Here is a 288,358-nt window from a genome sequence, read left to right as displayed (position 1 = left end):
CTCGTAGCAACAGGGGGAAGGGAAGAGAAAGGGAGGAGAATGGTTCAAATGGCTCTGAGCACTATGGGACTTAACGTCTGAGGTCATCAGTCCCCTAGAACTCAGAACTACTTAAACCTAACTAACCTAAGGACATCACATACATCCATGCCCGAGGCAATATTCAAACCTGCGACCGCAGCGGTCACGCGGTTCCAGACTGTAGCGCCTAGAACCGCTCGGCCACTCTAGCCGGCGAAAGGGAGAAACGGAGCATGTTTCATTTAAGCGTAGTTTCAGTCTTTACACTTTGTGTACTGTTCGTGTCCTGGAAGAGCATGTTACTGATGCGTAGTTAGTGCGTGTGGCCTTTATAATTCCTATGAATCAATATTCCTTGCCAATGTGTAAACACCGCTAACAATTTTTCTACATGTACGGATAGGCCGTATTGAAATCGCAAAGGAGGCCAATAACGCCGTATATTAGTAAGGCGTACAGACTGTGCTTTATCAGTGAACTTCAGGAACAGGAGAAACCCTTCGCTTCTCATGTACGTTGCGTATCTCGTGTCTCGAGTCTTCATTCGTGGTTGAATCGTAAAGCATCTTCCATGGGCTTTGCTATATCCATGATCTGTCTAGAACCACCAGACCATGAGAATGATTGTTATTTTTGTATGACAACTCCATTAAAACACGGCATTTCCAACGAGAAAAAGTCTTCCTTGGCTTATCCTAACATATAGTCGGCCATGCGACCAGTGTCTCAGAGAGAGAACTGCCTGTTCCTGTCCCATTTGTTTGTGACTGTGACAAGGGAGGTAGTGAAACTAGTGTTATACCATCACCTTCAAAACACAGTTCTTCGAAAGATCCTGATCTTGTGTGTAACGATGAGTGCACATTGATTCACAAAGTAACACAGAGTGAACTTAATGACCTAGTGAATGATCTGGATTTGCCGAAAGGTGAAAGTGAACAGTTGGCGGAAAATGTACAGTACTGGAATTGTCTTGATAAGACTGTAACTGTAACTGTGTTCCGTAACCCCCATATGCCATTCCTTCCATTTTTCTAAAGTGAAAAGAATTAAGCGTTTTGTAGCAATGTACTGAAAATTGCAGCTATGGGCAGTGACTATAAAAGTGATCAGTGGATGTTGTTCATCGACTCCTCAAGTATATAACGGTGAGCGTTTCAACACCATCCTAACGGGTGATGAAAGGGTAGCTTGGGATGCGTTTGTTCAAGTGTCAACAAACTTTTGGGAAATAAGAGGGCAGAAAACCACAAGGCTCTTGTGGTAAATCTTCTGCACCACTACAATACACTGGGGTACAACATGTTGTGATAGTACAAAAAAATGGCTCTGAGCAAAAAGGTTCAAATGGCTCTGAGCACTATGGGACTTAACATCTGTGGTCATCAGTCCCCCAGAACTTAGAACTACTTAAATCTAACTAACCTAAGGACATCACACACATCCATGCCCGAGGCAGGATTCGAACCTGCGACCGTAGCGGTCACGCGGTTCCAGACTGAAGCGCCTAGAACCGCAAGGCCACACCGGCCGGCCTGTGATGGTACAGTTAAAGTCAAATAGATACGTCTAAAGTTTGTATTTTATTTAAACAGTATCGAGTGAAAATCGATTGATTAAAATGATTGATCTTATGCTAAAGGTTAGTGTTAAGGTAATATGTCAAAATCTAAAACTGTACTGCCTGTGATAAATGTTCGTTGGAAGCACAGGATTTTGTAAAAAATTAACAAGTTTATGGAAACTAAAATATAGAAATGAATATAAGTTATAAATGTACTGACTATAACCTTCTAAGGACCGATTGTATAAACTATTTAACTGTAGATTAAGACAGAAAATGACCTCAGATCAAACTTAACATGGATATCTGCGTTATATAAACAATAACCCCAGCTCATAAGGCCGTGAAGTCGGATCATATCTGACTGGCAAAAATTCGCGCTTCGAAGTCAGGCCCAGCTGTAATCGTCAGTTTATAGTGTTGTGGCATCAGTATTGATCGCTTTTGTTTTTTTTTAGATACCAATTAAAATAATAAAAGAAGTTTTCATTAACACTAAAAATGGTAAGTAAATATGTGAGTTACCCACTCCCGCCCCGCTGGTGTTTGATATATTTTTTCGATCTGGAACGTTAGTTAAGGGAATTACCGGCTAACGTGTGTACGTAATGATCAATCTTATAACATCTCTTGGCAGACGACTCGCAATTTATATGGATAGTTCAATGGAATTTTATAGACACTTAGCAACAGAGTAAGAAAGGAAGATTGGAAACGTTTGCAGTTTCTTAATACCGACCACGTCGTCAAACTGCTATGACAGGTCCACGTACGAAGGTAAATAGAACGTAGGCAAGTGCCTTGAAATACCTAAGCCTATAACAAGATTGCTCAGTCGGTGGCTCAGCGCTTGCGTTAGAGACTACTGTGCAGTAGCCCACGTGTTCAAACCCACGTTCCTGTAATTTTTTTCCGTTTGCTGCTACTTTCTCCCCTCGATTGTTCGTAAAGATAATTGTAATAACACTACTACGCCATTCCACTTCACACCGCTGGAACCACACCATACCATACCTTCTCCGTTTCCCGAGCGTTCTGGACCACTGTTGGGCAAAATTCGTTTCCTTTCGCGTACTTTACAGATATCTGAGTATTCACATCTGTCCAATGAAGACGACGACGACGAAGACGACGAGGTCCAACGTGCTCCCCGCACGTTCGGTGAAAGGGTGAACCCACTCTTGGAAGTAAATGACAAGTTATTTAAGATGAGGTTTCGTTTGGAAAAAGGAACTTTGTATCAGTCCTAACCAAGGCTTAGAGAGTATCAACCAAAAGAAACCAGCCACTAACTCCAATTTGCATGTTGCTGTTAACGTTAAGATTTAAGCAATAGGAACCTTTCAGGTAGTGGTTGGTGATCTGTTTATGGTAGACACAGCAACAGCTTGCAGAGTTGGCCATAAGGTATATGCCTGAATTGCCTCATTGAAAAATGAATTTATCAAATTGTCAATGGATGAAAATGACGATAGGAATATCAAGCGTGATTTTTATCAAGTAGCGCACTTCCTGGCGTTTTAGACACTATTGATTGGCCTCATATCCCCATCAAATCTCCTGGTGGCGTCAGTACTGAGATATTTAGAAATCATGAAATTCTCGAGTGGTTTTCTTTAAATGTACAAGCGATCTCAGACACAAAGCTCCAATGTTTAAATATCGTAGCTAGATGGCCATGACAGAAATATTTCCGGAAACTCACTTGAAAATGCTCAGTTGGAAAGAGGAGAAATTCCGGAAGGCTTACTGCTGGGAGAGGAGACAGTGGTTGTCAGTGTTGCAAGTATTTGTCGTCGCCGCTACTTCGTGAAGAAAGGGCGGCTGAACGGATCTATAATCGTGCCCACAAGAAAACAAGGTCAGCAGATGAGAGAATATTTGGGGTACTAAAACAACGATTTCCCTGTTTGAGTTTAGGACTCAGAATGAAAGTAAATCGTGCAACAGTTATAACAGTTGCAGGATTTGTCTCGCACAATATGGCTGTCAACACGTCAGAGCAGGAGCCCGAAATTGATGACGATGTATTTGCTGGGTGAAGAGTGTATGCAGAAATTCCAATACCTGCAGAACATGAAGTCAACAGGGGTCATAATGCAGTGAGAGCGGCATTCATTAATAATTAATTTATGTAAAACGTGTAAGTAGGCTGTTTAGGTTTTTATGCTGGTAACGCCACGTAGCGCTCAATATGAAAATCACTGGCTGTGCTGTGTGCAATCTGTGGCTGCTTGGCATTGTTGTAATTTGCTATTGTAGTTTTGGGCAGTTCGCTGTTAACAGCGCGTAGCGTTGCGCAGTTGGAGGTGAGCCGCCAGCAGTGGTGGATGTAGGAAGAGAGATGGCGGAGTTTTGAGAGCAGATGATCTGGACGTGTGTCCATCAGAGACAGTAAATTTGTAAGACTGGATGTCATGAATTGATATATATATATATATATATATATATATATATATATATATATATATATATATATATAATGACTTTTGAACACTATTAAGGTAAATACATTGTTTGTTCTCTATCAAAATCTTTCATTTGCTTAGTATGCCTATCAGTAGTTAGTGACTTCAGTAGTTAGACTCTTTTATTTAGCTGGCAGTATTGGCGCTCGCTGTATTGCAGTAATTTGAGTAACGAAGATTTTTGTGAGGTAAGTGATTCATGAAAGGTATAGGTTATTGTTAGTCAGGGCCATTCTTTTGTAGGGATTATTAAAAGTCAGATTGCGTTGCGCTAAAAATATTGTGTTTCAGTTTAGTGTTGATCAGAATAAGTAAAGAGAGTAATGTCTGAGTACGTTCAGTTTTGCTCAGCTGTTTGAAAAGCTAATAATGTAAGAGGTTTATCAGCACAGTCATTCATTAATTTTTCTAAAGGGGCGTTTCAAACGTTAAAAAATGGAATGAATGTACAAAGTGTCATTTGAAGGCCGGATTTTTCTTTTCCTTTCTTTTAGTTCTAGTTACTTCTCTTTCTCCTGGTTACTGAATTCTGTTTCAGAACAAGAACACCACGAATAATATTATAAACTATCTGTTACACAACAAATTCATCTCAAAACATTAATCAGAGCGTATTAAAATGTATGTAAAACACAGCATACAACTTCAGGATGAAAATCTGTCCACGAAGATATTCCAGTGACCTACATCCCAACAGAAAATGAAGACAACAGCAGTCGTAATACCATGAGTCTAAATTTATTAACATGGTGTTAAATCTGGTATTTCTTATGGAGAACATTTTCTGTTCTTTTGTTTTTGGGACGAGATTCTGACACTGTAACAGAATCCTGGCTGGCGTGTTACACATCCTCCTGTGATTAAAGGCTATTTTCCGTGAAAATACGCTATGTTGTGCTGTCACAGTAAAGTTATTACATCTTATTAGTGCATTACAGTTCTTACATGGTCAATGTAAATATTCTTTCTTTCTTTTTCATTTTTATTGTCGTCAACAAGAGTAATAATTTCGTTTGAAGTTACTGCTGTCCCTAGTTCACTGATGTTGCGAATGAAATATAACCAGTGTTACCTGAGTCTGTATCAGAACAAGAAAATAGCAAATTACATTATGAATTACCTTTTACGCAGAAAATTTGCTTGAAAAGAATTTAGGCGATCGTATCAAAATTTTACAAACCACTGCACATAACTTCAGGATGAAAATCTACATTGTCATCTTAGTGGAAATAGGAAAAATTTGTGGCTTCAGGGCTGCATTAGCTTTTGTCCACTTTCTGTTAACAGTAGGCCTTACGAAATTACCGCCTCCATTTTCATAGATTTCAACTTCGAAAAGACGTGACACCGTTTTTGCTCCAGTTTACACACCAGATACATAAAAAATGAAATGCAATGATTAGGAAGTACGTCTCGAAGTCATAACTTGTCATTCGCTAATGCTTTCTTGGTCCTTTTCTTATCATTTTCGTAACACATTTTCAAACCGTTTCAGTCACAATCTCTCCCGATATTACGAGGATTAAAGTCAACAGCAACTTCTCTCCATGCCTTTACCTTATTGGGCGCAGTGACTTTATCTGTTTCTTTCCTTTTTTTCACTCAATTACATTTTTATACTGCCCAACACGATTTACAGCAGTAAATCTTTCTCGCATTGAGAAAAGTTTGAGGATCGCTCCATTTTCTGTTTACTTGCTTCCATAGTTACAGCACGACACTTTCGATAATAAGTACTGTGTATCTATGATACACAATAAATATTTCCGGTAGAAGCGCAAAAACCGTGTCGACAGCCGATTTCAGCCGCGTTGCCAAGCATGTTACGTCCTACCTTAGATCAAATTTGAACTGGCTTCGGTGGATCCAATTTTAGCGTTATAAAATAGAACTGAGTCCTGAACGTAGCTCTGCTTCTGATCTAATGCCAAATTTGATCTCCAGACAGTGATGATTTTGCAGTCGGCCATAAGGGCATTAGAACGTGTAGTTCATTTAATCAAAATGAAATCATAAACGTAAGGAATCCACTATGAATTTTCGACCTCCAGACTTTTGAATGACCTTGATGCAAGCATTTCAAGGGAGGAAAGAGTGGAAAATAAGAGAAGTTGCGGTCGAACATTGTCAGTGTGCGTATCATGGCATGTCATGTCTGGCAATGTGAGCCATAAGTAATAACTGTTCGAGTGAAAGTGGTTATTATACGGTGTGACAGTGGTTTATAGTTCCTAAAGTCATCTCTAGTTTATTTTGTGTCTGAAAGGAAGAATATCCAACTGGTTTTATATGATTGAATAGGTATTCGATGATACAGCAGACGTGGCTACCGCAAGTGAGTGGTAGTATTAATTACTTCCATCACTGGAGATATGAAGAGCCTATCGCAATTTTTATACAGCTAGCACCAACTTCAACATCGATACTACTGCAACGAACCAGGCAAGATATTTTCGTATTAACGGTCTTTAACAGAATACCATGGTTTGCCAAAGTTTTGATTTAGTTTTGTTAAATCATTGTAAGATAGCCATGTACCGATCCAAAGTTCCCTGTCACTTAAATGTAAATTTTTTGTCACTCTGTACTGACAAGAGGTTAATTAATTTTGGTGCTACGACAAAATGGCTCTGAGCACTATGGGACTTAACTTCTGAGGTCATCAGTCCCCTAGAACTTAGAACTACTTAAACCTAACTAACCTAAGGACATCACACACATCCATTCCCGAGGCAGGATTCGAACCTGCGATGGTAGCGGTCGCGCGGTTCCAGACTGTAGCGTCTAGAACCGCTCGTCCACTTCAGCCGGCGGTGCTACGACAATCATGCACTGTAATGTAAAGCTAACTTCGAAGAATAATTATTTACGTTCAATTTGAAGATACATGAAGCTTGGTCGCTTTGATGTGTCATTATAAATTTCAATCAAATAAGATTCGTTGCCTTTAAATTACTTAATCAGAATATTAACTTTAGATAATTACTCACAGTTAGGGCAGTAGCCGTTAGGCCACGTAAGAACGTCTCAGTCTGCCTCCATCCTATTTCCATGTACATTTGTTGCCACAAAAGTCATTAAAGTAAATACACTTCTCGCACATTTTAAGAAATGTAAACTGAAATAAAGTATTGATATTGTTTCTTCAGAACTGACTACCAACATAAACTGAATTAAAGTACTGTAATTGCTACTTCGTAACTGGCGATCAAAACAGTCATCGTAGATATAGTTTTCTTTCAGTGAATCTGTCATAAGCTAAGGTTCATATGGTTCAAATGGCTCTGAGCACTTAACATCTGTGGTCATCAGTCCCCTAGAACTTAGAACTACTTAAACCTAACTAACCTAAGGACATCACACACATCAATGCCCGAGGCAGGATTCGAACCTGCGACCGGAGCGGTCACGCGGTTCCAGACTGAAGCGCCTAGAACCGCACGGCCACACCGGCCGGCCCATAAGCTAAGGCTACATACCTGCAAGCTGTTTGCTAAAGGGGTGCGGATAAATCCAAGTGGAGGTAGCGCATATAAAGTGTTATAACTTGTCTGTTATACCCATTCTGAAAATCGAACCGCAATATGCACACCTCGCTTTAAAGAGAAGTCTAAAACATAAATAGGTCCCTTGCTGATAATAGTATTCATTTAGGTAACACGTGTCAAAATTTGTGTTAGAGATTGTTGTTAATGTTAATAGAAAGAGGGTAATGTAGTCAGTTGTAATGAAAATGCTGTACTGGGCGAACAAAAGCTTTATTTTTCTGAGAAGCGACTCGTAGGCCGGCGGGAGGGACGAAGGCCCTTCTCTTTTGCAAGGCAGTAGCGGTAGATAGCGGTACACGTGCAGGGTACCGTAAATCCGACTTCTAATCGGATTCAATTTCCATAGCGTGGCCAACGCTACAGAACAGAAATTATTCTGCACATTATTACTTGCAAAATATTAGTGGGTCATACGTTTAACTATTGTCATGTTCATAGTTAAAAAGCATTTCTTTCTCTGCTTCGTAACGATAGAAACGGTTCGTTTACACGTGATTCGGACATTTAAAATACAAATGCGAACTGGTCACACATGAAATCGGTGGGTTCAATTACTGTAACTGAAATGTCAACCAGTACCTTTGCTGTCATATACCAGCTGATGATACTGTGAAGAAAGTACCAGAGATAGCCAATGATAATCGATAATACTGTCATCAGCAGTTCTCAAGTGATCAGTGATAAAACATCAATATGCATTTAAATACTAACTATCGATTCAGACTAAACTCTTCGTGTAATATTCTTCTTCCGAATCGTCAAAATTCAGAGCAGATATAAAGTAACTAAATTGTGTATACTAAACCCATTTTCAACTTAACATCCTTAACAAGTGCTTATACTTGCCTGGGAATATGTTCCATGTTCACTTGCCCTCACTACGAGCGTGGCGCTATGACGGTCTAGTCCCATCTACTGTCCAGTTCGAGGATCAACCAAGTTCTCCATTCCATCCACAGCAGTTCCACTGCCAAGAAGGACTCCAATCTGCAGAAGCAGATCTTTTCCACATGTCCTGTGACTCCTGCTTGACATACTGCTGACGTTGTTTCCATCGTCCTATGCAAGCTAATATTTCGTACTTGTGTGTTCGTGTTTCTTCTCCCCTGCCTCCACCAGAACTATTTGAAACCAATGCAAACTTTAAACTAGTTTTTCCACATGTATGTAAGAATGAAATCTTCACATGCGTTCACCAACTTTCTAACTCACACATTTTTTACTAACTTGAATATATATCGCTGTATGCACTTTACTGATAATATGTAAAAACATACCCATCTCTAAACAACAAAAAGTACTGCAACAAATACTACGGGAGTAAATGAACTTTTGCAAACATTGTTTATCAATTTCAACAATGTATAACCAATTAAACAAACATATCTTTGAAAATTACTAAATGTGAACCAACGTTGAAACAGTTTTGTTCCAGGTTTTCCATGATTTACCCCAAGAACCAGTGCTCAAACAGGAAGGCTCTTTTGTTAATCAAAAGTCAATGGTTGCACTAGATGCTTAAAATGTAACGAAAGGGCCAACGATATACACTTTCTTTACCTTGGAATTAAAGAGTCCGCATGTTTAGGACGGGTGGTAAGGACAGAGCATAGAGTGATATTATACTGAGTGCACTATCCGAAAATTACCTCGAGCAATTAAACAGAGAACCGACTCGTGGAGATAACATCTTGGACCCACTGATAACAAACAGACCCGAACTTTTCGACTCTGTAAGCGCAGAACAGGGAATCAGTAATCATAAGGCTGTTGCCGCCGGCCGCGGTGGTCTCGCGGTTCTAGGCGCGCAGTCCGGAACCGCGCGACTGCTACGGTCGCAGGTTCGAATCCTGCCTCGGGCATGGATGTGTGTGATGTCCTTAGGTTAGTTAGGTTTAAGTAGTTCTAAGTTCTAGGGGACTGATGACCACAGATGTTAAGTCCCATAGTGCTCAGAGCCATTTGAACCATTTTGAACCATAAGGCCCTGAATAAGGAAGTAAATAGGAATATAAAAAAGGGAGGAAGGTTTATCTGTTTAGTAAGAGTAATAGGAGGCAGATTTCAGACTACCTAACAGATCAAAACGAAAATTTCTGTTCCGACACTCACAATGTTGAGTGTTTATGGAAAAAGTTCAAGGCAATCGTAAAATGGGTTTTAGACAGGTACGTGCCGTGTGAAACTGTGAGGGACGGGAAAAACCCACCGTGGTTCAACAACAAAGTTAGGAAACTATTGCGAAAGCAAAGAGAGCTTCACTGCAAATGTAACGCAGCCAATACCTCTCAGACAAACAGAAGCTAAACGATGTCAAAGTTAGCGTAAAGAGGGCTACGCGTGAAGCGTTCAGTGAATTAGAAAGTAAAATTCATTGTACCGACTTGACAGAAAATCCTAGGAAGTTCTGGTCTTACGTTAAATCAGTAAGTGGATCGAAACAGCATATCCAGACACTCTGGTGTAATGGCACTGAAACAGAGGATGACACGCGTAAAGCTGAAATACTAAACACCTTTACCCAAAGCTGTTCCACAGAGGAAGACCGCACGGCAGTTCCTTCTCTAAATCCTCGCACGAACGAAATAATGGCTGACACCGAAATAAGTGTCCAAGGAATAGAAATGCAACTGGAATCACTCAACAGAGGAACGTCAACTGCACCTGACGGGATACCAATTCGATTCTACACAGAGTACGCGAAATAACTTGCCCTCTACTAACAGCCGTGTACCGCAAGTCTCTAGAGGAACAGAAGGTTCCAAATGATTGGGAAAGAGCACAGGTAGTTCCAGTTTTCAAGAAGGGTCGTCGAGCAGATGCGCAAAACTATAGGCCTATATCTCTGACATCGATCTGCTGTAGAATTTTAGAACATGTTTTTTGCTCGCGTATCATGTCATTCCTGGAAACCCAGTCCCCTCTGTAGGAATCAACATGGATTCCGGAAACAGCAATTGTGTGAGACCCAACTCGCTTTATTTGTTCATGAGACCCAGAAAACATTAAATACAGGCTCCCAGGTAGATGTCACTTTCCTTGACTTCCGGAAGGCGTTCGATACAGTTCCGCACTGTCGCCTGATAAACAAAGTAAGACCCTACGGAATATCACACCAACTGTGCGGCTGGATTGAAGACTTTTTAGCAAACAGAACACAGCATGTTATTCTCAATGGAGAGACGTCTACAAACGTTAAAGTAGCGTCTAGCGTGCCACAGGGGAGTGTTATGGGACCGTTGCTTATAACAATATATAAAAATGACCTAGTAGATAGTGTCGAAACTTCCATGTGGCTTTTCACAGATGATGCTGTAGTATATAGAGAAGTTGCAGCATTAGAAAATTGTAGCGAAATGCTGGAAGATCTGCAGCGGATAGGCACTTGGTGTAAAGAGTGGCAATGACACTTAACATAGACAAATGTAATGTACTGCGAATACATAGAAAGAAGGCTCCTTTATTGTATGATTATATGATAGCGGAACAAACTCTGGTAGCAGTTACTTCTGTAAAACATCTGGGAGTATGCGTACGAAACGATTTGAAGTGAAATGATCATGTAAAATTAATTGTTGGTAAGGCGGGTGCCAGCTTGAGATTCATTGGGAGAGTCCTTAGAAAATGTAGTCCATCAACAAATGAGGTGGCTTACAAAACACTCGTTCGACCTATACTTGAGTATTGCTCATCAGTGTGGGATCCGTACTAGGTCGGGTTGACAGAGGAGATAGCGAAGATCCAAAGAAGAGCGGCGTGTTTCGTCAAAGAGGTATATGGTAAGCGTGGTAGCGTTACGGAGAAGTTTAGCTAACTCAAGTGGCAGACTCTGCAAGAGAGGCGCTCTGCATCGCGGTGTAGCTTGCTGTCCAGGTTTCGAGAGGGTACGTTTCTGGATGAGGTATCGAATATATTGCTTCCCCCTACTTATACCTCCCGAAGAGATCACGAGTGTAAAATTAGAGAGATTCGAGCGCGCACGGAGGCTTTCCGGCAGTCGTTCTTCCTGCGAACCATACGCGACTGGAACAGGAAAGGGAGGTAATGACAGTGGCACGTTAAGTGCCCTCCGCCACACACCGTTGGGTGGTTTGCGGAGTATAAATGTAGATGTAGATGTAGATGTTATTGCTCGCTACCAAGTACAAATAAAACGGCAGAAAAAAGTTGCAGTCATTGTCTTGGGCAGCAAAATTGCCAGCGTTTGGTAATAAAAACAAAACACAAAATCAAATTAAAAGCTTCATGGTCATTAGTGATAGTGTAAATGTTAATCAATAAAATTTTCCCTTCTCTGGGGGCATTGTAGAGTAACCTTTATTGTAACCGAAAAAAAGAATTACTTGTTTACCTTGCGGAGAATTTCAACAATGACACTGTCACGTCGCGCGAGTTACGCCTATAACACATAAAATGAACATCGTCATTTCGCTTGTGGGAGAGCTCAGCCTCTTTGCACTGCGGCTTTTACTCCTTGCAGTGATCAGGGACAGGGTAACATTCTTTCCACACTTCCCGCGAACGTGACGTCATTTTGAATATTAGATTCACTCGCAGCAATTTAAGCGGTCCTCTTAGGCTTATGCCTAAACACGCTCTTTCACCATATATTCGGAAATAAAGAGCCAAATATTCGTGTACCAGAAGAATATGAATTTTATTGCTGCCTGTTTCAGATGAAGCAATTTACGCTGTCCTCTTAGGTCCTTACATAACCAGACACTCGGAAATCGCCACATGTTCGCAAATAAATAGCCAAATATTTGTAAAAACGAAGAATATGCCTTTTATTGCTACTCGTTTCAGTTTGCAGAAATTAAAGCTGTCATCTTAGGCACCTGTCTAACCACAAGCTCGGAATTCGGTAAATATTTGTTTCATCCTTCGTTCTCGAATCAGATAGAAAAGTAAATTTCTTCGAATATTGCAGAACATACATGTGTTACTGTTATAAGAAAGTTGCAGAATCCTCAACGCTAATATGAAAAAACCATTGCATCTGCCGAGATGCAAACCTACAAGGGTTGGAACTTAAATAGTGGCAACTTTTTATTCACAACCGATACAAAAGAGTACATGTTTGTACCTGTTACTGTCCTTCAAAGTAGTCACCCGCGTTGTCTAGAACCCGTTGCCAGCTATGCGGAAGGCGTAGCATACCGTTAGCAGAGCCTGTTCTGTTGATGGTACGAATGGAGCGGTCTACTGCCTGTCGAATCTCTGGAGCAGTTCTGACGCGAATGCTACGAAATGGTTCCTTCATCTTCGGAATCAAATCAAAGTCACAAGGACTCATCTCCAGGGAGTATGGTGGATGGTGTAGTCCCATCGACCGAACAGAGCAGCCAAAGGTTGCGCTGTATGCGTCCGCACATTGTCGTGCAAAATTATGCCGATTCCCCACACACCTCTTGAAGACCTTGATGACACTGTCGTGCAGTACGACCTCTGGCACATTCAATCTTGATCCAACTCCATTATTCCTGTTTCGAAAACATAGTGACACCGTTACGTTAGACGGCTCGCTCACAAGTGACTATGTTTCGTCGATTGTGCGCACGCCGGTGACGTGGGACGGGCGAGTCCATTTGCTCGGAGGTAAGATACGTGTGTCAGCAACGTGTGCTGTCAGCGACAGTAGTAGATTCCATTGCATAGTGTTTCCACAGGAGTATTACCATTATTTAAGTTCCAAACTAAGTACATCATTGAGTCCAAAAACCACGACGTTAACGATTATGCTAGCACCTTCGCATATGAAATATTCTCTTGATTTTCAAAGTACGTCTTGAAGCTTATACGGTTGATGCATTATTGTTGTTGTTGTGGTCTTCAGTCCTGAGACTGGTTTGATGCAGCTCTCCATGCTACTCTATCGTGTGCAAGCTGCTTCATTTCCCAGTACATACTGCAACCTACATCCTTCTGAATCTCCTTAGTATATTCATCTTTTGGTCTCCCTCTACGATTTTTACCCTCCACGCTGCCCTTCAATACTAAACTGGTGATCCCTTGATGCCTCAGAACATGTCCTACCAGCCGATGCCTTCTTCTAGTCACGTGTGCCACAAGCTCCTCTTCTCCCCAATTCTATTCAGTACCTCATCATTAGTTATGTGATCTACCCATCTAATCTTCAGCATTCTTCTTTAGCACCACATTTCGAAAGCTTCTATTCTCTTCTTGTCCAAACTATTTATCGTCCATGTTTCACTTCCATACATGGCTACACTCCATACAAATACCTCCAGAAACGACTTCCTGACACTTAACTCTATACTCGATGTTAACAAATTTCTCTTCTTCAGAAACGCTTTCCTTGCCATTGCCAGTTTACCTTTTATATCGTCTCTGCTTCGACCATCATCAGTTATTTTGCTCCCCAAATAGCAAAACTCCTTTACTACTTTAAGTGTCTCATTTCCTAATCTAATCCCCTCAGCATCACCAGACTTAATTCGACTACATTCCATTATCCTCTTTTTGCTTTTGTTGATGTTCATCTTACATCCTCCTGTCAAGACACTGTCGATTCCATTCAACTACTCTTCCAAGTCGTTTGCTGTCTCTGACAGAATTACAATGTCATCGGCGAACCTTAAAGTTTTTATTTCTTCTCCGTGGATTTTAATACCTACTCCGAATTTTTCTTTTGTTTCCTTTACTGCTTGCTCAGTATACAGATTGAATAACGTCGGGGAGAGCCTACAACCCGGTCTCACTCACTTCCCAACCACTGCTTTCCCTTCATGTCCCTCGACTCTTATAACTGCCATCTGGTTTCTGTACAAATTGTAAATTGCCTTTCGCTCCCTCTATTTTACCCCTGCCACCTTCAGGATTTGAAAGAGCGTATTCCAGTCAACACTGTCGAAAGCTTTCTCTAAGTCAACAAATGCTAGAAACGTAGGTTTGCCTTTTCTTAATCTAGCTTCTAAGATAAGTCGTAGGGTCAGTATTGCCTCACGTGTTCCAATATTATGCATTATTAACTGACATTTAATTATAATGGCGGTGTGTTGTTGATAAATTTTCAGTGTTCCGTTACCTTGAAACTGCATACTGCAAATTATAATACAATTGTGTTTCATGCTTAATTTGTAAATTATTGACAATAAAAACAACTCACTCCGGACAGACCGCTCTTATATGAGGACACGAACTGTCGATAAATAATTATGTGACATTTAGTTACAACAATAAATAATAATAAATAGTTCGAAGAATGAAATGTTGTTTTGTAAATACATGATATGCATGCCTGAAGTCTTGTGGGAACGCTAACCTCATGGCCGGCTTCAGGGATTTTGCCGCCCGTGCGAAAATTTAAATCTCCTGCCCCCCTCCCCCCTTCCTCTACCCCCGTCGTCCTTTCATTTTCAGACGTAGTCAAAGCTTTCACATTGTCATTCATCCGTGACGTCTTAGTTTCACTTATCACGCTTACTAACACGTCGTTTTGACGTGAATACGTCTTTAAGGCCAGAGCCAGGTGTGGGGCACCAGTCGGTGGAGCAGAAGTGATAGATTCCGTGAATGCACGTATTTGCATACACTGTTTTCTTTAAAAGTTCTACTTAATTCGTAGCACACCACTAAGACACAGAAGCAAAAGCACAGCTGTTCACTGCACACTGAACGAATGTCCACTGCAGCAATGAACAGTGGTAGAATGCATATGGTGGCAGAAGCTGCATAAGTCACGAAACGTTCGGAATTAAGTCAACGAGTTCCGAAAAGAACTATGGGTCTTACAGAACAAGGAAAAGTAAACAGATTATAGTGCGTGAAATAGCACCTCCGGCAATGCGTTTGCCAGGCTGGTCACATTCGGCAGGCGGGTGACATTTGGCAACCTATTGGGCCTTTAGACAAAACAAATGTATGCCTATCTTACTACAAATCTTTCTTAAGTAAATAAAAGAAGAAACATGACACAAATAAATAAATCAAAACTAAAATTAATGATAAACATACGTTAGCACCTTTACTTTATGTAACGCATATGTTTTTCTTGCTATGGCATCAGCCAACTCGTTTATGAGTTCGTTGGAATCCAAACATATATTTAGCTCATGTTAGATCGACACTGTTGCCAGCCCACAAAATTCGTGCCTAAACAGTTGTTGACCGCAGGTCATGAAAATCCGTGCAGTACATGGAAGAGTCAGTTTTGAGAAATTCTAGTCAGATTAATTTTCATGTAACAACCTCTTATGAAATAAGGAAAATCATAAAATCTTTGAAAAATGAATGTTCTGTTGAAGTAGATGACATCTCTAACAAAACATTAAAACAATGTGGAACAGTTACAGCTGATGTTCTGAGTCACATCAGCAATGCATCTCTAGCTCAAGGTATTTTCCAAGACGGGTTAAAAAGAGCCATTGTCAAGCCCCTCTACAAAAAAAGGGTACATCACAGATGTCAATAATTACCAGCCATTATCCTCGCTCACAGCATTTTCAAAAATTGTCGAGAAGGTAATGCACTCAAGAGTGTTTAACCATTTCAGCAGTAATAGGATTCTTTTGGATTTCAAAAATGCTGTTCCATTGAGACAGCAATATACAATTTCATTGCCCAAATAATAGCATCTTTAAATTGTAAAATGTCACCAATATAAATTTTCTGTGACTTATCCAAAGCGTTCGATTGTGTGAATCATGACATTATGTTACAGAAATTACGATTTTATGGTGTAAATGGAACAGCATATAAGTTTTTTAAGTCATATCTACAGAACAGGGAGCAAAAAGTTTCTTTATAGAGTTTAAGGAAATCTGCCACTTCATGTAAATGGCGTGAAATTACATTAGGTGTTACACAGGGTTCAATCATGGGCCCCTTCCTAGGGCATGGGGTAGGTAACAAAAATTTTAAGCTGTTCTTTTTTAAAAAATTCAGATGTGCATTTCTTATGCACTTGACACGTTCCACATCATAACGGTAACCGTGAGATTGATCAGTGGAACGCCTAACTAACTAACGAACTAACTTCGTAACACCACTGCGAAGACTGGGTGGGAGCACGGACACATTTGCGGCCCGAGGACTGTACTGACCAGCACAGCTGAGAACTGTATTGTCAACGGTTTCGCTGGCGCTTCATTGTACAATGTGGGAGGTCATAGGACAACGAGTGACCTACATATCAATGCGTCATTTTTTTGGAATAAAATGTGTAAATCGCCAGTGCCTATCTAATGCGTCCGCTGTACAAAAAGGAAACACCGCTATGGTCGGATATCGAGAAGGTGTTCTTTCCGACATGCCATGACCACGATTTATCATTCACGACAGGCAGTTCTGGGAGCACTTCATTTATTGTAGAACAAAATAACTGTTAAATCCCAAATAAAGTTTCTGGAACGCCAACAATTTGAAATACGACGAAACTGGATAAACAGTTCACGCAGAGCAGATTAATTGCTTGAGTTCAAATATAAGGTTAGATAGATTTTTTTAGTATGATCTTAATAATAACATCTATTGATTATGGACTCACCGACGACAGAGAAAAGAAAATGGGGGAAATTTTAAATAACGTGTAGACAACGCAGAATAAAATTAATTCAGAAGCACGTTTCAGCAAGAAATGAAATGAAATAATATTTATGGCAACATCAAAGGAGAGAGAGTATTGGGGAAAGGATTCCACGGATCTATCCACTTGCAGACGCCGCTTAATCACAACGTCTGGGTTCAAAAGATTTTGGCATGTGACGGGCTGTTCATATTTTACTTATTCCTTATTTATTTCTTACAGTGTTTTCCTCAGAGATATAGGTATTTAAGTTTGCTGAATAAGATCTGTTACTCCGTCATATCCTGACAATTATCTTTATTTAAACGAAAGAACACCGCAGCTTTCTTCACTTGTGCTATAATTAAAAAAAATATCCGCACCCTACCCCCCCCCTTCCCACCCACTGATTAGCTACAATTTTCAATCCCCCCCCCCCTTTCCCACCCACTGATTTGCTATAATTTTCAATCCAAGAAGTTGAGTTATTCAGACCTTTTGCGGTATTTAACTGTGGATTAAATTCACTTTTATAGTTAACTTGCAGCCCATTAATGCAAGAGAGTCAGAAGAATACACCACAACCTCATTTTTAGATGTTTGTATTCCTTTTCGCGTGCTTTATTTGCACAACTTCTCCTTTAATCAAGTAAGGTCAATATTTCCTGCAATATCCAAGGATTTATAGTAGGCCTTGTCTTTCTATCAATTTGATCTCCTGCTGTCTTCACTATTTCATTTCTCAAAACCACCCAATCGTGTTCCACTGTATTCCTTTCACCCACTTCAGCGACTGTTGCCCAATGCTTCCTTTGAAACTCTCAACAACGTCTGGTTCTTTCATCGCATCCAGGTCCCATCCCCTTAATTTCCATACCGTTCTGCAAATTCTTGAGTTTTAATCTACAGTTCATAACCGATAAATTGCGATCGGAGTCCACATTTGCCCGAAATCTCTGTCTTATATGAATATGTAATGAATCTGAAACTTTCCAGTGTTTCTTCCACGTATGTAAACTTCTTTCATGGTACTTAACCCAAGTGTTAGCAATGATTAAGTTTTGCTCTGTGTAGAATTCTTCGAGATGGCTTTCTCTTTCATTCCCGCCCCGGTCAACATTCTTCTACCGTTTTTCCTTGTCTTACTCTTCCTGCTACCTAATTACAGTCACCCCTCACAATTACGGTTTCGTCTCCCGTAATTGTCTGAGTAATTTCTTTTATCTCATCGTACAGTGTTTCAATCTCTTCAACATCTGAGGAGCTAGCTGGATGCGGAATGAGTTCTGTTGTTCCGCCTTTAGTGTTTTCTTAAACGCACTAACAAAACCACACCAAAATCATTGTTCTCCGGGCATTCGCCATATCTAAAGCCTTTAATCGGATTGCCAGAGAGTATAGCGTCATTCATCACTCCAAATCACTCGCTCCCAGTCATCCATTGTCCACTGGCATCACTTTTACACCACCTCAAGAGTCTCTAAGTATTGAGCACAGAAATATGCGACTTATGAGAAGCTGCTCGACTGCTAAACCCCATTCTTTTTAACTCCCCACGAACAGTCATTGTGCTAGCTGGACTCCTTGTAGCGGTTTGGATCGCGAGAGAAATTTCACCCGCCGATTTCATCCGCTTTTTTTGCAACCATTCTCCGCGATGCTCCGTTTGTAGATTAGGTCATCCTGGTCTTTGTTCAACTGTGGTTGTTCCTTCGCGTTTCCTCCTCAAAATCATATCACCAACAGCCGATTGAGGCGGTTTAGAAAGGTTAAAATGTCTTGACGCATTTGTTACTCAGGTGACGTCCAGTGACTAGTCCACGTCCGAAATCACTTAGCTCTCAAACCCACTCTGCTGTAGTAACAGCACCGGGTTATTTGGTAACCGTGATAGCGTTACGGAGATGTTTAATAAACTCAAGTGGCAGACTCTGCAAGAGAGGCGCTCTGCATCGCGGTGTAGCTTGCTGTCCAGGTTTCGAGAGGGTGCGTTTCTGGATGAGGTATCGAATATATTGCTTCCCCCTACTTATACCTCCCGAGGAGATCACGAATGTAAAATTAGAGAGATTAGAGCGCGCACGGAGGCTTTCAGACAGTCGTTCTTCCCGCGAACCATACGCGACTGGAACAGGAAAGGGAGGTAATGACAGTGGCACGTAAAGTGCCCTCCGCCACACACCGTTGGGTGGCTTGCGGAGTATCAATGTAGATGTAGATGTAGATGTAGATGTAGTAATATTCTCTACTGACAATGCAATACTCTCAGGGGCGGTGGCACGGGAGAAGCTATGTGGGCTCAACCCCCCACCCCAATGAAATATCATATTACACTGGATAAAATGACCAGAAATCACCGAAAATATTACTTCAACAGATTCAATCATTTTTAATATTGTGTGGCAGTGTAGTTTTCAATGTATGTCAAACACATTTTAACAAAAGAATAAGAGCGACAAATAGCTTACTATCTAAGCTAAAACATATCATTTAACCCTAGGATTCATGGTGCCGAAAACACACATGAATGCATATGCAGGGCCTCCAAGGCCCTGCCCTAAATTAAAATTTTCCTCTTTTCATACAATCATTCTTTGGAGTTAAACTGATTTCTGTCAAATTTATTGTTATATTGAAAGATTCCTAAGATGTAGTAACAGGATCTGGTGGGCCTGATTAACATTTTATTAATTTAAAAAAAAAAAACTCCAAGAGTGAATTTTATTACTTACATCCATTTACATACAACATATACAAATAATTTTCCTAATTCACTTATAAGTGGCAGTTTACATTTTATAACATTTATTACAACCAATTTCTTCAATTAAAACATACTCATTACTCAAAATATAATGTATATAGGCAATATTTTGACAAAAAGTTATTATTCATTGTTCACATAAAATTTCATTTTTCTTAGTTTTCAACATGTGAAAAACAAGAAGTACAAAGAACGACACTATGTTTCTTACAAATGTTGGTTTTACACTTAATGCATGTCATAGCACTTTTTCTGTGTTTATTATATGGATAATAATTGCATCTTCTTCTTTTTCCTGAAACAGGTAGTTGGTTCGGTAATATGACATCTTTTTGAACACCACATCCTTGCACGGCATCAACGATTTTCTTTGGAAGATTAGGGATCTGAATACGAAGTTCCATGAGTGGTCTTACCATTTCCTCTGCTAAATCTCTTAGGAACAAACACCTTTTATCACTTCTTCCAGTATCGTATGTCAGATGTTGGGCGCAAAATAAAATTTCACTGTTCGTTGCTGCGACGTCCATCATATTCATCCATAATGCAAATGGCCATCTTCTTGTTTGTCTCTGGCAAGTGTAATAACCAATTTTCTGGTCAATTTGATCTACTCCACCCTTCGTAGAGTTATAGAGCTTTATTATATCGGGTTTCTTTTTTGCATGAGTTTCATCAATGTTTCTGTCGTGATGCATTGTGCTAATGAGAACTACAGACTTTTTCTTCTTGGGAACGTAACTCACCATTGTATTGTCACTTCTACATGCAAACAAAGAGGAATGAATCGCTCTTGAGGCAGATGGTTTCATCTCATTAGGAATTTCTGGTTTATTTTGTTTGATTGTTCCCATCATTGTAATTTGCTTCTGAAGCATGTCTTCTGCCAGCTGCACACTAGTAAAGAAGTTGTCAACAGTAATATTTTTTGATGATCCTTCAATGCTTTTAGCAAGATCTTTCACCACATTCAATCCAAGATTTTTCTGAATAGGATCATGGGGCATCCTTCCCGTGTAATCAATTCCGCCTAAAGCATGTGCAGATGTAGCATCACATAACCAAAATATTTTTATGCCATACTTGGCTGGTTTAGAGGGCATATACTGGGTGAAGCTCCATCTTCCACGGAATGGGTCTAGCTGTTCGTCAACTGTGAGCGAATCATTGGGATTCATTCTATTTCTTCACTTGTCAAGAAATAGTTCCCATACATTGCGAACAGCTGCAAGTTCGTCACCTGCAGATCGAGCTTCACGGGTACGCCTGACATCAAATCTAATTATTCTCCTTATATCCTCGAATCTAGTTACTGAAATGGTAGTCTTATGTGTAGGATTTGCCTTTTCATCCAAGAATAATTCTCTAATAGAGACATCCCAACTCTTCTCAACACCACAAAGCAGTAAAAGACCAAGAAAACCCTTCATAACACCACAAAGTACTAAAAGACCAAGAAAACCCTTCATTTCAGCAAGCGAAACGTTTTTCCACGTTTTACCACGTAAAGTAGCCACTCCTCTGCCTCCAATATTTGTGCAGTTGATGATTTCCTCTAGTATTTTCTTGGAGATGAAATAGTCCCAGGTATCATTAGGTTTTCAAGCCATGGGCTGGACCAGTTGCCGCCTTTATGATATTATGGACAGGCGTATGAAAAGTTGCAGGACGATCTAATTTCCAAATCGTTCCATTCCGACTAATGCATGTGTGGTCTTCTATACCATTTTGTGGTGGTTCTTCATTTTCAGACTCTGATGAAGTAATATTATCGTATGGACTGTCATCCGCCTCAGTATTCACATCTGCAGATTCATTGGCTGATTCTTCACTACTTGCATCTTCAAAAATATTTCCTTCCTCGCAAGAATCATCTTCTTCAAACCACTGAGCCACAACACTTTCAAAATTAGCTGCATTTTCACGTACCGACTCTCTTGCTTTGCGTGTCGAAGCCATAGCAAAAGGCGAGTCTCTCGAACAGCAACTTGTGCAGCACTAAACGAGTCATACTCGTAACAATATGAGCCTTGCAGCAACAAACAAACTACAGTAACAATGAGGCTGACAAGAACAGCACAGGATAACAATACTATGCCATAATAAAACATTTGACAGCAAAAAGATCAATAATACTCCGACATCGCCAATATATGAAAGTAGTTTGTATTATGGGGCTGTAGCATCCACTATGGATAAAATTCATGTAGTGTGTATTATTTTTTAGTTATACTATTACTACTACAGCTACGGCTGCTGTTGGCACTCCTGTTTCTGGAAATACCACTACAGTTATTGTTGAATTAATAACTGCTCCCAAGCAAATGTTGAAGACAAAATAGGCTAAAGAACATTTATAAATGTGTGAGGGCTTCTGAAGCCCTGCTTAAGCATTCACGGTGTATGGGTAAACGTATTGAATCATAAAAAAAACTTAATAAGGTATCTCGTTCAGACTTGATGGGATGAATGTCACAGTGTTAGTGAAAGAGTACTGGAAAGTAGTTTGAAATCAAACAAAAATTTACAGAATTTTTTTAAAAATGAAGATATAGAAGGGACTCAGAGGCCCCGTATATGATCCTAGGGTTAACTTAAAATATTTGGCACTATTCCTGAAACCACAAGCACTCTTGAACGAAGCTTCTCCGCTTTGAGACGAATAAAGACTTATTTACGTAACACAGTGGGGCAGGTGAGGCTAAATGGATTGTCTCTTGCAAATATGCATAAATAAAGACGTATGGACATTGAAAATATCATTGACATATTCAGTAAAAAGAAACAGAGACGAATGAGCATGAAAAATTGGGCAGAAAACGGAAATATCCAGAGAATTTTGTTACAGATTTTTTTAAATGTTTTTGTCAAGTTCAAACCTTCATGTCGTCTTCTGTATCCAGAAAATTAATGGAAACTTATTTGTTGTAAGTTGACTTTTTTGTGGTTTATGTAATTTATAATATCGCCCATATTAAAATAATTTTTTTTTACCCTGAACTCCAAAACAGTTACTAAAAACTACATTAAACAACACCAAATTTTACCAATTTGTCGTTGGAGGATCCCCAACTCTCCTTTCTCGCCCGTCCCCCTAAGAACCTCCTCCCCCCCACTCCCGACCGGCTTCTAGAATAGCTCCTGAACAGTCTCCGCCTTCTTTTATACTGTTGATCCGTTTCTCGTGACACCTATAGTCAATTTATTTATTATTATTTTGAGCTTTTCCTCATTACAGAGGCTTATCTCCAACATAATAATTTACTTGGAAATTACAATACAAACAATAAACATTCTTAAACTATAATCTCAAAATATTTCTCGAGGTGTTTCGATGTTGTGTGTCCTCTTCCTCTGTGCCCATTCTCCTCATTATGTGCTGTACATTTTTGAGCCAGGTTGTCATAGGTCGTACTCTTCTTCTTCTCCCCTCTGGTTCCCACTCCAGTATCAATTTTGGTATTCTGGTTTTCTCCAGTCGTCGTACGTGTTCGTACCACTGTAATTTCTTCCTATCCATTACGTCATATATTCTTTCTTTTATTTCCATTCCTCTTATTACTTTGGTGTTCCTTATCTTTTCTTACCTGGAGATTCTTGCTGATCTTCTCCAAAAGTCCATCTCTAGAGCTTGTAATTTTTTAATGTGCTTCATGTTAATTGTCCAGGTCTCCGTTCCATACAGAACCACACTCTCTAATATGGATTTGTATATTAGTTTTTTAGTTCTGCTCATTACATTCCTGCTCCATAAGACTGAGTTCAGCATCCCAATGACCCTCCGTCCGCTACTAATTCTTTTATTGATTTCTGACTCTGATTTTCCCTCGATTTCTAAAATGGATCCTAAATAACAGAAAGTGTTTATCTTTTTGATTTTCTTTCCTTCAATGTATAGCTCATCTGAATCATTAGTCAAGTATTCTGTTTTTTGGTAATTAATCTTCAAACCCCAAGTTTTGTATGCTACTGCTAGTTGATTGCACATATAGTTAGCATCCTCCCCATCTTGTGCTACGACTACTTGATCATCAGCAAATAATAAATGATGTAGGTAAACTCCATCTCTTATTTCTAATCCCATACTATTACATTTACGAGACCATGTTCTAAGGCTAATATCTATATAGATTTTAAATAATGATGGTGACATGGGACAGCCTTGTAAAAGGCCTTTGCTTGTTCTATATTTCTGCGAAAGTTTATTACCAACTTTCACTTGGCTAATGTTATCTTTACACATCTGTTGTATTTTTTAATCAAGGGAGGGTTTATGTTTGCCATATGCAGTGCTCTCCAAAGTAATTTTCTTGGAACAATATCATATGCTTTTTCTAGATCTATGAAAATTAATCCTATATTTTTTGATTTTTCCCTATGTTTCTCCAAAATCTGTCGTAATGTGAAGATATGGTCTACACATGATCTCCCAGCCGTGAATCCACATTGTTCTTCTTGGGTTCTAAAATTTTTTTCCAGTTTGTTTTTAATTATTTTCGCAAAATTCTCATTAATGTGTTTGTAACACAAATTCCTCGATAGTTTGAACAAATTTTGCGATCCCCTTTCTTAAATATTGTATTAATGTAACCTAGCTTCATCTCGTTGGGTATTGAATCTCCATGTATCATTTTGTTGAAGAGCTGTGTTATCAGTTTCACAATTTTGTCACCACCATATTTCAGATACTCCAGATTGATATTGCCTGGTCCCGGTGATTTACCATTCTTTCCTGTTCTCAACGCCTGAAGTACTTCACGTTCTAAAATCTGGATCTCATCATCTTCATGTCCTTTATCTTCCTCTGTTCCTTCTTCTAGATATTCTTCTCTGTCCTCATTTAATAATTTTTGGAAATACTCTTCCCATTCCTTTTGTGTTATCAGTTGGAGATTAGTTTTGCTTTTTGTATCCTGTCGAAGCCCTTTCAGTACTGACCATGCTTCTTTTGCTCTCCCAAATCCTAATTTGCTATTCACCTTGGCACATGTTCATTCCCATGCTTCATTTTTTTGCCGTCCGTATTTTTTTCATCACTTCATTCTTCGTTTACTTGTATATTGATCTTGTTTCTTCTGATTTATCATTCAACCACTGAAGGAACGCATTTCGTTTTTCTCTAACGAGGACCTCTAGTTCCTCTGACCACCACTCTGCTGCACGGTTGTGGTTGCTATCTTTTTTATCCAACACCTCCGTTGCTATGATTTTCACATTAGGTTTTATATAGTCATATATTTCCTCTGTACTTCCTTCAAATGATTCAACCAGTTTCCTTTCCATCCTGGCCGCAAAGAGCGTTCTGATACTTTCGTATTGTAGGCTGTCAATATTAAAAGGTAAATTTTCATCTTTCTAAGTCTGGTTTGTTTTATTTATGTTACTTGTATCACTCCTTGCATTCTTCCATGGCTAGAAAGACTTCATTTTAACTAGATAGTGGTCTGATCCACACTGGGCTCCTCTATAAGATCTGATGTCTACAGCTTTGAAACTACTTGTTTGCCTAATGATAATATAATCTATTATAGAACGAAGTTCTTTGGTGTTCTGTTGCCAAGTATATTTATGAATGTCCTTATGTTTGAAAAATGTGTTGATAATTTTTAGATCAAATTGTTCACAAATTGCAATCAATCGTTCCCCATTGTCATTATGCTCGTCCTCTCCATGTTTTCCTACTATTCTACAAGATTCTCTAATTCCTACCCTTCCATTCAGATCTCCCATGATAATCAGTTCCTTTCTTCTTGGGATTCTTTCAATAGTCTCCCTGATGGTGTCCCAAAATGTATCTTTCTCCTTATCTTTTGTGTCGTTCGTGGGTGCATATACGACAATAATCACAACTTCCCTAGCAAATAATGTCATTTCAACAGTTATAATACGTTGATTATGAATGTCCAATTTGTGATTCTGTCTTTCCATGATTTCTTTATCATAATGGAGACTCCTGCTTTGGCTCTTACTGCTTTTGATACCCCACTCCAGATAAGTACATAATTATCCAGTTCTTCTTCTCCTTGGCCTTTCTTCTTTGTTTCAGAGAGTACGACAACATCCATGTTGAACATGTCAAGTTCTGCAGGTAGTAAATTTATTTTAGTGGAAATACCTTGCACATTCCAGCATCCAAACATAATTTTCCGTTTCTCATCGCCAGTTCGTCGTCCAAAGTTCCAATTTTTCCGAGGCATATTATTAGGTTTTTTAGCATTTTTATGTTTTTATGTGAGTGAGGAGCTGGTCCACTGCACAACCCCCAACCCGGAGGACCAGGTAATTTTTACTCAAGGTTTTCTTCTTTTAGCCTTTGATAAGCCAATATCATACTACAAGGCAGCAGTTGCTAGTTTTGGTCCACCCCGGGTATTTTATTTCCCCGGTACCCGACATATCTGGTGAGCATTCCCCTATCCGCCACCTGGGGAGGCGCCCGATGGGAGACCAGCAAACTCCTATAGTCAATTCCGCAATATCTAGGGATTTGAACCAGTGGAGTATCTATTAAAATTAGAAACAGTGCTACAATATTATTAAAATATTTGTTTGAAAGTTGTCTTTTATTGAGATATTTAAAAGTTAAATAACTTTCTGAACGTTTTCGTTAATTTTGAAGTAAATTCCGAAGTAAATATATGTTATCTTAATTGTTATTTTTGTTCCATATAATCAATTTACAGAACACTGCATTAAAAAAATTCTATAGTGAAGGTCTGTGAACCTTTAAAATATGTTCAAGATTATGAAAAGATCAAGAAACACTTGTTTGGGGGAACGACAAATAGAGAGGATCCTGGCGGAGATTTGAATCTGGCTACTGGAGAACACTGGTCCCTGTCTTAAGCGTTATGGTATCTGGAGGAAAAGTTTCTCGATTATTAAGGAAGGAGTGACGCAAGAGGGCCACATTGGATTTAAATCGGGAACTCGCAGAGCACAACGTTTTATTTCGCCTCGCCCTGCATCTCTCGCAGCAGTTCACAGTGGGGCGCAAGAAAAGCGGGGACGTTCTTGTCCGCATGGCGCAGAAGTGTCTGCCTTTCAGAGAGATGGGTCTTCCAGAACGCATTCAGAGCAGCCGGCGCCTGCCTGTTCCACAGAACCGACCGTCGGGAGAATCCGCTCTCTCGGTACGTCAAAAACCGATGCACGGCGACGGGGCGCTGTCGCCTGCGGTGTACTCGCTCTTTGGGGAAATGACAGAGATATTCCATTCACTGTGCGGCGCGCGTTGAAGCATAGCTGTATGTAAAGCGACAACCCGATAGGAAAGAGGTCTACGTTTAGATACCTTCTTTGTTTGAAATTCAATCTTCCGAATACTTACTCCTCATTCTCTAGAATCTGTAATCCCCAAATGAAATCAAAGACCGTCCGTAAATCTTTCTTCACTTGAGTGTAAGGATTCCGAAAGAAAACTGGTGCAGCTTTTTCATGTTCCGTTTCTGTATTGGAATTTGTCGTTCCAATCAGGACCTTCATCGTAAATCTTGGGGTTTAGTCGTCATTCGTTTATTAGTTAGCAGTAGTTTTTTCTACCTTCCTCTCCTACCTTGCAACATTCTCTTAAATTACGTATAAGACCGACAATCTAGGTATTAAATAATTTGCTGTATGCTCGTGTAAGTAGTAGTTTAGCTCACCATTACTCTCTATTTTACATTGTTCCACATTTTTCGATATGTCTCCTAGATATTGGGAGGTTAAGCTCTCAAGTAATGTATGTTTTTCAATACATTTCACTTTAAATTTTATGATTAAACCGTGCCATTTAGAAGTTTGGTTAAAATATTTATCTGGTTAACAAAATGTGGGCTTTAGTTGCGTAAAATGGATCCGCTTCAGTTGCTTGAGCTGGGCTCCTTCCTTTTGCATGTTTAAAGTCTGCCTGTACTAATACACACTGTCATTCTTTTGGAATTCTGTTTCAGTTTGTAAGAGGATAATGGGGAATATTGACCAAAGATAGTGGAGTCTTTCTAAAACGATTAAAGCTATTGATGTGTTTTAGAAACAGAATATTGTTTTGAAGAAGGCCACTAAACAATTTCAAATTCCAAAACCAACATCTACGAGGTAGTCCAGCTTGAAGAACGGCCCACCTTAGGAAGCAGCTAAAACAAAACGGGACTGACATATAATTTTGGATGAAAATTTTGAAGAAGAACTGATCATTATCGGCTTGCTGTAGAAGCTTCCTTTCTTTGGCCTAGCTCGTAACTGCTTCTGAAGAATGGCAGCTCTCTACCGACAGATAGCAGTGACACTGAACACCATTTCAGAGACGAAACTGCTGGGATAGAGTGGCTCAGTCTTTCTCTGAAACGCCACAAAACCAAACTATCAGGAAGAAACCCTGCGGGAATTTCCTACAGTGGGAGTACTGTATTCAATAAATAAATAAAAAGCCGCCATAGAGGAATTCTATAACCTTCCGGAAGATGTTACATTATGCCCATTTTGAAACTAGGTTATTGTTCTCTGACTTAATACCTTTCATCAGTTTTGTTCAGTGCTATTTTGATGATTTTTAGAAGGCGTCCGATTTCAGCAACAGTTTCTCTAAACATTTCTGAAAATAATTGTTTCAATAGTAACGTTTAATTTCATTTGCTTAGAGTATAATGTAAATGGTGCATAAATTATGAAGTAAAAATAACGTGCTTTGAAAATAAAATTTTTTACTGTTTTCTTTTTTTAAAACTCAAAAACAAAATGGGAATCCAGTTTTGGGCACTTTCCTCTGATAACGACAGTAAAATGTTTTAATACAACACTTATTATAACAATAATTTGCTTACATCAGTGGTTACTACATCACTTCAAGATCTTCAATAAATTTTAATCAGAAAAACGTAGAATTTGAAAAGTAATCATTTCAGAACTTTGTAAGTACAAGCATTACACTATTAATTTAAGACCTTAACCTCTAGGTAGCCTTCAAGCAGGCTGTTAATGGTCTGGACAGGGCAGAAACGCTAGATGATTTGTCACTGCTTGGTATACCATCTATGTATGCTTTACTCACTCCGGCAACGTATGTTGGTTTCAAGGCTGAAGTGCGAGTAGATGGAGAACCAAGTAACTGGTTTAGCGTTATAAAACAGTCAGACAACGGATCGCCCTCTCTATAGTACTTATCAGTCTAACTCTTGAAGAAGCCATTTGGAAGCTTCAGATATCTTGTTGCATAGTCTCAAAGTTAACTCAGATACGTGCTTGTGCTGACGGTGCAGTAATTATTAGAAGAAAGAAGAGTTGTACTATGGAGAGTAAAATGTGAGCTGAGAATAACCTCACAACCTAAGGGCCTTGCTATTATTGAAACGAAGACTAAATATGTGAATCTTACCAGAAAGGAAAATAACAACTTGGATAATCTACCAGCAGGCCTCAATTTTGAACACATGTATAACTTTGACTACCTGGCATCCAATATTAAAGGGTCAAATGTCATGTCGGCTGAAATAAAACTGCACATCTCAAGTGGTAATTGATGCTTCCACATGTTTAACAAATTATTGGCCTCCAGGTTATTAAATAGCCGAAATTTCAAATACGTAGGGTCATGGTTAAGCCAGTGGTCACCTTCGGATGTGTATTATTTGCATTAACAAGTATCGATGAGAAGTTGTTCAGGCATTTGAACACTGCATTCTGCACAACATCTATGGTGAATTTCAGAATAATAATGGTTTATGACATACTTAGGTTAATGAAATAGAATACATGGTGTTTGTTCCTAAGGGCATGTGTGAAAGAACAGACATACACTTATCAGCGAGAACATTATGACCTAATAGACACTACGTCCATCTTTGGCATGGACAACAGCACAGACAAATCATGGCATGGAAGCAATGAGGCCATAGTAGACCGCTGGAGGGAGTCGGCACAAAATCTGCACACACAAGTCACCTAATTCCCGTGAATTCCGGGGAGTGAGGCCATGAGTTGTGACGTCACATTCAATCACAACTCATATGTGTTCGATCGGATTCAGATCTGCAAAACTGGGGGCCAGCACGCCAATTGGAACTCTTCACTGTGTTCCCCGAACCACTCCATCACACTCGTGGCCTAGTGATATTATCATGCTGAAAAAGGCTACTGCCATCGGGAAACATGATCGCCAAGAAGAGGGTGTATGTGGTCAGCAACCTGTGTAGGCTACTCCTTAGCCGTCATCGTACCTCGCACGAGCTCCGCTGAACCCACTGATGCTCTCGAGAATCTTCAGAGCATAATGGAGCCGCCACCAGCTCGTCTCCGTCCTGCAGTACAGGTGTCAAGAAGCTGTTGCCCTGGAAGGCGACGGATTAGCACCCTACCATTGGCATGATGGAAAAGGTACCGAGATTCATCATACCATGCAACGGTCTGTCTCTAAGCCAACGTCCAGTGCCCTTGGCCATGTATCCATTGCAGTTGTAGTTGCCAATGTCGTGGTGTTAACATTGGCACGTGAGAGGTTCGTCAGACGTGGTGGCCCATCGTTAGGAGTGTTCGTGAACTGTGTCTTTACTCTTGTACTCTGCTTACCATTAAAGTCTGATTTTAGTTCCGTCACAGCTCACCGCCTGTCCTCGTTTACCAGACTGACCAGCCAATGACATCAGACATCCATCACGGGAGGGAGAAGGGGAGGGGGGGGGGACAGAGAGGAGGGGAGGAGCTGGCCGCCGAACACCACGACGCCTGGACGTGGTTTCACCTTGGTTTCGCCACGTGTTGAGGAAACTTATCGCAGCACTCCTCGAACACCCGACAAGTCGTGCACTTCCCGAAGTGCTCGTGCTGAGCCTCCAGGCCATCACAATCTGCCCTCAGTCAAATTCAGGCAGACCGCGCGGCTTCCCCGTTCTACACAGGGACAGCCTGCTCACTGTTACTACAAGCACCATACATGTTTCTATCAGTCATTACTCGCCAGGTAACGCTATTATCGTCTGAACCGGTTTATATCTAAAGTAGGTCGGTGGTCATAATGTTCTGCCTGATCAATATGTATAAATAAGATGCGGCGACCAAAGATGCGTTCTTTCAGTGTGTACGCCCGTCACACCCAACCTGTTGCAGGAAGCCGAAATGATGATAGAGGGGCTCACACGTGGGTGACGCTAAGCTAGTAGTGTGTAACAAGCTGGGAAGCGTGCTTGGATGGCCTAGGTGGTAATGCTTACGGGTCTCTTTACGATAGACAGTCCGCAGATGGTGCACCTTACCTCTGTTCGTCTCCTGCAGGGCGTACATATGGATGTCAACAGCAACTTGCTGGTCCAACGGATGGGTTATGTCAAAGTCTACTTGACATGCAGGATATGCCATCTCGCTATGGTCCTTCCGATGCCGAAGGCAATAGCGCGCAGTCTGCAGGCAGTCTTTGGTTACTTAGCCCATCAGGGAATTATCATCAAAGTAAGGTTTCCAGAGCATTTTTTTATATTCAGGAAAAGTTACATAAGCTCTATTCTCATTCGACGTGTAATATTTAATATATGTGTACTGGTTATTTTTCAAAGAGAAGTTTTCAGTAACAGATATACTACGACACAGAGGTTCTCAGTGTAAGGAACGTGATCTTTGGTTGCTAGCATCATCATCGTTGCAGTGCTAGTTGAGCCAACGTAGTGAGGAATTTAGTAAAGATTAACTTGAGAAGTGAAGATTTCCAGGTACTGTTCTGGCTGCACTATTTGCTTAAGCGTAATTTATAATCTATTTGGAAAATGGAAAGTTTTAGTAGTATTTTTCCTTATTGATTTGGGTTAGTTAGTATATACGTTCAGACGTGATAAAGTTATCAGCTCACAGCAGTTATAGATTTACAACTCCTTTACCATTTCGATAACTGATTTTTATGGCAGTTTTCAGTCATTTAGCAAATTTAAATGCTGCCACCTTCTCCTCACGACAGTCTATTTTCTGTTTACATGTGTTACCATACTGCACTGACAGGGACGCCTAAGACTGAAGCGTGATGTGCTTAGTATAGTTGCACATCCCTGCATTGTACTGCGCAAGATTTTTTCCTTTAGCTAGTTGTTCCCGTGCGTCATTTTTTACTTTCATCACTTTAAGCAGGGCCGAGTTTCCGTTGCGACAAGTAAGCCATAAAAATTTACTAGGGTCAGTTATACGCCACTTGTGAAACAAGAGTATCATTCATAGTTAGGTATTCTTTTTAAAAATTATTATCAGTTTAGGTAAAGTTCACTTCAGATAACATTTCTTACTCAGACAGTTTTGTTCTTACAAAGCAGCGTTACATTTGTGTGGGCATTATTCGATGTCTGGAATTTTATTTTGACAGTTGTCGCACATAAATTCACAGAGCATTATAGTAGAAATATTTTGGTTATTAATCCGTTCGAAATTCGATTGGTAATTTTATGTAGCACTTTTATTCCGTGAGTTTTGTGTTCAAACTGTAAGCCATGTGTAATGACATCAGCCATTGTACAACTGTTCACTACATAATAAAGAATTGCACAGGAACGTTTCTTTAGTTTACATTTTTGTTTTTTAAATTAACTGGAATAGTAGTGGAACAAAGCCAAAGTGACACCAGTCTGCATTGTTGCCAAATTTATTCAAGATGTCAGCTCTTCCTGAGCTGTTCCCTGCCTCCACTCTGTGGGTGGTCGGTGAGGAACTGTCACACAGGTGATGTCACTACACCTACCCCTCCCCTCTTCCGCTTTCCCTCCCATTCTTAAGTTCCCCTCTGCCTTTTGCCTCTTAACCTCCTCTCCCCAATATATGAATTGGTGGGAAAAAGGCTTAGTCTGTGCTGAGCTACTGGAGGAGAAGGATGTAACATACTTTCCTATGCACTGTGTTCATTTATTTACATGTGAATTATCCTGCTGGAAGAATTTCCTAAATTTTGGCGGGGAAACTGAACTGACAGCCTTCAGCCTTGCTTCCTAAAATTCAAATAAACCCAGGTGCCTAAAATTGACTGAATGATACAAAAATGCTCTTATGGAAAGAAGACAGGAAATTTCACCAACATATTGTTTATTTACTTCAACACTAATTAGAATAGTTAATTAAATTTGTGGAAAATTTATTCAACTGATGAGACGTTGGCCTTGCATGGAGAAGAGTTTATCAAGTTATTACATGAAGACATACAGCTGTGGATTGCATCCATAGCCTGCTACACAAGGAATGGAAGGAGGTGATAATGGATGAACATAGCGGAAATAATCTTCAGCAAATAATAGAGATGTTTCTGGATGAATTAACGAAGCATTTTGCAACTCATATAGACTACTGCCTGTGCTGGAGGTGTTTGCTTTCTGAAACAGCCAGTCAGTCCACAGCACAGTCCACAGTCTTATTCCACTACCCCAGACCGAATGAATTTGGTGTTCAGGATTCAGCTGAGGAGGCTTGAAATGAGTTCTGTTCCACGATCTGATCAATGATATGCTCACAACAGTCCTATAAGAGGATCATCAGCAATGGAAAATGCATGAAGAAACGACATCTTACTAGGAAGTAGACAAATGCATAGCAGTGGTGTTCAGCAAGTGAAATTACATACCATGCTGCACTAACTGTGACAACAGAACACAGTCTCTTCCACACACTACTGTCAAACAAATGTATACAATGGGATTGCAGTATCTCACAAAGACTTGTTACTGACTTAGAATCACTGCACTCATGAAAATGAAGACTTGAGCTATGTCCAAGAAGTGATGGGGAAATGGTGTACTTCACATGCATCTTCGTTCATCTAGAGGAGGGTGCCGAAATAGGTTTTCCATCAGTCTGATGGACGTGAGTCATCACACATACGTTAGAAATCCTCTTCCCACTGTGGTATGAAGATGTTTGCTGTTTACAATTGCAGATAGATAGTGCTCTAAGTCACATCCAAAACATGTAATTGTACAAGAGTGGAACACAGTTGTACCACAGAACTACTACACCCCTTGCATGTGTTCCTATTACCTCCATAGATATATTGCTGAATGTTATTAAAAACCATGTAGCAAGTGTTCTTCAATGTGTTTGTTAGTTGACACCCAATGGTTGCGATTGTTAGAGGGTACAGAGAAGCACATTGTAAATACCATTTGTTAGAGTTCAAAACACTTAAACAGTCTTGTACAGGTCAAACATGCGATCCATTCTGTAGTTGTATATTTCAATCCCCATGCTGATAACACGGTGCACTTTAACTAAGGGCCACGCAGGATTGGCCGAGCGGTCTGGGGCGCTGCAGTCATGGACTTTGCGGCTGGTCCTAGTGGAGGTTGGAGTCCTGCCTCGGGCATGGTTGTGTGTGTTTGTCCTTAGGATAATTTAGGTTAAGTAGTGTGTAAGCTTAGGGACTGATGACCTTGGCAGTTAAGTCCCATAAGACTTCACAAATAAGGTGGTTGCCATTAACTTTTGGGTCACACCTCGGATTTTGATCCGACATACATGAATTTATTACTCTACATTTAGTTGTCATCCATATTAAACAGTATATTCCAGCCATTTTATCGCTGTCCACTATCAATTACTGTTTCCATGGTTTCCAGAGTGTACATGTCTACTTTTTCTCGTATTCCTCTTGCTGTCACACAATCGTTCCCATGTACAAGAATTTTGCTGTACCAGGCAGACATGTAAGTATTCTCCTATTCTTTCTCAATTTTCCCACATTTTGTTGTATTTCCCCTCAATTTATATGTATTTTCCTTCAATTTTCGTATTTTTTTGTTTTGTTTTATGACTTGTTCCCCAAATTTTCTCAATACGAATATACTGATATTGCTAACATAACCAGGTGTGGCTTGGTTTCATATGGGTAATATTCGTCATCCTACTAAACATCCTGAAAATGGCGCTCTTTCTGGTGGTCTACAAGCATGCATTGAAGATGGGACGAACATGAAAGTAATCGAACTAAATGGCTGAAATATAGTAACCCTAGTTTCATAGCTATGTGTCGCTCGATGTGTGTTGCATGCAAAGGACATAGTGGAAGCTCATAGTGTCAAAACAATTCAATGTCCTACGCTAATGCATCAGAGAGCGCGTTTGCAGACTCATATAGTTGTCCAGTTGATACAAACTCAAAGTCTGGAAACAGTACTGCATGTTTACTTGATTCCCACTCCAGTGTGCAGGGAGCTGCAACAAGTTGTTCAGTGTATGGAGCTGATTTCTCCTGCTGCTGCTGCCTCGATTTTCCGTAAGTATATGCTCTTATTGCTTACTGGGTGTTTTATGCAATTTCTGTTGATATATGTCTCCAGCACAGCCAGGGTAATTACAGTCCACCGATAAAACACACGTCCATGGATCGCTGTTTGGGGTTAGAGGGTTGAAATTATTCTGTTGTAAACACAGCGCAATTATGCTGTTTCATGTGCTGGGTTCCCAGGCAGGGTCCCCACTCAATCTCTCCCTCACTCCACCGATTCTGAATGATACACCATGCATTTCTTGACGGACTGTTACATCACCACAATGCTCTCAAATCTATCAGGCTAGCATCTACTATACAACAGTAAGGAGTGCTAACCTCCTCAGCATGCATGTATCTAGAGAGGTAGTGTGTACTGATATGTGTGATGTGAGTAAGATTTTTATGGAACAGTGTTTGCAGAACGGCAGTTACAGTACTGGAATGAGAATATCAGTCCATATCATTAGCGTTGGTCCGTTGTGCAGGCCTGAAACGTGTTATGGTGTTTCTGAAAGCAAAATATAGCAGTGTACTGATTTCATGGAACCCAGCTGGTTCTGTTCCTTCATGAGATATTGTATATACCATGTACAGTGCCTCCTACTTCTTTCTCGACATTTGTATGATGTTACTACAGTGTAGTAGAGCCCCAGCTATTCCTATTTGGGCCTTTTCTTTATAGCTGCTCAGTTATAAGAGTATTACGGCTCTCTCCTTATAAGATACATTGGTAACACTCACAAGGAAAAAATGTCTATCCATCCCAAAATGTTGGCTCAGTATTGCTTATTGAGTAGCTATTTGGTATTATGTTACTGGTGAAGTCTTCTACTCACCATGGCGTGTGGAAGTTGCTTGCTAAATGAGTGTTTAAGGACTGTTAGGTGGTGTTAAAGCTTATTTTGTAGTATATTCTAAGCAAGATTCAATGTCCTCGGCTCAGTAGTCATTGTAGCAAGCATAAGTTCATACTACAAGCACGAGTCTGCACTTCTGTAGCTGGAGATTTCATTGATTGAGAGAACTATAGCCACAACCTGCACTGTCATAATATTCATTTTACAAGTGTAAGACTACACCATTACATAACATGAAGTGAGGTCTCTCAGTGCAATATTCATTGTAGCAAGCGTATGAATCACGCCTGGAGAGCGAGTTTATTTTTTATTCAGCTGGATATTTCCTTGATTTTGGAACTGTGTCCATTAGCTACAATGTCCCAATAGTCGTTTTATAAAAGCCTGAGATTACAACCATTATATTACGAGAAGTGAGGTCTGTCGGTAGAGTATTTGTTGTAACAAGCATAAGAATCGTACCTGGAGAATGAACAGTGCTAATACTTGATGCAGCGAATGGGTCTTCGTGTTTATTCAGTCACTTATTTTTGAATAAATGAGCTGACATTACTGCAGTGGAGCTGCTATGAACGGCAGCACTTACTCCATGAGGAGCAAGTGATCTGTGTGAAATTCCTCCACCATCTATTCCTCTGCCTCTGTAGGGTAAGAATCTCATCCTTCCACAGTATATGAGAACACATACACACACACACACACACACACACACACACACACACACACACACACACACAAATAGAAAAAGAGAGAGAGAGAGAGAGAGAGCTGTGTTAGTCGGTACAGTGCTGTGTCTGAAACCTCTAGCAGAGAGCCTTTGGATACTTTACCAGAAGAAGTAGAATAAAAGTGAGCGACGACATGTTAAAACCGCATTCAGTGGCAGAGGTTAGCGTGTGTGTGGCACTGCTCCATAACTGTCGAGAGCACAGTGAGCAGATCAGCCCACAGTATGACGACTCGTATAAAGACCCACGTGCATCTCATTTGTACATAATGTATTACTTTAATGTTTTTTCTAAGTGAGACTGATTTTACTTAGCCAAGGATCACTTTCAGATACTGCCAGCACAATCAGAGCGGTTTAAAGCACACCGCTGTTGACTGTTCAGTTCTGTGATGAATAATCAGGTATTTCGTTACTGTTCCAGGGGGGCAGTCTTTCTGGGAAATTGTTCCAGCAGAGCCAGTCTTTCCCAGAAATGTGTTTAACAGGTTTCAAGAAGCGACCTGCTATTGAGTCTTGTGTCCGTCTGTGACTTATTTCTGCAGACTGGAAACAATATATACATGTCAGCTGATGAATCTCTTGATGTACCATCAGCAAAAGGATAGAACAGGTCTGGCAAACCGATGTCCCTATCTACGGTGCAGGCGAGGCAGGGAGGTGGGAGGGGACACAGAACTAGTTCTAAGCTGCTTAATCCATAACCACACATCGAGATGAGAAGACATGCAGCTGCAGCCTCTACCTCCTGCTATCTTTTGGGTTCAGTTTTTGCAGTAGTTGTGTTGTTATACCGATTTTTCTCAATTTCCGGTGGTTGTGTTGCATTATAAGCAGTGAAATACGTTCTGTCAGTTGTGGTATGGTGCACTAGCCTTCCCACACTTCAGTGATAGTGTGCTGTCCTATCGCTTCTTACCATGCATCTGTGTACAAGTTCCTCAGAAGTTTTATCAGTTATAGATCAGTGGGAGGTGTACATCAGTAGGAGGCAATTATTCCTACGCTTTATTGGTAGTTTGCTGTCCTGTCCCTTCTTACCATGTATGTATGCATGGGTATAACTTCCCCAGCAGCTGTTTCACTTGTCGATCGGTAGGAGACAGTTCTTCTGGTAGCAGGTGTAGGACAGTTTCTATCCAATTTCGAGTGGTATTGTGGACTGGAGCACGCAGCAAGGTGAAAATAGTGAAAATATACACACCAGTGATCTGAAAGGGGAACAAAACCCGTTTCAAGCATCTTCAATTGATTCCCATACACCAAGGCGACCACCTCTGTTTCATTCAGTCTGGGGTAGTGGAACACAACAGATTTGTCTCCTGCACTGTGGATTGACTGGTCATTTCAAAAACCACAAACAACTCCAGTACATGCAGTTGTTTCTAAGAGTTGTGAAATGCATAGACCATCCTGCTTCATCACGATTATTTGCTGAAAACTATCCCCCCTACGATCATGTATTGTCACCTTCCATTCCTCATGTAGGAGGCTATGGATGCAGTCCTCAGCTGTATGCTTACAGGTAATATGAAATTCCTCTCTGTCCAACAACAACATTAGCCAATTGCACATTTTCCCAGCAATTTACTTAATTAAATTAACTACTGTTTAACTAAATAAACATTAACTTCTTCGAATTTACCACCCATTTCGTGCCATGAGGTCCATTTTTTCACAAAATCATTTTTCTATCACCCCTGCAATTTTAAGCAGTTGTGTTTATTTGAAAATGGAGCAGAATGCCTGTAGGGTGATTGCCATTTTAGTTTCCCCACCACAATTTAGGGAAATCTTCTAACAGGATAGCACACACATAAATAAACACTTTTCCCAAGAAAGTACTTTACATCCTTATTCTCCAGTGTCTCAGCACAGCCTGAGTCTTTCTCCCACCATTTCACATTTAGTGGAGAGGAGGGGAAATGGGGGATGGGAAGGGGAAGTGGGGAAGGGGAGGGAAAGTGGGGGAGGTGGAGATGTGGGATAGTGATATCACTAGTGTGACGTTGTCGCATATACTCTCCACAGAGAGCAAGTGGTGGGACCACTCAGAAAGAGCCGCCATCTTGACTAAATTTGGTAAACAATGCAGACTGGCGTCTCTTCGGCTTTGTTCCACTATTCATCACTTTGAGCAGTACTGACCGAGTTCCCATTGGCACAGGTAAGCTATATAAATTTATTAGAGCTTGTTTTACATCAGTTTGGAAACAGCAGTATCTTTCATAACTAGGTGATGTTTTTCAAACTTATTATCAGTTTGGATAAAGTCCATTTCAAATTACATTTCTTATGCAGATAATTTTATTCTTTAGTGTTTAGAATTTTATTTAGTCATTCTGCACACATAAAATCACAGGGTATTTTAGTAGAAACGTTTTGGTATTTATTGTTTCTAAATTCGATTGTTAAGTTTATGTAGCATTTTTATTGTGCTAATTTTGTGTGTTCAAATTGCAAGTCACGTATTGTAACATCACAAACTATACCACCGTTTCCTGCACTACATAACAGGGAATTAGATAGGAACGTTTCTTTAGTTTACAGTTTTGATTTTCTAATTAATTTGGTAGAAGCTAATCGCAGTACAGGTGTACAGTTATGGACGTTCAGATAGTTTGGTGAATTATTTTATCAGATGGCGTTTTCGTAATTACGCCACTTGCAGCGTTCTGGGCAACAACACAGATACACGAAGTTGACCACAGGAAACCAGACTATTACAGATTTAGTTCACAACATTCAAATCCATTTTATTATTACACGTTACAACGCTAACCCTCCATACCACTAAGGGTGGTGTCGGAATGGTCAGTGTGTGGGTTAGAGCACCTGCTTTATGTGTCGCCACGATGGTAATGTGGACTCACCGCCAGCGCAGATTCACGGGGACTCTGTTCGAAGAACTGGCCCCAGCCTCTCCCGAACCACCAGTTACAATGGCGCGTATTTACCTAACACTACCTCACCTTAAGGAGTTTCTTGTGGACTTCAGTTACGTCAATGCCGACATGCCGAGTGAGCAGAGGGCACATGACGTCTATTGCCGGATGATGTGACGCCATCACCGAAACTAGATCGAAAGTTGATTTCCCTCGGCTGAAGTACAAGGAGGCGGCGGACTGTGGGTGCACGAGATTTGTAGGACCAGGTTCTACTTCACAACAAGCTGCAGACAAGTTGTCTGCCTACATGTAAGCCAAAGTACCATTATGTGTATCCTTTATGACAACCGCTACTATCCCTGTCCCCTGAAACGAGTACAAGGATTATCAGCAGCTGATTTCCCTCTACGGGAAGGATTTTGTTGATGGTTTCATCACCAGACCATCACAATTATGTGGTTCCTGTCATCAGTCGTGGTTACCGACGAAGCAACCTTTATCAGAACTGGCATCATCAGACTGCACAACCGTCATCGATGGGCTACAGACACGGCACGCGGTCAGAGGAAACCTGCAGCCTGTCGGTTTTATTAATGTTCACCCTGCATATCTTCAATAGAATCTGATATAGAAATACTTGGTGAACCGGGACAGTACACACTAGTATTGTCTACTACTGTACTTTGATATGACAAAACACTGACATGCAGTCGCTTACTACAGTATAGTTCATTCCGGTTTTTTACCCCAGCTTCATTGTGACTCTATACCACAGAAAATACCTGTGCTCAAATGCAATTGCGTAAAATTTAATGTACCGAATGCGAGGAATGTCACTAAAAGTAGAGTAGAAACAGTATTTATAATCAACGATACAAATAGAATTTGTACACCAACGAAAACAAAACGAGGATAATGGAACGTAGTCAAATTAAATCGTGTGATACTGAGGGACGTAGGTTAGGAAATGAGACATTTATAGTAGAGAAGGAGTTTTGCTATTTGGGGAGCAAAATAACTGTTGATGGTCGAATTAGAGAGGATATAAAATGTAGACTGGCAATGGCAAGGAAAGCGTTTCTGAAGAAGAGAAATTTGTTAACATCGAGTATTGACTTAAGTGTCAGGAAGTCGTTTCTGAAAGTATTTGTATGGAGTGAAGCCATGTATGGAAGTAAAACATGGACGATAAATAGTTTAGACAAGAAGAGAATAGAAGCTTTCGAAATGTGGTGCTACAGAAGAATGCTGAAGATTAGATGGGTAGATCACATAACTAATGAGGAGGTATTGAATAGAATTGGGGAGAAGAGGAGTTTGTGGCACAACTTGACTAGAAGAAGGGATCGGTTGGTAGGAAATGTTCTGAGGCATCAAGGGATCACCAATTTGGTACTGGAGGGCAGCGTGGAGGGTAAAAATCGTAGAGGGAGAGCAAGAGATGAACACACTAAGCAGATTCAGAAGGATGTAGGCTGCAGTAGGTGCTGGGAGATGAAGAAGCTTGCACAGGGTAGAGTAGCATGGAGGGCTGCATCAAACCAGTCTCAGGACTGAAGACCACAACAACAACAACAACAACATTTTTTTATAAAGTTTGTTCGGCAAAATTTTTCTCTGAATTGTAGCAATACGTATGAAGCTTTGTCAGTTTATCGGCGGAGGAAGCAATCATTTAAAAACATGAAACAAAGAAGGAGCTCACACAGAGAGCAGTAATCAGAAGATGGCCTGTAAAAGTGCCCGCTATAAGTTACAATGTTCAGGGGAGATATTTTTTAATAGTGGTATGAAGGCCAGATTCGTGTTGAACACATATTTTTTGTTAAGACACGTTACTATAAGTAGCAAGGTATGCGTCATATGGTAATTAAAGATATTTAAATGTAACTTTCGAGCCCGGATTTGGCTTGTGTTCACTGAGTTAAACTTTGTCTTACGGAAAAAATTATTGCTTAGCAACTTACACCTGAAACGGGAAAAGTTTCTTCATTTTCGATTGGTAGGCAAGTGTTGAAAGCGCTTTCCACATTTATGTTTTTTAAATGAAGGCAAATGTTTATTGTGATGGGAGAAATGTCTGTTTATAGAAAAGTTGGCCTTCATAGGACCTGCATTTTTAAAAAACAAATTTACCCTGTGTCATTTAAAATGGAGTTTCTTCCAAAAGTTTTGATTTAGTAGAATTTTTGACTTCATTAGGTCCCTTTAACAACAACAGAAAAGAGGATAGAGTAGCATGGAGAGATGCATCAAACTAGTCTCTGGACTGAAGACCACAAAAACAACAACAACAACAACAACAAAAAAAAGAAAGAAAAGAAAGCACATACATTTTTGGAATTGTCTAAAATCACATTCAGGACTAACGCATTTGAAAGGGAAAATGTTATGAAAATGACCGTGCCATAATAACAGTAAGATCAGAGACAGCTTTTCTTCACTCTAGCTTCACCATACGTTGAGAAAGAAAAATATATCGCTGACTAACGGTATAAGACACGAGAAATTTATCAAAGGAAACTAATCTTGTCAGGAAGTACAATAAAATTGCGGGAGTACATAATTATTGCCAATGAATGCGACTTCATTTATATCTGAAACAAATATCTCAGTTCGCCAACGAAATATGGAAATGATTAACTCGGCTCCCCTTGTCTGCTGGCTTTAATGTGTTCGTTTGTACGTGCTCACTTTTCGCAAGAACGTAAAATTTCTTCTTACCACCTCACTCTCACTGCATGATGTGCAGTCCTGCCTTGGGATATGTTTGCGACAACGTTAATAATGGGTAAGAAATAATGTAATTTCGACAGGATTATCCTGAAACGGCCGTACATGCTCCTGGGAGGCAAGATGGAGACAGATGGCTCTGATGAATCGCAGTTAGATCTGTTATGTTCGGGACAGTAAACGTTTTAGACACAGACCGTTTCGTGCTTTAAAAATGTTCTTCATCCATAGAATGCACTCTGTTTGCAGAAACCGAGGGAATAGGTGCAGTGGTTAGTATACTGAACGCTCATTCCAGAGGACGACGGCTCAAATCCTGGTCCGGACATCCTGATTTAAACGTTCCGTGATTTCCCTAAATCGCTTAAGGCAAATGACAGTATAGTTACTCCGAAAGGAAGTGGCCGATTTCCTTCTAATCCTAGCATGTACTCTGCCTCTAGTGATCTCGTTGACGTGTCAAGCGCACGGTCCGATTACATCCGTCCGCTTTGACCCACGACGTCTTATATGACATCATTACTCTACCTTGCGTAGTTCGTAAGTGGACTGTTATTAAATGTTATCAGTAGCTGGCTTAATTTGTAGTGTAATTTAAAAGTTTTGTAAAATGTGCTGTTTATTCCAAACAGTTCGTGACGTATCGGTAGGCGGGTGAGGTTTGGGTGGAATCTAAGAGAATAGCTTAAATTCTCATTAGGGAAATAAGTAGCGATTATATTTTCTTTTCTCAGAGAATTAGAAGCTCATGTTAAATTGCTGCGAGTGAAATGATTAGTAACTGAAATATCGGTTGTTTTTTTCCAATGATTGGCTGTTTTTGTTGTGTGGCAAGTTTGTTCAGGTGAGGTTCGCCAGGAACCTAAGTGCTTAACTCAAATGGTTGTGACTGATATGAACAGTTATGTTACTGATAATTTTGGATTTTTCCAATCATCGATTGTTATTTTGGGTCTGTTGTTGTTAGTGATGGCTCATTCTTGTTCTGGATGTGTGTTTTCCTTATGTTTTTAATAATGATTTAGATAAATGTCATGAAGTCATTGGTATTTATTGGTTATTTATTCGTTATTGTTTTTATTTTGACCTGCTAATTTTCATTTATAGCGGGATTCTAATTTTTTAATATATAATTTTCTTTCGCTTTATTTTGGAGGAATTTGTGTGTGTGTGTGTGGTTTTTTTTTCGATTAAGTCGGTGGTTTGTAGGGTGTGTGTATGGCATCCCTATCTTCGTGTGATTCAGCTGCACGTATCAACGTCGTTTTAAGCAATCTACAGTGTAACATCTGGCCTTCAAAACCATACGCAAGGTTTTCATATTCTCTCACTCGCTATGTGCAAACTATTAGTCCTACAGAAAAAATGAACAGGTCCTTTTTGTAGGAAATTTAATATAGTTAGTTTATATTGGCATGATTTTCCCTAGATAACGTAGTTTTCGAGTTATTCAAGGAAAACCCACGAAAGTGATCTTGAAACGAATCCCCACTCCTGCACTCAGCTTCCACCGGTAAGGATTTCGAAGCTCTCCCTCTTACCATTGTACAAACATTTGTGACTGTGCGAATCTCACAGTCGACCTGTTTGGATCTTCACTGACTGGCGTTATTACGCCACCGGCTTAATCGAGTTCATACAAACTGTAAAATTGATGTGTAAATTTTACTTAACAACTTTGCGAATTTTGATGGGATAAGGTAAGCATTTACATCTTTATATTCTTCAGGTCCTCTGACTACAAAACTACTCTACTTATAAGACTTAAGTTTGGATTAACAGTCAACGTAATTTGTTTTACTGCAACATTTACAAAAGTCTTTTTTCTTTCATTATCCTCACGGGCAAATTTAAATTAATAATGTTAATGAAATAGCGTTAATAACCCAATTACTAGGGACGAAAATAGGTCGAATATCGGGAAGAGTTCATCTGTTCAGAAATTTTCGTAGTGCAGTGGTAGGAGGGAGAGCCACCCACAACATACTAAAAATCCTGATTTGTGAGGGAGGAGTGTGGGAGTGGAAGTGCGTTTGAAGATCACTTTTGTACGTTTTTCTTGAAGAATTGGAAAACAGTGGCCTTGAGCGGAAACGTATCTATTTTCGGTTAAATTCAGAGGCATTAGTTTATGTAATTTTTCGTTTATGTGTTTTTTCTTTGGTGGGAGGGGGAAGGGAGGGGTAACTACCTGTTACCGCTGCCTTCGTTTGAGTTATGTAGATACAGAGTAGGTTGCGATTATCCTTGTGCGTTTTATTCATGTATTTTCATTTACTATGTTTTGAAAGAATTTTGTATGTCATTATTTGATTGTTTCGTTTTGTGGAGGTGGCCAGGTATTTCGGTCTTCGTTTGAGCAGTGTAGACCAAGTGAAGAATTCGATTCAAACTGAGATTTTTTAATTTGTTTTTGCTTTATCGTGGCCTAATTTGTGTGTGTTATTGTTTGAATATGTCTTTGTAGTCTATTGTTGTATTTGGTATCCTGTCTTCATTTGATCAATATTGGTCAATCAAAATATTCGATTCCATTTGTGTGTTGTTTAAATTTTTTGTTTGCGTTGTTGTAGGAATTCGTGTGCACCCAGTCTTGATTATTTGGCGCTTTTTTTCCTTGAGGAGTATCTACTGTCCTGTCTTCCTTCGACCTAAATAGGTCCAGCGTAAGTTGCGATTCTATTTGTGTGGTTTTTACACTGGAGGATTTTTTTTTGTTATCCTTTGATTATGTCTACCATTTGTGAGACATTATCCCACAGGTCTACTACTGTAAGCTGCGATTCCACTTGTTGGCTTTGATTCTTGACGTAAATGTGTTGTGCTCTATTAAGTCGTCCATGTTCGGTGTATCTGAAGTTTGCATTCTGAAGTAAGCGGGGACGTACTCTTGTGGTGGTTGTTTCTCTCTGTGATTTCGATTTTAATAATGGTGTGCAGCCTTTCGTTGTAATAAGCCAATTATTTATTTTTCCATTTTGATCTGTAAGCTTTCGCTTTTACTTTGTTCGTTATTTACATTGTAGGTTGTGCGTTTGTCGTTTGTTTTCGCGAAGTTTTCCTCCCATATTGTGTTAAGCTATTTCTTAGTCCCAAGCGCGGTTTGTTTTGGGACGCTGCTCGCGTTTTATTGATTTTTTGTGGATTTTGAGCTGTCATTTTTCGTTCGTAGATTCCGTCTTTTTTTCAGATAGAATTGTTTGTGTTTACTATTTGTCTGTATGCTGTTTTTTCTTGGTGGTGCCATTCTACATTCAGTTACTTGCAGAAGAGATTCTTTTTGGAGATTCGTGCTTTTTCTTTGAGTTTGTTTTTTCTAAATTTCGGTAGTTTTTCTTTTTTCTTTATTTTTAGTTTTTGAGCTGCAAACTTCCGTTTCAACTTTATTGGTCATTAAGATACACTGTTGCGCATTTGTCGTTGTTTTGTAGTTACGGGACCGCTTGTGAAAATGAGTTCGAAACCGCTCAATATTGTTATGAGTGAAGACGTCCATAGACTTTTTGCAATCTATTGTCTTATTGCTATACATATTAGACGTCGGCAATGTGGTGAATTAATGCTGCTATCTAGAGTCCATCCGTCTCGGACTAGGGACCTCCATATGTGGAGATGTAAGCCTGGAGATCCATTCAACGAGGTTCCTGGTTCGAGAAATCTAGGCTGGCCGTGGATGACGTTGGTTGTATAGGTATCCTACGTTGTTACATGACTTTGAAACTAGCGTGAGTCGAAGGTGTGTTTTAGACTGGTACTCATTCTGTAGGGAAGTTTGTAGTGAGTACATTAAGTAAAGGGGATTCTTGGGGGAGGGGTGAGCAAATGTATGTGTGGAAATTGATGAGTTTCAGTTTGGTAAGAGGAAAAATGATTAGGGAGATTGGCCTGTGGGAATTTGAATGTGGGAGACTGTTGTTTTGGGGTGGGGAGGGGGTGGGAGATGGGTCTTCAGTTATTTTTCGGATTGTGGGTCTGCATACGAAATTGGTTTCCGTGAATTTAACTGAACAGTGTGTGAAGGAGGAGTCTATCACTATTTTTGATTGTTTCTCATCTTACATGTCTTTGGGGCATGGTGGCAATAACCATCCTACTGTTAACCATGGCTTGGAACTCAAAAATCTTGAAACAGGGGGCTATACGAACAGCATAAAGGGTTATTGTGTGGCTATTAAAACAGTCGTTGGAAAGTCTGCCTTTGTTTTTTTTTATGTGTTTTGAATTTGTGAATGTTGTACGTGTATGCAAATACTTGTTTCTATTTGAGCATTTCGTTGGACATCGATATTTGTGAGTGTGTGTGTGTGTGTGTGTGTGTGTGTGTGTGTGTGTGTGTGTGTGTCGGTGAGTGTGTGTGCGTCTGACAGAGTTTGTGTGTATTTTGTGCATATGTCTGCATGTGTGGTACGTAGTATGTTCGGAGGCAAAACTAGATTAGTATAAAATTTATTTCACTTGAAGTACGTTTTTATAATATTTGTTATACAATCTGAGTCTGCATTTTGTTCTGAAAGGGAAACTTACGTTAATCTATAATTTTCAATTCTGTGCTTAGTCACTTTCATTTGGAGGAGTATTTTCATTTTACTGATCCATGCGTTTCAGTTACACAGGCCTGACAAGGATTTTAATATTGCTTCTCGTCGTTCGGTTTGCTGTTTTCGGTGTCACTGTCTTCGTTTGAAATGTATAGCTTAAGCAATTTATTCGATTCGAATTTTGTATTTTCTATATATTCTCGTTCAGTTTATTCTAGATGACTTCGAGTGTCCTATATTTCGATTTTTTGGTTGCTTCGAAATGATGTTAGATTTGTGATTTTTTTTAAGTTTGTTCCAGCCCAAAAATCCCTCGTTACCGCCGTTGTCCTGTTAATTTCATTTTATTTGCGAATTAAAGTCTTTGCGTGTTATTCAACATAATTGTCTGTCTTGGGGTCACCGTCTTGAAAAATGTGAACGGCTTGTTATCAAATGATGTCTGTGGCTGTCATAGTAACTAAGGTAAATGATCGCCTTTGCTCGAAATATGACGTTATTGGTCATGGCAGACGAGTGGAATTGGGCCCTTCTCTGTTTCCTCGTTGTCGACGGGACACTAAACATTAATCTTCTTTCCTTGTTTTTATTTTCAGAAAGAAATAATTGGCAGCTCTAACACGTTGGTTCGCATTAATCTCAATTAACTGTCTGACATAATTTTACCGCTGGGTAACGAGGGAGTTAGTGCTTGAGAGCATATACAGAGTGAGTCAAAAAAGACCGGTGGTAGTGTCATTTTGTAGCAAACAACCTCAAGTTTCACATAAAAGTGCCAAGTGTCATTTTGGTTCGAAGTGACTACCATTTGCGTTGCGACAAACATTCCAGTGGTAATTAATTTCTTCCCACACTCTTTGCAGCAAATCGGGAGTCACTTGTGCAACGGCAACGTATATTCGATTTGTCAGGTCGGCTAAATTGTTTCGTACGAACATACTCACGGTCTTTAATGAAACCCCAGAGAAAGAAATCCAGTGGTGTCAAGTCTGGGGAACGAGGTGGCCATGCGACATGTCTTTCAAGGCCATTCCACCGATCTGGGAAGCGATTATAGAGGAAGCCTCGAACTTCCGTGAGGAAATGAGGAGATGCATCGTCTTTCTGGTAGTCAATCAGACTTGAATTTGCTACAAAATGACTTGTCTACCGGTTCTCTATGTTATCTAAGTAAATTTCTGTATCGTTCCAAATTTGTAAAGTCCTTTTTGACTCAGCCTGTAAATAGCTCTTTTGCAGAGAGGATGAGGACCTCTGGGTAACGCCATTTCAAAAAGTTATTGATACAAGCGAATCGTAAGTGAAAGGCTTATATGTTTGTAGGTAGTAAAAATAAAAATATTAGTTACTATTTAGACATTTTTGTGTGTTGAACACAGTCGTAATTTTCTAAATTGTGGTTACATCAGGTGAATCAGTAAATACTGTTATCACATCGATTAACTAGTTATGACAACGACCGTGTGCTGATCACTTCCTCCGTCATTAACATCGATCGTATATTACTTCCTATTCAAGGTCGTGCACCATCACAATTTTATAGCGCTAGTATTCCAATGCAATAGTGCTAACGTGTGTATGCACTTTCACCCATTCTTCTTTTATGTAGTCATGTATCAGCCCAGTCAAAGTTTTCAATGAAATAAAATTTTTATTTCTTGTCGCAGTTTTTTTCCTTGTTATGTTGCAAATTAATAGGACTGGATTAATGTCATAGCGGAAAGGAGGCGATGATTGAACATAAATCCGCTCTTCTTTTAAAATCTTGTCTCTCTACACAAGATTAGCTTTATTGGTACTAATGGTTCACACTGAGGTCTTATTGCGCTTAATCCTTGCAAATTTCGTATACAATTTTTTTGGTCTAAGACTGATCACATGCGGTCATTTATTTGCAGCTGTCACCATTCTTCTAGTTTTAACGGAATTATGCTTCTATTTGCGCAGACCAAGCTGATACTCGGCGTGTTCACTGATGAGACCAAATTTCATTTTTCCACAGGACGGAGTACAGTCAAACAGACCCCAAACGTAAGGACATTTCTTAACAATGAGCTAGTTCAAAGACTGATCGGCTGTAAGGAGCACACGGAGATCGTGTTGCACCATGATTTCCAAGGTCCCCTGATCTCATGAGAACTAAGTGTTTTGCTGGCAGACAACGTTCGAACTGCACGGTTGGCCGAGGGCCATAATGGGAGTGAGTATGCGCTGTATGGTTTGGTTTAGGGACGAAGCCTACTTTCATTTGGATTGGTTCGTCAATAAGCAAAATTGGCGCATTTGGGGACTGAGAATCCGCATTTCGCGATGGAGAAGTCTCTCCACCCCCAACAGTTTTCTGTGTGATCCGCAATGTCCACTCACGGAATAATCGGTGCGATATTCCTTGATGGGACGGTGACTACCGAACGGTACATGAAGGTTTGGGAAGATGATTTCATCCCCATTATCCAACGTGACCCTGATTTCGACAAGATGTGCTTCACGCAAAACGGAGCTCGACCCAGTAGAAGCAGCAGAGTGTTTTATGTCCCGGAGGAGAACTTTGGGGACGGCATTCTCACTCTGGGGTACCCAGATGCAACGGGCATGGACCACGATTGGCGCCGTATTCGCAGGATCTCAACACATGCGACTCCTATTTGTGGGGCTATATTAAAGACAAGGTGTACAGCAATAACCCCAAAACCAATGCTGAGCTGAAAACAGCGCTATTCGTCCGCGCCACATCTTCGACAATGATGGCAGGCATATCGAACATGTCATAACCTAAATCCGAATATCTTTAGTGACGTTTAAATGTTGAATAAACAATGTTCATGCCTTAATTTGTAACTAATTTACTTTTTTTCACTTGGTTCAATAAGTGTCACCCTGTATATCGATATGCACACATCTGAGCGCAAACTACGTTGATCTTCAATCTTTGGTTGTGTTGTTCTGTGTGAAGTGTGCATGGCATCTTCATCATTAGAGAACTGCTAACTGCCGGCCGCGGTGGTCTAGCGGTTCTAGGCGCTCAATCCGGAGACGCGCGACTGCTACGGTCGCAGGTTCGAATCCTGCCTCGGGCATGGATGTGTGTGATGTCCTTAGGTTAGTTAGGTTTAGGTAGTTCTAAGTTCTAGGGGACTGATGACCACAGATGTTAAGTCCCATAGTGCTCAGAGCCATTTTTGAACTGCTAACTTCTTACTTTCATATAGGCTATACATAGGCACACATCCGAGACCACAACTAGTACATACAGTCACAACACTCATTGGTGCGAAAGTTGTCACCGTTTGACACCTTGGGCGACAAAAGCGTTCCAAGCGGTGAGAAAACAGGCATCCACACACGTCGTTCGGATTTATGTTTGTTTTTAATTATATTCTACTTGATTAGCCGGACAGTTGTTGTATTGAAACTTCCTGGCAGATTAAAACTGTGTGCCCGACCGAGACTCGAACTCGGGACCTTCAACTTTCGCGGGCAAGTGCTCTACCATCTGAGCTACCGAAGCACGACTCACGCCCGGTGCTCTTGCTTTACTTCTGCCAGTATCTCGTCTCCTACCTTCCAAACTTTACAGAAGCTTCTGATGGTAGAGCACTTGCCCGCGAAAGGCAAAGGTCCCGAGTTCGAGTCTCAGTCGGGCACACAGTTTCAATTTGCCAGGAAGTTTCATATCAGCACACACTCCCACTGCAGAGCGAAAATCTCATTCTGGAGTTGTTATATTTCTGCGTTCCATGTATTAGTAAATCACGAAGAGACGTGAATTATCGTAAAATACATGTAAAACCATCCGAAATATACCTATTTGGTAACATAAACTAGATCCTGTTCATGAAGCAATGTTTCGAATTTTTCTGTATATGCAACTTGCTCAACTAAAGACGAGAGAATATAAACACATATTTCATGCTCGAGGAGCACGTATTTATGTTGTTGTCTATTGTTATTATCAGAGGCACTTTTCTTGACACTTAAGAAAACTTCATGGAGTGTAATGATGCGCCCATTCTTACACTTCACTCGACTTTCTAATACACAAATATTTTTGTAAATGTAATTACTTTGTTATCAAAAGCGAATGTGCTGAAGACTCGCCTTGTTTGTGATTCAGAGATAGCAAAAATTGTGGATTCTGTTACTTCTATGTCAGGAAGCAGTTTTAGTGCTTTTGATGACCTGTTATCTGGCCTGCGTGGTTTTGTCTTAAGCTAAAGGTGTGGTGCCTCGTTTATAACGTTAAATCGTGTAGTTATTACATTCCATATACCTTTGCTACTTTCCACATTCACTGATTTGGTTGAAAGTGTAGCGATCAGAACTCCGCTTCGTTGGACAGATATATGACATCTGTTTGCAAGAGGTCAGGTTTTCTGATATTTATTAATAACTTTTTGTTATTGAACGAAAACGACGTTATTCAATAAATATCTCTCCGTTACAAGAGAAAGGTAAATAAACTGTCCTGTAATGTACCGTTTCGTATCTCCGAGTCCTCATAAAACTTAATAATGGCATAATTTACTTGTCCCTTCGACTTTATGGCACTACATACACTATCTATTGTAAAAACAATGTTACAAATAAATATCAACGTCACTATTGGCCGCTTGGAGCGCTGCTATCGCTGTGGGCAACAAAAACGAGATGGAGTGTTGCGTCTGTTATGATACGAAGCCTCGTTGATCCTCGATCTTTGGTTGCGTTATCACACTCTCTCAGCCTGAGGGCACACGCAGAGAGAGCATTAATATTAGTCGCGATGTGGTAGCAGACGTGGAATTGAATAGTCAGGAATTTTTGTATCTGGAGTTGAGCTGCGAAATACTGAATTCAGATTCATTGGAAATCATTGAATAAGATAATGATGTGAGTTTTTATGGATTCTGAAAAGAGTTTTGTGGAAAATTGTGATTCAAGGTAAAACTGCAGCTTTGCATACTTGTCGTACCGAAATTTGTTTGAAAAAAATCACTTAGATTGTTCACAGCTAGGGAAGTTAATTCTCCTCCCCCACATATATATTTTTTGAAAAATAGAGATCGTTTTGGGTAGGTTAATTTTTGTGTAAAGTAAAATTTTGAATAATCAACCTGTTAGAGTTGTTTCTAAAACCAATCAGTGTTTTATAAAGTTAATATTGTTCGAAATTTTGGAAATGAAGTTATAAAGTAATTCTTTGCCATAAAATAATTTAAGAAAAATCATTTGTAGAGCATTAGCCACCAAAATTATTTCCGTACATGAAATACTATCTTGCTTGTGTCTGTATTGCAATGGCGGTGCACACGCTTTTGAATGTCATTTCTAGTTTTCCATTTTAATTTAGCTTTGCTGCAGCGTTGCTTGCTGTGGTGTATTTTCGAGAAAACTTTTGCCGTACTGAGGTAACTGCAACAGCAGTTTAGGGCCACGATTATACAATAATGCTACACGCTTAGAGCAAAGACATTACACAGTTAATCATTGATTAGGTCGGATAGCTGACATTCAATCTGGAAGTTGTTTCTTGTCATACAAAGTACATTTCAGTGAATAGTGTGATGTATCCGTGTGTGAAATGTTTTTCGTATTCTGAGTTCCGTTCGTAAGTTTGGTACGTAAATCAGCAGTGGACTTTAATGAAAGGCATTTGGATAATTTATTAATACATAACTTAGTAGGTCATTTAATATGTAATTGTTATTGGTTTGATTTTGGCGTATTATTGAGATGTTGAAAACAATCTATTGTGTCAATGCTGTCTCTCAATACAGAGATTAAGTAATCACATTTTCAGTAAATTGTATCGTGCACTTACATACCACTTATTCATAGTTTTTTTTAAGAAAAAGGAGAAAATGTAGAAGGTAGCGTTGTCCTAATTATTTGTGAACTATTTTATGTGACTGCGAACGTACGAAAACGACAGCCCCAGTTTTAAGTACGTTTCATCTGCTATGATATTTTTGCATTCTTGGTAAATCGGCGTGCTCACTTAAACTACACTTTTAACGACTGTTTAGCTTAATTTATTCGCTTCTTTTTTTACGTCTTTTCGTACGCATTATTTTGGAAATAAGTTTTATATTGTTTTTGTGTCCTGTTGTGTCATTACGTAATAATGAAGTCAGAGCCACAGCCAGTCCAGTTAACATCTTGTTCTGTCGTCTTCTTGCTGACCGTATCTCGCGTCTCCACAGGGTCGCCATGTTTTTCAGGATTTAGTAACGTTAGTGGTAGAAGGTGGCCGGAGGTCCTTCCAGTCGTCACCCGCTCTGCTTGCGATGGAATTTGTGTACCCAATGTGTTTGCATCTAATGTTATCCCACACGAATGTGTGCGAACGTTCTCGGCATGTTTGCGAATCGTGTCAGTGAGGAGGGACCTGGGTAAGAGCCCAGTATTCGCCTAGTGGGATGTGGAAAACCACCTAACAACCACATCCAGGCAAGCCAGCACACTGGCCCTCGTCGTTAAACTGCCGGGCGGATTCGATCTGCGTCTGTCTCGCGGCTCAAATACAGGAAGCGGGGAGCGAGAGCGCACGACTACACTGGCGGGTCCAGGTAACAGCTTGATTATAATCAATAATAACTTTTTCGATGAGAAATCGAATCAAATGCGTTCCGCTGCACTGAAACAGTTTGAATTTTTGACACAGAAGGGCCGGAAAGATCTCACGATATTTAACTTTGCGGCAGTTTAACCTTACTTTACCACGGCCCTTCATTCGTTGCGTGAAGTAAATGTTAAGGCAATTTTCAATAGAAATTTCAAAATTAATTCTTATAGTAAGTACTTTATACATTTTTGGGAGCTCTTCCGCTACATAACCTGTTAGGTCTGTACTGTTTGCGGCTTTAGATGCTTCACGTATAGCCGATGATACAATGTAGGTGACACCATAGTAGACTGTTCTCCCATTACCTTAGCAGAATATGTTAAAACGTGTTGGAACGCACGTAAGTTAGAACTTAGATCTTGGGCTATGTTTATTATTTAATTGTCAGTAAATAGCTAATGTCCCGTTTGTTGAATTACTCTAAAACTTTCTTGTTTTTCTTATCAGTAAAGAAAAGAAATATATTCCGTCCCCTCGCTTCTTAGCATAGGAGACTGAAAAAGATTTTGAACATATGGAAATTAAGGCCTGTCGAAATTCTTGGTTAGTGGAATAGAAAGTCCACAGCAGGTACATGACGCAGGAAATTCTCTTGATGTCATTTAAATGTCCATGATGAAGAGCGCATTTGTAGGTGCCCGCCATCAATGATAATATTGAGAAGGACGTGCAACGGAGCATTATAAACAACGGTCACTTTGGAATTTCTCACCGGTATCCTCAGTCTTCGTACACGAAATTGTTACGAAGCGGTATATGTTCCAGAAATAATGAGCGAGGTCGAGGCTCAATAACCTGACTTCCAAACTTAGCTAAAAGAATCGGTTCCACCTTTATTCCAGAAAGAAAGACGAATGCTATCATTATCATCACAGTGATTTCCGCGAAAGATCAGATTCATGCAGAGCAGTATTATGAACATTTTCTTCGGGGATAAAAACAGTTTAGAGCATAACTTATGCTCTGCTGGGAAGCGTAAGGTTATCAAATAAATATTCATGGTTCTAGTCTTACCTACAGCAAACATTTGTTATATCTGAAGAAAGTTCATTTTGGTTAATATTTTCATAGCACGAAGAGGTGCAGGCAGCTATTACGTACGGTATTAGTTCCCATCGTAGGCGTCAGACCGCGGACATAGATGTATGAGCGTATGGTACGAGCAGATTATGTAAAGTGATAGGATGACAGTTGCTGTATCTGTTACATCAAATGGTTCTGAGGACATAGTTTTGCTTTCACTTCATTGCCCTTGATAAACATGCCTACTGGATGACTCAGGTATAATGATTTACTTGAGACGGAGAGAACAAGTACAACTTCTCTTCAATGATTTATCGTCTCTACCCACCTCGTGGCACGGTCGTGGCTGTGTCTGTCGTAGTTTCTCTTTTTCAAAAACACAAACCAAATCCTTGCAGTATTGTTTCCTAGATAATACACAGCTGTAAAATTAACGTGCAACTACTCAGTGAGGTTCAGTGTGGGCTATAATATCCTGTACAGTGAAACTTAGAGGATATGCTAATGCTTTAATAAGGAAACGATCTGCTAGAAAAAAATTATTTCCAGCTTTGGCCAACAGCTGAAAATCTGGCGCTGTATGGCATCTCGTCAACATCTCCAGTGGTAATTTTGACCCAACTGTGAAAACGGCGTTCGATAATAAAATCAACAATATGCTTTCCTCACTTGTTTGACGTTTTGTGTCGACGTCCCCATCCTAATCCATTACATGTGGAAACATTTCTATACGTCTTTCTTGTATTCACAGCCTCAGACTTACGGGTGATGGGCAAAACTGTAACTAATTCCTTTCTAGAGTTCTACATTAACGCATTAGATTACGTAAAAGTTTCACTGCCTTACGGTACGGCCCACACTGGGACTCTCTGAGTAGCTGCAATTACATGGCTAATCCATTGTTTTCTTTCTAAAACAATTCTTTCACCTATTAGTTCTTTGACAACAATATTCTAATATACCTTGAATATCTTCTGTGACAGAAGCTGATGATAAAATTTTGTATTACCAGCGAGACCTTGATGCTGATTTTCAAGTTTAGTTGATTGACTTTTCATTGTGATGTGGCGAGTTTGCTTGTCACTTACCTATTTCTGCACCGATGCTCGCAGACAACCATGAGGCTCAGCTGGAGCAACTGATATGGACCCAGAACACACAAACGATATCGCTTCCATCCCAGCATCCGCCCAAAGCGATAAGGCTGCGACCGGCAGGAACTGCTGTTACGTTAGCGTTTCCTTACCAAACGTGATTACTGTAGACTTGGTCAACCAGACAATGTCATCTCAGATACTGTAGCGTACTCTCCTCTCTCTCTCTCTCTCTCTCTTTCTCTCTGCATCTTATTCCTCCTCTTTTACAATATTTTTGTAGTTGTGTGTGTGTGTGTGTGTGTGTGTGTGTGTGTGTGTGTGTGTGTGTGTGAGAGAGAGAGAGAGAGAGAGAGAGAGAGAGAGAGAGAGAGAGAGAGAGAGTGCAACATTTTACTAAGCCTTCCTTGCACTTTTCTATTCTATTTACCGTATTTTCGCTAATCTAATGCTCACTTTTTTACCATGTATTGAAAACTGGGGTGCTAGTAAGATTCGAAGGCTCATTCCATTCGAGTACAAACTTGAATGCGTCGTTACCGCCAACATAATTGAAATGTAGGTTTTGTTCCTTACGCCACAATGCGTTGTTGTGATTCCGATAGTTGTTACAGTATTGTAGCCTATTTGCATAGTGTGTTTGCAGTAGGTAGTCACCGAAATGGAAGGCAAGAAGAGAAAAGTATCGTGTGATGCTACTTTCAGGCTTAAAGTAGTTCTTTATGTTGAAAAATATGGTAACAGGAGGACGGGGCAATTGTAACGTTCGCTCATGGAAGAAACAGAAATTGGCATTATTTGCAACTACCGCTACGAGAAAGAAATTCACTGGCCCTCGCAATGAAAGACATTTTGATGTTGAGGTACGAGTAGAAGTTGTGGCATTCGTCTGTGAAAGGAGGAAATTAGGAAATTTGTGGTAAGTTCCTATGGGACCAAACTGCTGAGGTCATCGGCCACTAGGCTTATACACTACTTAATCTAACTTAAACTAACTTATGCTAGGGACAAGACACACATCCATGCCCGAGGGAGGACTCCAAACTCCGACGGAGGGAGTGGGGGGCGGAGGTGGTGGCAAGGGGGCGGGGCGGGGGGGGGGGGGGAACCGTGGCAAGGCGCCTAAGACCACGCGGCTACCTCGCGCGGAGTGAAAGAAGGAAAATTGGCAACCAGTGAGTAGTGACGTCATAAGAAACAATACAAAACAGGTGGCTGCAGTTCTGAATATACCACGGTAGAAGTTTAAGGCTAGCCGTGGATGGGTTGATCGTTTAACGAAATGGGCAGGCTTATCTCTACAACGCCGTACAACTGTATAGCAAAAGCTTCCACAGGATTTTGAGAAAAAAACTTCAAGAACTTCAGCGGTATATCATCACATTCTCGAAAGAGAAGAATTTTTCGATGGCCCAAACAGGCAACGTCAGTTTGGTCTGATATGCCTCGTAATTCCAAAGGGGACAAAAGAAGCTACCATCAAAACATCAGGATGTGAAAATCAGCATATAACTGTAGTGTTGGCAGTCACAGTAGATGGTCGCAACCTTCCCATTTCTTCAACTTTAAGAGGAAAACAAGTTCCAAGATCCCTAAAAATGAAAAGCTGTTCCCTGATGACGTCATTGTTCGAAATTAAGGAAAGGGATGGATGACTGAAACTGTAATGCTTGACTGGCTTCGAAACGTAAGGGAACTCGTCCGTCCTGGGTACTTTACAAACTACCATCAGTAATTAGTCTTGGAGCATTTTGTGATCATCTCACTGACGGCGTAAAACAGAAGATCCACAGATCTTGCTATTATTCCTGGAGGAATGACTGTATGTTGCAACACTTGGACGTTAGTTTAAATAAACGTTTCAAAATTTACATTCAGGAACAGTACAAAAAATGGTTTTGAGAACGAAACCATGAGCTGACTCCGACTGCAAAAATTAAGCATGCTGCACCCCACAGTATTGCTCCCTAGGTTTCGGGTGACTGGAAAAGTATCGAAGTAATAATGACCGTAAAATCATTCAAGAAATTCTGTATTTCAAATGCTCTGGATGGCAATGCAGATGATGTGCTCTGGAACGACACCAACCTGGACGGAAGAGAGGAAATCAATAAGCTCCTGATGAAGACTTCTCTGAGGAAACCAGTAATGATGATACTCATATTATTAGGTGAATAATATGGGTAATGCCTATAATTTACTGTATGATTGTCTGCATGTCATGTACGTAATCAATTTAGGCGTTTTTTTTAATAACGACTGTGTCACTTTAGAATGGGTCACCTAAAATTATTTCGATACCTTACGTATACAATAAGTTTCCTTTAATTTACGTCTATGATCACACACTTTTTGTTAACAGATTACCGATTTCGGTCTATAATGATCATCATCAGATCTGCAGCAAAAAATGGTAAAAACATAAATACACTCGCAGACTGTATACAGCTTAAAAATAATAAATAGACATACTGAAAAGTACTACTGACAAATATATGCATTTGTGCGCTTTGAGTAGGAAGAGGCATACCTGTTTTGTAAAAACAATTAATTACTGAAAACTGGTGTATGCCGACATTAGCGACATCTGGTGAACTTACAGCACAAACATCTTGTGGCTACTGTACGGCAGCTTGTTTTGAACAGCAGTGATAAGACAAGTGCATATGATGTTATTTATATATATTTGACGATGCTGGTGCTGATTCTGCATTTAACATTTGACGATGCCACTATGGCTGCAGTACATTAGTACTCTGTTTTTATAAAACAGGTATGTCTCTTCATACTTAAAACTCACAAACGCATATATTTGTCAGTAGTACTTTTCATTATGGTCTGTTTATTGTTTTTAAGCTGTAGACAGTCTGCGAGTGTCTTTATGTTTTTAGCATTTTTTGCTGCCGATCTGATGATGGTCATTATATACCGAAACCGGTAATCTGTCAACAAAAAATTTGTGACCATAGACGTAAATTAAAGAATTGTATATACGGGTCACTGTTTTATTCGCGACAGTGTCGCAGCTTGCATTACGTATACATCCATTGTTGTGTAAAATAAATGTAGCCAACAAACTCTTTTGTCATTATTTTAATTTTTAAAACTTGGGTGCGCATTACATTCCATGACGCATTAGATTCGTATAAATACGATAATTGAAGGATAAACTGAGTTATGAGCGACACTACGTGGCAAGAGAATACAACAGAGCGACGTGTCGTAGTGGCTTCAACTCTGAATTCGCATTCTGGAGGAACTGGTTTTTAATCCCTGACGCATCACCTCCAGTGGGACGAGATATAGTGAAGCTCTGCAGCGTTCTAACCTAACTGCAGGTTGAGGACCGCTTTACCTTAAACGTGAACTGTCGGAACTTGTTCTTGCTCGCTAATGGACTCGTCTTCGATGACACTTCGTCGAGAGATAACGGAAGTTCCTACCATCTAATCAAACTAAATTCATATAATCTGTTTTGTCAGTTCAGAGTTACCTTCAGGATGAATTGTTGTATACCGTGCCTGAGGAGATCTTTAAGCTTCTGTAAAATTTTTAGCTAATAATATTTACGTCTATAGTCGCTGATGGCACTTTATGATGTTACGGATTCCAGCTAGAGTGCGTTAACGGCAGTTAAATACAAACTTGTGATGATATGTGCGAAGAGCAGGGGATACCAGTAGCCATTTGTAAACATCTAACACCTTGCATGTTTGGAGGCTACGCTTCATTGTACTGCAATTTTTGTGTTGCTTTGACTGTCAGAGATAACTGAAAATTAGGGTGCCTATGCGTGTTCATTGAAAGTATTCACTGTTATAAACATTTCAGAGATAAATTATTGTTTAAAATGGATTAGCCTTTGATTAGATTGCTCATAATTTTTATCTTCTCTGGGTCGCTTTATTCCATCTTAATTATATCGTGCTTTTAGACAGTTCTGAATACCAACGTTCGAAAGTAGTCTTAGCTGTGTGACTGAATAATGTTAGCCAGTCTATTCTGGCCGAAACAAAATTAAGAAGTCCATCCAGGCACTTGTTTATATTCTTAGAACAATAATTGTTTTCATTTAGGCTACAGGTAGGAACCTTATTTCTTGCCTTGCATAAGAGCTTATGTTCAGCAGATTCTCTGTTCTTGTTATTCACAAGATGCTGATCAGAAACAGTAGCACGATACAAGCTCCAGTACTAGGCAGGAAGCGCAAGTTCCTACTGACGTTTCTTGAAAATGTATTATGCAAGAAATTTACTAATTCATGCATGCTACATTTATGAAAAGTTTTGTAACGCTTTATGTGCGACTTTAAAAGAACTTATTCTCGCACATTACTTTTAAATTTTGACACACATTCAGACCTCTTGGTGTGATGGTTGTGTTGGCTTACCAGTTTATCTGTATACATATCCTCTCCTACATGTCTTCCGACCTGTATACTGAAGCCAGTTGTCGGTGATGATGTATTAAAAATAAAAACTGCTTAAATAGCAAGTCTATTCAGCATCGCAATACACGATGCCAAGCCCAGTTAAAAAAATACGAGGGAAACAGCAACACTTCCTAACACACTGTAAGAGTCCCTGTATAGGGTGACAGGCGAAGAGTACAAACAGCTTTGACACAGGACGAAGAAAATGATCTCAGCGGTGAAGATGGGGGAAGAGTTCTTACCCCTGTTAAATTTAAAGCCACAGATTACGATTGTCACAATGGTCAAGCTCCTCAGCTTCGGTTCTTTAGCTTAGGAGCGACTGTTGAAAATCCTCTACGACTTACAGTCCTAGTTGTAACTTTGAAATAAAGCACTATTTTTGTTTCTCCAAACTAAATTTCGAACAATTATCAAAGAAGAAACTACTCCGTGTGGTAGACGTAAAGATAAATCTACAGGCAGCACAACTGGTATTCTAGAGAGATCAAAACAGCATGCAAAAGTAAGTCACTACATTTTTAAGCCCTAAAAACCCGGAAAGAAAAACATTTTTGGACTCTCATTGTCAACCCAATGTTTACGGTTAGCAAACTGAAGCATATAAATAAAATTTTAGAGGAGAAAAAATCTTAGTCTTTGCAATACAAGAAACAAGATTCATATACCACAATAAGATAGACTGAAAAGAATAGAATCCCAAAGGGAAACCCGGTGAAAGTTCTGTGAAAAATACGTGGTGTGTCTTAAAAGTTCGGTGGGTGCTATCAGACAACAAACAAAACAAAAGATTTAAACAAATGTTCTCTATTGCCCTTCAAAATAGTAGCCACCCGCTACAATACACTTTTGACAATGTTCGTGCAGATTCTGGAATCTATCAACAACGGCATCCTGTGAAATCGACCGCAGAACGGCTGTCACACGATCTTTGATGGTATTCACGTCCTCACAACGTTCACCTTTCATGGACGCCTTCAAGAGGGGAAACAGGAGCAAGTCCACAGGAGCCAGATCAGGGGAGTACGGAGGGTGTTCAAGAACAGCTACCATCTTCTGCGCTAGGAGTTGGCGCACACGTATCGGGCAGTCTGCAGGGGAATTGCCCTGTAGCAGCATCCATTTTCCAGTCCTGTGCAACTCTGTTCGTAACCGCCGGATGCGCTGTAGCAGTCGGTTCAAAACGGACTGGTAAACTGCAGCATTAACGGTTTGACCTGCAGGAACAAATTCCTTGTGGATGATACCATTCTTGTCGAAGAAGGCGATCAACAGTGTTTTTACCTTGAATTATGGCAGGCGGCTTTTTCTTTGGTCGCGGGGAATACACCATGACACTGATTGCCGTTTTGATTCCGGATCGAACTGGTAGCACCAGGTCTCATCTCCCATGACGATGGTGTTCAGAGGGAAATGATTCTGGTCACAGATGGAAATGAAATCACGAGCAATTACCATCCGTTTTGCTTTCTGCTCTTCTGCGAGCTTGTGCGGCAGAAATCGAGAGCAGATCTTTCGCTTACCCAAATCATCGAGGACGAAGGTGGGCACCGTGTCGTTGCTAATGCCCAGTTCCTCCGCAATCAACCTGAGAGTCCGTCGTCAATCTTGTAGCAGCATTTGTCGCACTTTATCGATCTTTTCTGGGGTTCTGCTTATCGACGGCCGACCTGAACGTGGCTCATCCTCAGTTGTTTCCTTCCCTTCACGGAAGCTTTTAAACCATTCTGCTCACGGCTGCACCAACATTCCATGTGTCTCCGTCGCATTCTTCCCAAATTTGTAGCAGAAATTGATGTTTACACGTTGCTACATTGCACTGTGACACTTCCTCTCACACCGACTACGTTCAACTGGTCGCGGTCTGTTTACACAACCAGTCACATGCAGTGCATGCCTTGTATCGACTCTCCTCAAGTCTCTGAAGACCCATGCGCATGCACTTACACATGCGCCAAGTTGCTGTTCAGATATGACACCATTCACCGAACTTTTTAGACACACCACGTACACCTCATCTACGGACTGCATTCTGTAAATGTAGTGCAATAATCAGTTCCCTCACTATGTTCCACTCCCTATCGGAGAGCCTATCACAAGTAACATTTAAATATTCGAATACTCATTGGCACTAATGATTTATCATGCAACAATCAAAGAAAACAATAGGAAATGGTCTTCCGAAAATAGAAAAGAATTTGACACACCTGGAAGATGAAACAAATAAAATCCCCAAAGAAAGTGTAAAAATACTATTCGATGACTTTAACACTCAAATAGGAAAATAAAATTCACGTAGAAACATTGTAGGTGGCTAGCCTGCACATAAAAGGACAAATACAAATGATATAAGGCTAATAGAACTTCGCAAGTCCTTCACCGTTAAAAGAATGTCGACCTACTTCAAAAAATTTCCAGAAAACAGAAGGCATGGGGATTATCAATTTGAAGAATCTCAAATAGCAAAACCTTAGGAAATTATGAATGTAAAAGGCAAAAAGGAATTTTATATCGAAATAGACCAATTTGTATCGAAAATAAAAAACCGATTTTTCCATGTAGCAAACACGTACAGGAAAACCCAGGAACCCAGAAGATACATAGAACGCAAATTTAAAAGGACCGTCTTATATTCAGCTAACAACTAGAAGAGACTGACTTTGAGGAATGGGCGTACATTTTCAAGAAAATTGCAGAAGTTGTCGAGGAAGTGGACCCTCAAGAAGATCTCTGAAACACTCCCTCTTTCATAGTTGAACGCTGGTGACCCGTCATACAGTGTTTTTACCAGTTTGTCTCCATTTTTCCCGGTCATCTGCACCTCGGAGTAGCTGGTCCCATGTTTGGCGTGTCTTCTCCGTTATTTGGTCCATCCGTCGTCTCTGTGTCTTCTCTGCGCTATTTTCCCTTCGACTTAGCTTTAAATGATCATCTTTTCTAATTTACACTCCTGTCGAGGAACTACATGACCAAAGAACAGCAGGATTCGCTGGAAACAAATACTGAACCACCTCTTCCTTCGCCCTGAGTTCTTGAAGGATTGATTTGTTGGTTGGTTTGTCCATCAACGACATTCTCAGCATCTGAATGGGGGGCTCCATATGGTTCCCAAGTTGTGCAGCGACCGTAGACCGACTGATTAGCAGCCATCATCGGTGCTTTCAACGTGTATGTTCCCTGAGTAATAGCTCTGTCTGTTTAAGACAGTGTTGTTACTCAGGGAACATACACGTTGAAAGCACCGATGATGGGTGTTAATCAGTTGAAATCGATATGCAAAATTAAATAAAGGAAACATGATCTTGCGACTGGTTGCTGCTTATTTGGTAATTCTATGGTAACTTGTTACGTGTCTGTATTTCAAAGCATCAATTCTTTTACGGTTTCCTTCAGTTATTGCCCACTTTCCATCGGCATAAAGGAAAACTGGAAATACCGTAGATTTCAGTACTCTCAATTTAGTATGTCTGATTAGCACTGTCATTTATCATGTTCTTAGTAAATGACAGTCCACGTTTTTCACTTTCACTCTTGATTCTATCCATCTGTTACATATTTTCCGAAGATGTTAAACAGAACTGAGCATAGAATGTATCTCTGTCTCCTTTAAGTGGTTCAGAAGCACTTGAAATAGACTTATGTCACCTGCATTCCTATCATAGCAGAAAAGGCTGATGTGGGTAATAAGTTGCTCAGGAACGGCCATTTCCGCTAGCACGTTCCACAATTATTCCCACCGAACGCAGATGAAAACCTCGCTATAATCGAAGAAACAAAGAACTAAAGTTGTTTTAAATTCTCCACGTGTTTCAGTTAGCTGTCTTGACACTGAGAATCTGATCTCGTGTTCCTTTCCTTTATTACGTACAAACTCAGCTTGCTTCTGTGGTATTTCTTTACCTAAGCAGGTTTCAGGTGTTAATGGATTACATCCAGAAAAGTGTTACTGACATTTGAAATCAATGTAAATGTATTTCTCATAATGCTGGACGTTTACTTTCTTACGAAAGGAATCATTACCGATACCGTCCATTGTTCTGTCCCAGTTCCATTATGCCATATGCTGTTAGATCTTTCATGCTTAATTTCCTAACACAGACCTCCGAATTCTTTGATAATTTCAGTTGTAATAAGGTCAGGTCCTCGTGCATTGTTATTTTGCAATTTAGCTGTAGGTTTTCGGACTCTTATTTTAAGATGTTAGATTCCTTCTCTATTGGAATATTTCCACGATCACGTTTTTTCATTTTTATCCCGGCACAACTTGGTGCAATAAGTTCTCCACCGGTCAGCAACTAGTTCTATATTGACTTTCAGTGCGCCACTATCATCTTCTATAACCCATCTTCGTCGTTTTAAGGATCTTGTTAGTTTCTGTATTTCACTGAATACCCACCATGTCACACTGGAATCCAGGAATTTTTCAGTTCTGTTGCATGTTTCATTGATGAAATTATTCTTGTCTTATCAGCAACTTCTCTTTATTAGCGTTGGTAACTTGCAATGCTACTGAGTCCACTGTAATCCTCTCATCTTCAGTAATTTTCTGTTCTCGGTGATGTTTTCGTTGGTAACACTTCTTTGCTATCCTTGACTACTTCCTTACCTGTTTCAACTAATGTCTTCTTCAGGAGGTTCCATTCCTCTGCAGATGTATTATATCAGTCGAATGTGTTTCTTGGAATCGGTTCCTAAAAATTTCGGTTTCAGGCTTTTGCTAAAGTCTTCTTGCATTTAGAGGTATCCCTTTACATTTTGACAGTTTTATTGCAGTCCCAAGACACAGAGGCTGACGGTCAGAACAACAGTCGATGCCAGGAAGAGTCTTAATGTTTTTAACGGACGATTTCCACTTTAAGCCAATCAGCCTGATTACGGCATGTTCCACCTGGTGAATTCCAGATGTAATGCCTTCACGGATGGTGTTGGATGTAAGTGTTGGTTACAATAAACTAATTTTCCTGACAGAACTGAATCAATCGATCTCCACGATCATTCCTTTGTCCCAAACCATTTGATGATTGCCATTTCCCCACCTCAGCATTAATATCTCTTTGCACTATTATGACTTCCTTTTTGGGTACCGACTCAAGGCAGCTGGAAATATATTCACAAAATTGTTCTACCTCTTCGTCACCAGCTGTTGAAGTCGAAACATATTCATGCGAAACCTTTAATTTTCAAGATACAGAGTTGAATTTCACTAATATTAGTCAGTTGCTGACAGGCTAGTATTCAATCACTGTTGCATTCCACCCCTGTGTACTAAAAAGGTAACACCATTAGTGATCTTATATGATTTACTAGAAAAATATACTGCACTGCCATTAGCCGTTCTGAAGTGCTCACTGCCTTTCCATTGAGTCTTTGTTAATCCTAGTAATCTAACTGTAGCTCCTTGGCACTCCCTTTCCACAATATGTAATTTTCCAACGTGGCAAAAGCATTGTACATTCCAGGTTGCAATCTTGTGTATATTCCTCTGGGCTCATAGTTTTACCTACGGCTGCCAACACCTCCCCTCTCCGGAAATCCGGTTTGGGGATTGTTTATACCTCCGGGCTGTTTAACTGCAAGCAATTTCATATTAGGTTTCTTTGAAAAAAAAAAAAAAACGCTGGTGTGATTTTCCGTTGCCTTTGCCTGTCTGCTGGAAATATAAAGGAGAATGGAAAGGACAAACTCGATGTTGTTAGCACCAGCGGTAAGGTCGTGATTCACCCTGGATAAGAGAATAGGACAAACTAAGACCTCCCGTAGTTAGGGTCGCTAAATCACTGAAATAGGACTATCCTTCTCTAGTACTGTAAAACAGTCGAACACAGTTTCCGATGAAGCCATAAACAGTAAGCCATGGAAATATGGTACAATAATAAAAGCCAAGAAAATTATCAAAACTTCGAATATGAGTCAACAGCGAAATTATCAAGGAATGCCAGAAAAACATTTAAGAAACACAACATAACATACTTTTGCAAAACGTTTACGAACGTACTACATAAATGTCAATCTCGAAGTTCATGCTTCAGAAAAGAAAATGAAGATCTAACGCTGAACAACACAGAAAACAGTGCACTGCTAGCTGACTACTCTGAAAAACTTCTCAAATAGGTTAAACGAATGGAAGGACATACTTTCCTACAATCTAAAATTCCAAATGTAAATTCCTCATTCCCTAGTACTGAAGAAATACAAGGGATTAAGGAGAAGACGACGTATTTGCAGAAAATTGAGAAATAACAGGTCCAAACATAAATAGGATCTTACATAACATAACTTTAGGTATTTTGTGTACAGACGATCTACAGGAAGAATGAAAATGTGAAATAATCTATCCTCCCCACAACAAAGAAATGAAACGGATGTCAGTAACTGCCGGAAAATCACGCAGCTCCCAGCAAAGTACAAAATTCTTTCTAGTGAAATACTAACAAGGCTGGAAATGCAAGCCGATAAACATGGATGGAACAAATCTTTACCCGTAGATCAGTATTAAATTAGTACATGATAGCGGTGAAAAACTATGCTGTTACCTTTCTGGATTTAAAAGAAGCTTACGACCCCATCGACAGACAAACGTATTATCTACACAACAAGAAATTGGAGTAGACAATAAACAACTTAATTTGGTTAAACAGCTCATGAAAATCAATCATAAGACCAATTTCAAGTCGACATCTCTGAATGATTTGAAATTAGAAAAGTAGCCTGATGAGGGGATGAACTGTCCTCTGCATTCATTGACTGGATTTAGGGAAAAAATTACGAATGGGAAATTATTTTATAAGAAGCAAAAATAAATCTATAAATAAAACTAGGAATGAAACATAGAGGAATCGAAATCAGCTACCTGGCCTTAGCGGATGACCTAGAAGTTTGTGCCAAAGAAAGAGAACTAGCTGCCACAATAATAATAATAATTATAATAATAATTTAGAAAAATAGCAGAGAAAACATGAGTACAAATATCGACATCCAAAACAGTATACATGATAATCATTGACAAGAGGTTTTGAAAACACTAACGAAATTCGAAAATTTGAATACCTCGGAGAAATTATGGATTGACCAAAGAAGAAAACAACGCCTGACTCAAAAGAAAGAGATGCCATATCAAATAGCTAAAGCCACACAAAATTTTTAAAAATGTCAAGACCCTTAATATGGAAGCTAGACAGTAGCAAACATTTATAAAACTACAAGCGTTCTCTACAGCAGTACACAATGGCACTCTGACTGATTTGATGCGGCCCACCACGAATTCCTGACCTGGACCAGTCTCTTCATCTCAGAATGGCACTTGCAATTTACATCCCCAATTATTTGCTGGATGTATTCCAATCGCTGCCCTCCACTACAGCTACCTCTAGTACCATTGAGTCCTTCCCTGATGTAGTAACAGATGTCCTATCATCCTGTCCCTTCTTCTTGTCAGTGTTTTCCACATGTTCCTTTTCCCCTCCGATTCTGCGCAGAACATCCTCATTCCTTACCTTATCAGACCATCTAATTTTTAACATTCTTCTGTAGCATCATATCTCAGATGCTTCAATTCTCTTCTGTTCCGGTATTCCCACAGTCCATGTTTCACTACCACACAATGCTGTTCTCCAGCTGTATATCCTCAGAAATTTCTTCCTCAAATTAAGAGCTATGTTTGATACCAGTAGACGTCTTTTGGTCAGGAATGTCATTTTTGTTTTTGATGTCCTCCTTGCTCCGTGTGTCATTGGTTATTTTACTGCCTATGTAGCAGAATTCCTTAACTTCATCTACTTCGCTACCATCAATCCTGATGTTCAGTCTCTTGCTGTACTCATTTCTGCTACTTCTCATTACTTTCGTCTTTCTTCGATTTACTCTCAATCCATATTTTGTACTCATTAGCATTACATTCAACAGATCATGTAATTCTTTTGCGCTTTCGCTCAGGGTAGTAATCTCATCAGCGAATCGTATCATTGATATCCTTTCACCTTCAATTTTAACTCCACCCCTTAACCTTTCTTTTATTTCCATCATTGCTTCTTCGATGTACATATTGAACAGTAGGGGCGACTACATTCCTGTCTTCGTCCTTTTTAACCCGAGCGCTTCGTTCTTGGTCGTCCACTCTTATTATTCCCTCTTGGCTCTTGTACGTATTGTATATTCCCCCGCTCCCCTATTTTCGTCAGAATTTCGAACCTCTTGCATCATTTTACGTTGTCGAACGCTTTTTCTTTAGTCTTCCTTCCATTATTAACCGCAACGTCAGAATTGCTTCTCTCGTGCCCAACTGATCGTCATCTAGCACATCTTCAATTTTCTTTTCCGTTCCTCTGAATATTATTCTTGTCAGCAACTTGAGCTTCTTGTGCGATAATTGCGGCACATGTCAGTCTTGCAGTCTTCGGAATTGTTTGGCTAGTATGTCGCCAGACTCATACATTCTACACATCAACTTGAATAGTCGTCTTGTTGAAACTTCTCCCAATGACAAAGTTCAAAACCATCGTACAAAATGCGTTAGATGAGTACGTGCCAAGCAAGATCGTAAGAGATGGAAAAGAGCCACCGTGGTACAACAACCGAGTTAGAAAACTGCTGCGGAAGCAAAGGGAACTTCACAGCAAACATAAACATAGCCAAAGCCTTGCAGACAAACAAAAATTACGCGAAGCGAAATGTAGTGTGAGGAGGGCTATGCGAGAGGCGTTCAATGAATTCGAAAGTAAAGTTCTATGTACTGACTTGGCAGAAAATCCTAAGAAATTTTGGTCTTGTGTCAAAGCGGTAGGTGGATCAAAACAAAATGTCCAGACACTCTGTGACCAAAATGGTACTGAAACAGAGAATGACAGACTAAAGGCCGAAATACTAAATGTCTTTCTCCAAAGCCTGTTTTACAGAGGAAGACTGCACTGTAGTTCCTTCTCTTGACTGTCGCACAGACGACAGAGGGATAGAGAAACAATTAAAATCGCTCAAAAGAGGAAAGGCCGCTGGACCTGATGGGATACCAGTTCGATTTTACACAGAGTACGCGAAGGAACTTGCCCCCTTCTTGCAGCGGTGTACCGTAGGTCTCTAGAAGAGCGTAGCGTTCCAAAGGATTGGAAAAGGGCACAGGTCATCCCCGTTTTCAAGATGGGACGTCGAACAGATGTGCAAAACTATAGACCTATATCTCTAACGTCGATCAGTTGTAGAATTTTGGAACACGTATTAAGTTCGAGTATAATGACTTTTCCGGAGACTAGAAATCTACTCTGTAGGAATCAGCATGGGTTTCGAAAAAGACGGTCGTGTGAAACCCAGCTCGCGCTACTCGTCCACGAGACTCAGAGGGCCATAGACACGGGTTCACAGGTAGATGCCGTGTTTCTTGACTTCCGCAAGGCGTTCGATACAGTTCCCCACAGTCGTTTAATCAACAAAGTAAGAGCATATGGACTATCAGACCAGTTGTGTGATTGGATTGAAGAGTTCCTAGATAACAGAACGCAGCATGTCATTCTCAATGGAGAGAAGTCTTTCGAAGTAAGAGTGATTTCAGGTGTGCCGCAGGGGAGTGTCATAGGACCGTTGCTATTCACAATATACACTCCTGGAAATTGAAATAAGAACACCGTGAATTCATTGTCCCAGGAAGGGGAAACGTTATTGACACATTCCTGGGGTCAGATACATCACATGATCACACTGACAGAACCACAGGCACATAGACACAGGCAACAGAGCATGCACAATGTCGGCACTAGTACAGTGTATATCCACCTTTCGCAGCAATGCAGGCTGCTATTCTCCCATGGAGACGATCGTAGAGATGCTGTATGTAGTGCTGTGGAACGGCTTGCCATGCCATTTCCACCTGGCGCCTCAGTTGGACCAGCGTTCGTGCTGGACGTGCAGACCGCGTGAAACGACGCTTCATCCAGTCCCAAACATGCTCAATGGGGGACAGATCCGGGATCTTGCTGGCCGGGGTAGTTGGCTTACACCTTCTAGAGCACGTTGGGTGGCACGGGATACATACGGACGTGCATTGTCCTGTTGGAACAGCAAGTTCCCTTGCCGGTCTAGGAATGGTAGAACGATGGGTTCGATGACGGTTTGGATGTACCGTGCACTATGCAGTGTCCCCTCGACGATCACCAGTGGTGTACGGCCAGTGTAGGAGATCGCTCCCCACACCATGATGCCGGGTGTTGGCCCTGTGTGCCTCGGTCGTATGCAGTCCTGATTGTGGCGCTCACCTGCACGGCGCCAAACACGCATACGACCATCATTGGCACCAAGGCAGAAGCGACTCTCATCGCTGAAGACGACACGTCTCCATTCGTCCCTCCATTCACGCCTGTCGCGACACCACTGGAGGCGGGCTGCACAATGTTGGGGGATGAGCGGAAGAGGGCCTAACGGTGTGCGGGACCGTAGCCCAGCTTCATAGAGACGGTTGCGAATGGTCCTCGCCGATACCCCAGGAGCAACAGTGTCCCTAATTTGCTGGGAAGTGGCGGTGCGGTCCCCTACGGCACTGCGTAGGATCCTACGGTCTTGGCGTGCATCCATGCGTCGCTGCGGTCCGGTCCCAGGTCGACGGGCACGTGCACCTTCCGCCGACCACTGGCGACAACATCGATGTACTGTGGAGACCTCACGCCCCACGTGTTGAGCAATTCGGCGGTACGTCCACCCGGCCTCCCGCATGCCCACTATACGCCCTCGCTCAAAGTCCGTCAACTGCACATACGGTTCACGTCCACGCTGTCGCGGCATGCTACCAGTGTTAAAGACTGCGATGGAGCTCCGTATGCCACGGCAAACTGGCTGACACTGACGGCGGCGGTGCACAAATGCTGCGCAGCTAGCGCCATTCGACGGCCAACACCGCGGTTCCTGGTGTGTCCGCTGTGCCGTGCGTGTGATCATTGCTTGTACAGCCCTCTCGCAGTGTCCGGAGCAAGTATGGTGGGTCTGACACACCGGTGTCAATGTGTTCTTTTTTCCATTTCCAGGAGTGTACATAAATGACCTTATGGATGACATAGGAAGTTCACTGAGGCTTTTTGCAGATGATGCTGTGATGTATTGAGAGGTTGTAACAATGGAAAATTGTACTGAAATGCAGGAGGATCTGCAGCGAATTGACGCATGGTGCAGGGAATGGCAATGGAATCTCGATGTAGAAAAGTGTAATGTGCTGCGAATACATAGAAAGATAGATCCCTTATCATTTAGCTACAAAATTGCAAGTCAGCAACTGGAAGCAGTTAATTCCATAAATTGTCTGGGAGTAGGGATTAGGAGTGATTTAAAGTGGAATGATCATATAAAGTTGATCGTCGGTAAAGCAGATGCCAGACTGAGATTCATTGGAAGAATCCTAAGGAAATGCAATCCGAGAACATAGGAAGTAGGTTACAGTACGCTTGTTCGCCCACTGCTTGAATACTACTCAGCAGTGTGGGATCCGTACCAGATAGGTTTGATAGAAGAGATAGAGAAGATCCAACGGAAGCAGCGCGCTTCGTTACAGGATCATTTAGTAATCGCGACAGCGTTACGGAGATGATAGATATACTCCAGTGGAAGACTCTGCAGGAGAGACGCTCAGTAGCTCGGTACGGGCTTTTGTTAAAGTTTCGAGAACATACCTTCACCGAAGGGTCAAGCAATATATTTCTCCCTCCTACGTATATCTCGCGAAGAGACCATGAGGATAAAATCAGAGAGATTAGAGCCCACACCGAAGCATACCGACAATCCTTCTTTCCACGAACAATACGAGACTGGAATAGAAGGGAGAACCGATAGAGGTACTCAGGGTACCCTCCGCCACACACCGTCAGGTGGCTTGCGGAGTATGTATGTAGATGTAGATGAATGACTTTAGAAATCCCAGTGGAATGTTACCTATCCCTTCTGGCGTATGTGTTCTTAGGTCCTCCAAAGCTCTGATTCTAATAGTACTGGATCCCCTATCTCGTCTAAGTCGACTCCCGCTTTTTCTTCTGTCACATCGGACAAAGCTTCCCCCTCACAGAGGGCTTCAGTGTAATCTTTACACCTACCCGCTCTCTCCTCTGCATTTAACAGTGGAATTCTCGTTGCACTCTTAATGTTACCGAAGTTTACTTTGACTTTCCTGTATTCTGAGTCTGTCCTTCCGACAGTCAATTCTTTTTCGATATATTCACATTTTTCATGCAGCCCTTTCGTCTTGGCTTTACTGCACCTCAAATTTTTTCATTCCTCAGCGACTTACATTTCTGTATTCCTGAGCTTCCCGGAACTTTTCTGTACTTGCTCCTTTCATCTATCAAGTGAAGTATTTTTCTGTTATCCGTGGTTTCTTTTCAGTTACCTTCTTTGTATCCATGTTTTTTCTTTACAACTTAAAATATGATAAATAAAAACAGGTAGGAGAGTCCTTTGAAACTTTCTAACACCTGCTGTAGACGAGAAGGGCAGCTACAAATTAAGAAGCAAGGAACAACTCTATTTAATAAATCCACACTCTCTCAGATACAAAACAGAAAAGGATAGTCATTGTTTTGGATATGTAGAAAGAATAGAGTGCAGAAGATTAACTGAAAAATCTTCACATATTTCAGTAAAAAAGTCGCAAAGTCAACAGATTAAAATTAATCAAAATGATTTAGAAGTTATGCGCATAGCAGAAGAAGACATTCTAAACAGATAATAATTCGAAATCCAAATAAAAAATTTCACCCTCAACTAAAACAGCAGCAGAGCGAGAGGACATTCAAGTTCTGGTATGATAGGAAGAAGAACATCACTCGAAGAAACAACTCCTCTTAGTAATTCTTTTATGTAGTTCATTGTTGTCCGAATTTAACAAACAAGGAAAAAGTAAATCTAGTGGTTTATTTCCGAATTTCCTTTACACTAAAGAAAGACACCGAAGCTAAGTACACTACTGGCCACTAAAATTGCTACACCAAGAAGAAATGCATATGATAAACGGGTATTCATTGGACAAATATATTATACTAGAATTGACATGTAATTAAATTTTCACGCAATTTGGGTGCATAGATCCTGAGAAATCAGTACGCAGACCAACCAACTCTGGCCGTAATAACGGCCTTGATACGCCTGGCCATTGAGTCAAACAGAGCTTGGATGGCGTGTACAGATACAGCTGCCCATGCAGCTTCAACACGATACCACAGTTCATCAGGAGTAGTGACTGGCGTATTGTGACGAGCCAGTTGCTCGGTCACCATTGGCCAGACGTTTTCAATTGCTGAGAGATCTGGAGAATGTGCTGGCCAGGGCAGCAGTCGAATATTTTCTGTATCCAGAAAGGCCCGTACAGGACCTGCAACATGCGGTCGTGCATTATCCTGCTGAAATGTAGGGTTTCGCAGGGACCGAATGAAGGGTAAAGCCACCCGTCGTAACACATCTTAAATGTAACGTCCACTGTTGAAAGTGCCGTCAACGCGAACAAGAGGTGACCGAGACATGTAACCTATGGCACCCCCATATTATCACGCCGGGTGATACGCCAACATGGCGATGATCAATACGCGCTTCCAATGTGCATTCATCGCGATGTCGCCAAACACGGATGTGGCCATCACGATACTGTAAACAGAACCTGGAATCATAAGAAAAAATGACGTTTTGCTTTTAGTGCAACCAGGTTCGTCGTTGAGTATACCATCGCAGGCGCTCCAGTCTGTGCTGCAGCGTCAAGGGTAACCGCACCCATGGTCTCCGAGCTGATAGTCCATGTTGTTGCAAACGTCGTCGAACTGTTCGTGCAGATGGTTGTTGTCTTGCAAACGTCCCCACCTGTTGACTCAGAGATCGAAACGTGGCTGCACGATCCGTTACAGCCATGCGGATAAGATGTCTGTCATCTAGACTGTAAGTGATATGAGGCCGTTGGGATCCAGCACGGCGTTCCGTATTACCCTCCTGAACGCACCGATTCCATATTCTGCTAACAGTCATTGGATCTCGACCATCGTGAGCAGCAATGTCGCGATACGATAAAGCGCAATCGCGATAGGCTACAATCCGACCTTTATCAAAATTGGAAACGTGATGGTACGCATTTTTTCTCCTCCTTACACGAGGCATCACAACAACGTTTCACCAGGCAACGCCGGTCAACTGCTGTTTGTGTATGAGAAATCGGCTGGAAACTTTCCTCATTTCAGCACGTTGTAGGTGTCACCACCGGCGCCAGCCTTGTGTGAATGCTCTGAAAAGCTAATCATTTGTATATCACAGCATTTTCATCCTGTCGGTTAAATTTCGCGTCTGTAGTACGTCATCTTCGGGGTGTAGCGATTTTAATGGCCAGTAGTGTAATTAACTTAAGTCTGTTATTTAAGGTACCGTTTTAAATCTGTTACAAAAGTCTGCTGCCTAAAGCTTTTTCTCCCAGCTCATCGCTTACTATGAGTCGCAGTTTCACCTAGTTTTTGTTAATAAAGGCTCTTTATTGTTTATTTGAAGTTGCTATCAATTAACGTTAGACTATATAAACTGGTTGTAATTTCATAGTTTCCAGGATCGCTAAAGACGTTTGGTGCGCCTTGATTGAATAGGTTATGATGTTAATGATAAATGATGTACGTATTAATTCGATTATGAGTCATAAACTGTACAACCTGCAGAAATTAATCTTGTAACAACAAACGAATTGTTCCAAGTACATCAGATGCGCAACTTGTAACTTAATCCCCTAGCTGTAGCCTAATTCGTTTCGATAAAGGAAGCAGTGTATTACTGTGATGTACATTAATCTTACAGCAGTTAGATCAAGAGTGGTTTATGTGACACGTAAGGAACCAGTGAACGTAGTAATTACATACCTGTACTGCTCTAAAATTGTTACTGTACGGTAATATGATATTTTGTAGGCTGCTAAGAAACTGCACGTACGTTTTACCTCCTTGAACAAAAATTCTGGTAAGAGAATATTACATCGTACACCATAATTCTGTTCAGTACAGGTAAGGGATATTACAGAAGACTCAAAATAAAAATGAACGAAATCTTCTCAGTGTCTCGTATAGCATTCAGGTTCTGACCCTGTTGTTTAACTTACTTGTAGCAGGACCACTCGCGATATTTTATTTTAGTCACAACATTTTTCTGTACACAATAACCATTTCCAATCTTTTCGTAAAACGCGATAAAATATGACTTAAACAAATGCAGCATTATCACAAAAATGTGTGCTGATCGTTAAATCGTTATGTTTACCGCACTTACTGTTTTATAAGACATAAGAACATTACACTCCAAGTACAGTTACGCTGCTCAGATAATAATATTATACGTGTAAAGCCCTTTAATGAACAAAGAACAACTTTTATTGAAACAGCAATAAAGATTTCAAATAATTTTATTGTTTTTTAATTTCGATTGATTTTCCTCATAATTCGATATTTCTATAGAAATTCATGTTACATGTTCCCCCTCAGTCACATATAAACTTATAACTAATTCGCAGATGTTGAATAAATTGTGAGTACTTTTGAAACTTAAAAGATTGATATTTCAGGACTTTTGCTGCAAAAGCACACAAATATTTCTAATGTGTAAGGTACAATTTTCTGTAAGATTCAAAAGATGAAGAATACAGCATGTTAATGAAAGATATTACTTTTCTCCAGCTTTTGATACCTTAAATATACTACCCAAGTAGACAGTACATTGTTACGCAAAGCATGGCTTCTTTTGCAACACAGAATAAAAAGATTTTTACAGAGAAATGTAATGACTAAGTTCCTAGTGCAACTGGAAAGTTTCGTGTTTAGCGTCAACAAGTAGCGTTGTGGAGAATAAGCTCGAAATGCAATTATGTTTTCGAGAGACGAACCTCGTGTACCACTATAGTGAATTTGTATTCACACAGTCATACATGTATTTTAAAGTAAAATATTTGCTGAATAAGAGCTTCCTTTTTTCCTGAAGCGAAAAAATTATAGAGATATCTCTGTATAAATTCTGAGTTATTCGATGGTCAGTCAGAACGCACTTAGATCATACAGCATCCGTGGTCATAACAGAAAATATTCAACTTTCTTTCGATGAGTACATACACTATTGTCACAACAGTTAAATTTCTCCCTCTCATTAAATTAATGAAGTTGCTATTTCTGGTTTTCGAAAGAGCCAGATGCTTCTTGAAGGAAGATTATGTGAAGTCATCAGTAGGGATAACAGATGAAAATATCGCAGGGAGATTACTGAGCTCATTTTTCCTTGCGCTACACCAACCAATCGAGACATTTGTCTTCTGCCTAGATCGTGATGTGTTGACCATCGTGGCCTGTTTCTCAAGATTTCATAACGAAGACACAGCACGTTATTACCAACTAAAGACCATCTCAAGCCAGTAATTGTGTTGGGAGTTACAGTCAATGAATTCCTCAAGTCTAAATTGGTTTGATGTAACTACCGCCCAGAGAAACTGAATTAGTGTGAATCTTCTGCGGCGATACCCATCCCTTTAAAAATCCGAGGGAAATAAACTGTGAAATGCGTTATGAAGCAATGCAGCCAATGGAACCCTCAGCTCGGCATGTGTTGATCAAATAATTGAAGTAACTGTAGGTTGCATCAATGTGATGGTCTTTGTAAAATATGGTCATGCCACAACAGTAAGAGTTAGAAAGATAAGACATCAGCTGACATTACGTCAGGCAAAAATCTATGTTGGGGTACAATCTATTCCATCTAGGTTCAAGTGTGGCATTTTTTTAAAAAAGTCACAGAGTGACCTGGTAGCTTTGGATGCCATAAACGGAAGTGCAAAACTGGAGCTCAGTCGCCATCCTAATACGCCAGATGCAGCGTTTGTCTTTGTGGTGTCAGACAGAATCCGGAAAAATCTATTTTCTAGGTCATAAGATGATGCTTCAGAATAATGATAATAAGTACATGCAATAAATGGAAATGAAAGGCTCCACTCGTTCAAGACTGTTCAGGACTCATAAAAGATCGTAGAAAGCACTTAAAAAATTAAAGACTAGGGTAAGATGACAAAGAGGATAAAATGATGAATTTGATTATTCACGAAAATGCTAGATGGAAAATCAGACCTGTAATAGATAGCCACGTGTATCACGCCCGTAAGTTTCAACCTGCCATCCGTATACTCCACAATAGGCAAAAGTGATTTCGGAGCCCACTGCATACGCGTTTTCCGCGCCATTTCTTAAGCGACAGCGTATGTGGAGAAAAAAAACCTATTTCTTCGTGTAGGATTGATGAAGTGCTGCTCAAATTTCGACGACTGTCTTACAATTTTTTTTTCCGATAAGACTGTTTCCTGGTATGTCATTTGATTTAAAAATGGCGATAGGTGGTCGGATAATGAATTGGACTTTTTTCACGAGGTCATCAGATTATCCGACCTTTGATTAAATCCTAAAATTTTTTCAGTTATTTTTTTGGTATACTTATTGTTTTATAAATATAAATTAAGTTTCTTGAATAATACCATTCATATCTGTGTAATCAGAACAATGTACAAAAGAAAAACGAAGAGGCAAAATGAAGGGAAGATAACGGAAGTTACGAAGTGCAAATCTTACACTTACGAATATTGAACTACATTGTCAATCCTGAGAACGTAGGTGAAGAAAAATGATATGGTAGAATTATAATATAAGCATAATTTGTCGAAATTTTCTTTTAACACATTTTCCAACTCGACTGATAGCGTTCTACCAGTATTGGAGAAAATAAAGTTTATAGTGGTGTAATGTTCTTGACATATTAGCAAGTTAAGGTATTCTTTGGTCTTACGTTCAATGTGTTTCGTTTTTTAAGTGATCAACACATGAAACAGCTGTTCGATTCTAGGTCGATGAATTAAATCATTGGCTTAGTTTATAATACTACGCGACATCTTTGTCAATTCACTTCGACGCTGCATGAGACAACATGACCAATATTTTTGTAACAACCGCATTTTTAATTTACAGTTTCACGATATGGAGCTTTAAAAATATTACATTAAGCAGACTGTTGTAACAGGATTTTGCCAAAATCTAGTCCATAGCAACAAATACTACGTCAGGAAAAATACCCAAACAAAACGTTCGCCAGCTGACCCAGCTTGACCCTACTCATTGACCAAGTACCCTCTGAGTGACCATCGGATAACCAGACTAACATTCGTGTTGACAAACTGCCATGCGCAGGATGCGCACGCAGTGTGTGCCCTCGCTAAACTATGGTGATGCAGATATTGGCGGCGTCGTGGACCACTAGCAAGCAGGTGAGCAGCGGGTCAGCTTTGGAAGGCGCGGAGCGGCTTCGTGGCGGTGTGGCTCTCAGAAGGCGCCCTTGGCCGTCTTGGCTGCCCGCACCGGCCTCAGAGGGCCCACGATCTCTTCCGCCAGCGAGTACATCTCGTCCAGAGTCTGAAACAAATCCTTCGTAAGCGAACAGACATATATATTCTTGCTGAGGAATGTTACTATGTGTGGTGCGACTGAGGTCCGCCTATGCTAAGGCTTGGCGAACGTACGAACTCTTCCCAAAGATCGTGTTGACTCAGCACGGTTGTAATCGACGATACGTGTGTACGTTCAAACGTCGACGGGAAGGACCACGTCTGCATATACATCTACATCTACGTGATTACTCTGTTATTCACAATAAAGTGACTGGCAGAGGGTTCAATGAACCACCTTCAAGCTGTCTCTGTGCCGTTCCACTCTCGAATGGCGCACGGAAAAAACGAGCCCTTAAAGTTTTCTGTGCGGGCCCTGATTTCTCTTATTTTATCGTTATGATCAATTCTTTACAGACGAATGGAAAAACTGGTAGAAGCCGACCTATGGGAAGATCAGTTTGGATTCCGTAGAAATGTTGGAACACGTGAGGCAATATTGACCCTACGACTTATTTTAGAAGCTAGGTTAAGAAAAGGCAAACCTACGTTTCTAGCATTTGCAGGCTTAGAGAAAGCTTTTGACAATGTTGACTGGAATACTCTCTTTCAAATTCTGAAGGTGGCAGGGGTAAAATACAGAGAGCGAAAGGCTATTTACAATTTGTACAGAAACCAGATGGCAGTTATAAGAGTCGAGGGGCATGAAGGGGAAACAGTGGTTGGGAAGGGAGTGAGACGGGGTTGTAGCCTCTCCCCGATGTTATTCAATCTGTATATTGAGCAAGCAGTAAAGGAAACAAAAGAAAAATTCGGTGTAGGTGTTAAAATCCATGGAGAAGAAATAAAAACTTTGAAGTTCGCCGATGACATTGTAATTCTGTCACAGACAGCAAAGGACTTGGAAGAGCAGTTGAACGGAATGGACAGTGTCTTGAAAGGAGGGTATAAGATGAACATCAACAAAAGCGAAACGAGGATAATGGACTGTAGTCGAATTAAGTCGGGTGATGCTGAGGGTATTAGATTAGGAAATGAGACACTTAAAGTAGTAAAGGAGTTTTGATATTTGGGGAGCAAAATAACTGATGATGGTCGAAGTACAAAGCATATGAAATATAGACTGGCAATGGCAAGGAAAGCGTTTCTGAAGAAGAGAAATTTGTTAACATCGAGTATAGATGCAAGTGTCAGGAAGTCATTTCTGAAAGTATTTGTACGGAGTGTAGCCATGTATGGAAGTGAAACATGGACGATAAATAGTTTGGACAAGAAGAGAATAGAAGCTTTCGAAATGTGGTGCTACAGAAGAATGCTGAAGATTAGGTGGGTAGATCATATAACTAATGAGGAAGTATTGAATAGGATTGGGGAGAAGAGAAGTTTGTGGCACAATTTGACTAGAAGAAGGGCTCGGTTGGTAGGACATGTTTTGAGGCATCAAGGGATCACCAATTTAGTATTGGAGGGAAGCGTGGGGGGTAAAAATCGTAGAGGGAGACCAAGAGATGAATACACTAAACAGATTCAGAAGGATGTAGGTTGCAGTAGATACTGAGAGATGAAGAAGCTTGCACAGGATAGAGTAGCATGGAGAGCTGCATCAAACCAGTCTCAGGACTGAAGACCACAACAACAACATGACCATTTCTCCATATGTAGGTGGGTGCCAACAGAATGTTTTCGAAATCGGAGGAGAAAATTGGTGATTGAAATTTTATGAGAAGATCCCGTTGCAACTAAAAACGCCTTTGTTTTAATGACTGCCACTTCAGTTCACGTATCATGTCCATGGCACTATCTCCCTATTTCGCGATAATGCAAAACAAGCTGCCCTTCGTTGTACTTGTTCGATGTGACCGTCAGTCCCACCTGATGCAGATCACACACCGCACAGCAATACTCCTGAATAGGGCGGACAAACGTGGTGTTAGCAGTCTCTTTAGTAGATGTGTTACACCTTCTAAGTGTTCTGCCAATGAATCGCAGTCTTTGGTTTGGTCTACCAACAACATTATCTATGTGATCGTTCCAATTTAGGTTATTTGTAATTGTAATGCCTAAGTATTTAGTTGAATTTACAGCCTTCAGATTTGTGTGACTCGTCGCGTAATCGAAATTTAGCGGTTTTCTTTTAGTACTCATGTGAAGAACTTCACACTTTTCTTTATTCAGGCTCAATGTGATTGTGGAATGGCTCGTTCATCATAATACTTAATGTAGATTAGAGATGATACAAGAAAACAGGTTAAACGTAACTATTGAGTATCTAGAGCCGTGACGGGTTGCGAACAGAATGGTAGCCTTTCAGCTGTTCAATGAATACTTCTAAAGGCGTCTGAGGAATCCGCAAAACAGGCTTAGAGAGTGCATCACAAGTAGTGTAAGTTTCAGTGAAAGTGAAAGTGAACGTGTGAGTCAAATCTGTGACGAAGCAATTAGCGACACACTGTCCCCGTCCGGACCTGAGCGGTACAGGCAAGGTGGTTTAGCATGTTCGGTCAGAGGAGTGGTTGCTCTCTACAATTAAAAAAGACATAACCTGAGTAAAGTATTCAACGATCAACTTGGAGATGTGTCATGTGACGTCAGCCAAGACCAACTGGCGAGAACAATGAAGTAGGAAAAAAGGTGAACTAGGTATAATTAGTGCTGTGAAGAATGGTAGCAGGTTCACATACATTTAAAAAAATAACATAATAAAAAACATGATCAGCGCTGCTGCATACTATACTGGGGGCCTGGTTCGATACCCGGCCAGGTGGGAGATTTTTCCGCTTGGGGACTGGGTGTTGTGTTGTTAACATCATCATTTCATCATCATCGACACACCCCTTACCGAGGTGGCATAAAATAAAAATACTTACACTATGCAGCTGAACATCCCAGATGGGGTCTTCTGGCAAATAATGCCGAAACAATCATTTCATTTCGGCGAAACACTGTGTGGAGTAGAGTCAATGCTTACATTGCCAGCTTTCCTTGTGCTCACGCACACAGACTGAGCATCTGCTACAGCATTTTTATATGAACAGTCACAAGCAGATGGCACCTAAATGCTTGTTTGTATGTTAATCGGTGATTAATAAGTATTTTTTCCTTTACGAAGTTGAACAATTAATCTGTTACAACTGTTTCGTCTGTTCGTAAAATATAAGGAGCATAGGGGTCTCTAGTATTCTGAATCGTAGTTAAAACAAAAATTTTGCATCACCCCAGTTCCCAGGATTCCTGAAGATAGACGTTGACTGTGGATATTGTATCACAGACCCAGTCCCTTTGACTGTTCAGGGTTTAGTGAAACCCGCCCAAAGATGTTAACAACCATGCATTAGCAGCATCTATTAGACGGAGGGGGTGCGACAGCCGATCACTTCCAGTCATTCCACCAGGAAGGAGGTACACGGCTCGTGTTGTCTGTATTTCAACCATGCCTAGACGGTCAATACCGCGTTTCGATCACGTCTGCAGTGTTACTTTGTGCCAAGAAGGGCTCTCAACAACGAAAGTGTCCAGGTGTCTTGGAGTGAACCAAAGCAATGTTGTTCGGACATGGAGGAGATACAGAGAGACAGCAACTGTTGATGACATGTCTCACTCAGGCCACCCAAGGGCTCCAAGGGTTACTACTGCAGTGGATGACCGCTGCTTACGGATTATGGTTCAGAGAAAACCTGACAGCAACGCAACCAGTTTGAATAACGCTTTTCGTGCAGCAACAGGACGTCATGTTACGACTCAAACTGTGCGCAATAGGCTGCATGATGCGCAACTTCACTCCCGACGTCGATGGCGAAGTCCATCGTTGCAACCACGACACCATGCAGCGCGGTACAGGAGGACCCAACAACATGCTGAATGGGCCGTTCAGGATTGGCCTCATGTTCTCTTCACCGATGAGTGTTGCATATACCTTCAACCACACAGTCGTCGGAGACGAGTTTGGAATCAATCAGGTCAGGCTGAACGCCTTAGACACACTGTGCAGCGATTGCAGCAAGGTGGAAGTTCCTTGCTGTTTTGAGGTGGCATTATGTGAGGTCGACGTACCCTGTTATGGACGACGTAACCCACTAACCACTCTAGGGATCTACGCAGATTCGCCATTGAGGAGTGGGACAATCTGGACCTACAGTGCCTTGATGAACTTGTGGACAGTATGCCACGACGAATACAGGCATGCATCAATGCAAGAGGACGTGCTACTGGATATTAGAAGTACCGGAGTGTACAGCGATCTGGACCACCAGCTCTGAAGGTCTCGCTATATGGTGGAACAACATGATATGTGTGGTATTCATGAGCTATAAAAAGGGCGGAAATGATGTTTGTGTTGATCGCTATTCCAATTTTCTGTACAGGCTCTGGAACTCTCGGAATCCTGATGATGAAAAACTTTTTTTGATGTATGTATATGCCAATTATTTACCAGTGGCAGTTGACGTAGTCGTGGAAGGTGCCAAGCCCTTCGGCTCATCTCTTTTCATTTATTTACGTTTAATAATGCAACTAGTTGGGTGTGATTGTATGAAGTGATTTCATTTCCTCTTCTTAACCTCCTGTAATCCATCCTGGTACTGAATATAACAATTTGCTTTATAGGTGAGCGTTTGTAGTGAGGAGTGCTGTAAATACCAGACAGGCGACTTGCACTGAGGCAAACCAAACAAACCGCAGGGGGCTGTGGACCTGCCTGCTTTTGCAGAACTACAGGAAGTTGTGGAACAGGTACAGCTGCATCGTCATGTTGGGGGTGAACGTCGCTTTGCCAAATGGTGAGTAGGCAAAGAGGTTATTGCGCAGTTTTCGGCATGGTTTGCGAGACAGCCAAGGTAAAGATTTTCGTTCCAGAGAGCTGAACTCTGTCAGCGGCTGGTAGCTGCCAGGAGCATGTTAAAAGAAATACTTGAGGAGATACACATCTCGTAGTTTTCCTAAATGAAGTCGACTTACTTAAGGTTTCGAAGTTGCGGTAGAGTCAGCTATTAGCTTGACGGGATGTTTCTGAACATTTCACAGGACCTGTATGCAAGAGTTGCCGGTGGGTGAATGAGCACAGAAGTGACGCCAAAGAGGGTGCAACACTTACAGTAAATTGTTTAGAGAAGAGGGAAGGAAATTCAATTCATTGCCTTTTTAACGTTTCGTCTTGTTTTTCTTGGTGGAATGCTTCGTCGAAGAAACAGTTACACCTTTGGCAGGCTGTTTGAGAGATCAGGGCACACATTTTATTGACAAGACCAAAGGTGTTTTTTGGGCACTTGAAAATATCACAAGCGGCAGGTGCTGAGCAGATGTCGGGTTGCAGAAGCCGCGGAGATTAGAAGTGAACACATCAGCGATCTGCAGGCGGTGCTTTCATCTTGGCGAAGTCGTCCGGGGTCCAACGTTCGCGGCCCCAGTTGCGCGACCATAGCACTGCACTTCTTCTACATAGAATATTATGGCAAGCAACGCTTACAGTTCTGGCGTGTTAGGACACGCGAGAGTTTGTAATTCAAATTCGTGATAGGTTTCTCTGATTTATATTCATCAGTCCACTCTCAGATCTTTGAGATTCTGAGGTTCTTGTTGCGAACATACAGTCACTGTGTTCATCATAGAGTCAGGTTACACTACACTCAGCAGAGTCAGATACGATATTATTTAACAATTCCACCTCACTGAGTGACTCTAGCAACTCATAGTTTCAGTTTTGCCCTTTTCATCGAAAAGTAAGTCACTGTAACATTGATATGCTCATAATTGTTTTCAGTGCTTTATGTTCCCAAATTTGTTTTGTAGTAAACCATAGAGTGCATTTGCAGCTTGAGTATATTATCACATTCAGTCCTTTTCAATGATAAATATGATGTCAGTTCGCCACCTTTAGATTCATTGCTAGAGCCTAAATAAATTGTTGCATTAATAAATTAGTTGCAAATATTAAATTCTTCACTGAGTCTCAAGGGTGTGCTTGGTACTTGAGTAACTCAGATTCAGTTAAATTCACTTCTACACACATAAGGTTTTGGATAAATTGGCGACCCTGCTAGGACTGAATTAAATTAGGATACTCTAGGATGCTGTCAGCTAGGAAAACTTCTTTTGTTATGACGATTGATTAACGAAGTATATTTAGCATCAAAGTAGTCTGTAGAGAATTTTTTGACATGAATGACTAATATATGCATTTTATTTTCAGTTTTCTGTCTACGTTTTATGGATTCTATTTCATGTCCGAGTGACTATCTGCGTTGAAATATCAGCGTCAAGAACTGGGATGGATTATGTTGATGTAAGTACATGGGATTTGTCCAACACTGTGACAGGTTGAGGTATTAGCTGTAACGAGATTTATATATCTCTCAATCCACCTAATTGTGTGTGATGGAGGGTACTTCTGGTACCACTACTTGTTCCCCTCTATCCTGTTCCCCTCGGAAATGGCTCTTCGGAAGAATGATTGTCAGTAAATCTCTGTATTGGCTCTAATTTCATGAATTTTCTCGAGGTGATCATTACGCGAGATGTATGTGGGAGGAAGTTATATGTTGTCAGACTCTTCCTGAAAAGTGCTGTTTTGAAATTTCAGTTGTAAACGTCTCTGTGACACACAATGCCTCTCTTGTAAAGGTTGCCAGTGGAGTGTGTTGATCATCTCAATAATGCTCGTGTGCCCACTGAAGGATCTTTTTTAGTGTTAACGGTAGGGTACAGCACATAATTTGAATGAGAACAAGGGGTAATAGGTGAATAAGGTAAGAAGAGGCGAGGAATCTGACCTTGTTAGAGATGTTTTGCGTACTCTATTCAATCTATTCCCACTGAACGTCTAGAGGGATACGTGGCAGCAACATGACGGAGCTCCAGCACACTTTGTTGTCGATGTGCAGAATCACCTCAAAATTGAATATACCAGTCGGTGGATTGGTAAGTGTTGACCATTTCCACGGCCAGCACGGTCGCCAGATTTGACAGCTCTCCACTATTTTCTGTGATTTGATATAAAGGGTATGGTGAATGGCACATCTGTAATATCAGTGGAAGACCTGATTGTCCTGAGAGCGATAAAAATACTTCAAAGACAGCCACACATTTTGGTTCATGTGCATGAGGCTCAGCACCGCCGTTGTAGACTCGGCGTTGAGGTAGGTGGTACGCAGTTCGAAGCCAGTTTGTATTGTAGCAGCTCAATGTGCGACTCATATTGCGTTTGTTGATGCAATGTGGAATGTACACCCATCTCAGTCTTCGACGCTCTCCAGCGCCGATGATGTCCATTTTCAGAAATGTGATCCTTCTTGAAAACCGATCAGTGGGCCTTCCTGCACAACGAACTAAGCTTTGTCAGTGATTTTTGGGGCATCCTGTATGCCAAGTAAATTCGTAAGAGATCAAAAAGTTCCAGTTTGAGAGTTTCTACAGCATATATGGTATAGCGCGGCTCCGATGCAGGTGCATAAGACAGACATTTAGGTAAGGGCTTAGTGTGACATTTGTGACTTCCTGATGTGTGTGCGGTAAATGCAGAAACGTGAACTATGGAGAAGTTATTATCAAATGCGTCCAAACAGGACCAATGTGCTATCAAGCGCACTGGGTGTAACCGGCTGCAAATAGTAGTGGTACATGTCGGCAAGGATCACGTCCGCCGCTTGGGTTCTGACGCCGTCCTCGGTTCCTTTCAATGGATTGCTGATTGGATGAAGAAACTAGCATCGCACATGGGGCGCAGGCTAAGCTCACTATTTGTAACATTATACAGAAGGTCACCTGGTCTGTAGGAGAGCTGAATGTCTAAATCAGAGGTTTACGTGATTCAGTGACAGTATCGTGTACGAACTTTTCGACCTCTGCTATCTGGTGAGAGAAATGTAGGCTCTGCCTTAACGGGTCAGGCATACGCAACAAACAGGAAGTCACTCTAAGGGTAGTGGAGTACGCGTGGCATGATAATGGAGGTTTTTTATGTTAGAGAAACCTGCCTTGGGATCAGAGACGAACCTCCTGCCAAAGTAGAAGATATAATAGCCACAGTTTTCTCAGAGAACGCTCATCCTCACAGATTGGGTATAAAAAGGTTAATATAATATTAGTAAAGTATAGGAGCATCCAAGGAACGATCCCACAGTTAGCATTGTTTATTAAAGATTACAATACCCACAATGTATTAGGAACAGAAAGTTGGTTGAACCCAGAAGTGAATAGCAATGAAATTCTAAGTTAATTTTGGAATATTTATCGTAAGGATAGATTAGTCGCCAATGGTGGCAACGTTTTTATTGCAGTAAAAAATTAGATAATATGTAGCAAGCTTATCGCGGATTACGAATGTAAATTAATGTGGGTGAAGTTAAGGTCTCTCAAAAATGGTAATAGGATACTTTTATACACCGCATGGGTCAGGAGATGCAGTGGTAGAGCGCTTCAGAGAAAAATTGCAGAATGTCGTCAATAACTTTCCTGATCATGACATTGTAACAGGGGGTTACTCCATCTTGCCAGGGAGAGTTATGCTATCAAATCTGGAGCTATAGACAGATATTTGTGTGACATTATTGTGTTTATTTTGTCCGAAAATTACTTCCTGTAGATAATTAAAGAACCAACTCTGAAACTAGCGTCTTAGATCTACTTGCAACAAGCAGACCTGAACTTTCGAATCATTTAACATAGATGAAGGTATCAGTGATCACGAGGCTATGATGGTAGCTATGACCACGAGCATTAGAAGGAATATTTAGAAAGGTAGTAAAATATTTTTAAGTAGGAAGGGTGACAGGATACAAATTTCAGAGTATCTGAGCACTTAACATCAAAGTTTCAGTGCTGAGGACAAATATGTGGATAAAAAATGGAAAACACCTCATACGTGCCTTAGACAAGTATTTTAGAGCAAGGCCTTGAGGGGTGGAAAAGACCCGCCACGGTTTAAGAGCCTTTTTAGAAAACTACTATATAAACAAAGAGATCTTCAACTCACACTCAAGAACCAACACACTGATGTGTGTACATATTAAGGTACGACGTATAAAAATATCTGAGCTTATACCCAGTAAACGCTGTATACATAAAATGAAAATTTCATTATAATGTTGTAAAAGGGCAGGACCCCTCCAGTCTTCTTCGAGTTGAGAAAAGATTAATAACGGTCGACTACGCACCATGTATGCTAATGAACGCATTCACCATTGAAGCTGGCGGCTAGGAAGACAATACAACAATAACATACTATTATTGATTGTTAAAACATGTAAATAATGATTTTCTTCTTTTATTTTATAGTTCGTTCTCAGGATACGAATGTTTTAGGACGCTGATGTTTTGGGTTTGTTGTCGACTAGGTGTCTAGTTCGCGAAGTATGGTCGTCTAATTGGTAACAGTGAATCACTTTCTCTGAGGTAAGCTGAGTACATCTTAGTGTATTCAGTAGCTGACTTCCAGTTACTGTCGTTTTAGATATCTTGGTTTCTTCAAGTTTTGCTAAAAGTAATACCCTACGTGATATTATTATAATTACAATGTTCGAATTCAGTCATCCCAGCGACTACGTCCTACTGCCCTACATACAAAGACTTGGTTGTATGAATTCAGTGTTAACTTTCACCATATATTTATCAGAATCGGAGAATCCCAAAGTAATAGTCGATACACATAGCTCGTTTCTGTAGCTTTATTCAGGTATGTGGTACGTCTACATCTAATGCTATGGCGTTCTTCGCTTGATGAAAGCATTTTTTGTATATGTGACTGGAAAGGACCTTGGTGATTATCTTGCACTGTATCAGGAGAAAGCTGACAGTTCTATAGTTTCTTATTTCTTGGCTGTCTCAATTCTCGTGAAGTAAAGTAGTCCCAGGATTGTTTCAGCTGTGGTGAACTATATTTCTCCGCAGACATATTGAAAATAATTTTTCAAGATCATTTTATATCATTTGTAAGTAGGCTGTTTAGGTTTTCTTATTGGTAACGCCACGTAGCGCTCTGTACGAAAAATCACTGGCTGTGCTGTGTGCAGTCTGCAGCTAGTTTGCATTGTTGTCTCCCATTGTAGTGTTGGGCAGATGGATGTGAACAGCGCGTAGCGTTGAGCAGTTGGAGGCGAGCCGCCGGCAGTGGCGGATGTAGGGAAGTGAGATGGTGGATTTTTGAGAATGGATAATCTGGAGGTGTGTCCATGAGAAACAGTACGTTTGTAAGAATGGATGTCATGAACTACTATATACATTATGACTATTAAGGTAAATACATTGTTTGTTCTCTATTAAAATCTTTCATTTGCTAACTATGCCTATCAGTAGTTTGTGCCTTCCGTAGTTTGAATCTTTTATTTGGCTGGCAGTAGTGGCGCTCGCTGTATTGCAGTAGTTCGAGGAACGAAGATTTTTGTGAGGTAAGTGATTTGTGAAACGTATAGGTTAATTTAGTCAGGGCGATTCTCTTGTAGGGATTACTGAAAGTCAGATTGCGTTACGCTAAAAAAATATTGTGCGTCAGTTTAAGCACAGTCTTGTATAATTTTTCTAAGGGGACGTTTCACATTTTTCTGCATTCTCTTTAGGGATATATATTATTCTTTGTAATACGAAATTTCACTGGCTAAAGAGCAGACTGAAGACAGTGGTAAAAAGGTAATAAAGTGGAAAAAGCAGTCTTTCGAAAGAATTCAGTGACTTTACCATAACTTTTGTGTATATCCACAGGTTCTTACCATCGAAATGCAGACACAAGTGTAGTCTAATAACCTCTCTTTTTCTTGATATTTAACTGTCGGCTCGTTTTGTAGTATAAATAGGGTTACCAACTTCTAAAATACGCTAATAAGGGACCCAAATGACAATTTCGAATTTTTATCCAAATCATTTGTCATTTTATTAAGGTGAGGACATGTACAATGTAGTGACCAGAAAATATGTGCTAATGTGTTTAGTGTATTAATTTGCACATATTTTTAAATAAACACATGGACTCGATTAGGAGTTGAATTAGACATTATCGCTAATGCCTAGTGCCAAACGTTGGTGATCGTTGTCTAGTGTCTGCGTGTAATTGCCGTTAGTTCGGAGCTGCAGTCAGTATTACGGGCTCGTTTAAATGAAGCATTGTTCATTGTTGTCGCAACTTTTCGACCTACAAAGCATTATTTCTGTGATACATACACTAGTATTGGAACAAGGCCAGTCCCATTCCATTGCCGGTACCATTCCAAAGTACCGTTATCCATTATGGCGGCCATGACGTCAGAGTCACCCCCCCACCTACATATACGCGCTAGGCATGAAATGTTTTCGTAACAACGCCACCATTCCAAAGCACCGTTATTCGACAACAACAAGGTCGCACCCAGTGTATCCACCACGTGGTGCGTGTCTAGTCCCTATTGCCGTGGCGCGGTGCGAGAGAGAGAGAGATAGCGTCATCTCTCTATGTCACAACCCCGCGCCTACATACACGCGCTAGGCGTGACCTATATAAATCAGTGCACGGCCCACCTCACTCTCACACAGCTCGTATACTTCGTCCGTCCGTCCGCGACTCACTCTGACGATGGCCGGACGATACGCAGCCGAAATATGAGTGAAAGTAATTTTATTTGCATGGTTATGTGCCCGAAATTTAATGGACTGTGTTGACTTTTGTCTATTGGGGATTCTTATTGGCACACGTTACTACCCAACAAATTAAATTATATGTTATTACCTTGACAAGGGCACCTGTAAGAAAAGAGAGGTACAAGTGAACGCTATCGGCACTACGCTGAAGTGATTACCAAATTTGCAAAAGTGAAATGTAGGAAGATAGAGGAAAGGAAAAGGATGGGTGGGAAATCGTAGCGGCTAACCACACAGGGCACTGTGGTATTGTAAGGTAGCAGTATTTAGCACCTTACTGTAATATAATAATTGTTGCAAAGACGAGTTAGATACCGGTTATAATGTTATTTATCAGGCAGTCAGCCTATTGAAACTAATATAGGGAGTATCAGACGGCATAAGATGCGTACTAACTTCAAGAAATTCGCATGTTGCGTGAAGTTGGGGTTCAGGTGATATTTTCACGGAGTTTGGCTGGAGCGGACGAGCGGCACTGCTCAAAGGCAGGGCAGAGGGGTGCGGAAGTTTACAACCGACCATTACGAGTCGGCATGCGAAAGCGTCCCACTGGGGGAGACGCGCCGCCAGAGCAGGTAGGCACCCATTGCGCGGACAACACAGGCAGGGCTTCGAGGGACGGCGCCTCGCTGGCGCTGGACGTCACGCCGACGCCACTATGTCGAGATGAGGTGGCGCCTAAGGGAGTCTCCCCACGAATTTAACGTTTTCTTCGGCTTTCTAAGAAACGCGGTTAAGCTGGTGCAATGACCTATTCCCGCGCGAGGGCGAACAGAGAGACACGATTGGTGGGTTCAATTTTGAACGGAGTTTCAGTTTGTTCCAGAACATTCTAGGCGCAGTAAAGAGCAGAATGATTTAATTGGCTGTAAGAAGCCAGGAAATAATAGTGGGAGCAAACTGTGCTGGTCTAGAGCCACGGGATTGGCCAGCTCGAAAAATAGCGTGGGGTGTTGATTTTTTGCAGAAGGAAGTTTTTGGAGCTGTTATCGAGAGAAGCGTCTTAGCTCCTGTAGCGAGCGGACGTCGTGCTTTCGGCTCTGCTGTAGGAGAGTAAATTATTTTCAGCGTGCTGTGCAGAACTTTGAATAAGTCTGCCAGCTGCAACTGAAACTAGTATTCAGTTAGGGGTACTGCCATGTTTTACTGTTAGTGACAGGCTGATTCCGCTAATTACGGTTGGGAATACTGTCTCACAGGAGCAGAGCAATTTCCTTGAGCCACACTTTATTAAAGACGTTACTGGATTCCGCCTTTGGGCTGGTGAGTCCCCTCTTAACGAGTGCGAGACGATTGGAAAGAAAGCAGACTTAGCTTTTGAATAGGAGTTTACGAACAGGAGGCCGGTTCGCGAAAATAAATTCATTTTGTTGCAGTTGAGGCTCCTCGACGACGCAGACGCCATCGGCAGCTTGTTGTCCTGTCCCGACGCTGCATTTGGTAACGTGATGCTCAGCTTCGGCATTTAATCCGATATTACGCACGCATGTGATTACCAGAGCTCAGTTTTCCAGCCACGCTCTTACTGAAAATTTGGGAATTGAAGTAGGTTTGTCTGACGTATTTTATGCCGTCTGACAAGGTGAGAGAGTAGAAAATAACGAGTACAGATGCGTTATCCGACCTTAAGAGTTAGTTCTGGAATTTAAGGGCCATTGCCATTACTAGCACCATTTTATCAATTATAAAGGTATGTCTTTGTTAACTTTGATGTTAGGAAGATTATTGTTAAATAAATGTGTTCAACGCTATCCTTGTATGTTTAGTAGTGATCAGTTCCCTGAACACTATTTAATTATTAAATATTAATCAAAATTAGTAAAGGGGCAGTTTTAATCAACAGGTTGGGTCTCATAACAGGCCTTCAGCCAGATCCAACGACCCGATCCAGTAGGCAAAGTGAACAAGTAAAAGCATTCTTGTTAAACCCCCGACATTTGGCTGACCTGCCTAGGGTCCCTAATCAGCATTTTATTGAAAGAAACCCCTTCTACGTGGCTGACCCTGCCTAGGATGTGTAGACAGCTGTAATTTTCTGATCAGTAATCACGGCGGCAGTTATTTGTGCGCGGTAAATTCTTTATATTTGTGTTTGTGTATTTATGCTGCGTATTTGTTTCATTGTTTGTATGTATTGTTGGCGCGTCGTTAATTTGTTGTTGTTGGGATTACTGTGTAAGTAGGCTGGTTAGGTTTTTTTATTGGTAACGCCACGTAGCGCTCTGTATGAAAATCACTGGCTGTGCTGTGTGCAGTCTGTGGCTGGTGTGCATTGTTGTTTGGTATTGTAGTGTTGGGCAGCTGGTTGTTAACAGCGCGTAGCGTTGCGCAGTTGGAGGTGAACCGCCAGCAGTGGTGGATGTGGGGAGAGAAATGGCGGAGTTTTGAGAGCGGATGATCTGGACGTGTGTCCATCAGAGACAGTAAATTTGTAACACTGGATGTCATGAACTGCTATACATATTATGACTTTTGAACACTGCTAAGGTTAATACATTGTTTGTTATCTATCAAAATCTTTCATTTGCTAACTATGCCTATCAGTAGTTAGTGCCTTCAGTAGTTTGAATTATTTAGTTAGCAGTAGTGGCGCTTGTTGTATTGCAGTAGTTCGAGTAACGAACATTTTTGTGAGGTAAGTGATTTGTGAAAGGTATAGGTTAATGTTAGTCAGGGCCATTCTTTTGTAGGTGCTCAGTTGTTTGAAAAGCGAATAATGTAAGAGGTTTATCAGCACAGTAATTCATTAATTTTTCTAAGGGGACGTTACAAATGTGTTGTTTCGAGTTCTGTGTTTTGTCACAGAGTGAATAAATATTTTGGATTATGGAAATAATGAGAGTAATTGGTTAGGAATAGGATCCGCAGAGATCGGGAAGATTTGTGGGATTTGTTGGGTAACCTGTTTGTGAATATTGTAGAGGTATTGGGAGTTAATGATTATGGTGTGTATTTTGTGTGTAAAGTTTTGTTAGTGTATAACGTTTGTGGGTAAGGAAACATAGATGATTACGAGGGCTAAGGCGCGCTTAATAGAGACAGTTCAGGGCGCAACAGGGGTTGACAGAATGGCAGTCATGAGAGGAAGCAGTGACAGCTTACACGAATTAGCGGCAGCGGAATTAGAAAGAGAAAACAGCTATTTTCGGGAACGAACAGATCGCATGACGTCACCGGACAACATGGAGCATGATGCAGGGATTGGTGGGCCATTGGCGAGTCCAAGAGGTGCAATCAGGCCCATTGAACTGGTGAGACTCACGCGCGAGTTCGGCAGTGTGCCACCGCGGGGGCAAACGTCGCCCACGAGAAGCATGAATGGGTTATGTACAGGAGGATCGGAACGGAATAGTCCGACACTGTCCTACCGAGCAGGGTTTGGACCTTACTCGACAGGAGACGGAAGAATGGGCAGGGGATCACCTGCAAATCATGACAGTAGTTATCATGCGGAAAGGTGATGGTTAAAATGGCTCTGAGCACTATGGGACTCAACTGCTGAGGTCATTAGTCCCCTAGAACTTAGAACTAGTTAAACCTAACTAACCTAAGGACATCACAAACATCCATGCCCGAGGCAGGATTCGAACCTGCGACCGTAGCGGTCTTGCGGTTACAGACTGCAGCGCCTTTAACCGCACGGCCACTTCGGTCGGCGCGGAAAGGGGAGACTTGGCGGTAGACGGTTCAGGTATCGCTGGATTCTTGGAGTGTATGATGCAGACGCTAGTACGAATGTGATGCAGGAAAGAATTGAAACGTGTAGAAAGGAGAGGCAAGCTAGTCTGGGAAGAATCAGCGAAGAAACACACAGCAGCATAAAGGAGTGTAGAAAGGAAACCCGGGCGCAGCTTGCCATCATAAAGCGTGAAACATGCGGTGTGAAGGATGAAATAAAAGCGTTGCGCGCGAGAAGTTAGAGCGAGAGATAGCCGAAGCGAAAAGAACCGCCAATGAGGCGAAATTAATTGCCCGGAGAGCCAAGAGAACAGCGAGAGAAACGAAGGAGGCCACAGAGAACAAGACCAAGATCGCAAAACTGTTATAAATAAGCTGCAGACACGAGTGGAAAAGATTGAAGAAACCGTGTCGAGCAGGAAGGAGGAAGCCGGAGAGGCACCACTGATGGCAGAATTTGACGAATTTAAACGACAAATCGAGAGCAGGGTAGAGGCACTGTCAGTCGACAGAACTTCTAGAAATACAGGACAAACTGGAGCCGATATTCAGACGGTATCCACGGAAGAGGTAACCTCGGAAGTATTGCAACGGGACACAGTATCTGTCACAGGAGTTGTGAACCGACGTGATAATGAAGCACGCATGCTGGAAACCATACTGTTAGAACGTCAGGGCAGCTATGAACCGCGAGTCACACGTACGGAGGTACCGCGTGTAGTTAGTGATTTGCCGGAGGCGGAGTTCAGTAGCAGAACAACTGGCGCAAGCAATTGCTACCCGCTTAGGCGATCCACCTCGCACTTGCAAGAGCCACAGGATATCCAGGAGGCGCACACGGAGGTAGTTTATGAAAACATCGAAACGCCACCGCAGAAAGATGAAACTAGGCAGTTTGATTATAAACACGTCGGTACACAAGTTCCAGCACTATAAGGATGATAATAATACGTTACATCCAAAACCGTTCATTGGACAGTTTGATCTAACGTTACCACCACAGTGGCCGTTAATGTACAAACTTGACTTTGTGTGTGCGCACTTGGAAGGTGCATCAGCGGAAAGTATGCGTAGTGTTGCTAAAGGTTGCAGAACATACCAAGAGTTCTGCGACGCATTTATGAGCAGATATTGGTCAAAGGAGACCCAAAACAGAATTAAACAAGAAATCCTTATGACACGCGACTTCGAGAGCTCAGGTTTCCGAAGTGTTGTGAAATTTTTTGAGAACATGCTGAAAAAGAATCAGTATCTGGTCGAACCGTGCAGCCCTGGGGAGATTATACGCGTATGCTATATGAAGTTGCCACTTACATATCAGCAGAAGCTAGCTGGCAGATGCGGAAATGAAGTAGAAGCATTTAAGGGCATTCTTAGGGAAATGGAGTTTGCCTATAACGAGCAGCAGGTGCGTGAGAAGAAGAAGCAAATGGAACCGCATGAGAAAGGCCAAGACGCGAATATAGAGAGAAACAGAAACCAGATGAGGAATAACTGTGCCGGTAACGGTAACAATAGGGGAAACAACCCATAGTGGCGCGATAATAGAGGACAAAAATTTTCCGCCACAGGAACGTAGGTGGAACCAGGGTAATAATAACTGGAACCCAGCCAATCAAAATGGAAGGGATCAACCAGTGCAGAACTGGAGAGCGAGTGAAGACCGCAATCCAGAACCTGCACAAATAATCGAAATACGTCTGGCGAACCCTGGCCGTACGCAAACTGCGCAAAACAGACAAGAATGACTAGGGCGGCACACTCGGCAGCGGAAGAACGCGGCCGGGAACAAAGTAGTGTATAACTAGATTAGATTTTTGTGATTTGTTGGCGATGTTTATTTGTATTAGTATAGGCAGTGTTTTATTTGTGTTTTGTGATTATTTGTTTTATGTCGTGTGTATTTATTTTCCTATTTTTCATGTGCTTGTCTTATTTTGGTATGGATTGTGTGTACGTTATGTGTTTGATGTTAAATTTTGTTGTATGGGGACCACTGGGTGGCTTAGTATAGAAAATTTGCTTCAGCTATGACACAAACAATAATTAGAAGTATTAGATTAATTATAGAAGGGGTTATCTTATACAAAATTTTATCGCAAGGCTATTGGACAGGAGAACTTTCAGGACAAAATCTGGATCTGGGGTGTGTTGAGCGTGTTGTGATGTGGTAGGTGGATATTGCGTCCCACCTAATGTGTTGCGTTTCTTGAGACGAGTGCAGGGTATGATGTCCGACGCGATAGTGTTCAGGACCCACCCGTTGCGTTATCGGCGTATGGCGATTGTGGGTGTTTCGGGTGATAATTATGAGGTGGTCTGTTCGACGCAGTAGTGTTCGAGACGCACCTGTTATCTCAATTGTGTTGATAGTGTGAGTACGGTGATCAAAACAATTATCCGGTGGCTAGTCAATCGAAATTAGGTGACAGGGACGCACCAAACATGGATAATTCGTAATGGGTGCGATGAGGATGATGTGTGAAAAGGCGAGTTTTGAGCCGTCATAGAACGACGTAAATCAGGTGGCTGATCGCACGCAATAGCGTGATCGGCAGAGCTTATTGATGATTTGGGCCGTAGGAGTGTTGTAGAGACGTATTAGCGACGCTAGCCGAGTCTGGGCTTAACTATTTGAGTTAAGCAGAGACGCTAAAACAACACGCCAGTCAGTTTAAAGGATGATAATGAAGGTCACCACAAGAGATAGACGCTCTCAAGTCCAGCCATGAACCTTGACCACTATCACTGATTTTTACTTGCTGTAACGTGCAAAACTAACTCTTGTTTTGTTCAACAGATAAGCATGACGTTGAATTGAGCCTACCGTTACAGACAGAAGCAGACTAGGATCGGAAGACCAATGCCATAACCAGTCAAACAAGCACAACATCAAAGGGGTATCGGAGAAATTCGGAGTTACAGTAACCTACAATAATGTGCAACAAATGTTTTTAATTGTTTACAGATAATAGCAGCAATTGAGCGACGCCAGGGAAAGGAGTTTACTATAAAAGGTCACGGCATGTAGTAGTAGCATGTTGACGTCAACTGTAGAAAGTAGAAATAGAGAAATTAGTAGTTAGAGACCATGTGGTGATGGGATGACTAAATTAATAAACGTTTATTTTATCCACAGGAACAGACTATCATGATTGTTTTTATAATTTTGTTTTGAAAATCTTGTTTAAGAAATGTGTTTCTGTAAAATAATTGTAATGTACTGTACGTGATGACGTAAGAGAAAGTGGCTTAGGCAATAAGTAATCACGTATAAAATATCGTATCCTTACTGAGTGCAGTTACACTCTGTGGCGGTGACTGGCCAGCGAGATGACGAGCGGGACAGCAGACGAGAACCACAAGGGAACTTCGTCCACATGAGCACGTTTGCTGCTGCTGCCACTGGCGGATCGTGAACGCTTCATTTTTGCACGTTTAATTACGAAGACGCGACAAGTACTGGACGGACGAAGTATACGAGCAGTGTGAGAGGGAGGTGGGCCGCGCACTGATTTATATAGGTCCTGCCTAGCGCGTGTATGTAGGCGCGGGGTTGTGACATAGAGAGATGACGCTATCTCTCTCTCTCTCGCACCGCGCCACGGCAATAGGGACTAGACACGCACCACGTGGTGGATACACTGGGTGCGACCTTGTTGTTGTCGAATAACGGTGCTTTGGAATGGTGGCGGTGTTACGAAAACATTTCATGCCTAGCGCGTATATATAGGCGGGGGGTGTGACTCTGCCGTCATGCCATCATGGATAACGGTACTTTGGAATGGTACCGGCAATGGAATGGGACCGGTTCAAATGGTTCAAATGGCTCTGAGCCTCAACTGCTGTGGTCATCAGTCCCCTAGAACTTAGAACGACTTAAACCTAACTAACCTAACGACATCATACACATCCAGGCCCGAGGCAGGATTCGAACCTGCGACCGTAGCAGCAGCGCGGCTCAGGACTGGAGCGCCTAGAACCGCACGGCCACCGCGGCCGGCGGGGGGGGAAGGGGGGGGGGAGAGAGGGGAGGGGGCACCGGCCTTGTTCCAATACTTACACTGTGTTATGCAAGTTACTTCGACTATTGCCTAAGGCAACAGTTTAAATAATGCAAATTCATATTTAAATGCAATGTCTAATGAAAAAGTAATGTGATGTACTACTCCGTGATTCCGATAAACGTGTTTTAAGACGAATTCAAACTTAAATATACTGATGAGCGAACACAGAAATATCATTGATGTAATTTTGGTCAAATGGTTCACAAGAATGAGGTAGATAAGCAGGAAAGTATTAATTACGCGATTTTAGCGTCTCTTACCAGGTCCATACTAGGTAAATTGTTAACCCCCAAACATAGGAAATCCCGTACGTTACGGGACGCTTGACAACCCTCAGCGTAGACTCTTAGGGGGGCGGGGGGAGTTCGTGAAAGTGACAGGAAACATCAGTTTTCTATTTATTTTTTATTTGTTAGTAGAAGTCACGGACTATAAGTTCCCAAAGTTTCCATGACAAAATCGCATCCGAAGGGTCTGAAAAATATTTAAATGTGTGACGCAACCTTCCCATCAGGCCCAGTTTTTGAAGCAACACTTCAGTGCTTGGTCGGTGAACAACGATTTCGTGGATTACTTTCAAGCAAACTTGCATGGGATGCATCTAGAACTGTAATATACTCATCTATTTTATACTCATGTTTTTTACAGGTCATCTGTGACTCTGTTCTGTTTCTTAGAAACGATAACAAATCAGGTGCTTTGTTTATAAAGAACCAGTTCTTCTTTTGCCTTTTGTTACTGACGGAGATTTACGCAGGTATTTTGCCACGGTCACAACCAGTGTCAGTGACACGAAAAGTGCAGTATGGGCTACATATTTCCACATGGTGTCAACAGATGAATATCCCATCCATCATCTGTGCCACATTGGCTGCTGTAAATATCTACAGACTCAGAGAGATAACAGCCCCTACAATCTAACAAGCACAGTTTTCCAAATTGTATCCAGCATCGTTTGAAGTCCACTTACAGGTTTCTGGCCGAATCTGAGCTTCTTAAAAATTGTATTAATGGCAAAACCCAGAATCCAAATGAGTCTCTAAATCCACCCATATGGAAAAGATGACCTAAAACCACATTTTCATTTGCTACAGTTGTCAGAATTATGATGCAGTTCTTATATTTAATCATGGGAAAGTTGGAGAGCTAAAGGTATTAGAGAAAATGGGATTTAAGACAGGAAATTCCATTCAAGACATCTTGAGAAAAATAGATTTCCAGCGCTTCTCTGCAGCTGAAACGTAAGTTGAAAACCTGATAAATGAAAGAAGTCAGGAAACAAAAATACCGAAAGAGAAGCCTTGAAGGGAAAGAGGGCTCTGAGCACTAGTCTTAGGCTTTCTAAAGTGGTAATATAAGAAAAAAATTGGATTGAACTGTAAATTGTATTTTCTGAAAATTATGTTTTTTTTAAGTTTATGTAACATTTTCTCGGAGTCTACGAGGGCTAGAAATATGAAATTTTGGACAAGTTTTTAGAAACTCAGTAAATGTATCTCAAGAGAAAGTTTTGAAATTCTGAGTGTAAGCCGAGATAAGCGACAAAGTGCTTGGAATTTTGCATGAGAGAAGCTTAATTCGTGCAAAGAGATTAAACAGAGAAAATTTTGTAGAAATCTGTTGAATAGTTTCTGAGAAAAAAGTAAATATTTTTTAAATAAAATTTTAAAATTCCATAAAACAGTTAAATATGTATATAATCAATGGAACTTAACAGAAAAGTGTTAATTTTCTGTAAAGCACGGTACAAAATTTCATTGCCGTACCTTCAAAATTGTGAATCTTTTGAATGGTGTGTGTTTTTCAAGAACGTGCCCCTGTAAGTCACGCCAGTGCAGTAAAGGTGCCCGCGGACCTGAGAAACACCGTGTTCAGTCTGAGGCGACGAGATACTTGCAGCGGGCGGACGTAAATCACAGCACGCCGTGCTCTTTATTTTAGAGGAGAAGTAATTGCATGACGACAGCGCGTTGCGTGCGCTAAACAGTTAGCGCGGCACAGCCGTCATTAGCAATCTGTTGCCGGCACGGAAGGCTATCAGCGCCGTCGCATTAAGCTGTTATACCCGCAGAACGACAGCCAGCCAGACTGCGTCTCCTCCCGCCCCCTCCCAGTATTCACTTATAGTGCCACCCCGACGGACCATCGTTTGCATGTGCACCCAACTGAAAGGCTACAGATAAACATTCAACGCCGCGACAGGCTGTCAGGTAGTGGAATGTTGTATGCCTTTCAGCCACACTAGATGTGTGGAGAACCAAAGTATACATTACACAGAGGTGACAAAAGCGATATTCACACTTATAGATATCGGTAGTCTCTCGTACACAAGGTGTGGTGTCACCGTCAGACACCACACTTGCTAGGTGGTAGCTTTTAAATCGGCCGCGGTCCGTTAGTATACGTCGGACTCGCGTGTCGCCACTATCAGTGATTGCAGACCGAGCGCCGCCACACGGCAGGTCTAGAGAGACTTCCTAGCAGTCGCCCCAGTTGTACAACCGACTTTGCTAGCGATGGTTCACTGACAAAATACGCTCTCATTTGCCGAGACGACAGTTAGCATAGCCTTCAGCTACGTCATTTGCTACGACCTAGCAAGGCGCCATTACCAGTTACTATTGAAATTGTGAATAATGTACAGTCAAGAGCGACGTTCACCATTAATGGATTAAAGTTAAGTATTCCACCAGCCACGTCCGTTTTTCTAAATTCTAATTTCCTTGTCCTGTTCCAGATCTCACGCCAGCCTGTGTGAGCTAAAACGCGTGCCTTTCGGCTTCCTCTAATAACCCGGCGTTGGCTCTCCTGCCAACCCACAACATAAGGTATAAAGGGACAGTGCATTGGCGGAGCAGTCATTTGTACTCGGGTCATATGAAAAGATTTCCGACATGATTATTCGTGCACAGCGGGTATTAACAGACTTTGAATGCGGAATGGTGGAGCTAGACGGGTGGGACATTCCTTTTCGGATATCGTCTGGGAATTCAAAGCTCCGATATCCACACTGTCAAGAGTGTGCCCAGAATACTAAATTTCAGGCATTACCTCTCACCACGGACAACGCAGAGGCTGGCGGGCTTCACTTGACGCTTTGTCAGTGTCAACAGACAAGCAACACTGCGTGAAAAAAGTGCAGAAATCAATGTGGGTTGTACGACGAACGTATCCGTTAGGTGAGTGATGCGAAATTTGGCGTTAATTGGTTATGGCAGCAGATGACCGACACGAGTGCCTTTGCCAATAGGAAGACATCGCCTATAGCGCCACTCCCTGGCCTCATGACAGTATCGGTCGGACCGTAGACGACTGAAAAAATGGACTGGTCAGATGAGTCCCGATTTCAGTTTCTAAGAGCTGATGGTAGGATTCGATTGTGGCGCTGACCCCATGAAGCCATGGGCCAAAGTTGTCAACAAGTGACTGTGCAAGCTGGTGGTGGTTCTATAATAGTGTTGGCTGTGTTGGCATGGATCATTGACTGGAAATAGTCATGTTCGGCTACTTGCAGACCATTTGCAGCTATTCATGGACTTCATGTCCACAGACAACAATGGAATTTTGATGGAGGTAATTCGACATGTCACCGGGCCAACATATCCCATAGAAATTTATTGGACATAATACAGAGGTAAGTACGTGCACAAAATATTTTACTGGCAACATTTTCGCACTTATGGATGGCTACAGAGGCAGCACGGTTCAGTGTTTCTGAAGGGAATTCCAGCGACTTGTTGAGTCCATGGTACCAGAGGGAGCCGCAGAGGGCAGAAATAGGGAAGTCAGAGATTGCAGCGAATACAGCTTGCAATTAAGGTCGTGGTAAGTGCTTCTCTATGAAGAAAAGATTTGCAAGGGGAAGTAAATCGTGGCCGACTAACGGAACGAGTTAAAAAACTGAAGAAACACCGACCACGCCGCTCCTATTCCAAAAAGTGCACATTATAGTTATAATTTGTCATAATGAAATATTAACCTGATCTCCACTAACAATGAAATGAAATGATCGTATGGCATTGTTGGCCGGGAGGCCCCATGCAGGGGAGCTCGACCTCCGTATTGCAAGCCCTCTTTAGTTGACGCCACGTCGGTGACTTGCGAGTCATGATGAAGAAGGACACACTACACCCAGTCCCCTGCCGGGAATCGAACCCGGGCCCCCTGCCTGGTATACAGCAACGCTACCGCTACGTTACGAAGGCGGACTCCTCTAACAATGATCATAATTAATTTCAATAGTTCCTGACTTAATTTTACGCCGTCTGCAGCTCTGGAAGAACGAAAATCTTTGAAGCATTATGGAAGAATTGCAATAACCAGAAAAAATAATTCGTATTCAAGTCGAGAAAGATACTGCGTTAAAAAAGTAAGTACCATACAGAATATATAAAACTGGAATTAATTTCAACTAAACTGTGAGTAAAACATTTACTTATTGTTTTGCTGTGCCAATCTATTATTACTAAAAGGCTAAAACAGTCTCTTGGTCACCCTTTATCAGATGTAGGTTGCTTAAATAATGGCTTCTGCGGTAGCAAAAATTTCTTTTCAGTATTTTATACGAACTATGACCAAATTTAAAACGCTGCCATAATCTGTTCACTGGGAGGTACAATCTTACATTAAAGGTTTAATACAATCACTGAACTATTAAACTGCCTATTGGTTCCTGTCTCAGGTTCATCGGCCGACGTTCGTCTGGCGATTTTTCTGACGTTTCACCAGCACGAGTGGGTGGCATTGCCAAAGCCAGTTCACCACCGGCAATGGAAGGTGAAGCTATGACAATGCCAGCCACTCGTGCTGGCGAAACGTCAGAAAAATCATCAGACGAACGCCGGCCGAAGAACCAGAAACAGTAGCCAATAGGAAGTTTGTCAACAAGTGACCACGAAAGCCTTAATAATTTTGAACTATTTAAGTTATGATTGTGTCAGCGTAACTCACGGCGAGCACATTACCATGACTATATTCATTCAATATTTGAGACTGAGAGCACTTATGATTTTCTTCAAACATAACAGCTATTTTCAAACCTTTTAGAAACTTTTTCTAGGTGAACCCCCCTCCACCCCCCCCTCCCCCCACTCCACCAGAAAATAGCGCAAGCAAAACAGTTTATCACTTAGTAAATTTTCGTTGTTATTTGCTACTTCTTTACTGTTACTGCTATTCCCAACAGATTTTCGAGACAATCTCCACATATATCATTGCATGTATCAGCAAAATTATGTCATTTTACGACACATAGTTCATGAGATAAGGTGATATAAACACTGAGGTGCGAGAAAAACTATCTTTTCTTAAAACAGAGCGCAAGCTAACCTGATTATACACGTCCAGTGGTTGACAATGAGAGCACTTAGCTAAAGGCTGATTAAAATTAGTTGCTTGTTGACACTTTACGATTTGGAGCTGGTTTCCTCCAAGCAGAGCTCTCATCGACACGCCTACTCAGTTCACTGTTGCAAAACTCCGACAACTCATTGTTAGTTACTTCCACTGCTGGGTAAATGCAGTGTATAAAACCGTACCTATTTCGTTGCCATCACGATGTGTGTGTGATGTTTTTCGTGCGGTTATCATGTTCGATGAATTGCGGAATGAAATAGGCAGAGCGAGGATTCGGGATATAACAAACACATCAAGAGGAAAAGATTGACAAAGATTTGCAATAACTCGTTTGTAGTGTGCAGAAATACTTTGGCTCGCTGTGCAGTGTGCAGAAATACTTAGACGGGGGGGTGGAAAATGCGGGAGCTCTCACTGATTTCCAAAGTAATAGGGCGAACTGCAGTTCATGTTACTGACATTACCGTAATCTGCATTGGCAAAGAAAAATACTAGAAGGAAAGAAACGAAGCAGTACCTTCTTGTCTTCATACGCTGGGGAAGAAGAAAAGTATTCAGAAAAGCCTAACAAATCTGGATCTTTCCGCACAATACGCGATTCGGCGTCACGTGTACAATTATTATCATCACAGAGATCGATTGGCGACTCCATAGAGTGCTGTGTGCACAACGACCATATAGGTGAAATTAGAAGGAAGGTCAGTGTTGGGCGTAATTTTGATGGATTATTGACAGCAAAATCTATTTTCAATCACATAGTGATCATCTTCAGTGCTGTAGTGTACAAATTAAACTCATAGGCACTGGTGTCAAGTTATCATCAGTGACCAAAGCTATGTAACGATCACAATAACTCTTGTACTACGTGATGTGTACGCAGCGGGTAACTGGCGAAGATTGGAATAATGAAGGTCTTCTCCAACACTGTGTTAGGAAACTTATAATTGCTCCTAGCGGCCCATTCACTTCGGCAAATGGCACTGACTCTGAAAGGAATGGTATCCACCGCGTTTCGGACAACGTAGCTGCCTGCAGCTACACTCAGTGGAGGTATATACGCGGATAACGTTTCCTAGTTTTCAATAGTTTGCATTATTTCTACGTGCCGAGACTTTGTCATCTATAGCCTTTAACCCAGTGCCAACGAAGACTGCATATCAGTTGGAAACGCCTTAGGCCTTGCAGTCAGTATCAGGATAGTTTCAGGTAACCGATGAAAGCAAGAAATTATAGTTTGCATTTTATCGCTAGAACTGAAATTTATTTATCTTGAATTTGTTCGTAGAGATTAACTTTAATCGATGTGAAAAATCGAATGCGACTGATAATTCTACTGCAGGTTGTTGACCACAGTTTTTTCAGACACAATGCCCGTCACTAGATTGTGGTTAGTTTAGGATACAAGTTTAAATTCGTGGCTACGAAGCACGTCGTATGCCGCAGTTCAGTCATTGGTCAGCTAAAATCATCTGCAGACACAGCACCTCACGTTCCCGTCATACCTTATGATATCATCGCCCCGCATTAGATGTTAAGTAAGAAGTAACAGCACTTTTTTGGTCACTCCCATATCTGTGTGTCGCGTAGCCGAGCGGCAGATGATGTGGCATCATTGTAGCAACAAGTAATAGACGTCAGCTAACAAATAATTTTAATCAGACTATACTACCAATGATCAACAAGTATAGCTGCATAATTTCAAACCTCCTCCAAACTTTTTCTCACTTGCAGCCGTTTTATACATGGGAATTATATCCTGTAAAGAAACGGGGCCGGGGGATCGGGAGTTACTGCTGGCAGACTTAGTCAACACGTTTAATTATTTCCAAAAGACAGCATTAAAACCATAAAAATAAGGATAATTTGCAGTTAAATTTGGAATGTTACCACTTAAACGAATATCTTTGGCTGCACTGAGCACAGTGAATTAGTCGGAGCGCTGTATATGATAGCCCTATAGGAATTCTAGCGCGTGAAGTATCTTACAATGCCCGTCTCGACATTTGACCAACTATCCAATCTTTGAAGGCCGCAGAAACTTAACTCACCAATTTCGTAAGGCATTTTCTTCTATTCTGGTAACAGAAGCTTCTTTCTGTCTCACAATTTATTGGGTTAGTCTTTGTGGTGGATACTTGCACAACAGTTGTGTTTGTCTAAAAATCAGGAATCAGCCGTAACCTTACATAGCTGCAGTCGATGCTTTCTGTACCATAATTTCATCCGTTCAGCAAATTGCTTAATTTTCACTACGCACAGTTTATATGCAATACTCAGGCGGTCACTCTCAACTGAAACAGGCAGAATGCCGTCGCCAACTCTGAACTACGCTTTGGCTGTTGTCTGTGCCGCGTAATCCTCATCGGAGGTTCCCGAACCTCCTCTTACAAGTGCCGACGGCTGTTGATTCAGCTCTCTCCGCGTAGACTGCCAACAGCCGACTTCTGTTGACTGACGGGCTTCAAACTGTCGTCTGAGTTAGGCTTCGGTACAGAGCCTAAGCTTCGCGTCCTTCTTCACAGTATTGTCACCCTGCAGCTGATGCATTAAAAGTCTTGTAGTATTCGGCACTTTATTGATTTACTGCGTGATACAAAATACCAGAGGACAGATGCTATTAATTTTCTTAGGGTCCTCACTCTTCCGCCATTTTGATGAAATTTTGCATGGCGAGACCGTGGCCATGTAAAAATAAATTTAATTCTTACGAAACAGTTAAACCAGCAACCAATCATTTTAATAATGTTATTTGTTCAGAGCAAATAGTGCGATACCGATTTCCTTGGGGTAGTATTGTTCTGCAGCAAAAAAAGGTTGTAGGACTACTTTACTGTAAATGGTCCTAACAATGAGTTAAAAGAACTTATACCACTTTCTATGATAAGAAGTGAGTTAGTTTTCTGCTGAATTATTTTGAGGCTCTTAGACAGCTTTTGAAAAGTTCGTGGTTTATCGAATAGTAAGATGGATTCGACTTTTTTTTTTTTAACTTTGAAGATGCGGACGGCGTAGAGCAGCAACACACACACACACACACACACCTAAGTATTTCGGACAAACATATGATTGTGTACGAAGATGGAGCTTCACAAAGGTAATAAAGTGCCAAACAGTGTGTCCTATTTTAGGTGAATGCCGGTAGGGATGGTCCTCTTGAAAGAGCACAGCCGATTTCCTTCCCTTCCTTCCACCTCGACGACCTCGTTCTCGCCTAGACATTAAACCCTAATTTTCCTTCTTCCTTTCTTTTTCCACGTAAAAACTTCAGATATTTGAATTCTAAGATATCTCATCCTACATCAGCCAATCAATCGTAGGCGCTTCCGTTATCTTCACAGCCTGATGAGCACCCTATCGCAGATGATGGAAACATGTGCGACAAAAGCACAATTTTATAATAATTCCTTCCTAATAGTAAGTGTATACCAAGCACGTGTAGGTAACTTTAATCTGTTCATAAATGACCTCGAAGCTCTACTGGCCTCTTTTAATGGCAAAATGAGCAAAGAAATAGTAATTTATAGTGATTTTTTAGTGCAGCTTTTCTTAAAAACTATTCAAGTAAGAATTTCTTACAATCATTAACACTATCATTCAACTTAATTCCTACTGTAGACTTCCTGACTAGGAAATATTTATTGTGTATTCTTGTCTTTCTGACATCTTCCACGCCCTGAAGGGTCCCCTCAGTATGTAACTACTGGACCGAGAAGAACATCTAATGTAATCATCTGATCAAAATTCTCAAGGCCATTAATGTACGACTGAAGAGAAAAGGACAGTGACCTCTTTCCAACGCAGAGAATAATTCTTCCAGTATTACACACTCCCTAACGGAGACAGGATCGCTATGGCCTCCCTATAGATGGTCAATCACTGTAAAGAAAATTTATATTTATTCTAGAGGGACGATCCGAAAGTAAACTTCGTCATTGTTTCTCACAGAGAAACTTTATTTCCAAAACCAAGTACACCATGCCATCATGAACTATAAACCATGCACTATTTTTCAGCAGAGTCGCTACCGAAATTGAGGCAGTTGTCGTGAAATGAATCAGGCATTCAAAAACGAGCCAAATTTTTTCAACAAAATTAACGCAGGCGATGGGTCAGGGTGCTTTCGGTACTATCCGCAAAGTTCACGACAACGATCTCGCTCAGACAGCTGTAAGTGTTGACCACCGCACCCTATTCTCCAACTTTAATTTCCTCGTACTTCTTCCTGTTTTCTAGGATGAAAAACGGAGTTGAAACGCATGCATTTTGCCAATGCCGACTATGTACGCGACGTAATATCACGGCAATGCTAGCAGGTATCAAATGAGGATGAATTCCAACAGTGGAAACATTGTTTGGACACATACACTGTTGGGCAGTGGAGTATACTTTGAAGGAGCGTGAAGTTGTATTTGGAAAAATAGGCTATATGCATTTAATTAAGAAACTTCGATTATTTTTGGGTCCCCTCCCCATTTGCACACAAATATTTATATGATAAAATACGAAAGAAGAAATTTTTGTCAATGTGATGTGATGATACTGACGTATGTTTTTCTATGATCGAGAAGGATACTTGTGGCGATGATACCAGGAAATTGTAGTTACTGTTTTGCATGGAGATAGGGCTGTATAACGAATTATATAAAAATGCTTTATGTGTGTGGGGGAATGTTTTAATACTTGGGATTTGTTGTCATAAGAGGAGTAGTATTCTTGGCGAGGAGGGGGAAAGTTATTTGCAGTCTTCGACGGCGAAACGACGTTGATAGAAAGGGCAAATTTACGGCCAGATTGCATAGTCATGAAGGAGAGAGTGATTAAAATTTCCTGACAAGGATGGGAAGTGTTTGGGGGTGGGGATATTGTGGTATTTGCTTGCACATGTACAATAGCAGGACCTGGTTTTCAAGTTGAGAAAATGCACAGTAATCAGTCTCAAATAATCAATTTGTTGGAAATCTAGATTTCAACCGCCGTTGTGGCCGAGAGGTTCTAGGCGCTTCAGTATGGAACCACGCGACCGCTACGGTCGCAGGTTCGAAGCCTGTCTCGGGAATGGGATTTCAACCTCTTTGTGGCTATCATCAATGCGGTGAGATGCAAGTCACAGTCACTGAACTGAAATACTAACACGGATAGTCTAGTGAGGTCTGTCTGTATGGACAAACACTGCTGATGATCACACAGTGGGTGACAGCTATATTTGCAATAAACAGATTATTAGCGACTAACTGCTGTACATTCTCTCACCTTTAAATAAACACAGTCGCTGTGCAAATCCGTTCCACATTTAATTTAACCTTATAAAGTTTTTCCATAGATGGAATATCCAACGAGGATTTGGGATTGAAATACATGAGAGATGCGGAAGTGGCTAAGATGTTCCAGGTACTTTGGAGATGTGGAGACTTTACCAGCTGATACAGGTTTTGTCTGAAAGACAGTAGAATCATAAACAAAACGAGAAATAATGCGTATCGTTCTAGGATATGAATGGGACTATGAAAATTAGGAGGGGCCGAGGTGACCCATGCAACAATTGTGTAAGTGATCTAGCACGGATCTCATATGTGTCGGTAACGGTGGTGAGATTTAGTTCTCTTGTTCAACTGGGTAGTATATTTATTCTATTGTCTGCTTTTGTATGTATAGTAGGTGTCGAGTGTCAGTCGTTGGAATTTTAGAGTCCTATGTAGACGATACGTCGACTGTGTACAGTTATGTATAGGCTACATGGTTCAGAATGTCGAGTGAATTTTTCCTGTAATTATGACCTGTGTTGCAAGGTTGATGGACAGGTGTCACTGACTAAAACTGGTGAATTAGTTTACGTGGAGGAATCGTTGAGTCGGGTTCACGGCAGGGTAGATGGCGAGGAAGTCAGTGTTGTCAGAATATTGAAAGTCTTGCAGGAAAGCCCATAGTTCAACAGCACTGGAAATAAGATCATTATCATGCAGTCTGCTGTGAACAAATGAAGAACCGTGGTGAATGTACACCTTGTTAGTTACCAGTTCTTTACTATGGTTTCATCGCCCACTGAAACTAACTACATGATCACCCAAACCATTACAGAACATCTGCTGTGCTTCATAGCTGCAACGAAATAACCTGTATTCTACATTTTCACCAGTGTACTCTACATGGAAACACATCCTGAGGTAAAAAAACTACACTCCTGGAAATTGAAATAAGAACACCGTGAATTCATTGTCCCAGGAAGGGGAAACTTTATTGACACATTCCTGGGGTCAGATACATCACATGATCACACTGACAGAACCACAGGCACATAGACACAGGCAACAGAGCATGCACAATGTCGGCACTAGTACAGTGTGTATCCACCTTTCGCAGCAATGCAGGCTGCTATTCTCCCATGGAGACGATCGTAGAGATGCTGGATGTAGTCCTGTGGAACGGCTTGCCGTGCCATTTCCACCTGGCGCCTCAGTTGGACCAGCGTTCGTGCTGGACGTGCAGACCGCGTGAGACGACACTTCATCCAGTCCCAAACATGGTCAATGGGGGACAGATCCGGAGATCTTGCTGGCCAGGGTAGTTGACTTACACCTTCTAGAGCACGTTGGGTGGCGCGGGATACATGCGGACGTGCATTGTCCTGTTGGAACAGCAAGTTCCCTTGCCGGTCTAGGAATGGTAGAACGATGGGTTCGATGACGGTTTGGATGTACCGTGCACTATTCAGTGTCCCCTCGACGATCACCAGTGGTGTACGGCCAGTGTAGGAGATCGCTCCCCACACCATGATGCCTGGTGTTGGCCCTGTGTGTCTCGGTCGTATGCAGTCCTGATTGTGGCGCTCACCTGCACGGCGCCAAACACGCATACGACCATCATTGGCACCAAGGCAGAAGCGACTCTCATCGCTGAAGACGACACGTCTCCATTCGTCCCTCCATTCACGCCTGTCGCGACACCACTGGAGGCGGGCTGCACGATGTTGGGGCGTGAGCGGAAGACAGCCTAACGGTGTGCGGGACCGTAGCCCAGCTTCATGGAGACGGTTGCGAATGGTCCTCGCCGATACCCCAGGAGCAACAGTGTCCCTAATTTGCTGGGAAGTGGCGGTGCGGTCCCCTACGGCACTGCGTAGGATCCTACGGTCTTGGCGTGCATCCGTGCGTCGCTGCGGTCCGGTCCCAGGTCTACGGGCACGTGCACCTTCCGCCGACCACTGGCGACAACATCGATGTACTGTGGAGACCTCACGCCCCACGTGTTGAGCAATTCGGCGGTACGTCCACCCGGCCTCCCGCATGCCCACTATACGCCCTCGCTCAAAGTCCGTCAACTGCACATACGGTTCACGTCCACGCTGTCGCGGCATGCTACCAGTGTTAAAGACTGCGATGGAGCTCCGTATGCCACGGCAAACTGGCTGACACTGACGGCGGCGGTGCACAAATGCTGCGCAGCTAGCGCCATTCGACGCCCAACACCGCGGTTCCTGGTGTGTCCGCTGTGCCGTGCGTGTGATCATTGCTTGTACAGCCCTCTCGCAGTGTCCGGAGCAAGTATGGTGGGTCTGACACACCGGTGTCAATGTGTTCTTTTTTCCATTTCCAGGAGTGTATATAGAGTCGTTACGTCGCTTTAAGGGTTTGCTTTGTTGTGTGCATCATGGTTTGCTCTTCTGTCTCAGCTTTAGCCATGTACGAGGGGAGCTCAGTAAGTAATGAAACACATTTTTCCTGAAAGCATTTTGGTTTTACTCAGGAGTACAGTACACTACATTATTCGCCACTCTTTTGGCTACAAAACCCAATTTTTCGACATAATCTCCTTACACCATCTTACTGGGAGAGCTTGTAGACTCATATGGTACCACTCGACTGGTCGGCGTTGGGGCCAAAGTTTTGCTGCATCAAGAACCTCTCCAACGTCGGCGTATTGCTCAGGCGTAATGAATCCTTCAGCAAACCAAACAGGTGAAAATCTAAATGTGCGAGATCCGGGCTGTAGATTAGATTAGGAGGACCAGTCCAATGAAGTTTTGTGAGCTTCTCTCGGGTGCGCAGGCTTGCATGAGGCCTTGCGTCGACATGGAGAAGGAGAAGTTCGTTTGCATTTCTGCGGCGACCAACCGGCAGTAGTCGTTTCTTCAATTTCCTGAGAGTAGCACAATATACTTCAGAGTATATCGTTGCACCATGAGGGAGGATGTCAGAGGAACCCCTTCAGGGTCCCTGAGCATTTCCATGATTTTCCCGGCCGAGGGAGTGGCTTTGAACTGTTTCTTCCGAGGAGAGGTGGTGTGGCGCAAGTCCACAGATCGCCATTTTGTTTCCGGTTCGAAGTGATCGACCCATGTTTCATCGCCTGTGACGATGTTCGACAAAATGTTGTCGCGATCAGCCTAGTAACGCGGAAGCAATTCCACACAGATGGTCCTCCGTTGCTGTTTGTGGTCTCTGTTGGGCGGCAGGGAACGCAGCGGGCGCACACCTTTGAGTACCTCAGCTGGTGGACGAGTGTGTCAACACTACCCAATAGAGACTTTCATCTGTGCTGTGATGTGTTTCATTGCGATCCGTTGATTACCTCGATTGAGTCCCCACGTTCCAATATTACAGGTGTCAAAGCTGTGTGCGGCCGGCCCGCACGCGGATGCTCTATTTGCGCCAGCTAGTTTCGATAATAACAGACGCCTCTCCCAACGACTCACCGTACCTTCGTTCACTGTCAGGCCTCCATAGAAATTCTACAAGCGCCTAAGAATATCTACGACGGTCTGGTTTTCCCCCAGACGAAACTCAATGACAGCTCTCTGCTTGGAACGCAGCTCCATTACCCATCGGAACTTCGCAACGGTAGTGACTAAAGCGAGAATATTCCACGATGTCCCGCAAATTCCACATTTTTTCAACTGAAACTGGCCGAGAAGAAAAATACGTTGCGTCACTTATAGAACGCCTCTCGTACTTCTATTCGTGCTGTTTTCTTTGACACTGCGTAATTTTGACGGGTATTAAGCTCTTGGTACTCTCTTTAGTAGATATAACAATCCTCGTTATTACCCTCTTGCCTCTGCCAGTGAATTGAGCAAGGCGGGGCAGTGGTTAGCGCACTGGTCTCGCATATAAGACAACGACGGTTCAAGTCTGCATCCGGCCATCCTGATTCAGGCCATCCATGATTTCCCTTTATCCTTCCAGGCAAATGTCGGGATGGTTCCTTTGAAAGGACACGACCGATTTCCTTCCCCATCCATGAAATAATTCAGTCGTATGCTCCATTTGTCGTATGCTCCATCTGTGATGACTTCGATGTCGACGGGACCCTAAACCCTGATCTTCCTTCATTTTTTTTCTGTGAGTGGCGTCAGTCAGTCTTACGTTGTTGAGCTTTTGTAAGTCCATCCTTTTAGCAAGACGTCTCTGGGACGACGGCCTTTTACTATCGAGACAAAAAATAAAAACACCTACAGCCATCCTTAACATTTTATTTTATTTTGTCGCTATCAGTTGAGTTGAGTTGATGGTTGGAGTGCTGAAACATTATCTGCGGCCGGCCGCGGTGGCCGTGCGGTTCTAGGCGCTGCAGTCCGGAACCGCGGGACTGCTACGGTCGCAGCTTCGAATCCTGCCTCGGGTATGGATGTGTGTGATCTCCTTAGGTTAGTTAGGTTTAAGTAGTTCTAAGTTCTGGGGGACTCATGACCTAAGATGTTGAGTCCCATAGTGCTCAGAGCCATTTGAAGCATTATCTGCGAATCCAGTAATGCTGGCAACTGATGGGTTACGCATGGGGATCGTGTCAACCTGTACCGCATCAAAACAGTCTGAAGATGACGTAATGAAGCGTCGAAACTGGTAGCGATAAAATACAATAAAATCTTAAGGACTACTGTAGATGTTTTTATTTTTTGTCACGATACGTTGTTGATGTTTCGGAGATCATGTTGTAGAACGACCTTAATAATATGTCATAGTAATAAATTCAGTCGCTCTGTTTTCCCCTAGGAGATTGCGAATGTTGTCAGGAAAGCGCACAACTATATGGGTACTGACAATTTCCCTTCGTTTGAAGTCTGTAAAGTTTGGAGTACGGCAGATTTGCCCAGCACAAAAGGGTTAAAAGAGTGCTGGAAGAAAACAGTAGAATGTAAGATTGTTAGATATAATGGTCAGTGAACGATTTCCGGCAATGAAGGGCTCCTATTGTTTAACCTGATTACTGCAGCTTCCACGTGTTTGTCAAAGCTATATTTCCATGAAATACAATTCTTACCGCTGTTACTCTCCAAGTAAATACTGTGGCCTTTGTTTGCGCGGACAGCTGAGGTGATCAAGTTCTTTACATTGTACAAACGTTCTTTAAATAGATCGCGGTTCCATAAGATTAAAATGCCCGTATCTGTACAAGTACTGTTTTACATCGCGGCCGGTCGGTTGATGGTGAGTCTTCGTCGCGAGTGACACGCTAATGCTGCCCTTGACTCTTTATTTCAACAAGAAGTCAGTTTTTTTAATGATTTTAGTTTCTAATACTCCTTAATATCACGTAGCATGTCAATACCATTGCATTTCCTGTAAGTTAGGCTGTGAATAGTTACGGAATTACAGTTCAGGGCTGTATTGGTGTGGGTGCATACTGTATTCACGATGTTTGATGTCACGCTTTGGCTATCTCTCCTTACTGATATGGAGAGACGGTCATCCCATCTTTGTGTTAGTTAGCCACCCAGTAAAACTTTGTTTATTTTTTAGTTTCGACGAGAATTCATATTGTTTTTTTACAGATACCAACTAAGTACGTTCCCAAGATTGGTTCTAATAAAAACAGATAGAGAGGATAAGATTTCAATTTGTTGTAAACCAAGTAAAAATGATAGTTATTCAGTCAGAAAATGTTCTATGGAGTTTAATCTTCGAAGCAAAACCGTGTAGTGAAATATAAAAACCGCTTGATTCAAAAACTGCGATGGGCTCTTTGGGTTTAGTAAATGAAGAACAATTTATGTGTTTTCCTATAGTTTTCCAAAAACTCGCTTGTAACAGCTAGTTCAATAACAATGAGTAAATATTATTGGGTAATAGAATTTCCACTTTGTTTTTAAAGTGTTTTGGCAGCTGGACATCTATCGCTTGCGTGTCTGGACATCTAACGATGATGCACGAGTGCAATGGCCAAGTGTTACAAATTTAAAAAAAAAAAAAAAAAAAAAGAGAATTCGTGGTTGATTTGAAATTTGGTAAATTTGGTCTAACTTTGTGAACGACGTCTCATTTTTTAAATGAATATATAAAGCAATATATGTAATTTTTCAGTGTTTTTTGTGTATTAGGGCTTGATATTTGCGTCTGAAAAAATTATGGCGTTCTATCCGTGTCTTTCCCTACTACACGACGAACAGCAAGCGAAAATTACCCTGCGATTCACTAATAATTTTGAGCCAGATTTTTCCCTTATATTGTCAGGTATCTGCGCTTGGCGATAGAAATGATTATACACTGTTCACAGACCGATATGACCAAATAAAAAGTAAAAACCGGGAAAAGGGATAAATTCCAGAATGAATCTTTCACTCTTGCAGTAGATTTTGCACTGTTTGTGAAACTTTCTGCGGATTAAAACTGTGTGCCGTACCAGGATTCTAGCCCAGAGACTAGAATGCTCTTTTGGACTGAACTATCTAGATCTGGACTTTCACAGGCAGGAAAAAAATTGCCCAAGAAATGCACGGTCGCAGATGAGAATACGGTGTGGCACGAACTTTTAGTCTGCCAAGAAGTTTCAGCGAACAAACAGTTTTTTTACGTAAGTGAAGAAATTGGATAATGCAAACGAAGCTATGTTATTGGCCCCGGTTATCAGTATATTTAACACCTCCAGAAGAGAGTCGAACTAACTATTGGAATAAATAACGGTGACAAAACCATCCGCAGAAAGAGAAGATTTGAAATAATAGTGGAATCCTAAAATTAGTAGTAACATTTACGGCGAAAACCAGTGCGTTAGTGTTTTAAAGAAATAAAGAATGCAGATTGGTTTTGCTACTGCACCGCTGGTAGGAAAGATAACCATTACGCCCGTAAGCTGGTGGCAGTGATCGTGCCAGACGACACGGAACAGAATGACAGCTGAGAGTTGCGAGATTCAAGATGGTGTTTGTCTTCGACGAAGACCTTTTGTGAGATGTCCGTGTGATGCATTCTACAGCAGCGGTGGGCTGGAAGTCGTGTGGCATCCGCGCCGCAAGATAGACTACGACGCGCCACGCACAGTCGACCGCTGTCGTAAATCAACCTATCAGCTGACGTAATTGTGCCTTGTGTAAGCAAGGGCTGAGTGCTCGCTTGGATGACACGATCGAAAACTTCCATTAATCCTGCGTCTACCGGCGGCGGGCAAAGGGCCACTTTATTATACCGAATACCAACCATCATCTTGACTCATCACTCTCCCTTATCGCTTAGTCACTGAACCGGAGGGGAGAGAATGAGGAAACTGAGAACAGCTAAAGTGAAAACCCCTATATAGTAAACGCTAACCACTTCGGACCTCGTGATAATTGGGTAACTGAAACTGGTGTGGAAGTAGAACGACGCTTTACTGTGCTGGATACACACTCTAAGAGAAAAAAAAAGAAAAAAGAACGCAGCACAGAGTAATCATCCGAACGGCTCTGAGATCTGTAGATGCGATGTACATGTACAAGCAAACAAATAATTAAACTTTCAGAATAATTGAATGGTTTATTCAAGACAGAAAGCTTCACAAATCGAGCAAGTGAATAACACATTGGTTCACCTCTGGTCCACATGCAAGCAGTTACGCGGCTTTTGATTGACTGAGAGTTCTCCGGTGTCCTCCTAAGGGATATCATGCCAAATTCTGTCCAACTGGCGTGTCAGATGGTCAAACTTCCAAGATAGTTGGAGGGTCCTGCCAATAATGCTTCAGATGTCCTTTCTGGCTAAGCTAGGGTGTGACAAGCACGAACACAGGGAGTAGAAATTCTCCTAGTGTGCGGATGGGCATTATCTTGCTGAAGTGTAATCCCAGGATAGCTTACCATGATGGGCAATAGAACGGAGCGTAGAATAATCGTCGACGTACCGTTGTGCTTTAATGGCCCCACAGATGACAACCAGAGAGATTGTGTTATGAAAAGAAATGGCACACAAGATCATTAGTCCTGGTTGTCAAGTCATATGGCGGGCGACAATCTGGTTGGTATCCCACCGTCTTCAGAAACATCTCCGCTCGTCATCGTGCCTCATTTCGAAGCGAGACTTATCACTGAAGTCAATTCTACTCCGCTCAATAAGAATCCAGGCTAAATACGTGACTGAAGACGCCCCGGACAGCGGAGATATTGAACCTATCTGTCGGCCCCACAACCAGGAGTGATTAATGGTCTGAGGCACCATCTCATTTCATAGCAGGACTGCTTTGTTAGTCTTCTGCGGTACCTGAAGAGCACAGTGGTACTTCGCCGATATTCTACGCACCGTTCAGTTGCCAGTCATAGCAAGCCATTCTTGGCTTATATTTCAGCAAGATCATGGATTTTGAGAGTAAATACAAAACGCTAAATTTAGTGGACTTCATAAGAGTGCTTGGAATGCAAGCCAAGCGAGTGTCTCTACCCACAGAGTTTCACTTTGATAAATTGACGTTTAAGACAAACTGGAATAAAACTTCGTTTTAAAACAATACCAAACAGCCCAAAAAGGAAATCGTACAACTGGACCAAAAGTGATCATAATTGATGTTGTACACATGTGATACAACGCTCTGCCCGAGTTCCTGTAAGACGAGTCCAACTGCAGGCTACAGTGGAAAGATTCGCAGATGAATTAGTCCAAACTAGTTTCATGGCAGTCCACTTTCCGCACTCGGCACAATCTCTATAACAGAAAAATGTGTGAAGATAGCTTAAGTGCAAACGCTGCAAATGTTAAACCATTTTGTGAAGAATTAGAAACTATTTTCGAGGTGGGAAATTTTTCTGTGGCACAGCTCTGCAGCCGGCCGGTGTGGCCGAGCGGTTCTAGGCGCTTCAGTCTGGAACTGTGCCACCGCTACGGTTGCAAATTCGAATCCTGCCTCGGGCATGGATGTATGTGATGTCCTTAGGTTAGTTAGGTTTAAGTAGTTCTAAGTTCTGGAGGACTGATGACCTCAGAAGTTAAGTTCCATAGTGCTCAGAGCCATTTTAAATTCAACAGTTGAAATGAAGTTGTGAAAGTTATTGACTTTAGAAACAGCTCCTGCTCATCCCTCTGATCTGTCTAATGATGAATGGACTGAAATATTGCCTTGACATCACAACAAGTAGTAGTGACTGTTTGTTTGGTCTGGACCATATTGCTGTAGATAGATAACAGAAGCAATAACTAACAATGGACGTACCATTCTACACTAAGTGAATCATACTACTTTCCAATGAAGTTCTGACTTTGTAGTGCAGTAGTGTGTGTATCAAAGTTGTTTAATGTAGCTTTCAATACCTATCTCAACTTAAATTTGTCTCTTATTCTTATTGCGATTTAATTACATTAGTTGCCTTTGAATTAAATATACTGTACAGCAGTTCACATAATAATATAGATCATTTGCTTTTCAGTTAATCACTACATACAGTGACGGGAAAAAGAATCGCTAGACTAAGAAGGAGTTGTGCGACATAAGCAAGAGTTGGTAGGAGTGTTTGTACTCCTGAAATACAGATCTGTTCAAATTTCGCACCTGTCGCGTAAGAGTGGCGTTAGTAACGCCATTTCAAGATTCAATACACGCTTTAAATACACGCTGTAACGATCGTGAGCGTTAGTTACCTCTGAAATTGGACGTGATGAGTTGATGTTCGTCAGCATCATTAACTCCTCACTCAGTTTGAACGAGGTCTTGTAATAGGGCTACGAGAAGCTGGATGTTCCTTTTGCAGAAAAACTTGGCAGGAATGCAGCCACTGCACACGAGAATGTAGGGTCGCAAGATGATCGGTCTCCGGACGGCCACATGGCTTTACCGAGAGGGAGGACCATCGTGTTAGGCATATGGCTCTAGCGCGTCGTAACTTCATCTGCAGTAGTAAGCTGGCCAACAGGTGGTACCACAGTGACACAACGATCAGTTACAAATTGGTTACTTCAAGGTCAGCTCCGAACCAGACGCTCTTTAGTGAACGTTCCGCTGACCGCAAAACACTCACTGGAGGGCGGAGGAGAGGTCTGTTGTGTTTTCTGATGAAAGCTGGTATTGCCTCGTTGCTTCTCATGGCCGTGTGTTAGAAGGAGGTCAACTCAAGTCTTGCAACCAACCTGTCTATGTGTTAGACACAGTGGACATACACGTGGAGTTATGGTATGAGGAAGCACTACTGTGGCTATCCCACGTAACCTGACCACAAATTTCTACGTCAATCTGGTGATTCGACCTGTTGTGCTGCCATTCATTTAGAGCATCCCAGGTGATGTTTTCAAACAGGATATTGCTCGTTTACGTACTATTGTTGTAACTTAACATGATCTACAGAGTGTCAACATGTTGCCTTAACCACTTCGATGACCAGATCTATCTCCAATCGAGCACATGTGGGAAATCATCGGGTGACATCTCCAGCGTCATCCACAATCAGCTTTATCGGTCCCTGTGTTGACCGACCAAGTGCAACAGAATGGAACTCCACCCCAAAAACTGACACCCATTACCTGTACAACTTGATGCATACACGCTTAACTTCTTGCTGTTGCACCAGTCATTAATGTACCAGCATTTCACTTTTGCAATGGCTTATCTCGTGCTTACCTTAAGCTGTGAACTAAAAACGTTAATCAGTTAAATGTGTTACCTAGACAAATGTATTCCCAAAATTCCATTGTTGTTGTTGTTGTCGTTTTCAGCCCAGAGACTGGTTTGATGCAGATCTCCATTATACTCTATCCTGTGCAAGATTCTTCATCTCCCAGTACGTACTGCAACCTACATCCTCCTGAATCTGCTTACTGTATTCATCTCTTGGTCTCCCTCTTCGATTTTTACCCTCCACGCGGCCCTCCAATACTAAATTGGCGATTCGTCTACATTCCATTGTCCTCGTTTTGTTTTTGTTGATGGTCGTCTTCTATCCTCCTTTCAAGACACTGTCCATTCCGTTCAACTGCTCTTCCATGTCCTTTGCTGTCTTTGACAGAATTACAATGTCATCGGTGAACCTCAAAGTTTTTATTTCTTCTCCATGGATTTTAATTCTTACTCCGAATTTTTGTTTTGTTTCCTTTACTGCTTGCTCACTATACAGATTGAATGACATGGGGGATAGGCTAAACCCTGTCTCAATCCTCCCCAACCACTGCTTCCCATCCATGCCCCTCGATTCTTATAACTCCGATCTGGTTTCTGTACAAATTGTAAATAGCCGTGTATTTGATCCCTGCCACCTACAGAATTTGAAAGAGAGTGTTGTGGTTGGCAGGAGAGACAACACCGTGTTACTAGAGGAGGCCGAAATGCACGCGTTTTAGCTCACGCAGGCTGGCGTGAGGTCTGGAACGGGACAAGGAAATTAGAATTTAGAAAAACGGACGTAGCTGGTGGAATATTTAACTTTAATCCATTAATGATGAACTTCGCTCTTGACGGTACATGATTCACAATATCAATAGTAACTGAATATGGCGCCTTGTTAGGTCGTAGCAAATGACGAAGCTGAAGGCTTGCTAAACTATCGTCTCGGCAAATGAGAGCGTGTTTTGTTAGTTAACCATCGCTAGCAAAGTCGGCTGTACAACTGGGGCGAGTGCTAGGAAGTCTCTCTAGACTAGACCTGCCGTGTGGCGGCGCTCGGTCTCCAATCACTGATAGTGGCGACACGCGGGTCCGACGTATACTACCGGATCGCGGCCGATTTAAAGGCTACCACCTAGCAAGTGTGGTGTCTGGCGGTGGCACCACAGAGAGTATTCCAGTCCACATTATCAAAAGCTTTCTCCAAGTCTACAAATGCTAGAAACGTTGGTTTGCCTTTCCTTAATCTATCTTCTAAGATAAGTCGTAGGGTCAATATTGCCCCACGTATTCCCACATTTCTAAGGAATCCAAACTCATCTTCCCTGACGTCGGCTTCTCCCAGTTTCTCCATTCGTCTGTGAAGAATTCGCGTCAGTATTTTGCAGCCGTGACTTATTAAACTGATAGTTCGGTACTTTTCACATCTGTCAACACCTGCTTTCTTTGGGATTGGAATTATTATATTCTTCTTGAAGTATGAGGGTATTTCGCCTGTGTCATACATCTTGCTCACCAGATGGTAGAGTTTTGTCAGGGCTGGCTCTCCCAAGGCTGTCAGTAGTTCTAATAGAATGTTCTCTACTGCCGGTGCCTTGTTTCGACTTAGGTCTTTCAGTACTCTGTCAAACTCTTCACGCAGTATCATACCCCTCATTTCATCTTCATCAACATCCTATTCCGTTTCTATAATATTGTCCTTATATAGACCCTCTATATACTCCTTCCGCCTTTCTGCTTTCCCTTCTTTGCTTAGAACTGGGTTTCCATCTGAGCTCTTGATATTCATGCAAGTGGTTCTCCTTTCTCCAAAAGTCTCTTTAATTTTCGTGTAGTCAGTATCTATCATACTTCTAGTGAGATATGCCTCTACATCCTTACATTTGTCCTCTAGCCATCCCTGCTTAGTCCGCCCCCGGTAGCTGAGTGACAGTCAGCACGGTACCTCAGCGTGCCAGATTAAGGGATCTGACATTATTCCACGCTCCGATCCGTAGAATGCTACTTTTCTTTCTCCTGATAACGCCGTCCTCCTGAGTAGTCCCCGCACGGAGATCCGACTGGGGGACTATTTACCTCCGGAAAAATTTTACCCAAGAGGACGCCATCATCATTTAACCATACAGTAAAGCTGCATACCATCGGGAAAAATACGGATGTAGTTTCCCCTTGCTTTCAGCCGTTCGCAGTACCAGCACAGCAAGGCCATTTTGGTTAGTGTTACAAGGCCAGATCAGTCAATCATCCAGACTGTTGCCCCTGCAACTACTGAAAAAGTTGCTGTCCCTCTTCAGGAACCACACGTTTGTCTGGCCTCTCAGCAGATACCCCTCCGTTGTGGTTGCACCTACGGTACGGCTATTTGTGTCGCTGAGGCACGCAAGCCTCCCCACCAACGGCAAGGAGCATGGTTTATGAGCGGGGGAGGGGGGGGGGGGGAGAATTTCATTACTCTACATTAATTACTTTTTGGTGTTACGATCATTTCCGTCAATGTACGTTGTATGTGACTTCAAGCTCAGCTGGAGGACTAGCGAAGTGCTGTCCCTTTTGCAGGCTACTATTAACATCACAACGCGTACGGCTGCATTTGGATTTGTGCCGTGGCCGTGGATGACTGGGGTGGCACCGTGTACAACGATGAATCGTGGTTCTGCGCTACCCCGGATGACCACCGAAGGCGAGTATGACTGCAAATTTGGGAGACCACTCTTCCACCATTTTCGAGAGCCACAGCGGTGTTTCTCCTGGTGTCGAGGTGTGGGGAGCCATCGGCTATGGCTTCAAGTGAGGGCTGGTCGTGAGTGACGAAACTGTGCTGGGACAAAGGTGCATCACGGGTATCCTGTGTCCTCATGTGCTACTTCTCAACCGACAGTCTCATGGTTCCATTATTCAATAGCACGATGCTCGTCCACACGTGGCACGTTTCTCTAGGAACATCTGCTCGATGTTGATACACTCCTGTGACCAGTAGTATTCCTAGCTCTGTCCCCAACAGAACACGTGTGGGACCTTATCTGACGTGAACTCCATCCCAGTGCTGTTATTCAGGATGTCAAGGACCAGTTACAACAATTTTGGGCCAACTTGGCTGAGGAGAGGATACCACTGCTTTACCACACCCTTCCAAGCCGAATAGAACCTGTAACACTTATTTTTGACCTATTTTGTATCTGTACCGATAATTATATGTCAATTTGTAGTATTGTTTATATATAACATTGTATCTGTCATGGAAATTCTTTGACTATGTATACATGTTTCAGTTCTGTGAAACTTTTGAGCAACGTTGTTTAAATTATGCTAACTAATAACTAATGGAATGATTGTTATATATGTTGTTGTTGTTGTTGTTGTTGTTGTAATTGTCTTCAACCCTGAGACTCGTTTGATGCAGCCCTCCATGCTACTCTATCCTGTGCAAGCTTATTCATCTCCTAGTACTTCTGAATCTGCTTAGTGTATTCATCTCTTGGTCTCCCTCTACGATTTTTACCCTCCACGCTGCCCTCCAATGCTAAATGTGTGATCCCTTGATGCCTCAGAACATGTCCTACCAACCGGTCCCTTCTTCTTGTCAAGTTGTGCCACAAACTCCTCTTCTCCCCAATTCTATTCAGTACCTCCTCATTAGTTATGTGAGCTACCCATCTAATCTTCAGCATTCTTCTGTAGCACCACATTTCGAAAGCTTCTATTCTCTTCTTGTCCAAACTAATTATCGTCCATGTTTCACTTCCATACATGGCTACACGCCATACAAATACCTTCAGAAACGACTTCCTGACACTTAAATCTATACTCAATGTCAAAAAATTTTTCTTCTTCAGAAACAATTTCCTTGCCATTGCGAGTCTACATTTTACATCCTCTGTACTTTGACCATCATCAGTTATTTTGCTCCCCAAATATCAAAACTCCTTTACTACTTTAAGTGTCTCATTTCCTAATCTAATTCCCTCAGCATCGCCCGACTTAATTCGACTACATTCCATTATCCTCGTTTTGCTTTTGTTGATGTTCGTCTTATATCCTCCGTTCAAGACACTGCCCATTCCGTTCAACTGCTCTTCCAAGTCCTTTGCAGTCTCTGACAGAATTACAATGTCATCGGCGAACCTCAAAGTTTTTATTTCTTCTCCATGGACTTTAATACCTACTCCGAATTTTTCTTTTGTTTCCTTTACTGCTTGCTCAATATACAGATTGAATAACATCGGGGACAGGCTAGAACCCTGTCTCATTCCCTTCCCTACCGCTGCTTCCCTTTCATGCCCCTCGACTCTTATAACTGCCATCTGGTTTCTGTACAAATTGTAAATAGCCTTTCGCTCCCTGTATTTTACCCCTGCCACCGTTAGAATTTGAAAGAGCGTATTCCACTCAACATTCTCAAAAGCTTCCTCTAAGTCCACAAATACTAGAAACGTAGGTTTGTCTTTCCTTAATCTATTTTCTAAGATAAGTCGTATGGTCAGTATTGCCTCACGTGTTCCAACATTTCTGCGGAATCCAAACTGATCTTCACCGAGGTCGGCTTCTACAGTTTTTCCATTCGTCTGTAAAGAATTCGCGTTAGTATTTTGCAGCTGTGACTTATTAAACTGATAGTTCAGTAATTTTCACATCTGTCAACACCTGCTTTCTTTGGGATTGGAATTATTATATTCTTCTTGAAGTCTGAGAGTATTTCGCCTGTCTCATACATCATGCTCACCAGATGGTAGAGTTTTGTCAGGACTGGATCTCCCAAGGCCGTCAGTAGTTCCAATGGTATGTTGTCTAATCCCGGGCCTTTTTTCGACTCAGGTCTTTCAGTGCTCTGTCAAACTCTTCACGCAGTATCGTATCTCCCATTTCATCTTCATCTACATCCTCTTCCATTTCCATAATATTGTCCTCAAGCACATCGCCATTGTATAGACCCTCTATATACTCCTGCCACCTTTCTGCTTTCCCTTCTTTGCTTAGAACTGGGTTTCCATCTGAACTCTTGATATTCATACAAGTGGCTCTCTTTTCTCCAATGGTCTCTTAAATTTTCCTGTAGGCAGTACCTATCTTACCCCTAGTGAGATATGCCTCTACATACTTACATTTGTCCTCTAGCCATAACTGCTTAGCCATTTTGCACTTCCTGTCGATCTCATTTTTGAGACGATTGTATTCCCTTTTGCCTTCTTCATTTACTGCGTTTTTATATTTTCTCCTTTCATCAATTAAATTCAATATTTATTCTGTTACCCAAGGATTTCTGCTAGCACTCGTCTTCTTACCTACTTGATCCTCTGCTGCCTTCACTACTTCATTCCTCAGATCTACCCATTCTTCTTCTACTGTATTTTTTCCCCCATTCCTGTCAATTGTTTCCTTATGCTCTCCCTGAAACTCTGTACAACCTCTGGTTTAGTCAGTTTATCCAGTCCCATCTCATTAAATTCCCACCTGTTTGCAGTTTCTTCAGTTTTAATCTACAGTTCATAATCAATAGATTGTGGTCAGAGTCCACATCTGCCCCTGGAAATGTCTTACAATTTAAAACCTGGTTCCTAAATCTCTGTCTTACCATTATATAATCTATCTGATACCTTTTAGTATCTCCAGGATTCTTCCATGTATACAACCTTCTTTTATGATTCTTGAACCAAGTGTTAGGTATGATTAAGTTATGCTCTGTGCAAAATTCTACCAGACGGCTTCCTCTTTCATTTCTCTCCCCCAATCCATATTCACCCACTATGTTTCCTTCTCTCCTTTTTCCTACTCTCGAATTCCAGTCACCCAAGACTATTAAACTTTCGTCTCCTTTCACTACCTGAATAATTTCTTTTATCTCATCATACATTTCATCAATTTCTTCATCATCAACAGAGCTAGTTGGCATATAAACTTGTATTACTGTAGTAGGCATGGGCTTCGTGTCTATCTTGGCCACAGTAATACGTTCACTATGCTGTTTGTAGTAGCTTACCCACACTCTAATTTTTTTATTCATTATTAAACCTACTCCTGCATTACCCCTATTTAATTTTGTACACTCCTGGAAATTGAAATAAGAACACCGTGAATTCATTGTCCCAGGAAGGGGAAACTTTATTGACACATTCCTGGGGTCAGATACATCACATGATCACACTGACAGAACCACAGGCACATAGACACAGGCAACAGAGCATGCACAATGTCGGCACTAGTACAGTGTATATCCACCTTTCGCAGCAATGCAGGCTGCTATTCTCCCATGGAGACGATCATAGAGATGCTGGATGTAGTCCTGTGGAACGGCTTGCCATGCCATTTCCACCTGGCGCCTCAGTTGGACCAGCGTTCGTGCTGGACGTGCAGACCGCGTGAGACGACGCTTCATCCAGTCCCAAACATGCTCAATGGGGGACAGATCCGGAGATCGTGCTGGCCAGGGTAGTTGACTTACACCTTCTAGAGCACGTTGGGTGGCACGGGATACATGCGGACGTGCATTGTACTGTTGGAACAGCACGTTCCCTTGCCGGTCTAGGAATGGTAGAACGATGGGTTCGATGACGGTTTGGATGTACCGTGCACTATTCAGTGTCCCCTCGACGATCACCAGTGGTGTACGGCCAGTGTAGGAGATCGCTCCCCACACCATGATGCCGGGTGTTGGCCCTGTGTGCCTCGGTCGTATGCAGTCCTGATTGTGGCGCTCACATGCACGGCGCCAAACACGCATACGACCATCATTGGCACCAAGGCAGAAGCGACTCTCGTCGCTGAAGACGACACGTCTCCATTCGTCCCTCCATTCACGCCTGTCGCGACACCACTAGAGGCGGGCTGCACGATGTTGGGGCGTGAGCGGAAGACGGCCTAACGGTGTGCGGGACCGTAGCCCAGCTTCATGGAGACGGTTGCGAATGGTCCTCGCCGATACCCCAGGAGCAACAGTGTCCCTAATTTGCTGGGAAGTGGCGGTGCGGTCCCCTACGGCACTGCGTAGAATCCTTCGGTCTTTGCGTGCATCCGTGCGTCGCTGCGGTCCGGTCCCAGGTCGACGGGCACGTGCACCTTCCGCCGACCACTGGCGACAACATCGATGTACTGTGGAGACCTCACGCCCCACGTGTTGAGCAATTCGGCGAACGTCCACCCGGCCTCCCGCATGTCCACTCTACGCACTCGCTCAAAGTCCGTCAACTGCACATACGGTTCACGTCCACGCTGTCGCGGCATGCTACCAGTGTTAATGACTGCGATGGAGCTCCGTATGCCACGGCAAACTGGCTGACACTGACGGCGGCGGTGCACAAATGCTGCGCAGCTAGCGCCATTCGACGGCCAACACCGCGGTTCCTGGTGTGTCCGCTGTGCCGTGCATGTGATCATTGCTTGTACAGCCCTCTCGCAGTGTCCGGAGCAAGTATGGTGGGTCTGACACACCGGTGTCAATGTGTTCTTTTTTCCATTTCCAGGAGTGTATTTATAACCCTGTATTCACCTGACCAAAAGTATTGTTCCTCCTGCCACCGAACTTCTCTAATTCCCACTACATCTAACTTCAACCTATCCATTTCCCTTTTTAAATTTTCTAACCTACGTGCCAGATTAAGGGATCTGACATTCCACGCTTCGATCCGTAAAACGCCAGTTTTCTTTCTCCTGATAACGACGTCCTCTTGAGTAGTCCCCGCCCAGAGATCCGAATGGGGGACTATTTTAACTCCGGAGTATTTACCCAAGAGGACGCCATCATTATTTAACCATACAGTAAAGCTGCATGCCCTCGGGAAAAATTACGGCTGTAGTTTCCCCTTGCTTTCAGCTTTGTTGTGTAATGTGCTGAAAATGACTTGGTCCATAGTTCGGAAACATAACGTTGAATGTAAACGATGCGGGGAAGCCCCGCAGCTACAGAAGTTGCCTGGCGGAGTGGAAAAGGTGTGGTTGACGCGCAAGTGGCAATACGTCCGTTGTGACCCGGCAAGGATCCTTGGCTGAGCAGTGCCGTGGTTAACACTTTACTAGCGGAGCAGATCATTGTGGCTCATATTTCTCGAGTTTTGAAGCCAGAAGAGCTTGAGGGCAGTATTTATGGGCCTCGGATGATTTGGTTCAAATGGTTCTCAGCACTATGGAACATAACATCTCAGGTCATCAATCCCCTAGAACTTAGAACTACTTAAACCTAACTAACCTAAGGACATCACACACATCCATGCCTGAGGCAGGATTCGAACCTGCGACCGTAGCGGTCGCGTGGTTCCAGACTGAAGCGCCTAGAACCGCTCGGCCACAACGGCCGGCGATGCATTTGATTATACCATTATCATGGCATGCGTTTTGGCCCTATAAATATAATGCCGACGCCAAGAAGATATGTAACAGTGCGAGAGGCCTACAGTACTGCTATGATTGCATCGCCGCCAGGTTAATGGCCACTGCAAACTGTGCCACTTGTGCCACGAGCCTTCCACTAAATTGTTTTTATTTGGTACTTTGTAATTGGACCAGGTATTTGTGAAAGTTGGTTGATTTTAATAATAATCGTTGTGTTGCTAAAAGATCTATCCTATACCCGTGACTATCCCAAATCACAAACCTGGGCAGGAATCCTATCCTAGTGCATTTAATGCCGAGTATCCTAATTTATTACGGGAAAGTGGTTGACTTGAATCTAATATTGTGTTGTCATTTACACAGCCAATTATATTTTTCAGTAGTTCAAATGACTGGTTAGAAAACCACATTTGTTATTTGAAGAGTTATAGTTTGTTGTGCTTCACTTCGTTGATAAATAATGATAATAATACTTACCATTTCTCACACATACTGCTGTAGTTTTGTTAATGAGCTTGGTTCTTCTAACCACGAAAATTTAAGGGCTTTCATATACAAGGCTAGTTAATTAATGAAGCAATGCAAAGGCTCCTTCAGAGCCAGTGTAGTTAGATGTACATTCTGTTTAGCTGCTTCAAACCGAGTTTAAGAAAGAACTATTCACTGTGTTATCTATTCTAAAGCACGTTGGTTAATGCACAGGCATAGAGACCATTTACTAAGCAATGAAGTTATAGATTATGATCATTAGCAAAACCCCTGATTTAAATTCAGAATCATTTCAAGCTTTTTCCTGTTCAGTATTACTACTAGTTTCATGTGTGTCCGTAACTGGTTTTATAAACTGTAGCATCTAGTTCATTCAAGGCACGTGTTGTTGAGAGGCATATGTTACTGTTCACTATTTCATTGGCCATTTATTTGTTAGTAACACATTCATCCTGCGCGGTTAGGTTACTGTGTTGTAGTAGGTACAGATATAAGCAAAGAGTTTAGTGTGTGTGTCAAGAAAGGTTAGGTTAGCCTTAACGCTGCCTTCTGCTTTATCACTTTGCTTGACACAAGAATGCCTAGTTAGGCTGGCGTCCGGTTTTAATATGGAATGTTACAACTTGCTTTTGTGCTGGGGGAACGACTGTTCCTGACCCACATGTTTTCTGTTAATTATACTCTGCTGGAGTAGCGTTTCGGAAACGAATTCCAGTTTGATTGTTCTGTTTCCATTAGGTTATCTCAACTTTTCAAAAATTCCTCGCAGAGGTGTAACGTTAGCATCGATTGTCGCTTAAGGTGGTCGGTGGTACCGTTACAAGCCTAGTACATTATCTTCGAATGCGAATGTTCACCAGACACAAAGTTATAGCCAAGAGTACCCCAGAATATGTGGGAGGAATGGTTTCATCGTTTGTTTACATAAATGACCTGACGGATGGGATGAGCAGCAATGTGCGACAGTTTGCAGATGACGGTGTAGTGTACAGGAAAGTATTGTCGTTGAGTTACTGTAGAAGTTTACAGGTTTAGTTGGACACACCTTCTGTTTGGTATAATGAATGGCTACTTTTTCTAAACCTAAAAAATACAGATGAGTAAGAAAAAACAATTCTGTGATGTTGAAATGTAGTACTGGTTGTGGGCTGCGCGATTCAGCCACGGTGATTAAAGATTTAGATGCAAAGGTGCAAAACGATGTAAAATGGAACGACCACGCAAGAACTGTAGTAGAGAACGCGAGTGGTCGACACTGACTTATTGGGAGTGTTTTGGGAAAGTGTAGCTCATATACAAATTTGGCTGTTTTAGAATACTTGTGCGACCTATTCTGGTGTACTGCTCTAGTGTTTGGAAACCTCATCAGGACGGATTAAAGGAAGACATCGAAGCAATTCAGAAGCATGTTGCTAGATTCCTTACTATTAGGTTGGATCAAAACACGAGTATTGAAGATACTTCGTGAACTCCACTGGGAGTCCCTGGAGGGAAGACTACGTTCTTTACATGAAGCATGCTGACAAAGTTTAGAGAACAGCCATTTGCGGATGAGTGCAATACTATCTGTGCCGCCAACGAACATTTCGCGTAAGGACTGCGAAGACGAGACAAGAGGACCTAGGGGTCGTATGGATGCATATAGGAGTCATTTTTTCTCTCTCCATCTGTGGACTAGGTACATGGTACCCTGCACGATATGCCATTCACGGGATTGCGGAGTTTGCGTGTAGATATAGATGTAGAATTACTACATGCATTCAGTCCGAAGGGGGCGCATTGGTATACTGATAAGTTGTCTCATACTGTCAAATTATTTGTAGAGTTGACTTGATTTTGTAATCAGTGAAATATCGTCAGATACCCTGTCAACCTCTGAAGTTTCGTTTCGTTTCCTGCTCCCCTTCCGGTTGCTTCGCTTTTTTTTGTCAAGCCATGTACATGGACCATATTCAAGAAGTGTACCGCGACATTTGGAGTTACATTAGGGTGATCAGACGTTTCGTATTTTACGGAATCGTTCCACATTTAGTTTAAGTGTCCCGTTGTGCCGACGAAATACGTCGCAGACGTATATTGTCCCCTTTTTCACTAAACGTTACGTACATTTTGAAATAGAATTTTTGTAAGTGACGTGTAGCATAACCAAATGAATAAAAATGTTGTCATACCCAAAGAATAAATAAAATACAGTCCACCCTAATCACTGTTTGATTAAACGCAAATGAACTAAAGCTATCATTTTCAACCTCCTTGGATCTCAAAATTGTATCTGCTGCAAGAATTTGCAGCTCTTTACTTCGTTTGTGCTACCCTGCCTGGCACCAATGCTACTGCACAAAAAGTGAAGTTTATTGAAAATGTGTTATGCAGTGATGAAAAGAATAGTTTGAGTGCGTAAACGGTTAATGAAATAATTGTAACTATTACTCATTTTCCTATACTTCGTAAGTTGAGTTTTATAATATTCTTTTTGAAAATATTAAACTCTTGAGTGACATACATTTTTCTACAAAATATAATAAAGCTACAAACGGCGAAACTATCACGGTAATTGTAAGTGAAAAATAATCAGCCTATGCAAATAATAATCATTTCCGACTCTAGTTAATGCTCTCATTACATAAAAACCTAAAAGTGATATATTGTGTTTGCATGTGACAACAAAGAAAGAATAACATATTTGCTTGATTAGTAATGCAAGGTATTTTGATGTTTTTGTTCAAATGGCTCTGAGCACTATGGGACTTAAATTCTGAGGTCATCAGTCCCCTAGAACTTAGAACTACTTAAACTTAACTAACCTAAGGACATCACAAACATCCATGCCCGAAGCAGGATTCGAACCTGCGACCGTAGCGGTCGCGCGGTTCCAGACTGTAGCGCCTAGAACCGCTCAGCCACCCAGGCCGGCGATGTTTTTGCAGTGCGAGTTTTAACGAAAGGTACGTAGTTATAATATAAACCTGTAGGTTAACACAAACCTACTGATATGAAGTGTGATCAAAAGGTTACGGGAATTTGTGTTTCTTTTGTAAAAAATCTTTATTTATTCATTAACATCAGTTTGTCCCCTTCAAAGTAGTTACTTTTAGTTATAATAAACTTGTGCCATCGCTTTTTCCAATCTTGGAAGCGCTTCTGGAACTCACTTTTCGTTGTGGTGTTCGGCTCCTTCAGCGATTCTGCTTCTATCTCATCAATGGTGGCAAAACGGCGTCCTTTCATGGTTCTCATCAATCTCTGTAATAAAAAGAAATCGCAGGGGCCTGGCTGAGGCAAGATAAAGGTTTTGTTTTTTGCCAAAAAAACACGAACAAGCAATGACGTGTGCGCAGGAGCATTATCGTGAAGCAGTTTCCAGGATAGCTTTTTTCACTATTCTGGTCGCTTTCTTCGGACTGTTTCACACAAACGCCGTATAACTTCCAGATAGCATTCCTTATTGGCCGTACATCAACAAGGCAGGAACCCATGATGCACTACCCCACTGAATCGAAGAAAACAGTGAGAAGAACCTTGGCATGAGATCGAACTTGTCGATGTTTCTCAGTCTTGGCTCTTTGGGCAGTTTACACTGGGACCACTGGACCTTGGTTCCTACGTCATACCCACGTTTCGTCAAGTGTCGATTTCATTCAGTAGTTCCTGAGTGATGTCTACGACACGTGGTTTTCGGCCGAAACTCAACAACTTCTGAACAAACTTTTCTGCTACAGGTTTCGTGCCCAAAACATCACAATAAATTTCTTGGCATGAGGCAAATGATATGCTAACATCATCAGCAACCTCTCTGATGGTGATCTGGCGATATTCCTGAATCATTTTCTTTGCATTTTCCACCTTGTCGTCAGTAATTCATGTGCTGGGGCGTCCAGAGCGGTGGTCTTCAGCGTCTTCTCGGCCCTCTTTGAAACATTTGTACGACTAGTAAACTCTTGTAGAAGATTCGCCAAAAGTCAGTAAAATTTAATGCACATTTTTTTATCCGTCTTTCTCGAAAATAAAAAAATTCGCCTGGCACTCAAAAACCTTTTCGACTGGCAACACCAAACTAAGTATTCAGAGTACTGAAAATGCAAACACACATCAGGATCGCGTGCACCAAGAAGATAAAAAAGCTAAAAATCGGATATGGAAGAAATATATAGAGAATCTATGCAGGGGAGATGAAAGAAATATTATAGAAAAGGATGCGAGGTAGATGAAGGTGAGATAGGAGATATGATACTACGAGAAGAGTTTGACAAAGCTCTGAAATATCTAAGCCAAAACAAGGTCCCGAGAGTAGATAACATTCCATCAGAACTGCTGATAGCCTAGGGACAGCCAACCATGAGCACAACTCTTCCATTTGGTGTGCAAGATGTATGAATTAGGCGAAATACCCCCAGACTTCAAGAAGAATGTAACAGTTCCAATTCCAAAGAATGTAAGTGCTGACAGGTGTGGAAATTACCGGAACATCAGTTTAATAAGTCACGGTTGCAAAATAGTATCACAAATCTTTTACTGAAGAATGGAAAAACTGGTAGGAGCCGACCTCGGGGAAGACCAGTTTCGAGTCCGGAGAAATGCAGGAACGCGCGAGGCAATACTGACCCTAGGACTTATCTTAGAAGATTGGTTAACGGGACATTGCACACAGTCTAGAAGGCTTTGAATTGCTTTGTTTTGTTTTATGCCTACTGCTACGTCTCAGAAGTTGGCATTACGAATAAATAAATCAGTCCTTTCTTTCTGATACTAGTTTTCGTTGAAAGTAGTGTGACTATACGCTATTTTTGTAGTAAGCTAACTTCTATTGCATTTTTTATTTAAATAAAATGACTAAGTGTAAAAGTAACTTCAAGAAATGGTAATTTGCGGGTAACAGATACGTGTGACATGCATTTTCTACTGAACTACTTAAAAACACGTGTGCTAGCAGTGAAGGAAACCACGATAATGTTTCTGAAGTGACCACGCCCCATAGCGCACCGAAAAGGAAATTAACTTTAGAAACGCGTAACAGTGGTAAAAGTAATGATATTATGGCCAGTAATGGAGGCAATCAAACCTAATACAGAGATTTGGCAAATCCTGAGCTGTTTACATGGGAAGACCCAGAATGTGAATGAGTCCTTCAATAATGTTGTGTGGTGCTGTGTACCCAAAAATGTATTTGTTGGCCTTAGGACAGTAAAGTTAGCAGTGTCTGATGCTGTAATAACTTTTAATTGTGGGAACTATGGAAGACTTAACGTTCTGGAGAAGTTAGGGGTAAGATTTGGACAGCACACAGCTAAAGGACTTTGGGGACTGGATGAGCTTCGTGTACGTGAAGAGGAGCAAGCTGCTCAGCAAATGACAAAAGAAGCGAGAAAGAAAGGAGGCGGCAAGCTCTGGGCTGTTGTGACACTGAGCAAGAGACAGACTATGGGCCAGGGCAATTCTAGTGCATAAAAGGCGCAGAAATGTAAGTCTGCATAAGAATTTGTAATAAAAGAAGTTTTAAACTGCAGTATCTCAGAACTACATTTTTTGCAATAAATGACCTGTTTTCTAAAAAAGTACTGATGGTAGAGAAATGAAATTTTCACAGCATGCCAAGTGTGAGATTCAACACATATGGAACCAGAATAATTAAAATATCCTGACTTGTTTTGTTTTTATGTTCATTGATCTCCAAAATTCTGTCAAAAAATTGAGTGTTTGAAAAAAAAAAAAAAAAAAGACAACATGCCCCACAGTAAAATTTTTCTGTTAATTCTAGTTCAGTGTATCCAAAAAGGTGCCTTCAATAATTATGGAAAATTGTAAATTGGTGCCGGCCGGAGTGGCAGAGCGGGGAATCCTGCCTCGGGCATGGATGTGTGTGATGTCATTAGGTTAGTTAGGTTTAAATAGTTCTAAGTTCTAGGGGACTGATGACCTCAGCAGCTGAGTCCCATAGCGCTCAGAGCCATTTGAACCATTTTTTGTAAGTTGGTGTCTTAAAAAGTTTCCAAGATAATGGGTCACAAATTTCGATAATTTGACTTTGGTGGCATAGAACATACAATGTCCCCTTAAGGACATTTGTAGACTTAGAGAAAGCTTTTGACAATGTGGACTGGAATACACTCTTTGAAATGCTGAAGATAACAGGGGTAAAATACAGGGAGAGAATAGCTATTTGCAACTTGTATAGAAACCAGACAGCAGTAATAAGAGTCGAGGGGCATGAAAGGGAAGCAGTGTTTGAGAAGGGAGTGAAATCGGATTGTAGCCTGTGCCCTTTGTTATTCAGTCTCTACATTAACAAGAATTAAAGGAAACCAAAGAAAAATTGGGATAGGTATTAAAATTCAGGGAAAAGAAATAAGATCTTTGAGGTGGCCGATGACATAATAATTCTGTCAAAGACAGCAAAGGACTTGGAAAAGCAGCTCAATGGAATGGACAGCGTTTTGAAAAGAGGATATAAAATGAACATCAATAAAAGCAAAACAAGGATAATGAAATTTAGTCGAATTAAATCAGGTGATGCTAAGGGAATCAGATTAGGAAACGACACTCTTAGAGTAGTAGATGAGTTTTGCTATCTGGTGAGCAAAGTAACTGATGATGGCCAAAGTCGAGAGGATATAAAATATATGTTGGCAATGGCAAGAAAAGCATTTCCGAAGAAGAGAAATCCGTTAACATGGAATATAGATTGAAGTGCTAGGAAGTCTCTTGTGGAGGTAATTCTCTGGAGTGTAGCCATGTATTCAAGTGAACCATGGGTGATAAACAGTTTGGACAGAAAGAGAATAGAATCTTTCGAAATGAGGTGCTACAGAAGAATGTTAAAGATTAGATGAATCGATCACATAGCTAAGGAGAAAGTACAGAACAGAATTGGGGAGACAAGAGATTTGTGGCACAACTTGACCAAAGGAAGGGAACGCTTAATAGGACACATTATGAGACATGAAGGGGTCACTAATTTAATATTTGGTGCGAAGTGTGAGGGGTAAAAATCGCAGAGGGAGACCAAGATGTTACTATAGCAAGCAGACCCAAAAACATGTAGATTACAGTAGTTATTCGGAGATGAAAAGGGTAGCACATGATAGAGTATCATGGAGAGTTGTATCAAAGCAGTCTTTGGACTGAAGACCACAACAACATGTCTTTGCGTGCGGGCTCTGATTTCCCTTATTTTACTATAATGATTGTTTCTCCCTATGTAGGTCGGCGTCAACAAAAGATTTTCGCACTTGTAGGAGAAAGATGACGATTTAAATTTTGTGAGACGATCCCGCCGCAACGAGAAACGCCTTAGTTTTAATGACGTCCACCCCTAATCCTGGATCTTGTGCGTGACTCTCTCTCCCTATTCCTTGGTAATGCAAAGCGTGCTGCCCTTCTATGGACTTTCTCGATGTACTCCGTTAATAATATCTGGTAAGGATTCCACACCTCACAGCAGTACTCCGAAAGAGGTCGGACAAGCATATTACGGGCAGTCTCCTTAGGTTGCATGTTCTAAGTTTTCTACCAATAAAACTCAGTCTTTAGTTCGCCTTCCCCACAACATTTTCTTTATGTTGTTTCCAGTTTACGTAGTTCGTAATTGAATTCCTAGGTATTCAGTTGAATTCACTGCCCTTAGATTAGACTGATTTGTCGTGCAACCGAAGTTCAGTGGAATCCTTTGAGCACTCATGGATCACCACACACTTTTCATTATTTAGGGTCAACTGCTAATTTTTGCACCATATGAAAAATGAAATGTGCCTTTGCCGTCATCTGCCGGGAGGTCCCTTGCGGGGCAGGTCCGGCCGCCCTGCTGCAGGTCTTATTACATTCGACGCCACATTGGGCCGCCTGCGCGCCGGATGGGGATGAAATGATGATGAAGACAGCACAATACTCGGTCCCGGAGAGGAGAAAACCCCGACCCAGCCGGGAATCGAACGCGGGCCCGTAGGATGGCAATCGGTCACGCTGACCACTCAGCTATCGGGGCAGACTTTAAACCATACGATATCTTTTCTAAATCGTTTTGCAATTTGTTTTAATCTTCTGATGACTTTATTAGACGATGAAAGACAGCGCCATCCGCAAACAACCTAAGAGGGCTGTTCACTTTGCCTCGTAAATCGTTTAAGTGATTAGGAACAATAGAGCATATATAAGACTACGTTAGGGAACGCCAGAAAACACTTCTGTTTTACTCGATGACTTCCTACCAGTACTACGAAGTGTGACAACGCTGATTGGAACTCACGAATCCAGTCACGTAACTGAGACGATATTCTATAAGCACACAATTTGGTTACAACCCGCTTTTGAGGTACGGTGTCAAAAGCATTCTGGAAATCAAGAAACACTGAATGAATTTGAAATCCTTTGCCGATAGCACTCATCACTACGTGTGATAAAGAGCTAGTTGTGTTTCACGAGAACGATGTTTTCTGAATACGTGTTGACTATGTGACAACGGAGCGAGGTGGCGCAGTGGTTAGCACACTGGACTCGCATTCGGGAGGACAACGGTTCAATCCCGCGTCCGACCATCCTGATTTAGGTTATCCGTGATTCCCCTAAATCACTCCAGGCAAATGCTGGGATGGTTCCTTTGAAAGGGCACTGCCGACATCCTTCCCCGTCCTTCCCTAATCCGATGAGACCGATGACCTCGATGTCTGGTCTCTTCCCCCAAACAATCCAAACTATGACATCTCGTCGAAATCGGGTTTTCTGCCGGATATCACCGTCTTCCAAACACTATATTTCGACGTCATTACTTGACGTCTTCATCAGATGTTCCCTGAGTCTCAGGGAACACCTGATGAAAACGTCAAGTAATGACGTCGAAATATCTTGTTTGGAAAACGCTGATATCCGGCAGAAAAACCGATTTCCACGAGATGTCATCAAATCGCCGGGAAAGTCTAAGAAATAATCCAAACTATGTGTCAAATAAACCGTTCTCTTCGTGGTAATTCATAATGATCGAAATCAATATATGTTCCAAAATCCTGCTGCATAACGACGCTAAAAAAATGTTCAAATGTGTGTGAAATCTTATGGGACTTAACTGCTAAGATCATCAATCCCTAAGCTTACACACTACTTAACCTAAATTATCCTAAGGACAAACACACACACACATGCCCGAGGGAGGACACGAACCTCCGCCGGGACCAGCCGCACAGTCCATGACTGCAGCACCATAGACCGATTTGTATTTTCGTTGTGTTTGATCGTTGCGGACGTCACATGACATTTGTTTAAGTTCGTTTGTTGATCCTTCCACTCAGTTTTTTTATTACAGAGGCCAACCGGCTCTCTAACCGAACACGCTGAGCTACCGTGCCGGCTACCGATCGGCTAATATCGACGTTAATGATAAGGGCCTGTAATGTAGTGGATTAATCCTATATGAATATGGCGTGACCTGTGCAACTTTCCAGTCTTTGGGTACGGATCCTTCGTCGAGCAAGTGGTTGTATACGGTTGTTAAGTATTGTATTCGCACACTCTGAAAGGAATCTAATTGGTGTAAGTCTGGACCGGAATACTCGCTTTCGTTAAGTGATTTAAGTTGTTTCACTACTCCGAGGTTATTTACTTCTTTGTCAGTCATGTCGATTCATTTCAATTCCTAATTTGGGCCCCACTTTTGATTTTGGAAATCTAGTTAGGTTCATCTGCACACAAATGTGTCTAGCAGGGTAGAGCGGCGGTACGGACCTCGAGCGAGCGCAGCTGCTTGACGAGCGGCGCCTCGTACTTGAGGCGCTCGTAGTCGGCCTGCGTGAAGCAGCTGTCTTCTTCGTCGCCGGCGCCGCTGTCCGCCCGCCCCTGCTGGCGGCTCTTGCGGCGTTCTCCGCCGTCAGGGGGCTCCTCCGTGGCCGACAGCTGGCGCGACGGCGCGTCGCACGAGGGCCCCATCTCCCAGCTGTCGCCCTCCTCTGCCTGCTGCTGCTGCTGATCCTCCAGCTGATGCTGCTGCTGCTGCTGCTGCTGCCTGCCTGCACGCTGCGAACGAAGTACGGGGTTTGGACAACAATAGAGAAAAACTGCGAGAGAAATGCATGCTTGAACACAGACACAGATGTTAGCAACTTCCGTCGTTCGATTACGTTGTTACGTAAATTCGTAGGGTTCTTCCATAAGTTTAATAAACACAACAGATACACATAACAGAGACTTTACTCATCAATAATATATTCTCCTTCAAACAATGAAAAATCCAGGATGGAATGTAACAATACCAGAGAAGGAAACTTGCTGCTCACCATATAGCGGAGATGCTGAATCGCGATAGGCACCATAAAAAGATTCACAAACTACAGCTTTCGGCCATTAAGGCCTTCGTCAGCAGTAGACACGCACACACACACACACACACACACACACACACATACACACACCCACACACACACACACACTCACATAAACACAACTTGCACACACATCTGCAGTTGTGTTTAGGTGAGTGTGTGTGTGCATGTGTGTATGTGTGTCTACTGCTGATAAAGGCTTTAATGGCCGAAAGCTTTAGTTGTGTGAATCTTTTTATTGAGCCTATCGCGACTCAGCATCTCCGCTATATGGTGAGTAGCAACTTTCCTTCTCTGGTATTGATGTATTCACCTTCACTATTTGCAGCAGCCTGCCAACGCTGGATTAACTTTTCAATCCCACGACTATAGAAATCACGTGGTTTTGAGGTCAAGAACTCGTCGAGCCGTGTTCGCGCACATAATCTTTTCCACCAAACTAGTGGCGGTTGAGTGTCCGACACAACTGAGCCTACAGTACCTACAGAAGTTAGAGAAAAGTATGGAAACCCCAAAACATAACGTTGTCATGCCAGATACGCTGTAGCGAACCCGTTGGCAATCAAAATAGCTTCCAGTCGATTCAAAATGGATAAATACACGCCCTGTATGGTTTCCAAGAGATTCTCATACATGCATACTGTAACGAAGATGGAGGTCGATAGCGTTCAGGTACTTTTCCCTCCGATATAGATTACAAAAGCTCAATAATATTCAGATCTGGTGATTGTGGTGGGCAGGGGACTTCCTTGAAGGCTGATCGATAGGGAGCAGAAAAGTGAAAATTTGAAGGTGCAAGATCAGTTGAATAAGGTGGTGCGGAATGACTTCCCAACCCAACCCCTGTATAGCTTCTCTCTCCTCTAGCAGAATGCGGGCGGCGTTGTCTTGAATTAGCATTATTTCACGCAGTCTCCCTGGTAGTTGTTCCTGTATTACGTCTGCAAGATAGCGGTTGACTGTGGTGTCACCGCCAGACGCCACACTTGCTAGGTGGTAGCCTTTAAATCGGCCGCGGTAAGTTGTTATACGTCGGACCCGCGTGATTGCAGACCTAGCGCCGCCACACGGCAGGTCTAGTCTAGAGAGACTCCCTAGCACTCGCCCCAGTTGTACAGCCGACTTTGCTGGCGATGGTTCACTGTCTACATACGCTCTCATTTGCAGAGACGACAGTTTAGCATAGCCTTCAGCTACGTCATTTGCTACGACGTTGCAAGGCGCCATATTCAGTTACTATAATTACTTCAAGAATGTATTCTGAACATATAATATTGTGAATCATGTACCGTCAAGAGCGACGTTCATCATTAATGGGTTAAAGTTAAGTATGAAACTAATTATGTACGCTTTCTGAATTCTCATTCCTTGTCATGTTCCAGACTTCTCGTCAGTATAGTTCTTCCCTCTTCACGCCAGCCTGCGTGAGTTAAAACGCGTGCATTTAGGCCTCCACTCGTAAAACGGTGTTGGCTCTTCTGCCAACACAAAAGTTGACAATAAATGTCAGCAGTGATGGTTACAGCTCGGGGAAGCAATCCGTAGTACACCACAACGACGCTATTCCACCAGATGCATTAATTTATCTTTTGTGGATGCGCACAGGTCTTTTTAAGGGGAGTTGTTGCTTTTTTTCGGCTCAACCATGGCAGCATGAAGGCACCATTTTCCTTCATCAGTTTCAATACAGGACAGGAATTGTATGTGTTGTTCATGAGCCGATTGACGGCGTGCAAGCAGAGATGCGCGTATGGACATTCGCAGATTATTTTTTATTATTTTGGCTTCCGAATTGCATGAAAATGTCGCACGGCTGGAATGATCACAGTTCACCGCATTTCTCAGTCCTCGACTACACTATCGTGGTTCATTGTTCATTATTGCCTTTAAACCTTCATCATCAGACCCCGAAGGTTTCAGGCACCGGGAAAGTCACTAATGTCAAAACGATCCTCCTTAAAACGAGGAAACCATTTTCTTCAAAATGTTCAAATGTGTGTGAAACCTTATGGGACTTAACTGCTAAGGTCATCAGTCTCTAAGCTTACACACTACTTAACCTAAATTATCGTAAGGACAAACACACACACCCCTGCCCGAGGGAGGACTTGAACCTCCGCCGGGACCAGCCGCACAGTCCATTACTGCAGCGCCTAAGACCGCTCAGCTAATCCCGCGCGGCGAAACCATTTTCTGGCCGAGCTCTGTCTAATGACATTATCTCCATAAAAGGCGCAATTGTTTCTGGATGTCTCCCCTGCTGTCACCCTTCCATTGAAACCAAACATGTGAATAGTTCGGAAAAGTTCTGATTTCTGCACTTGACACATTTTCTAGCGACCAGAGCTCCACTCGCTATCTCCAAACGACAAAATGACAATATGTGAACCCAGACAGCAACAGTGAACAACAAATAAAAAATGACAGTAGATAAATAAATCCATAGCGATCGGAGTACCAACATTCAAAACAAAACAAAAACGCTACGAACCTATGCACCAACCCAATATTTGTCAACGAACGGACCCTGTACAATGTTCTCAATACACAGTAAGTGTTAGTCGTGGTTGCAATAATGTCCCCTGTAATTGTGATAGCATTATCTTGAGCTAAATGTGTTCGAGCATGCGCAAATTGTTGTTGCTCCTATGGTGGATGCTTCCGTAACCACGACAGCCGAACTGTTTGGTGTTTGAAGAGGCATCGTATCGGATACCCATACCGCCTGCAGTCAAAGTGGAAAAGTCCGGCCGGTGTGGCCGGGCGGTTCTAGGCGATTCAGTCTGGAACCGCGCGACCGCTGCGGTCGCAGGTTCGAATCCTACCTCGGGCATGGATGTGTGTGATGTCCATAGGTTGGTTAGGTTTAAGTACGAGTAGTTCAATGTTCTAGGGGACTGATGACCTTAGATGTTAACTTCCATAGTGCTCAGAGCCATTTGAACCATCAACGTGGAAAAACATCACCCGCTAAGTCACAACGCGGACGTGTGCATGTGTTGAGTGATTGTGACAGATGGTCGCTGGAGATGATTGTGACAGAAATTATCAGGACGCTGGCTGCAAAAGTCAATGTAGAACTGAATGTCGGAGTCGCGAATCCTGTCGGCACCAAAACAACACGAAGGGAGCTACTGAAGCAGGGAACTGTAGGGTGTGCTGAAATCAGTGATGCAAATGGCCGGAAACGGAAGCTATAAAACAAGGCGTATGGAGCAACGAAAGAACGTCATTTGGTCGCATGAGTCTCGTTTTACACTGTTTCCAGCTTCTGGCCAAGTTTATACCGGAAGAGTGAAATGTATTGGGGGTTAGGGAAAGATTTGATCAGCCATACCGCGGTATTCCATGTGTCCCATGGTTACTCTGAACAGTTGCATAACCGCCAAGGATTACATCACCATTTTGGCTGATTGCACACACCCCATGGTGCAAGGTTTGTTTCCCAATGGTTATGCTGTGTTTCAAGACGACAGAGCCCCTGCTCACACTGATTTTGCGAGAACGAGGATGAATTTCACCAACTCCCCAGCCCACCACAGTCACCGGATCTCAAAGTTATTGAGCCTTTGTAGTCTAAATTGGAGGGAAGAGTGCCTGAACGCTATCAACCTCCATCTTGGTTACGGTAAGCATGTATAAGAATCTCTTGGAAACCATACAGGACGTGTATTTATCCATTCTGAATCGACTGAAAGCTATTTTGAATGCCAACGGGCTTCCTACACCATATCTGGCATGACAATGTTATGTTTTGGCGTTTCCATACTTTTGTCTAACCCTCGTACATACTTTTGGCTCAGTTGTGTCGGACACTCAGTGAGCAGGCGGTAGTGTGGGGGAAGAGATTATTTATTGAAATCGTTAGCTGTGAAGTTCAGTTATTCCGTAGGGACGTTGGGAAGTAAGTTGCCCGGGTCTCCCCACTCTCAGATTGTCCTGCAGACACAGTTCTGCTGCGGCACGGATAACAGATACATCACATGCTCGAGTGAAATGGAGTGGCAATTGGAAACTTGCTCCAAAGTTGAACTATGCGGGACAGGATGAGTCTTGTGCTCAGAACGCCTAAAGTGCGCACATGTTCAAAGCAACGTCGTTTGCATCCCTAGCGAAATGTTGCCAACAATGTCACCGAGGTCGCCCAGACGTTTGTGATGCATACCACGAAGTCCAGCTCTTGCACCAAATGGTCGTTTTGGCGAGCTTAGACAAATCTTGGTGAAAGAGATTTTCCACGATGTGATGTCGAATGCTTCCGTGACCAACGAGCGTCGACATACTAAACGATTGATGTAACGTTCCAACCATTGTTTTCAGGACTTGATGACTGTTGAAAACAGTGACGTGTATCTGTGTCATCTTCAGGCGTAGTGCACGTTCGATAAAAACTACTTGTCCTGCCATACAAAAGCGGAACTTACTTTCTAAGGTGCCCTCGCACTGCCCAGCAATGATGGAAATCATATTAATTATCAATAAATAACCAAATTAGATTTCATTACATATATGCCAGCTTAGTCTCCATTCACAACAAAAGTAATTTTAGTGTCCTCATATCTGCATAACTAATGCACCCTCTATCCACTTGAACCTGCTTATTGCTGTCAATCCTGGATCTCTCTCTCTCTACACACACACACACACACACACACACACACACACACACACACACACACACACACACACACCGCCCACTATTACTAAGTTAGCTTTTCCTCGATGCCAAATGTGTCCTATCAACCTATCGCTTCTTTTATTCGAGTTGCACAATGAAGCTCTTTTACGGCCAGTTCGATTCAGTACCTATCCATTTGTTACTCGATCTGCACAAACAATACTATATAATATTCTCTAACACCAAATTTCAATAAGTTTATATTCTCTTTTTGTATTATTTGTCCTCTGGGTTCAAGACACTATCCAATCCTTTCATCTGATTTCCACGTCCTTTGCCGTCTCTGACAAAATTATAACGTCAAACTCATTAAATGGCTAGCTCATATAATACCCACAGATACGGGCGGAAGAAATATTTTCATTTCCTTGTTGTATATGCTCTCTTTCAGTGCTCTTCTACCGGCAACTCCCGACCGCTTACCTGAGTGGTCCGCCATTCATGACGCATAGATTATCACCTTACACGGTACGGTACACTGATACGTACAGGCCAAAGAACAGAAGTAATATGAACGGAAAAAAATGTTTCATGGTTATTGGGATCTCCTGTCCCTCGTTCCTATCGCCCATTATGATTGTCATTCGAACGATTGCCCATTTTAGTTCTCTTAGTTTAGTGTCCTTACGTGAGGAGGAGGTTTAAGTGGTGTTAGGATGGCGACGCCTGAACAGGGATTACTTTATTTTTTTTCGTAGGGTCACAAGAGGCGATACCCCGTAGGGATGGCACCTTTTTTGTTTTCTTTTGCTAGTTACCCTTTATGAGGCAATTAAAAAAAATTGTCTGATTGCAATGCAACAATCCCTAATTTGATTCCCGGCCGGGTCGGAGATTATTTCCGGTCGGGCCTGCGTGTTGTATTGTCCTCACCATCATTTCGCCTTCATCGACGCGCAAATCGCCCTGTGTGGCATCAACTGAAAAGACTTCCAACTCAGTGGCCGAACTTCCCCAGATGGCGACCCCCGACCACCAATGCCTGACGATCATTTTTATCAACAAATATGAACAGTAATTGAACAAGCTGTTAATTAACGTTGTCCACAGAAAAATATTTGTGACTCAACGTTTACTTTAGTAAATTTATTACAAAAGTCTGAGCGCACCTCTCTTTGCGTCCACCTAGTTCAATATCCACTAGGAGAAGACAAAACGTATCTGCCTCAGCGTTTACCGTTTATTTTACGCCCATTGAAAATGAGATGGCGGTAGAGGTGAAATTCCTGAAGTGAGCGCCTAATCGATAGTGACTGATATAAGACGATAAAAAAGATGAAAAAGTTACATTAAAGCACGAAACAAACCAGAAGAAGTAGTACCACAACGAGACAAGATCTGATTTTACACCAGAGAAATGTATTTGTTCTGGTTTTGACGATTTTTTAATACATACAGTAGGTATGAATATTCCAAAGCCTTTCTCAAGCACTTAAAGGCCTAAAAAAGCAAAGGGTTCAGACGGTGATTAAGAATGGGGGCAGAGTTACTGATTACCTCTTCACATTACAATTAGCTGATAATCAGGCGGTAACAGCAAAAGATGATTAAGACAGTTCCTTCGTGGTATGCACGTTAAAGTCGGCTTCCTATAAAGTGGACTTCATGGTCACTAAGGCGAAGTATGAGATCGAACACTAGATTTGGGCGTTGAGGAGAGAAGATTAGATGCGAGGAAGACTACTAGTGTCTCAGCTTTACTGCGTAGAAGACAGCATAAGTGAAAATTACGTGAGGACACTTGCCTCCCCTCGTTGAGCAATAAAAAACCTTAATTCTCTATTGCAGTACAGAAAGATAAGGGAGAATGCAAATATAAAAAATATACATGGCCTTGGTTAAACCATCTGCAACATATGACGCGGAATGTCAGCACATTACGAATGGAACGGATAATATGTTAAAAGCCCAGGAAATGAACTGCCTGTGACGTGCATGTAGAATAGCACGTCTGAAGCATAACATAAATGTAGACACAAGTTTGGACAAGTTTGGTGTCCAGTACATCGTGAATGAGAGAACTGGAAATCGGCAACTGATTTTGCCTGACACCGTCAGGAGAACGAAGAACGACTGATGATCCAGCAAGATATCGGAGAACAGTCCGGAAAGGTGCAGGTGAAGAGGTCGACAAAGGAAATTGTGGCTGCAAAGAGTGGGAGAGAGCATGTAAGAGAGGGACTTGCAGTTGATCGGCACATTAGCTCCCGCACAATCGCTCGAAGAAGCGGGATGAGTCAGGCAATTGACCACAGCATTCTACCTCGACGTAGGCTCCATCTCTGTCGCATCTCTCTCCATCAACAGCAGCATCGAAATGGTTATGAAATTCGCTTTTAATTTCTCTACGTGGGCATTGAGACAGGATACTGCAGATGTATCATGTACCTTGTTTAGTGATGAACCCACATTTATCAACCATCATGTAAACCGGTCAATCATGCAGTGCTGGTCTGCTGACAATCCCCATCGGCTTCGTCAAGTGGATCTTCAACGTCCATTGTGTGTAAACGTGTGGTGTGGGATAGTGAACCATCAGCTCATAGGCCTGTTTTTCATAGACGCAACACTAAACTCACACAAGTATCGTTGCCTCGTAGCAGACTGTCTCCCACGGATGCTAGAAGACGTTATTCTGCAAACTGCAATTGTTATGTAGTTACAAACTTTCAAAAGATACCGAAAATTCTGTGAGCTGGCTCATAGTTCATTCTTCCCGGCCTGCAAAATGTCACATTTTTGGAAACGTTTCTAAGTGATGTTCAGTGTTGTAGAGGACATCTCGTGAAACGTGTTCATGCTGAAAACATAAAACATAGACTGGTGACTGTACATGGCTCGTCAGTACTAAAGATGTCATAAAAGAAAATTGTTTATGACTTACCTTATCCCAGTATTCACTGTATTTCTGGCCTCAGACTAATATGAATTCCCACTTACAGTTTTTTTGTGTTTATGGTTCTTCTAAGGACAAAGGAATGGAACATGAGGCTTGTGAACCATACCCGAATCCAGTTCAGTTGACTTAGGGAAACTACGGAAATTAAGTATAATTAAGATAACTGCGACGAGTAGTTTAAAAATGTTTCTGTATTTCCACGAACTAGTTTACGCGACTCACTCTCAGATGTGGCAAGCGGAACATTAGGTATTAATACTTGTAGCATAACGCTGTCGTCCTATTTTTTTAATTTGCTTTATATGGATTATCGACAACGGAATGTCACCAAAATGTGTGTTTATTGGGCCGGCCTGTGTGGCCGAGCGGTTCTAGGTGCTTCAGTCCGGAACCGCGCTGCTGCTACGGTGGCAGGTTCTAATCGTGCCTCGGGCATGGATGTGTGTGCTGTCCTTAGGTTAGTTACGTTTAAGTAGTTCTAAGTCTATGGGACTGATGACAGATGCTAAGTCCCATAGTGTTCAGAGCCATTTGAACCATTTGTGTTTATTGGAGTCTGCTCTTTCACTCTCAGTATTTTAGAAAATAGGCGACTATATTCAAACGTGGTGTTTCTTCTTTCCTTGACGATCCATGTGACGGATATCGCAAAATGGAGTCAACAGAGGCGAAAATGCATAGTATGGTGCAGGTACACAGAATCCGAAAGAGAGATAGCGAATTATTTTGGACGAAGAATCAATTAGGGAAAATCTTATTCACAAGATGGACGGAGTATTTGTCGAACTCTGCCAATTTGACCATTTAAAAAATATACAAGTGATTTTTGACTGATTTCCTAGTACGGACTATATGTAGAGCCACTCCTTCGGATCAGAAACGAAAATCCAATAAAGGCAGTCGGTGGACTACGATGGCTCCGCACTAAAATAGACGAAATCTGTTCCAGCGGAAGGAAAGGTTTGGCCATGTTTCGGACGCAGAATGGATCCTTTTTGTTTATTACACTGCAAAGGAAAAACACGGTTCTTCTAAATCAAAAGGAGGAAAGAAATATACGAGAAGAAGACTGAATTACATTAAATAATATTATTTCTCATCAGCATAACGAGTCTTCCACAGTGGTGCCTCGGCAACGGTGAAAGTGAATAGTTTCACACTATCCTGTGTGAGGTGCAGTCGTAGCCATAAGGAGACATCTTGACCAATACCGAATTCATAGCTGAGCACTTTCCCGCCTGCATCTCCAAGCATGCTGCCTGCTGTATTAACGGCACTCTGGATGGATTGTAGCCCCATGCGGTTAAGTACGGCCTACTGTCATTCGTTCCGGATTCATGGTAGGCTTGAGAAAACGTGGGCCAATACTTCCTGCTCACATGACGATCTGCTGATTGCGTCTTCCATAGTGGTGCCTCGGCAACGGTGAAAGTGAATAGTTTCACACTATCCTGTGTGAGGTGCAGTCGTAGCCATAAGGAGACATCTTGACCAATAGCGAATTCATAGCTGGGCACTTTCCCGCCTGCATCTCCAAGCATGCTGCCTGCTGTATTAACGGCACTCTGGATGGATTGTGGCCCCATGCGGTTAAGTACGGCCTACTGTCATTCGTTCCGGATTCATGGTAGGCTTGAGAAAACGTGGGCCAATACTTCCTGCTCACATGACGATCTGCTGATTGCGTCATTCGTTCGCAGACAAGGAATGTTCCGTCCCGTCCATGTTGCAACTTTAATTTCATGATTCGCCATACCTAACCAGATGATTATTCTAAGAAACCGGTCGTTAAAGAAGGGCAAACAAGCGGTTATTAAAGATGAATGGTTTGAAACACGAATTGCTGGTACATCCACAGTATTCACCAGATTTGGCATCTTGTCTCTCGCACTTGTACCCGCATATAAAATTCTTTAGGGTTTCTTAGCTGTGGTATATGTACCGCAATGCAATCGTTGTTGTTAAGGGATGAATCAACAGTGTGGTGCTAGCTTTCTTACACTGTAAATTATCTTCCTGGCATACATGTATAAACAAAATGGCATTGTACACAAGGTATAAACCTAACAAGGTTTCACAGCTGTATCAAGCAGTACGGAGGCTCTATGCCCCATTCGTCAATCCTAAATTATTTCAGGAATATCCCAGGATGTCAGGAAACATCCTGGAATATAAGGCCACGACCGACTACCAGTCTCATTCTTGTCAAACTAGATCCGTAAATATACAAATGCCTGTCTGTGTTCTATTCATATTCCTTTATTCCTAATCTGTAATGTTATGACTTGTTCAATGTCGTTATAAAAATGATCCATTGAAAATTACAGCTACATTACTCGATGGGTACTTTACAGACTTTTATGAGTGCGACTTCGTTTATTTATTATAATCGCTAGAAAAATGTGTAGTGTAAAAATGAGATACTGACATAAACGGAGTGAGTGGTTCTGGTACCTAAGATACAGGGAATTTTACTACTTTAGCAATAACTGTTCCCTATTGCGTGGAATAAACGTTTGTTTTCGGAAGGGACGTCACACATGGAATCAGCCATTGGCTAACTCACAACTGCGGGTTTTGGTTGGTGTATCTTGCAGGGGGCACAAGTGTACTTGATAGCACGATGAGCTCAACAGCAATCACATCAGGCCAACTCGAGGATCAGCCAAGTACTTTCATGCCAATGGAGATCTTATTCAATGAAAGCGACGCTATTGCGATCGAAGGAAGGACGCTTAATGCGCCGCCGACGTTCCTGCTTTTGGAGATCAAGCTTCAGCTCTGTTGTTCAAGGTCGGTGAAGGACATCGGCTACATAACTGAAGGAAAAACCGTCCATGCATTAGGCATTCATCAAGACGGTGTCGGGCACAGCAGTTACCTCAGGATGTTGTTGTTGTACTCAGTTGTATTCTGGTGGTATTGTGTTACCCAAATTAATGTACTGACGATGTACGCATGGCATGAGGCTCAATGAAAATTCAGTGCCACCATGCGTCTATAGGTAGAGCGGTAAGTGTAACTGATAGAAAGAAGCCAATTTGACGGGATGTCATGCAGACGACTGCAACATAGCCAAGAGATTTATCAGAGGGCCTGTTGCGAACAGGCGCCGCACTGATCTAATCTACTCGGCGAGGCTGAAACATCAGATCTGCAGCACGTCAGATGTCTCGATTTCCAAAGGTGAATCTGCTTCACGCCTGAATCAGGGACAGTGTTAAAGAAACACACATCTCAACGAACTGCCAGACTTGGTCCGACTTCCCACAGCAATAAATATGTAGAAGAAACTCCTGTTGTGAAATCGTGGTTTTGAATTTCTTGTTAGTGATGGAAATTTGGAAATTTGTGGTAAGTTCTGTGGGACCAAACTGCTGAGGACGTAAGTCCATAAGCTTACTCACTACTAAATCTAATTTAGACTAACTTAAGGACAACACACACACCCATGCCCGAGGGAGGATTCGAACCTCCGACGGGGGGAGCCGCGCGAGCCGTGACAAGGCGCCCAAGACCGCGCGGCTACCACGCGCGGCGTTCATGTTGATGATTAACACTTACTTTGCTTACAGTGAGATGCTCCTTTTAAGTATTATAAATAATTCAATAGTCTAACTGCAGTTTTATTCTTTGCGAAGTACACACACATGTCGCTGAATCGATTGCTACGATGCCTTAGAGCGGTTCCAAATATCGATAAATCCTGTCTCTTTGACCTCGCCTACATCCGCTTACAGACAAATAACCGACGCTATATTGTATCACAGTTCACTACATACAGGTTAAATGCGGTAATAGCCGCAACCTGAAGCATTTGCCTCCAATGTACGAGAGTAATCACAAAAGTAAGGTCTCCTATTTTTTATAAGCACATAGACCTGTTTATTTTTACAACGATTACAGCCCGCCGCGATGCTGTTCAGAAAGTTATGAACCTCTTATTTCACCTCAACGTCGGAGCTGAATCGCTTTCAGGCCAAATGTACTTTTAACCAGTCCAGAAAGTTGTCCTGTTCGGCTGCAAGGCGGTGAAGAAATGCGCAGGAAGCATCAACTCGTTGCCGCATGTGGTCTTCAGTCAGCTTGCATGGCACCCATCTTGCGCACACCTTCCGGTAGTTCAATGTTTCCTTTAAAATTCTGTGAGCAGTGCGGGTGGTCAAGCGGTTCTAGGCGCTACAGTCTACAGTCGCAATTTCGAATCCTGCCTCGGGCCAGGATGTGTCTGATGTCCTTAGGTTAGTTGGGTTTAAGTAGTTCTAAGTTCTAGGGGACTGATGACCTCAGAAGTTAAGTCCCATACTGCTCAGAGCCATTTGAACCATTTTTTTTTTTTTTTTTTGTGAGCGGTGCTTCGGGAAACCTCAGGAACCAACGTGCAGAGATCATCCAGGGTGACCTGCCGATCTTCACGCATGCTTTGATCAACCTTCAACACTGTCTCCTCAGAAATTGACTGTCTCCCGCTCGTTTGCTCGTCGTGAATTTCGGTCCGACCAGCTGCAAACTCTCTACACCACTTACGGATATTTTTGACATCCATGCACGACTCACCATACACTTCAGTCAATTGGCGATGGATTCAATCGGTTCAGTGCCCTTTGCGTTCAGAAACCGAATATAACTGCTCGCAATTCGCACTTGGCGGTAACATCCAACGGTTGCTCCATTCTCAACGGCTGCCAAGCCAAGAATGATCGCCTGAGTGCGGCGTGCGCATGTTTACACAAAGCGCGTGAAGCACTCTTCATAACAGTGTGACCAACTGCCACACAGAGTTCTGTACTTATAAAAAAATAGGAGACTTTACTTTTGGGATTACCCTCGTATCATTCCTCTGTCAACAACACTCACACACAATCTCCAAGTTCTACTTCCTACTTCAGGTCCAGTCATATTAATGTAACCACCGCCTACGTTCGACTCATAGACGGCAGGTGGCAACACTAGCAGCGGAGGGTATACAAGGCGTATCAGGAGGACACGGAAAGTAGAGAAGCCGTTGTCGTAATACGGTAAAGGAGCGATTTGTCTGACGTTCTAAAGGGTACCATCATTGGCTTTCGGGCCAAAGGTGGAAGCATTTAAGAAACGGCTAGGTTTCTAAACAGTTCGCGTGCCGCCGTGTTAAAGTATACCGGACATGAGCAAATGACGCAAACCTAAACCGGAGCCGAGGCAACTGCGGAGCAACACCGACCATGGATGACGGACCCAGATGAACAAAGGGGCCGGCCGCTGTGGCCGAGAGGTTCTAGGCGCTTCAGTCTGGAACTGCGCTGCTGCTACGGTCGCAGGTTCGAATCCTGCCTCGGACATGGATGTGCATGGTGTCCTTAAGTTAGTTAGGTTTAAGTAGTTATAAGTCTAGGGGACTGATGGCCTCAGATGTTAAGTCCCATAGTGCTTAGAGCCATTTGAACCATTTTTGAACGAAGGGGCGACCCTTCAGCGAACGATGCTGCGTATGAGTCTCCGCAACAAGCATCTGGTTCATCCACCCATGCTGACTGCTGCTCATCGGTGACGAAGGCTGAAAGCAAACATCCTACAACGATCATCAGAAGGGCTCAGATCGCAGAAGGGAGAGTTATGGCATGGGGAATGTTTTCGTGGCGTTCCCTGAGAGATCCCGTCATTCTGGGATGCACAACGCATGATCACAATTATGAATTTATCCTTGGGGATCATGTCCATCCCTATATGCAGTTTACTTTTCCTGGGCACGGCGGCATCTACTAGCAGGACGATGCAATCTGTCACACAGCTCGCAGTGTACATGCGTGGTTCGAAGAGCACCAGGATATTAGCGCACTCCTCTGGTCACGAAACTCCCCTCATTTAAACCCAATCGAGAATCTGAGGGACCACCTCGATCTGGCTGTTCCGCCATGGGTCGTCAATCGAGGAGCCTAGCGCATCTCACCACGGCAGTGGAGCCGGCATGGCTCCACATTTCTGTCTGTGTTTCCAGAACCTCACTGACTCTATTCCTGCATGTCTCGCTGTAGTCCGAGATGCGAAAGTTCGTTATTCAGTCTTTTGACAGGTGGTCACATAAATGTGACTGAACACTAAACAATTGTTGACAAGATAAATCGATCAGTGTTGAGTGCACTTGATCAAGATATCTGGTAACGTCAGAGAATTTCAACATTTCCCCTATTTCATTTCAAACCAATGTCATACTTCTTTACATGTTAACTATTGCCCTTACTGCTCGTAATGCCAATATACTGTACATACTAAAGCGGTAATATTCTAAGGTGAATCCTCAGACTTTAGATTCGTTTTACTTGCATGCCTGCTTTTCCTTTTTTCCAGTTTCTGTTTATGATTTCTGCTTCTCCCAGTTGCAACTTTTTAACAAACATACCATTTATTGATTTCAATTTGTCATGAATTGCCATTAGTTAAATTCTGCATCTGTGTGGCCATTTTGTCCTTAGTTGCTGTAAAACTAAACCGGAAGATATTAAAATTCTGCATGTACATTCACTATGCGTTTCAGTTGTTGAAAAGACGGTTTCTTTAAATGCCTTAAAAAGGATTAGTTACCATTCAGAAATATGTATGCCAACTTTACAAGAGTTATATGTCTTCACTTCTGCAAAGAGGAAACTGATCTGGCGAAGATAAACACCTGAACAAAAACAACGGTGTGCTGAAAAGTGGTGACTCCGAATTTTTTATTCTATTCTCAATATCGGTTGAAGTATTACGAGGGCCATTCAATAAGTAATGCCCCACATTTTATTTCTCACAACATATTTATTGATAAGAGTCAGAATTTGGTGACAATATACATTAACATGTCTTGTCCATGTGCTATTTTTCTACGTACTCTCCATCACGTTCTCTGGCCATACGCGAATGTTGTGGAAGAGCATGTATTGGTTCAAATGGCTCTGAGCACTATGGGACTTAACATCTCAGGTCATCAGTCCCCTAGAACTTAGAACTACTTAAACCTGACTAACCTAAGGACATCACACACATCCATGCCCGAGGCAGGATTCGAACCTGCGACCCTAGCGGTCGCGTGGTTCCAGACTGAAGCGCCTAGAACCGCTCGGCCACCAACGACCGGCAGAGCATGTATTCCCTGCTGGTAAAAGCTCTTGTCCTGTAGGCGTAGCCATGATTTTGCTCCGTGACTGACACTCTCGTCATCTACAAAGAGAGTTACCAGTAGAGAATCTTTAAGCCCCAACAATTCAGATGAAATAGCCTTTGTTTGAATCTTGTGGTTCCGCTGTGAGCATTCGAGGAACCCATCGTGAGCACCTCTTAGAATATATGAGAGTCTCGATCGTTGCAGACTTACTTCCAATGCTGACCGACAATTGTAGAGCCAATTCTCGAGTTGTGATGCGCCGGTCGGCACGAATAATGGCATCCGCATGAATACGCATGTCTGTAGCAGTGGCTGTGACAGGACGTCCCAAGCGTGGCTGCTCATGGACCCCTGCTTCTGCATATCCTGAAGCTGTAACTTTCTTTACCCACCGCCCATTTGTACTCCTATCAACTGCAGCATCACCATAGACTGCACACAAACGTTTATGGATGTTCAACACGGTTTCATTTTCTGCCACAAGCATTCGATAACGGCACGCTGCTTGTAACGTGAGTCGTATGTAGACGCCATTTTGACAGTCTACTACGTCTCTGCTATCTGCCAGAACGGTTCGAAGCTTCATCGGCGCACAGAACAAACATCAAATGTACAGTGCCAACAAGGACGTGTGTCTATGCATATTACTGATTTTTTTTTACAAAAATGTGGGGCATTACTTATTGAACAACCCTCGTACATGTCATACATAGTACTCGTTCGACTTTTGTGCTTCGCTGAAGCATATTGTAATCCTCTACCACTAGAGGAATCCGAAGTGTAGCGTGTAACGTGACGGTGTTTAATGCAACTACCCCAGTGCGTGAAAAACAATTTGCGGTAACCGAGTTTCTAATCCCAGAAAACTTCCTACATATACGGAGTACGCTCTCCTTCAACATGACAATCTCAGACCACACACGAGCGCTGCGACGTCTTCAACAACCCGACGCCTTAGGTTCACTGTCATCGACCAGCCTCTATACAGTCCAGACTTCCCGCATACGATTTTCATCTTATCCAGAACATAAAGAAGAACTTGGAGGACTTCACTTTGATCGCAATGAAGCGGTGCAAACAGACGAGAGGTTATGATTCCGTCAACAAAGCAAACATTCTATCAAGAAATTAGTCTCTCGAAGGGAGAAATCTGTTCTTCGCTAGGGTGGCTGCGTTGAGAAGTAACTATTCAGACATGAAGAATAAAGATATAGAACGTTAATGGAGACTCTTTTATTTAAAAACCTATAACAGTTATCACGTAAAAAGTCGGATGCTTACTTTCCAACAAGTCCTCTTAAATAAGCCCCCTTAACATTTTCATCGATATGTTGCCTTTCTGGTATGGATATGCTACCGACTACACACGGCTGTGTCTAATGTCACGTTGCGGCGTCCAAAGGAGCAAAGGAGATAGAGATGAGAGAGTGATTTTCAATTCGATGCTTCTGCAACTACAGCTTGCAGCAAATATTTGAACAATGTGTTCATCTCCCAGGATTCTTCCCATCGTATTGACAGCACTCAACACATACACGAATGCTGATAGCGACAAAGGTAGGCCATGTGTCGCGTATCAGATACGCACAAAGTAAATACCGTTCGCCAGTGTAATGGTTTACACAAGAGTACGTAACACGAGCCGTCCATTATCACTGATGTCCATACACGGGATGGCAACCGCCGTGATATGAGCAGCGGCCTGGACAACATATGCGTGAGTACAGGCGCCATCTGCGTAATCCATCACTAGATTTCGTGTCCCCAATATTAGATCATCACTGACGTCAATTTCATAATGTAAATACGCGTATACTGAACAAGTTCACATTTTAATTAGACTCTTGGATGAAAACGGGTAAATAATTCAACAGCATTAAGAAACAACCTATAATAATTTGTCAACTGCAGCTGTTCTATGAAAACTTCCATAGTGCTTGGTTTCAGTTTTAGTTCCCCATGACAACCGATGCCGCATTCCATGACTTTTGCTTTAAATATCAATCTGTTAGTATTTGCATCATCTTAGTGCAGATACGGGCTGGCCGGAGTGGCTGAGCGATTCTAGGCGCTACAGTCTGGAACCGCGCGACCACTACGGTCGCAGATTCGAATCCTGCCTCGGGCATGGATGTGTGTGATGTCTTTAGGTTGGTTAGGTTTAAGTAGTTCTAAGTTCTAGGGGACTGATGACCTCCGATGTAAAGTTCCATAGTGCTCAGAGACATTTTTTTGCAGATACAGCTTTATGGACTAGAGGGGCCTATGTTTTCAGTTAAACTGATATTTCAAGATCTTTGTGATTTATAGTTTTAGTTTCTGTTTTATCTAAATCGTTCACATTCAGCATGCAAATTGTGGTACTTAAAAAGTTGCAGTTAACACATTAAACATGTTGAGAGTTACAAAAATTAGGCCGAATAATGAAGCTTCTTTTCTTTTCAGTCCTGTTAATATCTGAATAGAAAAGGCGTGAACAATGGACCTTGCCAGGGTCAATTAACTTAAATGCCTCAGTGTAATAGATAGCCGTACGGCAGTTGTAGCCGCAAAGAAAAATAAACACCATCCGAACAGACCTTGAAAGCCCAACGATACCGACCGGCCGTCGTGTCTTCCTCACACCTTAGGCGGCACGGAATGGCGTGTCGTCAGCGCATCGCTCTTCTGGCCGTCGTCAGTTTTCGTGACCAGTGCCCCTACTTCTCAGCCGGCCGGAGTGGCTGAGCGATTCTAGGCGCTACAGTCTGGAACCGCGCGACCGCTACGGTCGCAGATTCGAATCCTGCCTCGGGCATAGATGTGTGTGATGTCATTAGGTTAGTTGGTTTTAAGTAGTTGTAAGTTATAGGGGACTGATGACCTCAGAAGTCCCATAGTGCCCAGAGCTATTTGAACCAACCTACTTCTCACTGAAGCAGATTCTCAACTGGCCTCACGAGGCCTGAGTACACCCCTTTAGTGAACGGGATTGGGCAGACCCATCTAAGTGCTAGCCAGGACGGACTGCGCCTAACTTCGGTGATATGACGCGAACCAGTGTTGCCACTGCGACAAGGCCGTTGGCAGTTCAAACCACAACGAAAGTTTATCTGTGAAGAGGCCAGACATAGGTGTAGTTCCTGAAGAGGAGCAGCAATCTTTTCAGTTTTTGCACGGGCGACTGTCTAGATGATTGTTTGATATGACCCTGTAATGTTAGCTGAAATGGCCTCGCTACGGTCGTACTGTCCAAAAGCAAAAGGAAAGTACAGTCGTCATATTTTCCGAAAGTATGCAGCTTTTCTACAAGGTAAGTTATACTTGCATCCCCTTGGATATAATTTTCTAGAGGTGAAATAGTCCCCGACTCGGATCTCCAGACGGGAATAATCAAGACGATGTCGTCATCAGGAAAAACAAAACCCGCTTTCTACGGGTCAGGGTGTAGATTGTTGGGTCGCTTAATCGGGTAGGTAGAGTAGAGAATTTATAAGAAATGCATATGTTGATGTTAGTGAAGTGCGATGGCAGCAAGAACAGGACATCCGCTCAGGCTAGCGCAGCGTTATAAATGTGACACCATGTAGAGGTAAAGTAGGGACAGGTTTGATAACCAATGAGACAGCAGGAATGCCGGTAAGATGCTCTGAACAGCATAGTGAATGTGTTACCGCAGCCAAGATAGACACGAGCCAACATCCATCATCATAGTACAAGTTTATATGCCAAACAGCACCACAGATGATGAAAATAGTGAAAGACTACTTTTTTGATTCTCCGGTCTTGTGACGGGTTTGATGCTACCCGCCACGAATTCCCCTCCGGTGCCGAACGCTTTATCTCAGAGTAGCAGCTGCAACCTACATCCTTAATTATTAGCTGTATTTATCCCAGTCTTTGTCTTCTTCTATAGTTTTTACCCTCTACAACTCCCTCTAGTACCTTGGAAGTTATTGCCTGATGTCTTAACAGATATCCTGCAATCATATCAGTGTTTCCTTATATTCCTTTCCTCGACGGTTCTGTGGACAATCTCCTCTTTCCTTATGTTATTAGTCAACCTGATTTTCAACATTATTCTGTTGCACCGTATCTCAAACGCTTTGATTCTCTTCCGTTCCGGTTTTTCCACAGTCTACGATTCACTACCATGCAATTCCGTGCTCTAAACGTACATTCTCAGAAATTTCATTCTCGAATTAAGGCCAGTATTTGATACCAGTAGACATCTCTTAGCCAGGAATGCCTTTTGCGAGGGTGATAATCTGCTTTATATGTCCTCTTTGGTCCATCCATCATGGGTTATTTTGTTGCCTAAGTTGCAGAATTCCTTAACTCCGTCTACTTCGTGATCCCCAACTGTGATGTTAAGTTTCTCGCTGTTCTCTTTTTCTGCCAATTTCTCATTACTTTCGTCTTTCTTCGATTTATTCTCTATCCATATTCTGTACTCATCAGACTTTGGTTCCATCCAACAGATCCTGTAATTCTTCTTCACTTTCACTGGGGATAGCAATGTCATCAGCGAATCTTATCACGGATGTCCTTTCACCCTGAATTTTAATCCCATTCTTTCTTTAATTTCTGTCTGTGTTTCTTTTATGACTGAACAGGAGGGGGGAAAGACTGAATCCCTCTCTCACACCTTTTTAGTCCGAACCCTTCACTCTTTGTCTTCCAGTGTTATTGTTCTCTCTTGGTTCTTGTCCATATTGCATGGTACACGTCTTTCGCTAAAGCTTAATCCTTTTTTTTATTATTGTCGAACTTCTTGCACTATTTTACATTGTACAAAGCTTTTTATAGGCCAACAGATGCTATGAGCGTATCTTAATTTGTCTTCAACTTTGCTTCCATTGTCAATCACAAAACTAGAGCTACCTCCATGGTACCTTTGCCTTTCCTAAAGGCAAAATGATCGTCATCTAAATGACCCTCAGTTTTGGCACTTATCAGTCCCTGCTTTCGGCGGAATCGTGTATATGATATTTTTCCGGGTGTTTAATGGCACGTCGCCAGTCTTATAGGCTCTACACAGAAATCTGAATAGTCGTTTGGTTTCCACTTCCCCAATGATTTTAGAAATTCCGATGTAATGCTACCTATCCCGTCTTCCTTATACGATCTCAAGACTTCCAAAGGCCTTTTAATTTCTGACTCTAATACTTCATCCCTTATGTCATCCCTATTGACTCAAATTTCTTCTTCTAACAGGTAATCAGAAAAGTTTCCCCCCGTTACTTTTTCCACCTATCTGATCTCTCATTTGCGTTTAACAATGGAAATTTCATTCCGCTTTTAATTCCACCACAGCTGCCTTTAATTTTTCCAAATATTGTTTTGACTTTTCTATATGCTGAATCAGCTGAACAAAGTATTCGCTATTACCATCTGAAACTTATTATATAACTCTATTAGTCTTTCTCCTCTCACATTCTTACTTCCAAGTCCGTATTCTCCCCTAAACCTTTCTTCTTTCCCTTCCCTACCAATGCGTTCCAACCACCCATGAATATTAGATTTTCATCTCCGTATACATACTGAATTACCTATTGAATATCCTCATGTATACCTGAACTATCGTTGTCGGCGTTAATTTGCTGTCGAATATGATGAGAAAAATCCTGTCTCTGTCACTGAACTCTTCTAATTAGCTCACTCTCTGCCCTATCTTCCTGTTCATAACGAGTTCTACACCGTTATACCATTTTCTGCCGCACGGGGTAGCCGCGTGGTCTTAGGCGTCTTTTCACGGTCCCCGTCGAAGGTTCGAGTCCTCCCTCGGCCATGGGTGTGTGTGTGTGCGTGTGTGTGTGTGTGTGTGTGTGTGTGTGTGTGTGTGTGTGTGTGCGTGTGTGTCGTCCTTAGCGTAAGTTAGTTTAAGGGTAGGGGCCGATGACCTCTACAGATTGGTCCCATAAGGCCTTACCACAAATTTCCAAATTTCTTTTCTATTTTCTGCTACTCTTGATATTGCCCTAACTTCCTCTGACCAGAAATACTTCTGTTGTTTCTATTTCACTTCACTGACCCCCATACATCTTGATTGAGCCTTTACATTCCCTTTTCCGATTTTCTAGCTTTCCTACTACGTTTAGATTTCTGACGTTCCATGATCGGACTTGTAGAATATTATCCCCCCGTTGATTATTCCTTCTCCTTCTCGTGGTCACATGACTCTTGGCAGTCACCCTCTGGACACCCGAAAGGTGGAGTAATCCGGAATCTTTTACAATACAGAGTTCATTACGACACATTTTCAATTTCAGGCCATCTGTCCTTGGGATACACATTATGTGCCTCTAATGCATTGGTTTCCATTACCGTCTGCATCCTTTAGCCGCAGATCACTGGCGATTCTTCTGACTATGAGGGATAGTTTCCCAACCCAAATTCAAGACTGTCCCCCGAACTTCTGTCAGCTCTTCCGTCCTCTCTGATAATGTCATTGGCAGAACGAGGGTTAGTCATTACGTCGGAAGTCTGCGACCGCCATTTATGATGACTGCCTTTAAGCAGTAACTTTGTTCTAACCCCGGACACACAGCGTTTTGACTACTAGTTTTCAAGAGGTAGCGTTTCGATTAGCAATCAAAACGTCTTCATCCCTGGTTAGAACCCCGTTACCACTTAAATTTTGAATAAAAGTCATCAGGAATGGCGGACGAAGACTTCCGGCCTAAGAACTCACCTTCATTCTGCCGACGGCCTTGTCAAACAAAGCGGAGTAGCAGACAAATTTCAGGGCACTCTTTTGCCCTTGGGGTTGAAAACTGCCCATGAAATATGCAATAATCAGCAATGATCAACGGCATGAGGATGCAGAGGGCAATGGAAATCATAGCATTGAGACACATAGTTTGTGTCACAGGACATGTGGCCTGTAATTGAAAAAGTGCCACGATGCTCTCTCCATTCGCAGGGGATTCTTGACTAGTCCACCATTGGGAACTCCGGGAGGGTATTGCCAAGGGGAAGGCGATCATGAGAAAGAAATTGAATGACAAAGGAAAGGATATCGTTCTACGAGTCGGGTTTGGAGTGTCAGAACATTGTACGTGGTAGGAAAGCAAGAAAATGTGAAGAGAGAAATGCTAAGGCTCGGTCTAGATGTCAGTGATGTGAAATGGAAAGAAGAATGGTGCGAAAATTAGCAGTTGATCCTAAATAACGAAAAGTATGAGGCCATCCACATGACTGCTAAAAAGCCGGCCGCTGTGGAAGAGCGGTTCTATGCGCTTCAGTCCGGAACCGCGCTGCTGTTACGATCGCAGGTTCGAATCCTGCCTTGGGCATGGTTGTGTGTGATGTCCTTAGGTTACTTAGGTTTAATTAGTTCTTAGTCTAGGGGACTGATGACCTCAGATGTTAAGTCCCATAGTGCTTAGAGCCATTTGAACCATTTTATTGCTAAAAAGAATTCGTTAAACTTCGGTTAGAGGATAAATCAGTCAAATATAAAGGCCGTAAATTGTACTAAATACCTAGGTAATGGAAATACGGCGTTTCCATTACCTAGGAAATACCTAGGTATTGGAAACGCCGTGTGGCTATGGCCTCCCGTCGGGTACACCGTTAGCCTGTTCCAAGTCTTTCGATTTGACGCCACTTCGGCGACTTGCGTGTCGATGATAATGAAATGATGATAAGGACAACACAACATCCAGTCCTCGAGCGGAGAAAATCTGCGACCCAGTCTGGAATCAAACCCCGGCCCCTAGGTATGACATTCCGGCGCGTTGACCACTCAGCTACCAGGGGCGGACAATACCTAGGAGTTACAATGACGAACAACTTAAACTGCATGGAACACATAGACAATGTTTGGGTGAAGGCTAACAAAAGACTGCGTTTTATTGGCAGACACTTAGAAAATGTGACAGATCTACTAAGGAGACTGCCTACACTACGTTTGTCCGTCCTCTTTTAGATAACTGCTGCACTGTGTGGGATCCTTACCAGATAGGACTGATGGAGTACATCGAAAAAGTTCAAAGAAGGGCAGCACGTTTTTTATTATCGCGAAATATGGGAGAGTGTGTCACTGAAATTATATAGGATTTGGGGTGGACATCGTTAAATGAAAGCGTTTTTCGTTGCGAAAGAATCTTGTCACGAAATTCCAATCACCAACTTTCTCCTCCAAATGCGAAAATATTTTGTTCACACCGACCTACATAGGGAGAAACGATCACCGCGGTAACATAAGGGCAATCAGAGCTCGTATGGAAAGATATAGGTTTTCGTTCTTTCCGCGCGCCATCGAGACTACATCATGAGATGTAGATGTAGAAGATACGGATTCTGGTGAGATTAGTATAAGGTATTAGCAACAGCAGCAGAAAATATTGTAACGGGATTAGGATTTGTGATGAATAGAAAGGTAGGGAACAGAGTGATTTACTAGAACAGTTCAGTATTAGAGTTACTCTCATCAGAACCGACAGCAAACCAACACTGACAACGATTATTCAGGTACACATGCCGACGTCACAAGCAGAAGATGAAAATATAGAGAAGGTGTATGAGGGTATTGAACAGGTAATTCAGTACGTAAAGGAAGGTGAAAATCTAAAAATCTATTAGTATTAGATGATTGGAATGCGTTTGAAGGGGAAGGAGTAGAGGGAAGGTTTACGGGAGAGTGTGGGCTTGACACTAGGAGCGAGAGAGGAGAAAGACTAATTGAGTTCTGCAATAAATTTCAGCTAGTAATAGAGAATGCTCTGTTCAAGAATCACAAAGAGAAGGAGGTGTACTTGGAAAAGGCCGGGATATATTGGAAAGCTTCAGTTAGATTACATCATGGTCAGACAGAAATGCCGAAGTCAGATAGTGGATTGCAGGGCGTGCCCGTGAGGAGATGTTTACTGGGATCACAGTTTAGTAGAGATGAAGATTAGGCTGAAGTTTAAGATGCTAATCAGGCAGAATCAATGCGCAAAGAAGTGGGACATGGAATGAAGAGATACCATTGAAGTTTTGTGAAGCTGTAGATACTGCGATAAGCCATTTCAGTTGAAGATGAATGGACATCTCTAAAAATGGGTACTGACAGAAATTGGGAACAAAACATAGGTAGAAAGAAGGTAACTACAAAGAAACTATGGGTAACAGAAGGAATACTTCAGTTGATCGGTGGAAGGAGGAAGTACGCAAATGTTCAGGGAAATTCAGGACACAGAAATACGTATGAAGTGCAGGGAAGCAGAGTCTAAATGCTGGAGGAAAAATGTGAAGTAATTAAAAAAGAAATGATTGTCAGAAGGACTGATTCAACATACTGAAAAGTCAAAAGAACCTTCGGTGAAATTAAAAGCAAGAGTGCTAACTTCTAGAATGCATTGGGCTATCCACTGTTAAAAGCAGAGGAGAGAGCGGTTAGGTGTAAAGAGTACATTGAAGGCGTCTGCTGACGTGATGGCAGAAGAAACAGGAGTAGATACAGAAGACATAAGGGATCCAATATTAGAGTCAGAATTAGAAGGAGCTAAGAGCTTTCAAAGACTTAAAATTGAGTAAGGCAGTAGCAATGGATTACTTTACATCACAATTTCTAAAATGATTGAGGAATGGGGGATAGCAACAAAACGACTATCCACGTAGGTCTGCAAAATGTATGGCACTGGCGAGATACCATCTGACTTTCGGAAAAGCATCATCCAAACGATTCCGAAGATGCAAGAGCCGACAAATGAGATAATTAGCCCAATTAGATTAACAGTACATGCATCCAAGTTGTTCACAATAATAGTCTACAGAAGAATGGAAAAGAAAATTGAGGATGTGTTAGCTGTCGACCAGTTGGACTTTAGGAAAGGTAAAGGCACCAGAGAGGCAATTCTGACGTTGCGGTTGATAACGGAAGCAAGACTAAAGAAAAATCAAGACACGTGCATGGGATCTGTTCGCCTGGAAAAACCGTCGACAATATAAAATGATGCAAGATGTTCGAAATTCTGGGGAAACTAGGGGTAAGCCATAGGGAGTGTCGGGAAATATACAATATGTTCGTGATACCAGAGAGAATAATAACAGCGGAAGGCCAAGAACGTAGTGCTCGGATTGAAAAGGGTGTAAGATAGGGACGTAGTCTTTCGCCACTACTATTCAGTCTATAGATAGAAGGAGCAATGATGGAAATAAAAGAAAGGTTCAAGAGTAGAATTAAAATTCAAGGTGAAAGGAATCAGTGAGAAGATTCGCTAATGACATTGCTGTCCTCAGTGAAAGTGAAGAAGAATTGTAGTACGTGTTAGAATGGAATGAACAATCCAATTAGTACAGAGTATGGATTGAGAGTAAATCGAAGATAGGCGAAAGTAATGAGAAGTAGCCGAAATGAAAACAGCGAGAAACTTAACACTGAGACTGGTGATCACAAAGTGGATGAAGTTTAGGAATTCTGCTACCTAGAAAGCAAAATTACCCATAACGAGACTGAGCACGGAGGATATAAAAAGTGTACTAGCACTGGCAAAAAGGGCAATCTTGGCCAAGATAAGTCTATTAGTATCAAACACAGGCCTTCATTTGAGGAAGAAATTTCTGAGAATGGACGTCTCGATCACAGCAAACTGAAACAGGGACTGTGGGAAAACCGGAAAATAATAGACTCAAAGCGTTTGAGGTATGTCGGTAAAGAAGGATGTTGAAAATTAGGTTCACTGATAAAGTAAGAAATGATGAGTTTCTCCGTAGAATCGGCGAGAAAAGGAGTATATGGAAAACACTAAGAAGGGACAGGATTTCAGAACATATGTTAAGACATCTGGGAATAACTTCTGTTGTTCTATGGTAAATAACTGAGGACGTAGATTGCTGGCGTTACTCTGAGGTTGCCAGAGGAGAAGAACTCTTGGGGTGCGGGGACTAGCACAAAAGAGGAATTCGTTGCGAGACTCGTCAAACGAGTCAGAAGACTGGTGGGGAAAAAGTACCTCTACACTACGGTTACTATGAGGTAACGCAAATTGTTTATATAGTTAAGACAGACGAAAAGTTAATTGGATTGGTGATTGAAATCTGATAGCAGGAAAAGAAAGCCAAGGAAAAATACTTGGAAAATATGGTCTGGGGAAAGAAATGAGAGAGGATGCCGCCTGGAAGAAGCTTACACAGAGCGTAATTTAATCATCGCTAAAGGTTGTTTTAAGAATCAGTTTGTAAGTCATGGTTGCAAAATAGCGACACGAATTATACACACAAGAATGGAAAAACTGATACCTCGGGGAAAATGTGATTCAACTCCTGAGAAAGTAGGAACACGAGAGTAAAAAGTTTACTCGACGAATTATCTTAGAAGATAGGTTAAAGAAAAGCAAACCTACGTTTATAACATTTGTAGACTTACAGTTGGCTCTTACAATGTTGACTCGAATACACGTTTTTTTTTTAATTTTGAAGGTAGCAGAGATAAAATAGAAAGAGAGAAAGGTTTATGTATAGTTTGCATGGTAATCAGGTTGTAGATGTAAGAATCGAAGGACACGAGGAGGAAAATGTTGTTGAGAAGGGTGTGAGACATGATTTGAGCCTATCCGCCACGTTATCCAATCTCTGCCCTGAATGAGCAGTAAAGGAAACTAAAGAAAAATTTGGAGAATTAAATAAAGTCAAGACATAATAAATAAAAACTTTGAGGTTTGTCGATGAAAATGTAATTATGTCAGAGACAGAAATAGAATTGGATGTAAAGTTGAACGGAATGGATAGCGTCTTGTATTGTAAGACGAACATCAACGTAAGTAGAACCTGGGTAATGGAATCTAGTCGAATCAGATTAGGGGATGCTGAGGGAATTAGAATAGCAAACTAGTCACTATAAGTAACATATGAGTTTTACCACAGGGCAGCAAAATAGCTGATTATAGTCGAAGCAGAGATGATATTAAATGAAGATTGTCTAAACCAAGAAAATCGTTTCTCCAAAAGAGGAATTTGGTAATATCACATATAAACATAAATATAAAAGGGCGATGTGCTTGAGGACAATATTATGTAAATGGAAGAGGATGTAGATGAAGATGAAATGGGAGATATGATACTGCGTGAAAAGATTGACAGAGCACTGAAATGCCTAAGTTGAAACATGGCCCCGGAGGTAGACAACATTCCATAAGAACTACTGGTAGCCTTAGGAGAGCCAACCCTGACAAAACTCTACCATCTGGTGAGCAAGATGTATGAGACAGACAAAATACCCTCAGACTTCAAGAAGAATAGAATAATTCCAATCCCAAATAAAGTAGACGCTGACAGATGTGAAAATTACCGAACTATCAGTTTAACAAGCCACGGCTGCAAATATTAACACGAATTCTTTACAGACGAATGGAAAAACTAGTAGAAACCTACCTCGGGGAAGATCAGTTTGGGTTTCGTAGAAATGTTGGAACACGTGAGGCAATAAAGACCCTACGACTTACCTTAAAAGATAGATTAAGGAAAGGCAAACCTACGTTTCTGGCAATTGTGGACTTAGAGAAAGCTTTTGACAATGTTGCTTGAATACGCTCTTTCAAATTCTGAAGGCGGCAGGGGTAAAATACAGGGAGCGACAGGCTACAGACAATTTGTACAGAAACCAGATGGCAGTTGTAAGAGTCGAGGGGCATGAAAGGGAAGCAGTGGTTGGGAAGGGAGTGAGACATGGTTGTAGCCTATCCCCGATGTTATTCAATCTGTATATAGAGCAAGCAGTAAAGGAAACAAAAGACAAATTCGGAGTAGGAATTAAAATCCATGGAGAAGAAATAAAAACTTTGAGTGTCGCCGATGACATTGTACTTCGGTCAGAGACAGTAAAGGACCTGGAAGAGCAGTTGAAAGGAATGGACAGTGTCTTGAAAGGAGGATATGAGATGAACATCAACAAAAGCAAAACGAGGATACTGGAATGTAGTCGAATTAAATCGGGTGATGCTGAGGAAATTAGATTAGCAAATGAGAAGCTTAAAGTAGTAAAGGAGTTTTGCTATTTGGGGAGCAAAATAACTGATGATGGTCGAAGTAGAGAGGATATAAAATGTAGACTGGCAATGGTTAGGAAAGCGTTTCTGAAGAAGAGAAATTTGTTGACATCGAGTATAGATTTAAGTGTCAGGAAGTCGTTTCTGAAAGTATTTGTATGGAGTGTACCCGTGTATGGAAATGAAACGTGGACGATAAATAGTTTGGACAAGAAGAGAATAGAAGCTTTCGAAGTGTGGTGCTACAGAAGAATGCTGAAGATTAGATGGGTATATCACATGTCTAATGAGGAGGTACTGAATAGAATTGGGGAGAAGAGGAATTTGTGGCACAACTTGACTAGAAGAAGGTATCGGTTGGTAGGACATGTTCGGAGGCATCAAGGGATCACCAGTTTCGTATTGGAGGGTAACGTGGATGGTAAAAATCGTAAAGGGATACCAAGAGATGAATACACTAAGCAGATTAAGATGGATGTTGGTTGCAGTAGGTTCTTGGAGATGAAGAAGCTTGCACATGATAGAGTAGCATGGAGAGCTGCATTAAACAAGTCTCTGGACTGAAGACCACAATAACAACAACAGAATACTGTTCCTCTAGGTTTCCCTATCGCCACAAATTTCTGGTTAATTACGTCAAGTAAAAAACTTCACTCACGAAGTAGGACTTAGGCCTGTTCCGACTGACTGACTGTAACCTATAAGGGAATTATAAGTTGCAATCTATGGTCGCAAGACCCTAAGTACGGGGTGTTCATAATTAAATTTCCAGTTTCAAAACGCTGTAGAAAGAGAATCACCGTTAATTATGACGTCAAATGTAAACAGCATATTTATTATTGTCATAGGAAAAAACGTCATGGGAAAAAAGTTAACGAAAAATTTAGCAATAAATGGCGTCGTAAGCGTCGTAACGTAAATGTGGTCCGCTAAAAATGACAGATTAACCTCAACGCGATGGCTTTGGTTCGAGTTGTACTGCTCGGTATGCATGACTACACAGCCAGCAGTTGTGTCACTGTTTCTTAGTTAAGCCCGTCCACTACGGCAAGGTCGTCCAAATCGTGTGGGAAAAGTTAGTTTTTACGTCCTGAGGCAAAAATCAGCATAGAAAGCAAAATAATATCGGTTTTCAATTCTCCTAGGGCCAAAAACAGCATAGAAAGCGAAACGACATCGATTTCTAATAGCCGTTAGACGCGAAAGAATATTCAATGTGTCGTACACCGTTTTTTGCCACAAGTTGAAACTAAGAAACAGCATCTTCCACAACAGATCGGAGTGTCTAAGTGGGGGGGGGGGGGGGCGGGGGCACGTTGAGAATGTGATCTGGGTGGGCAGGCTGCAGTGAAATGATGCCTGATAATTCTACGATTTCCAAAACGCCTCTGCAGCAGCCGCTTCACTGGCTGTGCTATGAGAGGGGGAGCGCCATCTTGCATAAAAATGATTCTATTCGCTCACCCACGCTGTTGAAGGACTGGAATGACGTTGGTGCGCAAAAGCCTCTCACAGCATTTACCAGTGACCATAGAGTTAACATGACCAACAGGACACATCTCCTCAAAAAAATACAGTCCTTTGAGAAACGATGCCGTTAACTCGTACCACACAGCCACCTTCACAGAATGCAATGGTACCGGCTGATGTGCGTGCGGATTATCCGTTGCCTGTATTCTGCAGTTCTGCATATTGACGTTTCCTTGGAGATGAAACTTGGAGTTAAGTGTCCACAGAACGTCCCGTGGCCATTCATTGCCCACTTTCAGGCGAGCAAGAAATTCCAGGGTGAACGTTTGTATTGCTGGCTGGTCAGCAGGAAGCAGTTCATGAAAATTGGTGATTTTGTACAGATGGCAATGCAGGATGTTTCGTAGGATTTTATGCACCATGCTCGCAGGCATCTCCGACGTTCGGGCAGTTCTCCGTGCACTGCATGCTGGCACACCACTGCTCAATATCTCCTGCAGTGCTGTGACTACGTCTTCGAGACATCTTCAACTGATTTTTCCCCCTTCTGCCACATTGCACTTCAAAAGAACCTGTCTTCTCAAATTTTGTAATAATTTTCTCCATACCCGTAGCAGAAATCGGAACGGTATCTTGTTTCATACCCCGTTCCTGTAAAAGAGCTTTGCCAGTAGCGCGCGACCCTTCATGGAGCCACTCATGTTTGGGATCTCGAACGCAAACTGAGAGGAACGGCCGAGTGCCACGCATCTGTTGGTACGCACATTCTGATGCTTACAGGACTATCTATTTTTCAAATTTTCGTTTCACGTCAGTAATATGCTGTTCAAATTTGACGTTGTTCTGAACAGTGGTTCTCTTTCTACAGCGTTTTGAAACTGGAACTTCATGGACAACCTGTAAATGATGTATTGCGCATGTGCGTAATAACATTTCATATCACCATGCTACGTTTTCTAGCTGTTGATTACAAGAAGTGACTAAATTTACAACACCTTCCCACATTTCAGAAACAAGCCACAGCATCCCATATGGTAATATCATTAACTTTTTTCAAGCACTACCTAAACATCTGACAGTGGTTATCACGGAACAGTGGAACAAATAGAAGCTGCGCATACAACGCTAAAAGCAAGCAATATGGTTCTGGAAGTGACAGTTTTCTAGAGCAAAAGTTGTTTCAGCTGGTTTTGTATGTTAACCACATTATAATGACTCCTTACCGTCAACCTTTTCATGTTCATTCTATCTATGGAGTCAGTTCAATAAGCACAGTATTCCGCATGCTGTAAGACGTTCCCTATTGCAGAGTACGTGTATCATATCAAAAAACAAAAAGAAAAACAAAAAATCTTTGCAGTAATTGTTTGCAAGCGTTATAATTCTGCCTAAGTACATCCAGGCCTCCTAATGCATACGTATCTTTCATCTTGACATGTAGTTCAAGTATATTATCACAAAACTTACCATCTGTTTGATCAAAGTAGAACTTACACAAAAACAATTAGATTACGCTTGGTTGTAGAATGAATATTAATTGGCGTCAGGAACTCGTCAATACTCTACTATAATAAATGCTTCTGGACGTGATTTCCGGTTTGTATGCTAGTGCTTACTTAGACCTGCAGGCACACCGGACAGAACAGCCTGAATACATTACCTGCCGAGTAAGCAGCGTGCCCCACAGGTCGAGAAAATCGTAGAGCAGCAGAACAGACGATTTATGGGAATATCGGGGACAGAATCAGGCCACGTTCCAGGGCAGCGAATTCTTGAGAAGTAGTATTCCTGCGTAGCAACGCTATCGACTATCTGAATTTGTTACGAACAGCTCAAAAGCACTTAAGTATCTCCTCTTTCGCGAACTACGTCCCTTCGCAGAGGTATATTGTGACAGGTTGTTACGAAACGTGCCAGTCGCTTTAGATTCTTATGTAATAAATAAATATAATAAAATCACAAACAAATCTAGAGGCCGGTTGGGGTGGCCGAGCGGTTCTAGGCGCTACAGTCTGGAACCGCGCGACCGCTGCTGTCGCAGGTTCGAATCCTGCCTCGGGCATGGTTGTGTGTGATGCCCTTAGGTTAGTTAGGTTTAAGTAGTTCTAAGTTCTAGGGGACTGATGACGTCAGAACTTAAGTCCCATAGTGCTCAGAGCCATTTGAGCCTAGATCTAGAGTTTCATTTCTTATATTAAAATCACAGATAGGTCTAGAGCTTCATTTCTTATAAATAAAATTACAAATGGATCTAGAGTTTCATTTCTTCTCACCGTTGGCTTTGATGAGATAGAGAAGATCCAAAGAAGAGCGGCGCGTTTCGTCACCGGGTTATTTGGTAACCGTGATAGCGTTACGGAGATGTTTAATAAACTCAAGTGGCAGACTCTGCAAGAGAGGCGCTCTGCATTGCGGTGTAGCTTGCTCGCCAGGTTTCGAGAGGGTGCGTTTCTGGATGAGGTATCGAATATATTGCTTCCCCCTACTTATACTTCTCGAGGAGATCACGAATGTAAAATTAGAGAGATTAGAGCGCGCACGGAGGCTTTCAGGCAGTCGTTCTTCCCGCGAACCATACGCGACTGGAACAGGAAAGGGAGGTAATGACAGTGGCACGTAAAGTGCCCTCCGCCACACACCGTTGGGTGGCTTGCGGAGTATCAATGTAGATGTAGATGTAGATGTAGATTTATTACGAATGTCATATGGAAGGGTTACAGTGTTATACATTAGGTTTCACAATTCTTGTTAGCAGTAATTTCATGATGGATATGTTACATGTTTCATGTTTCACACAGTCACGCTTAATTGTTAAACACTGAATCCTCATTTTAAGCGAGTAGTTAGTGTGTAAACAATAACAAAAATTGTCACAAACAAAGGTTATAAAATATCTGCAAATGTTTTTAGAAGAATTATGGGCAAGACGAACACGAGTATACTTTAGTCGAGGAAAAGAAAACTGTGACGTGGTCTCTCAAAACTACACGCTGGCGGCGGGGGGACAGAGTGCAGTTGAATACCAGCTCACTGTTTCGTATACTACAGACTACTTGCAGTGTTACGTTGTCTGAAACGATACTGTATGCATGCACTGTGTATAATTAATCGTATGACCCCTGGAAAATGATGGAAATCGCGTAGCGTGATTTGTTAGAGGTACAGCCCATGTGAAATACAGCAACATATGGAATGGCGGAAGAGAGTCTCCGCTAAACTGGGAGAAAGTGCACAGCGTGATGGTCGAGCGGTTCTAGGCGCTACAGTCTGGAACCGTGTGACCGCTACGGTCGCAGGTTCGAATTCTGCCTCGGCCATGGGTGTGTGTGATGTCCTTAGGTTAGTTAGGTTTCAGTAGTTCTAAGTTCTAGGGGACTGATGACCTCAGAAGTTAAGCCCCATAGTGCTCAGAGCCATTTGGACCATTTTTTTGCGTAACGTGAACAGCAAACAGCAGCCTCCGTCATTCATGAAATAACATAGTGATTCTTACCAGTGGTACAAAGAAAGATAGAAGCTGTTGTACCAGAAAGTATAGAACTGAAGAGACTGATCAGTTAAAAAGGGGGCGTGCACAAAAAGAGATTATTATCTGCCTATGGTAGCCTATCGGTGATATGAGCAGTCACCTGTAGCATCACGTTGTCTACAGTCTTGCTGCCATTGCTAGAAGGTAGGCACGTTAAGAAGTCGGCAAGACTCACCGGAGGAGAAACATCCCTCTGAAGATGTCCAGCGCAGCTCTGGACGAAACGTTAGGAGCTGAAGAGTTTCATGGACCACGACCTTACATCCCAGAAGGTTTACCAGAAGATATATAATGAGAATTACACACACAGAAGAATGGTGTTTCATCTACACATCTTATTTTTCCACCCTATTTTTTCCGTCCCTTTCTATGGCCTTCGTCCAGCGCGAAAAAAGGGCATGCATGCCCTGTCGGTACCAATCCTTGCCCTGGTGGCGTAGACAGTTCTTCACGGTATGAACCACCTCCTCATCATCCTCAAAATGTCTTCCACGAATGGCATCATTTAAAGACCCAAATAGGAGGAAGTCCAAGGGGGTTAGTTCAGGGCTTTAGGGTGGATGGGGTAACACTGTCCAAACCCGTGTTTGCGATGTGTTCAGCAGTCCTTAGACTGCCGGCCGCGGTCGCCGAGCGGTTCTAGGCGCTTCAGCCCGGAATCGCGCAACTGCTACGGTCTTAGGTTCGAATCCTGCCTCGGGCATGGACGTGTGCAATGTCCTTAGGTTAGTTAGGTTTAAGTAGCTCTTAGTTCTAGGGGACTGATGACCTAAGACGTTAAGTCCCATAGTGCTCAGAGCCATTTGAACCATTTGAAGTCCTCAGCCTTTTGTGGTGCCGGGAGTTATCGTGTTGCAAAAACAAAAACATCTCCTAGGTAGGTGTGGCGCCAAAGTCACCGAAAGGACGTCTTGAGTTTTGTTAATGTGTTGTCATACGTTTCTGAATTAATGTTACCGCCTCTTGGCATCACATCAATGAGAATTACCCCTTCACAGTCCCGAACGCGGTGATCATGACCTTACCGGCGGAAGAAGGTGCTTTGAATTTTTTTTCTTCTGTGCGGAGTAGAAATGGCGTCATTCCATCGACTGTCGTTTTGTTTTGGGCCCAAAATCGTGAATCCAGGTTTCATCACCAGTCACAATCCGGGACAAGAACACCTCCCCCTCAGCTTCAATACGTTGCAGCAAATCAAGACAAGTGTTCTTTCTGTGCGATTTGTGATCCACCGTTAGGCACCGCGAGACCCATCTTGCACACAACTTTGGATATCCAAGAGTGTGGAAAATTTTATCCACACTTCCTTTGCTGATTTACAGACGCAGCGCCAACTGACGAGTCGTAATGCGTCTGTCCTCGTGAATGACAACATCAGCTCGCTGCAACATGTCAGGTGTGACAGCCGTGGATGGTCTCCCCGACCGCTGCAAATCGTGGAGCTCCGCCGAACCGCCTTCTGATGATCTAACCCTCTGCGCCCAGCGACTAACTGTACTTCTGCCGACAGCAGATGCTCCATAGGCTTGGCACAAGCGCTTTTGAATATTCTCCACAGTTTCTTTCCCTGCAGTGAGAAATTCGATGACGGCACATTGCTTGTAACGTACATCACGTGCAGACGCCATTTTGAAACCGTCCTGCAGCTACGCTATCTGTCGGAAGTGACGGAAACTTGGCAGGAGACTTCAAATAATACATAAGTAACGTTTCGCATTCGTAGCATTGTTTCCGGCTGAGAAAAATAGAGGTGCATTTATTTCTGGACAACCCTCGTTCAATCAAGCCGTCATCGAGGCTACAGGGTTTAAGATATCCTGAGTAATTCCCTTGTTTCGTTGAAAATCGAATAGAAAATGTATTATTTTGTTTTCGGATATGTGACTCTCTATTAGCGTTTTTTCCATGGCAAGAGATTCCACCGCTGTTGGTTTACTTTCTGCAGTCTGATGTCTAGTATTCATCAAAATGGCCCGAAGCACATGTCACCACGTAATTAGCACTCAGAATGAGGTTGAAAAAAGTAATCGCTACGTAATTCGCACCCTTCGTGGATTTATGCAAGAAACCTCTACAGTGCAGTTTGATTACTGCTGTTACAGGTCTTCCCAAGATACGATGAAGTTTTGTTACAAAAAATGTGCCTTTCTGTATCACATGAAACGTACATAGATAGTTGGACGAATGTATTAAACACCTCAGACTACTTCCTGATTCCTACATTCCTATGTTACAATGCTGCCGGTATCACCACTTCGAGTATACTGTTCATTCTTATGATCACAGTGAACCGTTGGAGTACACTGCGTTCCGTGCCATTTGTGACTAAAGCACTCCGTCTTCAGGCCACAAGTGGTCCATCGGGACCATCCGGCCGCCGTGTCATCCTAAGGTGAGGATGCGGTTAGGAGGGGCGTGTGGTCAGCACACCCCACTCCCGATCGTTAAGATGCTTTTCTTTGACCGGAGCCGCTACTATTCGGTCGAGTAGCTCCTCAGTTGGCATCACGAAGCTGAGTGCATCCCGAAAAATGGCAACAGCGCATGGCGGTCCGGAGGGTCACCCATCCAAGTGCCGGCCACCACCGACACCGTTTAACTTCGGTGATCTGACTGGAACCGGTGTATCCACTGCGGCAAGGCCATTGCCTGCCAGTTGTGACTAGCTGTCGAACAAATCTACATATGTGTTGACCGCATGGTTATCAGTTTTCCTAGAACATGACAGACACAGATTGTTGAGAAGTAAATAGTCTATATGATGGGAAATATAAAAAGCAGAATGACCAAAATTAAATCGAAAACGTATTCATCTATAGTAAAGTGATCAATGGGAAACATTTCTCTACACTTTGTGTATACAGTTACAAAACTTACGACGTATATGGCACCTTTAGCGCACTGAAAGCGGTATTAGATTCATTGAGTAATTTTGAATGATTTTCTCTCAATTTACTGTTAGTAAAACTACTCTAATGTCCGAACTCTAAGAATAAAGTAACAAAAAGGAGTTAGAGCTAAGGATAAAAGGTGATTAAACTTAGCCAAAGTGTAAAACATATTATACAATATAACTGAAAGACGTCATCACAACTACATTTTCGCATGTAATATATCTGGATAAATTATATGTGAAAATGTGGCAGTTTCTGTATGTGAATAATCTACCTACCTCTTCGGTATCGCACATTTAACATCAATACGGAATGAAATAATCATGATCAGTAAAACAAAAATCATCTTCGAAAATTCCAAAATCATTCTGCACCCTGAAAGTCTTGAGAGGACTACTAGTAATTCCGTAACTATTCACGTAACAACATATAGGTAGTTGGGCATCTTACCAACGCTATGATTTACAGCGAATATGAAAACAAAATGTCGTAAATACTGTCATGGAACGAACGCCGGTGCGTTGTTGCAGTGACGTGAATTTTCAACAGTGCTAAAAATATGAAACACTGTTTCACAACAGAGAGAGGTTATCATCGTGCATATATTTTTAACAAAAATAACGTTGATATAAAAGTTTTCTGGGTATGGTACTTCGTTATAATGTATAAGACTACTGCTGCTGCAGAAAAACCAACGTTTAGACCACGGCTGAAGCGGCCTTCTTCTGGATCTAATGGTACGTTCTAGTTGTGCAGTGTCCCTTATATTTTGTTGTTTCTGTCCACTGCGCATGCCATTAAGTCATAATTTTAAAAAGTCATGCAATTTCATTGGTCACTTAAGGAAGAAAGAGAAGGAACTTTATTTTAATAGGTTATTGCGGTGGAGGGAGAACCCGCGCGGCGGCAGTTACTCTCCGGTAGTGCTCGTGCCTCGTGTTGACAGTGCTGTCTGTTGGGCTCCGATTGCTGGCAGCCAAGATGGGGGAAGCCTGAGTCCATCCTCCCTATTCACGTTATTAGGGTGTTGAAGTATTTCGATGGCCTCTCTGATTTTGCGTTTCGTCATAACCGGCTGCTTGGCCAACATACAGGCTTCGCTGAATTTTATTTCTTTTCCGTAGTCTTGCTGACTGAATCAATCGCCTTAGTACTGAGCATACATATTAAATCTACCGCCATTGGCATAAATATTTGCAGATTTGTTGTGCTGCCCTAAACGAATATAGCACTCGGGTTCCCGAATGCGCGTTTCTATTGGCCTGCCAGTCTCGCCGATTTATGCCTCTCCACATTCGCATTCCACCTTGTACACGCCTGCGGTGAGTCATGCATCCACCTTGTCCTTAGTGGAGCATAGCACGTCCTGGATCCTGCGACCACTCTAGACGACAGGCTGCACCCCAACCCGGCGAAGGTGTTTGCCTATTCGGTCAGTAACATTTTTCACATAAGGTAAGCGCACTATTGGCTGCACTTCGCCTAATTCTTGCTTATCTTTCTTACTTGTGTTCGTCGACAAGGCAGTGTTGATAGACTCACGGCTGTAGCCATTGTCTAGACAAGTTGTCCGTAGCCTTTTAAGCTCAGGCGTTAAGTTTTGATTATCGCTTAGGTGCTGTGCACGGATTGCGCCTACGCAAGCCTACCCAAAAATTACGTTATTGCAATTGTTACTCTCAAAGAACCAATCGCCTTAGTATTCGGCAAATATATTAAATCTACCACCATTTGCATAAATACTGAATGAGACAACCACGTTACGGAGATGGTTTTCAGTATTTCTGAAACCAAAGGGGTCCACCAATTGCTTGTAGGTAGAAGTGAAAGTAATCTTCGACTGTGAGTAACATCTTCATGTCTCATTTTGCAAGAAAAATTTAAACGGAATAAAATTAACTAACCGATTAGCCAGTTATAAGCGACGAACGAAGCAGAGTACGATTTAAAGTCTGGGATGATTACAGGTAAAATTTCAGTGCGTGGGAAGACAGTGCGCACTGATAAATACGACAGGGTAAACTATGGGAACGCTGCCGACGATAGCATGAAAATGTTGTTGTTGTTGTTGTTGTCTTCAGTCCTGAGACTGGTTTGATGCAGCTCTCCATGCTACTCTATCCTGTGCAAGCTTCTTCATCTCCCAGTACTTACTGCAACCCACATCCTTCTGAATCTGCTTTCATCTCTTGGTCTCCCTCTACGATTTTTACCCTCCACGCTGCCCTCCAATGCTAAATTTGTGATCCCCTCATGCCTCTGAACATGTCCTACCAACCGGTCCCTTCTTCTTGTCAAGTTGTGCCACAAACTCCTCTTCTCCCCAATTCTATTCAATACCTCCTCATTAGTTATGTGATCCACCCATCTAATCTTCAGCATTCTTCTATAGCACCACATTTCGAATGCTTCTATTCTCTTCTTGTCAAAAGTATTTATCATCCATGTTTCACTTCCATGCATGGCTACACTCCATACAAATGCTTTCAGAAACGCCTTCCTGACACTTAAATCCATGTTAACAAATTTCTCTTCTTCAGAAACGCTATCCTTGCCATTACCAGTCTACATTTGATATCCTCTCTACTTCGACCATCATCAGTTATTTTGCTCCCCAGATAGCAAAACTCCTTTACTACTTTAAGTGACTCATTTCCTAATCTAATTCCCTCAGCATGACTCAAGTAATTCGACTACATTCCATTATCCTCGTTTTTCTTTTGTTGATGTTCATCTTATACCCTCCTTTCATGACACTGTCCATTCCGTTCAACTGCTCTTCCAAGTCCTTTGCTGTCTCTGACAGGACTACAATGTCATCGGCAAACCTCAAAGTTTTTATTTCTTTTCCGTCGATTTTAATACCTACTCCGAATTTATCTTTTGTTTCCTTCACTGCTTGCTGAATATACAGATTGAATAACATCGGGGAGAGGCTACAACCCTGTCTCACTCCCTTCCCAACTACTGCTTCCCTTTCATGCCCCTCGACTGTTATAACTGCCATCTGGTTTCTGTACAAATTGTAAATAGCCTTTCGCTCCCTGTATTTTACCCCTGCCAACTTCAGAATTTGAAAGAGGATATTCCAGTCAACATTGTCAAAATCTTTCTCTAAGTCTACAAACGCTAGAAACGTAGGTTTTCCTTTCCTTAATCTAGCTTCTAAGATAAATCGTAGGGTCAGTATTGCCTCACTTGTTCCAGGATTTCTACGGAACCCAAACTGATCTTCCCCGAGGTCGGCTTCTACCAGTTTTTTCCATTCGTCTGTAAAGAATTCGCGTTAGTATTTTGCAGCAGTGACTTATTAAACTGATAGTTCGGTAATTTTCACATGGAAATGAGAAACCTAATAAACTACAAAGAGAATAAAAGGACATTATAGGAAACAAGGAGCATTTAATCACATGTCTCCAAAGTATGAAACTGGGATCTAAAGAACATAAACTTGACGCTAAGAAATATGTAAATGAATGTTCACTGGCAAGACGCTCTCTATATAAGGCAAGTAACGTAACACCCAATCGAAAATGCTTGTCTCAATTAATTAAAACAAATTAATGATGCGATATGGTTTATTATGGTTCACTTAATTCTTGTTTACACTCACGTCTTCGCAGCATCTTCCGTTAAGTTCGATTTTCCCTCATACATTCACTGCTTACAAAAACTTTCTCGTGATGATATTCCTAGATTTATTTAAATTGTCCTTAAGGTGGGAGTGCTTAATACTCTTCTGCGGCACATCTGAAACAGACCAATTACCAGTAATGAAGAGGGGAAATGGTATTGTAAAATTGTTACTGAAATCGGAAATGGTGTTAAAATCGATGTTGTCAGAAAGATTCCTGGTATTACCCTATATCAATTCTGTATTATGCTAGGATGTATTCTTCAATAAGCATACACCAAATTTAAAACTCAATATCATCTTCACAAATTGATTCACGAGGTATAAATCCCACACCAGTATTAAGACAGCAAAATACCTTGCTCCACAAGCGCGTACTGCAGTCATCCGTAAGAGTCAGATATAACCTTGACTTTCTACATTGAAGAGAGATTTTTTATGAAGAAATCTGTGTGTCCTATTATCACAATCAAACGTGGATCTCACTGACAAGTTTCAAACGAACGATTGTCCATCATTTTCTTGTCGAACAGATAATGTTTCAATTAAGTTGTTGTAGATTACTCAGATAGATCATTTCCGCCTTTGTTACTACACGTGTGTAAGAGTGTAGGCTGTTTTCGTAACGAACTGTGTGAATACGCGCAGGCGATTTCCCTGGAGACGAAGAGACAGACATGCCTATTTTCTGGCTACCGCATTTCGTGGGATGGCCCAAAAGTGCCACTAGGCTAAACCAGCTGCCGCAGCAGATTGGCCATAAACAGCGTGTGTCCTGGTTCCGCAGGACACGGCGTCCGCAACGATATTGCTGTCGTAAAACACTCCGCTTCAGTCGGCTCTAACCCAGCCCGGAGTTTGTTCCCGTCCTCCACTGGAACTCATATGCGTGTGTAGACTCTGGCCACAGCGAAATGCCAGACTGACTATTTGCACATGTGCGGCGACTCAATACGGACTACCCAGTACTTTATGAATCTAAAACAATAAAGTAGATGTAAGCAGCGAGCAATGTAAAGAACAACCGCACAGTATGGCCCTGTAACTACCTCCTTGGAAAGGAATTTTAACTCTTGTTGCACACTACTTCTATTTATTGAACAATTATTTAAACTTTTATTTAATCGTATCTCTAGGGCCCTCCGTCGGACAGACTGTTCGCCGGGTGCCGGTCTTTCAATTTGACGCCACTTCGGCGACCTGCAGTCGACAAGGGTGATAGGATGATGGTGAGGACAGCACAACACCCAGTCCCTGGGCGGAGAAAATTCCCCGACCCAGCCGGGATCGAACCCGGGGGGCCCAGAGGACTGACAATGTGTTACGCTGACCATTCAGCTACCGGGGGCGGACATTATTTGAAAAATGTAAAATGTGAAAAATAACATAATTAGAATATCAATACTAATAAGCGTCCTGGTATTTCCAAGACACTTTTTCATGATTATTTTAAGGAGGTTATGATTTACAGCTTCAAGAAAATGTTAAAATCTCATTATGAATACAGCTGTACTACTCAAAAATTTACTACACATCCGGTGTCAGTCGTTCACGGACAATCTAAATGCTAATTCGGAGCTCACGTAGTAATTGTTGGAACTAGATTTATCATGTGTAATATATGGTACAGTGAATGTACCATGCTGGAGTAATCAAAACTCTGAAATTAAACGGTATCTGTTTTGTACTACCAGGCGTATTCTTTTATCAGTACATAGATAAAGTCCCTTGACGATATAGATCATCAAGATCTAAGCCAGTATAGCCATAAATTTGAAATACAAAAGCAAAAATAGCGTTTTGCAATTTTCCTGACGACCATAAGATGATCTGTGAACAACTGAAGCCGGTTGTGTAATATATTTTGGAGTAATACAGCTGTGTGCAAACATGAGTTTCCAACAGTTTTTCGTAACTAATCGTTGTACCTAATCTGCTGACGCTCTTCAAGTGATGTGACAATTCTGTAGGCAGGCCTTCAACTCTTCACGAAGCAAGATAAGCCTGGAAGCAGTGTTACCTGAGCGTAAAGGGAAAGGGCGTTCACAACACATCCCTTCGGTTACTATGTGCCTTTCCTTGGTGCTACAATTTGTATATCTTTGCCGAATAGTTATTTATGAGTGTTGTGCTGAACCTTCAGCCTCACACACTTAGAAACAAAAAGTTTATTGTGGCCCATCTTGACTGCATTGCTCAGTCACCTCGGTTTCTTCCTTAAAGCAACTAATCTATTGATCGGAACACTTCTGGAAACTTCCTTCCGGAAGTTCTTCATTGTCATTCATTCTAGCATGTGTTTCCTATAGAGCAGGACAGTTTTACCAATCATGAATTCCACAGTAATTCCGAATCATTCCTAGAATATGTTTACCAATTACGAATGCTACAGTGAATCCTGATGAACACAAATCGTTATGTTACCTGCAATAAAGTCATGAAGCTGCAATATTCGACGCAAATACGTAATCAGTCATACTTTCCGTTGGCCAAAATAAGACTAAATTAATACAGAAATGCTAATTCGGAACTCACGTAGTAATTGTTGGAACTAGGCCTACCGTGTATAATATGTGGTATAGTGAATGTACCATGCTGGAATAATCAAAAATCTGAAATTAGGCGGTATCTGTTTTGTACTACCAGGCATCTTCTTTTATCAGTGCATAGATAGTCCCTTGACTCTTTTTATGCTACATGGGTGGGCTAATCAGAGAACTACTGTAGAAATATATAGACTAATATACAGTTAAGGTTTTTGTGTATAATTTATAAACATTTCGTGCAGACTGGCTGAACTGTGATAAAATGAAGTCACATACCGTTGTGAAAACGATGCCATGGATGGCAGTGGATAGCAGAGGATGACAGAACTCCTTGGACCACCCGGCTGTCACTGGAGTTGGGTGGACTCGGTGGCCCAACAACTCGCAGCACCCATAGTTACCACAAGATGTCACTCCAGATGCCAATTAAATATAGAAAAGATAGCATTTGTGCCTCCAGAGAACTTTTCTAGTGTGGCCTGCGAAAACTGTTTATGCTGTTCCCTTAATTTTAATCATGACTCTATGCCGTGGCTCATAAACAAAATTACAGCTCCAGAAGACACGATCCCTCGCTATAGATACATAATGGTAGTTGTGTTATACCAGGGACGTCATTAGTAGGAATGGGGAATGGCATTAGAAATATAGTAACACCTAACATGAAGACATTAAAGCAGAAAATGTAACAAGCATGAGGATAATCAAACATTTATTATTTGAATCACTTATGGAAATCAATCAATGTCCTAGCGACACAGCCAATTAAAAAATCGCCATTAATATTCCACTAGCGTGACATAAAAATTAGTCAGACAATAACACAGAATCTGTGTATTAGTCACTTTCATGTTTATCACTTATATGTTTGTAAATACACATAGAACTACACCAGCATGTGTGTGATTTACTAACTCACTTAAGGTGGCAATCAATTACAGTACAAATACAAATAAGTAGAATTTCTGAAATTTGTGTGAGAATACCTTTAACTGAAACTGGATGTGATGGGGTGTGCGAGAGGAGGCCTCAGGAATATGCAGCACCTCACTAGGCATTGTCAAACTATAGCACATACAGCAGCAAGTTTTGACTCATATAGCGTCAAGTTAAGGCACACACGCTGTCAGTTTCTGGTTATGGAGTGTTATTTTACTTCTGAATGTCTATGTTTTGTGCTAACTGTCACTGCCTTGCCTGCTTAGCATTGTAGTTTCCACTGTGAGATAGCAGCAGCAATAGTGATAGCAATCAATAAAAAATAGCAAATGTTTTGTAGGGGAAGATTGAGATAATAGTGTTGCATGGAGTCGCTATAATTTCTGCCGATTGCGAAAGCATAGCAACCATTGTTTCTTACACATACGAATGTGTATTACTACTGGACAGCATGATATTCCATCATGGTATCATGTAATTTCCACAGTGCGTTAGCAGAAGAACATTTTTAACTGCAAGATGAAGTTAATACCCTAGCATGGGGGCTATTATAATGTTTGGATGATTTTGGAAGTGGGTGGATGGTTGGAAGCGTAGCAGCTGGATAGTTGAAACCGTTACTATTGTTCAGTATGCTGTATCATCGAAGCTTCATGTAACTTCCATTGTGTGAAAATGAGAAACCTTTTGAACTACGAGATAAAGCTAAATCCCTAGCATGAGGCACCATGGTGTTTGACTGACTTTGATATCAGTATTAACCGAACTAAGGCGATGTTTTGCCAATAAAGCCATTGTGTTTAGGAGAAATAGTGCAGTTTATTATCAAGGCAAGTCGGCGTCCACCTATATATGCTGTAACAAAGATGAAATCATAATTAGATAAATTAAATTCTTAGATAAATAATTAACTTACATGACTGAGCCGGATCCTTACTAAGTTGCCTATTAAATCAAGACTAGGTAAGATGACGAGACAGGGAAACATGTGTTTGTAAATTACATTTGGAAAATGTAATTATTTTGATTGTTACAGAATACAGGTGACCACTGGATAGCTGAGAAATTTTCATGAAACATTTTGATGAATTATTGTTCTCTCTGTCAGAGGGAAGGAATTTATTATTAATATGTTGTGATATTAACGTAAATTTCTGAAGGTATCTACCAGTAAAAGTGATCTACATGCGTTTTTAGCCGCTTGTAATTTCCCATCAGTCATAAATTTCCCTACTTGAGTTCCTCAAGATAGCTGTACCGTTACAGATAATGTATTCAATCAATAAGAAGAAGCTAAATAGATATATGTCAAATCTGGTGATAAAAGGATTATCGGATCAAAATACACCGTTAGTCACAGTATATAACTTAGCAACACTTACAGTTCAGAGAAACTCTAAGAAAACAGTGAAGCTCATTAATGAAAAAACTACTGAAGTTATTAAAGAATACTTAAAAACGTTGGACAGTTGAAAAGGACCCTAATGCTAACTCTACATTCTAAATATTTCCTAATGATTTTGTATCACGTTTGGAAAGTAGTTCATAGAAAGATAATTAAATGTAATAATGGCAAATAATTTAACAAACTTAGGATCATTGCAGGCATCAGTCCCTTCACAATGAGGAAAGGGCTTGTGCAACATAGCCAGAACAAGTAATGATGCAGAATACTGTCTTATGATAAACAATCCTTTGACACATTAATCAAAGTTGTAATGAAATTCAGGAGTATGCACATCTTTTCTGAAATTGTCATATCAGCTGATACGATAAAATGAATATGGATTATTGTTAAAAGAGGGGAAGCCAAATGAGGTGACATTTCTCGTAAAGAGTATGGGAGCATAGTGAAAGACAGTCTTGCATAGCACGTATTTGTAGTAATTACATATTAAAAATAATAAAAAGATTTGTGCAAGTTTTTCAGAAGAGGAAACAAACCAGTAAGCTGAAGCAGCAACCTTCTTCATCTCCTTCTGCATTCAATGGATTAGGTAATGTTAAGTGTTTCAGCTTCAAAACAGATCAGGTCATAGTTTCCAAGATGTCTTGTTCCCTTAGGCCCATTCTACAACATTCTTCTTGGTATCCTCTCCTTTGGCATTCCATCAACATGCTGCCTCCAATCATTTCTGTAATTTACATTTTTTCTTCCACAAATTTTTTTCTTATTTCTTCTTTCTTGTTTCATTTGCAGTTTTATCCGAAAGGGTACAACCTATCACTATTCTTGAGAACCTCATTTTGGGAGCCTGTATCTTGATTTTATCAGTTTTTGTCGATAACTGTGTTTTAGATCCACAGAGAAAAGCTGCCATTGCCATTACTTTGTAGAATTTCATTTATGTTTGTTTCAGGTTTTGCTTTTAGGCTTATGTTTACTGTGTCCTGTGCTTGCTAAAACGCAAGTAATTTGGCTTTTCATATTCATAAACGATATGTTTTTCTAAGTAATTGAAACTTGTGGCTAGTTCCAATGTAGTATCCCTGATTACAATTTTGTTTCTGACAGTATATTTACATTTTGAAGACCACTTTTTTTGTTTATTTATCGAAATTTTAAACTATAATTCTTACATACAATATGTAACATATATACTTCTCTTTGCAGCTCGTCTTCATTTTTACTTTACGATCTTATCATCAGCAAACAGTATTGTCTTAAGAACAAAATGTGGTGCAATACCAATAATTTGTAACCATTTTTAATCAGATCATGTATATAAAGCAAAATAGAGGACATGCTACCATCCTGACTTACAACTTTGTTTATATCCATGGTTTCATTATACATTCCATTTTCGACAAGTATTATCACTGTTGAATCTTTATATATCTATTTCAATACTTTAATTAGCTGATTCAGACATCCTCTTCGTATTATCATGTCCTCTAATCTTTCCTGCCTTAGTCATTCAAATTCTTTTTCTTAATAAATAAAAACTGAATTTTAAGTTTATATTCCCTTCTTTTTTCTGTTATCTGCTTATCTGCTGATTTGTTCCACTGTGAAAGTGGCGTCACTCCGCACGGTGGTCGCTGAAGCATGCTCAGAGCTTACAGTGACAAGGAACTGGCGGTGTTGCCATTCCCTAGCTCAGGGACCCCGGGGCTGCCAAATCCATACCCAGCAACTGAATGCTGAGCCCCTGAGGGCATAAAAGAAAGAAATTAGAAGAATGTGTGGAGTTCACATCTGTACACGTTGCAGGTATCTATTTAAGTATGTGCCCTCAGGGGCTCAGCATTCATTTGCTGGGTATGGATTTGGCGGCCCCGGGGTTCCTGAGCTGGGGAATGCTAAGTCACCGTAGGCTCTGGGCATGCTTCAGCGACCACCGTGCGAGGTGGCAGTAGGACGTTGTGTGTCTCATGGAATGGTCATCCTTGACTAGACCGCCTGGATCGTGAGGACGGAATAAACCTCTGTAATAAACCCACCATTCTCAAGGTGTGCTGCGCGCCGATGGGATGCATGGCTGTTGAGGTGGAACAGTCGTTAGCGGGAAACCTGTGGGGAACCTGCCAGACCTAAGTTGTATAAGGTTTGCTCAGGTACGCGGGGCTCTGAGTGAACGCATATTTCCGAAGTTGCTCGTGGAACCGAAATGGGTCCTGCGAAATCTTCTTTTCCTCCTCCCAGCGGAAAGGGTGGGCCGCTGGAATGTACTAACACCCCAACTAATAAGAGGGCTCGGGTAGCCAGCCCTCTAGGCGCGACAGTACGGCAGCACACACCAGTAAAGAGTAACAGAGCACAGGCTCGTAATCAGAATGTGTTTTTAGTAATCAAAAGGTAAGAAGGATGTAAGGGCGTAAAAGGAATTGCCCGGACTTTGAAACTGGTAAAGTGGTTGCGAAATGGGACGCTGTTAGTTGAAACATCCAGTTCCAAACAAGCTGTTAACCTATAGAGTACTATGTGCTCTGATCAATATGCCATCGATACAGAGCTCCACTGCACTTTGAACTTCAGCAAAGGTGTTGTATCATGTAGGGACCTCATCGATATACCAATCGAAGTACTGAATAGTGGATGCACTCTGGAGGAAATTGTGGATGTTCAGATTATTATAAAACTGGTGGATGGAAATCTGACTCCTTCATTCTCACCTTCAACATCTCCAAACTTCCAGAGCTCGTCGAGGCAGGCTTTCTTTGCCTAAACGTATGGCTGTATGTCCCAAACCCAATGCACTGTTTCAAATGCCAGCGTTTTGGACATACAATCCTAGGGTGTAAAGGAGAAGCGACGTGTGGCAACTGTGCTAAAGCCGCTAATGAAGAAGTTGGTTGCTCGTCTCCAGCCAAATGTATCAACTGCTCTGGTTCAAATGGTTCAAATGGCTCTGAGCACTATGGGACTTAATATCTGAGGTCATCAGTCCCCTAGAACCTAAGGACATCACACACATCCATGCCCGAGGCAGGATTCGAACCTGCGACCGTAGCGCTCGCGCGGTTCTATACTGTAGCGCCTAGTACCGCTCGGCCACCCCGGCCAGAAACTGCTCTGGACACTACCCAGTTTGGAGTAGGGACTGCAGAATCTATCTAGAGGAACGTAAATTACAGGAAATAAAAACAACCAATCGTATCCCGTATGGCAAAGCGAAAGATCTACAAGTCCATGCAGTTTCCCACGTTTGCTACATCTTTTGATTTCTATGCTTCAGAAGCCTCCTCCAATATCTGATGCCTCTACGCAAACGGAGGTGGCGAGTGTTGGCACTAAAACCTGCACATGCCAGTGAATTTACAAGGCAGCAAGTGTTCCAACACCTGTAGTCCCTCCTACAACTGCAGACAACGGTACAGTGATCAACGTGAACGAGCCCCAGGCACCTCCAACGGCTAAGGCCCTTCAGAACCCCAACAGGGTCATTACCGCTCCTACTCCAGCTCCATCAAAGCCCACAAAACTGCGAAAAGCTACTGTAAAGCAGCAACGGCAGGTAAAATCAAGTGGTAAACCGTCCGACCATGTCGATGTGATTCTATATGGTTTCATCTGACCCTTCCCCAGAGCTGATGGAGTGTGAGATATATGTGAGGCAATCATGTCACCCCATGCCTGAAACACCACCTGCTGCAGTCTCCCCACTGCGGCAGAGAGACACAATGAAGGAGTTACCCCGTGATAGATAGTTCCCATACTTCAGTGGAATTTTCAGGGGCTCAGGACGCATGTGGAGGAACTTCCTCTACTATCTCAGGGTAAAACAATGTGTCTGTGTCTCCAGGAGACTAATTTCCATACATCATATACTCCTGAGCTTTGGAGCTATGTACTCCACAAAAAGGATGACCTGAGTGGCAAGAGAGCTATAGGAGTCGGTATTTTCGTCAGCACCGACTACCAGTCCTCGCCTGTCTCCCTAACGACGACTTTACAAGTTGTTGCCATATCAGTGCACTTGCATCATCCGTTCTCGATATGTTGCCTTTACCTGCCGCCACATTATGCATTTGACGAAGAGGCTCGAAATAACCTTCTTACACAGCTTCCCAACCCCTTCATCCTCTGTGGTGATTTTAATGCACACAATGTGCTTTGGGGCTCTACAACTACTTGTCCCAGGGATAGAACAGTTGAGAGGCTTCTCATGTCATCGTGTGCGTATTTGCTGAATACTGGACACCACACGCACTTCTGCGCTGCAACTGGGTCGTTCTCGGCCATCGATCTCTGGCTTTGCTCTCCGGCTCAATGAGAAGTGGTCGCCGACTTGCACAGCAGTGATCACTTCCCAATCTAGATCCACTCGACAGATAAGGTGGAACTCCAAAGGAAACCACTCCGTCAAGCAGAGTGGATGCTTTACAGTCAGCTAGTCCAGGTTGCACAGTGTGTCGATGTCGAGGAATGGGTGGATCATATTACCAAAATAGTCCACCACGCTGCTGCAGCATCCATTCCACAGTCCATGGGACAATCGAAAAGGCAACATGTCCCTTAGTGGAGTGACGAAAGCCACTCTGCAATCAGGACTAGGCGTGTGGCTCTGCGTGAGTTCAAGTGTCGGCGAACAGCAGAAGCAGAGACTCTTGCATCCTTTCGGGTGGCAAAGGAAAAGTGTCGCGGGATTATTCGAGAGAGCAAGAAGTGGTCTTGACAACAGTTCCTGGACACAGTTACTCGTTCGACAAAGAATTCTGCTGTATGAGTGACCAGCAGGAAAATTTCTGGTAGGTGCAGGAGCTGCCCCATGGCTGCTGTAATGGGGAATGACACTCTCCAAGCCAATCCGCGAGACACTGCCCAGACGATGGCAGCCTATTTTGCCACAGTTACTGCAACTGCCAGTCAGGATCTAGGTTTCCAGCACCATAGAGCGGTTGCTGAGAGGTGCAGTTTGGATTTCCGGTCCACCGCTGATGAAGATTACAGCTGCCAATTCTCCACGTGAGAGCTGGCTTCTGCATTGTCTGCGGCTCTTGACACATCCCATGGTCACGACAGATTCCATTACAGTACGCTGCAGTACCTCACCAACCGAAACAAAGATACCCTTCTCCCACTTTTTAATGCCATTTATGCGCCAGGCCACTTTACAGACTCGTGGCGTAAGGCCATTTTCATTCCTCTTCTAAACCTGGGAAAGACTATGAATGCCCGAGTACTTATTGCAGTGTTACCCTCACTAGCTGCCTGGGAAAGGCCTTGGAGCAGATGGTCAACCGCCACCATATCTGCGTCTTGGAATCCACATAACTCCTTAGTCGTTTTCAGTGTGGGTTCAGGAGATATCGCTCCACCTTTCATAACCTGGCCCACCCGGAGGCGGCTATACAACAGCCATCCCTGCACCGAATCACCTGTTAGATATATTTTTGACATCGAGAAGGCCTAAGTACTACTTGGATGCATCTTATCCTCGAGCAGCTACACGACCGGGGTTTTCGTGGTTGTCTTTCCATTTTTATTCGGTCCTTTCTCTAACCACGGTATTTTCGATACCGAGTCGGTGATGTCGTGTCTGATGGCTTTGAGCAGGAGAACGGTGTCCCTCGAGGTAGCGTTTTAGGAGTGACTGTCTTTGCCATAGCTATTAATGCCATTACGTCAGTAGTGCACAGTCCTGTCGAGTGTTCTTTGTTTGTGGATGACTTCTCTGTGTTTTGCTCTTCTTCCAGCGTTACAACGACAACATGCCAGTTGGATGGACGGGTGCAGAAGAGTGGTTTTAAGTTTTCCATCGAGAAGTCTGTGTGTATTCTTATTAACCGTGCTCATTTCATTTTAAACTTTCCCCAGTTGAGAAAGAGGGACACTGTTCTTAATTTTACACACAGTTTGGTTTATGGGCCTCATATTTGACTGCAAACTTACATGGTCGCCACTTTTTAAGGACCTGAAGAAACGGTCGCTTAAGGCTCTCAGTATTTTACAATATCTTAGTCACACTACATGAGTAGCAGACAGGACTTGTGTGCTCCGGATTTATAGGGCATTTGTGCGATGTCGGCTCGATTATGGGTGCACGGTGTATGGGTCTGCGAGACCTCATTATTTGAAGATGTTGGACATGGTACATCATGAAGGCATTCGGTTGGCCACTGGGGCATTCAGAACAAGCCCTATACCAAACCTCTGTGCTTTGCTTTGCTTCCACTGGCACGGCTTTTTCATAACCGGCGACGAGCAACGAGGCCTTATTGGATTCACGCACAGGATTGCCTTTTAGAGATGTACGTGGTTGGTCTTAATGTTTTATGTCGAAGTTGGAGCAGATTTCCACCTTGCTCCTGCAGAGACCCAGAATTATTTTAGATTTGACTAATTTTAAGAAATGTTGTACGCCAGATTTTACATTCCAAACTCTGTTTTTTGACATTTTAGATCTGCATCACGGTTTCGAAGTAGTTTACACTGATGGCTCCAAACAAGGGAATTCCCTTGGCTGCTCTGTAGTATTCCCTGACCATGTCACCAGGATTCGCCTTCCTGACGCGTATACCGTTTTTGCAGCGGAGATCCATGCGGTCCTGGAGGCAATGGAGCAGATGCATCGTATTCTAGGCAAATGTTTTCTTATCTGCTCCTATTCGCTTAGTGCCCTACAATCGTTGCAGAACCCTTACGCAGCTGAGATGTTGGTCCGCGGGATAAGCAGGTGTCATTCTGCTCGGTGCCAGGTCATGTAGGGATATGGGGAAATGAACAGGCCGATCGGGCTGACAAGGAGGTCTGCAGAGGACAGGATGTGGCACACTGCCCTATTCCCTTTCAGGGTGTCGTTTCTGCACTACACAGAAAGTACATGCAGTTGTGGGAAGTGTAATGGCTGGCGGTGAAGGCCGATAAGTTGTGGTAGGTGAAATCAGCAACCTGGCCATGGTGTTCCTCTTGCCACTTGCTCAGGCGGGATGAAGTGACCATCACACGTCTCAGAGTTGGGTACTGTCCTCTCATACATAGGTGTCAATTGTGGAAGGAGGATCCCCCGTTTTATGGTGCTTGTGGTGTGCACATCTCTATCCGCCACATTTTAACGGTGCGCATGTCATACAGTGATGCAAGGACAGAAGCAAATGTTGGTGGAGATCTGCCCTCTGTTTTAACTTATGATGAGACGAGTGTATTTGTAGTTTTAAAGTTTTCGATGTGTCTGGAGTCTGGCCTAAACTTTTAGCCTGGAGGTTTTAGTGTGTTACAGAGCGGCTGGCTCCACCTTTTTTTCCTTGCGATTAGGCAGCCACATCCTTCTACTATATATTTTTAGCTCGTTATAACACTTTCTTTCTGTGTCGTTCCTGTTTTACTACGGACGCCATGCTTCGTCCCGTGCTTCAGTGTGGGTACGCACATAGTTTTACAACCTTTGTTACATGTGTTTTACGTGCTGTTTTATCTTGCTGTACTGGGTATTTTACTAACACTCGTCTCAATCTGGGCTTGCGCGGGCGCAAAAGGCCTTGCCGTCGTATGCCCGTACAAACATCTCCATCCATCTACCCATCCATCTTTAAGTAGGTGGGAATATTAATCACACCTGATCTTCGTGTATTTGTCTTGCTGTGTTATAGAACCAGTTATTACACACTCCGATGAGTTTAATGCGTGGTACAAAAATTTAAATATAGTCGTTGACTAAGCTATAATTCATGACAGTAGTGTCAACAAAAGAACTGTGTGAGTTTAATAAGTAATACAAATAATTTAGATGCGGAAATTTTTAATTTGAAGAGCTATTGTGATTGCAAAACGAAGTACAAAGATCGAACTTGAGCATCAATAATTGCTTTTTAAAGTGCAAAATTTCTTGGTAGTGCCAACTTGCAAGCCATCTGTATTTATTAAATCTTATAGTACCGTTAAATTACTGAAACAGTGACATGTGTGTTTTATGCTCGAAATATTACATATTGGGGGAAATTATAGAATTTTATTTTGGTGTAATGTTTGAATTTTTGTTTCCCAACACAGATCTGTAATTACACTTAAGTATTACAATAAGCAGCCTGTGTTGGTCTTGTACTCGAAATCGTTATTAACTGTAACAGATAATTTTATTTCAGTGGCAAATATTGTATTTTCGAGGTACTAACTTCCCATCTCTATCTTGCCCCCCTCATTGTTTTTGGATAAGATTTATCTCTGTCTTTGTTCTACGACTATTCCTGGTCACCATAACTGTGTGAGGCATCGGAACCAGAGGGACTTTTGAGTTGTCAAAAAGTTTGGAAACTGTTGACTTAACATCATTTTCCCACGAAAGAGTTACTATTACACTACCACAGATAGCATGTGCGGATAAAACAAAAGCTGTCGTAACATTACTTACAAAAATCATGCTTGTAAATTGCTGACCAGAATAATATACAGAAGATTATAAAGAAAAACTGAAAATGTACTAGACGAAGATCAGTTTGTTTTCAAGAAGAAAAAGGGTACCAGAGATAAAAGTCTTAAATTGCGTTTAAAAAAAGAACTACGACTTTTAAACAACAAAACTGGGGGCAACGAGTTGCGATGTCGAAAAGATAAATTCATGTTAAGAAATGTTAATTTCGGAATTCCATCTTACCATTTCTGCTGTTCAGTTTATATGTCTAAGATATAATGAAGCAAGTGAAAGAAAATTTCGGAAGAAGAATGAAAGCGAAACGGGGACAGTTGTTGAGATTAGCAAATGATGCAGCTCTTCTGGGTGCAAATTTCGGAAGACACGCGGAGAGGAATGAACATTGTGCTTAGTACAAAGTACGTCTTAAGGATAAATCAACTAAAGTAGAAGGAGATGAAGAGTAGTAAAAAGGAGAGAAGATACTTCCCGAACATCAAATTATTTACGATGCAATAGTGGAAGAAAGAAAAGAATTCTCATATCCGGGAAGTAAAAGACACAGGACGGACGACCCAAGGAAAATTGGAAAGCCGATTGTCACAAGCGAAGGAAGCTGTACTGTTATCAGATATTGCTACAGAATTTAGGACTAAGTTACTGAAAATGAATGTACGGAACACAGCGTCGTACAGAAGTGAAATATGGACGTAAATTCGAAGAAGAAACTGTATGTTAAACATCATGGTGTCGAACAGGTTTTAAGAAGTGGACGGACAGATAAAATATGACTAAATAAATACTGAAAAAAGTATGTGAGGAAAGAAGTCGATGGGAGGCCCTTACCAGAAGAAGAGACGACTTTAGTGAGACCTCTGCTACCACCCCCGTAACTGATATCAAGTGCTTGGAAGGAACAATGGAGGAAACAATTACTTTAGTAGCAGCGAAGACTGGAATATGTAGACGGAATGCAGAGGATGTCGGGTGTAGTAGTTATGTAGATATAAAAATATTATAATAGGATATGAAAAGATGGAGGACAGCATCAAACCAGACAAAAAGACGCTGCCTGTCAAAGAAAGATCATTTCTGGTTTTTATAATTCACTGGAAGATTAAAAGTATGTACCAGATGGGGGCTCGAACTCTGACCCTAGCAAGCAGTAAAGGAAGCAAAGAAGAAAATCTGAAAGGGAATTAAAGTTTTAAGGGTGTAGAAATAAAAGCTTCGAGGTTTGCTAACGACATTGTACTTATGTTATAGATGGCAAAAGACTTGGAAGATCAGTAGAACTGAAAGATCAGTTTCTTCATTAGAGGTTATAAGATGAGCACCAACAAAAGTAAAAGATAGGTAATGCAGATGTAGTCAAATTAAATAAGGTGATGCAGAAGGAATTAGATTACAAAATGAGCTGCTGAAGGTCGTAGGTGAGCTTTGTTATTTGGGCAACAAAATAAGAGACGATGGTCAATCTAGGGAGAATATAAATTGCAGAGAGACAATAGCAAGGAAAGTGTTTCTGAAAAACCGAAATTTGTTAGCATAGTATGTAAATTTAAGTGTTAGTATGTCTTTTTGTAAGGGATTTATCTGGGATCTTGCCTTGTAGAGACATGAAATGACGATTGACAGTTCAGACAGGAAAAAGAGTAGAACCTTTTGAAATGTGGCGCTAAGGAGGACCGGAAGACTCTAGGAAGGGATCAGTTTTAATAAAACATCCGGAAGCATCCAGGAGTCTTCTAACTGGTGCGAGGGGGAAGTGTGTGTGTGTTAAGGGAGGGGGGGGGGGGGGCTGGAGGCGGGTGAGGAGCAAATTGTAGAGGAATAACAAAGCGCCGGCCACGGTGGACGAGCGGTTCTAGGTGCTTCAGTCTGGAACCGCGCGACTGCCACAGTCGCAGTTTCGAATCCTGCCTCGGGCATGGATGTGTGTGATGTCCTTAGGTTAGTTAGCTTTAGGTAGTTGTAAGTTCTACAGGGCTGATGACCTGGGATGCTAAGTCCCATAGTGCTCAGAGCCATTTAAACCATTTTGAATACCAAAGCATGACTACAGTATGAAGGTTCAGATGGATGTAGGCTTCAGCAGTTGTGCAGAGATGAAGTCACTTGAACAGGACACAGTCGCAGACATAGTTGTACGAAAATATTATTCGGACAGAAGACCACAACAACACGTTGGTTCGCCTTTTCTTCCTTAAGATTCTGCTTGTTGCAGGTCATGTGCAGCGACCCAACCAGCTAATACTGCTCAAGGTAGTTGTTGGAACTGCAACTACAAGACGTTCTACGGGAGGCTGTGACTGTCATTATTAGTCAGAACCATGACGACCCCAGAAATCCTCATGCGATACCCTCTCCATATTCGTGAACTTCTCTTCCTACTGCCGTCCAATTGCTGTTCTTCCACGTTCTTTTTCACCGTTCCCTGGTCTGTTCGTGTTGTTTTGATCACTTCCTGCGAGGTGATTGCCAAAGTTTCTGCTGTGGTCAATCTGATTCTTCTTTTCTCCTAGTAGGTTAGTTATTCTTAAAAAAAACATACTTTATATTTCGGTAAGTTTGTCCCATACCCTTTATAGCTCAGTATTACAGAGGTAGCTTGATTCTGAAAGAAACTTCTGTCATCATCTTTCATGACTGGCTGTGTTACACGCCAATATGTAATTTTTATGCAGCCATAATCACATGTACAGCCCAGTCTTCGGTTTATCCTTCTCATACACCTAGGTTATCATCCCGGCCTAGGCAGAGAGAGAATCATCCTTTACATGCCTCTATGTACACTTTGTGGTCGAAAGTATCCTGACATCTGTCTGAAAATGACTTAAAAGTTCGTGGCGCCCACCATCGGTAATGCTGGAATTCAGCATGGTGTTGGTCCACCCATAGCCTTGATGACAACTTCCACTCTCGCAGGCATACTTTCAATCAGGTGCTAGAAGGTTTCTTAGGGAATGACAGCCCATTCTTCACGGAGTGCCGCACTTAGGAGAAGCATCGACGTTGGTCGGTGAGGCCTGGCACGAAGTCGGCCTTCCAAAACATCCCAAAGGTGTTCTGTAGGATTCAGATCAGGGCTCTGTATAGGCCAGTCCATTACAGGGATGTTATTGTCGTGTAACCAATCTACCACAGGCCTTGAATTATGAACAGGTGCTCGATCATGCTGAAAGATGCAATCGCCATCCCAGAATTGCGACCACACAATAATACCACTCCCTACGAATTTTACTGTTGGCACTACACACTCTGGTAGATGACGCTCACCGGCCATTTGCCATACCCACACCCTGCCATCGGATCGCCATATTGTGTACCGTGATTCGTCACTCCACACAACGTTTTTCCTCTGCTCAATGGTCCAACGTTTACGGTCCTTACTCCAAGCGAGGCGGCCTTTGGCATTTACCGGCGTGATATGTGGCTTACGAGCAGCCGCTCGACAATGAAATCCGTTTTCTCATCGCCCGCCTAACTGTCATAGTACATGCAGTGGATATTGATGCGGTTAGGAATTCCTGTATGATGGTCTGGATAGATGTCTGGCTATTACACATTACGACCCTCTTCAACTGTCGTCGGTCTCTGACAGTCAACAGATGAGGTCGGCCTGTATTCTTTTGTGCTCTTCGTGTTCCTTCACGTTTCCACTTCACTATCACATCAGGAACAGTGGACCTAGGGATGTTGAGGAGTGTGGAAATCTCGCGTAAAGACGTATAACACAAGTGACAGCCAATCACCTGACCACGTTCTAAGTCTATGAGTTTCGCGGAGCGCCCCATTCTGCTCTCTAATGATGTCTAATGACTACTGAGGTCGCTGATATGAAGTAACTGGCAGTAGTTGGCAGCACAATGCACCTAATATGAAAAACGTATGTTTTTGGGGGTATCCGGATACTTTTGATTACATATAGTATTTTAAACTTACTAGGCGCTGCTTTTTCAAGGCGTACCTTCACCGGAAAGCTGTTCCGGAATGTCCAGTCATGTATTTGAAGTTCATTCCTGCCGAATAAGAATTCTGTGTTTCAATCATTTTGCTATTACGTTCAATGACGTGACTGTAATACTGTGTAAGAAACAGGAGATGTTGTTTCTTAGGCGCCTCATAAATCAGTCCTACTTTCCACGCTACTCACTTATAGCTTTTGTTATTTTTATATTTTCTTCTCATTTTGCGCCCCTCAAAGGAACAAATATGTACTTAGTTTCAGGGGTACCTTTGGAGGATTGTTAATTGTTATTCTATTATTGGACGCATCAGAGAGTGCCTGTTGTCAGTGTCCATGAGGGATGGCGATCACCGACATCCTAAAGTGTTGTGAAGTGTTGTAGGATTCTGAAACGATTTGAAACGTCATTTGTAGCTGGACTATGCGTACTGATCATTTATTGTTCTAGTCCGACAGGTTTGGAAACCATTAATGTATCTAAAATAACTTTTCAGTTAGTTACGTGTCACTTAATAACTGAAGTCTGTTCTCTTCCTTTGCATGCAGTCTGTCTCTGTGCGCCACGCTACAGGACTATAAATTGCTTCACACAACAGTGGATTCAGATGAATAAGAGCCTTAAACATTGTGACTAGCCTCTAGCACAGTTCTTGTCGTACTCTTCACCAACTTTTGGCTGGATTTGTGCTCAGAACGTAAAAATAATATTTCTCACGTAGCTCCATTCAACTAAATTAATAGTTGGCCCTTAGTCTCTTCTACAACACACAATAACTTATATAAACTTTAATTTACGATTCCTGTGTACTAAAGTTGTTGCACCATTGCTTCACCAGAGACACTGTATTGTTCCTCCGATACTCAGCAGAACGGCGTTATAGAGTTGGAAGCAATCGTCTCCCAGGAATCCAGACACCGTTGCGCAAGGTGTATTCAGAGCACAGGACTTGTGGTAGGCGAAGCTGGAAAATCTTACAGGACTCTGGAGGAGCTGACTAAAGAAGAAAACCAGAGCAAACGAAGTCTTCGCCACCCATTAGCCACACCCTGCCGCCCTAGCCCACTGAGAGTTCCAGGGCGGGGGTGCAAACGTTGGTGAAACACTCATTAACTGGCTCATATATATGATACCCTCCCCTACAATCATGTCCTCACTCTCAAATATTCTCAGGCAATATCCATGTGTGTACGTGACGCAGAATGCCACAGTCTATGCCATCCAGTAACTTCGAGATGAAGACCAGTGCAGTACCAAATGAAGCAGCCAGTCACATTCCATGGACTTCATATCCAGTAGCAGCAGGCGTCCACCTGAGCACGAGTTTGCTTGCAGACAACTTGAGAACCTTTGCACTGCAGGATCACCAACTAGGTGCCTTCCTCCTGGCAGCAAACACCTCCCTGGTGGATCGTGTGCTCAAGCCTCGGCTAGGGGCTGCACAGATACAGTGTTACTGTTTACTGGTCCTTGCGAACATTCATTGTCGCTAATCACGGCGAAGTCAAGGCATATATCGTTGACTTCTGACATGCAGGGTACTGTGATTTAAAACCGTCCGTTCTGGTGCCTTTTCACTGTGGCTGCAGAGTGGCCATGGCCTCCCCTCACCGATGGCACGGCGCTTGCAGCAGGACTCAACCTGAGTATGGACGTCAGCAGCGACAGCTTCTCGTACACATTGCCTGTCCAGACAGGTGAAATACTGACGCTGGCACACGTTGCACTCGGAGCCTCCTACACCATCAAATCCAACAACCTACTCTCCAGCTATGACTCCATCCTTGTAAATGACATGAATAAAGTATTATTATATAGAGGGGTGTTTTACTGGCCAGATGACTAAAACGTATGTGAATGACTACTCTTTGCTAAATATCCAAATACCTTTTTGGCAACACTAATGACTGATTGCTTATGAGGTATTATTTGATGCAATCTAATTTTTATTGATTTTCTACTCGTAAAAAGAAACAAAATAAACATTACAGATACTGAAGAGCTATAGGTTTGTTTATGTCAGCTCAATGATTTATCTTGTGGAATGTTTCAGAACCAAAATGCTTTGTGCCCAGAGACTCTCAACGACCACACTGCCTCATTTAAGACCATTCAGAGCACTTCGACAGTGACATGCATAACATTTAGCGAATCAACTTATATCTTGTGGTATTCTGATGAATAAGCAGGTATTTGTAAAGGAAATGTGAAACTTCTTCCTGTGTTCCTTATTTGTTCTTGGTCCACTTTCAAAAGTTAGCCATATATCATCAGACAATACTGAACAATTTGCTGCTATCCTCCAGTAAGAAACATTTGCTAATTTCAATATGATGACACTGCAACTCGTGAAGCAAAGGCTGCGGCGTATCTTCTGAGAAAGGAGATATATAGATGTAGATGAAAAGGGAATAAAATCGATTGGGCAGTTCATAGATCTAATCTGAACTCGTCTTAACAGTGCATTCAGCAAACCTTTAGACAGGTGCTGTACAAGCTCAGAACGTATACAAAACTTTTCTCTCTGTAGCAGTAAGAGAGGATGAAAGAGAAGAAGTATGCACTGTTATTTATTAGAAAGTAGTTTTTTGTTAACATATGTAGGTAGTTACAACTGTACAGATGACAGAATGGTAGATATCGAAATAGACGACAGAGGGATAGAGAAACAAATAAAATCGCTCAAAAGAGGAAAGGCCACTGGACCTGATGGGATACCAGTTCGATTTTACACAGAGTACGCGAAGGAACTTGCCCCCCGTCTTGCAGCCGTGTACCGTAGGTCTCTAGAAGAGCGTAGCGTTCCAAAGGATTGGAAAAGGGCACAGGTCATCCCCGTTTTCAAGAAGGGATGTCGAACAGATGTGCAGAACTATAGACCTATATCTCTAACGTCGATCAGTTGTAGAATTTTGGAACACGTATTACGTTCGAGTATAATGACTTTTCTGGAGACTAGAAATCTACTCTGTAGGAATCAGCATGGGTTTCGAAAAAGACGGTCGTGTGAAACCCAGCTCGCGCTATTCGTCCACGAGACTCAGAGGGCCATAGACACGGGTTCACAGGTAGATGCCGTGTTTCTTGACTTCCGCAAGGCGTTCGATACAGTTCCCCACAGTCGTTTAATGAACAAAATAAGAGCATATGGACTATCAGACCAATTGTGTGATTGGATTGAGGAATTCCTAGATAACAGAACGCAGCGTGTCATTCTCAATGGAGAGAAGTCTTCCGAAGTAAGAGTGATTTCAGGTGTGCCGCAGGGGAGTGTCATAGGACCGTTGCTATTCACAATATACATAAATGACCTGGTGGATGACATTGGAAGTTCACTGAGGCTATTTGCAGATGATGCTGTGGTGTATCGAGAGGTTGTAACAATGGAAAATTGTACTGAAATGCAGGAGGATCTGCAGCGAATTGACGCATGGTGCAGGGAATGGCAATTGAATCTCAATGTAGACAAGTGTAATGTGCTGCGAATACATTGAAAGATAGATCCCTTATCATTTAGCTACAAAATAGCAGGTCAGCAACTGGAAGCAGTTAATTCCATAAATTATCTGGGAGTACGCATTAGGAGTGATTTAAAATGGCATGATCATATAAAGTTGATCGTCGGTAAAGCAGATGCCAGACTGAGATTCATTGGAAGAACCCTAAGGAAATGCAATCCGAAAACAAAGGAAGTAGGTTACAGTACGCTTGTTCGCCCACTGCTTGAATACTGCTCAATAGTGTGGGATCCGTAGCAGATAGGTTTGATAGAAGAGATAGAGAAGATCCAACGGAGAGCAGTGCGCTTCATTACAGGATCATTTAGTAATCGCGAAAGCGTTACGGAGATGATAGATAAACTCCAGTGGAAGACTCTGCAGGAGAGACGTTCAGTAGCTCGGCACGGGCTTTTGTTAAAGTTTCGAGAACATACCTTCACCGAAGAGTCAAGCAGTATATTGCTCCCTCCTACGTATATCTCGTGAAGAGACCATGAGGATAAAATCAGAGAGATTAGAGCCCATACAGAAGCATACCGACAATCACTCTTTCCACGAACAATACGAGACTGGAATAGAAGGGAGAACCGATAGAGGTACTCAGGATACCCTCCGCCACACACCGTCAGGTGGCTTGCGGAGTATGGATGTAGATGTAGATGTAGATGTATGTGCCAGCACTGAGTAAACCCAAAACCATAAAGTCTCCAGAAATGCGTCACTCACAGATAACAGCAGCTATTCATACCACAGACACAGTGTATGTGATGCAAAAGTTTCCAGAATTTAATTATTTTCAGACTGATAATTTTCTAACAGAATGGTTTCTACAAAATAAAGTATTAACTCTCACCAAATCAGAATGGAAATAAACAATGTTTTCTAAATGAGTACAGTAGTCTTTGACACTTATAAGATCCAGGGTCAACTATAGATTAGCAGCAGCTAGTAATATATGTTGAAAGAAACTTTACAAAACTACAACTAGTTTTAAATATTCTTATCCATTATTACGTTGTCTACATGATAAATGAATTTCTTTAATGTTTGTTTCTATTACCTCACTTCAGTTTAGTTCAATGGTTCAAATGGCTCTGAGCACTATGGGACTCAACTTCTGAGGTCATTAGTCCCCTAGAACTTAGAACTAGTTAAACCTAACAAACCTAAGGACATCACACACATCCATGCCTGAGGCAGGATTCAAACCTGCGACTGTAGCGGTCTCGCAGTTCCAGACTGCAGCGCCTAGAACCACATGGCCACTTTGGCCAGCTTCAGTTTAGTGTACACACATTCACATATCATTTTGACATCTTTATAAACAGTGAGTAGTTTGTTAATCATTAAAGTATTCTTAATATATGAATACTGAAAAATATCTACAATTCTCAGAAATCAAAATCAGTACAGCTGAAATCTAACAGCTGAGTCATGAAACCTACAGTACTGAAAAGTTTACTGTTCTAATTTAAATTCTCCAACAAAAATTATTCACACAATTTTTCAAATTAAATTCATAATAAGTGATGTCTAAATTATTTTAGTTTCAATTTACTACACACATTCTATGTGCATTCTATATACGCTTTTTATACTCTGTATGAGTAGTTGTATCATTAATTTGCTTTTCAATATCACAAATTTTCTCTCATATTGCCTAGAATAGAAAAAGCTATTCTTAATTTTTTCACATAACTTTTAAATTTGCTGTTGATGTATGTCTGTCTGTAAAGTGATCAATACAGTACAATAATGCTGGTTAAAAATGGTTGTCATAATAATAATAATAATAATAATGAGTTCAGTGGTAACTGTTATAAAGGGCTTGTAATAACCTGATGACAATTAACCTTATGAGTGTGACACCTTACACCTACAGAGATCTACATTCAAATTTGATGCAATGACAAGTTTTATATTGTAGAAAAATATTAAATATCTGTGATGAATGCATCATTAAACTGTAATCTTCTTTTTCCCTTTACCACATAAGACTGCTTCAACTGAGTTATTTTTGAAACAAAAAGCAGAAAACAACACAGCATTGTAACCACATACAGTAATGATACATGCAGCTACATCTCAAACTGTCTGAAAGTGTTCTCTATTTAATCTTTCAATCATCTCAGATACTTGAAGCTAGATGATTCAAACAGTTTAAAAACAATACTACACATGTGAGCCAAATGTTTGGAAAATTTAATTACTTTTACAGTTTATATGTTCCATCGTAGTTCACATTGTATTTTTTTATTTTGTGTGAAAAAATTTCTGATATTTAATTTTGATTATAATATTTTATTTAGAATGTTTTAACAACACTACATTGTCTGATGCAAAATTTCTTACTTTGAATACTAAAGAAAAATAATTAACTCATAGAATCTTTGAAGTTCTTTGATAATGTCAAAAAACATATTCAGTTTTGATAAAAGGTGCATAACTTATAGTTCCCACCACTACAATGTTTTGAAATGTTAGTGATAACAGTCTTACTACAGTCAGTAACAATTACAATTTTATCCTTCTCTATTTTCCTAAGAGATATTTTGTAGTACTTTTGTGTCATAAATATTGTTAAACCGTTTGTAATGAGTAACTATGATTATAACTGTTGTATTATTAATATTATTTTCACAATCACTTGAATAAAAAATTCTTCATAAAAAACATCCAATCAGTACATCATATAGAACATATATGTTATTGGAGGGTATCTACTTTATCTGCAGTAAACCTCCATTGTAGCCATCCCTTTATCCCTATTTTTGTTCTGTTCATTTTGACGTATATGACTGGTCTACTGTCTAGAGATTTGTGAAAGAATGAGGAACATATGCTTGAAATATTGTTTGTGATAATAAACTGTTTATATTTCGACCTACAATTCTCCCCTGTAGTCTTCAGCATGTTATGAGTTAAGCCTTTCAGTTCTTATGTAACTGAATCTTATTGTTAAGAAATTGTTAATTGACTCATTTCTATTATTTAAAGATTTTCTCCAAATTCTACCATAACTATTCCTCCATTTTCAGTAGTACCTTTATTTAACTAAATATTATGATGTACTTTCATATACATCTGAATTTTATGTTAATTATAACATTAAGAAATAGCCAACTTTTTGGCTACTGTTTTATGAATTTTTACTTAATTTTATTAGCTAAATTGTCTTCCTTTGTCACTGTTTGCAGAACATGCAAAAATCTTTTTTGTGAATTTTTAGACTTCTTAGAATTTTGTAGACTGCAGAAAGAATGTGATTTAGAATAAATTTGGAATGTCAGCTAATCTTTAAGTGAATTCTTGATTCTCCTGCTAGAATGAATGCATATTACAGTAAATAATTTTTCATTGATATCTGGAAACATAAACGGTCATAATAGTAAAGTGGCATTTAGTTCTTTCGTTTAAAATATCCTCATGGTTGTAAACACAAAGGTTAGGTGACATTTCATTGGCTACAGGCACATAAATTTTATCAGAGAAGGCAATGGTATTTCTATACTGTGTTCTAATACATATTATGCTGTAACGTATGACTGTTTGACAATAATACTAAATAAAATTGATCTTTTGTTAGAATTTTACAGTATTATTAGTAAGTCCATTTCCTATTTCTCCAGCTCATGACTGAGCGACTTACTCTCTCTCTCCCATCTTGATTCCTAGTGTTTATTGTTTCTCTTTTCAAAGGTTTTCAAGCAAATGCATTGCTTTAACTTGAATATTTCCTTCTTCTAGTGCACTGTTAGTGAATTGGCTTCCTCTTGGATTTCCTACTTTCTTCTATTCTACTATGTCAGTGAGGTGAGTTTAAAATTTTCTCACTATTCTCCCATATCAGAGTTTGAGGAAGCCATATTTTCATCAATTTACATTGTTGTTTTCATCACGAAAAGCACTATTATTTCTTTCTTTATCCCTGGCTTCTTTACCACTTACGTCCTGTGCTTATTATAATCAATACCACCATAAAAATTTGGTTCTTTATTGGAGTCCTCTCCTTTTAAGCTAGAGTACAATGTGTGTATGCAGTATAATGTTATCTCAGAACTTAGCAATTTTTATTTAAGTGAGACAGAATAACTTGTAACTATGAATTGTGTCTACATAGTATGATACTCGTTTTCTTGGAAATTGAAGGCTTAAATCGCCTCACTGAGATGGAAAAAAATATATATATAACAATTGCTGTAGCTTGAAATTATGATCAAGGAATTATCTTCCAACATCAACCTCTCTTTCTAGACCGCTTCACTAAAAAAAGCAAATAAATAGCAGCCTCTGATAAAATTAGTTCGTCATATTTATTTAAAGATCTCCCATATGATGTATGTGAGGACATGTCATTTTGGAATATAGTTGCTTGAGTCCAGTGAGAGGAGAATAACATTTTGGCTTCTATGATTTCCTCTAAGAGAATTAATTGTAAATACTTTTTGTGTTGCTCAGAGTCTAATGAGGATTTTGTCCCCTATGATGCAGGAGTTAATGAATATGTACTATTTTCATTATATTATACTATATAGACATTTAGAGCCATATTGTTTTTGCTGCTATGTGTAGTATCCATTTTTCTGGTTGCAGTCATGTAAAGTGAATTGTTAGTCAACAAATTGCCACATAACTTATGTCATTAGTGTTATGTTGTATAACTGCATTTCTAAAACGAAATTGCTACTAGTAGTCTAATAACACAATTTTTAATGCTTGATGTGTTGTGACTCTAATTATCTTGTAGACAACAGGGCATTAAAGCTTAATCTTCCTATCATTAAATATTCAATGCTGTATCTGAATTATGTACCTAATTAACAACGACAGAAAGCTATTGTTCATTGCTATCTACAGTAAGTATTTCTGGTCATTTGTTTGTAACTAATATGTGATGTATTTGTGTATCAGAGAGTTAAGCTTATTGGTCTTAGAGTAAATAAATGTCACAAAGTTCTGTGTAAAGTGTCTTATGCACTAAGATGTAACGGAAATTTTTTTAAAAATTGATTGAAATTAAAAAAGTTTCATTAGTAAACAAAGAGAAATGGAATTATTTGCGTCCCTTTTGAAGCTTTAAACCAGTAATAATAAGTAAAACATATTTTCACTGTGGTTTGAAAGAGAACTGATTTTGACTCATAGTTACATGAAGCAAATGATTTATGGTATTAGCCATCCTAATACTGACTGTCTGCCACATGCGTACACACACAAAGAGATAAATAAGGTAAACAGAAGAAATGGAGAAAGTGAATGAGACACATATTACAACAAACATTTCATGTCCCTCTGCCATGTTGAATCTGAGTATGCCCAACCACAGAACGTTTCAGAGCCCTACAATTACGAAATAATACCAATAAAAGTGTCAGAAGATATTTGTGAAGTGCATGGGACACAACTTGGCTGTTTCCTTCTGATGGACGACCGAGGAATAGCAGTTTGTCGACATCTTCGGTTTGTGGGCACCGCACAGCGCGCTATAAAACGTTTGCCGCACATTGGAAGCGGGCCATATAGCCGGTTTTGGGGAGGAATTTTTAATCGAAAATGATTTAACAGGACAAGTCTGGCCCAGGCTGGGAGGAACTGGGGGCTGAGGTTCGTGCGTCGAGCAGCTTAGGACGGCGGCCACAACAACAGCAAAAAAGAAAAGACCCGTGACGGATCGTCCTGCCATCATGTTCAAAACAACGAACGGATGGTGGGGTGGGGAAGCTAGGAGGACGAGGAACAGACGCGCCGATCAATAGCGACGTCGCGGGGCGGAGGTAGAGGTCGATAGGTCGAGGTGGCAGGTCGACAGCGGCAGCAGCTGCGGCGCCAGGTGCGACTGCTGGTGTGCAACGGGACACCAGGCATTCCTCGCCGACGTCGATCGACGCTGGTACGGGCGAATCGGAACATACGCGCCACGCTGAAGACACCTCCCAGACACCGTACGTCTGTTATCTCCCCATCTGCCAACTTGACTACGCTCATTAATTTTTCTGGCTCTAGTCTGAAGAGGCGTCGTGTAACTCGAAATTGAATCGCCGGTGGATCCCCGAACTCACTTAAGAGACTGCTTCAAACAGTAACTTTGCAATATTCACAACAAGCACAATGAGATAACCACTTTGCCACACTATACCCAGTGTCTCTCCTAACTGGCGCTTTTTCTCTATTCTCCCGGAAGATACCTGCAATTTCGCTTTTGCAATGTGTAGCTGGAGTCAGTCGAGACAAATATTGCTCATCACATCTTTCATGCCACGTCCAGTGCCCACGAAACGCGTTGGTTTGTTTCTCGTTAGAAACAAAATGATTTTTAAAAGCGGAATTTTACGCGCCCATTCGATAGAGCGTTCCGAAATTAGCCTAGTGCATATTTTTGACGATATTTATTAACAGAAACTGTAAAACACAGTGAATTACCCGTATTCCAGCTTCGACAGCACCGACCTGGCATGAGCTGAGTGCCACCGCCAAGCATGCAGCGCTGCCCTGTAGCTGCCGGGGTACTGATTATTCTTCGTATTATAATGTCCCGGTTAATACCTACCGACGAAACAAATACCGCACTACACTACTTTTGGGACCGCAAAATTCGGCTTTAAAATCATTTTCTTTGTAACGGGGAACAAATCGACCCTATCCGTCGACACAGGGCGTCACAAGAAAAACGTGACGAGCAGTATTTGGGATGACCGCAGCTACACGTTTCAAACGCGGAATTGCAGATATCTGGCAACATCCACTGGCAGGTGCTAAAAAATCTGTTTGCCTCTAACGAATTAAATGGCAATAATGTAGCTGTAAATAGCAATGAGATTAGTGTATATATTTGTAGTATATACATCTACATCTGCTCTTTGCAGACCTAAGTGAAGTGCATAACAGAGGGCTCTCTAGCAAAAGAATATTACGGCATTTCTCCTATCCAATTCCATTCGGGTATGGAGCGTGGGTATAATGATTGCTTAAACGCCTCTGTATGCATTGCAATTAGTTAATTCTTAACGCTATTTTGTCGAAAGTCGACATGTTGAGAAACGTGGCTGTTGTACTTAAGGTTTATAATTTATATAAAAAACAGCTGCCAGCCACATGTATGGTTTAAAAAGGTTTATTATCTTCAGACCATGACCGGTTTCGGATTTTTCTTTACAAACCCATCTTCAGATGGCAGATTACAAGCATTCTTAGTTGGACCCAGACGAATAACACAAACAAAACTTGGTCCAACTAAGAATGCTTGTAATCTGCCATCTGAAGATGGATTTGTAAAGAAAAATCCGAAGCCGGTCATGGTCTGAAGATAATAAACCTTTTTAAACCATACATGTGGCTGGTAGCTGTTTTTTATATAAATTATAAACCTTAGTTAATTCTTGTCTTCGTGATTATTACGGGAGTGACACCTAGGGAGTTTTACTATATACCTAGATTCCTCCCTAAGTGCAGGTCACTGGAAACTTTTATGTAGGTTTTCGCCTCATAGTTGGAACCTACCAAATGTCTGCCATTTCACGACAGCCCCGTGATGCTCTCTAATGGGTCATACATTTTTGCACTATTCCTTGTTTATGTTCAATCCATACTTCCATATTAGATTATATTAAAATACGACAGTAAATCTGGCTGTTACTTTTACTCAGTTAAACCGCCGTTCCGATTTTGATGAAGTTAGATACGAACATAGATTCATGTTGAGCAAAAATATGGGCTACTTTAGAAAGTGTATGGCACAATATATTTACTGCTGTGACGAATACAACCCGAATTGAAAAAAGAAGTACTTATTCTTTGAAAAATCTATTCACCCTTCGTCTTTTGAACTTTGTCGTATGCGTAAAAATGCTTTTATTGGTTGTTGTGGTCTTCAGTCCGAAGACTGGCTTGATGCAACTCTGCGTGCTGCTCTACCCTGTCAAGCCTCTTCATCTCCTAATAACCACTTCTTACTGCAGTGATCTCTTGGTCTCCCTCAGCAATTTTTACCCCCCCACCCCCAATTCCCTTCAGTACTAAACTGGTGGTCCCTTTACATCTCAGAATGTGTCGTATCAACTAAACGCTTCCTTTAGTCAGGTTTCGCCATAAATTTCTTTTCTTCCTTATTCTATTTAACATCTCCTCATTAGTTAGGTGATCTATCCATGTAATCTTCAGCATTCTTCTACAGAACCACATTCCAAAATCTTCTATTCTCTTCTTGTCTAAATTGTTTATCCTGCATGTTTCACATACATGGCTACACTCAACACAAATACTTCTGGAAAAAATTTCCTAACATCCAAATTTATGTTCGATGTCAACACATTTCTCTTTTTCAGGAAAGCCTTTCTTGTCATTGCTACTCTGCATTTCATATCCTCTCTACATCGGGGAATATTAGTTCTTTTGCTGTCCTAAGAACGAAATTCATCTAATAATATAAGTGTCTCGTTTCCTAACCTGATTCCCTCAGCATCACCTGATTTAATTCTAATACATTCCAGTATCCTCGTTTTGCTATTGTTGATATTTGTCTTATATCATCCTTTGAAGCCGCTGTCCATTCAGTTTACTGCTCTTCCAAGTCCTTTGCTGTCTCTGACGGAATTACATCGGCAAACCTCAAAGTTTTTGTTTCTTCTCCCTCAACTTTAATGTCTACTCATATTTTTCTTTGGTTTCCTTTATTGCTTGCTCAACGCACGGACTGAAAGACGGCAACACGCTACAACTCTGCCTAACTACCTCCTCAACCACAACTTCCCTTTCATGCATAATAGCCCTTCGCTCCCTGTATTTGATTCATATGTTTTACATAATGCGATTAAACGTAAAGAATACAATGCTTACACTATTCTCAACGTGTTTCATCCACATTCCCATACCAATATTATCTTATTAACTCTGGGTGCTACGTTTTTACAACTAAACTGCTGGACCAATTTCGAAAGAATTTTGTGTGGATATAGCTTGAAACTGGAGGAAAAACCTAAACTACACTAGAAAGTAAAATAAAATCTACCCTTAAAAGACTGAAATATGGAGTGGAATATTTTTTTACACCAGTGAACATAAATCAATTTTTAAAAAATTGTTACATTACGTCAGTGACAATAAACCAGTTTAAAAAGCTACTACATTTTTTGCATAATGGGTTGGGTTGGGTTGTTTGTGGGAAGAGACCAAACAGCGAGGTCGTCGGTCTCACCGGATTAGGAAAGGATGGGGAAGAAAGTCGGCCGTGCCTTTTCAAAGGAACCATCCCAGCATTTGGCTGGAGTGATTTAGGGAAATCACGGAAAACCTAAATCTGGATGGCCATACGCGGTCTGCATAATGGACACATTGTATAAAGTATAGCTATTTCAGCAGCGTGATGCACAGATGCGCAATCCTGTCTACGCCTTCCTCACGCGCACCCAACCCCCCACAAGCAGCGACCAGCAGCGCTGCCTGTGTCACCGAGTTGTGCATGGTAGCACTTCGTAGGCAGTGGGGAGGTGGGTAGTCACCCGGACGGGTAGATACGTGGGGGCAGCTGACGTTACTGTGTATACAATAGCTTACTTCTACTCACCATAACTCATCACCGATATGCGAGTACAGCCACGGGTAGCAGCTGGTATTTCATATTTGGTACCTGTACCACGAACTTGAGAAATACAGCAAGATGAGTGAGACCAGCATGCTGTGGGCGACTTCTTCTACAAATTCACTGCATTTTCCCATTGTCCTACCAATGAATCGAAGTTTGTGACCTGCTTCACAAACGATTGAGCCTGTGTGATTATTCTCTTTTGTATCCCTTCAAGTCGTTATAACCAGCTATTTTTTGACTGATTCCATTTGTGACTAGTTGATATTGTAGTGATAAGTTCATTATCTCACATACAGCTCACTGCCATGGATGTATTTCATTGATTTCTTTGTGGCTCAATTGTGTTGTTAGATTCCAGATCGAAAAGTTCATGCCCCAAAGCTCTGTTAGTATAAATAGTTTTTATACAGTGCTTTCCATGAATTTCATATCTGGCAGTTGCCTCGGTATATGGAATATGTACATTGTGTCACAATTTTGATTCCTGAGACGAGTATAGAGGCCTGCTAGAATCTATCAACTTACCTAACAAAATGGAAATGGAAGCAGTAAGTGTGGTAGACTAATCAATGAAAGATCGTGTTAAAAGGACAGCAACGAAGCCACCAGTACTGTTGGGTTCTCATATACCGTGGAAGCTATGGAGAAAGAAATGAAGATTTAGACATGGAATAAATATTCAAGACGGCAAGGTGCTAATATTGTTGTCAACAGTTGGTACAGCTTACGTCAGTTAAGAAAGACCAACAAGATCCGCAGAAATAAATAAATATCATACTCAGCAGAATACACGTTAAGAAAAGGCAACGCTATGCCAAATGTGAACAAAAGTAAATATTGGAAATTACATATAATACAACGTTACGGCGATATCTTCTATCTAGGAAGTAGAATTGCACATAAACAGTGAAGTGTAGAAGGCATCAGAGTTGGATAGGCCCAGCCTACGCAAACTTTCTTCAACGAAACTTTTCTGCTGGTCACCATGGAATTGAGAAACAAGTTCCTAAAAGCGTGCGTCTGGTGTACAGCAAAGTATAGAGGTGAATCGTGGAAATCAAGGAACCAGGAGAAAGTGGAACTGCAAGCGTTTGAAACATAGTGCTCGATCCAGTACGATGTGAAGCTATTTTAAAAAAATAGATGAGAGAAAAATTCTATGTAAAACTGTTAGGGGAAGAAGGGACAGAATAGTGCTATATCCTCTGTGGCGACTAGGAATTACTAGTGAATCACTAAACATACAAAATTGACTGTAGAGAATGTAGATAGGAAAGATCGACACACGACGGAGAGAGAGAGACAGAGAGATACCGGCATCAGTCCAGTCGAAAGAAGGTGACTTAAAAAAGAATTAGAAGTGAGTATTAGTCAAGTCCGGCGACGTACCTATGGGGAAAACTGTAGCACAGCATTCAACGTGATACACTGCTGAAGGACAATGACAACCGCGAAAGTTGATATTATAAAACTGAAGCAAAAGACTACTATCGAAGGTGTCACACCTTTACTACTAACGATTCGATAGTGAACGCCACTGACTCCCAACAAAGAATGGGTATATTATAACCATAAGAATCTTTCTCAGACGCCATTAACAATCTTGCATGTTTTTCCACAGAGTACAAGATTTATTATGGGCTAAATAATTAGGAAGTAAAATCATAAATACAGGAATCATTTTTTTCCCCTTTTTATATACACACTCCCTGAGATGAACGTATAACTCTAAACCCATTTTCATTGCTGATTATGGTTTTAAATAGATTACAAGAGCCACCAACAAAGTTTCAGTAATTCTGTTGTCACATTTTTAAGGGAACATCACGGGATTTGAGGCTCTGTAATGTGCAACACCAGTCACACGACTATAAGAAAAAAAAAATCCGGAAAATATAAATCTTATAGCTATGTGTCTGGCGGTCATTAAGGTCATGTCGAACGTCTACCTCTCTCAATCCAGTTGATGTTAAGTTCTTAAACTTTCATTTTCTTGCAGAGAAAAAGTAGGTCTCGCGCGTAGGCCACGAAATAACACGTCGGCCCAGTGTGGAGGGGCGCGCTTTTTGAAAAATGATTTCTGCGGACATAATGCAGGTCACTGTCCGCTAATTAATAAGAATGGCGCAGTGATACCAACATGGAGCAGTTCGGTTCACTTTCAGACTTCCAGTTTTATAAATGATCATGATACTTTAAGTTCACCAAATGGATATTTGTTGCACATCTCCAGCCGAAATAAGTAATATCATGATCGTCAAAAGTTCGTATTGATTTGATGATATTTCCAATAAGACATTGAAAGGTTCTTAGCCTATAATTTATTATATTTAAGTTACATGTGTAAAAAATCTTTAGTTAAAAGCGTTTTTCCAAAGATTAAAATAAGCAGCTTTAGGGCTTTCTACAGAAAATGTGATTTCATATTTGTCGGTAAGGACCAGCAAACCTCACTTCTACCATCTCTTAAGAGAATGTTTGAGAAGGTAATGGGATATCTAGCCATTCATAGTTTAGAGGGTAAATGGCGCTATTTTCGTGATATAAATAATTTAGTGATAACTTTTTCTTGTGTGCAGCTGACATCCCTATGCAAGGAGAATGTTGGCCTGTGTTGTGGTAGTTCCGTGCTTCCCTCCAGATGGCACCATATATCTGTTTCTGTTCCACTACGCTTAAAGTCAGCAACACAAAACTTATTCTCATTCTTCGTGCCGTTTCGTGAAATACTGCAGTGGTTATTGCAATCGTCTGTGTATTTTTGATACTGTATGGAAACTGTTGAAGGTAAGTGATTTATTTTACAGTATTTTATAATCAGCGATACAGTGAACGTAAAAATCCGTTGCAATTACTCGTGCGGTGTAAGATACGCTTGATAATGCTTCACGGGAACAGTGAATTTCTTAGCAAATTCCACTTGACAGTATGGTGTCTGCATGCTCTCCTATTTTGCGCAGTTGTGTGAATTGTAAGCGAAATATAAGCTTAGTGTACTGAAGTAAAGTTGTTGCTAGTAGTCTGTTCTACACTTCTGAACTTCTAAATTTATGTTTTGACGTATCACGAAATTACCTACCTACATTTACATTGTCACGAAGTTATCTACCTACATTTATTGCAGGTCATATAAAAGATGCCAATGGAGTGTTCAAAAACACTTCTTGCCGCTTCTGAATTAGCGAAAGTTAATAATGTGTCTATATATCAAGCTTCAAAGCAAATGGATGTTACGTGGAGCACATAAAAGACTACCTCAACAGAAATGTGAAAGGCAGTCGAGATCCTCCTGAATTTGCTCTAACGCCACATCTTGAGATAGAACTGTACAACTACATTACAAAGATGCAAGAAATAGGTTTCGGGTTGACAGTTATGATGGGGAGAAAAGTGGCATACGAATTAGTGAAAACAGCTGGTCGTAGAAATTTCTTAAACTCCGTAAAAGAAAGCGCCAGCATATTGTGGTGGTTGAGCTACAAGACGAGGTACAATCTTACTTTGCGAACTCCTTAGAACCTTGCCGCTTACAGGGCTTCTATGACAAGTGAAGAGATGGTTCGTGATTTCTTTTCCAAATTAAAGAAATTGGTGGAAGATTTAAAAATTCAGAACTTGCCTGACCGACTACGGAATTGCGACGAAACTGTTTTATCCTATGTCGTGAAAGCAAATGTTTGTACTATGTCGTGAAGGCAAATGAAGTGATTACGTCAGTAGGAAAGTGATACATTTACAAGAGAACTTACGCAGATGGTGGAGAGTCGCATACACTTTTATGTTGTATCTGTGCCAATGGAACGTGGATTCCACCTATGATTATATTCAAAGGAGTTCGGTGGAGCGATGTGCTAAAGCATGACAGCCTTCCAAATTTATTAGTAAAACTCTCTCCGAAAGATTGGATTAAGAGTGATTTGTTTTTATAGTGGTTCACTTTCTTTGTGGATTCCATCCCTCCTGGTCGTCCTGTCATCCTCCTGATTGATTCTCACGCATCGCACATTAGCCCCGATGTCATAGCAGTGGCTAATGCCAATCAAATTTTCTTGTTGACGTTTCCTGACCACACATCGCATGTGCTGCAGTCATCTGATGGTGTGTACAAATCACTGAAGGCTCACTGAGCCAAAAGACTAAATCAGTACATGAAAGAAAATAAATTTAAATCCGGCATTTATTCGGAGTATTTGTGCAGAGAACAACCAAAACGCCTTTAGAAAACGCTAGAATATATCCGTTCAACAGAGATGCTGTTTCTGAAGAGGCTGTTGTTCCATCACATCTCATAATAAAGCCTGTTCAATCAACACAAAATAGGACTATGGCACAAGACAAGGAAAACGATCTGTTGATACTACCAACAGCAGCGATAAAATCCAAGGGTGTACTGTGAATCAGAAAAGAATAAAGAAAGATTCTGGAGCGAAGTGTCTAAAAAAAGAACTGCAAGTAAAAGCCTCTACATCGAAATCAGAGATCACAAAAACACAGTCAATAAAGACTCAAGTAAAAGACTAAAAAGAATGGAGCTAACTGGTTCCAATGCTCGTTTTGCTTAACGCCATACCACGTGCTCTGCCAGGGTTCCGGCGCAGGGGAGGACGCTTATATGTGCGACAACTGTTCGTGGATTCAGACAAATGGCTCTGAGCACTATGGGACTTAACTTCTGAGGTCATCAGTCCCCTAGAACTTAGAACTACTTAAACCTAACTAACCTAAGGATATCACACACACCCATGCCCGAGGCAGGATTCAAACCTGCGACCGCAGCGGTCGCGCGGCTCCAGACTGGGATTCAGACATCGTAAGCAACAATGCCTAGTAGCATGTTATAACAATAATGAAGACTATTTTCACCTGCATGACCATTTGTATTGTTAATCTGTAAAAAAAAGAAGTAATTTGCTGTGAAATTACCGTAACTGCGATTTATCACGAAATTGCATTACTACTGTCACAAAATTGCCTACCTTTATCACGAAATTACATACATTTTATCGTTTGGAGGATGCCGCAATATTTATTCAGTAGCAATATTTAAATAAGAAATACAGTATAAAACCGTAGTATTACGTCCGATTCCTAACAGGCAGGTATCCATAAAAGATTAATTTCATAAACATCAGAAGTAATTAGCAAAACAACAAATTTATACGAATATATCTCCCTTTAGCCGATATCAAAAGGGCTACTCTGCTGAGAAGGCTGTTTTATATTATAAAATATCACCAGTATTTTCATTTTCATATGTGCCTTACCAGAGACATTTGATTGTGTCAGACATAATATTCCCCATTAGAGAAATTAAATTTGAGTGGAATACACATTGATCAGCCAGAACGTTATGACCTACAGCCGACCGTTGTGGCCGAGGGATTCTAGACGCTTCAGTCTGGAACCGCGCGACCGCTACGGTCGCAGGTTCTATTCCTACCTCAGACATGGATGAGTGTGATATCCTTAGGTTAGTTAGGTTTAGGTAGTTCTAAGTTCTACGGGACTGATGACCTCAGATGTTAAGTCCCATAGTGCTTAGAGACATTTGAACCATTTTTTGACCACCTACATAATAGCCCGTAAGTCCACTTTTGACACTGATAGCAGCGACGGTGCGTCGTGGCGTAGAAGAAATAAGGTCTTGGTAGATCACTGGAGGGAGTTATCACCATATTTGCACCCACGAATCACCCAATTCCCATAAATTCCGGGTAAAGGGGTGACGAGCTCTGACGGCACGTTCAATCACATCGCTGATTTGTTCAATCGGGTTAAGATCTGGCGAACTGGAGGGCCTGCACGTCAATTGGAGCTCGCCACTGTGTATAGACCTACTCTATCATACTCCTGGTCTTTTGACATGTCGTATTATCTTGCTGAAAAATGCCACTGCTGTCCGAAATACGTTCGACATATACGGGTTTACGTGGTCTTCAGCCAGTGTACAATACTTCTTGGCCGTCACGGTGCCTTGCACGAGCTCCACTGGACACATGGATGACAACCTGAGTCTTCCCCAGAGCTTATTGGAGCCGCCATCAGCTTCTCTCCGTCCCCTGGTACAGGTGTTGAGGAAATCTTCCCCTGGAAGACGACGAATTCATGCCATCCCATCAGCATGATGATGAAGGCATCGAAATTCATCAGACCACACTACGCTCTGCCCTGCCCCAACGTCCAATGCCGATGGTCACGTGTCCATTTCAGTCGTAGTTACCGATATCGTGGTGTTAACATTGGCACATGCATGGGTCGTCGGCTGCAGAGGACCGTCTTTAGAAGTATTCGGTACACTGTGTGTTCAGACACACTTTACTCCGCCCAGCATTAAAGGCTGACGATAGTTCCGCCACAGTTCGCCGCCTGTCTTGTTTTATCAGTCTGCCCAAACTACGAATTCCAACATCTGTGATGAGCAGTAGTCGCTCAACTCCACGACGTCTGCACATCGCTTCACTTTGGTTTCTCCACGTGTTAAAGACACTCACAACAGCACTTCTCCAACACCTGGCAAGTTGTGCAATTTCCAAAATGTTTGTGCCGAGTCTCAGGGCCATCACAATCTGCCCACGGTCAAATTCTGATTGATCGCGCGCCATCACCATTCTACACACGGACAGCACGCTCACTGATACAACATGTACCACGTGACGCTGATATCATTTGGACTGGTTTGTATCGATAGTAGGTCGGTGGCAGTGGTCATAATGTTTTGGTTGATCAGTGTATGGTTCAGCACATGCCTGATTTAGTTCCTGTTTAAGAAACAGAGTGCATACTTATGGTAGGATGTCAGAGTAATACGAGGGCCGTTCAAGAAGTAATGCAACACATTTTTCTCAGTCAGTTTCAGTTTAAAATATTCGATATTTGTTGTGGGACATTATGGAATATTCCCGCTTTGGCCCCTACAGTTTATGGAAGTTACGATGGGTGGCGGCGCTATACGTCACCTTCAGAATGGCGTCTGTGAGGAAGGAGCGTCCCAAGCAGAGAGCTGCCACTGAGTTTCTTTTGGCGGAAAACCAGAGCTTCGCAGATATAGAGAGGCACTTGCAGAATGTTTACGGAGACATGGCAGCAAACAAAGGCACGGTGAGTCATCGTGCGAGGAATCCGTCGTCATCGCAACAAGGTCGCGCCGACGAGTCCGATCTCCCGAGTGTCGGCCGGCCACATGTTTAAATGTGGGTTCATCATTTCGAACCGGAAACAAAACGGAAATCCATGGCGCCCCACTACATCTCCTTCGAAGAAAAAGTTCAAAGCTGTGCCCTCAGCCGGTAGTGTCATGGCGGTGGTATTCTGGGAGTCGGAAAGGACTATTCTGTTTGATGTCCTCCGTCATGGTGCAACGATCAAATCCGAAGTTTATTGTGATTCTCAGGAAACTGAAGAAACGACTTCAGTGTGTTCGTCGAAACGAAAGTGCAAACGAACTTCTCCATGACAACGTAAGGCCTCACACAAGTCTGTGCACCCGAGACGAGTTCACAAAACTTCACTGGACTGTTCTTCCTCATCCACCATACAGCTCGGATTTGTTTTGCCCAAAGAAGGAGCACTCCGCTGGAAGCGGTAGTAGAATGATGGGGAGGCTATTGATGCAGCAAGACGTTGGCTCCAAGATCGACCAGTGGAGTGATACCATGCGAGCATACAGACCCTCACAGTAAGGTGGCTAACGGCCGTCGTATTGAATTGAGATTACGTTGCAAAATATTGTTTTGTAAGCAGAAGGATGAGGAATAATATGGTCTATTGGAATCCCGAATAAAACCAACCTGCTTTCAGGGGGAAAAAAGAGTTGCATTGCTTATCGAAAGCCCCACATACAAACATTTATGACGTATCATCTTCATAGGGATAAATCGCAATTGCCATTATACAGTGTTCGATCATGGGCCCATTATTGCTGTTGCTCTATTTCAATAACATCCCATTTTATTTGAATGAGGAAGTAAGGTCATTCATTTGAACGCTATGTATGTTTATTCGTAGAAGAGTAACAAGCTATTCACTTCATTTGAGATCGAAAGAGTGACGAAGTTGAGGATACAACCTTTCGAGTCTTTAGGCCGCGTCATAGTCCTCTTCAGACTACTTCACTGCTCGACGTTTCGATCCTTCTACTGGGATCTTCTTCAAGATTCCACTGGTATCCTTCTCAACCATCCACTATTATTCTCTTTCAGGCTCAAACGAAGTAAACAACTTGTTACTCTTCTACAATGTAGCTTGTACAGTGTCAGTGATACTAACAAACTTTTTGAATAAAGTTGTAGAGTAGTGGCAAGCTGCATGTGACTTATGTATATAAAGGAAAGTTGCATGCCACTTGCGGTTTCTTTACAATTTTAGTTTATAACGGTCGCTGTTCTCCCTGCAGGCGATGTCTACACACGGTACAACTTTTTGAGTTGCACGTAAGTTATTTCCAATGCAGAACACAATAACGTTTTGAACACAGGCATCTCTTTCTCAACACTGCACACCACGCGGAACATATAGAGTTTCCCAGAACAAATTGTCAGTATTAAGGGGTATGACAGGAAAGCCCATTTGAGCCAAAAAAATTCTAATGGAGATACGCCCTATTCCGAGTTTTTCCCAGTTTTTCCAAGATAGAACACATTTGATGTACATTATTAATTATTTCCTGTATTTTACAATATATTGTCGATTTACATGTGTACACATCTACAACAGTAAACATTGGAACATGCGTTTTACAAAGTAATAATCGAACAATACGTATTTTTAACACATTCACCTATATGCGTTATCGTACACGTCGTACTGCTGCTGTCATATAGTTCACAATTAGTGTTCGAATATCGCACCGGCAACTTCTATGCATTTGTGCATTCTTGGGAGAACATGTTATGTTGTTTGTCTGGATTACTCTACACGTTCCCCAATGAGGGCAGCACTGTCCACGATGCGACCAAGCAGTTCATCTCGCGTATTCACCTTCCGTTTGCACACCTCAGACTTCATCCATCCCCATAAACAAAAATCAAATGACGTAAAGTCTGGTGATACTGCTGGCCAGTTAATTGCACTATTACGACCATTCCAGGTGATTGGGGTTGTTGAACTACACGTTCAGAAGAAAATTGGGAACTTGGAAGAATATTTGTTTCACAGAATGTGAATTTGACAAGTCGGAAAGTGCCAAAGGTATTCTCCGACAGTAGCAGTAGCACTACCATCACAGGAACTATAGAACCTTCAACAGTGTATATGTTAGAGCATTTTAGCCAATACTTGTACAGACACTGTTAACCGATGCTTCTCTCTGGTACACTGTCAATAATTTGCGCTATTTCACTCATAACACACCATGGACAACTGCTCGTTCAACCGGCAGAAGTATTACCAAAGCAAAGAGGTTGAAAGCAATAGGTTACGTTGGGCTGCAATAAAAGGTCAAAGAGGTTGGTTCGTTAAGACACATAACTGCGCACCAGTAACCCAAAAACAAAGATACATTAAAAGTATTCATATGTCCATATGTAGTTTTTTGCTTCAAATGAGCGTTCCTGTCGTATCTCTGAATACTGGCCGTTCCTCCTGGGGTAACCTGCACGTGAGATCAATAACTCATGAGCTAGTGGAATTGATCGGCGTCACATATCACCGGTGGTTTTGCTGTGCTGCTAGGTTGTGCACCTCTGCGATCAGACTCACCGTCTCCACTGGTAAATTCGCTTGTGTGGACGTACCTGGGCCTGGCCTCGTTGCTGCCGGTTGAAGCGCCGCTTTGCCTCCTGTGGAAAAAGTAAGGCTAGTTAAGCATGATTGCGACTTTATATCAGAAGCTACAGTCAGCAATAAAGTTTTTGGGGAGCAGTTACCTTGTACCTACAGCATAGTCATCTATGCGCCCCATAAGACAAATTTTACATCTAATCTGTGTATTTTATATTTTTTTATTTTGTCTGAAGTTTCTGACAGGCAACACCTTTTACCCTATTTTTATTCGTCTTTTCATTCTGACGCCCGTCACGGTGTGAAGTTAGTGGGCTGGCAGCTGTGCAATGTCACTCTTCACCCAAGAGGATTTATAAAAATCACAAGCATAGTTTGGTAAAAATAAAGTTGAAAGATAATATATGTACATGTCTTTAAAAATATTAAAATAGACCATACCATTGAACGTCATTCTCATTTAAAATATTTATTATTTAAAATATTGTTCTCTCTTAAGCGAAAAAGAATGTTGATAATCTTACAATAAACAGAACAGTTCACTGCATTGGTTTACAGAATGTCCGTTGTAGGGGATGAGGCTTGTTGAAAGTGTCTTGCATGCAATGCGTAGGGGAAAAGATGGAAAGGAGGACATCGAACTAAGCTTTCGGAAAGCGAGAGAGGTAAGCAGGGTAAGTGTGGAAATGGAGTAGTGACATTAAGTCTGAATACGAGCTTGAGTTTCTGTGGTACTCCTGTTGAGGCCATTTCACGACATGTATGTTAATGAAGTATTATGTTGCGGACTTACCTCGGTACTTTCTTTCTCTCAGAAATGTAAGAGTAATCCTCTGTTGGCTGTAAGAGACCATGTTATATAGCATGTGCCGCTGTAGATCCGGATGCATACCTTCAGATATTTGACGATTTTTGTTATTTCCGGAGACTGATCGTCTATCGCCAATAAAAAGGTAATGTGCCTTTGCGCGCATTATTGAGCAGTTTGTTGCAGTTATTCATGTTGAGTCTCAACTGCTAGTTCCCACACTAAGCTTCGATCATCTTCAGGCCCTCCTGCTTTCGCAGCAGGTTTCTGTCGACGCGATTATCATTTATTCAACACTATCATCTACGAACATGCTTACTGGTCTTCTGTTATCTTCCACGAAATTCATATAATCGTGTGCAGACGCTCTCGTAGCTATCTGCATTAGTTTAGTATATTCTGTGTTGAGTGTTCTTATGAACATGTCACTAACGTGCATGCGTATGCATACTGTCATTCAAAATTAGAGTCGTTTACCGATTATTCTAGGCCCATCTTCCGGGGAGTAACGTGAGAGCAATCAAAGCTTTTTCCATCGGTAAAAATGCATGAGAAACCATTGCACCTGTCCCATTGATGCCTAAGGTTTCCTATGCAGTCAGCTTCCAAGAATACAGTGGATTTGCAGTATGTTTTGGAAGGCGATAGACGTCTGCGAGTTTACGCCCTGATAGCAATCACTTTTACTTGTAAACCTTTCCCTTGACTACCTCCCTCATGCACCTGATAAATTGATATTGCTCTTTGAATGCTTTTGTTGTAGATAGCCTGCATTAAGGATTATTACATTTATCTGAATGTAAATGAACTTGAAAGCTGAAATAATATTAATGAATGGTGACCCAAGCCGTTATTTTAGTCAATTGTTGATGGGTGACGAATACAGCAACACAGGATTGATTTTTTATAAAAATTATACCACATGTTTATTGATTAAAAATAGGACAAAAATATATGTTAAGCGTTGTGACAAAATAGAACATGAAATGATGGCAGCACAAATATACAACATATACTTAACACTCCCCTGTATGTCGGCTGGTTGGCAAGTACTAAGGTTTGTCTGATTCAACTGTTTACTCTGGCTCAAAATATGGATAACGCAATCTGAAATTATATGATGCTGAACAGACTTTGATGCATTTGTTACTCACGGAAGTTGTACTCTGTTGGTGCAGCTGAGAACAAGTGGCGAGACTGTGATTCTGTCTGCACTAAAAAGCCAGAGTAGCAATGCTATACACCTTTCTCTATGTGCAGCCTGTCTCAGGTGACGGACCTGGTTTAAGCCTCTGCAGCGCAGCGATGTGTGGCGCCAGCAATTCTCTATCGGAGGCACGAAATACGCAAAGTCGCGGCTGGCGAACTGTTAGGCGGATTGCAGTCACTCTCTAATAGAGCCCTGAGATTTCGGCAGATTCCAGCGTGTGACACACCCATTCGCCAGTCGTACCATGGACCAATTTGACTCACTTATGCTGCAGTACGCACAAGAAGATCAAATATCAAAGCATCAAACCTGTCACAAATAAGACTGCCCTCGGCACAGTGAGTTGCCTGAGATGACTCAGGTCTAAACTGTCAGTACATCTCATGCTCCCCAATCGAGACCAATACCAGTGTGAAGTTAGACCCAGGACAAGTGCCCCCAAGTGCAATCCACTAATAACAAGACCATAATCCTCTCCAGACCAGAGACTATATCAGAAGACCAAGTTTCTCCTCTCCTGACTTTCCATCAAACCTCAGTAAACTCCCAAAAGCACTCCCGCAACCACCCCCACAAGCGTTTCGTGCTAATCAAAAGACTCCACGAACCCCATGTATTCCCCCTAACATGTCAGCTGTACTCCGTGGCCAGTAATAATCAAAATAACAATATTTTTCCATATTCAAGAGAAGCAGCCAATCCTGCACTCGCAAATTCCCATACAGAGAGGAGGAGACGTTGAGATCTGACTTTTATATTCGCATGGCCAGCTTAGGCAGTGTGAGTTTCTGTATAGCTCTACAGTGAACAGCACATTTATCGTAGAGATCATCAGCTCGATGGGCCAAACGTTACTGCGTGTCCGAACAGGGGTCCCAGGTAAACTAAGAGAAGTGCTTCTGCGTCCCAACGCACATCATTTCAGAGCCGTCGTAAATGTTGCGTTCCTTCTAAAATTATTTTGAAGGCCTGAGGCTTCCCCAAAACTCTGTAGGCAGAGGGACGACACCACCTGGCGGCTCCCTCGATGGCGTCGGGTCCATGGTGATCGTGAAAACTCGCAAATTTTTATGGCTGCAATCTGTTCACAAATGGCGTTTACGACACTGTCGTAACGTGTTGGCCAGGCGACCTAGATCTGTCTCATGTCCTCCGGGGCGTGATGAGGCAAGAAGGAACCTAACAGGTAGGTTAAGGTAGGCTGCTTTTTCGCCTCATCGACCGAACGCATTGTCTGCATACCAATCTGAGAAATTCTTGGGCCCAGCGTTCTGTGTCCCTGGTAAGTGCTACGAGATATTCCTCTTCCTAATAACTGCACGTGGCTTTCAAGCACCAAACATCAGCTCCAGCATTTACTGTTAAATGACCAAACTGCATGTTTGTTCTCAGGCGTAAAATCGCAATACAACTCAAAAACTGACGATGCCATACAAAAGATATTATCCTGCTGGGAAAAAGTTTCGCAATACCACTCCAAACACTATCCTACACCTAAAAGCTGGTGGGAAAAAGGCAGGTGTGTAAGGTACTATCTTTATTCTTTTTGGCGGGAAATACGTTCATCTGACGAAATGCTGGTGTTGGACACAGAGGAGTTTAAGAGGTGCTTTACCTGTAAACATACAGTATCTCCAGCCGTTTGACGTCGGAGTTCATTACAGACACCTATTCAAAAACCATCCTGCTACCTAGGTAATCGAAGCCAATATCAACTGTCACAAGTCCAGGCAGTGAAACGTTTTCACATCGAACAATGGCTAGGGTAAACCAACCACTACCAGCATTTCCAGTAGCGACATCCATAGTAAAATTAACTCTGCAGCCTCGGAAGAATATAGGTCCATTTAAGATTACTGCTTGAGCTGTTCCATTGCCTCCAAGTTTATTTTCGAGGCTTATAATTTGTTTGTAGACTGGCATGCGGTGGCGGCGTTGACGATACACACGTCGACGAGGCATAGTGCTTCAATGCTATTGCAGGTGGAGCTCACAGTGGAATGGTTCCGCTGGCGTGCACTGCCCGTTTATATACAGAGCGAGTGACCTTGATTACGTAAGGCGCTGATAACGGACTTAGCGGTTACAGAGTTCAAGAATCACACTTTATTAATAATGTATGGATGAAACGACTTGGTGTACTTGCAGATAATATAACTGTAACTGGAGACATTGCATTGTACTATAATTATTAATAAAGTGTGGTCTTTAACCTCTGTAACCGCTAGACGTACATCGCGAACCGGGGGCTCAAGGATGCAACAGTTTGAAAAAATTCGAAAACATAATGCCGCACTGCCCGCTCAGCGCCTAGCGTGTCGGTGACGCAACCCGCTCGAAAAGGCTCGGCGCTAGGCTGGCGCACCAACAGACGCGTGCTGTCAGTAAGACTACAGCGCGCGTGTGCTATAACGCCCTCCCGCTGGTGCCTGCACAGTCTAATTACACTTATAAATTGTCCTGAAAAAACCAGCACTCTCAATGAATAGGTCATAATGCAGCACATTTACTGAGGAAAATCGTCATCCTAAAAGACTGCAAAGGGGGCGTGAGTTCTGCTCGATGTACAGTCACAAACTGCCGAAAACCACAGCCCTCTCCCCTCCCGTCACCCCTACCTCCCTCCATCCACCTACAGGCAGGGCACATGCTTCTTCAAACAGACAGATGCTCTAGAGAGCATCTCGCACCATCACTACCACTTCTCTAAGGCCGCTGGCCGCACCAGGTGTTCCGCTACCCTCCGCACTCGCTCACGACACATGGCCTGGCTTGAGGCGATGCTCCTAGGCAACACAGAAAGGAAATCTACCAGCACAACCACACCAATCCAGAGAACGATCCAGCACTCTGCTTTTCACCATCTGGCTGCCTCCTTAAGGCGATGCTCCTACGCCAACACAACAGGGTCTATAGTCAACTAAACAATAGGAGATAAAAGGATGGTTGTCACAGGTGCAACTTGTTCATCTACATTACAGTCACTAGGGGTAGCGTCTTTGATTCATAATCAAAACGTCTTCGGTCCCGGGTTCGATCCCCGCCACTGGCCAAATTTTGATAAATAATCAGCATTGGCGGCCGAAGACTTCCGGCATAAGAAGTCAGCCTCATTCTGCCAACGGCCTTGTCAAAGAGGGCGGAGGAGCGGATAGAGGTTCAGGGCACTCTCTTGTCCTAGGGGTGGGAAATTGCCCCTAAAGGCGGAAGAATCAGCAATGATCAACGACTTGAGGATGCAGAAGGCAATGGAAACCACTGCATTAAAGACACGTAACGTGTATCCACAGGACATGTGGCCTGTAATTGAAGAAGTGTCATGATGATCTCTCCATTGGCAAAAGATTCCGGAATAGTCCCCCATTCGGATCTCCGGGAGGGGACTGCCAAGGGGGAGGTTACCATGAGAAAAAGATTGAATAATCAACGAAAGGATCACGTTCTACGAATCGGGGGGTGGAATGTCAGAAGCTTGAACGTGGTAGGGAAACTAGAAAATCTGAAAAGGGAAATGCAAAGGCTCAATCTAGATATAGTAGGGGTCAGTGAAGTGAAGTGGAAGGAAGACAAGGATTTCTGGTCAGATGAGTATCGGGTAATATCAACAGCAGCAGAAAATGGTATAACAGGTATAGGATTCGTTATGAATAGGAAGGTAGGGCAGAGGGTGTGTTACTGTGAACAGTTCAGTGACCGGGTTGTTCTAATCAGAATCGACAGCAGACCAACACCTACAACGATAGTTCAGGTATACATGCCGACGTCGCAAGCTGAAGATGAACAGACACAGAAAGTGTGTGAGGATATTGAAAGGGTAATGCAACATGTAAAGGGGGACGAAAATCTAATAGTCATGGGCGACTGGAATGCAGTTGTAGGGGCAGGAGTAGAAGGAAAGGTTACAGGAGAATATGGGCTTGGGACAAGGAATGAAAGAGGAGAAAGACTAATTGAGTTCTGTAACAAGTTTCAGCTAGTAATAGCGAATACCCTGTTCAAGAATCACAAGAGGAGGAGGTGTACTTGGAAAAGGACGGGAGATGCGGGAAGATTTCAATTAGATTACATCATGGTCAGACAGAGATTCCGAAATCAGATACTGGATTGTAAGGCGTACCCAGGAGCAGATATATACTCAGATCACAATATAGTAGTGATGAAGAGTAGGCTGAAGTTCAAGACATTAGTCAGGAAGAATCAATACGCAAAGAAGTGGGATACGGAAGTACTAAGGAATGACGAGATACGTTTGAAGTTCTCTAACGCAGTAGGCAGTACAGTTGAAGAGGAATGGACATCTCTAAAAAGGGCCATCACAGAAGTTGGAAAGGAAAACATAGGTACAAAGAAGGTAGCTGCGAAGAAACCATGGGTAACAGAAGAAATACTTCAGTTGATTGATGAAAGGAGGAAGTACAAACATGTTCCGGGAAAATCAGGAATACAGAAATACAAGTCGCTGAGGAATGAAATAAATAGGAAGTGCAGGGAAGCTAAGACGAAATGGCTGCAGGAAAAATCTGAAGACATCGAAAAAGATATGTTTGTCGGAAGGACAGACTCAGCATACAGGAAAGTCAAAACAACCTTTGGTGACATTAAAAGCAACGGTGGTAAAAAACATTAAGAGTGCAACGGGAATTCCACTGTTAAATGCAGAGGAGAGAGCAGATAGGTGGAAAGAATACATTGAAAGCCTCTATGAGGGTGAAGATTTGTCTGATGTGATAGAAGAAGAAACAGGAGTCGATTTAGAAGAGATAGGGGATCCAGTATTAGAATCGGAATTTGAAAGAGCTTTGGAGGACTTACGGTCAAATAAGGCAGAAGGGGTAGATAACATCCATCAGAATTTCTAAAATTATTGGGGGAAGTGGCAACAAAACGACTATTCACGTTGGTGTGTAGAATATATGAGTCTGGCGTTTCGGAAAAGCATCATCCACACAATTCCGAAGAGGGCAAGAGCTGACAAGTGCGAGAATTATCGCACAATCAGCTTAACAGCTCATGCATCGAAGATGCTTACAAGAATAATATACATAAGAATGGAAAAGAAAATTGAGAATGCGCTAGGTGAAGATCAGTTTGGCTTTAGGAAAAGTAAAGGGACGAGAGAGGCAATTCTGACGTTACGGCTAATAATGGAAGCAAGGCTAAAGAAAAATCAAGACACTTTTTTTAGGATTTGTCGACTTGGAAAAAGCGTTCGACAATATAAAATGGTGGAAGCTGTTCGAGATTCTGAAAAAAGTAGGGGTAAGCTATAGGGAGAGACGGGTCATATACAATATGTACAACAACCAAGAGGGAATAATAAGAGTGGACGAACAAGAACGAAGTGCTCGTATTGAGAAGGGTGTAAGACAAGGCTGTAGCCTTTCGCCCCTACTCTTCAATCTGTACATCGAGGAAGCAATGATGGAAATAAAAGAAAGGTTCAGGAGCGGAATTAAAATACAAGGTGAAAGGATATCAATGATACGATTCGCTGATGACATTGCTATCCTGAGTGAAAGTGAAGAAGAATTAAATGATCTGCTGAACGGAATGAACAGTCTAATGAGTACACAGTATGGTTTGAGAGTAAATCGGAGAAAGACGAAGGGAATGAGAAGTAGTAGAAATAAGAACAGCGAGAAACTTAACATCAGGATTAATGGTCACGAAGTCAATGAAGTTAAGGAATTCTGCTACCTAGGCAGTAAAATAACCAATGACGGACGGAGCTAGGAGGACATCAAAAGCAGACTCGCTATGGCAAAAAAGGCATTTCTGGCCAAGGGAAGTCTACTAATATCAAATACCGGCCTTAATTTGAGGAAGAAATTTCTGAGGATGTACGTCTGGAGTACAGCATTGTATGGTAGTGAAACATGGACTGTGGGAAAACCGGAACAGAAGAGAATCGAAGCATTTGAGATGTGGTGCTATAGACGAATGTTGAAAATTAGGTGGACTGATAAGGTAGGGAATGAGGAGGTTCTAACGCAGAATCGGAGAGGAAAGGAATATGTGGAAAACACTGATAAGGAGAAGGGACAGGATGATAGGACATCTGCTAAGACATGAGGAAATGACTTCCATGGTACTAGAGGGAGCTGTAGAGGGCAAAAACTGTAGAGGAAGACAGAGATTGAAATACGTCATGCAAATAATTGAGGACATAGACTGCAAGTGCTACTCTGAGTTGAAGAGGTTAGCAAGGGAATGGAATTCGTGGCGGGCCGCATCAAACCAGTCAGTAGACTGATGACCAAAAAAAAAAAAAAAAAAGGTAGGTCAAATGGGAATCCGTAGAGGGAAGGCGATGTTCTCTTCGAGGAACACTATTGAGAACCGACATTTGAAGCTAACTGCAAAGGGATTCTACAGCCCACATCCATAAGAAATGCACGGTTAAGAACACCATCTTTGCAGTTTCCGACCTATTAGTCATATGGAACGCAACACTCTTACTATCCCAATGTAAGAAATATATTTCCAACACATGACATACATTCTCCTTGCAGGTTTCTCTACGATAAACTAAGATGATAAACTGTGAAATGAGAAACTTCTTTCTTTAAACATAGATTCCTTGTGATACTTGTACAATATAGCTTTCCAGAGGTGTATAAGCCCCCCTATTCACATCCGATCATGGTTCAGAAATTATACTATAGAATGCCTCTTACAAAGAAAGAGACAAACGTGTAGCAGAAACTTGCAACAACGTAACATTATAGAGTTTTCTAAGTGCAGAACCTTATAGCCTTTAGGAGTGCATGTGTTTATGTTCTCGCTTACCAATACCTTCTTCGTAATGACCCCAGACACTAGAACAATACTTTAGAATTGACAGCACAGTCGATTTACGTAAAATGCAGCAAACACTGTCCGTCTGGAGCTCCATCATGCATAAAAACCACCCGTTTGTTGTTCTCAACCGTCTGTTATAACGTCACAACAGATTTATATCAACTATACACTGATATGGGGTGCTAACGTCCTCAACATTCGCGGATCTGGAGATATCTTATGCTCTTGGATGGGTGTGGGACCTCAGTTAAATCCCGGTTCACACTGTTTCTACACTAAATGTGGAACGTAGCCGTCTACTTCTCATCAGCTGCAGATTAAATAGGTGCCAATGCTGCAGGGAGCGTTGGTCAAAGACAATGCGAGATCTTTCAGTCTCAAACTTTATCCTAAGAATGCGAGAAAGCTCTGTGACTCCCACCCACATAAAGAAAGGTCCTAAATTATGCACTGTGACCGAAGTGTTAGAGATATGTAGGTCGCTGACTGGTAAACTTTGGTGTGTATGTTCGAGAATTAACAATGAATAAACTTACCGCACAGTCATTTACTTACATTCGCAATTGTACTCGCAAAGTAGTGGAGGGGCTGTTTAGCAATGACACAGAAAATGGTGTGCATGCTGCAGCGTCATTGGTCGATGTTGAAATTATGACAAAATTGTTAAAATTGATCGCACTATCAACTGTTGTTGTTGTGGTCTTCAGTCCAGAGACTGGTTTGATGCATCTCTCCATGCTACTCTATCCTGTGCAAGCTTCTTCATCTCCCAGTACTTACTAAAACCTACATCCTTATTATTATAGTACATCGATCGTGTCTTTTTCATCCCAACAGTCATACACTGTTGATTGTCACATAATTATTGACAGACATCACTTGTTTGAGATGGGGTAAGAGTCATGGTGGAGGAGGTAACACCTTCTGGGGATGGTTAACACCGATACAGTGATCGCGTGCATGGCAGCAATATGAGGAAATCAAACGAAACACAGCCCCAGCAGCTACCCCATCACAGTGAATAACGACTTTAAATGTAGAGATCGTCAATTGCCTTTGGAGAGCAGTTTGGAAACGCTCCACAATGTCTCAAACCCTTACAGTTTCCATATTTTGTGACTGACTTTTATTTCAATCTCACAGTGTGTGGGTGTGTCGTGGGATGAGCAGCACCAAAATGATTCACACTGTGTGGTGTTTAGTTTTCTGGGGGAGCAAATGGACCAAAACGTGTTAATGTCAGTTTAGAATCTGACATAGACACCAAAGTCGTGGCGGGAAAAAAAAAAAAAATATGGTATTGTACAAAGCGTGCTACAGCAGAAAAAGTGGTGTATCAAACAATGAAACAGGAGCCCTCTCCTGCGACTGATAGCCTGTAGGAGATGTTTCTGTACAGTACACGAGATGAAACTTTACGCAGGTCTGAGCAAATGTCGTCGATCACTGGCCACCTGCTCCAATGGATAAATACCTGTATATTTTAGAGGATCATCGCATATGCTCGATGCCGGCATGTAGACGGTTTTCCATTTCGATATATCGGAAGAGAGAGATGCAGTAAAAACCTATCAGATGAAGTTAGCGGAGTTTTTATAGTTCGTAATTGTTCTCTGTTGGATGCTACCGAATAATGATGATAGAATGTTTGGGTGATAGATGTGAATCGACCCTGATGGATATGGATCTGCTTCAGCCTGCAGTACTCATATGATGTTGAGTCTTCCTAATTTTCCCAATAAAAAACACCACCATAACTGTTCGTACTGTCTTTTATACTACATTGCAGGAGTAGACTTCGTTTGGCGCTGACCTTACACATTGTGCACGGGTGGTGGAGCTACGACAACATGTTCCCTTCCACCAAGTGGTCAAAACACAGTCCAATAGCATAAATTCAGCTCGGTCTGTTTCTAAACAGGTAGCACGATGTGGTAATTATAGCACTCTCTGACATCTGGGTAGAACAGATCTCGCTATCAACTGCAGTGTGTAGTACAGTACATTGTTCCATATCAACAATGTCTTTCACATCCTGACCATCCACTGAGTACGATGATGATTACCGCATAATGATTGACTGACACCAGTCTGCTGAAATGGAGCCAGCCTTGGTGGAATACCGCATATCAGCTACTTGCCATTGTGGAGCATGGGATTAAATGTAGAAGCCATCACCTCCATAAAGTTGTTTGGCAGCGTTCCTTAATGCTACAGAATGGTCCTATTTCCATATGCTGCGATGTCCTCCACACGTTTTAATTTTTTTTCACCTATAAGGTGATAGTATCTCTTTTTTTTTTGTACTGCCACACGCGTGTTGTGAACAGCACCTTCCGTCGATGGTCAACACTGGTACAGTAATCATGTACATAACTGCAAAATTAAGGAGCAATGCTTTTCGAAATGGAACAATGAGACTTTTGGTACCCTGTTAATGGGGAAGATCAGATTAACTGTACGGGTCATCACCTTCGAATAACTGTTGGAAGCGCTCTACAGTACCGCAAACTCTCCCAGTTTCCATATACTGCGATGTTTTCCACATTTTTGCCAATGAGAAACATTGCCTCTGTGTTTTATTTCTACCAGCCTGCGTTGTGGTAGCCATACAGTTTGTTTCATGCAATGTTCATCTTTCTGTGAGACCCAGAGGATAGAAATGTGTAAACGTCGGCTTAGCAGCAGGTGCCACAGATCTCTAAGTCACGGTAGAAAAAACAAGGTGTATCACAGAGTACTCTGATTGGGTGTGTTACAACCGAAAAAAACAGTGTATTAAATTGATTAAGAAGGAACAATTCAGGAACCCTCTCGTGTTATTGATAGTCTGTTTGATATGGTCACCCTACACTACAGGTGGTGAAATTTTACGCCGGTCTGTGGGAGCGACTTTGACCATGATGAAGATGCAGAGGGATTGTTTAAAAAATTGCGCTGGAGTTTTTGCTGTGTGGGATACTTAGCAGATAGTTTCGACAAAGGTGACTCGTTTCCAGTTATGAGAGTGGTATGAATATGATTCAGCAGTGGCTATAATCATTAAAAGAGATCTCTACAAGATACAATGCCAGTACGTGGTAGAGTGGATAGATTTGATTCCAAATCGCATACAGGATTTCTAACCGAAAGTGAAAACTCTCAGCTACTCGTGTGTGTGCCTGTAGACTCAAGACCGAGAAGAAAGCACGTTCAACTACCGCCCCCTTTGCAGTCTTTTAGGATGACGATTTTCCCCAGTACATGCGCTGCATTATGACCTTTCCATAGGAGTGGTTGTTTTCTCATGACAATCTAGAAGTGTAATTAGAACTGTGACGCATTTTTCTCCATCAGTTGTGACAGCATGTATTGGCTTCTGTTACCTGGGCTGCTGGATGGTTTCTGAATACGCATCTGTAGTGAACAGCAAGAGATACTGTATGCTTACAGGTAATACACTTTTTAAACTCCTCTCTGTCCAACATCAGGATCTTGTCAGATGAACGTATTTCCCACCAAAAAGAATAAAAGTAGTATCCTACACCCTTGTATTTTTCCCACCAGCCTGTATGTGTAGGATAGAGTTTGGAGTAGTACTGCGAAACTTCTTCCCAGCAGGATAACACCAGTTGTATGACATCGTCAGTTTTTGAGTTGTATTTCGATTTTATGCCGTTATCCTCGTGTAGCGCTATGCATATAGTTGTGTAATTAGGGCCTGACCTTTGTGATTAATTACGTAATTACGACCGATCTTTGCTTCAGTTTCCACCAAAATAAATAAAGTACACTAATGTGACCTTCCTCCCCCTCATCTGGACAGCTTCCATGAGTTGAGCGGGGGGGGGGGGCGTGGGGGGGAGGAAGGTACACTTGCTTGGGCTTTCCATCTAGTTGAATCAGTGGTTCGAGTCCCGTAAAGTGCCTGCCATTTTTAATTTCCCTTCAATTCCAAGCCCCTCTGCACAGTTTCCATGTGTTGTGGGGAGCACTTGGGCTTTCCATCCAGGAGGAGCAGGTTTCGAGTCCATAAATGTTATTACCAATTTTATCCCAGCCAGGAGGACCAGGATTCAAGCCCCGGAAAGGGTACCACCAGTTTTAATTTCCTACCAATTCCACGGGAGGGGGGGGGGGGGGGCAGCACAACCCTGGAACAAACGTAACAATCTCTTATCTGGGGTACCATTTTTTCTGCAGCCTTTGTGTCGGCGGACTTGTGTTCCACGACAGTAATAGCATATAAAAATATGTTTAAAACTTAGTAGAGCCTGTTTGGCTTGTTTATTACACTTTTTCATGTATTAATGCAGTTTATGGTCTCAGTACATCCAATAGAATAAAAAGATCTACGATTTCAGACATAGTTACCAATGAACAAGATTTAGCAACTCATCAAATAGTATTGCGATATGCAAACAGGGAAAGAACAGTATTTCTCTCATTTGGGAACTTGTACTGCTGCAAATAAATGACAGCAACTGAGACTGCTGTTTTAAAATTTAACCACCTGTAATCGATAAATTACCAGCTGTTGACCTGTGGCGTCAGGGAATGGCGATGGTTAACATTCACTAATTTATTGTAAATGTTTCTAGTCATATCGTGTTAACTTACGTCAATGTTAACTAAATTGCTCTTATTTTAATCTTAACGACAACGTGTTATCTCGTGAGTATATGGTATCTGATCCAACAAATTCAGCAGTGAGTACACCGTCGTTCAAAGAGCTTTGAATATCTCATGTGTACTGACGTTAATATTTTTGCATTTTTGACGCATGTGCAGTAATGTTAACAAGGAGTTCGTGTGAATATATATCGCATCTTTAATAGCAGATTGTTACTTGCATATATTTAATTCAGTTTGCGTTTATTTAATATCTGCTACATTATTCTTGAAAAATTTAGCTATCCATGCAGCACTTCATTAAGATTTGAAGATTCTTCCATTTAAATAAGCATGTAAATCCACCTTTTCCAGTTGGTAACCAAACTTTGAATATTATTTCAGCTGTAGTGTCTAAATGCGGTGGTTTTCATATACACATTTCTTACACCAATTGACTAATTGTCTGTCGACTGGGTAATTTTTGTTTTTGCGGTAATCTTCGTTTCCTGTTCGTCGGTACTGCAGTGTACTACTCACCTCTGCCCACACACTTACCAAGTTTTTAAAGTACTGAAATTTCAAGATAAGTTGTATGATGGACTGTTAGACGAATATTGCCTACAACCGAAAATTTATGGAAAATAGTTCTTTTGTGAGAGAGCTTGCACAATGATAAGAATCATCGTTTTGCGCACTACAGCCTTTCATCAGGATAAGTGAATCACTTATTTCTGAAAAGAAACAACTCACGATTAACAAGTCATTTGGGAGAAAGAAACAACAACCACATCATTTGCTTAATAATTCGATGGCGATTTTTTTTCTGACACGAGAAAGAACTCATTTTCGGGATGTGTAAAGCTTGTGAACCTTGTTTTAAAAAAATTTGTGGCCCCTAGGGTGACTAGTACAAAAATGAACAAACAACATATTATAAAAGACGGCTGGCCACTTTTCCACAAAAGTGTCTTAAAAGTACCCAAAAATGAATACAAAATATGCTAAAAAGGTGATTTGTTCTAGCTACTTTTTAATCAACTTTAGTTGCTCATGTGGTAGGCAACGTCTTCAGCTAATTATAAATGATACTACGGAGCTACAATATACTCCAGTAATTTCCCAATAAGATCTTGGTTTTTCTCGTTTATGGATAACTTCTCATCATATGCTTCCGTTTGAGGCCGGCCAGTGTTCTTGTTGGTAAAATAAGTTCTGGCTTTCACTAATTTAAAGACACAGACTTCGAGAACTCCGATATAGGGCTTAGGAATTAAGTGCCTCTGTATTCACAGTTGAGAAACTACTGGGGAGCAAAAAATACTTCGTGTTTTCGACGTGTCTTTTCCCATTATTTCATCTGATATGACTACCTTTTTGCATAAAGAGATCCAGTTTGATTTGAAATCCCCTACTTCGAATGTTTCTGCTGCATAAACTTTAAAGCGACCAAGCAGACTGGATGCGGTCGTAAATGACATATACTGATCTTCAATATGCACTAGTTCACACATTCGCAGCTTTCATTTCACGACACTAACCTTACACCCAGATGGTAGATAAAAGAGCCCTCTACTAGGAAATTAGTGGTAGATTTTATCACATCAATAACATTCTTATAACCCTATGATTGCAATTTTGGCCTCCACCCATGCATTGCCGAACAAGTAGAGTTCGCTTATGTTTTTGGGACAAAGATCTGAATATATAGGTATTGATAGGAGCTTACTCACCTTTGCTCTCATGATAACAAAAAAAACCTACCTTCATCTGTTTTATGTTGTGTATCTCAAAATTAAAAACCCACAATTGTCTGAGATAAAAATATCATCTTACACTGGCAAACATGGAAGTTGGAGGCTCTGCATACAATCAAATGACGCAAATTTTGGCTACTTTTTTCATTGCAACGTAAAACTTACAAACCCTCAACGAAAGCGTTTGCGGTACACAAAATACAACTGCGTTGTACACTAAAAAGCAACCAAGCTTACCTTTCTTGCGCTGTGTTGTCTGTTCATAATTATCTGAAACTTCAGACTCAGAATTGCTCATTTAATATTACTGTGGAAGAATTAATCAAAGTTGACAACAAAATTCACCAACCAGTTCAGAACGATGCCAGATGTGCTAAACATTTATTTCTGAAACATAACAACTCCTTGAATTGTCCCCTATTAGAAACTAATGTAGATTTAAATCCGATCTCTACAAGCAACAAGACAATGATGGCGTCCTAGTTTCATTCCAGTCTACGTCTTAATAAACCGTAAACAACAAGATTAGATTTTTTCAGTTTTTGAGGAATTATCCCCTTTCAATAAGAAGCGATTCAGTTATATGTGCTGGATCTTAGATAAGTGCTATCAGCGTGAACTTTTCAGAGCGTCATCATCATATGTCTTCGACTGTGACGTCACAGTTGCTATGTACCACTCTATTGCAGTATTCATGAGATTTTGCGATGTTAATATGCAGCTTAAAACCAATGACTACCAAGAATCTCTATAATGAAAATCTAATAACAATTTTTGCAAGTGGAAAGTAAAGAATAAAGACATACGCAAGGGAATTAGAAACGCTTTTGTTCATTTAATTTTGCTTCTTTAAGTTATTGGTGACATGAATGGTCAGTGACGCACGATTAATGTCTTATGGGTAGAGGACACGTTAGTATTACTGTCAGTTCCTTACGTAGTGATGTATGTGCAGCGTTAGTGGAAACTAAAGGTAGCTGCAGTCATGAAATGCAAATTAAATAACCACTATTTCCTTACATGGTTCACTGTATATGTACAGTACTCCATCTACGATTCTTAGAACTTGTTTTACGTGTTCTTCCCATCGTTTTCCTTTATATTTTTTTTTCAGACATACTGTTGATGGTATTACAATTCTATCCAACACCATTCGTAAGGTAAATTGCCTTTTTTATTTGCAATGTTCACTGCTTCCAGTAGGTCACAGATGCCGTCGATTACTCGTTTGTCTCTTCGCTTCATCAAAGCCAATTTCAAGGTAAAGAAATCAATTTTATCAAAGCCAAATCTGTGATCTCAACATTTGTTTCTATGCTGGTTTTGTTCAAGAGAAACGTTGGTCGTCGAGAATTATACCTATTTCCAGTCCTCCCAGGGTTAGATGATCTGCAAGTTCACTGTGATGATTGGTGTATGTTGACTTAATATATGACAGATACTGCGGAAGTGGAGTTACAAAATAATTATGAGTTGAAACCAAAATTTATGAAGTCTTATCAGAAGTTTTGCTTGAAGAAGGAGATACCTCGACGGTATGGAGAGAGACTAATAGCTTCTTATTCCACTGCCGACAGCATACTTAGTATCGGTTCATTATACCGTTTTATTAAATAAACTCGGTGCTAGATTGCCCACTTTTCCTGATTTTGTGGCCGAAGAAATGGCCTAATTCTTGCTAACGGGATTTTAATGGATATTTTTAATAGGCGTTAATACGCTGGGATTATGTTTTCAAAAAAACCCAAAACGATTTCATGTGCAGCTGTAGTATTGTCTGCAACTGCTTCCTTTTACAACTATTAATTAACGAAATATCCTCATCGTCTAAATGAGATCTACAATAAGAATTTAGCAAAGATGGGTATTTAAGCATTGTTTCTCCCTACCAGGAGTCAGGTTCCATGACTTCTGCGTCACCTATGCGCTTCCTATCACCATGCTCGTCCAGTTCGACTTTTCCTTTCTATTCGGCAGGTATTGTACGCATTAAGGTGGTATATTTCAGTAAGTAAACAGATTAAGATGAGGAATCAAGGATTTCACTTTTTCTCTCAACGTGTACCTCATGAACTAATGCTCTGGCCTAGTCACCAATATTCTAGTTCTTGTAGAGGTAGCCTCGATTTTTGACGGAAGAGTAACAGGCAGAGATTATAACTACTAACGAATATTAATGGAATAATTTTCTTAGTCTTGGTCTGTTCGGTAAATTACTTTTAAGTTTTTAAATGCGGTCTACAGCAACTGTTCAAATATTTTTATCTAACTTCCATGCAAAGAAACACGCTGAGAAAATCGCTGTAAAAGTTACCAAACTTAACTTTAGATTACCAAACCCTCGTGAAATTTACGATTGCAGTCGGTTATCAGACATGTATTTCGTACTTAATTTGGTATGTAACGTACCATTGGAGATCTATTAATGGTAGTAAACTAATACATAGCCCATAAATTGTGAATTTGAATCAAATGTGGAGTAGTAAACTTTGCAATGGCTTAGGGACAATGTAACATTTTCCTCCTTTTAGCGCTTTAGGGTTAACAATATTCGAAAGTCTTCAGATCTGACTGCCATGCGAAAGAACTGGGTGCGATTCCCGGTACTGCCAGGGATTTTTCCTTGGTGCTAGGACGCGAACGGGGTACATTCAGCAGCGTGACGCTAACTGAGGAGCTGCTTGGTGGAGAAGTAAACTCTTCAGCTGAAAAAACTGACAACGGCCAGAAAAGCGGTGTACTGAACACAAGTCCCTCTATAACGCATGAAATGACGCCAGTGGCGGAGGATGACACGGCGATCGGTCGGTAGAGATGGTCCTACCACGGCCTGTGGACGGAGTTTTCATTATAACCATCACATATCCGTGAGCTGTAGAAGGACTTTATTCGGCTTCCTTGATATATACCGAAATATAAATGCTCAAAACCTTACTCGCTTAGTACTACTCTAGTTACGTCTTGGCAATTTTGTAACTTATCATACACAGAAAGGGTTATCATAAGTGATTCTATCATGCGGTCTACACTGCGTTTCTTGAAACAGGAGACGAAAAGTGTATCAGACTGAGTTTGTTTTGTTATGTACAAGGAATTCTTTTCGTTTCGAAGCAGATTTTCTGGTTCTTAGCACCAATGACCTTGCCGTTTGGTCCCCTCCCGCGGAAAAACCAACCAACCAACCAACCAACCAACCAATCAACCTGGTTCTTGCACTACCTGGGATGAGGGAATGTGCACGTATATGAGTCACGTGCATGACTTTATAAGCTGTGCATATTTTTTAAAATAATCATACAATAAATCGTCTTCCTTCGTAATTGTAAATTTATAGTTTCATACATCCTACCCAACTGCAACTAACTATTTAGTACGCGCTAGCTCTGAAGGCTTCCTACGTTGAACAACGCGGCTGTTGGGAGGTTTAGTTACTGGTAGAAGCTCGTGTCACTTATCCGAACAAGCATCAATGCACTCAACAGGTATCTTTGACGAACGCCCATAAGTTAAGGCTCATAGTACGGAACCATCATGTATTACACATATGATTTCCCTTTCCAGCTTACACTCGGATGAGGTAGCAGTAGGAGAAATCAAGTTGCAGTGCAGAAATTCGAATTACACAGTTTGAAAGGAGCTAATTGTATATCATTCGTGTAGTGTTCACAACAAGAGGAAAGGGACATTTGATGTTTTTCATGCAGTCCATCTAGTTACGCCTGGCATTCGAATGTAACGGAACTTATGTATTTCGTGTAAGAGAAGATAAATCAGCTTCACCAATCACGTGTCGTCGATAATGCTTTTTGCAAACAACGAAAATATTTATTTTTGCAGGAAATGATCGAAACAGGACGAAACAAAGTGGAGTGAGTGAATCCTCGTGACAGACTGAAATTTTTTCCCAGCCTGGTAAGAGACTCCTTGCCATTTGTGAGCGATTTCTTACTTGCACCGCATATAGCGGCGCTGTTGGTTTCGAAGCGACAGGTTAATCTTCAGACGGCTGTTTACGATTACAGTTGACTTACGTTGTGCATACGACGTTGACTGTTTACGTGCCGAAAGTTCATTATGGTGATGGTGCCCTACAGCAAAAAAAGTGTATCCAAAATAACTAACAATGAACTAAATGAAAGAAAACAACTTACTGAGATAAGAACTGAGCTAGTTTTGTAGTTTATGCCAATGTTTTGTTTCATATTTCACAGAATAGTACGAAAGAGTCAACGTATTTCTGACCTTAGAAAGTACATAAAGTGTAGAACACAATCTTGCTTACTATTCCGATAAATTTTAAGTATCTGAAAAGCAGTCACACGCGTCTTAAAATAAGCCAGGATTTCCGATCACGTAAGAGGAAATCAACTCATAGCTTATCTTAGAAAGTTGTTTATGTTCTTTTAGTTGAGTATTAGATGTAGTTGCACTAAATTAATCCTTCGTCTTACATGAGTTTTTGCCCTAGGGCTCCATCATCCAAAGGAAGTTTCGCTACAACGAAAACTACCGAACATAGCATGTGCAGCACAGGCGAACCTAGTGTGTGTGTGTGTGTGTGTGTGTGTGTGTGTGTGTGTGGAGGGGAGGGAGAGGCTATGGGGCTGGATCCATCTGAAAACTACACTTGTTTCTTCTCAAACTCAGAAAAAAAGAGAGATATATACAAAGGGAAGATTCTTTGCAAGTTAAACCGAAAATTTTTACTGTTGTGGTTGGTTTTAGATAATTAGATATTATAATACATTAGAAAGACACCTTCGTTTAATCTAGAGAATTTGGAGAAGGCACGGTGACACAAGATTTCTATGAGGCCGCCCCCCCCCCCCTCTCCGGACAAATATTATAGATTAGACTCTATTGTGTAGCATAAACTAAAGGTAATTTCAAACGTGAACACCCGTTCTGATTTAAAGTGATAACGGTGATATTTGACCTTAATCTACATCATTTTCTTCTTCTTGCTTTAGGGTGGTCGATCTGTTGCGAATTGCGTCTTTTTTCTACTCATTGTTCTACCCAGTCTGCGGGACTCTCTAGACTCATACCAGCACACCTACGAGTATTTTGGCAAAGGTTTATTCCTAATCCGGTCTACATGATATTTCCAATTTTTACGATGCTATTAGATTCTGTCATTTAAGCTATAAATGTTGAACGTCAGTAGAGAGCGGAGGAGGAAAACCTGAACCAAAAATCTGCTGGTCTGGAAGCTCTACAGTGAAACTCAGTTCCACAGAGCCGGTAGCTCAGACAGGAAATCTCAAAACACTGACTGTCTTTGAACTACCTTCGGGAATCGGATCTGTTGTTAGTAAAACTGCATTACTATCAGTGGTTGATTGTTACTTTACCTGTTTTTGAAGAATTAGCTTCTATTATTGCATAGCGACCGTCTCATGATATAAATTTTCAATAGAATAATACAATTTCCAATCTGTCAGAGATTTCACGACAGTGTACAGAGTGAAACAGTCATTCCGGATTAGAGAAGGTGATAGTTCAACAATGATTTTATGGTAGCAGTTGACAGAAAGAGTGTCGGAAGTGTAGATGCACACGATGTTATCAGTAATAAAATTTAGGAAGCGAAAGGACATCTACAGTTTATAAGCTAATCAGGCTGCAGATGTAAGAATCGAAGGACATGAAAGGAGAGCAATAGTTGAGAAGGGAGTGAGATGGTAGTGCAGTCTCTCTCCGATGTTACTCATTGTGTACACTTAGCAAGCTGTGAAGGAAATTAATGAAAAATTTGGAAAGGAGACTGAAGTTCACCGGGAAGGAAGAAAGACTTGGAGGTTTGCGGATGCCTATGTGATTCTGTAAGAGTTTCCAAAGGATTTGGAAGAGCAACTGAACAGAATGGATAGTTTTAAATGGATAAAAAATAGTCCTGAGAGCATTAAAATATTTATTTGCAGTAGTAATCGGTTTCGGTCAGAGTGAGACCATCTTCAGACCGTTTATAGAATTACTAGTAGTTGGTGGTATACGGAGCAGGTGTTGTGGCTGCGGGAGCGTCAACTGCTTACTGCTAACTGGAGCCACATCACCTGATACGTTCCTCGCCACCACCTGCCATCACGGTATTAATGGTCTGTTGAAGACCACATTCTGATCGAAACCGGTTGCCCACTATAAATAAATATATTAATGCGGTGAAGACTGTTTATAATCCATTTTAAAGAATTTTAGTAAGACCACTGATTTTCTCCAAGAGAAATATTCTCAGAAATTACGGAACGGGTAGTCTCTGGAGAGGAGTTTACGAGGTAAGATACCTCAGGTTTTCCCGGCGTAATTGGTTAATGGTGTGCTTCCTGGTGCTCTTCCATGTTATTGTTTCCATTTAATGCTCGATATTTTGACGACCGACCCAGCCTTCTTTTTCAGGTGCAGCGAGTTTTGCTGTTATGTGCACTCAATGCGTGGACTCCAACCAGTCACCCAAGCACGACTCACAATCAGTCCTCACATTCCGCCAGTACCTCAGCCCCCATCATTCGAACTTCACAGGAAGTCTCCGGCATATCTTACAGGACAAACACCCCTTGTAGAGAGCTTATTGCGGCAACTTGGCTTTGTTACGGCCGAGGCTGTGCTACCTCAGACAGAGGTCTCCCCCAAGACCTGGTCTGGCACACAGAATACTCTGTCTGGAAGGTTCAAATCAATGGAAAATGTGTTGCACAGTGAATATTCAGAGTGAACACTCATTATCATACCAATGGCCCAAAATTCTAATTTTGCGATGAAGACAGCTTTAATAAAACGATTATCAAGAGAAGCACTTCTGGAAATGAGGAATTTCTGAGTGCACACTTAAGTGTTCGGAATTGTTTTCTAAAAGAACATGATGTTCCTTTCAAACCTTCCACGTCTGGAAGGCCGATAAAAAGAAAACTACATCATATATCATAACGAAACAGCACTTTATGCTAGAGCATCTCAAAAGAATTTATATTCCCGCGTCGGACGTAACAAGTATTGTTACCAGAGTACTGCATGAGTGAAAATGTCGACTCCACAGCAGCACGCGCAAGCAGTAGTGTGCTTTGCACAAAGAAAATCTCCGATAATTGTGCAACGAGTTATCGTACGTTCTATGGATGCGATTCACCTGATGTGAAAACGATTACCGAATTGTTTCGTAATTTTTTGACAATTGGGAGTGTTACGAAACGTTCTTTCGGTGCTCGTCGTAGTGCTTCGGAAGAGACAGTGGAGGGCATCAGACAAGCCCATTTAAGTAAATTTGGCAGGCATCTAACCAATTTAAGGTACCTCAAGCAACAGTTATCGTGTGGAACATGAGCCTTCGTATGCTTACAAAGTGTGAATTCTGCAACATATGATACCGAACAACAAACTATGCGCCGGCCAGAGTGGCCGTGCGGTTCTAGGCGCTGCAGTCTGGAACCGAGCGACCGCTGCGGTCGCAGGTTCGAATCCTGCCTCGGGCATGGCTGTGTGTGATGTCCTTAGGTTAGTTAAGTTTAAGTAGTTCTAAGTTCTAGGCGACTGATGACCTCAAAAGTTAAGTCGCATAGTGCTCAGAGCCATTTGAACAATCCATGCCGCGAACAATTTGCTAGGACTATTGTGCAGCCTATTGATATGAATGACAGTTTCTTGGAAAACGTTTATTCCCAGGTGAGCCAACCTCTTTTTGTATTAGGAACGTGTAATCGGCATAATGTTGGAATTTGGGCTCGAAGCATCATTGAACATGTTCGTTATAGCCATAAACTAAACATCTGGTTTGGGCTAACACACAACAGAATTGTTGGGCAGTTTGCAGAAAACGTAGTGGATAGGTCAGTGTATTTGAACATGTTGGAGCAGTTTGCATACCCTCAGATACAAGAGTTGCAAGGCGATATCGTGTTTCAACAAGATAGAGTTCCGACGCATTGGTCAACGGCTGTTTGCATGTTTCTGGATATATGGTTGCGACAGTAACGATGCCACGGCATAGTTTCAAAGATTGGCACTACCACGAGACACTGACGACAGCGCCCTCTAGCTGGTGCTGTGCAGCTCTACGAGCTCCGCTGCAGATTCAGCCCATTTCATCAAGTGCAGACAACCAGGACACTTCGCTTCAGCTTTTCTCTACATACAACGGATCTAAGACTTCACATCTGTACAAAGTTATGTATTCTTTCTTTCACCAGTAAACCACCTTTACTCACTCCAGTACCGACGTAATTTTTCTGCTCCTGCTCCTACCCGCGCGCCGCCTTCCGGGCGAGATACAAAAGGATACAAAAAGATCCCAATCGGTGGGTCAGATGCAGAGGACCTTTTGGCTGGCCCCACGTTCCCCCGACATTACTCCGCTAGATTTATAGGGGTTCGTAAAAGACCACTTGTATGCGACCAAAGTGAACGATATGTCTGTGTTAGAACGTTGTATCACCAATGCGATTACAAGAGCGACGAAGGACGTTGCGAAGAATATGGCAAGTAGTTGAATACAGACTCGATATTGTTCGTGCTACAAATGATTCAGATGTAGAGCTGTCCTGATAATTAGTAAATAAATTGTTTGAGATGCTCTAGCTTTCTGTGAGATTTCTTTACCATATCTACCGTGATTATTTTCCTGGGACTTTGAAATGTGGGAGGTTTGGGAAGGACACCTAGTGTTTGTGTGGTGTGTGCGGAGTGGTTCAAATGGTTCAAATGGCTCTAAGTACTATGGGACTTAACATCTGAGGTCATCAGTCCCCTAGACTTAGAACTACTTAAACCTAACTAACCTAAGAACATCACACACATCCATGCCCGAGGCAGGATTCTAACCTGTGACCGTAGCAGCAGCGCGGTTCCGGACTGAAGCACCTAGAACCGCTCGGCCACAGTGGCCCGCTGTGCGGAGTGGAAGTCAATCATGGACAATAAGCAGTTCAGAGAAGACTAGGTCAGAATTATTTGAAACGTGGTGCTACAGTGGAATGTTGAATATTAGATGTGTTCATCGGATAACAAATGAAGTGATACAGTATCGAATTCTGGACAAAAGAAATGTATTGCATACTTTGAGAAAACAAAGCGATTGGATGATGTGACGCCTGCTGAGGTGGCGAAGAAGTAAATGTAGGAGAGAGGAGGTAGTATAGAAAGCAGTTATAGATGAGTGTAGGTTACAGTAATTATGGAGACATAAGGAAGTTAGCGAAGGACCCGCCAGGGTAGCCGAGAGCTCAGACCGTTGCTTCCTAGACTCAGGTATGCGCGCCGGCCCCTGATCGAATCCGCCCGGCGGATTAACGACGGCGGGCGGTGTGCCGGCCAGCCTGGATGTGGTTTTTAGGTGGTTTTCCACATCCTACTAGGTGAATACGGGGTTGGTCCCCGCGTCCCGCCACGGTTACACGGCTTGCAGACATTTGGAACACATTCAGGCTATTTCACGATTTACACTACATGCAGACAGCTGGGGTACACTACTTCCATCCCAGGGGGTATGGGGTGGCGACAGGAAGGGTACCCTGCCACCCCTTAAAATTAACCATGCCACTTCCGTGCTTAACCCTGCCGACCCTGCGCACAATGCGGGATAAAGGCGGTAGCGAAAGAAGAAAAGAAGAAGGAAGTTAGCAGAGGATAGAGCTGTGTGAAGCCAGACTTGTAACTCAAGACCGCAATAGCAGCAGTGTGTTCCTAAGAGGAGTGCAGGCAGAGAGTGCGTGGTCGGTGTGGGTACCTGCGTCCTGGCAGGGTCGTCGGTGAGCCAGCGGCTGAGCTGCGAGAGGCGCAGCGCCAGCGCGGGCGCCGGGTTGTCGCTGGCCGCGAGCGCCGCGGGGTCCAGCCTTCCCTGCAGCAGCAGTCGCCGCTCGCGCTCCGCCTCGTCCGCCTGCAACACAAGCGCAGGGGGCTCTGCACTGCTGCTCGCCGGGCTGCGAGTTCTGGCCCGCGGGCCGCTGGCCTGCCGCCGCCACAGGTAGCGCAGCAACAACGCCGACTCGCCTCGCGGCCGCTCGATGGCCGCGCCAGGCGGGGACGGCCGCCGCGCCGCGCGAGTCCGTCTGCAGCCCGCGCACTCGCTCTGCACTTGCGCCCCGCGACGCGACACGCAGACGTGCACTGCGTTCCCACTTCTCTCTGCCGGCGACTAAGCTCTCGCTGCTCTCTTCTAGCCAACACCGACAAGCGGCTTTCTAAACACAAAAAGCAGCTTGAGCACTGGGAATACAGCGAGGTGACAAAAGTCATGGGATAGCGTTAAGCATATATACAGGTTGCGATAGTTCCTCGTACACCAGCCAGGGTAGCCGACAGATGCCGACACGGTAGCTCAGTGTGTTCGGTCAGAGGGTTAGCTGTCCTCTGTAATAAAAAAACTGAGTGAATGGATCACTAACGAACTTCAATGGGCGTCAGGTAACGTCCGCCACGAACAATTGAAACGAACAATAACGAACAAAATGAGATTACAGAGAGAGAGAGAGAGAAAAAAAAACAGCGCTAATGCTTTGCTTCCTGGACTCGGGTAGGCGCGCCGGCCCCGGATCTAATCCGCCCGGCGGATTAACGACGAGGGCCGATGAACTGGCCAGCCTGGAAGTGGTTTTTAGGCGGTTTTCCACATCCCCCTTAGGTGAATACCGGGCTGATCCCCATGTTCCGCACTGGACTCGCATTCGGGAGGACGACGGTTCAATCCCGTCTCCGGCCATCCTGTTTTAGGTTTTCCGTGATTTCCCTAAATCGTTTCAGGCGAATGCCGAGATGGTTCCTTTGAACGGGCACGGCCGATTTCCTTCTCAATCCTTCCCTAACCCGAGCTTGCGCTCCGTCTCTAATGACCTCGTTGTCGACGGAACGTTAAACACTAACCACCACCACCACCACCCATGTTCCGCCTCAGTTACACGGCTCGCAGACATCTGAACAAATTCGTACTATTCCATGGATTACACTCGACACAGAGAGTTGGGGCACACTAATTCCGTCCCAGGAGGGGGGGGGGGGGTACGGGGTGACGGCCATCCCTTAAAAACTAACATGCCAAATCCGATTAACGATGGCTGACCCTGCGTGACTGCGGGACAAGGGTCAAGCGATAGATAGATAGTTCCGCGTACACAAGGTAGTGCATTGGCGGGGCTGACATTTGTACCCACTTGGTCATTTTCCCACTTGGTTATGGCCGCACGATGGCAATTAACATACTTTGAACGCGGAATACTAGTTGGTAATTCCACTTCGGAAATCGTTAGGGAGCTCAATATTCCGGGATTCACAGTGTGAAGAGTGTGTTGAGAATACCAAATTTCAGTCACTGCCCTTCATCACTGACAAGCCAGTGATTGACAGCCTTTACTTAACGACCGAGAGCAGCGACTTTTCCGTAGAGTTGTCAGTACCAACAGACCACCAGCACTGCGTGAAATAACCGCAGAAATCAATGTGGGACGTACGATGGAAAAATCGATTACGACATTGCGGCTAACTCTGGCATTCTTGTGCTATGGTACCAGACGACCAACATGACTGCATTTGCTAACAGCAGCACATCGCTTGCAGCGCCTCTCCTCAGCTCGTGACCACATCAGTTGGATCCTAGACGACTGGAAAACCGCGACCTAATCAGATGAGTCCCGATTTCTGTTCCTAACAGCTGATGGTAGGGTTCGAGTGTGGTGCAGGAAGCCATGGACCCAAGTCAACAAGGGACTGAGTAGCCTGTGCAAGAACGGTGTACACTTTCCAGAACGCGATTTTCACTCTGCAGCGGAGCGTGCGCTGATATGAAACTTCCTGGCAGATTAAAACTGTGTGCCGGACCGAGACTCGAACTCGGGACCTTTGCCTTTCGCGGGAAAGTGCTCTACCAACTGAGCTACCCAATCACGACTCAAGCCCCGTCCTTACAGTTTGGTTCCACTACTGTATTCGTTTGGAGGGTATTTGGGAACTGGTATAATGACAGTAACATCTCGGAATGAAACCATATTACTAGTGATTGAGACCCAATGTGGTGAAGTATCGTCCTCACAACGCGTGCGCCAGTAATTAGAAGAAGGCTGTTGACGACTAGAGATGACAGGAATGTACTGTAACCGGATATCTCGCCAGACGATCAGCTACTTCAGAATTCTATTATACACAACACTACCTGCCAGCAAGGTGCCGCTGTTGGACATCAGTTTCTCAAGCGTGGAGACAAGAAATACATGGACTTGCCTGAGGGGTCACCTGCTTTGCATAAATAGGATACGCTGAGGAGATAGGCCACAACCATTCAGCTTCGACTAACGACTGCTACAATCATTTGCTAATGTTTTCTCAGGAATGACATCGACAGCCAATAGAGCTCTTGAAGTACATCGTATACAGAAACATTTTTTACTACTAAGCATGTGTGGTGGGAAGGTAGCCATATCCACTATTAACTGTTTCCCACTTATAAGAAAGATTTCTGATTTTCTTACATCTCATTTGTTTGGTTTCTGAATTTTTCTAAATGCACTGTCTGATTAAAAGTGTATGGACTTTTATTAGTGGACATTAATGTGGGATGTGTTCACCTTTCGTCTTCTTGAGGCTTGAACTTCGACTGCAATTCACACTTAAGTGCCTGGCAGAGGGTTCATCGAACCATTTTCATACTACTTCTCTACCATTCCACTCTCGAATGGCTCGTAGGAAAAAGGAGCGCCTAACTCTTTCCGTTCGAGCTCTGATTTCCCTTATTTTATTATGATGATCATTTCTCCCTACGTAGATGGGTGTCAACAAAATATTTACGCATTCGGAAGAGAAAGTTGGTGGTTGAAATTTCATAAATAGATCTCGCCGCAAAGAAAACCGCCTTTGTTTCAGTGACTGCCACCCCAACTAGCGTATCATATCAGTGACACTCTCACCCCTAATGCGCGATAACACGAAACTAACTGCCCTTCTTTGAACTTTTACGATGCCCTCCGTCAATCCTACCTGGTAAGGATCCCATACCGCGCAGCAATATTCCAGCAGAGAACGGACAAGTGTAATGTAGGCTGTCCCTTTAGTGGGTTTGTCGCATCTTCTAAGAATTCTGCAAACAAAGCGCAGTCTTTGTTTCACCTTCCCCACAATATTATCTACGTGGTCTTTCCAATTTAAGTTGCTCGTAATTGTAATTCCTAGGTATTTAGTCGAATTGACAGCCCTTAGATTTGTGCGATTGATCGTATACCCAAAATTTATCGGATTTCTTTTAGTACCCATGTGGATGACTTCGCACTTTTCTTTGTTTAGTGCTAATTGCCACTTTTCGCACCATACAGAAATTCTGTCTAGACCATTTTGTAGTTGGAATTGATCGTCTGATGATTTTACTAGACGGTAAATTACAGCGTCATCTGCAAACAATCTAAGGGAGCTGCTCAGATTATCAGCTAGATCATTTATGTAAATCAGAAACAGCAGAGGGCCCTTGACACTATCTTGCGGAACGCCAGATACCACTTCTGTTCTACTCCATGATTTACCGTCCATCACTACGAACTGTGACCTCTCTGAGAGGAAATTACGAATCCAGCCACACAACTGTAACGATACTCCATATGCACGTAATTTGATTAATAGTCGTTTGTGAGGAACGGTATCAAAAGCATTCTGGAAATCTAGGAATATGGAATCGATCTGAGATCCCTTGTCGACAGCACTCATTACTTCATGGGAATAAAGAGCTAGCTGTGTTGCAGAAGAACGATATTTCCTTAATCCGTGTAGGCAATGTATCAATAAGTCATTTTCTTCATGGTGATTCATAATGTTCGAGTACAATGTAAGCTGCAAAATCCTACTACAAATTGAGGTCAGTGATATGGGTCTGTAATTCAATGGGTTACTCATATTTCCTTTCTTGAAAATTGGTCTTTCAGTGAGGTATGTAAATGTCTGTGGAGGAATGGCTGCCCATTCTTCCTCAAGAGCCGAAAGCAGAAAATGTAATGATGTTGGACGTTGAGGATTGGAACGAAGTCGACGTTCTAAAGCGTTCGAGTGGTGTTCCATTTAGTTCAGGTCGGTGGAGGTCAGTCCGTATTAGGAACGTTATTGTCCACAAGCCACTGCATCACAGATTCTGGTTTGTGACAGGGTGCACTGTCACGCTGAAGGAGTCGTCGTCTCCGAACTGTTCCTTCACCGTACGCAACACACAATTCCGTCAAATGTTTTTACATCCCTCCACATTTGGCGTTTCCTTAATCTCGATAAGCGGGCCACGCAGTAACCACGAAAAACATCCCCGTACTGTAATACCACCTCCTCTGTGCTTCACTGTTGGCTCTGCAAATAACGCCACGTAACGTTATAGAGGCATTCGTGAAAACTAAACCATTCCATCGGATTGGCACAAGGTACAGTGTGATTCACCACTTAAATCACTCGTTTCCACTCATCCGCTATTCGATGGCGCCGCTCTTTACACTATCTCAAGTGTCGCGTAGCACTGACTAGAAATGTAAGGCTCATGATGAGCTTTTCGACCATCATGCCCCATAATTTAACATCCTACACACAGTCATCGTATTAGCTGGACTGTTGGTTGCACTTTGGAACTCACGAATGATTACTTCCACTGATTTCACACGATTTTTACTCTCCATCGTGCTTCACAGTCGCTGTCCGTCAGTACATGGAATGTGCCTGGTCTCTGTTCAGCGGTGGTGGTTCCATCGTGTGTGTATTTCCAAGTCACATAATCTAAAGTGGACTTGGGCAGTTGTAGAAGGAGTGAAAAGTTGCTGATGGATCTGTTAATCACGTGACATCCAATGGCTGGTTCCACGACGGAAGTCGCTGAGCTCGACTGAACGACCCATTCTACTGTTGGTGCTTCGCTACTGACGTCAGAGGACTCCCCGCCTTCTTTTATACTGGCAGGTCCGCCTCTTGCAAAATCTTCTAGTGAACTCGGCATGATGTAGGGATCTCCGGATACTTTCGATCAGATAGTGTATATACTTTGGACGCTGTTTTACACTAAGTAACTTGTAATGAATTCCTGACATGCTCTCGTCACTTCCTACATTCTGATCAGTAAATATTTCCTCACTTGTTGTTGCGCTTATTAGGTATGAGTGGAAATTTCCAGTAACACAGTCAGTACAATGCTTGGAACATCAGCTGTAGTTCCACAGTGATCTGTAAAAATCACCATAGAATAAAACTTCAGTACTGTAATAGTTCTTTATTTACTTGATCATTACGGTACTCCAAACCCAGTTCTCGATACCAGTAATGTCGTACTACTTTTCTGCGAAGTAACAGACATTTTTGTAACACTATTCACATTTGGTTTTATTAATGTATCCGATGTATCGATATATTACAGTGATATGGTTCTTGTGTGTGTTCATTTCTGTGAGACTGTCATAATCTTTGACTTAATTGTAACCGTTTTGGCGCGAATGCGCACAGAGCAGTCTTTGTTTCACTTTGCAGAAGTTAAGATGTTATTTCGCTTTGTAAAAGAACAGACAAGTCTTGTGTTTGGTTAAAGTGGAAATTAAATATATGAAGATTGATACAACACTGTTTCCTTGATGATGTGACAATTAAGAAGAAGTATATGTGAATTTACAAGAATTTTAATAGAAATGTGGGTCGTGAACACCAAGTCAAAAATTATTTCTACCATACCATTGTTCTGATCTGGTATTGTTTGATCATTAAGAATTTCCTGAAAAACGCATATGTTAGGTCTTCAAATATTGCTAAAATACAGATCTGGACCTTCTAGCAGTCAAAGTGGAATCACCCTAGAATCAACAAGATGAACCATAACAACGTCGACGAAATGTACGTGGGAATACACTCAAGATAAGTGCCAAAATTAATGACTTTTTTACCGTGACTTCATTATTTCCATTCTGATGATACCATCTACAGTCAATAACTTTGTTGTTGCCCGATAAAGCGAACATATGCTACGTGAGCATCATTATTAATCTGATTTCTAACCTACTTTGCAAGTAGTGGTATTTTTAGAGTACGTTAAAACCATCTTTACTCTGGGTCACTAACGATACTGAATCCACATCAATGACAGTGATAAGGTTTGGCCGCGAAGTGAATTATTGGTCATGAACGGAAGTGAAGATTATCTGTGTAATAGCTACGGTGGTTTTAACCCTGCATAGTTGTCACACCCGAAGCGGATAAGTTGTTTTTGAGAACTATTTCTTTATGCAAGCATTATTCCCAAAGATAAAACCCTGTAAGCTGAGTTTTTCTCCCTTGTGCGGAATTGCACTGGCTAGAGAGAGGTTCTATGAACAGTAATAATGCAGAATATCGCGTGCCCAGAATTTCTCGACAAACTACTGGGTCGCTTAAGTTGTCAGACCCGGCGTCTGTAGTGGGTGCATTAACTGTTCCGCCGGTAGCGGAATAGTCTCGCGATGAGCATAAACTGCTGTAAGTGAATTGAATTGCTTGACTATGGAACTAAACAATGGTGGAAGATTATTCCATTTCCATGAGTTTGGATGTTATAAGGAGAGACCAAGCTGCTCTTAATAAAATGTGCAACACTGTTACGCCTTGGATGCTAGCTGAGGCAGCTTATGCGATTTATACTTTGTTCGTTGTTTTGAAAGACATTGTTCTTCTATACTTTGCCAGATTAATTTCTTCTCATACCTTTTTTCTCGGCTGAAGACTCACTGTTTGAAAACACTGTATTAATTCCCTTAGTGTATTGCCAGATTTATTTCTTTTCTAGCTGTACCCAGCCACACGTCGCTCAGTCTGGTGAAATGGACAACAAAGGTAATAGAAATCGCACGTTTGTAATATGTATGGGAGTTGGATATACGTCCTAGTCTCCTTGTCCCCATCCCCTTTTTCTGTCTATCTCGTCCTCTCCCTCTCTTTATCCATCTCCTCCTACTTCCCCCTCTCTTTCCATCACCTCCTTTCCTCTCTCTCTCTCTCTCCGTATTTTCCTACACTCTCTCTCTTCATCTCCTCCTGCCCCATCTCTTTATCCACCTCTTGCTTTCTACTTCTTTTATGGTCAGTTGCATTGTCACAAAGATATATGACTTCCTTCTTTTTCAATCGAAGCGTATTTTCATACATGTTTTAGTGCGATTGGTCAAGTTAATTGACAACTTTTTTTACCTGTTTTTCGGTCCATCGCCTCATACCTCTCACGCCCGCCTCTGACCTTGAACCTTCTTTATTGTTCTCGCAGATTCAGATTCCGTGGTAGTATTCTAATCATAAACGGATAAGTCAGGAATGCAACTTTCTGGTTTTCTGTGAAAACCCTCTGTGAGGAATAAAACAAAGCAGCACATTGTTGTGTATACAATTTATGTTTAAAAATATGTATAATGAGAAAGAAGATATATTCAAAAAACAGATTGTCTACTGTAATGGCTTAAATGCCACACTATCATAATCAAAACTGGCTGTGACCAAGAACACAAAACCGCACATTCTTACAGCCGAGCTTCTTCTTTCTCTTAATCTGTTTCAAAAGAAAATCTGTACATTGTTGTTTTTAAAAATATATGGTCTGTGCGAGTCTGAATGTTTAATAGAGTATTGTTAAAAATTGAAGTAAATCGTTTAAGAATTTATATAGATTTTTGCTAACAGCGTTTCACTACTACACATTTTATATAAATTTATATATATGTATATATATTTACAAAAAACATATAGCTTATTTTCGTCCAAACGTTTAGGGATCTAAGGATTAATAATTTGTAGTATATTGGACAAGTACTTTCGAGAATTTTTGCTTACAATATTTCCCCTCGTGTGTGTATGTGTGTGTGTGTGTGTGTGTGTGTGTGTGTGTGTGTGTCCATCTAAATGTTCGTTAGAGTATTGTGTAAAATTTGAAGTAAATCTGTCAAGAACGTTTCTAAATTACCACCCTTGTATTGATAACAATGTTTTCCCGTTTTTTTTATTGCGAATAGGACATCTGAGGACCACATTCGAATTTCCTTTTTTCATTCTTTGTTCTTTTCTTTTCTTCCAGTATGCCTTCATCTGTTCACTATGTTTCTTGTTTCTGTAATCAGACTATTTTGAACCAGTCTTTTTAGCTACCCTGCCTTGTAATCCTTCTGTTTTCAATACTTTTCCCCGAAAGGCTTCTATGTTATTTATATATTCAATTTTTATGTTCTTTCTTTCTAAATTCTTGTTTAATTCGTTGACTCAGCTTGTTGTGGACTTCTTACCTCACAAATATTTGAAAATCTTATTAGTCAGTCTACTGTATTGTATTCGAAATAGATGTCCAAAAAACATGTCTTCGGTTTCTCATTACATTTGAACTATTTTCTATATTTTGGTATATTTCAGCATTACTTCAAAATTTCCAACCTTCTGCTTTGTGTTGTTGTCCTAATATTTTCCTTATAATTCACGTTTCTAGTACTTCTGGTTTATCTAAATTATAGTTTAATGCCAGGCATTCGCTTGCATAAAGCCATTCTGGCTTCACTACTGTGTTGTAATGCCTTATTTTTGCATTTTTGGATAGGCACTTTTTATTGTAGAGGTCTTTGGTGATACGATATGCTCTCCCCATTTTATGCAACCTTTCCTGTATTACAGATTTTTCCAAAGCATTTTCTTGGATTACCTACCCTAGATATTAAAGTTTTCTTAACCTCTCTATATGGCCAATGTTTTCAAGAAATTTGGAGCATCTTTAACATTTGTTAAAATTTATTTTTTTCTGCAGAAATTCTAATGCCAGTTCTGCCGGCTATTTCTTCCAGGAGATTTATTTGTGTTATAGCAGATGCCGCATTTTCGGAAAGTATAGCAAAATCATAGACAAATGCAAGACAATTGATTTCGTTGTTTTTGATTCCTCTTCTTAACCTTGTAGGGGAGATGTTGAGTTCAATAAGTTTTTAGTTCCAAATTCTTACTATTTTCTCTAACACACAATCAAAAAGAACTGGAGTTAGGTTGTCAGCTTGTCATGCGGCTGTTTTTGTTTTGAACAGCTATGACATTTCTGCCATCAATTTTATTTTACAAACGGTACCTGTAAGTGTTTCACAAATAAGGTTTTGCCAGTTTAGGTTTCACGCCAAATTCTCGAATTATTTTATCTATAGTTTCTCTGTCAACAGAATCAAAAGCCTTTTTGAGATCCACAAACATAACTACAATATCCTTTGAATTAAATAATCTGTGGCGAATTACGGACTTGAGATTAAATATTTGTTTTGAACATGACCTTCTCTCCCTAAAACCACCTTTGTATTCACCTAAATGACTGTGTAGTGTTGTTTATTTTCCGTTTAATAAAACCTTGGGAAATACTTTGTACGCTACTGGCAGTAAAGAGATTTCTCTGTAGTCGTTTACATCCTGTTTATTACCTTTTTTGGGGAGTGGGTGTACCATGGCAACTTTCTATTCCTCTGGGAATTTTCCTGTTCTCCAGATTTCTTCAAAGACTAAATTTAGCTTATTTGGTATATTTCGCAATGACTACTTCAAAAGTTCGGCTGTAATAGAATCTTCTTCACTAGCTTAGTTGTTTTTGAGGATCATAAGTTACTTCTTGAATTTCTTCTATAGTTGGAGGTAAACCTTACAAATTTTCATTAATATCTGAGAATTCCAATTTATGACATGGTTTTAGGACAGTTCAGAAGCTGATGAAAGTATCTTGCTAGTATTTCACAATTTTCAGTATCGCTTAACCCAGTTTTGTCATTTTCATTTTTGAAATGGTGGTGGTAAGTTCCTGTTGGAGCAAACTGCTGAGAGCATCAATTCCAAAAACATTTGAAACGAACGTTTGGAGTTTGGTACCCCTTTAACTTGTTCTTAAAAGTTTGATAAAAGTCATGAGTGTTATTTTTACAAAATGTTTGTCTATTTCCAAAAATTTCGCCGTTTCAAAGCGTCGTTTGGTATTTGTGATTAACCTGGCTGTTTCCTTTCTTTGTTGTTTGTATTTATCATAATCTTAAATTTCTTTGAGAATATCCATTTTTCCCAAATTTAGTCATCTCTGCTATGGCTTCTCCGTATATTCGCTTTTATTTTTTACTGACCAAATATTTTCTGTGCAGCGTTACTAATTGGTTTGGATATTTCTCGCCACTTACAATGTTTAGTAACTTTAATTTCGTCTTGACAGTTTGTAATTAAGTCTTTTGTTATAGTAAACTGTCTGTATTATATTTTATTAACCTTTCTGACTTTCTTTGTTCTTGTTTAGGTACGAGCTTGACTTTAATTTTAGAGAGGCAATGATTAGAATCAAAGTCACCATTCATTACTACTTTCACATTTTTTATTTCCACTGTACTTTCTTGTGAAATAGCCACATGATCTAACTGAAATGGTCTTAACGTTGAGTTGGGAGATATCCACGTTTTAACTTTTCTTGGTAGTTTCTTAAAGAAGTTTGACGTTAGTTTCAGGTAGGAGCTTTCACACAAACTTATTAGCCTCATACCATTTGGGCTGGTTCTTTTGTGAGCTGGGTAATGACCTACTATATTTCTAAATTCCTTTTCTCTGCCTATTTGTCCACTGAAGTCGCCTAATAGTAATATGTTGTTCGTCTTTGGAGTTTTAGATATATCAGTTTCTAAAAGATCCCAAAATTCTGTTTTTTGTGGATTTTTCCTGTTGTCTTCATTTATTGGTGCATGGCAGTCAACAAGTTTGTATATCTTGTTTCCGCATTTAATTGATAGGAAAGATACTCTATCTCTGATGTGGATTTAAAGTCTGTAACATTTCCTGTTATACTTTAATGGACATAGAAAGCTGTACCCAATAACCGCATCTGATCCATAATTTTGATTGCTGGTTTGCCTTTGAAGATTCAGCGGTTACAAGTACCTACTACATTTTCATCTATGAACCTTGTCTCTTTAACTGCTAAAATTTGAATTTAGTATTTCTCTAAAAGTATTTCTAGTACTTTTTGTTTACCAGTCTTGATTAGAGAATTTTCATTTAAAGTGCCTAGAAAGAATTTCTTTTTGAATTTTATTTCAGAAGGATTCCAAGGTTGCAGCGATTCAACTTTCTGATTGCAGTTGTTGGAATTCCCCGAAATTCTTGGTCCCAATGCACTGCGTGACGCATTGGTGGATTTCTTTCTCGAGTTACCACCTGGGATAGTGCATTCGTGTTGTGGACTTTCCATACTGCAGATGAAGTTGTATTACATTCAAAGTAAGGGATTGAATTCAAAGATAAGATCGGATTGTTGGTCCTAAATTTGATTTTTTGTTTGTAGGTTCACGTCACTAGTCTCTTCCGTTCTCTCCAGAGTTGGAAATTAAAACGGACTTCCTCTTCCGCCTTCGAGACCGCTGGCCGGATTTCACCAGTAACCCTAAGCAAGAGCCCTCACAGGGCTTCATCCGAAGCCAGACGGGCCCAGGCTTTTTAATTAGGTTCCTACTCTTCTTCCCCCTCCTCCTACCCCATCACTTGTTAGTCGGGGCGCCGGGCTTGGGACCGGTAATAGTGGAGTTAACTTTTCCCCTTTATATATTACATATTTATTTACATATATGTATTTAAAAAAGTGATATAAGAACCTGCACATATTTTCATGCAAATCTGTGTCAAAAATTTCGAAGGTGAAGAACTTCCAGTAATTTACGGTTCTGAACAAATTTTTGCTAAGAACGTACCCCTACCATGATAGTTTTGCTAACAACGTATCCTCTATCATATGGCGATGCAATGTTGTGTCAAATAATGAAGCAGTCGGTGAACAACTTTCGAAAAGATAAGATTGTGAACAAAGGAACATTTACATTTTTTTCCTATGCTGATATTATGTTTGTTTGTTCAAAATCTTAAATTTCCGATGGTTCACCGATTTCTCTGTAATTTTGACACAGCGTTGCATTCGAATATGCGCTTGTTTTTATTTACCTACTGGAGTTCTATGTGGTATATACAAATTATATAAGTTACCCTTTTATTTATTGTGTATATAACATCTGCGATATCGCATGTAAATATATATTACATATGTCAGACTTTTATTTATTTTCTGTATGTTGTTATTGTGGACTTCAGTCCTGAGACTGGTTTGATGCAGCTCTCCATATCACTGTATCCTGTGCAAGCTTTTTCATCTCCAAGTGCCTACTGCCACCTACATCCTTCTGAATCTACTTAGTCTATTCATTTCTTGGTCTCCCTCTACGATTTTTACCCTCCACGCTGCCCTCAAATACTAAATTGGTGATCCCTTGATGCATCTGAACATGTCCTACCAACCGATCAATTCTTCTAGTCAAGTTGTGCCAAAAATTCCTCTTCTCTCCAATTCTGTTCAGTACTTCCTCATTAGTTAAGTGATCTATCCATACATATAACATATATCTGTCTATATATATAACACACTGTGTATATTTATATATCACGTTCGCGCTCCTGTAGGTATATTGAAACACGACAGCATTTACCCTCATTTATCAGACCTATCAGCACGCCCTGCCTCGCTGTGGTAATTTAGTAATTATTCTGCGTCACCTAAGTTTGATTTTGCGCGGGCGGTCGGGAGTTGAAGTTACGTAATGTTAATTCACAGTGTATGTTATGTGACACCGCTGTGTTTGCGTTTCAGCCTGCCTCGCTCTAAGGCTGTATGACAATGCCCGCCTCTTGCCCTGACGTTTGATACGTTGGCAGTGTGCCTTGCTGACAGTCTGATTAGCACATTAGCCCAGTGCTAACCTTCGTTGTTCTGAGCCCGCCTAGCAGAGCTTTTAAAACAATTTAACCATGTGTAGTAAAATTAATCTGCCACGAAACTCCCTTCCTCTGTCTCAAAAAATTCGTTCCGCATTTTGCCTTTGATTTTCTTCTGCAATAATCTCATAGACAGACGTGCAAAATTGTACACTGTGCCCATTGCCCAACTTTTCTGCAGATGGGAGCTGATTTACATGGATTGCCTCTTTCCTTCCTAATTCTATTTCATTATTTTTATGGGTTACCCGTATTTACAGCTGTGCTAAGCTATCCTTATTTCCATTTTTGCAAGTTATACTAATTTTACAGTTTTCGTAGCCTGCGTTTCTCAGTTTACCATAGTTAACCACTTAACAGGTATCTAATGTGTTGTTAAGTATGGATAATGGATACTTCTATGTTGGAGACAGAAATTAACTGCACAAATTACTATGAGGAACAAGGCTGTACTAGGTGTAATGCTTATGGCTACCACTTTTCGGTGTCGGTTCTCTTGATATTGCTGAATATTTTGCAACGTATGCCATACGGAAGTGTTGTTTTACTGAGATGCTATTATTGTGTCTAAACACTGTATGAGTTCAGCTTAAGGTATTGCTAAGGTCGCCCAGAGTTCGCGTTAGCAGTATTTACAGCGTTTTCTGTGCCATTACAATGCAGAATGAGTTAGTTGGAATAGAGCAGCACCCGTCAGTGCACCTGGGAGATGGAAATTCGCTCTGGCTACCTCAAAAGTCCTGCTAGTCAGTAAATACCACTATTACGTCATTCGAACTTTACCATGCTTTGAGTTTTTGCATTCTTACAGCAATTTATGATCACAGTATTCGGTGCAAAAACTGAGTATATCCAATGTCCTCCCAACTTCTGGAACTGAGGATATTCTACCAACACGTCTTCCTGACATTCCGTTTGGTATGCACTATTGGCACAAGGTTGCCTGGGAGTGGAAGAACCAGGGTTGAACAATATTCATACGAAAATTTTTATCAGTACTTGCCAGAAAAATAATGTTGTTAATTACACTACTGGCCATTAAAATTGCTACACCAAGAAGAAATGCAGATGATAAACGGGTATTCATTGGACAAGTATATTATACTATAACTGACATGTGATTACATTTTCACGCAATGGGTGCATAGATCCTGAGAAATCAGTACCCAAAACAACCACCTCTGGCCGTAATAACGACCTTGATACGCCTGGGCATTGCGTCAAACAGAACTTGGATGGCGTGTACAGGCACAGCTGCCCATGTAGCTTCAACACGATACCACAGTTCATCAAGAGTAGTGACTGGCGTATTGTGACGAGCCGGCTGCTCGGCCACCATTGACCAGACGTTTTCAATTGGTGAGAGATCTGGAGAATGTGCTGGCCAGGCCAGCAGTCGAACATTTTCTGTATCCAGAAAGGCCCCTACAGGACCTGCAACATGCTGTCGTGTATTGTCCTGCTGAAATTTATGGTTTTGCAGGGATCGAATGAAGGGTAGGGGCCACTGGACGTAACACATCTGAATGTAACGTCCACTGTTCAAAGTACCGTCAATGCGAACAAGAGGTGACCGAGACGTGTAACCAATGGCACCCCATATCATCACGCTGGTGATACGCCAGTATGGCGATGTCGAATACTTGCTTCCAATGTGCGTTCACACGGATGCGACCATCATGACGCTGTAAACAGAACCTGGATTCATCCGAAAAAATGTCTTTTTGCCATTCGTCCACCCAGGTTCGTCGTTGAGTACACTATCGCAGGCGCTCCTGTCAGTGATGCAGCGTCAAGGTTCAAATGGTTCACTATGGGACTTAACATCTGAGGTCATCAGTCCCCTAGAACTTAGAACTACTTAAACCTAACTAACCTAAGGACATCACACACATCCATGCACGAGGCAGGATTCGAACCTGCGACCGTAGCAGTCGCGCGGTTCCGGACTAAAGCGCCTAGAACCTCTCGGCCACCGCGGCCGGTGCAGTGTCAAGGGTAACCGCATCCATGGTCTCCGAGCTGATAGTCCATGCTGCTGCAAACATCGTCGAACTGTTCGTACAGATGGTTGTTGTCTTGCAAACGTCCCCATCTGTTGACTCAGGAATCGAGACGTGGTTGCACGATCTGTTACAGCCATGCAGATAAGACGCCTGTCATCTCGACTGCTAGTGACACGAGGCCGTTGGGATCCAGAAGGGCGTTCGGTATTACCCTCCTGAACCCATAGATTCCATATTCTGCTAACAGTCATTGGATCTCGACCAACGCGAGCAGCAATGTCACGATCCGATAAACCGCAATCGCGATAGGCTACAATCCGCCCTTTACCAAAGTCGGAAACGTGATGGTACGCATTTCTCCTCCTTACAACGAGGCATCACAACTACGTTTCACCAGGCAACGCCGGTCAACTGCTGTTTGTGTATGGAAATCGGTTGGAAACTTTCCTCATGTCAGCACGTTGTAGGTGTCGCCACCGGCGCCAACCTTGTGTGAATGCTCTGAAAAGCTAATCATTTGCATATCACAGCATCTTCTTCCCGTCGGTTAAATTTCGCGTCTGTAGCACGTCATCTTCGTGGTGTAGCAATTTTAATGGCCTGTAGTGTAGACCAACACGACCCTGAAATATATTAACACAAAACTGTGAATAAAATTTAGGTGAAAAATAAGCTGAAGATATGAATTGAATGATGTATTGGGGAGGGTACTCGACTTGAGTAATTCGTGCAGCAGTATTGACCATACTGCTGAAGTGAAATGGTCAGCATTTCTGCCTAGTAAGCAAGAAGACCCAGGTTCGAGTGGTACAAATTTTAATTCATTTCTTCAGCTTCCAGCATTATCGCAATTACAAAATATTGCTTAAAAACAATTACTGATAATCGATCAAAAATTTATCAAATATTTCAGTGAGATTAAAATACAAAAGGCTGACCTGCCAGGGTAGCCGAGAGCGCTAATGCGCTGCTTCCTGGACACGGTTATACACGCTGGCCCTGGATCGAATCCACCTGGCGGGTTACCGACGAGGGCCGGTATACCAGATAGCCTGGATGTGTTTTTTTTTTTCACATCCTACTAGGTGAATACCGGGTTGGTTCCCACGTTCCGCCTCATTTACGCGACTCGCAGACATTTGAAACACGTTCGCACTATTCCATGGCTTACACTAGACGCACGCAGCTGGGGTACACTAATTCCACCCTTCAGGGTTTGGGGTGGCGGCAGGAAGGGCATCTGGCCACCCTCTGTAACTAACAATGCCAGATCAATAGTAACAAGGCCAACCCCGCATAGGCCGCGGGAATAAGGCCTCAGGAAAGAAAGAAATAACAGAGGGTTTCACTGTTAACTCAGATACTTAATTTTCACTCTCCAAAAGCCAGTCATAGGAAACTTACAACAAACGTACTTCTCTTTTCAAAAACATCTTATGTGCCACTTGTTGAAATATTTACAGCAAATTTTGATAAGAGAAGCAAGCAGGTTCTGAGAAAACACTCCTTAGAAAGGTAATCCATAAACATATCTTGAATATGTTTGACTAAAATACAACAAATAATTGGGGTTTACCTGAAAAGGGGTTCATTGAAAGGGAACAAAAGCAATTGAAACTGCCTGATGTGAAACCACCACACGTTGGCAGTGTGGTCCGAATGAACGGACCCGAAATTACTTAGGGCAGGTCCCATACGTTGCTCAACACGCCCCCAGGCCCAATACGTTGCTCAACACACTCCTTTTCTAAACAACCAGTGGGAACGAACCCCAAGGAATAAACATAAAATGATAGCCTGATGAACAGAGAAATAGTTATTAATGGCATTGCGAAAAAAAAAACAGCTTTGAAAAGTTTCTAAAAGATAATGAGGTAACTGGCCAAGGGCACCATCCCCCGTTTCACCTCATAGTGAAGAAGTTTAGGGGCATATCGACATTCACTTTCAAGTCACGCCACGAAGTGGAAACGGTAAAAACTTAACCGTCGCGCGGGACGCAAAACACAGTTGGAAGTGGACGGTTGGTTGATGAACCTCACCTACGGAAAGACAATCTTAGCTTGGAAGTATAAGCCACCAAGATACGTGCAACAAGATTTGGCCTGGTAAGGCACATAAGCTTGTGAGCTCCAAATAACTAAAGAAAGCGACTTGCTATTAAGTGCATGTCGTACCAGACAAAACGTTACTTTGAACATCTTAAATAATGACGCATTAAACGTTAAAGCAATTTACATAACCCAAACAATTTAAAACACATCATCAAATAACAAACAAGTGGAAGCTATTATGTTTTGATACGAACACCACCTTCCTAAAATTGCCTCGCCAGACGCAGGACAGAGAAAAACACCAACAGAATCCGATATAGAAGCAGAAGGGCAAAAACTCGCGCAGGAAGCGAACCAATCAAAATTGTCACGCTCACGGCGGAGAGCAAGATTAGTCTTTAGGAATCCCGCGTGGTCTTGGCACCGAAGCAAGGAACTAATAGTAGCTGGCCGAGCATACAAAGCTGCTGTGCGATTACAAAAAGTGGGAAAACTTGGAGCCGCCAGAAGATGTGTGGATGATGACGACCCACAGCTAGCCTCCAGGCCTGGTCGGCCAAAGTAATAATGTGCCCACTCCCGTCCTCAGTGTATATCCCTCCCGACAAGACGATACTAAGCCATACGACTTGGAAGTCACCCGAGCAGTGGAACGAACAGCCGGCTCGTTGCCTGCGAAGACCTTCGCTGCCCATGCTGTTTCACACTCCCTTTACCTGGAAAACGGTCTCAGCGGCACTCACAACAATAGCGCCAGGAGCCCTTCACAACAAAGATTGTGTTCCGGGAATGTGGCGCCAGTTATCGATCGCTTCATCGATGCATCTTTTGCCCCCAGAAATAGTTCGCACTTCGCATATGTGTGCTTTAGTCTTCACTTCTCTGACTGGGCAAATTGTGACATTTTCCTTAAAACACTGTTGTAGGTCCCTTAGTGACATACAAACATAACCCTCACCGTTCTTAGAAATCATTAATGCCTCTCACGTGTTTACTTGTACCCGTTTACCTATCGCTACCGATCTTAATGGATAAAGGTGATCCGTATAACATCAGTGCTGGGCTTTCATCCCTGCCACTGGTAGTCGGAGTAATACGTACAAATTTGCTCTGTTCATATTCATTTCCGCGTTTGCTATGTGGTAAAGCATTGCAAAAGTTCTTTACCAACGTCTGTGTCATGTTCGGTAGCACCATAGAAAAGTCTTTTTCTACTAGCTGCAGTCCCGTAAGGAATTGTTATGACGGCAGTTATATCGAACTCAGTTGTATGTTTACTGCAAGGTTGACCGCTTCCTGTAACGACCCCACTCCAGTTATTGCATCTTTCAGTCTGTTTGCTAACGCTCATAATAGTCTGGCTACTTCTAGTTTGATGTACAGTAGTCTCTGTTTTTTTTTTATTTTTTGTATTTCCCCCAAATCACTGTTCACTGTTTTCACTTTATCCTAGGAGTATTGGGAAAATTCCACCGTTAACTCGTGTACCATTTTGGTGTTGTCCATAACGCCTTGCTCCTAATTCCAGTTGCATGGTATTCCACTCTGCTATGGTTATGGTAGTGCCTTCCACTTGCCTAATCGTGTTTTTCTGCTTCAGTATATCTTCCTAGTCCACCGTTACAAACACTGCTTTTAAGATTTTCCCTCCTGCGTCAACGACCCTCTTTTCCTACGAACTAGTGTCTATGGTACAATGTCAGTGAAATGTTTCAGTTGAGTTCTCACTTTGGCATACTATAGCCTCAGATCCTGGTGTTCGTCCAACAACTCAGGGAGAATTTTGTTACCCTGCACATCTCTATGTAATTTTATGAGTGCTTCCTCCAGTCTGCGAAATGCTTTTCTCATCTGCTGCATATCAACGGTCAACCTCAACGTCCGTTGATGACTCGTCAGCAACACATCTGATTATCGCGAGAATAACACGCCTTGCCCCTAATGAGAATCACCATCATGATTACCATAACTCAGCCAGTTGTTTCTGGTGGTTGTTTATAACCATATAAAGACCTATGGTAAGTAGTAGAAATTCAGAATACACTCAAACAAGATTAGAAAATTACACGTATTGAACAGATCTTAGGCAAATGACAACTAAACTCAGATATTACTACCTGTCATGTTACGTCCATGCGTAATGTTAACTGACAATTAATTATCATTTTCATAGGTTCTTGTCAGTAGTGGCAATTCGTGGTGAGCAGGCTATTACAGTAACTAGGCTTTAATTAGTAGCTCAATATTTGAGTATGCAAGCTGCTTGTCCATTGAGTTTGATTTCAAACACGTACCCGACTCATATGATAATAGTTGTTGGTGACTTTAATTTACCGTCGATATGTTGGCGAAAATGCATGTTTAATTCCGGAGGTAAGCATAAAATATCATTTGAAATTGTACTTAACGCATTCTCTGAAAATTATTTCGACCAGTTAGTTCATGAGCCCACGCGAATAGTAAACGGTTGTGAAAACACACCTGACCTCTTAGCAACTAATAATCATGAGTTAATAACGAGCATCAAAACCAATTCATGGATTAGTGAACACAAGGTTGTCGTAGCGAGACTGAGTACTGTAATCCACAAATCCCCGAAAAATAAACGAAAAATATACCTACTCAAAAAAGCAGATAAAAATTCACTTGACGCCTTCCTGAGAGACAATCTCCACTCAGTCCAAATCAAAACCAGACCAGATGTGGCTTAGATCCAAAGAAATAGTATCGGCAGCAATTGAGAGATTTATACCAAATAAATTAACAAAGGACAAAGCTGATCCTCCTTGGTACACAAAACGGGTTAGAACGCTGTTGCCGAAACAACGAAACAAACATGCCAAATTTAAACAGACGCAAAATCCCCAAGATTGGCGATCTTTTACATAAGCTCGAAATTTAGTGCGGACTTCAATGCGAGTTGTCTATAACAGTTTCCACAATGAAACTTTGTCTCGAAACCTGGCAGAAAATCCAAAGAGATTGCGGTCGTACGTGAAGTATGTTGGGGCAAGAAACAATCAATGCCTTCTCTGCACGATATCAATCGAGATACTATCAAAACCAGTGCTGCCAAAGCAGAGCTACTAAACACAGCCTTCCGAAGTGCCTTCACAAAAGAAGACGAAGTAAATATTCCAGAATTCGAATCGAGAACAGCTGCCAACATGAGTAATGTAGAAGTAAATATCTTCGGAGTAGTGAAGCAACTTAAATCACGTAATAAAAGCAAGTCTTCTGATCCAGACTGTATACCAATTAGGTTCCTTTCGGATTATGCTGATGCATTAGCTCCATACATAACAATCTTATACAACCATTCGTTGGGCGAAAGATCCATACCAAAAGACTGGAAAGTTGCACAGGTCACACCAATATTCAAGAAAGGTAGTAGGAGTAATCCGCTAAATTACAGGCCCATATCGTTAACGTCGATATGCAGCAGGATTTTAGAACGTATATTGTGTTCAAACATAATGAATAACCTCGAAGAAAACGGTCTATTGACACACAGTCAACATGGGTTTAGAAAACATCATTTTGTGAAATACAACTAGTTCTTTATTCATATGAAGTGCTGAGTGCTATTGACAAGGGATTTTAGATCGATTCCACATTTCTGGATTTCCGGAAGGCTTTTGACACTGTACCACACAAGCGGTTCGTAGTGAAATTGCGTGCTTATGGAATATCGTCTCAAATATGTGACTGGATCTGTGATTTCCTGTCAGAGAGGTCACGGTTCGCAGTCATTGACGGAAAGTCATGGAGTAAAACAGAAGTGATTTCTGGCGTTCCACAAGGTAGTGTTACAGGCCCTTTGCTGTTTCTTAACTATATAAACGATTTGGGAGACAATCTGAGCAATTCTCTTCGGTTGTTTGCAGATGACGCTGTAGATTATCGACTAATAAAGATCAATACAAACTGCAAAACCATTTAGAAGAAATATCGGAATGGTGCGATACGTGGCAGTTGACCCTAAATATCGAAAAGTGTGAGGTCATCCACATGAGTGCTAAAAGGAACTCGTTAAACTTCGGTTACACGATAAATCAGTCTAATCTAAAAGCCGTAAATTCAACTAAATACCTAGGTATTACAATGACGAATAACTTAAATTGGAAGTAACACATATGAAATGTTGTGGGGAAGGCTAGCCAAAGACTGCGTTTTATTGGCAGGACACTTAGAAAATGTAACAGACCTACTAAGGAGACTGCCTACACTACGCTTGGCCGTCCTCTTTTAGAATACTGCGGCGCGGTGTGGGATCCTTGCCAGATAGGACTGACGGAGTACATCGAAAAAGTTCAAAGAAAGGCAGCACGTTTTGTATTATCGCGAAATATGGGAGAGTGTCACAGAAATGATACAGGATTTGGGATGGACATCATTAAAAGAAAGGCGTTTTTTGTTGCGACGGAATCTTCTCACGAAATTCCAATCACCATCTTTCTCCTTCGAACGCGAAAATGTTTTGTTGACACCGACTTACATACGGAGGTTCAAATGGCTGTGAGTACTATGGGACTTAACTGCTGAGGTCATCATTCCCCTAGAACTAAGAACTACATAAACCTAACTAACCTAAGGACATCACACACATCCATACCCGAGGCAGGATTCGAACCTGTGACCGTAGCGGTCGCGCGGTTCCAGACTGTAGCGCCCACATAGGGAGGAACGATCACCAAGATAAAATAAGGGAAATCAGAGCTCGTACGGAATGATACAGGTGTTCATTCTTTCCGTGCGCTATACGAGATTGGAATAATAGAGAATTCTGAAGGTGGTTCGATGAACCCTCTACCAGGCACATATATTTGATTTGCACAGTATCCATGCAGATGTAGATGTAGATGAAGATACGCTCTCCTACTTTTTTATTCGTTTTCTTGCGTCCTGACTCCATCATTGCGACTTGAGACAATGTTCCAGCATTCTTCTAAGAGATATAACGCAATGGACAATATACGTTTCAGTCGGAAACTGATGTTTAAAGTTTGCTGGAGAAGTCATCTTGATGACTTGATAAAGACACTGATACGTAACCAAGAATTTTTTGTCTTTCCTTCAGGTATTTAGGGATTAGTGAGTAATACCCATTGACCTACTCGATACTGTGGCAATCTTCCCACACGTGTTGTGGACTGTTCCTGTCATTCCAAAGCTTTAGTATTGGCTTGATGGCTTGCTTTACTTTCTGCCATACTTCCCACATTCTTTTTGCAATTTTTTTAACTGATTCCAAGTTTAGTCCTATGTGAGAAACCATGACATCAAATGGGGAAGGCAGTTTTCTACTATACACCGCCTCAATAGGTGAGAGACCTGTACTGATATGTACTTAAGGGTTGTATGTGCAAACTACACATTGTAAATATGTGTAACTCTTTCTATGATAACTGCTAACACAGTAACTCAACATTTTAGAGATGGTCCTATGAACTTGTCCCATAATGCCGTTTCTTTGTCGATGGAACGGGCTTGTCCATGACTTCCAGATACAAGGTACATGACATAACTGCTTCATCAAGTCTGATACAAAATTTATACCTTGACTTATAACTAAAGGATCAGACACTCCATACTCAAGTATCCGTTATTAATTAAAGCCCGTGTACTGCACTAGCCTACTGACAAGGAATTGCCACCACTGAGAACCCCTAAAAATGATATTTAATTGTCAGTACACATTTATTTCCATCAGGTCTCCTATTAAATGGACCTAAACTATCAAGGATTTTAGGGTTTTAATGCCTCTTGTAGTGTTTGCAAAGGGTTTTTTGGTTGACTCAGGTCAGCTCTTTGTGCATAAGACACACAGGCCTTCACATATTGCTCGACATTACCTTTGTTTTTGACGAGAACCCTTCTGCTGCTTATCAGTCCGTAGTTCAGTGTTCTCTGTGACCTGACAGCACATGGTGAAGCATTGCCACAACACTTCATCCCTGAGCACCACCAGAACTACTACGCGTAGTCCACATTTCTTAGTTCTGGGGAGCAAGCCCTCATGTGCCATCAACTGTGGTTGTGACCTGAATGCCTGAAATTCTTTCTTGGGCACTTGTACTCTCTGCCATTCTGTTATATTTTAGCATAGCACGTGCAGTGTTCAATGTGTCTGCATTTGTGTGCTTCCTACCCAGTTTATGGATCACCTTATAATCAAACATGGCGAGTTTGAGTGTCCATCTTGTCTGCTTCAGACAGTCAAAGCGATCTTTGGTCTATCTTCTGGGACTATATCTATATGGTGATACCCAGTTCTTAGGTCCGTTGCTATAAGGTACTTGCACTGTTCTAGATTATCTAATGTTTCTGTAATATTGGGACTGTATATGCATTCGCCATGGTTTTCACATTCAGGTAGCAGTAATCGCAACAGAATATATACTTCCTGATGTCATGTGATGACTTTTTTGGCACAATGACAACATTTGCACCCTATGGGCTATCACTGTACTATACTTTTCGCTGACTGCTGAGCTATAATCATCTCATTATGCCTTATAGATACTTCTCCATGCAGTATGGATTTCTGTAAACCGGCACATTATTACATATGGGCATATGGTGCCGGATAGCCAGTGTTGCTGCTGAAGGACGCTCCGTGTTAAATAAATACATAAACCGTAGCAGTGAAGTTCCATTGCCAGCCAATCACTGCCTCGCATGTGACCCACTTTTTCATATAACACTGCTGCACTGATGGTTTACTTGCGGCTCTGGTTATCATATGACCTACCAATATATTCTTCATCAAATACTTCTAATGTGACAATGATTAAGCCCTTCGACAGACTAACCGTGCCCATACAGAAGTTATCCAAGCTTACACACTCACTCATTGGTCATACTGGACTCGAGAGTCCATTACTGCAGAAACGTATTTTCGCCATCTGTCCCTGTCTTGATCTATTTCCTTCCATTCTCCTTCAATACCTAGGCTCCTCAAATCAGCCTTCACATTGTCCTCCCTTCTACGCCTCGGTCTCCCCACAGGACGTTTTCCCTCTAGGTGCCCTACCAGTACTCTGCACGCTGTCCTGCCCTCATCCATTCGAGCTACGTGACCCGCCCATCGCAGCCTACGTGATTTAATAATACTGATTATGTCAGGGCTTGAATAGAGATCCCGATCCTCTTCATTTTGCAGTTTTCACCACTCTCCGCTAATGTCATCCCTTTTTGTTCCGAAAGTTTTCCTCAAAATTTTGTTTTCAAATACTCTAAACGGCTTTTCATTTTGCACAGTGAGAGACCAACTCTCACACCCATACAGCATAACTGGTAGAATAATAGTTTTGTATATTCTAATCTTTACATTCCTAGACAATATCCGCTATGAAAGTAATCTATTCAGTGAGAAATAGCACGCATTTCCCGCCTGTAATCTCTTCTTCAGTTCGGATTCAATCTCATTTCTCGAAGTGATGTCCACACCTAGATACTTAAATGTGTTCACTTTTTCAAACTGCATCTCTGCAACTCTTGACATTTCCTGATCTACTGCTGTTGGCATTCTAGTAGTAATCAGGTATTTAGTTTTGTCTTCACTTATCCTTAGACCTACATCTTCACTAACCTTGATTAACGCATTCGCATTTGCTGTTACAGATTCTTTCCTGTCGCTAATGATGTTTAGATCATCTGCATACCCTAATATCTTAATATTTCCATTTAACTCCACACCCTCTGAATTATCTGCTGCCAATCGTACAATATATTCTAGGATTAAATTAAAAAGTTGCGGAGACAGGGCATCTCCCTGCTTAAGTCCGTTCTTTATTACAAATTCTTCTGATTCCAGTTTCCCCACGCGTACTCTACCTTTTGTGTTTTTCAAACTCGCTTCTACAAGTCTAACATACTTCTTTGGTATTCCAAGTTCCAAAAGAATTCTGTACAATTTTGATTGCAATACTGAATCATATGCTTTTGTAAAATCTATGAAAAGATTATGAACTGGTTTATTGTATTATCGTTTCTTTTCCAAAATTTGACGCAGGGTGAATATTTGGTCTATAGTTGATCTCTTCCTCCGAAAGCCAGCTTCGTAATCCCTCACACTTTCATCTTCATATGGTGTAAGCCTGCTTAGCAGAATATTCGAGAAAATTTTGGAACATACTGGTAATAGCGATATCCCTTTATAATTACTACAATCCATTTTGTCGCCCTTGTTAAAAATTGGGATCAGAATCGACTCCTGCCATTCTTCAGGTATCATCTCTGAGTTCCATACTTTAGTTATCACTTTGTGAACTACCTCCACCAATTTCTGTCCCCCATTTTTAACTAATTCTGCAGTTATACAATCTGATCCTGGTGCTTTATGGTTTTTCAATTTGTTGATTGCATCTCTTACTTCCTTTAACGTTGGCTCAGGTATCTGGGGTTCTGCTGCATGTATTTCGTACGCCTGTTCATTTCCTGCTTCCTGATGTACATTCAATAGATGCTCAAAATAGGCCCTCCATTTACAATACAGCACCGTGGTCTGTCAGTATTCCCACAGCATCCCCTCGAAGTGCATTTGTCCTAGCCTTGAACCCCTTCCTGTGGTGTCACCGCCAGACACCACACTTGCTAGGTGGTAGTTTTAAATCGGCCGCGGTCCATTAGTACATGTCGGACCCGCGTGTCGCCACTGTGTGATCGCAGACCGAGCGCCACCATAAGGCAGGTCTCGAGATACGGACTAGCACTCGCCCCAGTAGTACGGACGACTTTGCTAGCGACTACACTGACGAAGCCTCGCTCCTTTGCCAAGCGGACAGTTAGAATAGCCTTCAGCTAAGTCCATGGCTACGACCTAGCAAGGCGCCAGTAGCCTTACATAGCAATTGATACTTATCGTATAAAGCATGTCTCATCAAGGACGATGTATACAACAAGGATGGATTAAAGTTAAGTATTCCAAAAGCTACGTACTTTTCTTTATAGCATTCATTACGTATCCTGTTTCAGACCTCAAGCCATCCTTCGTGTGTTTATAGCGTGCATTGCGGTCCCCTCAAATCACACTGTATCGGCACTTCTGTCGACACATCCCTTCCTATACCCATTTATGTCTAGGTAAAGGTCCCAAATGTTTTTTTGTTTTACTGTTTGTTTCCATTTCTTTAATTTGATTGTTCAAATAGTCCCTCTTCTTTGCCCGTAGCCTACGACCAACTTCCCTTCTCATGTTCAAGAACTCCTCTCGTTTTCTGTCTCCCATTCTATCCCAATCTAATCGCCCTTTTCTCCTTTCCTCTACCTATTTGTTGCATTCCTCATCAAACCACGCTTTCCTCCTGGTATTCTTAATTGTACCTATTGTGATCTTCGCTGCCTCTTTGACATTATTCTTCACAGTGATCCACTGTTTATTTACACCCTCGTATTGATCTTCGTGTGCCCTGAGAGCATCAAACCTATTTGAAATTTCTATCATGTACCTTCTTCTAAAGTTTTCATCATTTAGCTTGTCAGTGTCGAACCTAACAAGTTCTGCATTGTGACACCTTGATGTTGTTGTAGATAGCCGTTGGCGAACTTTGGCAACTACAAGAAAATGATCAGAATCGCAGTCTGCTCCCCTGAAAGTCCTAACATTTTCTATACTAGTGTGCCATCTCTGATCTACAAGAACATGATCAATTTAGTTTCGGGTGTGTCCTTCCGGAGAGACCCAAGTTGCTTTATGAATGTCCTTCCTTTTGAAATATGTGCTCTCAACAATCACGTCTTTTGAAACAGCAAAATCAACCACCCTTGTGCCATTATCATTCGAAATGTTATGCAAACTTTCTTTCCCAATTGTAGGCTGGAATGCTTCCTCCTTCCCTATCTTCGCATTAAAATCACCTACGATTAATTTTGTATGGTACGAGGAGAACCCATCCCACAGTTGGTCTAGTTCTTCATAAAAGTCGTCTTTAACAAACTCTTCAGTGTCCTCAGTTGGTGCGTGTACTTTAATTATTACTAGTCTATTCCACCTGCCGGACAACACTAATTGATAGTCGGTCACTAATGAACCTTATATCTCTGATTGCGTGAAGCACTTTTTTCTGTACTGCGAAACCTGTTCCAAAACTGCGAGCTTCCGCACCTCCATAGAAAAATGTGTAGTTACCCCTCTCTATGCTACCCTCCCCCTGCCACCGAGTTTCTTGAATAGCTGTAATGTCTACATCGTATCTAATTCGTCTAATAATGTCTGGAACGTTCCTGGCATGTTAAAACTTTTAACGTTCCATGTTCCCAATCTGAAAGTTCCTTTCGGCCTGAATCTCTTCGAAGTAGGTTTAGCCCAGAGATCCTTATGGGAACCTAGTTTACCTATCCAAGCTTACAGGAAGCATAATTTCACCATTAATATTACCTATGAGATTACGCTTCTGGGTATGATATAATGCATTTTGTTTAACTCTTCATTTTTCCTTAGTGACTCTACCACATACGATGCTTCACATGGAAAAATCTTATCAACGCAAAGCCACACTAACTTACTCGCACCTTGGAACCAATCTTTATCAAAATGGCTCAAATGGCTCTGAGCACTATGGGACTTAACTGCTGAGGTCATCAGTCGCCTAGAACTTAGAACTACTTAAACCTAACTAACCTAAAGACATCACACATATCCATGCCCGAGGCAGGATTCGAACTTGCGACCGTAGCGGTCGCTCGGTTCCAGACTGAAGCCCCTAGAACCACTCGACCACACCGGCCGGCAAATCTTTATCGTATGTGTTCACAGTTTAGTCGGCAACACCTTTGTGAGGGTTGTGCCCATGCGACATTGTCTGATTTGCAGCTGTGAACCGCAATGGACACAAAGTCCCACTGACAAGGGAACTGTCCAGTCCGACAGGTCGAAACATATCCTGGGTTTTTCACACACAAGGAATACACCGAAATAAGTGCATTGACCAAATTTTAGCTGCTAAGTCACAATGTAAATATTTTTTTTTTTTTTACTTAAAGTTACTCATTTTCGGTGAATGAACAACCGCAGTTAGTACACTTCTTCCAACGTAGCACAAGAAACAGCGAATAAGTAGATGCAGCCATGGCAACAGAACTTAACGTTGTGTAGCACTAAGTCCAAAGCGCACCCATACGAATTTTAAGCACTTAAATCAGACAAAAACTGTCTCAAATTATTAATTTTTTGAACAACTTACAGTTCACATTGACAACTAAACTGTTGCATAAAATGTAATTGTTACACAAATGACGAGCAGAGGAAAGAAAATGGAGGCAATGTATTATGTTACATTGCACATGACTCCCATCAATCGGAACTTTAATTCGTTGACATTAAATATTTTATTACAATTCCTGTAGCACGGTTCTTATGACAGTTTCGAAATAAGGTATATGTTGCTAATAATGAAACAGTTCCTTGTTTAATCCTGTAGTCATCACAAAAAAATGGTTCAAATGGCTCTGAGCACTATGGGACTCAACTGCTGAGGTCATTAGTCATCACAAAAATGCAAAGTGTCCACTAGATGGCGAAATCAAACATTTACTTACACCAGGTATATCTGGTAAAAGAAAAATTTATGTATTCACATACTTCACAGTCATTATCAGTTTTATTCAGATAGGACTGTAATGGGGTAAGAAACAGTTGTTGGCATTGTTCTGCATACAGTACGGCGTACGAGGCACAAGTGATCAAATTTGTAAAATATGGTGATGCAAACTGATAATGCAAATATGACTGATTTTTAAGAATACAGTTCCGCTGATAAACCTCAAATGACAAAGACCGATCAGAAATTATTTTGTCTGACAATTTCCTGAAATTTGCTTTACGCTGTTTAAATGTTTCTAATCGATTGGCTTAATTACATTATTCGTTCCGTGTGGAATCCTAATCATATTAAAAGCTTTCTCGTCGCCATTTTAAAGACAGAGATGGCCAGGCCAAGAGTCTAACAAAAGCAATCAATTATTTTCGGCAAATGGTTCAAAAATGGCTCTGAGCACTATGCGACGTAACTTCTGAGGTCATCCGTCGCCTAGCACTTAGAACTAATTAAACCTAACTAACCTAAGGACATCACACACATCCATGCCCGAGGCAGGATTCGAACCAGCGACCGTAGCGGTCGCTCGGCTCCAGACTGTAGCGCCTAGAACCGCACGGCCACTCCGGCCGGCGGCTATATACGAAACATTGTAGGGGATAACAAGATGCTTCTTCTTCATGTTATCTACGAATTCCTTCATGCTGTTACATATTAATAACATCTCCTCGCACATTTACTTGAGGCAAACATCGTAACTTTGCGACTTTCTTTTCTGCATAATTTCCTGAATCTATTTAACGCAGTCGAAGAAGCTGAAAATCAGTGATGTTAATCTCACTTGCAATTCAGAGAGTCCAGTCTCGCAGATCTCCATTGGTACTGGTGCACTGACTGTCACGAGCAGTTCTAATCTTTCGAATAGTTTTATAGTTTTCTTTCACTCTTTGGTGAACTTCATTTTGGCGCATATTTCGTACTTCGCGTAAATCTTTCTTCCATTTATGCAAATGTTGTTCACATTTTACAAAATTGATTCGGCTTTGCACACTGCTTAAGTTTAAGCGTTTTCTCTCTCCTTCGTTAAACCAAAAAAAATTACACCCTTTCCTTTGACACTGAGAGCTGTTACTGTAATTGATTTCTTTGGCTTTGAATGTTCTCTTTTATTGTTTTTTCGACTTGCACGACAATCATCGTTAAAGCCACAAATCATGTAATCGACCGAGTAATTTCCTGCTTTTACTAATGTTACCATAATTTCAAACGAAATGTAGGCATCATTCAAATGAATGTCCACGAAATTAACCAATAAATAATGCATATGTAGGTTTTCAGGAGAAGTAGGTGATTTTCGACTGCATACAAATTTCTTAATACTTCATCTTTGAATGGTTGAAAACATTAATTGGAATCGACATTACTGTGAAACTCTGGAAGCTGCTAATGCTATTAGCAAGCTTATACGACGAAATCACAGAGAAAATTAATTCAATTTTATCTCCATTCTTAGCACTTAGTGATACCGCAAAGGCAATTCCTGATCATAACGGATATTGAGTTGCACATTCGAGCGAATAGAAACTGTGAACAGTGGTATCAGAGAAACTTAGAGAAACTGAAATTCGCTTTACAAATTGCGATCGCGTTGTGCTGTGTTATCTCTTTACCGATGTGCCGTCAACCCACAATATATGTCCACTATTTTGCGCATGATCTGCTACAGCTACGGCAGGAGTGTGCACTTCTGCAGACACTGCCGAACTACGAATTTTGCAATTTTGAACATTTCTTGAAAAATATTTGCCCTGTGTCTTAGAAGCTAGAATTCTGATATTGTGGTCTTTCGGTGTACCCTTCCTATATAAAATATTTCAGGGCAGGTTTCGGCACCTCATATTAAACAGTTTCCTTGTGAGCAACACTGCATTCTGTGAAAGGTCGATTATGACACGATGTTTGTTGAAAAAATCGAGACCAAGAATTGCTGAACGTCCTTCAGCCAGTTATGGTTCCATACGCTCATGAAAAGATCTAGTTCCGATGCTGAAACTGATCAGTGTGGTATCCAACGACTCTACACTGTCATCAGCCATTCCACGCAGTTTATAACATGGGGACGGCAGTCTCCTTCTGCCTATGAGGTCCAAACCGGTGACGACATATGTACACCTATGTCCATCAGAAATTTAAGTTATTTGCTTCTCACAAGGCCTGAAAAACAGTATTCCTCCTGTGAATCTATTTGTTCAGTGCTATGTCCTATTGGGAATGCCTTAAGAACTGCAGCCAAATCCTCAGGATTTTTCGTCGTTACCCTGTGTGACATCTTAGCTGTGATACCACCCAGAAAAACAGCCAAAGACATATTATCGACTTTCTGCAGCAATACTATATCCACTTCTGCATTTTTCGTCAGCTGGTACGTCTGTGTACTGATCCTGCGGATCCTATCTGAAAAGGTTTCCACTGATTCGTCTTGGTTCTGTTTTAAGGCACTCCATTTTGACTGGAAAAACATTGTGCTCTTATTCTTCTGATAATGTTGCCTCAAATCATTAGGTAACTGCAGGGATATTTCTACCTTACTGAAAATCTCGTGGTATAACACATGTCAAAACTTCGCCTGTCAACGGTGAATTAGTCACACAGAGAATAAGCTCATGTGACCAACCAATCATTGCAGCGGTGACCTTAACATTATTCATGAACGCAGTTAAGTCCTCTGTTTATTTTTCAGAAATTTTTTTTATTGAGTTAGCCGCCGATGGGCCAAGAGAAGGAGGGGTGGGTACACACACTACTGTCTTGGCCTCCCCTGATCCTCATTTCCAGTGCTGAACCACTGGTTGGAAAAATTCTACCTGCCTCTGTAGATCTTCTTTTTCAACCTGTAGCTGGAAATTGAACCTTGAGAACACTTGTACCTGTTCCATGAAAGTGGTAACAGTCTCACCCGTAGTAGCAGAACTTGTGTCTGGCATTTTGTGTAATTTACCACTGCCGTTTGCAACAACAACAAATAAAGACAGCCAAACTGCACCTCCAACACATAAACAATAATTATATACTAATTTTTTCGCCCTATTATCGCCCAGAGGGGCTCATAACAATCCTGTGTTAAATTCTCAAATCACGTGTCAGTACTACACATGAATGGTACAACCTTGCTACGTGGCAGCTCATGCCCTGACATGTTACGTGTCAAGGAAGTTGCCCTAATAATCCCTTAAAACTATGAAAAATGCACAGGCTCCTGTGGTTTAACAAGTGAGGCCATAAGTCATGGCCCAAAAAAGACAAACATTTGTGGTGTCGCCGCCAGACACCACACTTGCTAGGTGGTAGCCTTTAAATAGGCCGCGGTCCGTTAGTATACGTCGGACCCGCGTGTCGCCACTATCAGTGATTGCAGACCGAGCGCCGCCACACGGCAGGTCTAGAGAGACTTCCTAGCACTCGCCCCAGTTGTACAGCCGACTTTGCTAGCGATGGTTCACTGACAAATTACGCTCTCATTTGCCGAGACGATAGTTAGCATAGCCTTCAGCTACGACCTAGCAAGGCGCCATTATCATTTGCTATTTATCTTGTGATGCATGTACCGTCAGACCGATGTTCACCAATTATGGATTAAAGTTAAGTATTCCAGTAGTTACGTACGTTCTTTGCTACTATAACATTCTTGTCCAGTTCCAGACCTCACGCCACCCTGCGTAAGCTTAAACGCGTGCCTTTCGGCTACCCGTCATTGTGGATTGGCTGTCTTGCCAGTCCACAACAACATTAATACACAAAAGTCCTACAAAGAAAAACGTTACTCATTACAACACATTGTGCTGGTACTGTTAGACAGTGGTCGATGCTGAAGACATAGCTTCGCTGCTAGTGAGGTCTTGAGGTGACAGGTAATTCTGACACCATTGTTGCGACATGGGGAGTTCGGGTCGCGTTGTGGATAGCAGGCTGAGCACAGAGTGTGTGTGAGTGGTCCAGTCCACGCTGAGAGACATCTGTTACACGGTGATATCTGGAATGACGTGTATTTATCGTGCAAAGTGAAAAGAGTTATAAATGTCCTTAGAGTGGCGGTCGGATCCTGGCGTAAATTATCGCGAAATAGGGGAGACAATGCCACGGATATGCACGCAAGTTGGGGTGCCAGTCGTTAAATCAAAGGCGTCTTTCGTTGCCTGGAGATTTTTTCACAAAATTTCATTTAACAACTTTCTTCTCTGAAAGTGAAAATATTTTGTCGCCAACCTTCACAGGGAGAATTGATCATTGTAATAAAATAAGAGAAATCGGAGCTCATACAGAAAGATTTAAATTTTCATTTTTCCCACGCAGTGTCAGAGACTGGAACGGTAAACAGTTCTAAGGTTGTTCGGAGAACCCTCTCGCCGGGACTTAAGGGTGTATTGCAGGGTATTCATGCTTTTTTAGACATAGATCTAAACGAGCATGATGTGAAGAAGTCCTGATGCCTCATCAGCGTGATGTGACGCCACTCCACATGTCAGTATCATAGCCGTGTGCTACGCTGACGGCAGTGTAGGAACGAGGAGGTGCCGAACGTACTGCGGTGAGGTGTGACTCCCACCTCAGAACTGTCGAAGATAGCCGTTAGGGCTGTAGACTAGGGTCCAGGATGTCGGTTGCCGTGAAGACTAGGCCCTGATCATCCACCACGGATCGACCAAAATTGCAACAGATGCTCATGAGTGGGCCAGCAGGCTGTACGAACCTGCCATGCCTATTCGGTGTGGAGGTGGCAGCTTGCAGATCATCTGTGATGACCCGTGGCGGAGGACGGCTGTCGCATCCGTCTTCTCGTCTGCCATTTATCGCAGTAGGCAGCAAAGGCTGTGATATGCGTCATGTTGGCGGCGTCTCACTGCTGAAGTCAGCAAGCAGGTAGTAGGTACGCCGTCATCGATCAGCTTGTCGTGATTTCGCTCTAACTCAACAGTGTCATTCTGTCTGGTTCTAAAAGCACCGCCAGAAAGTCGGCACGAGTGAATGTGTCTTGCATCTCTACAAGCCTCGCTATTTAAAGGGCCGAGCTCTCTCCTATGACGTGGTGCTTTGGGTGTATGAGCGCGTTTTGCCTCATTTATCAGATCCGTCAGCACTCCTTACCTCCGTCTGGTAATTCAGTAATTATTCTGGGTCACCACGTTCGCTTCTTTCAGCCTGTGTTTAATCTTGCAATGGCGCTTGGGCGTTGAATTTACCAAGTGTCACCTCAAACGCCTTGTTATGTACCAAGATAACGTTCGCGTTTCTGACTGCATCGTTCTGAAGTTGTGACGCAATGTTTGCCTCTAGCCCTGACATCTCCTACATTGACGGTATCCCTTGTTGGCTTTCAAAAAAATGGTTCAAATGGCTCTGAGCACTATGGGACTTCACATCTCAGGTCATCAGTCACCTAGACTTAGAAATACTTGAACCTAACTAACCTAAGGACATCACACACATCTATGCCCGAGGCAGGATTCGAACCTGCGACCGTAGCGGTCGCGCGGTTCCAGACTGAAGCGCCTAGAACCGCTCGGCCACTGTGGCCGGCTGCTGGCTCTCCCACTGGCACACCGACTCAGAGCTATCTTCCTCTGTTTTGCGTTTGCCTTCTAGAAATTAAAAAAAAAATTAAACATGTCCAATGAAATTATTCTACTGCACACCAGAAATAATACTAAGTCTTCTAGAAATCTAGGTCTTCTGCTATAGACACCACGTTATGGAGGAAGGCAGTAGACCAACATGGTTAACTTATCGGAGAAGCACAGCCTACAGACTGCATTAAAAATGAGAAAGAAAAACTCATGGCTTCTCTTTACGATGATTATGACGATTCGGGTGATAGTGGTGATGGCGAACTGGATGGTAATTACGCCATTTACAACGTAACTTCGCGAGTGTAAATGTATCCACAATTACTTCCTTCTCTCTGCAAACGAGCATGTACCTGTTTCTATATTTTATCCTAGGTGCGTTCTTTGTTTAGTTTACGTTATTGTACAACGTTTTATATGCAGCTATGACGGTAACTATTAGGAACGACTTGTCACAGACATTGTCATTAATTGCTGTTGTTATTTACTATTTTATAGGTTTCACTTCTTCTCGGTAGTTGTTTTCTCTGTTTACAAAACATACTTGGAAGGTATCGGTTGCGTACGTATGCTGTGGCAGATATTGCAACCTCGCAATAGCAGTACAGCCAACTACACACGAACTGTCAAGTGACACGTTTCAACAGCCCAGGTTTACGTGGTTCCTTAAAGCAATTTCATGCAGTGTAGAAATTCTTTTTGGAACAACTAAAGATATGTTGCGAAATTCGTTGTTTCTATTGAAACTAATAGTGCAAGATGCGATTTATAAACCGCTACGAGATTCTGCCTCTAGGAAGTCTAAATCACGATGACTCTGGTGCGCTTTTCGGTCATATCGCACTGATTTACGACGCTGCTTCTGTATTTTCACCCCCTTGTATCAAGCTGGTACCTCTAAGATTGCTACATACGTGCACAAATCAGTACTCGACTGGAGACTATTTGAAATACGCAAGTGCGAACAATATTCTCTACTAAATCACTACCAGATAACTGAAATTCGGCAAAAATGAGGAAAGACTGCGATGAAAGCATGTTTGAACTTAAATGCAGTGCTAGTCAACCCTGTAGGTTTGTGTAGGCGTGCGTCCTCGACAGAACAGTGTTATGTGTAGTTGTGAGTGCATTGTGTCGGAGAATAATGTAATCGAACGTTGGCAGATTGTTGGTGCTCGTATACAGGGTGTTACAAAAAGGTACGGCCAAACTTTCAGGAAACATTCCTCACACACAAAGAAAGAAAATATGTTATGTGGACATGTGTCCGGAAACGCTTACTTTCCATGTTAGAGCTCATTTTATTACTTCTCTTCAAATCACATTAATCATGGAATGTAAACACACAGCAACAGAACGTACCAGCGTGACTTCAAACACTTTGTTACAGGAAATGTTCAAAATGTCCTCCGTTAGCGAGGATACATGCATCCACCCTCCGTCGCATGGAATCCCTGATGCGCTGATGCAGCCCTGGAGAATGGCGTCCACAATACGAGCACGAAGAGTCTCTATATTTGGTACCGGGGTTGCGTAGACAAGAGCTTTCAAATGCCCCCATAAATGAAAGTGAAGATGGTTGAGGTCAGGAGAGCGTGGAGGCCATGGAATTGGTCCGCCTCTACCGATCCATCGGTCACCGAATCTGTTGTTGAGAAGCGTACGAACACTTCGACTGAAATGTGCAGGAGCTCCATCGCGCATGAACCACATGTTGTGTCGTACTTGTAAAGGCACATGTTCTAGCAGCACAGGTATAGTATCCCGTATGAAATCATGATAACGTGCTCCATTGAGCGTAGGTGGACGAAACTAAAATGAGCTCTACATGGAAATTAAGCGTTTCCGGACACATGTCCACATAACATCTTTTCTTTCTTTGTGTGTGAGGAATGTTTCCTGAAAGTTTGGCCGTACCTTTTTGTAACACCCTTTATTGGATGCATCAGCAATCAAGACAGCCACAGCGTTTGGCATTTATCAAGTCGCCCAGTATCTGATATTTACACTGCATTCACGCAAAGCGGAAAACATCATCAGATAAGTTACAGAGCTGACGAAGGTGTGTGTCAAGGGATCGTGACGAAACTATGTGTTGAGTGGTCTGACGGTCATTGAACAGAACTGTGACGAAGAATAACAAGACGACAGCTGCAAAGACACTGCAGTACTGAGCACAGCATTCAAAAACCACTATCCGCGCGGTCTTAGGCGTCTTGTCACGGTTCGGGCAGCTCCCCCTGTCGGAGGTTCGAGTCCTCTCTCGGTCGAGGGTGTGTGTGTGTTGTCCTTTGCGTAAGTTAGTTTCAATTACATTAAGTAGTACGTAAGTTTAGGAACCGATGGCCTCCGCAGTTTGGTCTCATAAGACCTTACCACAAATTTCCAAATTTCAAAAACCGTGTCAGCGCCAAAGCAACACGAAGGGAGCTCCGTAAGCTGGGAATTTCTGGGCGAATTGGATTTCCAAAACCATTCACTTGTGACGCAAATGTCCCTAACAGGAAAACGTGGTGCCGAAGCCGCAAGACCTGCACTATGGAACAATGGGAGACAGGGAGACAATCATTTCGTCGGCTGAGTGCTCTTTCCGACTTTTGGCCGAGAGTGAAAAATGGCAGGGGTTAGGTGAAAATTTGGCAGCCCTATCGTGGTGTTGCGTGGGTGTCTTGGTTCCTCCACAAGGTCGCATTACTCCCCAAGATTATGTGACCAATTTGGCTGATCCGGGCCATACCAAGGTACAATGTTTGTTACCCAGTGGTGATGCTGTGCACCAAGACGACAGGCCCCACTGTTCACATCATCCAGGACTGGTTTCGTGAGCACGAGGGTGAATTGTGGAATCTCCCCTGGCCACCACAGTAATCAAATCTTGATATTACTGAGCCTTTTTTGTCTACTTACCACTATTGTACAGAAATAATGGTATAAGATTCTCTTGAAAACCATGCAGGGCATGTTGTTGTTGTTGTGGTCTTCAGTCCTGAGACTGATGCAGCTCTCCATGCTACTCTCTCCTGCGCAAGCTTCTTCATCTCCCAGTATCTACTGCAACCTACAACCTTCTGAATCTGCTTGGTGTATTCATCTCTTGGTCTCCCTCTACGATTTTTACCCTCCACGCTGCCCTCTAGTACTAAATTGGTGATCCCTTGATGCCTCAGAACATGTCATACCAACCGATTCCCTCTTCTAGTCAAGTTGTGCCACAAACTTCTCTTCTCCCCAATCCTATTCAACACCTCCTCATTAGTTATGTGATCTACCCATCTAATCTGCAGCATTCTTCTGTAGCACCACATTTCGAAAGCTTCTATTCTCTTCTTGTCTAAACTATTTATCATCCATGTTTCACTTCCATACATGGCTACACTCCATACAAATACTTTCAGAAACGACATCCTGACACTTAAATCTATACTCGATGTTAACAAATTTCTCTTCTTCAGAAACGCTTTCCTTGCCATTGCCAATTTTATATCCTCTCTACTTCGACCATCATCTGTTATTTTGCGCCCCAAATAGTAAAACTCCTTTACTACTTTAAGTGTCTCATTCCCTAATTTAATTCCCTCACCCGACTTAATTCGACTACATTCCATTATCCTCGTTTTGCTTTTGTTGATGTTCATCTTCTATACTCCATTCAAGACACTATCCATTCCATTCAACTGCTCTTTCAAGTCCTTTGCTGTCTATGACAGAATTACAATGCCATCGGCGAACCTCAAAGTTTTTATTTCTTCTCCATGGATTTTAATACCTACTCCGAATTTTTCTTTTGTTTCCTTCACTGCTTGCTCAATACACAGATTGAATAACATCGGGGAGAGGCTACAACCATTGCTTCCCTTTCATGCCCCGCAACTCTTATAACTGCCATTTGGTATCTATACAAATTGTAAATAGCCTTTCGCTCCCTATATTTTACCCCTGCCACCTTCATAATTTGAAAGAGAGTATTCCAGTCAACATTGTCAAAGCTTTCTCTAAGTCTACAAATGCTAGAAACGTAGGTTTGCCTTTCCTTAATCCAGCTTCTATGATAAGCCGTAAGGTCAGTATTGCCTCACGTGTTCCAATATTTCTACGGAATCCAAACTGATCTTCCCTAAGGTCGGCTTCTACTAGTTTTGCCATTCGTCTATAGAGAATTCGTGTTAGTATTTTGCAGCCGTGACTTATTAAACTGATAGTTCGGTAATTTTCGCATCTGTCAACACCTACTTTCTTTGGGATTGGAATTGTTATATTCTTCTTGAAGTCTGAGGGTATTTCGCCTGTTTCATACATCTTGCTCACCAGATGGTAGATTTTTGTTGAAAACCATGCAGGGCATATAGCTACTTATTCCGAGAAGGCTGGAAACTGATTTCAAAGCCAATGGCTGTCCTACACGATATTACGCATTGTAATGTGTTGTATTTTTGGTGCTTTCACGTTTTTGTTCACCCCTATGTATACGCGTACATCTTCATACCGGCGAGATACCCACCAGAAGAGCCGACTGCGTTAACGCGCTGCTTGTGGGATTCGGGGACGCGAGGCTGATCTGAATCGAAACGGCCTCGCGGATTAACAAGGGCTGGTGAGCCGGCCAGCGCTGATGTGGTTTGTAGGCGGTTTCCCATTTACAAGTAGGTAAATACCAAGCTGGTACCCACCTCTCGTCACAGATGATCGCTAAGCAAATAATTAGAAAACGTTCAAACGCTTGGATATGAGATTTGTTGTACACGCTGACAAATAGGATACACAAAATCCGTCCCGTTGGTAGTAGTGGCGTTAGGAATGACTTCCGGCCAAAACCCATGCAACAATGCTGACCTCTTAGAGACACTTGAAAAGGCGTGGAAGAAGAAGACGAAGAAGTAGATCGTTATTTCGGCAAGAAGTCATCTTCTGACGCCGCGTCGCCCGTGGCAGTGCGGTTTGAGGCGCCATGTCATGGGTTGCGCGGCCCCTGCCGCCGGAGGTTCAGGTCCTCCCTCGGGCATGTGTATGTGTTGTTCTTAGCATAAGTTAGTTTAAGTAGTGTGTAAGTCTAGGGACCGCTCACCTCAGCAGTTTGGTCCCTTAGGAATTCACACATATTTGAACATTTGGACACTCTAACGCTGGTGTTGCCTCATGTGTATGGAATTGTCCGCATGGAAGAGATCCACAGAAGAAGACAATAATTTGTCACATAATCATGCTTCGTACACGCTGGTAATTACAAGTATTTGTATTATTCTGCATACCTTACACAATTTTTCCACTCAGTCCCCAGCACCGACGTGGTACCTTCCGGTAACCCAAGGACCCGTGAACGATGTTGTAAATATTCCCATACGAAATATCAGTCTCCGGAGAAGTGTCCTTGAAGTGTTCACTCCGATCCGCTTTCACCATTGCATCCACGCGGGAAATGTCGTCACTCAGCGACGAACACTCGTTGTCATGCAAGCCTTCACGGCCTGTTACATACTCACAACACCACCACCTCACACTTCTCAAAATGAGACATTTTCCTCCATATGTGGGTTGCATTTCCGTGTGGATTTCAACAGGATTTCGTCCGTTGCTCCATAGAAAACGAATCATGCTTCGTTGCTCATACGTCGTGGACGTGTGGAGCACAACTGCCATCTTGAACAACTGACAGCAGAGCCGTGCAATGGAGATACCGACAGATAAGGCCACTACGGTCCAAGAAAGATCCACCCCTGGGAATGAATGTCTTGACTTGGCATTTACAGCTGAAATTTGGGGGAAAAAGTGGGCAAAGACTTTCTGATTCGCCGTCGTATGTTTTAAGTTGTACATAATTGCATATTGCTACATTTCCAGTCAGATATAGAAGTGCACATAACAAAGGTGAATACGTATCACTACATTACCGTTCTGAAACAAAACACCCTGCTTTGTTCCAAAAATTGCTTTTCATTTTCATACTATATCGTTAAACAAGTGTACCATATATTGCAGCTATAACTATATCATTTCATTTCATTATCAATCGACATTCTATAATTAGCAGAAAAATTAACACAATTACCGGAATTGTCCATTTAAATTAGTGTATGTTTGTACGCTACCTCGTTATTTACACAACGTCAGAAAATCAATATATATTATAAAAGTAAGTGTACAATGTGCGTGGCGCTAAAATTCAAAAACTAGTCCCATCACGATCAAGGGATTTATACTTCTAGAACATTCCAGAGCATTCGAGAGTATTTGAGAACATTCCAGAATATTCGAAAATATTCGGGGGCATTCCACCATATTTCGGAATGTGTCGCAGTGATCCGTGATGTTCTGGAATAGTCTGGGACATCGGGAAGATAGCAGAATGTTCGGGAATATCCTGGAACATCCCAGATCATTGTGGAACATTCCAGAACACTCTCGAATGTTGTGTAATGTTCTGGAATATTGTGGACCATTCAAAGCCTTTTTGGTATGTTCTGGAATTCGGCACTGGTGCGGCTATCCATTGGCAGGGGTACATAAATCAAGAACCGTCGTGGGTTTGAACGTCCGTGAACATATCACCTAAGTGCAGACGAGGGCAACTGAACAATGCAACCCAACAAATGAAGCGTTCCACTACGACCCGACGAAAGAATAAAACAAATACAAATACGTCGTAATCAGAAAATTGGATAACATCGACAAATTTTGCAACGCGAAAAAATACATTAGAGTAACACCGGGATTCTATTGCATGAACGGGAAAATTCGATTAACAACACTGGAAGCACCTCCGGAGGAATTTTGACATTACATCACCGGGGAAACTACAGAATCAAAACACGTTCTTCGAAATGTAGAAGCGTACAACGCCTGATTCCAAATGCCTTCTTTCGGTGTCACTTCGATCAACACTAATAGAGATGAAATCGATTCTGTTTTTTCCATTCAAGGACAAACCCATCACAACTTGGAATACTTACTACCACTACCCTACGAAGACCATACATTTCTGAAAGTATAGTTCGTCGGAAATGGAGAAACAGAAATTGATCAATGATGCACAAATATCATAGGGGTGGGACGAAAAGTAGGCCTAGATGTGCAGAATACACGTACGCATGTGCTGAGTACACGAATACCGATACATCTATTCAAAATAGCACTAGACAGAAAGATTTCTGATGACTGTAAAGCTATAATTCGAGCAGAAAAAAGACCACCTGGAGAACACGAACATCTATTTGATGCACCCCATATAGACGAAGTAGCCATCGTAATTGTGGGTAATGAAAGCACAAACCGTGACATAATTGTACAACGCAGAAGAGAATGATTACAACACATTGTAGAAACACTTCTTTCATATGATGCCCTCCAATAGCCATTACCATTTCTGCTCAGAGAGGACGGATATCATTTTAATGTGAAACAAATCCAACGTGAAATAGGCGTAGACACAAACAAAAAAGTCATTTCCAAGGAGTTCTGTGCTTACCACTTAATGATAACAGGCAATGAAGTATTCAATCACATTCCCAACACTCGCTGTTTAACAATTTCTGACAGATATCTATGCAAAAAAAAAAAAAAAAAAAGAAGCGGAACGGTTGGTTTACATAAGACTAAATCAGAAGAAACTACGCACAGAAGAATATATCCACCTTCTAGACGCAGTCACAAATGGCGCAAACTTTGACGACGTTGGAACAAGGGTAATCTTACCCTCATCATACATAGGAAGTCCGAGACAGCTGCATGAATAAATTCAAAATGCCATGACCTACACAAGAAAATATGGACGACCTGACCTCTTCATAACATTCACATGCAACTCGTCGTGGCCAGAAATCAAAGAACAACTAAGATATGGACAAGCACCCACGCATCGGCACGATGTAATACACCACCTTTTTCCGACGAAAACAAATAAGGTTCATTGAAGTCATCACAAAATACCACATCTATCAAACAGTTAAAAGCTGCATGTACACAATCAAATGACAAAAACGAGGAGTGCCTGATTAACACAATCTCATAAGGCAGAATTCATCCCACGGATATCGATAAAATCATCCAAGCACAGTTTCCCAATCCACCAAAATGTCCGGAATTGTATGACATAGCAATGGAAAACATGATTCACGGACCATGCGAGTCATTAAACCCCCCAAATCGCCATGTACGAGTGTACACACAAACTGAAGTTGATTTCTATCCCAAATACAGAAGACGATCACCCAAAAATGGTGGTTGCACAGCGATAGTACGAATACGAACCCGCAAGGAACTGGAAACAGATAATCAGTTGGTAGTACCATGTAACACACTGCTTTCCAAAATGGTCCAAGAACAAATAAACGTAGAATACTGCAATTCAATGAAACCCATCAAATATGTTGTGTAACTATGTGAACAAAGGCAGTGGCATGGCAGTATTTCAAACAGCTAAAGAGAGCGAACAACAAAACAGACACGACGAGATCCTCATGTACCAAATGGGAAGCTCTATCAACAGTAACGCAGCAGCGTGGCGGATTTTCTGTTTTCCCAAATATCAAGGCGAACCTACTGTTCAACATCTAGCAGTATATTTGAAGAATGGACAAAGAGTTTACTTCACAGAAGACACCGCCAGAAAAACTGCAAGCCAACCACCTAAGAACACAAAATTAACAGCTTTTTACCATCCGTGCCAAACTGATCTATTCACGAAAACATTACTATATGTCGACGTACCTACCTATTATATATGGAACACAACGAGAAAAATCTTGTTCCTTGGAAAACAAGGAATCCGGTGGAAGATCATCCAGGAATCACGAAAACTGGCGCACTAGGCCGAGTATATACCGTGCACCCGAACAAAGGCTTATGTTTGTATCTCTGGATGTTGCTACAAGAAATATGGGGACCAACAAATTTCACAGATCTCAAGACTGTGACGGTACCTATGCCAGACGTACAGAGAAGCTTTCCAACGCATTGGACTACTTGAAAACGACAACCACTGGGAATTAACACTACAAGGAGCCTCACTCACAGCCTCAGCTGAACCAATGATAGATTTATTCGCCATAATTCTAACAATATATAACCCATCGACTCCGAAACAGCTACGGGACTCGATTGGAGTATGAGTAATGACATACTGTACCATACCCGACAAGCTCATCCTTAACGGACCATCGAATTCAACGACGACATCTTCAATGTAACACTCATTCGCCTAGAAGATAAAGGTTTAGCAATAAACAATCAGTTCTTAGTACAACTAGCACGAACAGATGTTATCAGTGTGATAAATTTCGAAATTACAAAGGAAAAAAGCTATAACATCAACGAACTACTTCAGTACATTGCTCACAATAAACCACTTCTCAGTGACAATCAAAAGGAAATTTACAACATTTATCATGGACCGGATCGACGACAACACTAGCGGAATTATCTACTTGGACGCATCGGGAGCAGAGGGAAAACGTTTCTAGTAAATCAATTGCTGGCGGAGTTACGTGCTAAACAACACATCACCCTTGCACTGGCATCATCTGGCATTGCAGATACACGTACAGAAGGAGGACGAACTGCCCGTTCCGTCCTACAACTACCGTTGAATATAGCTGAAGAACAGTTTCGGGATGGAAAATCTCAAGAGCATCTGGAAGAGTTGAACTTCTGGAAGAATGCAGAATGGTACATAAAAATTCGCTCCAAGCCATGAACAGAACACAGCAAGACCTGCGAGGAAAGTCTGATGTGATGGGAAGAGCTCTACTCATACTCACAGGAGATTTTAGGCAAAAACTTCCAGTTATTCCCGAGTCAGCACCAGCAGACGAGATCAATGCATGCTTAAAAAAAATCACATCCCTGGCCACTCATACAGTTACTACGACTAATAAAAAAATAAGAGAGTTGAACTATCGAAACAACAGCATATTTTCCTCAACCACTTTTACAAATAGGCGAAGGCACATATCCTAGTGACCAGACGAATGGCTTCATTAAACTTAACAGCAATTTCTCCAACATAGCCGCTGCTGAAAACGAACTCATCGACTAAATTTATCCAAACATTGGTTACAACTATACCAATCCTTACTGTCTATTTAAAAGGGCAATTTTGTCAATTAAAAATAATATTGTCGAAGATATCAACTTCAATATTCAAAAGAAAATTTCCGGTGAAGAGACACAAGACCACAACAACAACATGACTGTATTTGGCAGAAACGGTGTTCATTATACAGCTGCCGTTTCAAGCTTATAAAAAGTAAGTGGGTGCTTGAGCGTGGGATCTATTGAATTACTAACATTGAATATATTCTTCAAGATGAAGTAAAAAGCTTTCAGTGATGGTGGGTAGTGTGAGTCTCTTGATGAAAGACATCTAATAGAGAGAGGATTTTTTTCATCGCTGATTCTCTGTGAAAACTAATAACCGAGCCTACACTCCTGTCTTTTACGAAGAGTGTTCCTTCTTTAAGTCAGCGTGAGGAACCTCATGGACGTGCTCAAAGCTTTATCTTGACACATATCACCAGTACACTTCACAGTACTGATCCAGAGTTAAATTCTTCAATCTGTATAATAAACTTCTTAAATATAGTAAGCAGAGACAGATCACTCTACCGATCGTAATGATCGAAACCCGTAACTGACGAAAATAAAAAATTTTGTCACCAAAGACTGCCTTAGTTTCTCGAATTCTTAAACACTGGATCGCTTCAATCTTGAAGGTGATCATGTCACCCATCATCGAGATAGGTTTAGGTAACAAACGTGAAGCTAAACAGAGATGCTGAACAGTGTGAATCGGGTTAAGTAAAGGAGTATGTTAACATGTTTTGTTAGTTCTCCAGTCCACTGTTAACTTCCTCTATAGTTCCTATTAAAAATTTTTGCCGTTCGAAGGAGGAAAACGACTGACGTTCAACGCCCCGTCGATTATTTGATCATTAAAGACAAAGAACTTCGTCGGTATTCCAAAGATGGGAAAAGAAAAGTTCTGGAACCTGTTCATAAGGAAATATTCTCCGTTTCGCCCTAAGTGCACCATCCCCATCAGCGAGACCGAATTTACTTTGTCATGAGATATGTCGACCAATACTAGGATTACAGAGATTAATAATTAGGCATACGAGACAGGTACCTCCCGCTCAACTACTCACAGGTAAGTGGAAGTCAAGTTGTACTAACAGATTACGTCACCCGGGCACATGAGCACTAGCTTAGGAGGTTACGTGTAAATTAGCAAAAATAATACTTTAACACTCTTCTTCGAACAGTATAAACAACAATAATACTAAGACGGGGAATGTCTGATTATTCAGAATATTGAAGCTAGAGAGAAAGCTAATTGAGTGCACAGCTACAACCAATAAACTCTTGCGAATTTAATTAAGGAGATGTATGCAAAGGATTCCGGAGCTAGACAGGTCACTTGGACGTATTCGCAGAAGGCTTGCGGCTCTGCCCCAGTTCTAGGAACGCAAGGTTGTAGTTAATCATGACTGGCTGCGGACGAGTAATGTGGAGAACCGCAAGCAGAGTAACGCAGCGGAACAACGGCCACAGTGCCACTGCGTTGGCAACACTGTAATTTGCAGCCCACTGGCGGAGCTGACAAGAGTCCAGCTGGTCCTTACTACACTATTGGTCATTAAAATTGCTACACCACGAAGATGACGTGCTACAGACGCTAAATTTAACCGACAGGAAGAAGATGCTGTGATATGCAAATGATTAGCTTTTCAGAGCATTCACACAAGGTTAGCGCCGGTGGCACACCTACAACGTGCTGACATGAGGAAAGTTTCCAACCGATTTCTCATACACAAACAGCAGTTGACCGGCGTTGCCTGGTGAAACGTTCTTGTGATGCCTCGTGTAAGGAGGAGAAATGCGAACCATCACGTTTCCGACTTTGATAAAGGTCGGATTGTAGCCTATCGCGATTGCGGTTTATTATATCGCGACATTGCTGCTCGCGTAGGTCGAGATCCAATGACTGTTAGTAGAATATGGTATCGGTAGGTTCAGGAGGGTCATACGGAACTTCGTGCTGTATCCCAACGGCCTCGTATCACTACCAGTCGAGATGACAGGCATCTTATCTGCG

General features: G+C 41.8%; 1 protein-coding gene across 1 annotated transcript; it reads right to left on the bottom strand.

Moving 5' to 3' along the window:
* Window positions 1-77,711: 77,711 nt before the first annotated feature.
* LOC126484774 (probable serine/threonine-protein kinase irlF) lies at window positions 77,712-243,185 on the bottom strand. Its single transcript, XM_050108370.1, has 6 exons — window positions 243,167-243,185; window positions 242,293-242,462; window positions 242,034-242,183; window positions 217,167-217,211; window positions 137,342-137,629; window positions 77,712-78,396 (listed from the first exon to the last, which is right to left on the bottom strand). The coding sequence occupies exons 1-6, from the start codon at window positions 243,183-243,185 to the stop codon at window positions 78,307-78,309; spliced, it is 762 nt and encodes a 253-aa protein (XP_049964327.1). The 3' UTR covers window positions 77,712-78,306.
* Between the last annotated feature and the right edge of the window lie 45,173 nt (window positions 243,186-288,358).

The sequence above is a fragment of the Schistocerca serialis genome, chromosome 6 (genome assembly GCF_023864345.2).
Source record: "Schistocerca serialis cubense isolate TAMUIC-IGC-003099 chromosome 6, iqSchSeri2.2, whole genome shotgun sequence".
In the NCBI taxonomy this organism is placed as follows: Eukaryota; Metazoa; Arthropoda; class Insecta; order Orthoptera; family Acrididae; genus Schistocerca; species Schistocerca serialis.
The sequence above is the reverse complement of the archived record's forward strand: the minus strand, read 5'-3'. Positions and strand labels throughout refer to the sequence as shown.

Bases quoted from the DNA above. Each gene is read 5' to 3' on its own strand.
- LOC126484774 (XM_050108370.1), bottom strand. The intron at 137,630-217,166 runs GTACGTCCACAC...CTTCGTTCGCAG, and splicing joins AGCAACGAGGCCAGGCCCAG to CGTGCAGGCAGGCAGCAGCA. The intron at 78,397-137,341 runs GTCCGTACCGCC...GATTTGTTTCAG, and splicing joins AGCAGCTGCGCTCGCTCGAG to ACTCTGGACGAGATGTACTC.